This window comes from Trichosurus vulpecula, chromosome 9, assembly GCF_011100635.1.
Source record: "Trichosurus vulpecula isolate mTriVul1 chromosome 9, mTriVul1.pri, whole genome shotgun sequence".
Taxonomy (NCBI): Eukaryota; Metazoa; Chordata; class Mammalia; order Diprotodontia; family Phalangeridae; genus Trichosurus; species Trichosurus vulpecula.
Genome location: NC_050581.1, coordinates 104862 through 387500, shown reverse-complemented (window position 1 = coordinate 387500; position 282639 = coordinate 104862). Strand labels below are relative to the sequence as shown.

General features: G+C 39.9%; 3 protein-coding genes across 6 annotated transcripts; 1 reads left to right on the top strand and 2 right to left on the bottom strand.

Moving 5' to 3' along the window:
• Window positions 1-20568: 20568 nt before the first annotated feature.
• Window positions 20569-36839, top strand: LOC118831090 (serine protease 27-like). Its single transcript, XM_036738248.1, has 8 exons — window positions 20569-20603; window positions 22568-22625; window positions 22998-23082; window positions 27757-27783; window positions 28601-28763; window positions 34456-34727; window positions 35220-35389; window positions 36555-36839. The coding sequence occupies exons 1-8, from the start codon at window positions 20569-20571 to the stop codon at window positions 36837-36839; spliced, it is 1095 nt and encodes a 364-aa protein (XP_036594143.1).
• Window positions 36840-39124: 2285 nt separating this feature from the next.
• KCTD5 (potassium channel tetramerization domain containing 5) lies at window positions 39125-146497 on the bottom strand. 2 transcript variants are annotated; one of them, XM_036738102.1, is made up of 7 exons: window positions 146106-146479; window positions 86934-87042; window positions 80769-80860; window positions 74356-74451; window positions 72272-72388; window positions 66395-66520; window positions 43143-44510 (listed from the first exon to the last, which is right to left on the bottom strand). In XM_036738102.1, exons 1-7 carry the CDS (start codon window positions 146361-146363, stop codon window positions 44481-44483), a joined length of 828 nt encoding a protein of 275 aa, XP_036593997.1. In that variant the 5' UTR covers window positions 146364-146479; the 3' UTR covers window positions 43143-44480. The 2 variants fall into 2 exon arrangements, with proteins under 2 accessions (XP_036593999.1, XP_036593997.1); XM_036738104.1 differs by lacking the exon at window positions 72272-72388 and having other exon boundaries at window positions 39125-44510; window positions 146106-146497.
• A 591-nt stretch (window positions 146498-147088) lies between these two features.
• On the bottom strand, window positions 147089-265138 carry PDPK1 (3-phosphoinositide dependent protein kinase 1). Of its 3 annotated transcripts, XM_036738099.1 has the most exons (15): window positions 264779-265090; window positions 258109-258149; window positions 208578-208847; window positions 206137-206179; window positions 205787-205924; window positions 199097-199241; window positions 196577-196674; window positions 192150-192225; window positions 183852-183920; window positions 182969-183065; window positions 180404-180577; window positions 173094-173311; window positions 156010-156067; window positions 154474-154626; window positions 147089-153295 (listed from the first exon to the last, which is right to left on the bottom strand). In XM_036738099.1, exons 2-15 carry the CDS (start codon window positions 258136-258138, stop codon window positions 153182-153184), a joined length of 1683 nt encoding a protein of 560 aa, XP_036593994.1. In that variant the 5' UTR covers window positions 258139-258149; window positions 264779-265090; the 3' UTR covers window positions 147089-153181. The 3 variants fall into 3 exon arrangements, with proteins under 3 accessions (XP_036593994.1, XP_036593995.1, XP_036593996.1); XM_036738100.1 differs by lacking the exon at window positions 258109-258149 and having other exon boundaries at window positions 264779-265138; XM_036738101.1 differs by lacking the exons at window positions 258109-258149; window positions 264779-265090 and adding an exon at window positions 229507-229622.
• Window positions 265139-282639: the final 17501 nt, after the last annotated feature.

The following is a 282639-nucleotide window of genomic DNA, read 5'->3' as shown; positions in this document are numbered from 1 at the left end:
TCGCTCAGCATTATATCGTGTAGGTTTTTCCAGGTTATTACGAAGTCCATATCTTCCCCATTTCTTATAGCACAATAGTATTCCATTACATTCATATACCACAACTTGTTCAGCCATTCCCCAATTGATGGGCATCCCCTTGATTTCCAATTCTTTGCTTCTACAAGAAGAGCCACTATAAATATTTTTGTACATATGGGTCCTTTTCCCACTTGTGTAATCTCTTTGGGACACTACCCTAGAAGTGGTATTGCTGGGTGAAAGGGTATGCACATTTTTATAGCCCTTTGGGCATAGTTCTAAATTGGATAGTCTATATTTTTACATTCTAAGGCAGCAATTCTTAAGTTTTTGGTTTTAGAACTCCTTACACTCTTAAAAATTCCTGAAGACTTCTCCCCTACCGAAGAGTTTTTGTTTATGTGGGTTATATCCAGCAATATTTACCACACTAAAAATTAAAATATTTTAATATCATGAAAATAGTTTTGAACTCAAGGACCCCTTAAAAAGAGTCTCCAAGATCCATAGGGGTCCCCAAGCCACGCTCTGAAAACCACTGTTCTCAGGTGCCTTCGAGCTCTAGAAGTCTCCTTATTTTAAGGCCCCTTCCAGAAGGCACATTCAATCCTCTAAAGTAACGTCAATGCTCTGAAATTCAAAAGTTCAACATTCCCATTCGAAAGGAGACGCTCTGGTCATTTTTTTCTTGTTCTCTGCTACCCTCTGGTGGCCAAATAAGGATATGACAGCAGAAAATTTGAACAGGAAAGTAGTGGATACAGGGTGTTTCTACATTTTGTGGAAGGTTAGACTATGGTGTTGTCAGAGGTCAAGTTAATAAGTCAAGTCAACAAGCATTTATTAAGTGCCTACTATGTTCCATGCACTGTGCTAAGCACTGGGAAAAAAATGCTCCCTTCTCTCGAGGATCTCATAGAATAAGTGGGAAGATAACATGCAAACCACTATGTACACACAAGACATTTACACACGATAAATGAGATAATCATGGAAAGAAGGCACTAGCATTAAGTCCCCCCTCACTTCTGGTATTCTAAAATTCAATGAATTGGAGGGTTTGGGCCTCCTTCCCTACCCCCCTCCCTTTCGGGCTTCAGGTTATACCTGGGTGAGGCAGAGTATTTTATACATTGTTGAGAATCATACCTTCCTTCCCTTGTGTCCACAAAGAACTTCACAGATTACAAAGGTTTCTTTTTCATCTCTTTTTAAAAAACCTTTACAATAGCCCCTTGAGACAGGGAGACAGGTAGTTATATCTTTATTTTACAGAAATAGAAACTGAGTCTTCTGAGCAGACTGGCCCAAAGTCACACCGCTGTTCACACCAAAGTCCTCCAACTCCAAATCCAGGGCTCTCTCCACCCTCCTAGAGTTTGTTCTTGTATAAAAGGTCTTTATCACATTCCATTTGTCCTAACTTTCAGTAAAAACAAAGTTCTGTAAGGAAATAAAGATGAGTTATGTCAACCATTCAACACTTTTTCTCTTGAGCGCTTGTCTGGTACCCATTTCTGGAAACATTATCCCATTTAGGGAGCAGGTGAGAGAGTGATTCATGGTAAAAGAACACTGTGCAAAGACATCCAGGTGGCCCAGTGGGTAGAGCACTGAGCTTGGAGGCAGGAAGACCTGAGTTCAAATCCAGCCTCAGACGCTTACTGGTCCCACAGTTATTTAAGCTCTTCCATGGTGAAATGGAGACAGCAATAGTACCTACCTCCCAGCGCTGTTACAAGGATCAAATGAGATACTATTTATAAAGTGCTTAGCGCATAGTAGGCACTTCTTTTTAAATAGAAATCATCTTTATTATTTGAAGAACAGAATGGAGAAGTGAGCAGAAGTTGGTTTTCTCAAGGAATTTATAAAAACACAATGACATTTAATCTTTGTATGTATTCTGGAAATGTCTAAAATATTCAAGTCACGCTTGCCATAAAGGCACTTGGATCTCATACGCGGATGACAAAAACTCTGGGATTTTTACCTCATATCTAAAATTAAATTAAGATGGGAGAATATTAAATATATACGCGGATGTATACACACCACACATATACACACTAAAGACTTCATTTTTAAAAGTCGTTTTTAATGCCTCTTCCCTCGTCGCCTGAAGACGTTATAAATGCAAATTGATTTTTTGCTGTTCCCATCGTCAGTCTTAATACAAGTTAACACAACTTGCAGATTACATTATGGTCAAAGCCAATCATCAGAATGACCAAACACACAAGCTAACACACCATTGTAGAAATCCCATGTTCCTCATTCATTTGTCTGGTTTTCTTCAATTTGATCTTCAACCTTTCTAAGATCCTATAACCAGGTGTTTGGTGGTATGTACAGATGTACACACTGGATTCTTAATAAATGCTTATTTCCTTCCCTTCTCCCTTAGTTCATTTATTCAACAAACACTGATTAAGCATCATATCTAATGTGCAGAGAGCCCTGTGCCAGGTACTGAGTAAGATACGAAGTTAAGAGAAGAGATAATCCCTGACCTCATGCAGGGAGGTACCACAGGGAAGAGATAGCTGGAGAAGACCCGAGTTCAAATCCAGCCTCAGCTGCATGACCTTGGGCAAGCCACTTAACCTTTGTTTGCCTCAACTGTAAAATGGGGGTAATAATAGGAAATTAAGTGAGATAATATTTGTAAAGTTCTTAGCACAGTGCCCAGAACATAGTAGGTTCTTAATAAATCTTTATTATATTAGTAAATACTTGTTTCCCTCCTTCATGGAGCTTACAAATAGTAGGAAGATAAGATAACTAGAATGTGTTAGTATTAACTGCTAAGTATATAAGAGTTGTAAAACAAAGTGCCATGCAAGGTTCAAGGGGCAAGGTCTGTGTAAGTTCTAGGGGCAAAGGTCATCATTAATGCTAGGTTCAGAGAATGTTTCCTGAAGAAGGTAATATTTGAGGTGTACTTGAAAAGAGAAGACAGGAGGACATTTCAACTTTCAGGAACAGCATAAACTAAAGCATGGAGGAGAGAACGAATAAGGCACTTGCAATGGACAGAGTGTGTAGTTTGGCTAGAGCATCAAACACATGTAGGAGAGGAATGGAAGATGTGCCTAGAAGGTGGGGTGGCACCAGACTATGAAAGGCCTTGAATAGTAATAAGAAAGTTTTGTCCTTTATTCTGTAACGCCACTGAAGATGTGTTAGTAGAGGAGTGACGGATTAGATCTGTGATTAAGAAGGATAAGTCTCTGTTTGGTATGAAGAAGAAACAGGCAGAGGCAGAAAGGAGGAGGATCAGAAGAAAGGGAAGGAGGAAGGAGAAAGAGGTAGAGGAGGGGGAGGAGAAAGGGGGAAGGGGGAAGGGGGAAGAGGAGGGGGAAAAGGGGGAAGGGGGGAAGAGGAGAAGAAGGAGGAGGAGGAGGAGCAGGGAGAGAGTGGGAGGGATAGAGAGAAAGGGAGGAGGAGGGAGGGCAGGAGGGAGAGAGAGAGAGAGAGAGAGAGAGAGAGAGAGAGAGAGAGAGAGGCCACAGATGTGAGTTGACTATGATGGGATGATATCTAAAACAAATAAAAGAAAAGAAAGGGGTGGAAAATAGGGGTGCACTGGGAGAAAGGGGAAGGGAGAGGTAGAATGCAGTAAATTATCTCACATAGAAGCATAAAAGAACTTTTCAGTATAGGGCAATATGGAAGGGGTGGCAGGTAATGCTTGAATCTTTTTCTTATCAGAATTGGCTCAAAGAGGGAATAACATACACCTTCAGTTGGGTATGGAAATGTATCTTACCCTACAGGGAAGTAGAAAGGGAGGAGGATAACAAAAGGGGGAGCTGATAGAAGGGAGGGTGGATTGTGGGAGGCAGTGATCAGAAACAGAGCATTTCTGAGGAAGGATGGGGTCAAAGAGGAGAGAGAGAGAGAGAGAGAGAGAGAGAGAGAGAGAGAGAGAGAGAGAGAGAGAGAGAGAATGAATATGCTTGACAGGATACAGGCAAGGATAAGAGAGTTGATCTATTGAAAACCTACTGCATATTACATACAGTGCTTATCTCACTTTCTATAAGTGCTGAAAGCAGGGCAGGTTGCCCTATATGGTGTTTGTATTCCAGCAATGACCAAAGGACTGCTACCTGCACTCTGAGTGCAGGCTAGGCTCCTGCCTACAAAGGAAGATAAAGAGACTGAAAACCGAATGAATACCTCTTCAGGTTCCAGATTATCAGGAACAATGAAGTGTTTCTTTTTCAAAATGAGAGAATTTTGAACAATAAAATTCTGAAGATACAAAGAAAAAGAATTCTAGTGTGGAAGAAAAATGTGAGTTAGCTGAAGAGACTGATATGAATGCACAGCAAACTCACCCACCAACAGTAGGAGCCAAAAAAGTGAACAGAATCTAAGGCTGCAATGAGAAATATCGAATCAAAGAAAAGTGATAATGCTGATGTACTCGCCATGGCCAGACCACATCTAGAGTATTCATTCTGGATGCCACAATTTAGGAAAGGCTTTGATAAGCTGGAGAGGTTCCAGAAAGGACAGCCAGAGAATGCTGAAGGACTTCAAGTTCTATGCCATAGAAGGACCTACCAACCCCCAGGACATCCTTCTTCTTTTCTTAACGAATCCAGGGCCTGGCTCACAGTCTTCCTCTCCACCCCTACTTCTGCCTTCATGCTAGGGGGCTTCAACATACATGTAGATTTTCCTTCAAATACTCTAACCTCCCATTTCCTCAGTCTAATTAACTCCCATGACCTACTCCTTCATTCTACCTCAGCTGTACACACAGAAGGGCTCATCCTTGATCTTTCCATCACCCACAAACGTACCACTTTTAAGATTAAAAAAAAACTCTAAACCTCCTTTATCTGATCATAATTTGTCATTCCATCTTTCCTCATCCCTTACTCCTCCTAAATATGTTCTTTGTTCTCACCACAGCCTTCAGTCTCTCTTCCCCTCGATTCTTTCCCAGTGCATCATTCTTACGGTCTATATATTCTTCTTTTTCCAATCTTGATCCCTTAGTGAAACAATTCGAATCTATGCCATTCTCTACTTTTTAATCCCTTTGTCCTATCAACACTCACAGTTAGCCAAAGCCCAATCCTGAATCATTCCTATCATCCTCCTCCTCTGTTCTTACTCCCTTAATCCTGAAGAAGCTGGAGGAAATCACCCAACTGTGATGTGATCCATGCAACAGAGCAATCTTTTCACTCCTCCCTAATTGGGTTTTTGTTCTACTTACCAAAGTAGATGTTCAAGACCCTCTCTTCTCCCCTTAAACCTCCCACAGCACATCTTCTCATGAGGACTTCATCTCATACTTTGCAGAGAAAATAAAGGCCATTTTATAGGAGTTAACTCTTTTTCCCTCCTCATCTCATAACCCTCCTATTTCAGCTCAACTCTCTTCCTTTACTACAGTCTCTGATGATGAGACTTCTTGCCAAGGCCAACAGCTCTACTTGTATCTTGACCCCATACTGTCTTGTCTTCTCCAGTATATTGCCCCCATTGATATCCCTTCCATCTCTAATCTACAGTCATTCTCTAGCCTTCCCTGGAGACTACAAACATGCCCAAGTCTCCTCTATCCTTGAAAAAAAGAAAAGAAAAGCCTTTATTAGATCCTGCCATCCCTACGAGTCATAATCCTATAGCTCTTCTTCCTTTTCCAGTCAAATTCCTTGAAAAAGTCATCTACTTCATATACTTCACTTCCTCTCCTCTCAAACCTCTCTAATCTGGTTTCTGACCCCAAATGTGGTTGCTTGTTCTAGACACCAGTGATCTCTTTATTGCTAGATCTAAAGCTCTTTTCCCAATCCCCACCATTCTTGACCTCTACAGTATTGACCACTATCTCCTAGACATTCCATCCTTGCTGTATTTTCCCAAAACTACTCTCTCTTCATTCTCCTCCTATGTATCTGACTGCTTTTTCTCAGTCTCTTTTATTGGATCTTAATTTGTGTCAGACTCCCTAACTGTGGTTATACTTAAAGACTCTATCCTGGCTTCTCTTTTCACCAGCTGTGTACCACAAATTGCCTAATCAAACTGTATCCCTTGTAGGCATCTCAATCTCACCATGTCCAAAATAGAGCTCACTGTCTTTTCCTCCAATTCCACCCATCTTACAAACATCCCTATGACTATTAAAGCACCACCATTCTTTCAGTCACCCAATTTCACGATGGTAGTTTCTCCTTGCCTCTTCACTCTCAATTTCTTCTCTCAGTTCTGCTTCTGAGTCTCTGGACTTTGACACCATACCTCAGTTGCCTTCTCACCCTTGGATACACTGCCTATGGCCTCCTTCTCCCATTGGTGAGTTCTTCCCATGACCTCCATTTTGCAGAAGGGCCCATCTCCAGACTTTACCACCACGTTCCTCTGTAGGCACTTCTCTTCCTCCTCCCAGCTTTTCAGCTCCCTTTTAAGTGTTGTCTCCTTCCATAAGAATGTAAGCTCCTTCAGGACAGGGACTGCCTTCCTTTTTGCTATTTGTATCCCCAGCACTTAGCCTAATATTTGGTACACAGTAAGTGCTTAATAAATACTCATTGACTTGACTTGACTCACCCTACATATCCAAACAGTTGCAAAATCTTTTTTTATTTCTATCCATACAACATATCTCAAATATACCCCTTTTCTCTCCACTCAGACACTGTCTTAGTTTGGGACCTCATTACCTCTCATCTAGACTATGGCCAGAGTCTCCTCATTGGTCTCTCTGCCTCAAGTGTCTCTCCACTCCACTCCACCTTCCACAAAGCCACCAAAGTGATTTTCCTAAAATGCAGGTTTGACTATGCCACTCCACTACTCAAAAAAAATGCAATGGTTCCCTGTTGTGTCTAGGATAAAATATAAACTCCACTCCATGACATTTAAAGCTCATTACAACCTGACCCTTCCTACTTTTATAGACCACTTACAAATTACTCTCCTCAATGTCTCCTATGGTCCCATCATACTGGCTTACTTGTGGTCCCTCTCACAGGACTATCTCTGTGCCTTTGCACTGATGGTCTCCAATGCCTAGAATGCTTTCTCTCCTCACCTCTGCCTCCTGGAATCCCTGGCTTTCTTCTAGACTTTACTCAAACATCACCTTCTATGTGAGGCCTTTCTTAATTCTATCTATCTGCTACCACCCTCCCCTCCCAAGTTACCTTTGATTTGAGTTAGATATGGCTGTTATATACTTACATACACACACACACACATACACACACACACACACACACACACACACACACATATATATACATATATATACATATATTTATATATATATATATAAAATGTCTCAGGGTTCAGAGTGTAATGAGGGAAGGGACTATTTTGGTTTTGACTTTATATCTCTAGCACTTGGCACAGTGCCTCGTATGTGACACCTATTTAATAAAAGCTTATTGACTAACTGATCATGTCAATGCATACTAAAGTCCCCCATTCCCTATTTTAGAATTATTTTTTAAAATGATATTTTTTAAGTGTTTTTGTCTCCTTGGTCTCATTTGAGTGAAAGGTCTAAATCAGTTTTCCCTTGAATGAAGGAAAATGCTAAAAAGGTGTCCTGATATAAGTCCTGATATAAAGTGCTTTTTGCTTAATCCTTATCAGAGGTCCAACCAGCTTCTAAAGGGAAAGACCTGATCAACCCAGGAAAGAATTCTCCCTAAAATTGATTAGGGTATTGATCGTACTAAAAGGCAATCAAAAGGATTTGTCCAGGTTAAAAGGCGATTATTTGTGGGGGGTGGGGGGTGCTAAAAAGACATTGTATGGTTTTAGGGAAATGATTCTTTAGGATACACCAAAAATTAAGTTACTATTGGTCTATTTGATGAATCAAATACTGACATCTGAACTTTCTCCTACTATTTAATATTTTTATTTGTTTATTATTTTAAAATTTATTTTTAACTTAAATTTTTTTAAATTTTGACTACCAAATTCTTTCCCTCCCTCTCACCCCTCTACCACTTATTGAAAAGGCAAATAATATTTTGTCAATTATATGTGTGAAGTCAGGCAAAATATATTTCTATATTAGCCATGTTGCAAAACAACAATAAAAAGCAAGAAACATAAAGAAAGTGAAAATCTGTACTTGGAGTTCATCACTTCTCTCTCTGGAGGTGGTTAACATTTTTCATCATGGATCCTTTGAAATTGTCTTGGATCATTGTATTTAATCAGTGTAGTTAAATCTCCCATAGTTGATCATTGTTACAATATTGCTGTTACGTATGATGTTCTAGTTTGGCTCACTTCACTTTGCATCAGTTCATGTAAGTCTTCTTAGGTTTTTCTGAAACCATCCGACTTGTCATTTCTTATAGCACAATAGTGTTCCATCACAATCATATGCCACAACTTGTTAAGCCATTCCCCAGTTGATGGGCATATCCTCAATTTCCAACTTCAATTTCTTCAAAAGAACTGCTATAAATATTTTTGTACATATAGGTCCTTTCCCCTTTTATTTGATCTCTTCAGGATAGAGTCCTTAGAGTAGTATTGCTGGATCAAAAGATATGCATAGTTTTATATAGCTCTTTGGGCTTAATTCCAAATGGCTCTCCAGAATAGTTGGACCAGGTCACAACACCACCAACAGTACATTATTGTTCCGATTTTTCCACATCCCCTTCAGCATATATCATTTTCCTTTTCTGTCATGTTAGCCAATTTCATAGGTATGAGGTAGTACCTCAGAGATGTTTTAATTTGCATTTCTCTAATGAATAGTGATTTAGAACTTCTTTTCATATGACTATAGATAACATTGATTTCTTTGTCTGAAAACTGCCTGTTCATATCCTTTGAATGTTTAGCAATTGGGGAATAGCTCTTGTTTTTTATAAATTTGGCTCAGTTTCCTATATATTTGAGAAATAAAGCATTTATTAGAGAAATTTGCTATTAAAAATTTTTTACTCCATATCCTGCTTTCCTTCTCATTTAATTTAATATAACCAAAAGTATCCATTTTACTTCCCATTATCTTCTCTATATCTTGTTTGGTCATAAACTCTTCCCTTACTCATAGATCTGACAGTTTTTCCATGCTCCCCTAATTTACTTATGATATCACCCTTATTGTACGCAGCATGTACCCATTTGGACCTCATTTTGATATACAGTGTGAGACATTGATCTATGCCTGGTTTCTGTCAACTGCTTTTCAATTTTCCTAGCAATTTTTGTTAAATGGTGAGTTCTTGCCCCAAAAGCTTGGATCCTTGGATTTATCAAATATTAGATGGTCATTTACTACTGTGTACTGTGTACCTAAATCTATTCTGCTGATCCACCACTCTATTTCTTAGCCAATACTAGATTTTGATGATTATTGCTTTGTAATATAGTTTGAAATCTGGTACTGCTAAGCCACCTTCCTTTACTTTTTTTCATTGATTCTCTTGATATTTTTGACCTTACATTTTTCCAGATGAATTGTTATTATTTTTTCTAGCTCTATAAATAATTCTTTGGCAAATTTATTGGTATGGCGCTGAATAAGTAAGTTAATTTTAGATAGAATTGTTATCATTGTTATGACATCATTTTGTTATTGTTATCATTGTTATGAACCACCAACCTACCCATGAGCAATTAATATTTTCAAATTGTTTAAATCTGTCTTTATTTGTGTGAAAAGTGTTTTGTAATTATGTTCATATAGTCTCTGGGTCTGTCTTGACAGGTAGACTCCCAAGTGTTTTATAACACCTGCAGTTATTTTAAGTGGAATTTCTCTTTCTGTCTCTAAGCTCCTTCCTTGATCATGGCTGTCAGGCAGTCCAATAATTCTTAAATTATCTCTCCTTAATTTATTTTCCAAGTCAGTTGTTTTCTTGATGAGATATTTCACATTTTTCTATTTTTTCTTTCTTTTGAGTTTGTTTTATTGTTTCTTGGTGTCTCATGGAGTCATTAGCTTCCACTTAAACAATTCTAATTTTTAAGGAATTATTTTCTTCAGTGAGCTTTTGTGGCTCTTTTTCCATTTGGCTACTTCTGCTTTTTAAGGAGTAATTTTTATCAGTGTACCTCTTTTTCCATTTGACTAATTTTGGTTTTTAAAGTGTTATTTTATTCAGTATTTTTTGTGTGATTCTTTTACCAAGCTGTTATCTTTTCATAATTTTCTTGCATTGCTCTCATTCTTTTCTCAAGTTTTCCTCTACCACTCTTATTTGATTTTTAAATCATTTTTTAGCTCTTCCAGGAATTCCTGTTGGGCTTGTGTCCAAATCACTTTTTTTTTTCTTTGAGGCTTTGCTTGTAGCTGTTTTGAAATTGTTGTCTTCTTCTGAGTTTGTCACTATAATAGCTTTTTATGGTGAAATTCTTTTGTTGTTTTTGTTTGCTTATTTTTCCAGCCTATTTCTTGACTTTGAACTTTATGTTAAAATTAGATTCTGTTCCCAGGGTGAGAGTAGGGAGAGGGGTGGACTGTCCCGAGCTTCAGGCTTTTGTGAACTGCTGTTTTCAGGACTAGTTTGGGGGGCTTGGAAGCTTTTGGTGCTTCTAAAGTGGTGTGATGCTGTGAAAGGTGTGGTCATGTTCTCCTGGACTTTAGGAGTACTCTGGTCTTTACCCAGGAAGGATCCCTGATCCCTTGTAGCCACAAGGGATACTGCTCCTCAGGGGCCCTACTCCGTTGGGATAAAAAGTGATACTTCTCCTCAGAGCCCCTAATTGCTTGTGACTGCAGGCATTCCTCTTTGCCCTGGAACTGCAACCTAGAAGGGGATATTGGCGACTGAGTTGCCAAACAATACCCTATCCTACACCCAGTGCTAGCACAGAGGTCCCCTTTAATCTCTTTCTGATCAGTTGCCAGATCCCCTTACCATCTCTAGCTTGAGAACTCCCAAAGTTGCTGCTGCTACTGCCACTGCCTCCACCACCACCAAAGCCCCCAGATGCTGTTGCCACTACATGGGCTGTGGGCAAACCCCCACCCTGGTGTCACAGACCTTTCCTTCTGGCCTCCCACATTGTCTGGGGTTCTTTGACTTTTTATTGTTTCTGCCACTCCAGAATTCAATTTAAGGCATTATTTTAAAGTTGCTTGGAGAAGAAAGTTGGCAGAAGTTGGCTGCTTCCTTTGTTCTGACATCTGGTCTCCACCTCGAGTGCTGTTTAATCTTGATTACAAATCTTGTCTTTTGGAGGGGAAATACTACAGATTGTGAGTGGAAATAGCTTGTGTCAGGGAGACTTTCAAAGGCAGGATAGAGGTCTGTCCCTTGGGATTTCTCTGTCTAAGCAAATACATTTGGACTTAGAATTCTTCTTCTTATTATTATTATTAATTTATTCTAATTAACAAAATAGGTTCTTGCAGATTTGTGCCAAGTCCCAGTCTAGATGATATTATAATTAATAGGATTTAAAGCTGATCGAATGACTGAACTCAAAAAGTGGCCGTTAATGACTCAATGTCAACTTAGCAGGGGATCTCCAGTGGCCCGTCCCAAGGATCTATGACTCACTGGGTTCTACTTAACATTCTTATCAATGACTTAACTACAGGCATTGACAGTATGTTTGTCAAATTTGTAGATGTAAGCAATCTGGATGAGAATTAGGATCCAAAAAAAGATCACGAAAGGCTTCTATATTAAATAAGAGTGAATGAATGAAAATGAAAATAAATGAAATGAGTGGGGGAAAAAGTATTTATTAAGCATGTACTGTGTGCCAAACACTGTGCTAAGTGCAAGGAATGCAAATACAAAAGCAAAGACAGTTCTTGCCTTCAAGTAGTTTACATTCTAAAAAGAGAGACAACACACATAAAGAAGCAGTGGCCTTTAGCCTAGAAAATTATAGGGAGGGTTGGCGAGAGAGACCTTAGGAGGATAGATTGACACACCCAATCCTGGAACAGTAGTAGAGTTGATTTGATCAGGGTTCACCTGATCAAACACCTCTGGTCACCAGGAGTTCACTAACTCCCCATGGCTACCCATTCATTGTCTAGATACCTCTAATGGTTAGAAAGTTTTCCCTTATATTGAAACAAAATCTGTCTCTCTGTAACTTCCAATAATGGTGCTAATTCTGTCCTGGGGACTAAACAGGACAAGACAAATCCCTCTTGCACATAAAAATCATTCAGGAATTTGAAGACAACAATTACATCCCCCCTATATAAACTACAGCACAATAAAAAGCCTCCACAAATCAGTAATAATTCATGTTTATATAATGCTTTGAGGATTATAAAGTCTTAGGGAAATCCATATTAATGGATAGAGACTAGCCCTGTGATTTTATTGGCATAGGAAACAGCCAGAGGAGGAAATTCTCTCTACCAATGCAGGTTGGCATCTTTTCTGCCACTTACAGTCTAAGAGAGCTGCCTTGAGCACTTAGAGGAAAAATGACTTCCCAGCATCCCACAATCAGTAAATGCCAGAGATGGAACTTGGATCCAGGTCTTCTTGGCTTCAATGCCAGCTCTGTGACCATGGTCAAGTCCCTTGGACTCTCTTAATTTCCTCACTTATCAAAGAGGAGCAATGATTCGGGTTTTGAGGCAGTGGAGAATAACATCACAGCTAGGAATTCAGTTGAAGGTCTCCTGTTTCTAATTCCAGTGCTTTCACCCCACTTCGCTTTGCTTTGCTGGAGTGTGCAATCCAAATAATTAGTCAATCTGATGAAGGAGAAAAGATGCAAAATCTGCCTTAAATATTTTCTTCGGGAAGGGTGTAATCCATTTTTTCCACCCAGGGAAAGGTTGATCAACAAACCTGAGTGTATCAGGGCAGGGGAAACTCTCATATAAAAATCTTCCTGTCGTTATGAGCAGAGACAAGAAGAGAAACTGGCTGTGTGACTTTGGACAAGTCACTTCGTTATTCTGTACCTCATTTATTACATCTGAAAAACATGGATAACAACAGTGTTGTAAGGAAAGCATTCCACAAACCCTCAACTGCCATAGAAATCAAGCTACTTGTTAATCTAAAGAATGTATCTACGTACCAAAGACTGACTCTAAGGGATTCAGAAGAACAGACTGTCTACCTTTCATCTAACAGAAAATGTAAAATGGATGTCTAAGATTCTTATTAATAACTGGTGAGCTCATAAGAAAGAGGGGGTAAACCTGACTATGATATGAATTTGAAAAGTAAAACCGTTTAGAAACTGCTAAAAAGAGGAACTATTTTATACAAATGAGGTGCAAGAGGAAGAAAGGATACAGAGGAATTAGATGGGGGAGGAGGGCTGGTAGTTCTGGTAACCTACCTTCATCGGGAATGGGTTCAATAGGGAACAATACATGTATATTTCGAAGAGGATAAAAGTCTCCTAAATTTAGAAGAAATAACATGGTAGGGGTCTAGTGAGGGGGAGAGGACAAGGGAGGGATTTTAGAGGGGAGAATGAGGGAATAGGTAAAAGGAGGATATAGAAGGGTGTTTAGATTTATGGGAACGGGAGGATGGGAGGGGAAACCTTGGAGGGGGGTACGCAAGTAATAGGAAGGCAAGGTAGTTGGTAGAAATAAAGTTGAGGTGTCAGGAGGGATTAGAGACAAGAGATATGAACAAATATAAAAACAAAGATCAGGAGCAGAGTATGTTTGGGAAAGTATATGTCTATATATATGTGTGTGTGTATGTATGTATATATGTATGTATGTATGTATATGTGTGTATATATCTATAGAGAAACATACCTAAACTTTATTGTAGCCTTAAATTTTTTATCTTAAAAAAGTAATTTAAAATATACAATTAAAAAGAAAAAAGAATATATCATAAGCTTTGGTAAAAATGATAGTTCTGTTCCTGTATTTGGTTTGATTTTATTCTTTCTTTTAATTCCTTAATGAATCTTTTCAAATCCAACCTCAGCTGACTGCCTCAGTTGAGCTACTAAGAGAAGGAAGGTATCTGCCAATCCCATCCCGGTGAATCCCCAGGGAGGTCAGATTAAGGCTAATGACAGCAAGAGAAATGAAAAGGAAGCAGCCCTTTGGAGAAGCAGCCATCAAAGTTGCTCCCAAGGGTATTTTCTCACTGAGACCAAGCCCCTGTGCCTGGCTTCCCCACAGCATTATTTGCACCAGGGTTTCATCTTCATCCTGTGTGCACTTCTTTATACCTCAAGGAAAATGTAACACAGAGGAGATCTGGGCCCTGGTCCTCACTCTGTCATCAATTTGCTGTTTAACTAGAGGATGCTTCACCTCTAGGTCTCAATTTTCTCCTACATAAAATTTCTCCTACATAGCTCATCCCATACGATTCTTGTCCATGTCTTTCCATAAATCTGCCATTGAGAAAACAATCTACAAGCTGGAGGCCTTTCTCTGGTCCTTTTGATTAAACTCAGTCCAATAAGCATTTACTTATTAAATACCTGCTATATGCCAGGCACTCCAAACCATAAAAATGTAAAATGATATGATCTTGATGATGACCAATGAACATAAATCAATTATAGTCCCCTATAGGCACACATCTCCCCTCATAAGGCTGGTCCAGGCAGTGCCATTTTTCAAAAGAAAATCATTGTTGCGTTATAACTAAACTGCACTATATCAATAAATTAGTAAGCCTTTATTGAGCACCTACTATATTCCAGGCAGATACAGACAAAAACAAAACAGTCTCTGCTCTCAGGTAATTTACATTCTATGGGTGGAAACAACTTGTACGTCTACAGGGCATCCCAGACATCTTGGAGTAATTTTGAAAAGCTTTAAAAACTTTAAAGCTTCAAGTTTCCCTAGACTTTTGGGACATGCTGTATATTTTTGGCCACTAGGTGGCATCATAATGCACAGAGCCCTGGGCCTGGAGTCAGAAACACCTGAGTTTTAATCTGACCTCAGACACGAGCTGTGTGACCCTGGGCAAGTCACTTAATCTTTCTTTGCCTCAGTTTCCTCACCTGTAAAATGATAATAGCACCTCCCTTGCGGTAATGAAATGAGACACTCTTTAAGTGCCTGGTACAAAGTCAGCACTATGTGAATGTCAGCCGTTACTGTTGTACGAAAATGCAAAATATAAACCAGGCAAGCACAAGGTCATTTCAGGAGGGCAAGGCCCTGCCAGCGGGGGCGACGAGGGGTGGGGAGTGGCCTCGTACACGAGACAGCGCTTTTGCTGCTGGAACGTCACTCAGCCGTATAATAATATTTACAGCATCGTTTCTGGGGAACAAATTGCCCCACACAACGTTGTTTCATCTCGCACCGTTTCTGCAGAATCAGGTGGACCGTGGCCAAGAATGTGAGCGTCTACATCTCAGAAATCCACAAACAGTACAAATCAGGGCTTAATAAAGTGGCTCGTTGACTATCTAGACTTAAGAAAGTGTTAACGATGCAAATTAAATTTAAAACTGTGCTGCGACCATCTCCTCGACCCCTGCCCCAGCCTGGTTGCTAAATAGCTACTGGCAAACTTCTGTATTACTCTAGAAACATTGCTTAAGCTTGGCAGGGGTGCAGCAGAAGGGCCGGGCAAGGAATGAATGCATTAGCTGACTGGAAACCTGGTGACTGGAGGCCAATGGTGATAACAACCACCATAAGAATAATTGGCACTTACAAAGGTCTTACCTCCATTATCTCCTCTGAGCCCCACAATCCCCCAAGTGAGGACTGTCTGTTTACAAGCCAGCTGCTTTCCTTTCCAGACCTTGCTCACTTTGAAGGATGCACTCTCCCCATCTCTCCTTTGCTCACAACCGGATGAGCTGTCCAAAACAAAGCAAGCTGCCCCCCTCCCTGGAGGTCTCTCAGCAAGGGCTGGAAGACTTTCGCTTGTCAGGAAAATTACAGAGTCTGTCTGTTACAGACATAAATATATGTATATGCATGTATGTAGAAGTACATGTGTATATATGTATATGTATACATACTGTACATCACATCTTACATATGTGCCGTATATCGTGTTACATATTGCATTCTACATGTGTCTGTGTATATACGCACGTACGTGTGTGTATATGTAGATAGGCATGTATGTGTTTCTTTAAGCTATGGTTTGGACTCAGTGGTCAATGAAGACCTTTCCAACTCTAAAATGATGAAGTTCTTTAAGTCCCAGGCTTTAGGGAGAGGCTTGGGAACATTCAATGCCTTTCCACACTTTCTTCTGTGTGAACCTTCTCCCTCAGCCTCTTCTCCCCCTTCTAATGCTATACAGGTTCTGAGATGTGACATATGTACAAACCCACTCGTGGCTGCTGCCGCTGCTGCGACGGCTTCCAAACAGGAAACACTACCTGTGGTTGCCAAGACCTGTCCAAAGCTGAAGCTCATTCGAGAAAACAAGGAACTTATTCTGGGAAACAAACACACACACACATTCATACACACACAGATATACATAAACATACATATAGAATGCTTAATTCCACCTAACATATACACACGTGCAGATGCGTATAAAGTGTGCAAACACACGCATGTGCATATATGATAGTGATGTACAGTGTAGATATATACACACGTACTTATTACATAAGTGTATTCACACATATACAATATTTTTAAATTCATAAAATAGTACGTAGGATTATAAATAAAACCAATTACATTGAAATGGTTATCTATATAAGGTACGCTTATATGCATCATATGTGTTATACTGCATGAATATACTGTTTACATGCACACATTCATATATATGCATAATTTAATATATACATATATTGATGTATGTGAAAACAAGATATATCCAGAATGAATTGCAGATAATCAGCAGTGGGAAGGCCAAAACCCCCTACATTTCAGGTTTCAAAGGACACAAACAGGCTGCAAGTTCACCTGCTTGGGCATAACCGACTGCATATAGACATTCAAACGACCAAAAGCTCAGACTGGTTTCTTTGAACATCATTCTGCCCTCAGATTACTGCTCCTCGATGATCTACCCTTCTGGTCCCCAAATATCCCTTTTCCCTTGAGCCCCTGTTTCCACCGTGCTCCATTTTTACCACTTTGGTGACTGATTTCCTTGCCCTGCCTCATACACCATACATATTACTTTGATGGTCCAAATTCTAGGATGAAGAATGGCTTACTAAGAGGCCCCATAAGGATTATGAATAACTGAACAAATTGTGGTATATTATTGCAGTAAAATATTTTTGCATTGTAAAAAGTAATGAATAAGTAGGATTCAGAGAAACTTAGAAGACTTGCATGAACTGATACAGAGTCAGGTGAGAAGAACTGTAACAACAATGCTACACTACGGCTGTGTAAGGCGAATAACACCAGCACACAGCAAGGCTGCTGGCATAGGTTTTTTGATCTGCTTTTCTAAGGAAAGCAACTTTAAGGGGTTTACTTGATTAAACTTTAAATTAACTTTAATTAAACATACATATATCATTCACTTAGTTCGGGGGGGAAAGTCAGCACCCTGAACTTCAGAGCAAATACAAACAGAAATTACAAACAGAGAAAATATAAACAGATCAACAGACAGGCTTTTGTCTCACCATAGCAATACATGCATAGTTACCAGAGAGACAAGCACCAACATCTGGGTTTTCAAAGCTAGGGGGCTCCAATGGCTACCCAGAGACTTGTCTGTCCAAATCACCAATACTCTTCCAATGAGTGTGCCCCCAAAAGCAAAATGCCAACCTCAGAGCATATATACCCTGTTGAGGGCCCTGGGGATTAGCACTTACTTAGCAAAAGGGTGAGGGAAAAGGCTTAGCATACACTTAGCAAAAGGGTGTAGGAAAGATCTTTAATCACTAGCACCACATCATATATATTGTTTCCAATCAATGACTCTTGGTTCAAGGGCAAGACTCATTAAAGGCACTTGATTGAGCACTCCAAAACAAAAGACAACAAAAAGTCCCACCCTGATTACCATTACAAGAACCAAGACAACAATTTACATGATAGTCACAGTAATATGAAGGAAAGTAACTTTGAAAAACTTGAGAACTGTGATCAATACAGTAACCAATTGCTACCTTGGAAGACTGATAATTATGAAGCATGCTTTTTGGCTCTTGACAGAAAGGTAAGGGACTAGAAACGAAGAATGCATTTTGAGACATGGCCAGTATGTTGATTTATTTTGCTTGACTATAACTACTTGTGATGGGGGCGTCATCTGGGAAATTAAGTTGATGAGTAATGATAGAGATCACCCCCAAAAAAGAAAGGAAAGGAAATGAAGAAAACATTAAAAATGTACAGAAGAAAACAAAAAGAAAAAGACACAAACAAGGAAATTTCTAAGTACTTTGTCAAATATATGCCCCTCCAAAAAACTGTTACAGAATTTCATATACAATTCTCATTTTTGTTCTTTTCTGTTGAAATATTTATTGATAATTAAGTTCATAAGAAAAGAGAAAATTTAATTTAAAAAAGAACTTTAAGCTTTTAAACCACCTCAAAACCACTTCTGCCAGCCCTACCTCCTTCCAGTCTAATATTCTGGCTTTCAACTAGGAGGCTTCATTTTATTAAGATGAAAAGGTTACATAGGGTCCAGGATCATATATAAGCTACTAGGATTTTTCCTCCTTTGCTGAATCCAGTCATGGCAACATCCACATCTCACTTTCAATCAGGACCCCCAAATGGCTAGAAATCCCACCTTAAACTGCTGATAGCTTGGAGGTCTTCCATCTTCTATTATCAGGAACTGAGCAATTCAGTATGAGGTCCCCCATTTTTTCTATCCTAAAAACCAGCTGCACTAGATCTGTCACCAAAGAACACTGGTAATTAATACCAGAAGGAAGACTCCCCAGAATACCTGTAAAGTTGCAAATGTACCCTTCCTTCCATACTAATGGAATGCTCATTTGGGCCCACACATCCTTCCCCTGTTAAACCATTTTGTACAAAGGTAACAGGCCAGTCTTACACTCATAGCCTTCTTAAATACCTCAGTTCTAGAAAGTCACCTCTAGAATGACTCCACTGAAAATACTCTGGGAGCCCAAAGTGAAGGGAGGAGATTACAACTATTTGCATCAGTAAGGCAAGATTCATGACCTCAGAGACTACCATGAACATGCCTGTATGGTTTGGAATCACAAAGTATAAGAGATTCTCTAGGTAGAAGGAAGAGGAAGTACAATATTTATTTAAACACCAGAGGATCAAATCCCCAAACCAGTAATTCCAATTCATAATTCCAATTCCATTCCCAAACTAGTAAGTCCACCTCAATGTAACAACAAGGAAATTATAACACAGTATTACAGCAAGGAGCCAAGTCATCCTGTAACCTGTGTTACATAACTACTCTCAGGATGGTGGGGGATCATAGACCATAGGATGTGTAAGCCAGAAGAGATCTCAGAAAGCATCTACTCTAACTCCTTCAATTTACAGATAAGGAAACAGGACCCAAGGGCAATAAATTACTTTCTGAAGGACCTATTTATACAAAAATATTTATAGCAGCTCTTCATTGTGGCAAAGAATTGGAAATTGAGGGGATGACCGTCACCTGGGGAATTGCTGAACAAGTGATGGTATAAGATTGTAATGGAATACTAATATGCTATTAGAAATAACAAAGGGGAATAGATTCAGAAAAACCTGGGAAGATTAATATGAATTGATACAAAGTGAAGTGAGCAGAACCAGGAGAACATTGTACACAGTAACAGCAATGTTGTAAGGATAATCAACTGTGAAAGCTACTTTGACCAAGACAGTGATCTAAGACAATTCTGAAGGACTCATGATGAAAAATGTTATCCACATCCATAGAAAGAACTGATAAACATTCAGTGCAGATTGAAGCATACTTTTTTAATTTCTTTATTTTTCTTGTTTGTGTGTATATATGTGTTTTCTTTTGCAACATGGCTAATATGGTTTTGCATGACTTCACGTATATAGCTAATATCATAATACTTGCCTGTGGGATGGGTGGGGGAGGGGCAGGAAGGAGAGAATTTAGAACTCAAAAATTTTTTAAATGAATGTTAAAAAAAATCACACATCATTGGGAAATATTTAATGAAATAAACTTAAAAATTTGATTACTTTTCCAAGACCACAAGGCAATAAGTAGCAGAACCAGCATTCAAACACAGTTCCTCTGACCCCAAATCTAGTGCTGTTTTTGTTTAAGCTGATCATCTAGTGCAACATCTTCATTTTTACATATGGGGAAACTGAGTCTCAGAGAGGGGAAAGGCCTTTACCAAAGTCACATAAGAAGTGAATAAATGGCAACACTGGGACTAGAATCTAGGGGTGAGAAAAGAGGAGGCTGATGGGGAAGCATGTGTTGGATCGACAGTGGGAAAAAAGTAACAAATGAGCTAGGAAGATAGAGGCTGAGCCATTAGCCTAAGCCAAGAATTTTATCATGGAGGGAAAGGAGGTTCCAGTAAATGGAGCTCTTAAGCTCTGTGAAGAAGACGTCAGCAGAACCTCAGAGCTCACTTCAAAAAGATGGTCTTAGGAAGTGGTTCACTGTCTCTACCACGAAAGACTCCCAGTATAAACACTGGAGCAGGCTGGATTGTCAGTTAGACTTCAGGATGCACAGCTTCCCCGGGCATAAGAGACGGGAATGGTGAGTGTTTCGGGCTGTAATAAATAGGAATAAGAAATAGAAATGGTTGGATAATTATGAGGAACACAGGGCAGAAAATGAAGAACTTTAAAAATGGAGTACACAATAATGAGAACCTCGTATGAGGAAGAGTTAATGATAATGAAGCAGCAAGGAATCCTAATGACAAACTGGAGGGAGGAATGGGGAAAAGTGTTGTGAAATTCACCCCCTTAAATTAATTATTTTAAACGTAGCTATTAAGCAAGTATAGTTATTTGTATTAATGTTTAATGTTAATTTTTTGCTTGGATTGGTTCTGTGATTTTATGGGAAATGGGAGTGCTTAATGAGGAAAATCCCTCTGCCAGTGAAAGTCAACACCAAAATCTATTAGATTGTCAGCTCCTTGAAGAAAGAGACTGTCTTTTGCTTCTTTTTTGTATCCTTAGCTTAATACACAGTCCGTGGCACATATTAGATGCTTAATAAACGTTTACTTAACTAACTGCAACTTAAAGTCTTGAGAGTTGCCTAATAAAGCATCTGAATTTAAAAAAAAAAAAATAAGTGGGAAGCTCTAGTCACAAGAAGGAAAGGAGAGAGAGAGTGAGTGGACCAGAAGGGAGGGTGACAAATACGGAGAAAGGGACTCTTCAGAAGAGGGGCTGTCCCACAGCTTCCAGGCTTCCTCTGCAGCCCCTGCCCGGGTTCTCCCCTCTCCGTAATCAGCATCTGTACCCCATTACCACTAGAGGGCACCCCATTTCCTTTCATTGGCGGGCTTCAGGTTCAAGGAAAGGGGCTGAGGAAACCAGGCTCACATGTGTCCTGACCTCCTTCCTTCTGAGACTCTCCAGCAGAGTTCATACTGCTCCTTCCCCCCAGTTTGATAGCCTTTGTGGCTTCCTTCATAGACCACCATCCTCTTCCTCCTTACCAAGCTTTCCATCCCTATGCCCAGATTTCCTCCAGGGCACAAATATTTACAGGAGTAGAATCAGAATTTTAGACTCACACAATGTTCAGAACTGGAAGCAACCCTAATTAGAATGTTGGAGCTAGAAAGGCCTATAGATCAGAAAACAGAAAATGGAGGGGCTAGAAGGGACCTTCGAAATTAGAACAAAGAATATCAAAATTCTATAAAGCTGGAGAGGCCTTTAAAATACTGAACATAGAAAGAGCTGGAAAGGATCTAAGAAAAGAAAGCATAGAATGTCAGAGCTAACAGGGTTCTAAGAACATAGACCATAAAATCTTAAATCTGAAAGGTATGCTGGGGCATCAGTGTTTGTCATTTAATACTTAAGTGATATTGGACAAGTCCTTTAACATCTATTGACTTCAATATGACGGTGGCATAGATGGCCTTCGAGGTTCTTTCTAACTCTTAATCTATGGTCTTGTGATTCTACCAAAAGCTCTCATAACATAGAATGTTGGGTCCTATATGCACCTTAGAATGCAGACATTTGAATTCAGGGATGGAGAGAGGAAAGATAAAGGGGGTGTGGGCAGGGGTAGGATGCGAGCCAGAGCACGGTTGTTAAATTGAATGAACTTCATTTCTGTGAGGAGTGGGATCTAGAGCAGAGAATGAGACAGAATTTAGGAAGGTTCAAGGGATGAGGGAATGAGCATGGTTAAGGACAGCCAACACCAGGAAACTCTAGGCTTGACCCTATGTTCCAGGACCCAAGTATATGGGGAAAGAAAGGGGAGTTGGCTGTTCTGATGGGGTGGCTCCTATCCTGAACTCCTTTACGTCAAACCCGTTCCCTAAATAACTTCCTTCCAGGAGTCTGTCTACTTCCACTCTCAATCCTCAATCTTCAGAGCCTGGGGGAGAGGGTCCCTCCCACCCAGAGACCAATAACCACAAAGGAATTGGGGCACTGCTGATCCAGGCCTTCCCAGAACCCAGACTTCCTGTACACCCCTCTTAAACCCTGCCCATTCTGAGAAGGTTTCCTGTTCTCCAGGCCTCTGTCTTCCTTCTGGCTCCTCTGCTCAGAGACCCAAGTGTCCACCTTCTTCAGAGTAACCAAGATGTGCTCTGGAATCCCAGTTATGCCTGTTGTTCAGACTAGGGGGAAAAAAGATATGGAGGTTCTAGGCTCAATCCATTGCAATACAGGGTCAGGGCTGGCCAGGGCATTCTGGTTCTGACTCTAGAAGTTCAGGGGGTTCAGGAGGGCAGGGTCATTGAAATGTCACCTCTTCAGGAGACTCCAGTTCCTGAAGGAGAGGCAAATGAGAGGGAACTGGGTGAACTGGTCGGGTGGCATTTTCAAGCCGGCAATCACCTCCTGGGATATAACCCCCTGCTTCATGGAGCCTGGAAGCTCAGTGCTCCCCAAACCATTGTTGCTTCGCTGACCCAACCAGCTCAGAGTCCCTCCCTGAACCCAGGAGTCCTATTCCCCCGGCTCCCTGAGACCAGAAGGCATGAGGCAGCTCCACACGCTGGCCCTCTTCTTTCTCCTCCTTCAGTTTGGTGAGTCTTCAGAAGCTGGAGCCCAGAATATCTGGGTTTGGAGTGGGGGGGCCAGGGTTGGGGTTGATAGGGAGAGTGTGACCTAAAGAAGGCAAACTGGGGACTGAAGGCCAATGCACCTGGGTTCTATGTTCTTTACTTTTTCACATCTTTTTCTTTCACCTTTTGGTCCCCGCCTCCTTTTCCTTTTCTCCAATCACATACTTCCTTGCTTTGTCTCTTTCTCTCAGCGCATCTCTGCATTTCTATGGGGCTCTGCCCCATCTTTTATTCTGTGTTGATCTCTGTGTCTCCTTACTTCCTCCTGACTAGCTTTCTACCTTCCTTTCCTGTTCTCCCTCCTAGAATATGCCCAACTTTGTCTCTTACTACCGTCTCCCCATTCTTCTCCCCCCAACTCAGACTCCATGGCAGGGAGTAGCCCCAGGGAAGGTAGGGGAACCCAAAGATTCCCACAGCACAAGAGAGTCTTCTCCATGGCCTCAGATAGTCCTGGAACATTTGGGTTTGTTTTTTGAGGATTTGGGGGTATCTCTGGGAATAGAGAACACAATTTCTAGGTCTTGGAGAGAGAAAAGATGAAAGAAAGCTCCCTACCCATGGAGACCCCTGCAGTCATACCCTGTGAAATCTGAAGTCCTAAGATAACTCACAAAGTTATATAACGCTTTAAGGTTTACAACCTTGTGAAGTACAGAGTTCAAGTGCTATTATCCCCATTTTAAAGGTAAAGCAACTGTGGCTCAAAAAAATTAAACAATCTGTCTATGGTCAAATAACTAGTAAGTGTTAAAGTCAGTATTTCAAGCTAGGTCTTGCCTTATGTCTAAGCTTGTTGCTTTTCTACCACAGCATGCTGGATGACTCTCCTACCCCTTATCCAAGTCTTACATGGCTAGGATAAGGATTTAGTCATACTAAGATAGACAGAGGTCTGAAAGATGTGCAGATTTGCCTCCATCAACTGCCACAGGCCTGGAGGGAGCTGGGGGAAGGAAAGATCACCATGATCTGGAGAAAACACCCTTTCCCATCTGTCATCATTCCTAAGGGAGGGTGTGAAGGTGGCAACAGTAGGACCCAAGGGGCCCACAAAGAAGGGAGAGGCTCTGGGCTTCATCAGCCAGTGTGCCAATTAGGACCGAGCAGCACCAGACAGGAAACGGTTAGGGGCCAGACCTACTAACCTCTGAATGGGGGGGGGCATATATTTAAATGCCTTTCCTTCATTTGGAAAGAGAAAGGAAGATAGGAGCCAAGAGTTAATTGGAGATTAGGAGAGGGGAGTGAGTAGGAGGCTGGAGGATGGGGTTCATTAGGATGCTGGGAGATGAGTAGAAAGCTGAGGGGCTGAGGAGGAAGCTGAGTCAAAAGTTTGATTTGGGGGCTGAGAAGAGTGGTAGAGGATGTAGTTTAGTAGGAAAATAAGACTTATGAGCAGGAGGCTAGAGAATGAAGTCACATAGGAGGAGAGGAGAAGAGCACCTAGAGGCCATATGGCAACGTGAAAAAAAAGGAGATCTGGAATGAGATGACTTTGGGTTCTTCAAATTCCACCTCTGTCACTCATCATCGGGGTGACCTTGGACAAGTCTCCTTGACTCCCTACCTCAGTTTCCTCATCTGCAAAATGAGAGGTTAGATTAAATGGCCTTTATGGTCCCCTGCAGAACTAAATGCTTCCAGATCCTTCCAGCTTAAGCTCTGAGGATATTGTGGCCACAAAGAGCAGTGTAGGAGGAGGGTGGGGTGCCAGCCTTCTCCCCTGTTTCCAAATCTCAAGCTAATTGGGGTCAAGATAGGGTTACTCTGATCAGAGCAGCTCGGGGGGTGAGGGAAAAGATCATTGGGGAGCTGAAGGACAGGACCAGGAGTCAGGACTCCTGGGCTGGTGGGAGGTCATCCAAACATCTAAAGAGACACTCCTTGCTTTCCGGATTTTGCCTTCCCTTCCCGTGGGTGCTCTTTGCCCTGAAAATCATACCGCATTCCACTGGCTAACACACCCTACTCTGGAAGCAGCTGCATTTCCCTGTCCCTGTGTCACCTCCCTGGGATGGGCCTTGGCCATTTCAGGCTGCAGATCAGGACTGGGGTTCAGTTTCATCATCTCATGACTGCTGAAAGATATGGGGATACCTGCTCTCTTGAGTGGTTCCAGGAAAATATGCTTCAGAAAGTGTGCTGTTCTCTTTGTCCTGCCCTGCTACTGGAACCCCAGAATCCTGTCCCCCAGTCTCTCCTCCTCCTCTAGCACCCAGGACTGCCCCCTAGCCCCTGGCTCTTTTTATTTGGGCCTATTATTGCAGGATAATTGCTTTCCTTTGAGATAAGTGGCCATGCACCTTTTACAATCATAATGATGATGGATAATTAGTTGTGATTACTCCTGATATTACTGGGTAATTGCTGTTCTTACCAATAAGGGCAAGGAACAGTGAAATTTACCTCTTAAAACCAAAGGCCATTGAGACTAGGGGAATGGCCTTAGGCTGAGAGACAAGAATCCTGGGGTGACTTGGTTTCTAAAGTACAGTTCCCTGTTATCCTCCCCCCTCAAAAACTCACATATGTACAAACTGACCCAGAGCAAGAGAGCAAGAGTCCCTATTCCCTCTGCCCCTAGCATGCTCTCTCCTCCTCCTCTTTCTCCTCCTCCTCCTCCTCTTCCTTCTCCTCCTCCTCCTTCTGTTCCTCCTCCTCTTTCTCCTCCTCTTCTTCCTCCTCCTCCTCCTCCTCTTCCTCCTCCTCTTCCTCTTCCCCTTCCTCCTCCTTCCCTTCCTTCATCTTCTTCTCTCTGACTCTCTTTCTCTCTGCCTCTGTCTTCCTGTTCCTCCACTTCCCCTGCCCCCACTACTGTCTCTTTTTCTGAATGTCAGGATTTCCCCATTTCCTGTCTATAGGTTCCAATTCTTCTTCTCTGAGTTTTCTCCACCTCTAGTGATATTGTAGACCTCCATCTACCTCATTCCTTTCCCTGAACTTTGTCTTCCAACATAAGACAGGCAACTACTTCAAACCCAGAGCCATGTGACAGGCTGCTGTCACCAGAGCCTTCTGCAAAAGAGCTGAGTGGGCAAATTTCCTATCTGCTGTCTTTTCCACCTTCCTTTGTCTTTCCTGGACCTCCATGCTGCTCCCCAATGCTCTTGAAGCACCTCAAATAGCACCTCGCTCAGCCCTGCCTCTCTTCCAAAGTCCCAGGCTTTAAAATTACCTCTCCCCCCTACTCCTTTCCCCAGTTCAAGTTCCCAGCTTGCTGACCTGGCTGTCTTAGCTAGACTATCATTCTAACAATTTCACACTAAACTAATGGACATTAATCTGTGAGTATAACTAGATTTTAGTAGAGGAGTTTGCTAAGCCAGATGCATTAGTGCAATGTATATGAAAAGCCATTTTTCAGCATGAAGTGCAGCAACTCCCTGGAACCACTACCCACTCAGGGCTTCCCCCAGCCCCATATCTACTGTCTTATATGTCAGAAGAACCAGAGGTCAGCATTCCTGAAAAGGTGCTAAATTCTTTCCTCCACTTGAATACTCCATTTTTACCCTTGCCTATCTTCCTATTTACTCCTTTTTGTCACCTTCTTGGCCCATCCTATCTCCTCATCACTGTCCCCTTTCCCCTTTGCCTTTCCTTTTTCCTGCTTGCTGTCCCCTCCTCTATTCCTATCTTTCCTTCATTCCCTGGTGCCTCTGTTTCCCCATTCTGATGATGGAATGTATGTCTGGAGGTCTCCCAAAAAAGGTCCAGTGGCACATAATAAATCATAACTGTCCCAGCCCAATACATTGAATTAATGATCTAATTATACAAATAAGCTCCAGTCATGGGCCTGTCCATTTCCTGCTAAGGCTGTTCCTCAGCTCCATCTGGTTGGTTTTATTTCAATGTCCAAGTCTGAAGACCTAGGGTCACTAGTAACAAATCCACCTATTGGGTTCTGGGAACAGGGCAAGGTCTAAGGGAAATGAGGGCTGGGAAATACTGCTGACCTTATAGCTGGAAGGGTCTTCCAAAGACCATTTTAAACTTTTTTGTCCCTTAGGGAGTTCAGACCTAGGAAAGAGGGGAGGTTGGCAGTAAACAACAGCTCATTCATCTTTAGTGCTTTAGAGTGCTTCACAACTTTGTGAAGTAGGTAGTACAGGAAATTATAAACCTATTTTACATAAGAGGAAATGGCCCAGAGAGAGGAAATCACATGCCATGTCCACATAACTGGTAGATAGTAGAGTTGTAATTTGAAAACAGGACTTTGGACTCAAATCTTAAGTTCTTTCAGGGCCACCACATTGTATTTCCCTTATTCATTCAATCAAATATCCAACCAACATTTCTTGAGACCTTTTGTGTATAATGCTTTAACTGTGTTGTTTTTCATTGTCAGGTCTATAACTTTTTACTAGCAAGTTAGCAGAGCCTTGAGAGACTCTTGAGGGTGGAGATGATAATCCTGTTTGTTTAAGGTTGGTAGTGCTAGGAGGAACCTCTTTAAAGCATATAGGCTCTAAGCTTGGTGTTTGGAGAATAGGAGTAAGGTACAGGGAAACCAAGGATGATAGGGGAAGAGAATGTCTGGAAGACTGGAGAGAATTTTTCAGTCTGGGGTTGTAGGAGAACTTCCAGTGGCAATTGACCCTCCATCCTTGAATCTTTATCTTTCAGGAACAAAGAAGGCAGAGTCAACTAGAGGTAAGTAAGTGACTGAGGCCCTACGAATGGAGTTGGGAAATAGATAGTGTTCTAGAGTCTCAGAGTATAAACTAAGCAGGTAGCTTTTACGGACAGGAGGTTTCTGTCTCATGGGAAACAGAAAACTAGAAACTTTCAGGGACCGTAATTGCTATCTTTGCATATTTTATGCATGAATAGTGTGGTGAATTTGACATGAATTTGACTTGATATACTTTACCTCCAAAGTTCAGAAAAAGAGTAAGTGGGTATAAGTTAGAAGGCAGATTTCTAATCAATATGAGGAGGAACTCAATAAAAATTGGATCTGTACAACATTGGAACGGGTTATTTTGGGAGGTGATTAATTCCCCAATAATGGAGCTGCTTAAATGAAGGCTCCAAGGTCATTTATCAAGGAAGTTGTCAAGGGGATGCCTGCTTCATATTGATAATGGACTAGATGATATTGCTACTCAAGGCTTCTGTTTCCATACCTTTTATAATGCAAGGCAGATATGGCTTCCCAAAGAGAATTAGGCATACCAGGGAAATCCTGATAGATGAAACTAGCTAGTCAAGAAGAGACCAGTGACGACAGAGAAGCAGTTACTGAGCTCCCAAGAATGGACAAGAAAAAAATGAATCACAAAGGGGAGGGAAACTATAGGCCAAAGAAAGGAAGATAGAAAGGAGAAAAACTTATGAAGTCAATTCCAGCTCTAACCTACTATGATCCTAAAAATAATAGTTCATGTTTACAGTGGGAGAGACAGGTCCTCTACAGGGCAGCAACGGCAACATCTACCTCTCTTTTTCATTCTCCTCTACCCCCCAGCTTGTGGCCAGCCCCGAATGCTGAACCGAATGGTAGGAGGTGAGAATGCCCAAGAGAGGGAATGGCCCTGGCAGGTCAGCATCCAGAGGAATGGAACCCACTTCTGCGGAGGAAGCCTTATAACGGATCAGTGGGTATTGACAGCAGCTCATTGCTTCTCTAAGTAAGTGCCACATGCCTGCAGGCCAACCTGCTCCTATACCTTTGGATTTTCCCTCTCCCTAGGCAGCTGTTTGTTTCAGCACCATGGACAGCCTTCTGCCTGCTACAATTCCTACCAGACCCACTTTCCCCTCATCCTCTAGCACCACAGACAGCAACGTAATGCCTAGTCTGTCCAGCCAGACTTATCCTCTCTATTCATCAACAAAGATAAATCTTCCAGGTTCTGAGACACAGGTATTTACTGTACTCTCTGACATAGAATAGACAGACGAAGGCTGCTAGAGACTTGATAAAACAAGGATGCAAATTAGTATCTACTGATTCCAAGTCCAGGGTTCTTTGCCACTGTCCTATGCCGGGTATGATGCCAGCTCACAATTCTTTAGCTCTTTACTATCACAAAGCGATTTCCTTCCAAAAACATGAGGTAGGAAATACTTCAATTCTTCTTCTTCCCATTTTAGAGTAGCAGAAATGAAGGCCCAGAGAAGTAAAGTGACTTTGACCCAAGCCTCGTGATGGTCAGTTCAGTGTTTTTTCCACTAGGCCAAATTTCCTCACTTAGCTTGATACAGGCCAGACAGGCACTATAACATTGAGGTGATGCGACCAAGGCTATCATTTTGGTATGGGGGAGAAACCTCAGCATGTTTTGAGAACCTACCACAGTGCATCATTGCTTTCCCAGATGAACTTTCTTTACATTGAAATTCAATTTATCAAATTTTCCTGGGCAGCATTTACATAGTTAGCTATGTACAATGCATTATTTTGGGGGGTTGGGACTAATGACTAAGAAACAATCCTGTCTTAAGGCTCCTTACAGCCTAGAAGAGGGAATGACATAAAAATGTTACACAGAAGGATGTGAGAAAGACCAAAAGAGAGCTAGCAACAAATGCTTTGGGGGTTCATCAAAAGAAATGATCACATCTGCTTGGGAGAGGCACCATGGTTTAATGGTAAGAACATTAAACCGAGAATTAAAGGACTTGGGTTTGAGCCTCAGTTCTGCCACCAACTAATTTTGTAACCTTGGGCCAAAGACTTAATTTCTCTCTACTTCAGATCTCTCCTCTATAGAAATGAAGTCTAACAACTACTAGATGATTTCTAGGATCCTCTATGTTCTTGCTCTCTCTCCCTCTCTCCGTATGTATGTATGTAGAAGTGAACCTAAGACCTCAAGTTCAACTCCCTCATTTTTACAGATGAGGAAACCAAGGTTGTGACTTGCCAAGGGTGACATTTCTAGTGAGGAAGATTTCTTGCAGATAATGACTTTTGAGCTAGGCCTTAAAGGGCCTCAACCCCACCCCCTCCAGGTACAACTGCAGTCCCTCTTTTCCATAGGTCTATTCTCAGGGAGGATGTTGAAGTGAGCCATTGGTCTCTGTGCCTTTTTCCTTAGGCTGTCCCAGTCCCTCAGGCAGTTCCCTAAACCAGCTCCTACTGTGGTTCCTTCTCATTCTATTCTTTGGCTCTTCCTAAATTCTGTCCTTTTTTGTTTCCCCCTCTTCTGATATTCTTTGCCACATCCTGGAGCCTTCAGGTGAATATATCTCCTGTCTCCTATTTCTCCTGTCCCCTTCAAAGTTTATCAGTATCATGGACATCTCCCTGTGGCCAGCCCCACCCTTTACCGTGTTCTTCCTCCCTCACTTCATTTTCAAAACCATAGACACCTCTTTCTAACTCTCATAAAAGGTTCTTAATGGGATTTATAGCTGGAAGAGTTCCAGTTCACCTAATCCAGTCTCTTCATTTTATGAATGAGAGCAAAAATGGGAAACAGTGTTAACTCATATTTCTATAGTGATTTAAAAATTACAAAGCATTTTTTCCATTTAAAGGAAAAAATTAGGGTCTGGGAAGGTCAAGTGGTTTGCCTATCATGTGTCAGTAAATATTAGGGTCTAAATTGGAGCCTAGCCCTTGTGTCTTTAAATGCACTGCACCACACAGAACACAACCTAGGGTCCCCTCCACATTCTACACCCTCAGGTGCTCAGGATATTCATGCTACCTCCTGGATGCCTACTAAGCCTACACATACATGTTGTCCTCAATCTGCCCCAGGAGACCACAATCATGGAAACTGGAGACATTTCCAATTTCTATGAATCACATAGAAGTAGAGAGTTTCAGAGCTTAAAGGGATCTGTTTCCTCCTCTGAATAATAAGGGAGTTGGACTAGATGACCTTTCAGGATTAGAAAAGCAAGGGTCACATAGTGAATTGGTGGCAAAGCTGAAACTCTCATTTGGATGAACAATCCAGAGCTCTTTCCAGTGCACTATCCCTGGATGCTTTGTGCTCCTAAATTCTCTCTCTCCCTCATTCCCCTTAAGAAACCAATGTCTCAATAAGCTGAGAGTAATTGATAAACTCTCTTACAGTTGTCTTCATTATAAATGAATCATCAGAGAGGAATTTTCTTAAACCAAAGGACTGACTCCAAAGGTGAAATTTCAGGCATAATTATGAGACAAAGGGAAGATGTTTTTGGAATCATATCTCATGGGTAACAACCCACCCCATTATCAGTGTGATGCCATGGAATTGAGCAAGAGACTGAAAAGGAGCCATCGTGGGTTCTAGTCTCAATCTCACTCGCGACCTTGTTTATGAAAGTCTCTTTTTCTCTCTGGGATTCAGTATCTATCCTTGAACAAGGAGGACATCAGGTCACCACAACTCTGATGAACTGTGAACTTAAGAATAAAAGTAGGGTAAACAGTGATGTAGTACAAAAGAGTGCTAGATTTGTGATCAGAGAACCAACAAGAAAGAAATGGTTGCTAAAGTAGAAATGATGGGAACCTTGGAGGGAAGTGATCCTTCTATCTCAGAATTCATGAGAGGTGGTGAGGAAGGCCAGGTATAATCTTACATGTACCAAAAATCAAAGAGCAGATTAAATAGGACTCCATGGCCTAAAATTCTAGAAGCTCTCACAAATGGAATTATGAGAATTATTTCTAATAATTTCAGAAACAATTCCATTGAGGAAGAGACAGTTTTTTGAAAAAGATTTATGGGGATTAATTCACAAGGAATTAATTAGCTAATTTAGATGTTAAAGAGAAATGTACTGAAGGCAGAAGTAAAGGATAAAATAGGGTGAATACAAAACTGGCAAAATCCTATAAGAATAGTGACAGGAAGGCTAAAATTTAGAATGATCAATTAAAATTAAGATAACAAAAATAGGCTGGCCTTGAAAGTTACTTTGAAAACAAACAGGAGGATCAAAGAAGAGGTAGGGCCTCTGTTTGAGTAAGATTGATGATACTGTATAATAGAAAGAAGATAGGACTACTCAATTCTTATTTTGTCTGGTTTCCCTGACAAAAAGAACATTCCTTGAACTGGACAGAATAGAATGAAACTGGCTAATAGGGTCAGAACCTAAAGGTAACAAAGAAGTTAGTAAGAGAGTAGGTAGCTATTTTGAGTTCGTCCCCAAGTCCATATGGATTATATTCCAGGGCATTAAAGGATTAGTAAATGTGACTGCTAAACTCCTCAGTGATCTCTGAAAAGTGATAGAGAATGGGTGAAGTGCCATGGGAGTGCAGAAGGAAAATATTATCTTAATTTTCAAAAATGAGAGTGCATCTTGCAATCTATGCACCATACAGCTTGACTTTGAATTTTGGGACTCCTTATTAAAGGGATTTTTAGTGAACAACCGGAAGAGAAAGTAACGATCACAAAGGGCAGCATGGCTTCACCAAAAATGCCAGAAGATCCTAATTTCCTTTTTTGGTTTGTTTCTGACAATGTTGCTAGACTGGTATGTCAGGGGAATGCTATAGGTTTTCTAAACTTCAGCAAAAAAAAAAAATTGGCAAAGATTCTGATGCCATCATGGTGGACAAAGTAGAGAGATATAAGCCAGATGATAGCTGAATTGGTGAATGTGAAACTAGTTTAATGTCTAAGAGAAACCATTAATGGTTCAGTGTCAATTTGAAAGGAGATCTCCTTTGGTATATAGTAGGTGCTTAATCAATGCTTGCTGATGGGTTGAGTATCCTGTGCCATTTGATACTTTTATCAGCAACTTGGACGAAGGCATACATAGCTTGGTTATCCTATTTGTAGATGACAGAAAACTGGGAGGGATAGCTAGAATGTAGAATGACAGACACTGGAAGCAAAAATAATCTTGGCAAGCTAGAAAAATAGGAAAAATCTCACCGGACAAAATTTAATAGGGCTCACTATAAAGCCTTACACTTGAGTTAAAAAAATCAATTTCACAAGTATAGCATAAAGGGAGCACGGAAAACACAAATATAGACACGGGGGGCTTAGTGGATTGCAAGTTCAATATGAATGAAAAGTACACTGAGGCAGCCTAAAAAGTTAATGCAATGTTAAGCTGCATTAAGAGAGGGCGAATGTCTAGAACAACGAAGGTCACAGTCACACTATCCCCAGCTTTGGTAAGACCATCCCTGGGGACTGTTATTTTCAGGCACCCCCTTTTAGGATGGACATTGACAATCTAGAAAACACCTAGAGGACAACCTAGATGGTGAGGGGCCTCAAGAATCGTTTGAAGTAACGGGGAATACTAATTCTGGAGTCAAGAAGATTTGGAAGAGATGTGGCAGCTGTCTTCAAGTATTTGAAGGATTGTCATGGGGAAAAGGGATGAATGTTGTTCTGCTTGATTCCAGAGGGCAGAGAGGTAGATTAAGGCTTGCTAAACCAATTTTTGGAGCATCAGACTTGCTCAAAAGTGCAACAGGATGCCTCAGAAGATAATGGGCTGCTCCTCAGTTGAAGTATTCGGTTGCAGGTGGATGTTTCTTCAGAATGTTTGCATAAGTGTTATTAAGTCAGGTACACTTTGCGCTGTCCCCTTCCAAGTCTGAATCCTGTGACTCTGAACTCTGGTTTAATTCCAGCCCTGCTCTAAGGGTGGCAGTGTGACATAGTAGAAAAAAGGCTGAACATAGAATCGTAGAGCCCAAGTTCAAATCTCAGCCCTAACCATTCATCTCTTGTGCAACCTAGACCAAGTTACCTAACACCTCCTCAACTTGTTTTCCCATCTGCAAAATGAAGGGGATGGACTATCAGGGCTTCTTAAACTGTGGGTCGTGACCCCATATGGGTCACAAAAAATTTGGCAACAGTAAAAAGGTTTCTGAACATGCAATGACCAAAAATAAATTCAAAATCAAATATAATGAATGTGAGGTGCTTCTGGCAGTGCTTGCCTGTGTTATTGATTCTGAACACAAGCATGTACATTTTGCACCACGCATGCCATTGTGCAATGCCAACGAACGCTGCCAGAACGTGAAAAGGGGGTGCGAGTGGAAAAAGTTTAAGAAACCCTGAGCTAGAGAACCTCCAAAGACGCTTCCAGTACTACCCTGATGAGTCTATGAAAAAGCACTGAATTTGGAATTTGGCCTTGGGTGCAAATCCTGGCTCTGTCATTTACTATCTGTTTGACCTCAAACAATTCACTTAATTTTTCTGGGCTTATTTCTTTATAACATGAAGGGATAGCTCTGATGAGCCCTAAGATCCCTTCTGGCTCAAATCTGTGATTGTCCTAAGTAGTCCCTCCTCCTTCCCCTCTCCCATGTGACTGTTCACCATCGGGATGAGCCTTCTTGTTACTTACTGTCAATCTTGTTTTGTCTTTTTCCTCCATCCTCAGTACTTCAGAAACTTTCCTGTACAAGGTTCTACTAGGGGCCCGGCAGCTGGTGAATCCTGGGCCTCATGCCATGTATGCTCAAGTAAAGAGGGTGGAAAGCAATCCCCAGTATCAGGGCATGGCCTCCAGTGCTGACGTGGCCCTGGTCCAACTGGAGGCTCCAGTGACCTTCACTGACTACATCTTGCCTGTGTGCATTCCCAGCCCTGAGGTCAAGTTTGAGGCGGGGATGAACTGTTGGGTCACAGGCTGGGGCAGTCCCAGTGAGCAAGGTAAACTGAGGGAAAAGGCAGATTGGGATTTTTCAAGGAAATCTAGGGTCCTAGGGAGAGGATTAGGGCCAGAAAGAGAATGGGGGACCTGAAGTCAAATACTTTGAAGCACAGAGGGGAATAACAAAAAGCATCAAGAAATTAAAAGACACGTTCCAAGTTCTGACTTCCGTGCCTACCCTGGCATTCCACTTGGGAAGAGGGGTCTAACTGTTAGTGCCCCATAAGCTGTGTGGCAGTGAGATTGCCACAGTCTCATTAATACAGTATTGTAGGGTCCACAAATGACAAAGATACACAATCTTTGAGACAATCTCCCATGTTAACTTCCCTTCTCTCCCACCCCATGTTTTAAGTGAGATGAAACAGTTGGGGAAAACAGAAGACAGAAAGGTAGCTGATAATCAGAAGTGAAGTAGTGTTCTTGTTCTAGGGGCCAGGTGTGGGAAGTTATGGGGAAAACTCATAGTACTGGGGTCTCCCTCCCTCTAGATAACCTGCCCAGCCCCCAAATTCTACAGAAGTTGGCTGTTCCCATCATTGACAGACGGAAGTGCAACATCCTCTATAACAAGGACTCAGAGCATGGAGTGTTACCCAAAACCATCCAAGACGACATGTTGTGTGCTGGTTATGCAGAGGGGAAGAAAGATGCCTGCAAGGTATGTCTCTATACCAGAGCTTGGCCATGGGCCAGAGGCTGATGAGAGATCCCGGTGGGGTGGAAGGGTAGGCCCTCAGTTCCAAATGTTGAATAAGCCCCATGTGCAGATCCTTGAGTTACTTAAGCAAGGGAAAGAGGCTTGACTCAGGAATCAGGAAATCTTGGTGCGAGGCTTGGTTGGGTCAATGAATTACTGTGTAACCTTGTCCAAGTTACTTCGATTTTATCTGTTCATATCTAAAATGGGGAGGCTGAAATAAAGAATGACACTGAGCTTGTAAACCTGGGTGACTACAAAGATTGTCGTGTCCTTAAAGAAATGGGGCAGTTCTGGAAAAGAATGAGTTCGGGTTTTGGATGTATCGAGCTCAGAAGGTCCAATATACAGTTGATAATGACTCAGCCGTGTTGGTTGTACAACTACCAAGCATCTGAGATAGAAGTCTAAACTGGGTCTTCTTGACCTCGAATCTGTGTAAATCTGGTCCCTAAATTGAGTGCTAGTCTGGTGGGAGACACAGGACACACACATACATTACACGCAGGCCACACGGACAAACACCAGTGCAGATTGCACAGAAATGGGAAACAATTTGAATTGGGTTGGATGATAAAAGCTTGGTGGGTTTGGGAAGGTTTCCTGAAGTACATGCTTTGAACCCTTATGGGTTTAAGCCTTTTTGGAAGGTTGGTAGGAAGGACAGAGGGGAATAGAAGAGGGGTGGAGGGAGGATGGAAGAGAGGAAGGAAAGAAAGGAAAAGAGAAGGCAGCCTAAGAAGGAAGGAGAACAAAGGGACGGAGAGGGAAAGGGTGGAGAAAACCGGAGAAAAAGACATAGACGAGCTCGGAGGCAGAAAAGAGGAAGCAGATGGCTCAGTGGGACGAGGGTGCTGGGCCTGAAGTTAGGAAGACCCGAGTTCAAATGTAGCCTCAAACACTTAGTAGCTGTGACACTGGACAATTCACTTAACCCTGGTTGCCTCAGTTTCCTGAACTACAAAGTAGGGATAATAGCACCTACTTTGAAGGGTTGTTGTGAGGGATAAATGAGGAATTTGCAAAAGGCGCTCAGCCAGCTGCCTGGCACAGAGTCGTTGTATATAAATGCTTATTCCCTTCCCCTTTGGGGGTGCCTAACCATCGGTTTTGCTTCTTGCTACAGGGCGACTCCGGGGGACCCCTGGTTTGCCACATTGGTCATTCTTGGCTCCAGGCTGGAGTGATCAGCTGGGGAGAAGGCTGTGCCCGCCGCAACCGCCCAGGAGTCTACATCCGAGTTGCTTCCCACCATGCCTGGATCCACAGGATCATCCCAGAACTGCAGTTCAAATCTGGCCCCGACAGGAAGAGGGGGCCCCGGGGCCAAGAGACCTTCAAGATAAGCTATGCTCCTGGCCTTGTGGCCCACACCCTGCTACTCGGCCTCACTGTTCTGCTTACCTTTTGAGCTGAACCAGACCCACTGGGGCCAGGGCAGGGGTCTGAGGGTAGAGGCTCAGTCCACTTGATTACCTGCCTATGCTTGGCCCACCCCTTTAGCCTGTGGGAATGTGAGCTGAAAGGGAATCTGTCTGGAAACTTCGGAGCCTGGACACTGGAGCTAGGGAAAAGGATCCCACTCCTCTATTAGGAGCATGCTCCCTAAGGGCAGGCTGGCACTGCAGGGAGTACCCAGGGTACCATCTTCCCTTCCCAAGCCAACACTGTATATTTGTAAATATCCCTTCTGTTCCTCATAAGCCTATTTTTATTATGTTTGCCCATTAATAAAGCCTATTCTCTCCACTCCTAGATGCCTCAGCTTGCAGGGGACAGGACACCTTGGATCTGGGGAGGGAATTGAGAGGGCAAGAATGCACTTGGTGCTCTCAGAAGAGGTCCTATGTGATGCAGGGTGATCTGGGGTGGAACCAGAAGTAATTGCACTAGGCAAGAGTGAGGGAGGTACTGCAGGGGCAGTACTGTACTTACGGAGTCTAAAGATTTGGGAGAGTTCAATCTCTGTTACTGACTTAGGTATGTGACTGGGCAGAATATTTCACCCTTGTATGCCTCAGCTAAATTACGTGTGATGGGGGAATGACACACTCACAGGTCAGTTGTGAGGAAAAGTGCTTCATAAACTTTAAAGCTCCAAAGAAATGTGAATTGCTATTGTTTTTATTATATTATTAGTTGGAGGGCACCCAGGGTCTCAACATTAGAGGAAGGAATCAGAGAACAGTCTCAGGAGCCCTGGGTTCTGGAAGGAGCTAGAAAACATGACCCTTGGTTTCTGAGGGGGGCTGTAGATGTCCTGTAGAATATCCTCCCTGTAAAAATCACAGGCCCCAGATCCAAGGGTGATTCAGGGGCGAGTCAGGTCACTTGGGAATTCCCTTCCAGGGAGGGAGGAACCAGAAGAGTCAGTCCTAGGTGGTGGCAGAAACAACAGAAGGCTGGGGCCCTCCTGCAAACAAAAGGCTCTAGGGTGGGACCTGGGAGGACTGAACTACAGGCCTCAGTTCTCCCAAGAGTAAAGTAGAATTGGAATCTCTAAGGGCCTTCCAACATCCACGTAATCTGGCTGTGAACTTTTGGTCACAGGGCATTCAGAGAACGAGAAGTGGCACCAATGGGGCAAGTCAAACTTAAGCAACATCACAACTCCACTCTAATTAATGACCCTTTGGTCCAATGCCATGCTTTCCTGGGATTTCCCCAGAAGATAAAGCACAATGGCTCGGGTCTTTTGGCACTTTTTCAGGAAGGAAAGGAAAAAGCAAACTCTGCTTCTTTACCATCCCTCTTGCAAAGGGAGGAATCCTCCTCCTTGGAAACTCTGCCTAGTCAACGTCACCAGCTATGAAGGGCTGCCATGAGGATTAAGGAATCAGACTGGTGCTGCTTGGCCCTGTAGGGCAAGTCTAGGATCAACAGAATGGGTCACCTCGGGTGCTCAGTTTTACTGACTCCCTACCTACCCCCAAATTGAACTGATTGAAAAAAAAAGGCCCTTAGAGATTTGGTGATTTGCTTCTCTCTTAGCTCCCAAGCCCTGCCAATTCTACCTTCACACATCCCTCATACCTGTCCCCTCCCCTCTTTCGAGACTGCCAATACAATGGTTTAGGGCTTCACCTCTTTCTTGTCTGGATCACTGTGACAGCCTCCTTTCCCAGCTCAATGTTCTCTCCAAATCTCAATACCTCTCCTAGACACATCCTTTGTATTGCTGACTACATTTAATCTGGACTATGAGCTCCTTAAAGGCCAGGGACCAGCTTTTGTCATCTCTGTACCCTCAGTGCTAGCACAATGTTCTACACATACCAGACACTTGATAAATTTGTTGAACAGACAAAACCCTCCCATGCCTCGGCTTGTCCCTTTTGGACATGGAGGTTGATAAAATGACAAACATACCCCGGACAGTTCAGACTCTAACTTGTACAACAGTTGGTGATCTTCATTGGTGGAAGGCATTTCCCCTCCACAGAGTGAACTACTCTTAAATGATAGGTCTGGACAATTCACTAAGTTTTTCATGAAGTTTATTGCTCACTGTTTTCTCATGTCCATCTTCCAAACTACGCTAAAAGCAACATGAGGGCTCAGTCTCACTTCTTCAATATTCCCCATGGTGCCTACAACAGTGCTACACAAGTGGCAGGTCTTCAAGAAGGGTTCGATGAATTAAAAGAGGTAGTCACTCAAGAGACGGACAGAAAATACTTTCAGGTCAAACCAAAGTTTTAAAAGGGAAAACAGGTTTATTTCATGCAATTTACAATTCACACTAAGCTTAGTGTTATGAAAAGGAGGTTAAAAAACACCCACACAAATGTCATATTTGTTCTGGAAACAATGGGCAACCCCTTCCCTCTTTGGACTAAGAAGGAAGCCCCAGAAGTTTCCCTCCCAGACTCCTCTGGGTGGGCTGCTTAGATACAACTTTCCATGTGCACTTTGCTGCTGCTAAGTTTAACCTTGATGCAACTTTAAAGCCCAGGAGCCAGAGCGCACTCTTGGCTCCAAGCTCTGCTGCACTAAGAACACTTTAAAGAGAGTGAAATGAAGACTTATTGCTAATTTGCTAGCTGGGAAATAAAGCATCAGACAACCTCAGGAAGGTGGTGGGCACTGAAAACACAGCCAAATGGATAATTTTCTCCCTGGCAAACCAATGAGAAAATGGGAGCACTTGATGAGGACTGGGAGGCTCATGGGAAGAGCCTTCAAATCCAGGCCCCTGGCACTCAAGTCCAGCCCAAATGAAGACAAGCCTTAACTGAGCAGTCTTGTCTAGGAGCAGCAGCAGCTCAGTAGCCCTTGGGAAAGGAAAGAAAAGAGTAGTCAGAAACATACACCCCTTTCCAGTGTCCCCACGGTCTGAACCAAGGAAACGGTCCACATCCTTGGGGGACCACTGCGCTACTACCCAGGGCCGAACTTGTGCATAAGCATCTTGGTCAGATCTCCTAAACAGAGAAAAAGTACCAAGTAAAGAAAAAAAAAAAGTGCCCGGCCCCTATCACAATTACAAGTCAGGCCTTCAAGGGGAGGTGCCTTGAAATTGGTTATCGTTTCAGACCAATCACCTCACAGTGGCAACTCTAGTAGCAACAATGCCAAAGTGCTCAGTCCAGAAGAGAAGCAGCTCAGAGCTCAAAGCCAAGCTGGAGGTTCCAGGATTGGTTCAGTCAGAAGGGATGGGGGATGTGGGGAGTGTTTAGGGGAAAGGCATCATCCCAATCTTCTCGCCTATCACCTGAAATTCGAACAGGTTGCAGTGACAGATAGACTTTCAGAAATGGAAGGTAAAGAAGAGGAAAAAAGAGGGACAGAGAGGGAAGAAGGCAAAGAAATTCCCCCCAATGACCCAAGGACAGTGGCATCAATAAATCAGACCCTATGGAGACCTAGTCTCCACGTGCATCTGATCCAAAGTTATTGGGTTTTGTCTTTTTGTTTTTAAAGGCAGCAGCTACTCTTTCAAAATAAGTTTGAGCACCATTTCTAATTGTAGACAGACAGACACACAGTCCCCAAAGACAGACCTGGAAGGTGTTAGCCCTTAACATTATCCACTGCAGCAAAAGTGCTAGTTCCTTAGGACAGATAATGACAAAAATGAAACAACTATAAACCTTACAATGGTGCAGAATTAGCCCTTTTTAGTCCCAGTCAGGCAGAAAGGCCAAAGTTGTTGCCAGGGCAGTTGGACCCAATAGGCCACTGCCAGTGAGGAAGGTAATCACTGGAGACTGCTACCAGCCATAAAGTAAACCCTACATGGGGACAACACAGTGATGACAACTGCTTTTCTGAGTGCTCTTTGGACCCACAAGGGAGCCCCTATTTCAAAGCATGTTCAAAGGATTAACCCTTTTGCTTTTCCAAGGGGTTTCTAGAAAATGGGGACCAGCCTAAAATAATGGGCAAAGTATCATTCCTGAGTTAAGTCCCAGAATTGATAGAGACTGACACCTCCCTCTCTGGAAATGCTTGGTTTTCTGTTCTTCTGCCTTCTACCTGCCTGGACTTCAGCTTCTGTGTAATTAGGGCCAGAAAACAAAGAATTCCCTATAGAGCAATAGGGTGGTACCAGGAGCACATCTGAAACTTCCATTTTTCTCCAGTTGCAGCAGCAGCAGCAGCAGCTCTATAGTTCAAGCTCTGAAAGAAGTTTGACCCTTGGGACTGGACAACTAATAAGAATCAACTGAGATTTTCTATGGGCATTAGAAAATTAAAAGAGCAACAAGATTTGACCAGCAACTCTATGAGAAATACCCTAGACTCTAAGAGGTCACATCTGTACCCAGATACTGGGAGGAAAGGCATAGGCTAATTGGTTTTTCATGGAATTTTAGTAAAAAATCTCTCAACTGATGGTACAGAATTTCCTGAAGTAGCTTTTCTGCTAGTTTATACAGAAGACATAGAAAGAGAATGTATATTCTCAGGGGAGAGTTTGGGTGGAAGGAACCTATAGTAAACTTCTTTTACCCACAGCTAGACAGAGAGGATTAACCAATGCAAACCAGACACCAGCATTTCTATAGCATAATACTCTTCTGACTCTGAGAAAGTGGCAGGTATGAAAATCCTAACAGTCTTTAGAATGATGAGCCAGTTGCACATGGTAGGCCTCTTCTGGAGGCAGCCATCTGTACCTGCTGTCAGATATAAGATTTCAAAAACACAAAGAATAAAAGAGCTATTACAGGAGGTCCTTGGGAGTTCTAGGGGAGAAATAACCCTAGCCTAAGGTCTGACTTCATGAGCCATGAGAATGCTTTGCTACTTAGTAAGGGAAATTGGAAGGTTTTTTTCCCCTCCAAAAAAATCCTTTCAAATGAGTTGTCTAGAAATTTCCCATGAAATCTGGGAAATCATCATTTATAGTCATTATTTTTATTTTTAGCCAAAAAGACAGACATAACAATAATAACTTTATGAGGTATCAGTAAAATTTCATTTTTAAATGGTGCTCCTTCCCCCCCATCCCCAAACAGGGGAATAATGGAGGCAAAAAGGCAGGCAATGCCATTGGGAGAAGCAAATGAACAATGGCAAAGTATTCCAGTATAAAGTTACTCCATAAAGGAAATTCTTCAATATTGGACTACTTGGCCAATTCTACTTCCAAAAAATCTACAAGCTTGCTTTCTTGTGCTCTCTCTCTTTCTCTTTCAGGTCTGCTGGCTAGAACCAGTCCTGAAAAGTCACTACAGTTGCTTGGTCAAAAGAAAGGAATTATAATACCTTTCTTGTGCAGTGATTGGAATGTGGATGACAAGAGGCAGGCACTAAGCGATCCTTACTCCTGGGAACCATGACGGTTGCTCCCTAAGGCAAATGAAACCAAGCCAAGAAATAGAATGCTGAGCTTACTCTGCACGGCTCACAAGAGCAAAACCAATGCCTTGATGGGGGCAAAGGACTCCCTAGACCACAGCTAGAGCTCAACGTAATCAATCTCTAGCCCCAGATGCTTACCCAGGGACTTTGGCAGCAGAGACTTTTAGATGCAGTTTAAGACACCAACAGCTGTTATGCTTATCTGTAAATATACATTATTATTTGCTATTTTCAGGGGGAAACTTAGGCATTGAACTTTAAGCTGATAAAATATGGATACCTAAAAAAGTATAAAAGTATAAATACCCCTTTAGAATAAACTTTAGTTAAGTCTCAATATCTTAAAAAAAAAAACAAAACGAAACACCACAAACCTTTCTTCTCGATATCGCTAATCAAATGAACGCTAAGCAGCTAGCAGCTTCCTGCAGAGAGCATGTCCTAGTGGAAAAACATACTACAAATCCTTCTGTGCCTCAGCTGGGTGGAAAAAAAAAAAACCATTTAGCCTGTTACTAAATCTGCTTTGTAAGAAATATTTTTGTTTTTGTTTTTTTACAAATAGTTTAAGCCAAACCTTTTTAACAATAACATACAACAAACTTTATAAAAAGGGAGGTAAGTCCTTGATGCTCAAGAACTTTGTTGAACATGTCACTGGCAAGAGGAAGGGGTGGAGGCATCATTTCAGGAAATATTTTGAAATGCAACAATTTTAAAAGCCTTAAAATTCTAGACATCCTCCTAAGTGTAAATGTCAACAATCCTGAGGGTCAGTTTTCTTTTACCTTCCCTTTGAAACAGTTGTCTATGAGGAGCAAACAGTCTGCTCACTCTAGATCCTCACATTTCTACCTTACCAAACAGAGCTTTAGAAAACTAGTTTCGCACTACTTGAGTTAAATCTGTTTAAAAGGCATGCTAACAGATTTATTTTATTTTTTTTAAAAGAACAATAACAGCTCCAATCTCACGTAAGGCTAGCATATCCTGTCCTGGCTTTGTGTGAGATCTCGAACATCCCTACGATTCTAGAGAGAACTGCATAGTTTTACAAAGAAAATGAAAGAGGAAGAGAGAGATACACGATGCACTGTAAACATCCTGAATTTTTCAATTCAATCCAGATTTTAAACTCAAGAAATCAGGTGAAAATCTGTGCAAAACACCTCCCCAATCCCAATGGAGATCACTAGGGCAATAGATGCATTGACAGAGGTCAGCAATTACCACCAACCAGTTTATATGATTTTAGATAAAACTTGTACCTCTCATTAGATCATTTAACCTAATCCAAAAAATTCTCAACACTTTTAGGCATTTCTAGAAAGTAAAAACAGGAACATTTGGTAAATGAGCTATATATATATATATTTTTTTTTTTTAAAAAGGGAGGAGGGGCAGAGAATATAAAGTTTTCTTAACTGGAAAGTACTTATTAAGAAATTCTGTTTTTTTTCTAATCCAACATTTAGCTGGGATGGAAGCTTAATTTTTGTTAGAAGAATTAGTTAATAAGATAAGAGGTCTTTAGGAAGTAGCGACAAAAAGAATCTTCTTTTCTTAGGAGCTTCGCTTTGAAGGGAAAGGTAAGTTCCCAACTAAATGCATGCAATCAGACTGGATGGCTGAAGCCAGTCAGCCTCTCACTGCCTGGTGTTGAACATAACACATTCTGATATCATTTGATCTCCTAAAGCTTGGATGGGGTGACCAAACAGTGTAAGACAGTAAACTGGGGCTGCCAAGCATTTCCTAACGGTGAAGGCCCCAAGTATCTGCATTTAAGGGTTGTAATATGTAGCACCAAGTACATTGTCCTTTAAACTATCCTCAATGATTAATACCAAAGAAAAAAAAGAAAGGTTAAAAAAAATCACTTCACACCAATCATTATAGGATCTTTCTGCCTCAGTCCTGCACAGACAAGACCTGGGGAAGAATTCAGGTGTGCTTGTTCCAGCCAGGGCCAGTGCTGCCATGTACCAGCATCAGGCTGAACACACACATTCTCTGTGCATTCTGCCAAGGAGCGATTTCTTCACACTCTCTCAGCCAGTCAATTCCATCTCACACTACCTCAACGGGCCCCCCAAAAAAAGACTCTAATTCAAACCCAGATCTCAAGAGAAAATTGTCTAAAGCAGGTTTCTTCTTGCAGCCAAGCCTCTTCAACATGGCAATTCATTGTATTTTGGGAGGAAAAAAAGTGAAAATTCTTCAGTTCTCAATACTGTGGTCTTCACATCCTGGAACCCCTCTCTTGCAAAATCTGAAAGACAACAAAGCAGAATGCAAATCAGAAAAAACTTCACCAAAAGCATGAGGGCTTGTTTTCAGAGGGCAGCCACTCAGCGGTTCCGTCCCCTGAAAGGCAACCAAGCTCACCGAGTTTCTTGGAGAGCCAAAAAAAATACTTAAAGGAAGCAAAGGAATGGTGGAGAGTGTGTCTCCACATCTTCAAGTACCTATCTATTAGGACCTCCTAAGCAGCAGCTAAGAGAACTACTAAATAACCAGCAAGAAATGGTATTATAATATTTCTCACAGCTGCAACCACTGGCACATTCTGGAAGTCCACAAACTGGACAGCATAATGTCTCAATCTTCTTGGCGTTATTTCAACACACACACACACACACACACACACACACACACACACACACACACACCCCTTCTCTCTACCATCTCTTGGATTTTTAAACATGAGAAGCTACCCCTAGGAAAACAGAAAACACAATGGATTTAGACAAGTAGCACTACCCACAAATCCCAACCTAATCTCTGCTATCAAAAGCACTTCTGGCCTTTCAATACCATATCTGGCCTATGCAATTTCACAGGATTTCACATAGAAATGTGTGATTGTGATTTGATATCGTGAGGTCTTTGTTGCTGTTTTTTTAAATCAAGTTTGGACTAATTTCATTTCACCCAAAGGAGGAATAAACCACAACTAGTGAGTAGATGGATATGGGTAAATATAATTGCTTACATTTATGGGTATGGTTACATCAAAACACTGATGCATCCAATTATCTATAATCTGTTGTCTAATACAGAATATATTACTAATTTCTGTTGTTCTTCTAAGCCACAAAGAATGACAGAATAATAGGATCTGAAGGCTGGTCAATAGGAAGACTCACAACATCAGGACCAATGATTGTACCGGTTAATCTCATAACCTCCTTTATTCATTTTTAATTCATATATTACTTGTGCGCAGAATAAACAGCTGATAAACCCAAAAGACACCATTATCTAATCCAAAAAGATACTATTTTCTTTGGTTAAAAATTGAAATATCACCAATTTAGAGTGAAAGCAATATTACAAGCTATAAATCATACATGTTGAAATAACTATTGTAAAGCTGAAAAGTCCTAGGCAAAAGTGCTTTCTGAGACGACAGTGCATCTTCAGTCCGTACTAAAGACTAACAGGTAATTCAGTCAACCTCTGAAGGTTGAGACAATGTTACAGTGTAGTTGTAGTGTATTGTACAGAAGTACAATAAATACAAATTTCACCGTTCTCACTCTTTGTGATTACATGAGTCTTGCTCAGTTATTCCTACTGCAATGTTTCTTAAAATGCAGTTTCAAATGGACATTTTGCATGTTAGACAAATGAAGTAAAAAAAATAAGAGGAATAAATTTTCTAGCACTTTGCTGGCAAAAGTACACATCTGAGTTACAAAAAGCAATACTGTACCACGAATAATTTGTTTCTTCTTGGTATCTTTTATTCTACATAAAACACTACCACAGGCCAATGTTTTAAAAATCAAATAAATCGAACAGCTGCAGGACAAAACCTGTTCACCCACTATAAAAGCTGCTGTTTCCAAAAATCACAATAAAAATAGAGCAAAGAGTAAAAAGCACTGATTCCCACAGTTTGAAAGTAAAACAAACATAAACTACTGTATTCCATCTCGAAATGCATTGTATCAGTTTAGTTTTATGACAGGACAAGATTCCAAGCCAAAATGAAATAAAGCAGGTATTTTAAAGAATTAAGTCATTACAAAAAATAAATGACATTTTTTCAAGATATAGAAATGCTGCTGCTGATGGGAGCCCAATAATCCTTTGATAAGCTGCACTGACATATCCTTCTGCTGCTCTTAATAAAGCTTGTAAGAAACCCACTGAGCTGAGCCGTTCCAGTTGCTGCTGAATCTGACTTAGAGATTTTGTAATTTCTGAGGCTTTACCCCAGCATGGGCCCACAATTTTGTTGAGTCAACTGTGGGTGTCCAGGTTCTGTAGTTCCTGGTGAAGGACTTGTGTTTCCACCAGGTGCAGAACTATACACAGCAGTTCCTGTCAGCCTCCAGTGTTTCCCAATCTTCCCAGGCCAGGAGGAAAGATTGGTATGAGCCCTGGGGCTTCTGTTGTCTGATGAATTTGAAACAAGGCCTAACTTGGGGTTGGACACTGATGATAGCGCACCAGGGTTCTGCATTCCGTGGACAACATTTGGGAGCTCCTGTCTCATTTGTTCTCGAAGCAGAGGATTTACAGCAAAAGGAGACTGTTAGGTGTCATCTGTGTAGATCAACATCCTAGCTTAGCTACTGCATCCCACTCCTTGTGCAGAAGGCAAATGAAAGGTTGTGCCTAAAGTACGGATTTTCAGGTATCTGCCCCTACTCCAAATTCCAAATCTAACATAGCAGTTAATGCTGCGTCCAGCAGGGCTGGACAAAGGTGATCTCGGGAACATCAGATTTCTCTTTCCCATTGTAGGTCTCTGCGGTAATGTTGATGATCTTGGAATCTCTGGCTGGGGGTCACCACTGCTCTTGTCGCTCTTGGTCACAGGGAGCGGCAGAGGAGACTACAGGCCACCCAGTTTTCCACTCACTACCTTATCCCTATCAAACTGGAAAAAGGCACACGGAACAAGGGAAGGTCTAAGCTGTGTGACTTGATGCAAATTATTCTGCCTCAGTTTTCTAATCCGTAGAGGGATACTAACAGCAGCACCCACCTCCTAGAGTTGTTATGAAGATCACATAATTGTGAAGTGCTTAACACAGTGTCTCACATATAAGACACACTATATAAATGTTAACTATCCTTATTTCTTTAATTGAATATAATTACTCCATACTGGGTCTTAGATCTGATTGGTATAAAATGCCAAAGGTGAAAGATTTTCTATGTAAGATAAACTGGAAATGCATTTGAGTGAACTGATATCATCTGACTTTTGTTTCATGTTTCCATTTCATAGTATTGTATATGTTATTACTACATTTCTGAATTTTCTTACATTGTGAAATTTGGTAAAGCACTGTATCAGAAATGTTGTTAGAAAAGCAATTCCTCTTTTAATCTGAATGTTGTTAAAATGTGAATTGAGCTGTTAAAATAATGTGGTAAAAATGTTTGAAAATTGTTAAATATTTAATGGGCTATATTTGCTTTAAAGTGGATAATGTACTGTTTGGACACCCCTTAAGTTATCCTTATCTGTGAGGTTCCTTGGAGACTTTCTACTCAGCCTGGGTCAAAAGACCTTATCAGCCCTGCTGACCACCTGCTGAAATTTGAGACACCAGGACCACTCCTAGTCAGACTGGGAGAACTTAACACAGTTTGCTTACAGTAAAGAGTGAGTGGCCTCTAAGATCACTGTAACTGTTCGTGATTAGAATATAGTGAAGTTACATCTTTGAGTCAACTTAGTAACAACACATTTTAGATCTGGAGATTTCATTTTGCCTTAGGGGCAAATCGACAATATAGCTATGTTCCTCTGGACACTTCTAAGAGCCAGAAAATTTTCTGGGGGTTGTGAGCCAATTATTCACGGGACAGGTGAAACTCCAGAATGTGATGATGCTTAATTTATAAAAGAAAGACATATGAAATGTTCTTATACTTGTGCTCATTTTAAACTATTACTGGGACATGAAAGGAAAAACCATAACCTGGCCCTGGAGGTAAAACCTCATGAGACCACAGGCTGATATTGTTCTAAGTTTTTATCTCACGTGTGATTGTCTTGAGGCCAATACTCTACCGTTCAAGGGAGATGCCATCTGCTGCCCAAAGGGAGGCCAGCCTGAGGACTGCTACAGGTAAATGCTGTCCCTGGGAAAAGCTGAGGGGATGGCCTTAGCACAGGCAAAAGGAGGAGCCCCTTGACTCAGTTTTCCTCTATTTCCCATATTTCCTTTCTGAGCAGGAAATTTTCCCACCTGGTTAATTCTGAAGCTGGCTTCTGAATAGATGTAGGACTCCGCTGCATGACTAACCGTTAACTATGACTCTTGCCTGGAATCAAGCAGAACTAAGGGAGTTTTTCCCATTGTGGCTTGTGTCAAATCAACCTGTGCCCTTGATGGAACAATCTTGATATTAGTGTAACCAGGTCCCTCTCTTCCTTTCATAATAAATTTCTGTAATCAGGGCAGGAGAACAGTTGAAGTTTGTCATTGAATATATTAATAATAAATTACCTGAGTTACCATAACAGGATGCAGTACAAAACATCTCACTGCTGCCAATATTTATTTATTTATTTACTTGTGTAACTAGGTAAATGAGTTCTTGGGTTTGTCCCTCCTTTGCTAATAGTTATATATTTATGTATAAGAGTACGTCCTTAAAAGTACCTCATTCCTTCAAGATAATATGTACACCCTAAAAAGGGGGATAGGGTAAAGATATAAAAGTTGGTCTTTTTTTTTTTTTTAAATTTAATGGGTAGTAAACTTTGGGAAAGCAATGAGATTGAACTGTTCATCTAAGATCCAGGATATACACATATCAGAATGTTTCTAATGGAATAGCCAGGCACTGGGGTATGTTCTGGTACTCAATCTCAAAATTAGATTATTATTTTTACATATAAAATTGCACTGGTAATTGTAAAGAATTTTAAATCATCTTTTTCCCCCTACTTTAAAGGATCTGTGTGATAACAGTAGGGGAAAGGAGGGCTCATTTACAAGAAAGGTCCTCTTCCTTCCGCCTGAGGATAACACTGTTTCAGGTGAATTCGTTGTTGTTCAGTCATTTCAATTGTGTCCGATTCTTCGTGACCCCATTTGGGGTTTTCTTAGAAGAGATACTGGAGTTCATTTTACAGATGAGGAAACTGAGGCAAACAAGGTCAACTACCTAGCGTCACACAGCTAGTAAGTGTCTGGCACTCCATCAAATATGCTACCTGTCTGTTGCTGTTCTTATAGTTCTGTTGTTAATAGGATTAGATATCTATAGTTGAATTAGTTCTTGCCACATGAAAAATTACTGGAAAAGCAAATTTGGAAGGTTGTACTAAATTGTATTAAGTCTTGTTACTGGCAGATTTTAGCAGAATTACCTAGCAAGTGACTTGGAACCAAAGAAACGGATCTTCTAGAAGTCCTTCTGGAGCTGCCCTCAGGACCACATGACTACACGGGCCATCTGGGACTCAAGATGAAATGCACCAATTAAATGAACATTGGGAGTGGTTTACCAGGCTACAAGGAGACTTGATGATCACTACTGTATTACTTTGGCCTTTTGTTTCATGGTGTTTATGTCTGCTAGGTTTGCTCAGTAATCTTGGTGATATGTAACCTCCCCTCTCTAATCAGTACATTGTGAGCCCTTTAAGTGGTTTAATCTGTAATCTGACTTAGTTTACCTAGAGAGCCTATTTAACATAGTTTGTCTCATAAGGGATATATGAGATTGTGACTTAGCTTATCTAAGTTTGTTCAACTTTTAGGGCATTTAAAGAAACAGGATTTTAATTTGCGACACTCATGGCCACAGTACACTCATTTCCTGTTATAATTTTCAGGCTCCTAGTTTATAGACACTAGTTATGTGCTGAAACCTATCTAATGTGGCCTGATATACTTCCTCTGGCTTTGTTTTATCTGTGCATCAGACTGAGGAAGTAATTATACATGTTTCCTTTTGAAATTCTTCTTCCCCCCCCTCCAGTACACACATCTCTATCAGGAGGAGATACCTCTCTTGCTTCTTATATATAGAAACTACAAAGCAGGCTGCAAGAACTTCATGACGTGAGAGTGGCAGGACAGACTAGATCTACATTCAGACTTTGGCCCAAGACATAAGGTCTACATCAAGAATTTCCAGCACCAATAGAACTCGGCCCTCTTGGGAAGGTCCATTTGAGGTGCTACTCACCCCTCCAAAAGTAATCAAGATCAAGGGAAAGAATTCCTGGATACATAATTCTCATGTGAAATCTACCCCCACCCCACATCATTTCATAATGTTTTTGCTATGTTTGATCTGTGCTATTCTCTTTGTGGCCCTTTCCTTCCCTATCTACTCCTCTTAGGAAGATTGGAAAAGATTTAATGCTGTCAGTAATCTTTACTGGAGGGGAAGGAGGAGTTGGGTCACACTTAGTAACACCTCAAAGCTACTGGGCCTCACAAGTGTTGGGTTTGCAATCATATACATCAAGGGAACCTTGACCCATGGACGGTTTTTCCCATAATGGATACTGAGACCATTCTGCAACTCACCAGGATTGATGGGGGTGGTTTGCTGATCTCAGGAGGGGGTGGTGAAATCCTCTGACTCATGGGCCTCTTTTCTTCCTTTTATACTGGCTAAATACACCCAGAGAAAAACACCCAACTGGACAGCACCTCAAGCTACTATCTTTGCTGAATCAGAAATTCTTTGTACTGCTTAGAGATTCTACCACAGCTTATAAGAAGAGTTTGAATATTGCACTACCTGTATCGACCCCTTGCCTACATTCCCCAAAAGGTGTTAAGCAGAAAGAAGGGATGAATGCCACTTTGGCTCTGAGCGATGTAGTGTCCAGTTTCTGTGTCACTAAAAGCAGGCCCTTTCCTGTGTGCCACTGCACCAGCTTAAGCACCACCTCTGATAATGAGAGCATGCTAAACTATGCTTTTCTTGGCAACCTGACCTTTAGTGGCTTCATTTAGTGGTACCTTCAGTGAAGGCACTTGGGAGTGTTGGCTGTTACCCCTCTGAGACCCTGCCAGGCCCACTTAGAGATCATCTGTGAAATGGCTCTCCACTCCATCTGAAGCACCCTGAGGACCACTATCTCCTAAACAACTTGTGGTGACAAAGCTTATTCCTCCCTTCCCCTTAACTGGTTTGGCCCCACCAGCATGAGTTTTTAGTAACACTGTAGGACTAGTGGGAAAGAAATCTGCTTAAAACCTGAGGGCTTGGTGGCTTAAATGTAAAAAAAAAAAAAAAAAAAAAAAGAGAGAGAGAGAGAGAAAAGACCCTGGCTAAGGGGGATGTGGCTACCATCCAAAACCTTGTAAAGCTACATGGAAAGGAGATAGAGCTCCTTTGGTTCCTAATTCCATATACTAGGGTCTTTGCATTGAATCAGGCTGCTAGGAACCTCTCACTTGAAACTGAGAAACTCACTCTAGCCACAAGGGAGTTGTCCAACTCCTGCCTCCAAAAGGAGGTAGATTCATTAGCACAAATGGTCTTACAAAGTAGACCTTATTATAGCTTCACATGGAGGGACCTGTGCTATGATCAATCAGTCTTGTTTATCACACATCAATCAATCAGGAGAAATCGAGATTAGCCTTGAACAAATTCGACAAGCTACAGCAGAAACACAACCAGATCAGTAGATCTGGTAGAATCCCTCTTCTTGATTCTCTTGGCTGCAAGAAATGGCCTGGTAGCCACCCTTGGTAATTCTTTTTAGACTTAGCGTTACTTGCTGCATTAAAGTGTGCTCCAGTTTAGTCCCAGAGAGGCTCATGTTAGTGCACTAAGCTGACTATGATAATGTTAAAGATCTTATAGAACTGGCCTACACAAATAGAAAAAACCAAACTGACTCAAAAACATAAAGTAACAAAGGCAGCAGATCAGAAAAAGAATAGAGAGGCCTGGATCGTCTTGAGAAGCACCTAGTCAAGTGGAAAGGGCATTAGACATGCTAGTCTGACTCAGCATGCACCAGCCAAGTCACTCCATTTCCCTGATCCTTAGGTTCTTTAGCTGTAACAGAGAGAGAATGGTATCTTCACTACCTACCTTAGAGGGCTGTTGTAAAGGAAGTACTTCATAAACTGGGAAATGCTACAAAAACAACCTGTTATCTTTACACCTCAACACAATGAAAGAGAATAAAATTTTAGATTCTTGATATTTCTAAAGCCTCATCTGCCATTCCACTGACCCAGAAATATCCAGCCAAGCGGTACCATGGAAAACATACAGGAGTTAGAATTCAAATCTTACTAACTGTGTGACCTTGGGCAAGTCTTTCTCTGCCTCAATTTCCCTATCAGCTAAAGGAAGGGACTGGATTCAGTGGTTTCCAATGTCTCTTCCAGCTCTAAATCTATGATCCTATGATCCCTGCCGTGTATCTCAGGCTCTCCTTTCAGACCATCTCACGCTGCTTGCAAAGTATCAAACTAATGGGCAAGATCTTGCTCCATTCCTCTTGTGCAAGGTACTACATAATGGTGCATCCCTCTTTATTATTTAGGAGCAGACATTTAACAGCCTCCCTTACAGGGAAGGAACAATGTAATTATATGAACTACATACCCCACCTGAATACTGAGTTCTGTGCCCTGCTCCCCCCACCCCGATACAGAATGCCTCTGCTAATTGCCATTGTATTTTCATTTGTTTGCCATCACTATAGGAGTGTTTTCATGTTTGACATTTCTGTTTTAGGTAGTAGGGAACCAATGAAGGGCTTAAGCAGAGGAGTACATGAAGAAAGCCTATAACTTGAATGTTCCAGGGAAAAGTCTTTCTGACTTAAGAAATCTTGAAATGTAGAATGTTTGCTGATTATATTCCATTATTCAGTCTGCATAATCTGAAACATTTTTCCAAGCCCAAAGGCCAAGTCAAGGCCAAGACCAAAGATTTCTCTACAGTTATCCATGACAGGTAGTCTTCCAACCTGTGCTCAGACACTTCAAGGGATGGGGAACTAACTATCTCCTAAGGCTATGCCCTGCATATGAGGACAGCCCTAGTTACTTGGAAGTCCTTTCTTATATTGCATGGAAAGCTGCCACTCTGTAATCTCCACTTTGTAGGCATGCATCCCTTGTCAAATAGAATAGGTCTACTTCCTTTTCCACATGACAGCCCTGATTTAATATTTGCTCTAATTTCATTCAAGAAACAGGTGAACTGAAGGAATAAGTGTGTGGGAGTGTGCCAGGTGGGCAGGGGAGGGTGGTGGCTGCATTATGACAACCAGCCATCATGTGTTTCAGTTGTGGATTCACTCCCACACCTGAGGCTAACCCAACCCACAGCCTTGAAACAGGGTGATGGAACTTTGTAGCTTTGCTACTAGGCTTACTACTAGCTACACTTTTTTTTAAAGTTCCTGTGAGAAAGACAGAATTATAAAATAAATCCAGTCAGCAGTTTTTATAATTTGCTGGGAAAATTAATTGCTCTAAGTAAATAGCTGCTTACAAAGGTAATTAGTATTGCTTATGGGGTCAGATACAGAATTTCCTCATGAACATGGAAAAATGTTTCAGATTATTTATTATTTATTATATTTAATAAATGTGTGGTGAACTGAATTGAGAAGCCTTCTGAAAAGAGGCAAATCCCACTTGCCTTAAAGACTATTCGTTACAAATATAATTATCCATTTGTCCAAGATAACTGCCCCAATAGGGAGACTGTCCAGCTTACACAGAGAAAGCCAGTGAGACGCTCTAGAAAGTGGCATCTTCCACTCCAGAGTCACACAAAACGTCTGTTTCAGAAGCCCACTGGCTAGCTCAAGGAACAAATCAGAATCCTCCAGCATAAGACAAGGGCCAAATATACATGTATCATATAGAGTTCCATGCCTAGAGGCAGCCAGAGCAGCAGGCTCCCCTGAAAAAGCCCCAGGATGGTCAGAAGATACCAGGGTGATTTGAAACCCACAGAGGTGACGGTAGAATACTGAGAGAGAGAGGGGGAGGCAGACAAAAGCAGGCGAGGCAACATTAGGTAAGATCCAAATAGGCCAGAAGCCCAGTGACTCCTAGGGGCTCTGAGGTCCCTAACTCTCTGCTCTGAGTCTCCTTTGAGAATCCTGAAGAACCAGCATTCTGAATCTCAAATTCCCAGGGTGAGGGTTGTAACTTCAAGAAGTGGAGATCAGTGGACCAAGTAACTGCCCCAGAGTTAGACCAAGCAGGGCTGAGTACACCACCAAAAAGTGTAGCAGGGGGCAGATCCTCAGTCTAGCACAAAGTCCTAATTCAGGAACTGAAGCTGAAGAGATGAGTAAGCTTAAGAAGACACCAACCAACAAAAGAACTTTCTGTATAACCAGAGATACTCAAAAATCCAGCCCAAGAGAAAGCAGCTTAATAATTACAAGCAAACAAGTTTTTTTTTACATGATGACTACATGAATACTTAGAAGAAGCAAAGCAAAAGAGTTTTTAAAATGAAATAAAAGCCCTGGAGGAAAGGAAAAAAAAATGGTATACTTTACCCAAGTAATAGCCTCTCTGAATACTAGAATAGATCAAACAGAAATCTATGACTCCATGAAACAGCAAGAAATATTAGAACAAAATCAAAGGACTGAAAAATGAAATATAAGATATCTGATATCTCAAGCTTCCACATTAAACAAAATACACTATAAACATGTAGACAGAAGTTCAAGAATCAAGGAACCATAAGCTAAAATTACATAAGACTTAAGAGCATCTACTAGGAGTTGAGTTATTGGAATACAACCAAAAATAACTTACCCTGCCCTGCAAAGTTAAGTACAATCCCTACAGGGGAAAAAAGATTTTTTTTTTTTGGAACGAACGGGGAAAGCAGGGCAATTGGGGTTAAGTGACTTGCCCAAGATCACACAGCTAGTAAATGTGTCAAGTGTCTGAGGCCGGATTTGAACTCAGGTCCTCCTGACTCCAGGGCTGGTGCTCTACTTGCTGCGCCACCTAGCTGCCCCGAAAAAAAGATTTTTGATGGAATAAAGGACTGACTTTCAAACATTTTGGGTGAAAAGATCAGAGTTCAATAGGATCTTCAAAAATACAAATCCAGGAGTCCAGAGAAACCTAGAAAGGCAAATTTACTTGAACAATTAGAAGAATCTGTATGATAATGCAGTGCTAACATTCATGTACAGGGAGAAGAAAGATATATCACTTTAAATCATAATACCTTCAAAAGATATTAAGGGCATTTAATTTAAAAAAAAAAACATCTAGGAGTGGACTGGTCCTGTTCTGAGGATTTTAAGAAGAGAAAGAGAAGGGTGGGGGCGGGGGGTGTAAAAGGAATACAGTAGTACAGAAAGGAGAAAGAAGCTAGGACAGCTTGATATTTTTTATAACTGAAGTGTGTGGGAAAAAGAGTACACAAACAAGGGTGTGGGGGAATGAGATGAGCCTCACTCATCTGAGACAGACACAACAATGCTGAACACAAACACAAAGCATTCGGTCTAAAAATACACCAAACTGAACAAGCAGGGATAGAGCGCATCAAAGAGGAGGAAATAGGCACAAACAAAACAAATTTTCTGATCCTGAAGGGGGTATATAAGAAGAGTTGAAAAGAAAAGCAAAGAACAGGAATCTAAGTGAGGTGTCCATCAGCTAAAGAACAGCTTAATAAACTGAAGTATATACATAAAACGGGATGTTGTTGTGAAAGAGATAATGAAAGATGATTTCAGAGAAATCTGGTTAGTATGGCTGATGCCAAGTGAAGTAAGCAGAACAATTTCTATAAAGACAACACTGCAAAAACAAACTCTGAAAGACTGGAGAATTCTGAATGATGCAGTACTAACCAGTCTCTAGAGAACGTACGATGAAGCATATTATGCAACTCCTGAAAGAGAGGGGAGGAACTCACGGTACAGGGAAAAAATGGTTTTTTGGACACGGCCTCTGAGTGGATTCATCTTGCTTAACTATGCTCATTGGCTGCAAGGATTTTTTTCCTCTCAGCTTTAAATTGGGAGGTAGGGGTGGAGTTAAAGCAGGGGGAGGGTGGTGACCACAAGGATGCAAAAAATAAGGGCATCACGGAAACATTTTTTTAAACATACAGGATAACAGAAGGAAGTTCAGAAAGGAAGCGCAGACAAGCAAGCAGGCCAGTTTTGAAAGTAATGTATTTTTTTTAAATAAAACAATGTATGAAATGGAGATTTACAGTTTCATATAAAATCCTCTGTGTTCTGTTATGAGTATGAAATACTTTGGAGGGAGGGATTTACAGAATCTTAAGACAGATAGACAGATAGATAGATAGCAGCCATATCTTCATTTTGTACCTCACTGCACTCCTCTGGAGTGCTCTCCCAAACCTCATTATCCTACAAGATCATATCATCCCTGAAACTTCTATCTCCTCAGCAGCTCCTTCCCTTCTTCCGACTGGACAGGGTGGATAGTGGAGAGCTCCTTCCAAATTCTCCATCTAAGGAGGGTGCCCAGGTTAGCCATAACTTCATTTCCCACCCTGCTGCGCTCAATATATCATCATCTCCCCTTCCAAGCCAGCATAAAACAAGGGCCAGATATACATGTATCATATAGGGCTCCAGAGCAGAGGCTCCCCTGAAGATACCCCACCTCCCTTTGAAGTTTCTTTTCCTGTGCTACCTTCCTCTATCAGATTGTGAGCTCCTTGAAGGCCAAGACCATTGTTTACCTTTAGTATCCCTAGAGCCTAGCACACTCCCTGGCACATAGTAGGCACTTAAATGTTTACTGGCTGACTGGGATCAAATGAAATAATATTTGTAAAGCACTTAGCACAATGTCCAGCACATAGTAGGAGCTACATACATGTTTATTCCATCCCTTTTCTAACTAATTAGTTGCTTATGTCCTACTCACTATAACTTGAGCTGTTTTCTTTTTATATCTTCTCTAGTAATATCTGACAGAGTTGCTCACATACAGCAGCCACAGACCACCAAAGCTGGAGGGCCATATGTGAGAACACGTCAAATTAGGACCTAACGCTTAAATTCACACACAGTTATTTGCAAACAAAACCTGTCCATCAAAGGTAAGCTTGACCCTGAAAGGAAGGAAACTCCTTGGCTAGCTAAATTTTGCCCCCTACTAAGAGAACCCTCATCTGGTATTTAGTAACATCTTAAAAGTTGAAGCACTCTATAGAGGAGATGACCCTTTTTCATTATCACCGCCTCCAGCTCTAATTCTTACAGCATTTCTAAACCTAGATGCCCCAGAACTCTGGTTACTAGAAAAAGCACCCACCTGATTTTCTTTATTATGATTACCATTCCATTTTCCAATACACTGGTTGGTGTTTCTGGGCCACCAGAAACCCCATAGGAGGATTATGACATTACTCTCAGCTTTTAGCTTCAAGCCAGAACTTCCAAAAAATGCTCTAACTTCTTTTTTTTTATTATTAAATTTATTTATTTAACATAGTTTTCAGCATTGATTTTCACAAGAGTTTGAATTACAAATTTTTTTCGCATTTCTACCCTCCCCCCCACTCCAAGATGGCGTATATTCTGGTTGCCCTGTTCCCCAGTCACCCCACTTCCCTCCCATCCCCTTTTCCCTTCCTTTCTTGTAGGGCAAGATAAATTTCTACGCCCCATTGCCTGTGTATTTTATTTTCTAGTTGCATGCAAAAACTTTTTTTTTCTTTGTTTTTGAACATCTGTTTTTAAAACTTTGAGTTCCAAATTCTCTCCCCTCTTCCCTTCCCACCCACCCTCCCTAAGAAGTCAAGCAATTCAACATAGGCCACATGTGTATCATTATGTAAAACCCTTCCACTATACTCATGTTGTGAAAGACTAACTATATTTTGCTCCTTCCCAACCCATCCCCCTTTACTGAATTTTCTCCCTTGACCCTGTCTCCTTTCCAAAGTGTTTGTTTTTGATTACCTCCACCCCCATCTGCCCTCCCCTCTATCGTCCCCCCCCTTTTTTTTATCTTCTTCCCTCTTCTTTCCTGTGGGGTAAGATACCCAATTGAGTATGTATGGTATTCCCTCCTCAGGCCAAATCTGATGAGAGCAAGATTCACTCATTCCCCCCTCACCTGCCCTCTCCCCTCCTCCCACAGAACTGCTTCCTCTTGCTACCTTTATGGGAGATAATCCACCCCATTCTATCTCTCCCTATCTCCCTCTATCAATATATTCCTCTCTCATCCCTTAATTTGATTTTATTTCTTTTAGATACCTTCCCTTCATCTTCAATTCACCTTGTGTCCTCTCTCTCTCTCTTTCTCTCTCTCTCTCTATATATATATATACACACACACATTCATATATACATACATACACATTCACTTATATATATATATACATAAACATATATATGTATATGTATATATATGTATATGTGTGTGTGTGTGTGTGTGTGTATATATACATATATATTTGCATATTCCCTTCAGCTACCCTAATACTGAGGTCTCATGAATCATACATGTCATCTTTCCATGTAGGAATGTAAACAAAACAGTTCAACTTTAGTAAGTCCCTTGCAATTTCTTTTTCTTGTTCTCTTTCTTGATTACCTTTTCGTGCTTCTCTTGATTCTTGCGTTTGAAAGTCAAATTTTCTATTCAGCTCTGGTCTTTTCACCGAGAAAGCTTGAAAGTCCTCTATTTTATTGAAAATCCGTATTTTGCCTTGGAACATCATACTCAGTTTTGCTGGGTAGGTGATTCTAGGTTTTAATCCTAGCTCCATTGACCTCCAGAATATCATATTCCAAGCCCTTCGATCTCTTAATGTAGAAGCTGCCAGATCTTGAGTTATTCTGATTATGTTTCCACAATACTCAAATTGTTTCTTTCTGGCTGCTTGCAGTATTTTCTCCTTGATCTGGGAGCTCTGGAATTTGGTGACAATATTCCTAGGAGATTTCTTTTTGGGATCTATTTGAGGAGGCGATCTGTGGATTCTTTTGATTTCTATATTGCCCTGTGGCTCTAGAATATCAGGCAGTTCTCCTTGATAATTTCTTGAAAGATGATATCTAGGCTCTTTTTTTGATCATGGCTTTCATGTATTCCAATAATTTTTAAATTATCTCTCCTGGATCTACTTTCCATGTCAGTGGCTTTTCTAATGAGATATTTCACATTGTCTTCCATTTTTTCATTCCTTTGGTTCTGTTTTATAATATCTCAATTTCTCATAAAGTCACTGGCTTCCACTTGCTCCAATCTAATTTTTAAGGTAGTATTTTCTTCAGTGGTCTTTTGGACCTCCTTTTCCATGTGGCTAATTCTGCCTTTCAAGGCATTCTTCTCCTCATTGGCTTTTTGGAGCTCTTTTGCCATTTGAGTTAGTCTATTTTTAAGGTGTTGTTTTCTTCAGTGTATTTCTCAGTATTTTTTTGGGTCTCCTTTAGCAAGTCATTGACTTGTTTTTCATGGTTTTCTCACATCCTTCTTCCCAATTTTTCCTCTACTTCTCTAAACTTGCTTTTCCAAACCCTTTTTGAGCTCTTCCATGGCCTGGGACCAGCCCATGTTTTTCTTGGAGGCTTTTGGTGTAGGCTCTTGCACTTTGTTGACTTCTTTAGGCTGCATGTTTTGGTCTTCTTTGTCACCAAAGAAAGAATCCAAAGTCTGAGACTGAATCTGGGTGTGTTTTCGCTGCCTGGCCATATTCCCAACCAACTAACTTGACCCTTGAGTTTTTCAGCGGGGTATGACTGCTTGTAGACTAAAGAGTTCTATGTTCCACGTTTGGGGGGGAGGTGCCAGCTCTGTCACACCAGCACTGCTCCTTCCCCAAGAACCCCCAACCTGGACTGGGCTTAGATCTTCAGCAGGCTGTGCACTCCTGCTCTGATCCGCCACTTAATTCCTCCCACCAGGTGGGCCTGGGGCCGGAAGCAACAACAGCTGTAGCTGCCACACCTCAGAGAATGGAGATAAAACTTGGCATTGAAGCAACACAAAGTTTCATGAAGGTATAATATACCTTAGATCTTGAAGAATGGGTAAGATTTTACTAGAAGGTTAGGAAGGGGAGGAGATTCCAAGGCACACAAAAATGGCATGAGCTAAAAGCTCAGGATATTTGAATTGATATTTTATTTGAACTCTGAACCTTTCTATTTAGTATAAGAAATGCAAGAAAACATACAGGTCATTGTTATTCCTTAATCCCTAAAGGAAGAGTTTTTGAAAGCTAAAATTGTACATAGGTAAATTATACTTTGGTGTTTGTGGGTTGAGAAGTCTGGTAACTGCTGCAGCTCACTGATTCAGGGCGCTAGGGCCCGCTCCGCCCAGCTCCTGGTCTGGTTGGTTCGCGCCGCTCACACTGGGCTCTGCTCCGCTGCACTCCCAGCTCCCACCTCCGTGTGGGACAGACCTCACCCAGAGACCATCCAGGCTGTCCTGGGCTGGAGCCCTGCTTCCCTCTGCTGTTTTGTGGGTTCTGCAGTTCTAGAATTGGTTCAGAGCCATTTTTTATAGGTTTTTGGAGGGACTCGGCAGGGAGCTCACGCTAGTCCCTGCTTTCCAGCCGCCATCTTCAAAATGCTCTAACTTCTAAAGCAATCCATATGAATATTTTGGGAGCATCAGATTTTTGACATGTGAAATGAGAGACAGGACACATGTTGCCACAGTCATCCAAAGAGTGAATGTTTGTCTATGTAAGGTTAAATTGTTGTCTCTGGACATTAAGGTGCTGAAAAGCTGTATTTCCTGAACCTGAAACTATTTTCACAACAAATCCTACAGAAACAGACATTAACCAGAAACAATTGTGGAGTGATAGGGAACTCTGCTTATCTGCTCATTCCCTTCCTTTCTGGACATCTCTAACACTTAGGAAGTTCTTCCTAAGTATATTGATCTAAATTCTGCCTCTTATCTTCTAGTCATTAGTTATAGTTCTTCTGTTGGAGTTCAGAAGAATAAATCTAATCCATTTTCTGTGTTACACAAAGTATTCCAAAAGTCTTAGTGCGGTTTTAAGCTTAATAGCTCAAATAGTTTTAAGCTTTTAAGGTACACTAAAGACTTTTGAAACACCCTGTATCTGAAAACATTAATGTTGTTAAATAAAGTCATAAAAAACAAACATTGATGTTGTTCCAATATACCTGGCCTCTCCCAAATCCTAGCCAAATCTTCTCTGCTCAAAGTTAAATATTCTCAGGAATTTCAATAATCTTTTCATATTCCCCTCACACCTGACACATTGCCAGTGTGTCAGTGTCTTTCCTAAAATGTCGTAACTGAACACAACACTCCAGATACAGTCTGTCCATGACAAGTGAAATGAGACAACCATGCACTGTACTCTGGCCCGTGTTTCTCTTACACAGCTGACTTAGCCTGAGCCTGCAGTCCACTAACATTCCCAATTCTTTACATGAACACCTAGACGCATCTCCCCAAACTGTATTGAACAGCTGACTTTTGAGCCTGGGTAGAACTTTACAGTGATCCTTATTAAATGGCATCTTGGATTCAGCCCCTTGTTCCAACCTGCTGAGATCTCTTTGGGCCTTGCCATTCAATATATTAGCTAATCTTCCCATCTTTGGGTCACCCACCCACACATTATTTCACCCTGTCATCTAAACCCTTACCCATGTGATTATTAAAAATGCTGAACAAAGCAGAGCCAAGGAGAGAACCCTGTAACATGACATTAGAAATCTCACTTCCAGCTACCGTAACAACCAGTGCTATTTAGTGCTAAAATAGACTATGTACTTCCAACAAGTTTTTATAGTAGGAAAGACACACATAGGTTAGCTACATAGGATCTATGATCAGTCAGTTCTACCACTCTAAGGAACATCCAGCTACACAGGTGAACTACAACTGAACAAACATAGCAATGGCACTAGCTAAAGGGAAAGTCTGGGTTAAGGGGGAGGTAGTTCTGGGTCATCAAGAGGTGAGGCATTTGGGGGAATTTCTAGGGCAGCTGGAGCTCACCATTACATTTAAACTTAATCTGAGTCATTCATATCGTAATCCGTCTCCTCATCTTCACTCTGGTTCAGCATGCACCATGCAGCAAGTACAGAGAAGGGATTAGTGGAAGGAGAGAAGGGAGAAAAGATAGCAAAGTTTAGTCAACAGCCATGGCACAGAAACACAATTAGTCAACATGTAAGAATGTTCCCTGTTATTCAAAAGCAGGTGTGGAGAAGTAGTGCCCAAGAGATCTTTCACAATTTGTAACAGTGGGGTGGCTGAAAAATGAAGGAAAGTGAAAATAACTTTTTAATGGGAGAAGCACTTCTGTTTTCCATCATGATCAGAACGACCTCTGGAAGCCTTAGTGATCGCCATTTTCTGGAATCAGCAGACTTGTACGAGTCACCTGTTCACAAAGCCCCACAACTTCGTCATACAGCAAAAATAAAGACTATACACGCACAGACTGGAGAAGGGTTTTGTGGTTACAGGGTTTACTCCTGTAACCCGCCTTGTTATTAAATCAAATCAAGTCAAATCACATTTCAAACACATTGGTACATCTTAGTCAATGAAGCTGCTTCTCTTTCAAGCAAGGTTACAGCTACTGTCCCTGCCCTTATTTCTTTTAATTTCTCAGCATTTGTCTTTTCCCTTCACTTTCACCCAAAATTCAAGAAGACAAAGAAAATATTTTGTCATATTAAAACTGAAAGGTTCATCAAATGCAACTGTTAAGTACTAATTTGAGGAAAGCAGAATTAAAACAGGAATGAACAACAACTTTTTATATTAACAAAGAAGCAAGAAAACATAAATTTATTTCCAAACACTATGTACATTTTTAAGGTGTAGTATTTTCTCAGCTCCCCATTTTTCCAAAAGAATGTCAAAAAATCCAATTTCCTTTCTGAGCTACCTCTGATCATGAACCAGCAACTTTTCATAAGTCCTAGAATGTGCCTGGTGTGGCTGATGCCCTAATTTAGCAGAGGCTTTAGGATACTGTTCACAAAGCTCAGATATTTTTGGATTGAGAGTTATTTTTTTTAACAGCATAAAAGTGAACTTGTGTCACACTTTGGGGCCTCCTAACAACTGCTCCCATTCAATCACAGCTAGAAGCCATCTAAGGGGTGTGTGTGTGTGTGTGTGTGTGTGTGTGTGTGTGTGTGTGTGTAGGGGGAGGGGGGGGAAGAACATGTTTTAAAGAATTCAAGTAAAACATATCTTTGTTTACTACCACAACATACATATTAATATTCTTACAGTAGTTCAACATGAGAAAATGCATCCTTCTAACTCTGACCTTTGAAAATTTTTGGAAGCATGCCATTCTAAATCCAATCTGAGAAGGAAACAAAAACCATAATACAGAGTAGAGTGCTTAACCTGGTCATCAGTTTGTTCTTCCTTAACAGCCTCCCAAAGGAAGATGGCCTCAACACCAGAGCAAATTAACATCAGCTCTTAAAAGCACCTGAAGGACTCCAAATAGGTCATTTGTCTCTCCCCCACTACCCAAGAACTCCAAGAAAACAGTACTGACTAATTCAGTAATGGGACAGCCTCATTATACACCACTTACTGAAACTGGCCTTGCCTAAAGCTCTGAACTTGTCAATACAGTTGTTGTGAAGACCAAGCAAACAACTGAAGCTCATATGGACCAATTAGGTCTCATGCAAACTTGAAGTTGGTTCACAAAGATACTTTCTAAATAGACTTCTAACAACATACAAAAAGCCACAAAATTTAAGACTTTGAGATGACATGCCAACTTCTTAATAGTATAACACAGTACAAATACAGGCTGCAATTTTCCCCTTAATTAGCATGTATAAAAAACTGTGACCTGTAAGTATAATTTACCTATGTACAATTTTAGCTTTCAAAAACTCTTCCTTTTGGGATTAAGGAATAACGATGACCTGTATGTTTTCTTGCATTTCTTATACTAAATAGAAAGGTTCAGAGTTCAAATAAAATATCAATTCAAATATCTTGAGCTTTTAGCTCATGCCATTTTTGTGTGCCTTGGAATCTCCTCCCCTTCCTAACCTTCTAGTAAAATCTTACCCATTCTTCAAGATCTAAGGTATATTATACCTTCATGAAACTTTCTGTTGCTTCAATGCCAAGTTTTATCTCCATTCTCCAAATTACTTTTGCACTTATTAACTATAACAAATATTTTGGCATGTCAATCATATAATATCTTGAAATATTGCCTGTTTGAGATGTGTATGTCATCTCTTCAGCAAGACTAAGTTTCTTGTAGGGAATGCATCCACTACAGTTAATCCTAAGCACACAACTGTAAAATGAACACTTACTTGTTGATTCACCTCAGACTCAAATGTGTTCTCTGTGTACTGGGCCAAATGGAAAAACGAAACATCTCAATTCCATAATTCTTTGCAAGAAGTATAATACAGGCTCATTCTAGACTCCACTAACACCAGGCTGTACGACAGCCCTCCAAATCTAGGTTACCAATTCCAACTCTCGGCCCACTGGATGAGTAACACATTTAAGAAACACGTGGTCATCCAGTCTCTAACTTGAATACCTCTGGTTATAGGACACTCACTGGAGCAACCCACGGGGCACAGCATACCATCTTTGGACAACAGTAATTATATAAATTGGAATTTACAGAGGATTACAGGGAAGGACAGAAACTTAAAATAACTACTTATTTACAGCAACTGGTACTCACCTACAATGCTATAAGCATATGCTAATGATGTATGTAAGGCTCTACAGGCAACAAACAAAATACCAAGCTTTTGTACAAGTAAGTCTAGCTTGAACAGTTTGCCAACCATCTTGGTGGTCTTCAGGCACAAAAGAGGCACCCTTCACACCGCAGGGTAAAACACTTATATGCTTTGGATGTTATTTAGAGAAATGCATTCTGTATTCCCATCATACATCCTCACTGATTTGAGATCTGCCCACAGAAACGAAGGACACCCTTACCAAGTGAGAAAGTCTTGCAGAGCTTTTGTAGAACTCACGCCTACTAGGTAAACAAATTTGGAAGAGGACATTTCTAGAGGTAACTGAAATGGAAGCTACAAGTTGGCTGTGTGGTGCGGTAGAATGAGCACTTGGCCTGTAGTCAGGAATCCTGGGTTCCAGCCCCAGCTTTACTAGGAACCAGAGGCACAGCCTAGGCCAGGGCTGTCCAGCCTTAGGTTTTTACTGAAACAATAGACAGTATATTTTGATTTGCCATTTTAGTGAGAGCTCTGCGGTAGCTCAGCTTCGTTTACTAAGGCATTTACGTAAATTTCTATGCTTGTAGGTGGATCGCATTTTGGACAGCCCTGGCCTAGGCTAAGGCATGTCCTTTCTCTAAGCCTCAGCCTCCTCATCACCACTACTTGCACTACTTCACAGATCTGTTGTGAGGACCAAAGAGGTAATGAACATAAGACAATATGTCAATACAAGTTGTTACTACTAGCATGACTAGATAAGAACACTTCTCCAAAGCTTCTGATAATCAATAGAACAGTCTTAGGAAAACTGCTACCTTGTAAAGAACGTGATGACTATAGGGCAATGGAAAAAAGGAACATTAACATAAGTGGGCTGGTCGCAAATTGGAAAGGCTGGCAATTAAATGCTAACGGTAAGATGAAATAAAGTTAATAAAATGTGAAAAAAATTACATTTTAAAAATAAGTATGAAAAACATCTTTGTGTAATGGACAGAGAACCAATGCTTAAAGTCAGGAAGACTTGGGGTCATGTCCCATAAATGGGACACCCTGGCTGTGTGAGCCTAGGCAAATCATTACAGCACCTCTCACTGTTCTAGGCAACGCCCCTAAAGGAAAAGCTTCAGAGAAGGGGCTGACTTGCACTGGGAGTCCCCACACTAAGTATTCTTACAGGCCATCATGACAGTTACAACTTAGACACTTTTTTTTGGTAGACTATAAAAAGAATGTTATTGAGAGATGCAGCAGGGACTAGTGGTGGGGAAGAATACAAGTCCAACACTTCTGTTTACTCCAAGACCTTCTGAGATCTGTGACTAAACAGGTACACCTTCTCTCCATAAGATACAGACCATAAGTCCTCTCCAAGAGGCATTCATGAATTGCTCTGAACCCCCAAATTCATTCTTAGTGGACCACCTTCTGGTAATGACTTCCTGGCACTCAATGTCCCTTTCCCTCCCTCTTTCCCAGTAACCTACCTTTGCTTTTTCGCTGGGTTCACTGGTTGTGCCATAAGAGGTATTATGCAACTCCTTGGAGACAACACAAAGAAATTCAGCTTGGTCTTCATTTCCATAGTTATAAGATGAACCAATACTGACCAGCTAGAAGAAGATAAACAGTAGGTGATAAATCAGTAGAAAAAGAAATTCTTCCTTTTCCCTTCACCTTATCATGGACCAATTTAATGACCTCTGCCCCCAGGAAAAACCCAAAGCTGACCCCTAACCCTTGGAAACTTCTGCTTTTGGGTCAAAATGACTTCCAGGATAAGGTCTAATTCTCAGGTGTAGTGGGTAGCCCTGTCAGGTAGTCAACACCCCACAAGAGATCAGATTACAATTTATTTAAAATCTACCTCAAGTAAATAGAGAAATCCAAGAGAAAGAATACTTTTGAGAAGAGATTTTTAATCAATTCATGGAAAACAACTTCTTGAAGTATGCACACACAAACTCCCCCTTTGCAGGGTCACATTGTTTATTTTTAACGTGTCAGGACATGCTCTTTCCCTCATCAGAACATTCAGCTTTATAATTATCTCAATTTTTCTAACTGGACCAGGAGGAGACCATTCAACACCACAAGGAAGATTGGGGAGGAAGGACAAAGATGATAGGGTATAAAAGCAATAAAAGGATGTTTTAAGTAATCCAGCCATTCAGCAATCAGGTTTAGCGTAGCAACTGAACCATACCTCTAAGCAAGGCAATGCCAGTCAAGCAGTAAACCCAGGAGACTGCTCCAAAACGCCAAAGTTACACAAACAGGTTAGTAACAGAACTGTTCTCTTTGTTCTTCTTGGCAAGGCAATCAAAGAATGGCTTACCCAAGATTTGAAGAGTAAGCTGCATGAGTGGTGTCATAACACCAGTGTGTGCCTTCACTTAAGAGTCAATGGGATACAGTGGGAAAAGGAAGGGACAGGCGGTCAGGAACCTCAGGTTCAAGTCTTGGCTCTCTTGTGGTAACTTAATATGTGGCCATGGGCACACTGGGCTCTCAACTCTGGGCCTCATGTTCTTCCACCACAAAACAAGGAAGCTGGACTGCACAATTTCCTTTTAGCTCTAACATCTTATGATTCTGTGAAGCTGCAATGAATCTCTGGCTCAGAGGTAGTATAAGGAACATTAGCACAGGAAAACTTTCCACACTGAAAATCCTTCCATATTTTCTTCTAAGGTGTGGGCATCAGGAAATAATTGTAAGCCACACAAAAACAGTGAGCTGTTTGCACTGGGATCTACATCAATCCATCAGACAACTTAGGAAGTTCTTGAGGGCAGGCGCTGTGCTGCTCCATTTTTATAACCCCAGCTCCCAGCCCTCACAGTAGAGGTATATGATGAATATTGTTCAATTAAGCTTAACTTATGTTCTGGAGCAGAAAAAACCTCAGATGGGAAGAAACACCCAATGGAGGATAAGTCAGAGCTGAAGCATGAGTTTGTGGACTTCCCCAATAAGACTTGAGAGCACTGGCCTTAAGTCAGTCAGTACAGCACAGAAGCCACCTCTGTCATGAGGACTCAAAGAGAAAAGAAGGTATTTCCTAAGCCACATTTACTTCTACAGGTCAAAGGATAAACACAGATTTTGCCCTAAAACTAAGGGAATGTTCTTAAACTAACTTCAGAAAAAATCTGGCCTAAGTCCATTTCATAGACAAAAATAAGCCCCATCAAAGGATAAGAAGAACTGCATATTAAATATTAAACCTGCAGCAAGAATCAGCGGCACATTTGCTAAGCTCCGGAGTGGGCTAAAAGGGTCAGCTCCTCCAAGGTAATAAATTATACTTGCATTAGGCACATGCTAAGTGGCCTAGAAGAAGGGCAGCCAGTACAAACTCTAGCCAATTCCAAAAGTGGTCATGATACAGGAATACTTCAGTCCATCAGAGACTAAAACCAATACTTCAACGGCAGTAAATCCATAGCCTCATAAAGGGGCAGGAACATAAAAGCAGATGATATACAAGCTGGGTAGAAAAATGTGAAATTGTTGAACTCTCCACTACACTGGGAATGTGTGAAAAGTGAGACAAGAAGTGGGAAGAACAGGCAGGGAATGAAGCATTTTAGTGAGCTCTCCTTTCATTTGAGGGAATCGAAGTTAAAATCTTGGCAAAGTTAATAATAACTATTTTGGTGTCAGTCTTCCTTTGTGCTCCTCAGACAACCACCCAACAATCTGCTGCCTCTTCCTCAAAAAAGAGAGAACAGCAGAGGTAGCTGCTGCCCGACTGGTAACACAGAAGGATAAACAGAGTGAGGTCTAGGTGCAGAAGGGCCTCAAGATATGGAGAAACTAGTTCACATCTCAGCTTTAAAACAGTGGCAACATTAACACCACACTCTCGGAACTAGAAGGGACCTCAGTGAAGCACAAATCTATCCCCAACAGGTAGGCATCCAGCTTTTGTTTGAATTCCTCCAGGAGTGAAGAACTCATTACCTCCCATCCTCTCCACACCCCCAGCTGAGGCAGCCCATTCACCGCTCAACAGCAAGGACCATTAGGAAGCTCCTCCTTACGCCAAGCTAAAATCTCTCTCCCCTCAACTGCCATCCACAAGTGAGGATTATGGCTTCTGGAAAAAAATCAGATTAAATCTACTCCCAAATAAAGCCCCACACTGGAGAACAGTGATGTTCTGAAATAAAGGAGGGGAGGAAAAATTTACCTAGTAGCCAATTTTATTATGTTCAGGATGTCTGGAATCAAGAGACTTGGAACTAGCCTTGTTCTGTGCATGAGAACAAATCACATCCATTCCATAGGCCTCAATTTCCTCCTCTACAGAAAGAAAAGGTTTGAACTAATTAGTCTGCAACAGCCAGCTCTACTATTCCTTATTCTAGTCTATGGAGGTGTCAGCTTAAAAGAGATGGGGCAATTGTCATGCCCCCTACCCCCCTGCCACCTACGGTGGCAGGTCCCTCAACATCAAAACAGCGGCTTTCCTCCACAGTGTCTGTTAGTGCTTGGCCAAGGCCCAGATATTGATCCAACGGTCCCAGAAAGATGGCCTCGCTCTGCCTTAAATAACAGCTCCTTAGATGGCACTTCAATCTGATAGTCTTAGCTCTTCATTTCCAGGAATTACAACATTTCCAACTGAACTAATTTTAACTTTTCTAAATGAACTAATATATCATTGTTGTCCCCAGGCTATGCTCGAAGGAACTGAAGAATGAGCTAGAAAAAAAAGACTCTGACTTGGAATTTAGAGAGAAAAACAATCTATTTCCCCCAAAGAAGTCCTATGGACAGACACTCGCTGCCCTTGCCAAGATGCAGTGAGGAAAGCTGCTTCCAGTAATGAGGATAATTCTTCCTCCAGCTCATGCCAAAAATCACAACAGCCAAACTGATGAGGTAGCGCTGGGAGAAGTGTAACATCAATGCTCAGTCTCAGGTTTGTCTGACTTAAGTCAGAGAAGCTGATCTGGCATTCACATAATTCTGTCTTTAGAGAGAACTTCTTTGGGTAAGAAATGTGTTAATGTTTTGATATCAGATGACTAACACCTTGGCTGCTGACTACCAAGACAGCTATTTTTTATTGAATTCTGTGGCTTTCTCTGAATAGCCCAGAATCTTGAAGAACATGATAAATGAAAAATCATGGAAACTGCAGATACAATACTCCAGCACGGTTCAACACCAACCTCCCTAAGCCAGTTTAAGTTCAAGGAGAGAATTAACTTCATTATAGTAAGTGGGCAGTAGACAAAGATGCAATTTACATGCTGAAGGTACTAAGAAATAATACCAGTTTGGGGTGGGGCTCAGTATGAAAGGAGAACAAAACCCTTCAACTGACAACAAGCTCATTACATTCTAACTTCAATGGAGGTAAATAGGTTAGGTACCCAGAAACATATGGCAGCGCAGAAGCAGGAGCGATGTCCTTGGAGTCATTCAACCTGAGTTTCAGTCCCAGCTAAACAAACAATTTAATGACTGTGTAAGCTTCTTCACAAATAAGAAAGATCCAGGAAAGAATCTGGAGCTTTGTCAAACCAGACAAAAGAAATTACAGTTTCCTTCAGGCCTTCAAACTTTTAATCCAGTTAGTAAGTCTTTTTTATATTTACAATACATCACCTTTGATGCTATATTTTCATTAACTTCTCTTTTCAGTTAACTTAATGCTCATTAAATATTGTAGCTTAAAGAATGTACTACACTTTAGGCAATTTTGAAAAAAAAAAATTTAGATTTTGCACTAAGTTAGCATAGCCTTCCCCCATTGAATTAGAAATGTTTCTACTATAAATGGGGCTAGACCATAACACACTCATCTGAAACATTCAGGATATGTGCCTAAGGCAGAGGTAGATGTGGAGGGAGCTGAACTAAAAGGGACCATCATCAACAAGAAATCATAAGTTATCTGAGAGAGAGAAAGGAAAAGGAGTGACTACCTCGTGCCTTCTCTAAATTCACTTCTACTTCACTAGAGCATGGAAGGGTTATCAAAGATTTAATAAAAAATGGTTTTGGTATACTGAAAGAAAGGCTCTAAATCTGATCTCTTGCTTATCTAGTTTGTCTGTTCTCCAAGCTTCTTAGTTCTTTTCTTTCCTGCTGGCCATCTTATAAAGATTTCACTATCAAAGTGTTTTTAAAGCTGTAAAAAAGTTGTAAGGTCTACTGTATGTCAACAAATATCTTAAAAAAAAAAAAAACCTATTTCTCTATCAGTATCCTTGTGCAAAACAGGAAGAAGAAATGAAACCCAAACCAGCAATTCAAGTCACTTTGGGGTCAAAGAAAATTGACTAAATAGATGTTTTTAGATTATTGATGAATTTTAATTATGCATCCTATTCCTGAATTACTACACTTGGTCACTATATAAAAATGAGCCCTGAACTACAGATAGCTCAAACCAAATAAAAATCTGCTGGAGAATGGAGAACCAAAAAGACACTGTGACAAATGCCTAGACTGGATTTAGAGAACCGGAGTTAACAATAAGGTACCTTTGAGAGGCACAAAATAGAGTTTTTATGGGAATAAACTTGAAGAAGAATCAACTGCTCTCTCACTGAACTAAACCCTTTTGAAATCATCACCTTCTTTTGAGCATCGCTGTTTACATGAGTAAACACGAGTACCTGAGCAGGAAGGCCCTCTACAGCGTCTAGGACAAGAGGTCAACACTCCAAAAGAATCCCTTTTCAGGAAGCAGGAACTCACTACCTCTGTCACTGAGGTTCTTTTGAATGGGGAGGCTGAAAGAGTGATGGATGTGTGTCAAGAGAGAACCAGGTTCAAGTCTCTGCCCATGATACTTCCTAGATATACATCCATGGACAGACAAGTCATGTGACCACTTGTAAGCTGAAAATAACATCTGTAATACCTCACAGCCTTGTTGTAAGGATCAAATGGGATTTTTAAAAAAGTACTTAGAAACCTTAAAGCACTACATAAATTCAGTTTTTATTGTTATCTCCAGTTCAGGCAGGGCTTAGAAATCCCTTCTGGCTCTGAGATTCTCTGATCATGTGCTAACCATGGAGCAAAAGCTACAGTCACTACCTGAGAGAAGAAATACAATAAGGTTAAGTAAATGCAGACCTTAGATTCTTAAGATTTCATTCTCTATAAGGCCTTTTCTTTTCCTTTATAAGACGAACATTTGTAGGGTACAATTAAATGTCACAGACTAAAAGAAAGTGGTAAGAAGCCAATCACAACAGAACCAGCTATGCACCTAAGGAAGCTGTGTAACCTGGAAGCAGCAAAAAACAAAAAACAAAAATTAAATGCAAGGCATTCATTCATGCAGGTTGTGGCAAGATGAGCTTGGGAAGGGGTGGAATGGTGGGACACACCTCACTGCAGCATTTCTGGAAACGTGTCTCCTCCCCTGTCACTTCCCGAGACACTATCAGCAGAAACTCTGACTGGTGGTGCCGGCCATAGCCAAAGGCAGGACCTATACTGACAAGCTGCAACAACCAATCAGAGCAAAACACAAACAGAAATCTTGGTGATGCTATCGCATTCAATGTCCCCTGTGTCACAGAAGGTATTGTCAACCTCTGTGACCCACATCCTTCTCCATGGTCAAAAACATGCAAAATTTCCCAGCACCAGGATTCCACTGGTATTTTTCAGTGTGTGCAAACCCTTTGGATACTACTACGTGGGAAGACAGTCAGAAAGTTGAGTTCTATTTGCCTTTGTCCCCCTTCTCCAAGTTTGATTTTTTTTGTCTTTTTTTTGGGAGAGAGGAACACAGGGCAATTGGGGTTAAGTGACTTGCCCAAGGTCACACAGCTAGCAAGTATGTTAAGTGTCTGAGGCCGGATTTGAATTCAGGTCCTCCTGACTCCAGGGCCAGTGCTCTACTCACTGCGCCACCTAGCTGCCCCTACCAAGTTTGATTTTAATAGCAAATCAGAGCACTCTACAAACACGATCAATTATTTCAAATAACCTGGGAGTAAATTATCCCTTAACTAGGAAAGATGCTGTGGGAAACCAACAACTTTCTTCTTTCTTCCTGGGCAATATAAGCAGGAAAACATAGACTGCAGGAGTTGTAATAACACAGGACTAAATTACTATAAGATGAAAAAGAGTACCTAGAATAAGTTATCAATAGGATGGTCTTCCTAGACACCCAAAATACCCCCCCCCATACCAGACTGTAATCTCTCTGAGGTAGGCAGTCCCATCCTCACAAGCTCAGTGTCTTATCTATAGCAGGCATTCAATAAATAGCTATGGCATTTAACTGAGAGATGGGCCACTGAGGGTTGCAAGTCAAGACCATGATTTTTTCCCTATGCAACCAATAGTTCTTGGGGGTGGGTGAAAATCACCTAAAATTGAGTATCTTGGTTTCTCTATTTAAAAAATGGAAACAGAAAATTAGAGAGTCATGAAAAAAATCTGCAATCTCAAAAGCAACAAGCAAGTGCATGGGTAAAGACTCCACAAATGATAATGGAAATGATGACAAATCATCACAATCTGACGCATGGAAACAAACTAGGATAAGAAGGAAAGGCAAGGAGAGAATATGGAGCTGGGATATAAAGACTGAAAATATACAGAAACAATTTTTAGCAGAACAAATAAAAGGGAAGAGAGTAGCACACGGTGACTTATTTGGCAAACTACTTTTACTAACAAAGAAGACAGCAAAATATTCAGTGACAAAAGACAAGAAAGTAAAAGAAGGAAGGGTATTTGACTTATACCAATGACACAAAAGAATGGAAGAGGACCAAAGCAAAAAACATTCCCCCCAACTCCCATAGCTGAAGTCATCAAAATTCAGCCCACGGTTCCCTTTGAGGGAAAAGTGGAAGGAAGGGGAAGAGAAAAGAAGGGGGTGGTGGTGGTGGAGAGGAGAGACCAACCAGAGAAGAAGCCATCATAGTTTATTTCATTTCCATTAAGGAGGCATTACTAGGAATGGAGCAGATTACGGAGAAGCAGAAAGTGTGAACACAAATGCCTGAAATCAGCACATTAAGAAAGAAGCTTACAAAGATACTGCAGCAACAAAAGATGATGAGATTTTCCTAAACTGAAAGGCAGCAGTTTTTCCCCATTTCTGATTTCTGTAGCTGATTCAACTGGGAGAGGCAGTAAAGGTGGGTTGTTTTGTTTTTTTTTTTTTTTGCTTTGTTTTAATACTCTATTTGCTGGCTTAGAGCACCTGAACCTTAAGATACACCTTACTTTCAGGAATCATTAAAGTAGTAATGAGGATACTGGAGGTGGAATATTCCATTACCAATCCCTTGAGCCACCAGCCATTAAAACATAATACCTCTGTAATTAGAGTTTAGAAAAAGTTTATAGTACAAAACAGTATTATAGATAATTCAAACCATTCCAATTCTGTTACATTAAAAAAAAAAGAAAAATAACCTCCAATCTCCCCAACATTCCTCTTTACCTGCTCAAACTTCCAGCCATCAGACATGGTTGAAACCATTTGGGTGAGCTCTTCCTCCTGACACTGTAGCACTCTGTAGACATGCTTGACTGGCACCTATCAAAGAAAAATGCCGTGTATTCAAAAAACTTGTATATCCCACAGTCATCAGTAGGCATCATTTCTTCCACCTGGAATCTGCAAACAACAAAGGCCATGCAACAAACTTTTAAATTCGGATTACCTTGGTATCTTGGCGCCCTGGCGAAATACAAAACCGAGGTTAGAATAAAAAGAATGTATTCTTAAGACCAGAAGTAATATTAGTGCTGGTGGCTTTTCTTTCTACTCTCTCATTTCTCTCTTCAAAATATTTCTACACAGTCATTTCAAAAAGACGATGCTCTCAAAATTCATAGGGCTCCTGCAGCTAGAAATGATCATATATGCACTTAAGTTTATTTCAGTTCCAGAGAGAAAATTATCAGGTAAAGAATCCTTTGAATGGCCAGTAAAGAATTCAATTATTAAGACCCTAGGACTCTTCCAAACTCATTGTCTCCTCCATTAGAATGTGAGTTTCTTGAGAACAGCGAATGTCTTGCTTTTTGATTTGTATCCCCAATGATTGGCAAAGTAATTTGCATATAGCAGGTGCTTAATAAATGCTTCATTCATTCATGTAATGTTAGCAATCAATATACTTTATTGCTACCATTTAAAAAATGTCAAGTCTCAGGGAATTATGGATATACTGATCTTTTCCTATGTTCTAACATAGCTTTTTATTTTTTGAAGACACAAGGTTAGTATGGAAAATTTTTTTTTTGTGAATTAGTTCTCTAGTGAACCTATGAACTCCAGATATAAGCATAATTCAAAGTATAATGACTACTAGTTACTATAGAAATGCATTCCTCTTTGTGTGACCAGGTCAGGCCAGGAATATTTGGCTCTTACTAGTGGGAAATGCCATGACCAGGAAATCCTATCTGTCCCCATGCTGTAAGGATTTCTAATGAAAATCAGTGCAGAAGAATGGAATGACCAGTGGAGGAGCAAAACTAGCCCAGCCTGTATGTTCCATGAGAAGGGCTCACCGAGGTTCTGGTTGTTACCTGCTTGAAGGTACCCCAACTTCTTAAATAAGGAGCTCAACCTGAGAGTTGCCTAACAGAAAAGGCCTCACGATGGTTAGGTTCTTTGTTGCTATATATAGTACCTGCACTCTGTCTTCTCATTTTTGTTGATTCTTATATTGAGGTTCTGTTTAATTACAATACAAATGCGTTCTTTCAATGTGTAAGGAAATGAATGGGGGAAAAAAGGGGAAAAATTTAGATGAGCTTAGCCCAATTAACCAGAAATAAAGATGGCCCTGTTTTCAAAATAAATCTATCTCCTAAAGAATGGTGGGATAGGAAAAAGAAACAAAAACTTGTGAAAGCAGAATATGTACAAAATTACTTACTCATTATCTCATACATATTTATGTGAATGTGCATTTTAAAAAATAAGAAACATACATTTACAATAACAGCATTCTGGAGGAAACAAAAAGTGAAAAAGATCCTGTGACTGAAAAGTAACTATGGTATTGCTTTTATGATGATATCAGTGAGTTAGATTTCGAGAGCATCTTTTTTCCAAAGAGTTCATGGTACTCTGAGGTAGTCCCCAACTTACCAATGGATTATCTGCCAAATGTCTAATAGTTACATATCCAGAAACTCAGGGAACATTTTCTCACAGAAACAATGCCATGAAGAGTAGTTTCCCAGATCGCTTCACAAAATTCTTATCTTACCCATAATGCAACTGAGCCATAGGATGAACAGAATATCCTGGGGAAATAAGTTTTTTTAACTGACAATGCCAACCATCCAGCAACCCCATCTCCACACCCCACAAAAGCCCCTTCCAAACCAGCAATAAGGATTCTTCCTCTATACCAGCCATGGTGCTCTCCAGAGTCCTGTGAAGGAAAGGAGAGGATTCTAGTGGGGTCAGGATGGAAGATCCAATGGCTTCTAGGATGGAGAAAGGAAAATAAAAAAAACAGCATAAGGAAGGACAATGGAGGAAAGGGTTCCTGATACCACTGGGTATGATAGGGGCAGAACAAGGACAGAAGCCAGAGGTGGCTGAGGTACCCATGAGGTAGGTGGGTAAAGTTTTCCAAAAGCTAAGCTTACTGACAGGTGAGGGCTCTCAAAGGAGAAAGGACGGGGGCTTTCAAGACAAGCAAGGTAACAATGCTGCTACAACAGAGGTATATGAAAAAAGGGATTAGGGTTAAGGTGGCAGCAGCCATTCATGAACAGGGATGTTGTTATATATTGAGTTTTCTCAGGTAGAGTAAAACTTTAGACTTGGAAAAATTACTGTGCTGGGATTCCAAAGATCTAGGTTCTAGTCCTGACTTTACTGCAGACTCACTGTACACCTTGGGCAAGCTGTTTCTCCTGCTGGAGACTTCAGTTTCCTCGTCTGTCAAGTGAAGAAGTGGAATGACCCAAAAGGTTCTGTCCAGCCCTGACTATCGGATCTTTCCACAAATACTTAAATATTATGAAAGTGAAAGGCAACAGTACACAGAGTGGGAAGTAAACTAAAAGTTGGATAGGAGATAGAGAAAATGGACACATTTGGAGGCCAGGGAGACCGAAATCAGTCCATATCCAGAGAAATACCACAAAGTATCAGGTAAAATGAAAGGAAACTCCAGGAGATGTAAGTGAAAAGCTGGCTTCTCTCTTTTAGGTGGCATGGGGAGAAGCGGGAGGGTCTGACTTGGGAATCACAGGGAAACACTTCTAATGATATCTCATTCTTGTTCCTTCAGAATCACAACAACGTATTTTTCCTGAGAAACACAGTTCATGGGATGTTACACTCTCAAGAAAGGTTAAAAAAAAAACGATAATCATATATGGACATACCCGCAGCATTACGAATGGAAAATCAGAGTATAGCTAGGAAGCAATGAAAGAGTTTTTGGTAGTTTTGTTGTGGTTTTTTTTTAAAAAAGATGATTCCAACTCTACTATAAGAGTGTTAACTTTAAAGAAATGAGCTGGCAGCCACTGCACTGTGAAGACCCTTGCTAATAGCAGAGCTTGAATTGGCTAGATGGGAAGGGATCAGCTGTGCTTTCAACTGTAAAACTACCTGGCTCAGGAACAAAGTCTAATGGTTTCGGTGCATTAGAAGATGCAGGGATAGCGCTTACCACAAAGATACATACTTAATGGACAGCCAGGAAGTCTCTATTAGTTTGGGTCAATGTTCACATCATGTGTCTGCTATGGTCGATCAGAATCCTCTCCTCCTTTAAGAGCGCTCTAACAAAATGTATTGGTATACAAACCATGGTAGCTATCTTCTAGCAGCCACTGGGTCATTCTAGATGGAAATGGCTCACTGTCTTCCTCTCCTCCCCAAATCCTACCCTTGTAATAGGGCACCCCAATATTTACGCTCATGCTCCCTCAAAGGCCCCAGTTTTCCACTTTCCTCAACTCCTAGGACCTATTTCCTCCACTCAACCTTAGTCATACAGAGGGATGGTCATACCCTACAGTTCACCATCAACCACAAGAGTTCCACTTCCATGATCAACAATGCTGTTATTCCTCTACCTGACCCTAACCTATCAATCTTTCTCTAAACACCCCTCCTGTGACCTCCAAACCGTCCCAATTCCCCAGTACCTCCTCAGGAATTATCCCTGCTCTGACTTCACTGTTATCCTTCCCTAATCTCAATCCCATAGTTTACTCAGTATGACCACACATTGTGCTCCTCAAATTCTGAATGCCTTGTCCTTGGCCTACTGCCACTCACACTTTACCCCTCTCCTACTGACAACTTAACAACCATGATCAATACGATGATCCATGACAATTCAAGGACTCATGATGAAGAATGCTATCCACCTACAGAGAAAGAACTGATGGAGTCTAAATGCAGACTGAAGCATATTTTTTCTTTTCTTTTTTTTTTTTGGCAACATGGCTAACGCGGAAATGTTTTGCGTAACTTTCATATGTATAATGAGTATCATATTTCTTGCCTTCTCAATGGGTGGGAGAGGGTATAGAAGGAAGAAGAGAATTTGGAACTCAAAAATTTTTAAAAAAGAAGCAGCAGCTTGCAAAAGTCATTGAGCTACTTGGGTCTACTATAAATGTGCGCTCCCAACCCACCGCCAGTCCAAAATTCTGTATTTGTGTTAAAGGCATCACCATGCTTGCAGTCTCCCAGGTTAACAATCTTGACATGATTCTCAATTCCTCATTCTCCCTCACTCCATAAACCCAATGAACTAGTTACCAAATCCTGCTACTTCTTTTGCAAAATATGTCTTAAGGGCTATTTTTTATTTTTGTGTCACTTACATTTCCCACTGTATCCTTCCCTCTACCACCCCCTCCCAGAGAGTCATCTCTTATAATAAAGAATAAGAGAAAGAAAAAAAGTTGAGCAAAACTGACCAATTTTGTCCTGGGGGAGGGGGAGGGGAAACACTGAAAAGATGACTTCTCATAGCTCTCCTTTGATACCAAACTTGGATATTATCATTTTACACCATTCAATTTTGATTGGTTTTTGGCTGTTCTTTCCATCTACACTGCTGTAGTCACTGTGTGCATTATTTCTTGGTTTTACTTACTATATTTTAATTTAGTTCATCAAAGTCTTTCCATGGTTCTTTGTATTCATGTTTGCCATTTCTTACACGACAATAATATTCCGTTACATTCACATAGCACAATTTCTTTAGTCCTTCCCCAATCAATGGGGTTCCATTTTGTTTCTAGTTCTTTGCTATCAAAAGTCCTATTGTAAATAATTTGGTGTATATGGGGGCCTTCCATTTTGTCACTGGCCTCCTTGGGGTACACGACTGTATCTCAGACTCAAAAAGCATAGACACTTTAGTCATTTCTCTGCTAATTCCTAACTACTTTCCAGAATGTTTGGACCAATTCACAGCTCCAACAAAAAAAGCATTAAATATTGCTATCTTTCCATAACCCCTTCCATCTTTTGTTACCTTTGCCAGTTTGCAGAGTACAAGGGGAGAGCTCAGGGCTGTCTGGCAAATCTTTACATTCCCATTCCAACAAAATCTCTTGTATCCATCTACAGGCCATCCTCAGCTCTCACCTGGACCGTTAAAATAGACCCCTAGTTGGTTTCTTTGCCTCAAGTATCTCCTCACTTCACTCCATCCCCCACACAGCTGCCAAAGTGATTTTCCTTAAGCACAGGTCTGACTCCTTTACTCACACTCCAATGACTCCCTTCTGCCTCTAAGATTAGCTATAAACTCCTCAGTTTGACATCCTGGCCCAACCTTCCTTACTATCCTCATTACACGACTCCCCTTTCCTTCTTCAGGCCACTCCGTGCCTTCCCTGGGCCTCTGCACTGCTTGTCCTGATGCCAGAAAGGCTTTGTCCTCATCTGTCTCACAGAATCTCTAACTTCCTTCAAGGCTCAGCCCTAGTCTAGTACTTCCTTCTACACAAAGCCTTTCCTGATCAACTACTAAGTACTGTCCCTCCTAAATGACCTTGTCTTTATTTTGTATTACACATGTATTTATTTATGTGTATACAGTCTTCCCTAATAGAGTGTAACTTCTTGAAAGCTGAGACTATTTCATATTTGTCTTTGTATCTCCAGTATAGAGGGGCTACAAGAAGAAACTAGAGGCAGCTGAGAGATGTGATGGTTAAAGACCTGGACTCAGGAAGTCAAATGAGCTCACATTCAACCTCACACTCCTAATAGCTATGTGACCATGGGTAAGTCACTGAACTTCTGTTTGCCTCAACTGTAAAATAGAGACTATCATAGCACCTACCTTTCAGCATTGTCATGAGGATCAAACGAGATATTCATAAAACCCTGAGCACACAAAAAGCACTTACTAAATGACTGTTCCCTTCCCCTCCCCACCCTCTCCCCTCCTTCCAGTGCCCAGCACACATACAGACACTAAATAAATCCCAAAGCACAAGGAAAAGAGCTGTAGCACATGGCATTTTTTCCATCGGTTTTGCCACTTCTTTTTCTGATCTTTCGAAGAGTTCTATGAAGAACAACAGCAAAGTAAAGATTTCCCTGCCAAACACCCAACATGTGACATGTCCACATGTGAGCCTGAAGGCTCTCCCCAAAGAAAAAGAGTGGTGGTGAGGATGATGGTGATGATGTCACAAAGGGCTTGGTGGACTGGTCCATCAGGGACTGGAATGACTGAAGAGGGAAAAGAAACATTTTCAAACTCGTCCAGCCACAATCCACAGGCCTCACACTGTAGAGGGCAGGATCAAAAGCACTGGAGACCAGGAAAAGAGTGAATCATATTGACTTCTTACCTCAGGAGTACAAAGACAGATTAGATTAGTCAGCAGTCTCACCTGTGATGTTTTGCTGTCTCGTTCTCTAATTCTGTCCTTTACAAGTTTTATTAGTGAAGTGATGTTATAAAATTCAGCTTCCTCCAGCACCCCTGGTGTGAGATTAAAAAAACAAAGTCACATTTTAGGCACTATGCATAAAGTTTATAAATTGTTTCTAGAAAAGAAAATGAAATCACTCCTTGGAGGACATTTTCAGTTGATGTTTCTTTTAATAAGAATCAATTTTCCTTTGAGGAAACAGATCTTCCCATCCCTTCAATTTTCCTCCATTTGGAGTCTCTCTACCTTAAAGGAATCTTCCAACCAAGTCTGGAAGGACTATACAATATAGACCAAGGAGTTTCTTATAGATCATCAAAAAATAGCAAAACAATGAATACACATTCTTTAGAATGCAGACAGGCAATCTGTTTGGTTTTTTTGTTTTTATTTTGAGGGGGGAATGCAGGGCAGTTGGGGGTAAGTGACTTGCCCAAGGTCACACAGCTAGTAACTGTGTCAAGAATCTGAGGCCATATTTGAACTCAGGTCCTCCTGACTCCAGGGCTGGTGCTCTACTCACTGCTCCACCTAATTGCCCCCCAGACAGGCAATCTGAACACCTGATTCAAGGCCAGGTGGAGAAAACGCTGTGTGATTGAGGCTCAGTGGTTAAATGATTTTCCTAGAGTTTCCTCATGAATATGAGAATAATATAGCCTGTACTTCCTGTTTTCCCTGGGAAGCTGTACACAAGTGATTTTTAAATTGCAAAGCACTAAAGAAATATGAATTCCCATCACTCAGAGTGCTTATCACTGTCTACATAAACAACACTGAAAGGAACAATCCTCAATTCAACATCAGTTAAAAGATTTGTTAAGCACTTACTACACAGAGACAACAGATAACACACATCTGTAACTTCTGTCTGCCTCCATAATGAGACTCCAATCACTTACCAGGTAATCAGCACTGAAGCACTTGTACTAGAGGGAGCTCCCTCAACCAACAGAAATAGAGCAGCAGCTGTTCTGCAAATCTAGAAGGTTAAATAAGTGGCCCAGCGTCACATAGTCAGTGCGTTTCAGATTTGGGCCCACCCCATCGTTGGGGATCTGCTTTGTACATCACTTACAGTTTTCAAATGTTTTTCATTATACCTTTCACATGGCTATGAACGAACTGGTATTTTCCTGTTGACTGCCACGCCCCCTTCATCCTTCTGTTCAAAAAGGGCAAGCTATGTTTAATTTAAATAACAACACACCCCCAATTGGTTCACATAAGACACTCAGAAAGAGCCATTGTAATTTTCAAATGAACACTATAAACTAAAGGGAGTCTTTTGCTCAGAAACATCCATTTTGATGTCTTTAAAAACTCTTTAGAAGAGATACTGTAATATCAAGAGTTTTCCAAATTGAAGAAATATTACTAGAAATATCACAAAAGCTTCAGAACTGAAAAGGTTCATCCTCCCAAAGAGATCTAAGTATCACTGCTGGGATCAATGAAGTTGGAATAAAAGAGGATTATTACACATTGTCCTTTTAGGCCATCTCAATAGGAAAGGCCTTAAAATCTGAGGTGATCACGCCTAAGGCTGAGTTACAAAGCTGCTCAGCGAGGGCTAAGTATAGAGGATCTGGTTTCCAAGACAACTATAACTGCCATTAACTAGTGTAAGGTAACACATCACACAGGAAAGACCCTTGGAATTAAGATCAAAAGACCTGCCACTCCTGATGCTACCACTTACTGGCTTTGTGCCTCTTGGCCTCAGTTTCCACATCTGTAAATGTCTGTACTTCCTATTTCACAGGGTTGTTGTGAGGATCAATGAGACCACTCAAGTGTACAAAGTAACTGATATTTATATAACACTTTACATTTTACAAGGTGATGTCCTCACAACATGCAAGTATTTTCTCCACCTTACAGATGAAGAAACTGAGGAACAGAGATGAATTGACTTGTTCAGGGTCACATACCTATTGACAAAGCTCATACTGGGGCTCAGGTCTTCTGCCACCTGCACTACTATTTCTACTAAACCAGGGATGGGGAACCTGTGGCCTTGAAGCTGCATGCAGCCCTCTAGATATTCAAGCGCAGCCCTTTGACTGAATCCAAACTCCACAGAACAAATTCCCTTAATAAAAAAAGGCCTCAATGCCACAGGGTCCTCATCCCTGTACTAGACCATACTGCTTTGTAATTATAAGGCATTGCACTGCAAAGTTCCCCTATGGACGGATTACGGGAAAACACTAACAAGTATGACAGAGTTAAGTAGGTATAGTGGCTGTGATCTTCATTAGTAGAGGAAATACAACAAGAAAATCACAGAACCAAAGTAATAAAGCATTTATAATAATAGTAATGATGTTGACTATCCTTTATTAGTCAATTCAAGTCTGGAAGCATAGAGACCCACAGATAGGATACGAAGACCCCATAAATTTGTAGTCTATACAAAACTAGAATTTGTTCCTAAAGAGATAATCACTCAAAGAGAGAAACAAATACAACGTATACATGGACAAGGAAACATTATAGGACTGCTGTGCACAACAAGCTTCTGAGAGGCAAAACGTGAAGTACAGCACTTGATAAACGTTAACTACGAGGAAGCAGTTCTAAGTATGCATCATATGGTAAAAATAAAAAAAAAAACAAGGCTGGTAGGCTTAGGAACGGGAAGAGGATAAGATGGAATCTAAAATGTAAGTAGATTAGTAGATATTTTAACTGTATGATAAAGAAAGATGAAGTGAAGAAACTGGCAAAGCTAGGGGTTCATCTTCAACCATTAGTTGCCTGACACATGGAGAGGCAGAGACAGAAGCAGTTGTTTCCAGAGCTCTCAGCCCTAGACGGTGGAGGGCCGGGGGATATTGAGTGGGGATTGCAGGGATTTCTTTGCTGGGACTGAGGCAGGATTCTCTTGCTTTGTCCTGCTTGGATCTGGGTCACAATCCTAGGATGAGGAGTGCTGGTGTGGCAGAGCTTGTGGTAGTGGTGGAGAAGGAATCCTCCCCACAGTTTCAAGGCAGAAAAGAGTGCTTGTGGTCACTCACAGACCAGAGCACAGGCCAGGAAGGGAGTAAACACCTCTCCTTTGATCATAACACCTTGGAAGAACTGAAAATTTACAGGTGCCTAGAAGTATCTCTGAAAACAGCTGCACAAAACCCCTGAAGCTTGGGACAGTACACCCTCCACACTGGAAGCAGATCCCTACCTTAACAAAGACTTCAAAAGTCAAGCAACTGTCTGGGAAAATGAGCAGACAGGGTAAAAAAGCTCAGACTATACAATCTTACTTTGGTGACAAAGAAGATCAAAACGTAGCACCAGAAAAAGGCAACAAAGTCAAAGCTCCTACATCAAAAGCCTCCAGGAAAAATATTAGTTGGTCTCAGGACATGGAAGAGCTCAAAAAGGATTCTGAAAATCAAGTAACAGAAGTAGAAGAAAAATCTGGAAGAGAAATGAGAGCAATACACGAAAATTATGAAAAAAGGGTCAATGGCTTGCTAAAGGAGACCCAAAAACCACCGAAGAAAACAGCACCTTAAAAAATAGACTAACCCAAATGGCAAAAGAGCCCCAAAAAGCCAATGAGAAGAATACCTTAAAAAGTAGAATTGGCCAAATGGAAAAGGAGGTCCAAAAGCTCACTGAAGAAAATAATTCCTCAAGAATTAGAATGGAGCAAATGGAAGCTAATGACTGCATGAGAAATCAAGAAATTATAAAACAGAACTAAAAGAATGGAAAAAATAGAAGACAATGTGAAATATCTCATTGGAAAAAACAACTGACCTGGAAAATAGATCCAGGAGAGATAATTTAAAAATTATGGGACTACCTGAAAGCCACGATCAAAAAAAGGGCCTAGACATCATCTTTCAAGAAATTATCAAGGAAAACTTCCCTGATATTCTAGAACTAGAGAGGAAAATAGAAATGGAAAGAATCCACCGATCACCTCCTGAAAGAAATCCCAAAAGGAAAACTGCTAGGAATATTATAGCCAAATTCCAGAATTCTCAGGTCAAGGAGAAAATACTGTAAGCAGCCAGAAAGAAACAGTTCAAGTATTGTGAAAATACAATCAGGATAACACAAGATTTAGCAGCTTTTACATAAGGGATCAAAGGGCTTGGAATATAATATTCTAGATGTTAAAGGAGCGAGGATTAAATGAAATAGAGGACTTTCACGAATTCTTGATGAAAAGATCAATGCTGAATAGAAAATCTGACTTCAAATACAAGACTCAAGAGAAGCATGAAAAGGTAAACAAGAAAGAGAAATCATAAGGGACTTATTAAAGTTGAACAGTTTATATTCCTACATGGAAAGATAATATTTGTAATTCATGAGACCTTTCTCAGTATTGGGGTAGTTGGAGGGAATATATACGTATAGACACAGGGCACAGGGTGAGTTGAATATGAAGGGATGATATCTAAAAAATAAAATTAAGGGATAAGAGAGTAATGTACTGGGAGAAGTAGAAAGGGAGAGGTAGAATGAAACAAATTATCTCACATAAAAGAGGCAAGAAAAAGCTTTTGCATTGGAGGGGAAGAGGAGGGAGGTGAGAGGGAATGAGAGAACCTTATTCTCATCGGATTTGGCTTAAGGAGGGAACAACATACACACTCAACTGGGTATGGAAATCTATTTTGCCCTACAGGAAAGTGGAGAGGAAGGGAATAGGAGAGGGGAGGAAATTATAGAAGGAAGGGCAGATTGGGGAAGGGGGTAGTCAGAAGCAAACACTTTTGAGGAAGCACTGGGTCAAAGGAGAGAATAGAATAAAAGGGGAACGGGATAAGAGGAGGAGAAATATAGTTAGTCTTTCACAGCATGACTGTTGTGGAGGTGTTTTGCATGATTTCACATGTGTAGCCTATATCAAATTGCTGCCTTCTCGATGGGGGTGGGTGGGGAGAAGAAGGGAGAGAATTTGGAACTCAAGGTTTTAGAAGCAAATGATAAGGGTTGTTTTTACATGCAACTGGGAAATAAGATATACAGGCAATGCAGTACAGAAATCTATCTTGCCCTACAGTAAAATGATGTATGCCATCTTGGGGTAGGGGGAGGGGAGAGATGGGGAGAAAGTTTGGAACTCAAAATCTTGTGGAAATGAATGTTGAAAACTAAAAATAAATTAATAACCAAAAAAGCAACAATAGGAATAAAAAAATTTAAATAACAATGCAAAAAAATTGCCTGATACATGGAAAGCACTATACGAAGCAAAGAGATGTTCAAAGAGATAGAACTTGAAAACTTGAACCACCCTGAGATGTACCTGGCACTATTTTTCCCAAGTTAAATATTTGTCCATTTAAATACTCCAGACTTGCAAACAAAGAGTTTGATTAATAGTTTCTTCTTGGTGGTATCAAATATTTGTGCTATCACAAACATGCAAAGTGTCTTTTGCTACTTGCTAATATTTTTTTCAAACCAGTCAGGAAATGAGGGTCAAATACAGTATCTAAGTATGATGTCTTTGTTATCTATTTTTATCCAAAGAATCTATGAAATGGCATAGGAGCTACCCCTTTTCAAACAAACTTCTAGGACCTCGACTTTTTAATATGGACTCTGAAATTAACTGAGGTCAAACCAGGATCATAAGGATTCCTGGTTGAAGAAATCTGAGCAGAATATAAAAGCATACTCCTATTTCAAATGATCCTAAACATTTAACTTAGAAAGCTACTTTGGAAACCTACATGAATATGAGCTGTGGTTATTATCTGAAGTCATTCACTTATTCAAAGAACTAAGATTCCAGATTCCAAATTAACTGTTATTTATATTTAAGAACATGAGTATGTCCACCACCATGGTTATGAATTTCAAATCAAAAAGTAAACTGAAACAGCCTACTCACTATCCACTCATGCTAAGAAACTACCACTGCCACATTTTAAACCCCTGCAAGAAGCTCCATCTGACATAAAATCATTCTGGGAGTCAGAGTAGGATGCAAAGTCTGAGATGTGGGTGCCCGGCCTAGTCTGAATGACCCTTCCCTTTTGGAAAGCAGAGTATTAATCAGCATTTTTGTCTTAAAAACATCATGAGGGCCCCAGTCACCCTGACCTTATTTCATTAAGAGAAACACAAAGCAGAAAGTGTTGAACTTACCCTCCTCTGCAAGGTCCTTATTAATGACCAGTTTTCCATGTCTCAAATAGTTCAGGACTGGCCCAAAATAGGTGGGATCTCTGTCTATTAAATAGGCACCTGTTTCATCCTACAATAAACAAAACATTGGTGAAATAAATTCCAATCAATTCAATAAGCATGAAGGATCTAACATGTGCATAACAGTAAGCTAAGTAAAAGGTACAACACCAAAGTGGCCTGAATGTGTCCATGCTCACAAAATCATAAAGTTGGAGGGAACCTCAAGTTACCTATTATCTAGGTCTACCCATTCCTTAGCAAAACTCACTCTTCTGAGTGAAGTCGAACCCTTCCAATGAGGAGGAGCTCACTATTTATCCTGAGGCAGCCCATTTCACTTTAGATAGTGCCAATTAATTGTTATAAAGATTTCCTGTCTTTGAAACTAAATTTTCCTCCCCCAAACTTCAACCCACTGTGGCTACCTCAGATGTTCAGGGCAAAGCTGAACAAAATGAATCCTCATCTACAAGACAACACTAAAAATACTTGAACCTGCCTTCCCCTAAGTGGTCTTTTCTTCCTGTTAAAGTCTCAGACCTTCAAACAGCACAGTGTCGTGGCCCCTCTTAGGTGCTAAGCACCTGATGAGTATCATTCCTAGGGTGTGGCCCCTGGAACAAAACACAAACCTAGAGATGTGGTCTGGGCAGGCAAGAGTACAAGACTACAGCCTTCCTTATTCTAGATACTCTGATTTCTTTTAATGTAGCCTGTAATCAATTAGCTCTGCTACTGCTTTGAACACTGCTGACTGAAACTGAACTTAGAAACACCCCCAGAACTCCTCCATACAAACTTGTTAGCCGTGTCTTTCCCATCTTGTATTGTGTAGTTGCTTTTTTGGATCGACTCTGCAATGTTCTTCAGCGTTAGACAGGTGGCATGGCACAGAGACTATGTGGTCAGAAAGACTAAGGTTCAAATCCTTCCTCTGACAGTATCAGTTGGGTGACTATGAACAATTTGCTGCTTAACCTTTCAGTGTGCCAAGCAACCCTCTAAGACTCTTAACTGACAGAGAAGTTGCTTATCTTCATCAGTGGAGGTAGTTTTCCTTTCAGGAACTCCCTACACCAATGAATCTATAAGTGAAAACTGGAAAGGACTTTAGTATTCATCTAATCCATAGGTTCCCAAACATATTTGGCCTAGTGCTCCCTTTAAAAAAAAATTACTCAGCGCCCCTCTGGAAATCTTACAAAGTAGGAAAGAAGTCTCAGATTAAGTGTACAATTGCACCTGAGGCTACTACCACCTCCCTGGATCATTCTAGCACTACCCCCGGGTGCAGTATCGCTCACTTTGGGAACCTCTGAATTCTAGTCCTGACCCTTGATTTTAGAGATGAAGAGAGAAGCCCAAAAAACTAAATTACCTGACCAAGCTCACAGAGGCAAGTGCTCTTTCTATTAAATCACACTGCCCTAGGGATGAGCAGAAGAACATAAGGCAAGGCTGGGCACTTATACAGGAGACATAGATGGACTGTAGGGGTCCCTGAATACCAAAACTAGGGCCTTGAATTCGAGCAGGTTCCAGCAATAACATTTTTGTGTCATAAATTAGGAATATTACTTAGGCTGTGAGGTGGAGGGTGGGTTGGAAAGGGAACAGAATGGAAGCAGGAAGTCTGGTTAGGAATTAGAACATTAAGTTTGACAATGAATTCACTAGAATGGACGTTTAAAATATATAACAAATTTTAGCTACTGTATATAACTCTCTGTTACTCTGAAAGATTATGTGATTTCCCTCTGAGTATTCCCTTCTATGCCTTAACCAACAGGCTACATGAAGTCTTGTGACCAAGAAAGATAGAGGTAAACTTTCTGGTGATAAGCTTCTTTGAACACAGGCTGGTCCCTGACCATCAGATACATGATTGATTATGGAACCTACATTCAAGGCTCCTCTAACTACTTCAAAGAACCTGCCAGAGCTTTCATTCCACTAGAACAGCTTATAGATCTAATGTGACCTAATAAATGAGTGTGCCACTTCTAAGAGGCCAAAACCAGTTTATGAAGTCATATGAATAATCTTTAATTGTAGTGAATTTTTTCCTCAAAGGGAATATGCAGTATACTAGCTAGCTCAACCCTCAAACTTCTGAATCTTATTACGCGACACAAGGTAAAACAGACACAATCCATTTCTGAGTCAACAAGAGTTACTTAATAGGAACCTATAGTCCTGTAGGAGGCTAGTGAAGGAGGTAGGACATGGCATTTTGCCCACAGGAACCTACCTATCCATGAAATTATTCACAAGAAGTAGAAGCAGAACTTTGCAAGGGGCCCATGATTCACTTTTTTCTCCTTGTTTCTACCCTGGTGGAGACTGTAGGGTTTTTTTTTTTTTTTGTTTTACCATCTTATAAGTCCCCAGATTAATAAAACTTAAATTCTTCATAAAAGTATAAATGATATTATAAATTCTTAAGAGTGCATGAACCATTTGGTTTTACTTCTGAATGACACTAAAAAGGTGCTAAGAGGGCACTATTATGTATGTTCTGATTTTTTTCCTGTATTTTATAAAGGTACTGAATGAGGATTCACTGATATTCAGTTAAAGGACCTAAGAAACTAAGGATACTTAGCGCAGATAAACAAGACTTCTTATTGAACCGTTTCAGTCACATCTGACTCTTTGTGACCCCATTTGGGGCCTTCTTGGCAAAGATACTGGAAAGGTTTGCCATCTCCTTCTCCAGCTCATTAGACAGATGAGGAAACTGAGGCAACAGGGTTAAATGACTTGCCCAGGGTCACACAACTAGTAAGTATCTGAAGGTGTGTAACAGTAATTAAGGTGGGACTTTTTGCTGTTGACCTTTAATGATTCTGACCTTTGTTTGAATGGGGCAGATAAAGTGGGATGTTTTTGTATTTCTCCGCACTGAGACAATTGGGAGTCATTGATTTGTATCTGATGTGATACTGGGGGTGGGGAACTTCTGGGTGAGGTAGGGGCCCTAAACAGGATATATAAGCTCAGAGCTCTCGGAGCTCTGAGCCACAGCAGGAGTGGCATGTGACTCTGGGCCAGTCGTTATAATGAGCTCCCTGGCTGTCCACCCAGATGTCTGTAATTTAGCGTGCTGGCTTTTTTCCCTGAACTAGGTGGATGTTCCTTGTATGCTGGATTAAAGTAAGACTGTTAACCCCTTAACGTTGCTTTCCTTAAGTAAAGCAGATCAAAAGGACCTGTGTTGGCAGCTTTCTGGGTGCTGGTGGTTGGTGGATCTTACACCCCCCACAGAAGCTGCTAGCTGGATTGTTGAAATAAGATGGATTTGAATTCAGAAGATGAATCTTCTTGATTCCAAGCCCAGCGCTCTATCCACTGCACCCCAAGCTCATCATAGAGAAGACTAAGTGAGTACATAATCACCATCCTGAAATATGTGAAAGATGGCATATGGATGGAGGAATATATTTATTCCACTTAGCATGAGAAGAAAGAACTAAAACCAATAGATGGAAATGACAGGAATAAGATCAGTGCTCTTTAAATATGGAATAATTTCCCTAAGATAATAGTGGATTTACTATGATTAGAGGTCTTTAAACAGAGTAGACTAAAAGACCATTCATAAAGCCGGAGTAGATTGGGTTATTCCTCCCAGAATCACAGAATTTAAGTTGGAAGAGAATTCATTGGCCATCTAGTCCAATCTCATAGCCAAAAGAAATCTCCCTGCCCCTCCTCCCCCCCAATAATATACATGGCAATTGGCCATCCAGCATCTGCTTGAAGACCTCCAAGGAGGGAGAACTCACTACTCTGGAGGCATCTCATTCCACTTCTGGACAGTTATTGTTAGGAATGTTTTTCTGACATCAAGCCAAAATTAACCTCTCTGTAACTTCTACCCACTGCTCCTGGTTCTGTCATCTGGAGCCAGAGAAACAAACCTAGTATCTCCTTCACATGGTAGTCCTTCAAATGCTTGAAGACAGCTATCACATCCCCTCGAGTTTTCTCTGATCCAAGATAATTCCATCCCTATTTCCTTTGGCGAATCCTATGTATGTCACAGACTTACAGGCCTTCATCATCCTGGTTGCCCTCCACTGGACACTCTCCAGCTTATCAAAGTCCTCCTTAAACTGCAGCACCCAGAACTGAACACAACACTCCAGATGACAGCTGACTGACTGATGAAGTCAGAATACATTAAGAGTATATCCTTCTTCCTGGAAGCTACACCTCTCTTAATTCAGCTCAGGAACACATTAGCTCCTTTGGCTGTCACATAACACTGCTGACCCATCCACTAAAGTTTCCAGATCCTTTTCAAAACAAATGTTCTCTAACCATGCCACCCCTTATCTTGTACTTGTGAAGTTTATTTATTTTTTTTTGGTATTTATCCCTAATGAATTTTTTCTTATTAGATTCAGCCTAATGTTCTGGTTTGTCAAGAACCTTCTGAATCTAGACTCTGTCACCCAGAGTCAGACTTAATAGACATTTATTAAGTGCTTACTATGTGCTATGTACTATGTGCTGAGCACTGGAGATAAAAAGTAAGGGATAAGACAGTCCCTTATCCTTGAGGAGTTCACAACCTGACAAGGGGAAGACAACACATAAAAAGAACCTGGAAAAGGCAGAAGGGCAGGGAGGGAGGAGAGTGGTTGGGGTGGGAAAGGATCTGAGAAGGTATGAGTTTGCTAGTCTCCCCGGCTTTGTGTCATCTGCAAATCTGATAAGTATGTGTTTCAACAATCTGGCTAGCAGCTGTTGTGGGGGTGTAAGACCAACACAACCCCAACAACAAGCATGCCGCAAAAGCACAGGTTCTTTTGATCTGCTTAAACTAAGGAAAGCTATGTGAAGGGGTTGACAAGCTTACTTTAATTCAGCATACAAATATCATTCACTTAGTTCAGGGGAAGAGACCAGCACTCTGAACTTCGGTGCAAATTACAAACATCAACAGACAGACCAAATACAGATTCATAGTTACCAACATCTAGTTTCAGCCCAGGAGCTCAGAACAAGGGCTGGCCCAGAGTCATGCGTGCCACCACTGCTGTGGGAAAGAGCTCCAAAGAAGAGAAGGCCAACCCCTGGTTTTATATCTTTTTCAGCGTCAGGGGTGAGTCAAAGACTCACCCACGTGACCTAAAATCATTACAAAGAGGCTACTCAAACCCATGTGGTCTAAGAGCCTCTGATGTCCCAAACCTATCACTCAAACTCATTTGTAAACTATGCCCTCCCCTGAGTTAGCCCCACCTTGGGCCCCACCTTAGTTACCAATCCACACCCACGTAGGTTTTACACCTAATAGGGGTTTGGGCCTGGGGCTTAGCACCTAGTAAGGCTCAATGAAATTACTCAAAGGAAACAAACCAAACTTTTCAAGGGCATTTGGTTGAACTAAGTGCTAAGGAGCCCATTTTGCTTACCAACACAGTATGCTATTTATGCTTTTGTTGAAGTCACTGGTAAAAATGTTAAACCACGCAGGACCAAGCACAGATACCTGAAGCATTCCACTGGAGATCTCCTACCATACTGACATAAAACCATTAACAACTAACTACTCTTTGAATCCGGCCATTTCCATCAATTCTGAATCCTTCTAATTGTATTCACATCTAGATAATCTTACTTTATCTCCTCCACAGAACAGTCTGAGACACTTTATTGAAAGCTCTTTGCTTTAATCTAGTATTTTAGTAATCTTGTCAAAAAGGAAAGGAGGTTAGTCTGGCATGACCTATTCTTGATTATAGATAGAGAGATCTGTTCACACTTTGTACTTGAAGAGGACCAATGACATCCCAAAGTTAGGGTCAAAGTACAGTGTGTTCAACTTTGGCTGATAAATTCAGTAAGAGCTTAGAAGGCTCTACCACAGGTCAGGCACAAATAGCCTACGGGAACATTTGAGATGGAGATGTCTCTAGATTTGCATGTTTCCTTTGTGCTACTGCAATTCTGCTTTGCTCACCACCTTCTTTGATGTGGGTATACCATGATGGGCAGTCCTGTGCCAGGATCGCCCATTCTCCCGTGTCTCACAATCAATACTAAAGTTCTTCAGAGAGACCTTGAGAGTGTCCTTGTCCCACTTCTTCTGACCTCTGTGTAAGGGCTTGTCTTGTGTGAGTTCTCTGTAAAATAGTCTTTTAGGAAACATGCATTTGGGTATGATAAAGCATTTAAGTGCTTACTATATACAAGGTACTGTATTAAGCTAAGGATACAAAGAAGATTAAACAAGACAATTTCTGCTCTCAAGGAGCTCACCTTCTAAGAGGGAGTTCTTTCTGTTGGGGGGAAGGTATATTCACAGCAGCAGAGTAAGCCTCCAGGAAAGATAAAAGTGAAAGCTAGCTTGTCACGGCCTAAGACTGTTCCAGATTCTGGTGACCAGGAAGGAGAGATTAGGGCCCTGTTGGAGAAGGTATGTGGAGATGGCCAAGAGCCATAATGGATCTTTGTAAACACTGCTTCCCTTCAAAGATGATGATCCACTATTTATCTAATGAGCCATTCTAGAATTCTCCCAAGAATCAAAGTCAGGCTCACTAATAAAGTTTTCATGCTTTCTCTTCCATTTTTAGACAACTTGGGACCACAACTGTCCTTCAATCTTAAGGTAACCTTCCAATTTTCCACAGTCTTTCAAATATCACTGAGAGTGCTCAGCAAGGACAACAGGTGATCAGAACAAAGGGCACTAAGATGTCCTCATACTATCTCTACGGCATCAACTACCTTTTAGTCACTTTTATGGCAAAAGTTAATTTCTTTAGCAGAGAAAGCAGAAGTAAAATAGAAATTGATTGAACACCTTGGTCTTCTCTCTGTTGTCAGCTACCATTGTCCAATCCCCCTCAAAGTAAAGGTCTTCTCCATCTTCTCCCAAGGCAGCTTCTAAAATGATCATTTTTCTGCTTGTCCTTAGCTTCCCTCAACAGTTCTTCATTTTGAACATTTGAACTCCCTCTGCAGTGGTGTCTTTACATGAGCCTGCGCTCGCTCCCATTTTCCGGACATTTCTAAAATCTAAGTCAGTTGGTGAATCACCTGTAAATATTAACAACAGCAGTAGTAACGGTAGTAATAGCTAGCGATCTGCCTAGCATTTACACATGTTAACTCATTCCATGTTCATAACAATCCCGTGAGGCAGGTACTACGATTACCCTCATTCTACCGATAAGGAAACTGAAGCCCAGGGTCACATAGCTAGCGTCTGAGGTAAGATTTGCATTCAGGTTTTCCTCACTCCATACAATAAAGACACACACACAATTAGCCTTTTTAACCTGGCTGCATTGATTTTGTTTGTGCAGTCTTTTCAGTGGTATGTAGTAAAATCATCTTTTATGTTTTGCAGTCTCCTCTGTGTATTGTTTGGTTAAGCGCTTTCTCTCTTACCATAATTGTGCTACCTCCTGGATGATGACTTTTCTAGGATGTTGTTTGTACAGGTGATTCCTCTTCATGAATTAACTGGATTTACGTGGCCTCTGAGGCCCTTCCAACTCTTAGAATTTTGTTAAATTCAGCAAAGATTCATTATATTTTAGGCATTGAGAAAGTAAATTCTTAGGAGAGTTTGTGACACATAGAGTTTTTTTTAAATAAGTTTTTATTGCTGTCTTTTTTTTTACATCAAGATTTCCCCAGTATCCCTCCTCCTTTACATCTGCCTCCCATATAGCAAACACTATTTTTAAAAACAAAAAAAATCTGCAAAACTGACTAATACATTGAAAAGTTCTGAAAATATATGCAGCATACCAGACTAGTGGACCTCCCATCTCAGCAAGGGAGTAGAGGTTTCTTTTCATATCATTTCTTTGGAGACATAGTTGATCTTTATAGTGTTGAAACTTTTATTCTTTTGTGGTTCTTTCCTTTTAAATTTTTGTAGTCTTCTCCATTTATGTTGTCATCCTGCATATTGTTTTCTTGGCTCTACTTATTTCATTCTTCATCAGGTGTGATGATGATGATGATAGCATTTATATAGTGCTTTAAAGGTTTTCAAAGTGTTTTACTAATATCACCTCGTTTTATTCTCATAACAGCTCTAAGAGGTAGTTTCTTTTATCCACATTATATAGATGAGCAAATTGAGACAGGTGACGTGACTTGCCCAGGGTCACACAGCTAGTAAGTGTCTGAAGCTAGATTTGAACTCAGGTTTTCCTGCCTTCAGGTCCAACACATCGTGCCACCTAACTCCTGGAGACCTATGACTAGACCATAGCTCTAAATGGTTTTGCTTTATTGAAAAGAAACACATTGGCTAAAAAAAGGTCACGTAAATCCAATCAAACAAAGTCAATGCAGCCAGGTTAAAAAGGTTAATTGTTGGAGAAAATATCTTTCAATCAAGTGTCTGCAATAAAAGTCTGATAATCAACACAAATATAAAAGACCAAGAGCCATTCTCCAATAGAAAAGATGTCAAAATATATAAAAAACATTATTAAAAAGAACTGCAAACTCTTAAAAACCATAAGACTATTCCAAATCACTAATAATACGGGAAATGAACATTAAACAATTTGAAATTTCAACCTGACACCCAGCAAATTGGCAAAGGTGACAAAACAAAGAAATACTCAATGTTGAAACTGCAAGAAGACAGGCACAATGATGTACTTTGATGGACTTGTAAACAGTCCAACTATTCTGGAAAACAATTTGGAATTACGTAGAGAAAGTGGCTAAAATGCCCACAGATAGAAAGGTTTCATATGTACCAAATATTTAAAAGTTTTTTTATGGAAGCAAGAAACAAAGGATTCTTCAACTGAGAAATAGCTAAAGTGTAATACATTAATGTAATCATTTTAAGACATTAGAGACATAAAATGTAGAGAAACTTGGGAAGACTTCAATCCATCAATGAATTAATAAGCATTTTTATTGGTGGAGTTGTGAGATGATCCAGCCATTCTGGAGAGTAATTTGGAACTACGCCCAAAGAGCCATAGGAATGTTCATACCCTTTGACCCAGCAATACCACTTCTAGGGTTGTATCCCAAAGAAATCACACAAGAGGGAAAGGGACCCATATGTACAAAGATATTTACAGCAGCTCTCTTTGTGGTAGCCGAGAATTGGAAATCAAAGGGATGCCCATCAATTGGGGAATGGCTGAACAAGCTGTGGTATATGAAGGTAATGGAATACTATTGTGCCATAAGAAATGGCGATGATACAGACTTCGTAACACCTGGAAAAACCTACATGACATAATGCTGAGTGAGCGGAGCAGAGCCAGGAGAACATTGTACACAACCACAGATGTATGGATTCCGTGAGGACCCACCCGGACAGACTTCGCTCCTCGCAGTAACACAACGTGCAGGCACAACTCCAAAGGACTCACGATGGAGAATGCTATCTACATCCAGAGAAAGAACTATGAAGTTTGAATGCAGATTGAGGCACACTTCATGCTCGCCTTTTTTCTTCTCTTTTGTTTTTGGGGTTGTTTTTTTTTTTTTGGTTCTGTCTCTTCTTTCTCACGATTCATTCCATTGGTCATAATTCTTCTCCACAACTTGACTAGTGTGTAAATTAATTCAATGCGAAGTTATACATGGTAGTTATATGAGATTCCATGCCGTCTTGGGGAGGGAAGGAGGAGGGAGGGGAGAAAATCTGGAACTCAAAATTATGTAGAACCGTGTGTGGTAAACTAAAAATAAAAAAATATATTAAAAAAAAATAAAAAATTATGCTTAAAAAAAAATAAGCATTTTTATTAAGTGTCTACTATGCACTGGGAGCGGGACTGTACACCCAGCACTTAGTACTGTGCATGGCACACACTAGACACTTAAAATAAAGCTCACTGATATGTTGGTTGATTTTGTTGAACTATTTGGGTTTCCTCTTTTTTTTTTTTTTCTTTTTTGGCAAGACCAGGGTCACACAGCTAGTAAACGTCAAGTGTCTGAGCACAGATTTGAATTCAGGTCTTCCTGACTCCTGGGCCAATTCCTCCCAACAACTTGGGGAGGTAGATGCTGTTATTTCATTTTACAGTTGAGGAAACTGAGGCAAACAGAGGTTAAGTGAATTGCCCAGGGTCACACAATTTGTAAATGTGAACTCAGGTGTCTGGACTCTAGGCCCAGCACTCTAATCACTACATGACCCGTCTCAGGGACAAGGGAAAGGTGATTGAGAAGAAGTCAATTAGCCTCCACCTAGAAACTAACAAAGGGGGGACCCAACTATCTGCTGAGGCAGCTCCTTCCACTTTTGGATGGACAGTTTTTCCTCATACTGAGCTATAATCCCGTTTGTAGCTTCTGCCCAAATCCCTCTATTACATGACAGCCCTTCAAATGTGTGGTGAACAGCTATCATGCCCTCCCTAGATCTTCTCTTCTTAAGCCTAAACATCCCCAGGTCCTTGAGGAACATCCAAGAGCAGAAGACAATGCCTTGGATTTGGATAAGGAGGGCCTAGGTTCAAATTTGGACTCTGCTACTTACTACTAGTCTCTTAACCACTCTAGGCCTCCGTTTCCTTGTCTATAAAAAGAGGGAATTGAACCAGATGATCATCAAATTCTCTTCTAGTTGAAAATCCATGACCCTTCAAATGATCTCCCAATTTAATGAAGGTCAGCAGGACATAAGAGAGAGACCACTGGCTTCTAAGCTGTAAGACCTGGAGTCAATCACCAGCTCTTGTCACTCACTTTGCACAACTCACTTCATCTCTCTCTTTGGGAAATAGTTTCCCAAACTAAAGCACATAGTGAAAAAATAGAACCTAGAAACAGTGCTGGCTGCAGGGTCAGGAGACCACGGTTCAGATTCCACTTCTGACATTGATGACCTATGTGACCACAAGCAAGTCCCTTACACTTCCTCATCTGAAAAATGAGGCCTTTGTCTCATTTTGGCTCACTAGTCTTCAAGGTCTCTTTCAGCTGCAGATTAACACTCAAGAACTCGGAGCCTACCTAATCCATTCCACTTCATTTGACAGAGAAAAAAAGAGGGCCAGAGAGGAAATGAGTTTCTCAAGGCTTCCCAGTGGCCAAGCTAGGACTAGACTCCAGACTCCTAGGCCTGGGTTCTTTCCATTTCATTATACCACTAACAAATAAACAAACACAAGCATCACAGCACCACAGAAACTGTACCTGGCAAAACCAGAGCACCTGAGATAACAAGCTCCAACGCTGCTCTTAGTGACTGAAAACAACAAAGATAACTAGCTCTTTGGCAAATTACAAAGGAGCCATGCTCCGGAAAGGGTAAATTATCAAAACGTTCACATTTTACTCCCAAATTCCTTTTTGGCTTCACCAGACATGGACCCTTCTCAAAGCTAAACTGGATGAATAGTATTTCAAATTTCCTCTGGTGCCTGACGGTTTAAAAAAGACCTGCTTCACAATAGCCCCGTGATGTAGATTACACAAATAGTAATTTTCCCATCTTACAGATGAGAAAATGATCCAAAAAGATTGTGATTTGCCCAAGGTCATAATAACTCACATTTTTAGAGCACTTTAAGGTTTCTAACATGCTTTCATCTATCCAGCATCTATCTTGCATCTACGTAGTTGCTTACAGTTGTCTCCCCTGAGGGCGGGGATTGTGTTTTTTGTCTTCCTTTGTTTCCCCAGCACTCAGGACAATGCCAGGTGCATAAAGGTACTATCTAAATGCCTGTTCAACACTGAGATAGACAGTACAAACATTATTACACAAATTTTACACATGGGAAAACTAGGACTCAAGGAATTAAAACGGCTTATCCAGAACCACAAAGCTAGTGAGGGATTCAAACTCAGGCCTAGGTCACACTGCTTTGAAGTGCCAGAACCTGAAACTTGAACCCAGGAACCCAAGTAAACTAAGTGCTCCTTCACCTATTCAAATGAAATTACTTAAAAGCTGTTTGCCAACCTTAGGATGCCAGCCATCATCGTTATTATGCCATACTGAAATGAGCTGCAAGAGAGGTAAACTGAATATTAAATCTTCTTGCTAATACTGAGGTACTAAAAAAAATATCACAAGGTATGAAATGGTCTCTTGGTATCTGGTCCCTGGAGTCTACAAGAAAAAGGTAACTTCATAAATCAATCTCAAAGCCAAGAGGGAAGAGCAATTAAGACAAATAGCTCTTAGAGCTGGACCACTTGTATAATGGCTTGGCAGCTCTCCCTCTGCATTAATATCTTAAGAGTGCTCTAATTAAAAAAAGAACAAAGTGCTGACAGGCTGGAAACAGCTGAACTCACTGCACCCCAAGAGAACATTGGATTCTGCAGAACACCACAGGATGATACAAGCCAGACCAGCCCTTTTGGGTACAGTCCCCATATTCCTGACATTCCTGTGCAGCACAAGTTTATAAGGAAGGTAAATGAAGTGTGTAAATTGGTATTTGGGGTAGTTTCTTATTGATGGTGAGGGGTGCTCAAACATCTGGACCAAATTTCTGAACTGAAGATGAGGGTAGCAGATGGCACAGAGGTAATGGGAAGAGGCAGGGAGAGCCTTTAGTCTACTGCCAGATCAAAGGAACTAATGCTTCTGGCTTGCCTAGGGAAGTATCATTTGACAGTATCAATCAATCAACCAGCATGTATTAAGTGATTATCACAATCCAGGCCATGTGTAAAGCACTGGGAATACAAAGATAAAAGTAGAACAGTATTGGCCTCAAGGAGCTGACATTCTAAGGTTTGAAATGGAGACAACATATACATACATATATAAATCCCTTAGAGGGCTAGACTACCTGCCCAGGCCAAACCCACCAGGTGCCCTCCAACTGAGCGGATGGAGCAGAGAGGGAGCCCTTTCTCCACCAAGAGATTACCCCAGTTCTCCCCCCCCATTAGCCATGAACCATCAATCATCCATCCCAACCCCAGAGGAGGGATTCCATAGTACCCTCTACACTCCCTTCACGTACATTCCCAACTTTCCAATGACGGCAGGGTCCAAACCCCTGCAGACCCACACCCGCAACCAGTCACAGCACTCACATTTTAATGAGCAAAGAATCACCAACTACAATCCTTCCAGTAAGACGACAAACATACTATAACGGCATCCCACGGACCCCCAAGTCTTTCCATCTGCCATGCCACTGTGGCTTGGGCCTTTCTATTAGTCTTGAAACTGAACCCTCCTACACATTTTTTCTTCTCCAATTAGAATGTAAACTCCTTGAAAGTAGGAATTATTTCATTTTTCTATTTGTATCCCTAGTTCTCAGCATCTAGAAAGCACTGAATAAATGTGTTTTCATACATTTATTCAATCATATGAATATACAAAATAAATACAAGGTACTTTGGGGAGAGAGGGCACTAGCAGACAGCAGAGTTAAAGTAAGCTTTTTTGTAGAGAGTGGTGTATATGAGCTACATCTTTAAAAAAAAAGTCAGGGATCATAACAAACACAAATGAGGAGGGGATAACACTTCTGACATGAGGAATAGAAAATGCAAAGGCATGGAGACAAGAGATGGATTATCACAGGTGAGTATATCTACATTGTAGAGTTTAAGGAAGAAAATAATGAGTAAGAAGACTGGAAAGGTAGGAAGGGAACACAATGTGAAGAGATTTAAATGCTAATCAGGAGTTTATATCTGATTCCAGAAATAACAGGCAGCTGGGTGGTGCAGTGGATAGAGCACTAGGCCTGGAGACAGGAAGATGAGAGTCAGACAGTTACCAGCTGTGTGACCCTGGGCAAGTCATTTAATCTGTTTGCCTCTGGAGAAAGAAATGGTAAAGCACTCCAGCACCCTTGCCAAGGAAACTCCACGGACAGTATTGGCATGCCATGTTCCGTGGGGTCACAATGAGTCAGACATGACTAAGTGACTGAACAACAGAAGAGGTGATAGGGAGCTACTGAAACTTACAGAACAAGGGAAGAGGGGGCAGAGGAGACAGGTCTGGGCCATCTTCTTCTCTTCTCCCTCTACACTACATCACTTGGTGATCTCATCAGCTCCTGTGGTTTGAGTAATCATCTCTATGCTGATGATTCTCAAATCTACCTCTCCTGCACTAATCTTCCTGCTGACCTCCAGTCGCCCATCTCCAACTGCCCCTGGACATCTGTTCAACATCTCAAACTCAATGTCTACTCCATCTTAAATTCAACATGTCCCAAACAGAACTCATCATCTTTCCCCCAAACCCTCCCCTCTTTCAAACATCCTTATTACTGCTGAGGGCACCGCCATCCCACTAGTCACTCAGGCTCCCGATGGAAGTGTCACCTCTCTCATCTCCAATTTGTCCCCTACCTCTCCACCTCTGCACCATCTCTCTCTCCTCTGATACTATCACCACTCTAGTTCAGGCCCTCAACATCTCATGCCAGGACTATTCTAACAGCCCAATGGTGGGTCTGCCTGCCACAAATCTTTTTCCACTCCAATCCAGCCTCCGAAGTGATTTTCCTAAAGCGCAGGTCCAACCACGTCACCCTTCTACCAGTAGCTCTCTCTCACCTCCAGAATCCAATACAAAGTCCTCTGTTGGACATTCAAAGTCCTTCATAACCTAGCTCCTCCCTCCAAACTTCCCACCAGGTCCTCTTTGACCCAGTGACACCAACCTCCTCGCTGTTTCCAAGAACAAGATGCTCCGTCTCTTGGCTCCAAGCATTTTTTCTGCCTGGCTTCCTTTAAGTCTCAACTACAATCCCATCTTCTCCACGAAGCCTTTCCCAGGCCCTTTTTAATTCAAGTGCCCTTCTCCTATTAATTATTTACTATGTATCATATTTATATATAGCCTCCTTGCGACTATTTGTTTGCTTGTTGTTGATGCCGCTAAATTGTGCACTCCTTGGAGGCAGGGACTATCTTTTGCCTCTTTTGTATCCTTAACATTTAACTTGCTACCCAGCACATAGCAGGTGCTTAATAAATACTTACTGACTGATTGGCAGGCCTGCACTTTAAGAAAACCACTTTAACAAAAATATGGAGGACAGGTTGGAGGGTAGGGGTAAGAGACTTGAGGCAAGGAGCCCCATGAGGAGGCTTCGATGAGAACCTAACTTAAGAGTAGCAGGTACTAGCTGTGTAAGTAAAGAGAAAGGGGCCTATGCAGGAAACGCTGTGGAAATAGAAATGACTTGGCAAATGATTAATTAGGTATGTATGTGGAGTGAGAAAGTGAAGAGTAGAGGACGACACTGGAGTTGTCTATCTGGGTGACTGGGGAGGAAGCTGGTGCCTCCTGACAGGAACTTGGGAGAGGGCTGAGTTTAGTGGCAAAGATCATGACTTTTGTTTTTGGACATATTGTATTTGACAGATCTTGTAAACACCTTGCAGACATGTAAAAAGTCCTGTCTGTGATGAACTGGTACTCAGAAGAGACCAAGGCTAGATCTACAGGTCTGGCCACGTAGTCACATACATAGAAATAAGGGAATCCACAGCATACGGACAATGGAGTCAGATGATGTAGCTTCAAACCCGGGTCCTGCCACTTGTTTGCTTTGTGACTTTGAGCAAGTCATTTCCTCTTTCCAGGCCTCAGTTTCCTCTTCTGTCACATGAGAGGGTTAAGTTATACTAGATGGTCTCTAAGGTTACCTCTAAGACTGACAAGCTATGAGTCTATGAGTAATGCTCTTTTACTCATTAACACCATGCTGGGAAGTACTGAAACACCACCCACTTCTCCCCCCAAAACTTGCCTCATGAAGAGATTCTCACAAATCGGCTGTTAATCAATATGGATATAATGAATTCCACTAAATGAACCCTTACTATGTATAAGACACTGTGACAGAGACTCTGGGAGAAGATAAAAGGGACCAGAGGTCCCAACTTCTAGGTGCTGACATTACAGTCAACCAGTCAACAAGCACTTATTAAGTGTCTACTATGTACCAGGCACTGGGCATATAAAGCAAAAGACAGTCTTTGCCCTCAAGGAGCGCAGTCTAATAGAGGAGACAACATGAAAACAACCACATTCAAACAAGAAAAACACAGGATAGATAGGGGATAATCAATAAAGGGAAAGCACCAGTATTCAGAGTGATCAGGAAAAGGTCCTTATAGAAGGCAGGGTTTTAGCTGGGACCAAAAGGAACTCAAGATAGGCAGGAGGCAGAAATGAAGAGGGAGAGAATTCCAGGCATGGCAGACAAAATGAGACAATGCACACAATCAAGAGATGAAGTGTCTCCGTGTAGAGGCCAGCAAGGAGGTGAGTCATACACACAAGAAATGTGACTAAAAATACAAGGTGTGGAATGACGTAAAAAACCCAAACCCTATACAGGAAGGGTGACATTGTTGCTGGTGCAAGTCTGGCTCTATCTGAAATTTGTCTTAGTGGCGCTGTGATAGGCCTGAGGTACAGCTAATGGAGTTGGTCCTGTCCCCGTCTTGTCTAGATGGTACAGGAAAAAAATACTGAAATGGGAGTTAGGAGACCTAAATAATAAGTTCCAGCTCTGTCCCATCCTGCTATATGATCCCAACTAAGTCTCTTTTCCAATCAAGAATTCAGGTTTTCTATCTAAAAATTAGGGGGATGGGCACAACGATAACCTGTAAGGTCTCCTCCACCTTTACCCTTCCACAGATGATTTCTTCACAGGGGGATCAGTGGCAGCTCTGAAGGCCAAGGAGAAATCAACCAGAGAAAAAGTCCAGGTAGGAGAGAAACGTAGTTCAATGGCACAAACAATGATGGAAGCACCAACTACAATGAAAGACACAGTGCTAGATGCTAAGAAGACTTGATTTTGCATCAGTTCATATAAGTCTTCCCCATGCTTCTCTGTACTCATCATAATCAAAACTTCTTACAGCCCAGTAATATTCCATTATTTTATGTACTACAACTTGTTTAGTCATTCCCCAATGACTGGTATCTACTGTTTTCAGCTCTTCACTACTACAAAAAGTGCTGCTATAAATATTTTGGTAGGTGTAGGGGATTTTTTTTTTGTCACTAACCTCTTTGAAAACCTCAGATTAAAGAGGAAACAGAGCTTATAGAGATGAAGCAATTTCCTGAATGAGGTCATCACAGTGGCAAAGCTGTGAAACTAAAGCCCATGACTCCTTAGTCACAGGTCAGTGTTCTTTCCCTGTCAACACCACTCCTTAGGCTAAATAAGGGTAAACTTTAAAAGACACTAGAAGCTTCCTCATGGAGACTTCCTGAAAAAGAAGATCTGGAGGAGTGATCGGACAGAAACAAATACAAAAAGCAACATTATCTGCTAACTTCAGAAGTAAAAGAATGAAGGATGGAAAATTGTAAGGCAGCAAAGAGGAATTCTAAATAATCTTCAAAAATCAGAAACTTAGCCCATAAAAGCTGTTCACTATCTACTAAGTACATGCTACAGGTTTTCAGCAAGTCCTTTGAATATCAGTGTTCTAACAAACTTATAAGTCATGAGATGGGACAATCTGCCTCTAGTCTCATACTCTCATGAAACTAACATCTGATACAGATTTTCCAAATCTTTGCTTATCTAATTCTTACAAAACATTAGTGAATCTTGAGCTGAGCGAAATCTCTAACTTTTCCCCTGAAAATAGTAAAACTGTCCTCCTGGAAGTCTCTAGAAAAAACAAATTCTAGTCTCTGATACTTTCCAAAGGCCCCCTTCTCTATTTTCTTGTCTTGTAGGGACAGGTGAAGCACAGAACATGTCAGGCAGTCGCAATGTGATGGCACCTGTGCAAAAGCCAAGTGAGGCCTTCAGTCTTTAAGACTGAATATCAGCACCAAAGGAGGCCTTAGAAGGTATTTATTCCAAACCCCTCAATGTATAGAAGAGGATGCTAAAGCTTCTAAATTATTTCCCCAATATCACTATAACAGAGATCTCCTCACTTCCACTTGGTGCTCTTTCCAGTCACTACCTACCATGCTCACCTGTCTGACACATAGCAGTAAAGAATAATGACAGTTATGGTGGAATTAAGATACAGAACCTTCTGGTCTAGGTATGCCTGACCTCCCCCCAAGCAGAATGAGAGCTTCTTTAGGAATCTCATTTTACAATCCAAATCCTAGAATTGGAAAGAACTTTAGTTATCTAATCCAACTCTTTTTTTTTTTTAGTTTATTTAATTTATTTAATATATTTAGTTTTCAGCACTGATTTTCACAAGAGTTTGAATTACAAATTTTCTCCCCATTTCTACCCTCCCCCCCACTCCAAGATGGCGTATATTCTGGTTGCCCTGTTCCCCAGTCAGCCCTCCCTTCTGTCATCCCACTCCCCTCCTATCCCCTTTTCCCTTCCTTTCTTGTAGGGCAAGATAAATTTCTACGCCCCACTGCCTGTGTATCTTATTTTCTAGTTGCATACAAAAACCTTTTTTTTGTTTTTGAACATCTGTTTTTAAAACTTTGAATTCCAAATTCTCTCCCCTCTTCCCTTCCCACCCACCCTCCCTAAGAAGTCAAGCAATTCAATATAGGCAATTATGTAAAACCCTTCCACAATACTCATGTTGTGAAAGACTAACTATATTTTGCTCCTTCCTAACCTATCCCCTTTATCCAATTTTCTCCCTTGACCCTGTCCCTTTTCGAAAGTGTCTGTTTTTGATTACCTCCACCCCCATCTTCCCTCCCTTCTATCATCCCCTCTTTTTTATCTTCTTCCTCCTTCTTTCCTGTGGGGTAAGATACCCACTTGAGTGTGTATGGTATTGCCTCCTCAGATCAAATTTGATGAGAGCAAGATTCACTCATTCCCCCTTACCTGCCTTCTCTTCTCTTCCTACAGAACTGCTTCTTCTTGCCACTTTTATGCAAGATAATTTACCCCATTCTCTCTCTCCCTTTCTCCCTCTCTCAATATATTCCTCTCTCATCCCTTAATTTGATTTTATTTCTTTTAGATATCTTCCCTTCATCTTCGACTCACCCTGTGCCAGCTCTCTCTCTCTCTCTCTCTGTATATATATATATATATATATATATATATATACACATATATATATATGCATATTCCCTTCAGCTACCCTAATACTGAGGCCTCATGAATCATACACATCATCTTTCCATGTAGGAATGTAAACAAAACAGTTCAACTTTAGTAAGTCCCTTGCAATTTCTTTTTCTTGTTCTTTTTTCTTGATTACCTTTTCATGCTTCTCTTGATTCTTGTGTTTGAAAGTCAAATTTTCTATTCAGCTCTGGTCTTTTCACTGAGAAAGCTTGAAAGTCTTCTATTTTATTGAAAGTCCATATTTTGCCTTGGAGCATGATACTCAAGCATTGCTGGGTAGGTGATTCTTGGTTTTAATCCTAGCTCCACTGACCTCCAGAATATCGTATTCCAAGCCCTTCGATCTCTTAATGTAGAAGCTGCTAGATCTGGTATTATTCTGATTATGTTTCCACAATACTCAAATTGTTTCTTTCTGGCTGCTTGCAGTATTTTCGCCTTGATCTGGGAGCTCTGGAATTTGGTGACAATATTCCTAGGAGATTTCTTTTTGGGATCTATTTGAGGAGGCGATCTGTGGATTCTTTCAATTTCTATTTTGCCCTGTGGCTCTAGAATGATAATTTCTTGAAAGATGATATCTAGGCTCTTTTTTTGATCATGGCTTTCAGGTAGTCCAATAATTTTTAAATTATCTCTCTTGGATCTATTTTCCAAGTCAGTGGTTTTTCCAATGAGATATTTCACATTGTCTTCCACTTTTTCATTCCTTTGGTTCTGTTTTATAATATCTTGATTTCTCATCAAGTCACTAGCTTCCACTCGCTCCAATCTAATTTTTAAGGTAGTATTTTCTTCAGTGGTCTTTTGGACCTCCTTTTCCATTTGGCTAATTCTGCCTTTCAAGGCATTCTTCTCCTCATTGGCTTTTTGGAGCTCTTTTGCCATTTGAGTTAGTCTATTTTTTAAGGTGTTGTTTTCTTCAGTGTATTTTTCAGTATTTTTTTTTTTGGGTCTCCTTTAGCAAGTCATTGACTTGTTTTTCATGGTTTTCTTGCATCCTTCTCATTTCTCTTCCCAATTTTTCCTCTACTTCTTTAACTTGCTTTTCCAAATCCTTTTTGAGCTCTTCCATGGCCTGAGACCAGTTCATGTTTTTTTTGGAGGCTTTTGTTGTAGGCTCTTTGACTTTGTTGACTTCTTCTGGCTTTATGTTTTGGTCTTCTTTGTCACCAAAGAAAGATTCCAAAGTCTGAGACTGAATCTGGGTGCGTTTTTGCTGCCTGGCCATATTCCCAGCCAACTAACTTGACCCTTGAGTTTTTCGTCAGGGTATGACTGCTTGTAGAGTTAAGAGTACTTTGTTCCAAGCTTGGGGGGATGCGCCAGCTCTGCCACACCAGCACTACTTCTTCCCCAAGAACCCCCAACCTGGACTGGACTTAGATCTTCAGCAGGCTCTTCACTCCTGCTCTGATTCGCCACTTAATTCTCCCACCAGGTGAGCCTGGGGCGGGAAGCAACAGCAGCTGTAGCTGCCCTACCTCCGCTGCCCCCGGGGCGGTAGCCGAACCTCGAACTCCTTCCACTCCGGCAGCTTCTCCCACTAACCTTCTCTGTTGTCTTTGGTGTTTGTGGGTTGAGAAGTCTGGTAACTGCCGCAGCTCACTGATTCTGGGTTCTAGGGCCCGCTCTGCCTGGCTCCTGGTCTGGTTGGTCCACGCTGCCCACACTGGGCTCTGCTCCGCTCCGCTCCCAGCTCCCAGCTCTGTGTGGGACAGACCTCACCCAGAGACCATTCAGGCTGTCCTGGGCTGGAGCCCTGCTTCCCTCTCCTATTTTGTGGGTTCTGCAGTTCTAGAATTGGTTCAGAGCCATTTTTTTAATAGGTTTTTGGAGGGACCTGGCAGGGAGCTCATGCTAGTCCCTGCTTTCTAGCCGCCATCTTGGCTCTGCCCCTTGACTATGTTCTAAAAATAAAGATGAACAGACAATGGAATAGGGAAAGAAGGAAGGAGTAACTGATAAATCATTATAGATATTATATGCTGAACTTCTTTTTTAAAAGTTAAATAAGTTGTTAATATAAATTTAATTTTTATTGCTTAAAACTGCTTACAATAAATTTATAAAAACACATACCAAAGGAATGTCAAAATAAAGAAATGTACTCATTACGAAGGTCAGTCAGTCAGTCAGCTTTCAAGTAAGCACTTACTACATGGCAGGCACTGTGCTAACTTAATTCCTGCCCTTAAGGAGCTAACATTTTAACAAGGAAGACAACACATAAAAGGAAGCTGAGAATGGGGGAAGAGATGGGGGTGGAAGGAATGGAGGAAAGGGATGAGTAGAAGGAGAAGGTCCACAGCTGAGAAGTCCAAAGTGAGACAGATATGAGATTTTGTTTTGATGATTCTAAAAGACAACTAAAGGAGTTCCTGTTTTCCCCCTGGCTTCCCTCCCCTAAACCCCAATTACCTAGTTCAAGCTATACTAATGGTCCTAATGGTTTTAAATGCCTTTAAATGATATGACCCATCTGACAAGTGGGCAGATTCAAAGAGCTGAAGTACCTCCTTAATCACTGCTCATAAGAACATACCTTGGGTTTTATCTCTAGAGTAGGCTGCAATGTTGTTCTCTCACAAATGAGAGGAAACACTTGCAAGACTGTTGGATGGAGTTCACAGTGGTCTTGAAACAAAACTTTCTCTGTTCACTGAACTGGCTCACTCAGAGACCAAATTTTTTTTTATTTAATATTCTTAGTTTTCAACATTGATTTCCACAAGACTTTGAGTTACAAGTTTTCTCCCCATTTCTACCCCACCCCCACCCCAAGATGGCATAAATTCTGATTGCCCCTTTCCCCAGTCTGCCCTCCCTTCTATCACCCCACTCCCTACCCCCAATCCTCTTTTCCTCTTACTTTCTTGTAGGGCAAGATAGATTTTATATCCCACTGCCTGTATATCTTATTTCTCAGCTGCATGTAAAAACAACTTTTTTTTGAACATTTGTTTTTAGAACTCTGAGTTCCAAATTCTCTCCCTTCTTCCCTCCCCACCCACCCTCCCTGAGAAGGCAAGCAATTCAATATAGGCCATACATGTATTGTTATGCAAACACTTCCATGATCATCATGTTGTGAAAGACTCTACTTCCCTCCATCCTATCCTGTCCCCCTTTATTCACATTTCTCCCTTGACCCTGAGAGACCAAACTTCTAAGCAGTGTAATATAGTGTCAAGAATACTGGCTAAAGCCAGAGGTCCTGGATTCAAATCCCAACTGTGTTATTTTCTAGCTATGTGACCTTGGGTAAGTTACTACAACTACAGCCTTCAGTTTCCTCATTTGTAAAAAGAAGTGGCTGGACTAGACTATCTGTGATCTCCCTCACTGAGATCCTATAAACACTGGCTTCGTGAGGTCAATTGAAGCAAAGTTCCCTCTCTGGGATTCAGTTTCCCTACTTATAACATAAAATTAGACTAGATGATCTCTAAGACCCTTCTCCATTCTGACAAATTCTGAAAACCCATAAAAACTAAGCTGCCAAGTCATACTAAAGAATTTGGTGAGTTTTAAAATGACTCATGAGAAAATAATTAACTCACTCAAGTTTTCAACCAGAGATAACCTGACCTTCCAATTTTCTTTAGTACTTCTGAGATCAGTACCGTAAATGTTTTAAGTATTCCCTCCACCAATGCAGTTCTTAGCAGACCATTTAATGAGCTGCTCTAGCCAAGAAACACAACTACAAACCTGCCTTCCAACATCTTTCAATAAATAAAGACTAATTTTTTTATTCTATCACTCAACCTGTCTTTTTCATGAGTTCAAGAAAGTTAATAGGATTGAAAAGACTATAAATGGGAAAAAAAAATAGAAAATAAAGAAAAATAACCAAATAGGAAGCTCATGATCTTTTCATCCCAAACCATCACTTCAACATAACTTCCCCATTTTTTTGAGGGTACCACCATCCTTCCAGTCATGAAGGTTTGCAATCTTAGAACCTTTCTTGACTCTTCCCTCTCTCTTAGCCCTCACATCCAGCTGGCTATCTTGTCAATTCTGGCTTTACAACATCTCTTATATTAATCCTCTCTTCTCTGTTTACACTGCCATCCTAGTTTCAGGCCCTAGTCACTTCTCAACTACATTATTACAGTAGCCTTCTAACCAGTATCTCTGCCTCCAATCAATACTCCTAAAGTACTAACCTGACCATATCACTCTCCTGTGCAACCAAAAGGTATTTATTAAATGCCTAGTATGTATGTACCATGTGTCAGGTGCTAGAAAGACAAGTCCAAAGAATCAAAGAGTTTATATTCTATGTTCCAACAAGGGAGACAAGTACATATGAAAATATACAGCATTAATATAAAACTCATAAATAAATACAAATACATGGTAGTTTGGGAAATAAGGAACTAGCAGTTGGGAATCAGGAAAGATTCCATGAAGAAAATGGTACTTGAGCTGCAACTTAAGGAAGAGAGGGACTCTATGATGTAGAGCAGGGCTGTCTATGCAGCCTGCCTACAAGCACAGAAATTGACATAAATGCTTTAGCGAACGAAGCCAAGATACTGCAGAGTTCTCACGAAAATGGCAAAGCAAAATATATCGTCTACTGTTTTAATAAAAAACTAAGGTTGCACAGCCCTGATGTAGAGGTAAGAAGGGAGAGCATTCCAGGCATAGGCATAGGGACAGCCAACACAAAAGCAGAGACAGGAGACAAAATGCTGTATATGAGAAACAGAGAGAGAAGGCCAGTTCGAGTGGATCATAGAGTATGAAAGAGGGAGTAAAAGATATGGAGAGAGAGAATGGAGCTAAATTGTGTACAGCTATAAAGGCCAAACAGGGGAGTTTATATTTTATCCTAGAAGCAAGAGAGAACCAATGGAGCTGACTGACTAGAGGAGTTATCTGGTCAAATTTATACTTAAGGAAAATGTCTTTAACAGGGATGTGTAGGATGGATTGGCATAGGCAAAGAATTGAGGCAGGAAGACCAATCACAAGGCTACGGAAATAATCTAAAGGAGATTTGATCAAAAATCTTCAGTAAAACTGGAGTGAAATATAAATTCCTGTTTGGCTTTTAAAGCCTTTCACAATATCAAGTTTACTACACATTATTCTCCTTCATTAACCAATCAAGCAAGCATTCATTACACACATACTATCTTCCAGACACTGGACATCCCAGGAAAACTGACCTCCTTACTGTTCCATGTCCTGTCTTGGCACAGACAGTGTCCCCTCTCCCGTAGCCCTGCATGTGGACTGCACTCTGTCCTTAACTCCATCTCCAGGAACCAACCCCTCCTAGGTTCCTTCAGAGATTGAGCTCAAGAGCCACTCCACATACAAGCAGTCTACGATGATCCCCCCACCACCAAAATTATCTTGAATCTTCATTTTCTATAGACACGTTCTTTTTCCCACTTCACCCACCCTCCAATAAAATGAAAGCTCCTTGAAGGCAAGAACTGTTTCCTTTTGATTTCTGTGTCCCCAGCACAAAGCACAGTGCCTGACACATAGTAGGAGCTTAATAAATCTTTGTCCCAATGAGAAGTGAACTTTTTCTGTACAAAATATAACACCATCCCCAAAAAAGACTTATGACCTAAAAGAATTATTACACTCAATGTTCATGAATATGAACTACCACAAAATCAAGCTGACATAAATCTCATTATAATTTTAATTCAAGGTTACTACGTAAAGGTAATGTGTAAAATTTCTGTACTTCTTTGACCAAAAAACAAACAAAACTTTACAACTCTATTCAAACCAAAATTAAATAATTTTAACATTGATCATGTGTTTTAAATTCTAAAAAGTCTAGAACCAGCTTTTCACTGGTACAGTATGAAAATGCTGATGTTGAAAGTTTTAACTAATTTGATAGATAAATAGTATACAGAGTATCTCAAAAGGCTTATCGCACTTTTAAGCTTTAATAACGCTCAGGGTCTGCTGAGCACAGCCTAAAAGTAAACTCAGCTTTCTAGGAAACCCTGTATAACACTGGTATTAATCAGCTATCATGGGAAGAGACACCAGGAGCATCCGCTAGCCAGTATCACAGAAAAGCATATAAAAGGACAGTATTCCACTGGGGACTGTAATCAGGATATGACAGTCATGGGAGGACGGACACACACACACACACACACACACGTTTTTAAAATAAGAAAAAAATAGTACATAAAAATAGTGAAATACTCTATCAAAAAGAAAAGTATGAATATGAAACAGAGAAGCATGGGAAGGCTTATGGAACTGATTCAGGGTAAAATACGCAGAATGAAGAAATCAACATACTCAGTGACTACAACAATGTCAACGGAAAAAGCAACAAAAACTGAAGCTGAATGCAGTGTAATTATAATGACGGAGATAGCAGAATGCACTTCCTTCCTGTCTCTGCAGAGGCTGGGGTCTATGCAAACAGAATGCATCACATGTACTTGTGCTTGATTCATGTGTTGTTGGTTTTTGCTGAACTGGGTTTTTCCCCCCTTATTTATTCTTTATTATAAGGGAAGTCTCTCTGGGTACGAGAGGAGGGAGAGAGATGTGGGGAAATGAAAGCGACATAAAATTAAATATACCAATAAATTCTAAAAAAGAAAAAAAGAGAAACACATGGATACCATTTCTATGAATTCAAAATAACTTCTCTCCTTCAACAGAATTACCGTATGGCAACGCAGATAACTAGGAGGTCAAACATATGATGGGATATGCCAATGATCTGGCTACGTGGACAGAAACCAAAGCGGCACAAGAACTTTGATTCTGATAGTGGGCCAGAAGCTATAACAAATTCAAATACAAATATAGCAAATTCTTCCTTATAGTTAACTGTATCAATAAATTTCCTGTGAATTCAAAATAGCCTCTTTCCTTCAACAGAATCACTGTGGTTAAACACTGAGCTTTTGAATTAGTAAGGCATTTTTTTTTTGCTTTACATTCTTTAAATCATTTTGGTTAATTTCCTCCAGTGTTTCATCTTCCCAGAATATTAGCTTCTATGACTATGGAAGTTATACTGGATACAAGAAAAACTGTCAAGACAGGAGGCAAGAATTTACAAGAAGAATTCCAATTACGTAGAGTAAGATCCAGTGGAAGGAACACAAAGTTTGGAAGACTTGAAGTCCTGGGCTTGCTACTTCCCCTCTAATATCCCAGAAGTCACTTCTCGCTGATCCTGATTCTTCTGCAAAATGGGGATAATAATAAGACCTACCTGATTAGAAAGCTGGTTGTTGTGAGGACCAAATGAAAGACTATGTAAAAGCACTTTTAGAACTGTGAATTATTATACAAAATTCAGTATTAATATTATTCATATTAAGGTATCCATTTAAAAGGTGAATGGATACCATAAATAATTTCACTTTATCCATCTTTGAAAGTTGCTCTGCAGTAAACAAAAAAAATTTTTAAAGCACAAAAATCCATATCACATCCATAAAAATCATCATTACTGTTCAAAAACATTTTAATTATTTTTAATATTTTAGAAGACAAGATGATTGATATAGTGGGAAAGATCACACTGGGATCACTAGACCTCAATTCTAATTCCAGCTCTGTTACTTGTTAGTTGCATGAACCTAGTCAAGTCAAAAAAACTACCTATCTTCAGTTTCTCATATGTAAAAATGAAGGTATTGAATTAGATGATTCCTAAAATTTCTTCTAGCTCAAAATGGTCTATGTCCACACCAGTGTCCATCAACCTTGAACAAATCATTTAAGCTCTTCTTATTTTGGTTTCCTCATACAAAAAATGAGGGGGATATATACCAAATGACCTTTAAGATCTCTGCCAGCTATGATCTTATGAATGAAAGAATGAATGAAAAAGTATTTAAGTACTTACCATGTGCCAAGCATGGTTCTAAGGGCTGGGAATACAAACAAAGCAAGACAGTCTCTACTCTCAAGGAGCTCACATTCTAATTGGAGGAGTCACATAAAAGAAAATTCAGCTACAGACTGTGTATGGAAATAATCAGAAATCCTAAGGGGACAGCAAGGGGACAGATGGCAAGGGTCCACTAGTCATTAGGCTAAATCAGTAGGTCAGATGACACAGCAAGGGCTATACGAGGCATAAAGGTAGGGCAGAAAATAGCGCTTGGAAGATCTTAGGATACAGAGCACATGGTGAGGACTGCTAGTCTCCTATCTCACTGGAAGAGAAAATCGGTGACTCCCATCTCATCTAAGTCATGTGACTAGTCAAGACGGATTCTGGGTGGCTGAGTTAGTAAAGGATAGAAGTAATAAATGAGGGCAGGGTGCCTCATGGTGGCAGACAGAGCCATCTCCTATTAGTTTTGGCACTGTCTGAGGCCAGGGAGGAGGCTAGGAAACCCCCTCAATCTATACTAGCTCTCAATCTATACTTTTGATCTAAAACTCTCCTTCTATATACTTTTTTCTCTGACTAAAGGAGGTTTTTTAAGATGTTCCTATAAAGGAAGCTACTTTGGAGAGTCTTCTGAGCCAAGCAGATTCAATTTCTCTTCCACTAGTTAAATCTCATTATCCTCTGCCCTGATTATACCACATCTAGGGAAGAATCATCCAGTTCTGAGTGCCACATTAGAAGAGAAAATGATAAACTGAAACAAGGCTAGAGGACAAAGATCAAAATGGTGAGGAGATTCAAAAGCTTAGAGAAGAAAATGTAGGCAAAATTACGGATATTTTCAAAATATTTAAGGGGATGTCATACAGAAGAAGAATTGGACTTGGTTTTCTTTTTTTGTTTGTTTTGGGTTGGTGGGAAGGGGCCTTTTGGCATTGAATAGGGTGATTTTACTGATGTTACACAACACAGGACTCTATGCTTCTCCTTGCTACTACAAGGGGCTTTGGGACAAGGGATTCCCAGTATAGGGAAATTAGTGAGGGATATGGGCTCTCTATGGGTGGAACTCCTCTTTTGGCTGGGGATGAAGATCCACGGCTTTCCATTTTACTTCTTGGAGGACATGTAAAACATGAGGTCCAACTACATGGTTTAGACTTGGTTTCGCCCTGGATGGCAAAACAAAGAGCAATGGGTGAAAATTACTGGAAGGCAAGTTTTTGTCCAACATGCGGAAAAACTTCCTAAAAATTAATGCCGTTAAAAAATATAATGCCTCCTTGGAAGGTAGCGAGTTCAGGTCAGCAGAGATTGGATGATTATTTCCAGGGGATATTATAGAGACCAAACTACTCTCGATAATAACCTAGAAAACCAGATTTTGGTCAGGAAGAATCGTAAGATCACACATTTAAAGCAGAAAGAGGCTGCCCCTCCCCACTCTTGATTTATAATTCTATAATCTAGGCCAATCCACTCATTTTACAGATGAGGAAACTCAGGTCTAGAAATTTAATGACTTGCAAGGTCATGGAAGCAGTTATATGGCAGAGCCAAAATCTGAACTTGGGAGCTACAGGAGATTGAGCACTGGACCTGGAGTCAGGAACACCCAAGATCAAATCCTGCCTCAGACAATCACGTAACTTCTTCCTGACTGTAAAACGAGGTGGTTAGGACTCAATGGCCTCAGCACTAAAGCTCTGACCCTCCTGCCTTTCATCACACCACCAGTGCTCTTCCCATCGTATGACGCTGCCTCTCGGATTGGGAATAGAGATTATTTAAGCCAACACCTCTATTTTCGTGGTTCCAGAAACTGAGGCCAAAGATCCATCAATCAATAAACATTTATTAAATACCTACTATGTGCCAAGCACTGGGGAAACAAAAAGAGGCAAAAGATGGCCTCACTAGTGGGGAAGACAAGCAAACAACTATATATACAAAGCAAGCTATATACAGGATAAATAGGAAGTGATTAACAGAAAGAGGGCACTGGAATTAAAAGGGACTGGGGAAGGCTTCTTGTAAAAGGTGAGACTTTACTTGGGACCCAAAGGAAGGTTGGCAGGCAAAGTTAAAGAGAGAGAACACCCCAGGCATGAGAGAGAGCTGCAGAAAATTCCCGGAAATAAGATATGGAGCGTCTTGTTCATAAATTCTTCAAAAACAGCCAGGAGGTCAGTGTTACTGAAAGAAACAGTACATACTGGGAAGCAAAGTGTAAGAAACTGGAAAGGTAGGAGGGGCTAGGTTATGAAGGGCTTTGAATGTCAAAAAGTGCACTTTGTATTTGCTCCTGGAGGCAATAGGAAGCCACTGGCATTTACTGAGTAAGCAAGCGACAAGACCAGACTTGCATTTTAGGAAAATCACTTTAAGACTGAATGGAAGACAGACTGGCATCAGGAGGAGCCAACAGCAGGCGGACCCACCAGCGGGCTATCGCAGTAATCAAGGTGTGAGGAGATGAGCACCTGCACTACAGTGGGGCAAAGTCAGAGCAGAGAAGGGGGTGTATCCAAGAAATGCTGCAAAGGTAAATCAACAAGCCTTGACAACAGCATGGATGGGGGCGGGGAATCCAAGATAACCCCCTGGTTGTGAGCCTGAGGGACTGGGAAGATGGTGTTGCCCTTTATGATAATAGTAGGAAGAGGAGGAGGGGGAGAGGTTTTAGAGGGAAAGATAATGAGTTCTGTTTTGAACATACTGAAGTTAAGATGTCTATTGACATCCAGTTCAAGATGTGTGAAAGGCATTTAGGGATGACAGAGTGGAGGTCAGGACTGAATTCACTGCAGGTCAGATAGCAGGGAGAATCATCAGCATAGAGGTGGTAATTCAATTCACAGGAGCTGATGAGATCACCAAGTGAGGTAGTAAAAAGGGAGAAGAAAAGAGGACACAGAACAGAACCCTGAGAGACACATGATTAGAGCAGGGGTGGGGAAGCTGCAGCCTTGAGGCCATATGTGGGCTTCTAGGTCCTTGGGCACAGCCTTTTGACTGAGTCCAAGTTTTACAGACCAAATCCTTTTAAGGGGATTTGTTCTGTGAAGTTTGGATTCAGTCAGAGGGCTGCACTTAGAGGGCCATATGTGGCCTTAAGGCTACAGGTTCCCCACCCCTGGGTTAGAGGATGTGATCTGGAGGAGGATCCAGCAAAGGAGACAGAGAAGGAGTGATCAGATATGTAGGAGGAAAACTAGGAGACAGTGGTGTCCTGAAAACCTGGAGAGTAGAGAGCATCAAGGAGGAGAGAGTGATCACTAGTGTCAAAGGCTGCAAAGAGGAGAAGGAGAATAAGGATTAAGAAAAGGCCATTGGATTTGGCAACTAAGAGATTATTGGTAATGAAGTTAATTTCCCTATTTCCATTAATGGCATTCACCATCCTTCCTCAATGAGATCCTGGAGTCATATTTGACCCCTCCATTTCTCTCATCCCCCACATCCAATCGGCTGCTAAGACCTGTCAATTTTACCTCCACAACTCTACATCTAACCCTCTTCTCCAAATGCTAGTGTACCCTCCAAACCTAATCACCCTATATTTACTCACTCCACTTAATTTATACAAAATAAACACATTAAATTGTATAATACACGATTTATTCCATATTTATTCTTAGAAGAAGCGTGACAAAGAGGACGGAGAGCTAACTTTAAGGTCAGGAAGACTTGGTTCAAATCTTACCTCTGATACACTGGGCTATATGATCTCAGTGATCTAGGCAACTTTCTATGCATATAATTTGCTTGCTGATTTATTGATTTAAACTGCCAACATCCTAGATCAGGACTTCATCACCACCAATTTAATTGGTTTCCCTGGCTCTGGCTTCTCACTTCTCCAATCCAACCTTCGAAAACTAACAAAATAATCACCCTAGTACATTTGTCTGACCATACCATCTCCCTGTGCAAACCTTTTCTGTATCCTGCTGATGCCTACAGGATAAAATACAAACTCCTTAGCCTAGAATTTAAAGCCCTTCACAACCTGCCTGTCACTTATCTGGCTTCATTTCATACTACTCGTGGACTTTCAGTGAAAATGGAATGAGACAAGCAAGCTATTGTCCCTGAACTCACCAGGTTCCTACTTCCATTCATTTGTTCAAGTTGTCCTTCATGCCTGAAATGTACCCTCCACCTCCAACACTGCCTTTTAGAATCCTGACAAAGCTATGCTTATCTGGAGCATCTTCCGGTTTTCAAAGAGAGGGCAGAATTATCATTTCAGAGTTATACTTATCAAGAACTGAAAGCCCCAGGCTGTCTTCAAATTTTGTCATAAAGAAAAGGACCCCATTTGAATTAAGGACCATGGATACAGAATCTATGTCTTTTAATCAAGCCAAAGACTGAGTCAGTCTCCACATTAAAAAGGATATTATTTATGGATGTAAACCAAGGAAGAAAAAGTGGCAATAATATTGTGGTGAACAGGTAAACTAGTAAGCCACATGGCAGCATCACTGCACTAGCCATTAAGTCCCATTCCCCTCTTTTAGCCTGTTTTGTCCCATATTCAACGAGGTTAGGTTTCTAGAGTTCCATCCAGCTCTAACCTTCTATGATTCGAAGCTCATGGTTTCTACTGCAATTCTATTCTAAAACCATCTAAAGATCTTTACAATCTAACTCCAGTCTACCTTTTCCTGTATATTATTCATCCCTCCTCCATGGTCAAGTCTTGTTGCTATATTTACAGTAAGCTTCCCTCACACTCTGCCCTTCCCCAATCCACCAACTGTCCTTCCATATCTGGAACATACAACTCCCCCTCCTCACTCCATCACTTAGAATCTTAGACTCCTTCAAAGCTCAGCTCCAATGTCATGTTCTCCTTGAAGCCTTTACCTACCCCTCTGGCTGCTAGTGCCTTCCAGCAAAAAATATTCTATATTTATTTTGGATATGCTCATAAGCATGCATGTTGTCTCCAGTGCCCAAATGTAAACAAGTTCCTTGAAGGGAGAGGCTGTCATCACTTTCTTTGTACTCTCAGCAACTAGCATAGTGCCCGACACATTAGTATGCACTTCATACTTGTTGACTGACTGATCAAAAAGATGTAAAAAGTGTCCTCAAATTTCAAAAGTACATTTCCTCTTGGAAGGAAATGCTGAGAGATCTAAAATATCTAATTTTTGGATGACTAACATTTCAAGAGAGGGAGACAATAAGTATTAGGGGGAAAGAAGGAAAAAAGGAGAAGCATGCAGATGAGGACAGCCTCAGCAGAGAGGCTCTGAAGCCACTGATGGAGATAAAACTTAGAAGCTACTAGGCAACTATCACGATCAATTCACAAATCAATAATATATATATTCCATAGTTCTGAGTGTGATGACCCATCTAGTTCCAAAGTCTACTTCCTTTTTGCCTCCTTGTAGATAAGGTAAATAAAAATGACAAGTGTTGTATATTGGAAAGGGCACTAGATGAGTCAGAAGACATAGGTTCAAGTCCAAGTTCCATCACTCACTCTCAGCACGACACAGAACAAATCCCTTCTCCAACTCTTTAAACAAATTCGGTGTTGTGTTTTTATCTGTACTTTTATTATATCCCTTCAGTAGGGTGTCAGCTTCTTTGGAGTGTGGATTTTCTTCTTCTTGCCTGTGCACATCACCATCCAACACAACATCTCACACACAAGAGATGCTGAATATCTACTGACATGGATCTGTACGTGAGTGAGCTGGGCTAGAAAGTCCCCTCCAGTTCTGACATTCTACAGTCTAAAAGACTGCTAATTAAATACTACTGATATGCAATGACCAATCATAATCTCAAAGGATGAATGATGAAGCATGCTACTCACCTCCAGAGATGATACAGAGTTAAGACATTTTTGGACATGGACAATATGGGAATTGGTTTTGACTATGCATATGTGTTACAAGAGTTTTGTTTTTCTTTCTTTTTTATTTTTCAGGAGGGAGTAGGGATAGGATAGCCATCACTGAAGCATGTTTTCATGCAGGGCTGTCCAAAATGCGGCTGGCAGTGAGGTTTATGCGGCCCACCTACAAGCATAGAAATTTACATAAATGCTTCAGTAAACGAAGCCAAGCTACCCCAGAGCTCTCACTAAGATGGCAAATCAAAATATATTGTCTATTGTTTCAATAAAAACCTAAGATTGGACAGTCCTGTTTTAATGCATAGAAGAAAATAGAAGGAAGACCAGAATAATAGACAAATAAAACAGCTTGGAAAGTTAAATATTGAATTTGTAATATACTTTAAAAAGGAAGCTAACTATACTTAGGGATTAGCAATTTCAAGTGCCATCTTCTTCATCTATTCTATCACTTGTATATGGAAATATTTATTTAGTGCTGATTAAGTTTAGAAAAAAATGAAAGAAAAACAAACACTTGATTAAATCTAAAAGGGACATCAAGTCCCAAACATAAATCAGGAAAGAACCTTTTTAAACCATAAAAAATACTTCAATTTTTCCCACAAATGGATCTGGCTCATGTAATAATATCTTCTCCAATACAAACTGGCAAGCTGGACTTTGAACCTTTGGGCTACAATTTCTATGTCTGAGGCATCAAGTTGTCATAATCAAACTTCGTTGCTTCACAAGAGGACTGTTCTCTATCACAGCAAATATTCCAATGTCCTTAATCAGGTATATACTATATGTGGTTTCATCCTCCCATAGACCTCCCAAGAAGACTGATTAACTTTTAGTTTTATTTGAATACAGATCAAAGACCTGATGATAGCAGAAAATCGGAGGAGCTTTCACCACGATGGGGAGCACTCCAGGGCTTCACAAATTCTATTTCCAAGAAGACTCTGAGAAGTTCTCTTGCACATCCCTGTGGTCTGGAATCCAGTTGGGAACATCATCTACTGTAAAGTTAAAAACCTGGAGGTCTATTGCAATATTTCAAGTCAACAAATACTAAAAATGCCTACTACACAAAGTACTTTAACCCCAAAAGTTAACGCAAATGAAAAAAAAAATTAACTACTTCTGCACAAAGGAACATTGCCACCAAAGAGGCAGAATAAGATTGCTATACAAATAAGCATAATACAAGTTAGACAACGTTGAAATGCACAGGAGCATACAAAAGGGAGGGGAGAGGAGAGGAAGAGTATCAGAAGACTTCACCAAAAGAACTGGCACCTGAGCTATTTTGGATACAGAAGAGATATGTACAAATTCACGGAGAAAAGGGAGTACAGAAAAAGGGAAATGGCGAGTAGTTTTCTACATTTTAAATAGCAAAAGCATCACCAAAAACGAAACGGGAAAACACTCTGCATTTGTGGTACACTGCATCACTACAGGAGAGCAAACTTCATCAAAGAAAAACCACATTCTATACGAATTTAAAAGGGCAATAAGGGTGCCATGGCAGAATCAAGAGCTCAGAAAATAAGAGTCCCTGCAAGCAAGTCTTAATAGCTACCTGACTTTCCAGCAAGTCTCTTAACTTCTCTGAACTTTCCCTTCCTTACTATTAAAACAGAGATAAAACTTGAGCTACTGACCTGACTCAGTTGTTGGGAGGACAGAGCTACAGAATCAGATTTAGTACGTTTAATCAACCATTTTATTAAACACAATATTATATGCAGGGTCCTAAGAGAAGACGGGAAAGATAAGTACAAAGTACCTACTCTCATGAAGATTACAACCTAACAGGGGTGAGGAAGAGACTTGGGATTTCACCAATGTAAAAATTCCTTCCCAACACTTATATTAAGAGGTACCTGGGACACTGAAATGTTAAGTGACTTGGCCCATGGTCACATAGCTAGTATCTTCTAAGTAGAACAATTCTTGAAGAAATAGCAATTCTGACATAGGAAGGACTGCTACAAATCTCTAAAAGGTACAATTGGTATAACCCTGGGGTTTTACCTCACACCCAGAACACAAAACATGGAAATAGTAGTTGTTGCCAGAGCAGCAAGAAGGAAGCACACAAATGCCCTATTGATGGGGCTTCAAAATGTGATAATGATTCTAGAAAGCAATTAAGAATTATGCAAAGCGGGGATGGAGCCAAGATGGCTGCTGGAAAGCAGGGACTAGCTTGAGCTCCCCGCCAGGTCCCTCCAAAAACCTATAAAAATGGCTCTGAACCAATTCTAGAACTGCAGAACCCTCAAAATAGCAGAGGGAAGCAGGGCTCTAGCCCAGGACAGCCTGGATGGTCACTGGATGAGGTCTATCCTGCACGGAGTTAGGAGTGTAGGGGAGCTGGGCAGAGCCCAGGGTGGGCTGCGCAGACCAACCAGACCGGGAGCCGGGCAGAGCAGACCCTAGCTCCCAGAATCAGTGAGCTGCAGTAGTTGTTACCAGACTTCTCAACCCACAAACACCAAAGACAACAGAGAAGGTTAGTGGGAACAGCTTCTGGGGACAGGGTGATAAGAGTTCACGGTTCAGCCACTGCCCCAAGGACAGCGAAGGTAGGGCAGCTACAGATCTGCAGCTGCAGTTGCTTCTGGCCCCAGGCCCACCTGGTGGGAGCATTTAAGTGGCAGATCAGAGCAGGAGTGAAGAGCCTGCTGAAGATCTGAGTCAGGTCCAGGTTGGCAGTTCTTGGGGAAGGAGGAGTGCTGGTGTGGCAAAGCTGGCTATAAACAGCTCTGAAATCAACAGCACATCCCCTCAAGCTTGGAACAAAGTACTCTTTACTCTACAAGCAGTCATACCCCTCTGAAAAACTCAAGGGTCAAGTAAGTTGGCTGGCAACATGGCCAGGCAGCGAAAACACACCCAGATTCAGTCTCAGACTTTGGAATCTTTCTTTGGTGACAAAGAAGACCAAAACATACAGCCAGAAGAAGTCAACAAAGTCAAGAGCCTACAACAAAAGCCTCCAAGAAAAATATGAACTGGTCTCAGGCCATGGAAGAGCTCAAAAAGGATTTAGAAAAGCAAGTTAGAGAAGTAGAGGAAAAATTGGGAAGAGAAATGAGAAGGATGAGAGAAAACCATGAAAAACAAGTCAATGACTTGCTAAAGGAGACCCAAAGAAATGCTGAAAAATATACTGAAGAAAACAACACCTTAAAAAATAGACTAACTCAAATGGCAAAAGAGCTCCAAAAAGCCAATGAGGAGAAGAATGCCTTGAAAGGCAGAATTAGCCAAATGGAAAAGGAGGTCCAAAAGACCACTGAAGAAAATACTACCTTAAAAATTAGATTGGAGCGAGTGGAAGCTAGTGACTTGATGAGAAATCAAGACATTATAAAACAGAACCAAAGGAATGAAAAAATGGAAGACAATGTGAAATATCTCCTTGGAAAAACCACTGACCTGGAAAATAGATCCAGGAGAGATAATTTAAAAATTATTGGACTACCTGAAAGCCATGATCAAAAACAGAGCCTAGATATCATCTTTCAAGAAATTATCATTCTAGAGCCACAGGGCAAAATAGAAATTGAAAGAATCCACAGATCGCCTCCTCAAATAGATCCCAAAAAGAAATCTCCTAGGAATATTGTCGCCAAATTCCAGAGCTCCCAGATCAAGGAGAAAATACTGCAAGCAGCCAGAAAGAAATAATTTGACTATTGTGGAAACACATCAGAGTAACACCAGATCTAGCAGCTTCTACATTAAGAGATCAAAGGGCTTGGAATACGATATTCCGGAGGTCAGTGGAGCTAGGATTAAAACCAAGAATCACCTACCCAGCAAAACTTGAGTATCATGCTCCAAGGCAAAATATGGACTTTCAATAAAATAGAAGACTTTCAAGCTTTCTCAGTGAAAAGACCAGAGCTGAATAGAAAATTTGACTTTCAGACACAAGAATCAAGAGAAGCATGAAAAGGTAATCAAGAAACAGAAATTGCAAGGGACTTACTAAAGTTGAACTGTTTTGTTTACATTCCTACATGGAAAGATGATGCGTATGATTCATGAGACCTCAGTATTAGGGTTAGCTGAACGGAATATGCATATATATGTGTGTGTGTGTGTGTGTGTGTGTATATGTATATATATATACGTGTGTGTGTGTGTGTGTGTGTGTGTGTGTGTGTGTATATATATACAGAGAGAGAGAGAGAGAGAGAGAGAGAGAGAGAGAGAGAGAGGGCACAGGGTGAGTTGAAGATGAAAGGATGATATCTAAAAGAAGTAAAATCAAATTAAGGGATGAGAGAGGAATATATTGAGAGAGGGAGAAAGGGAGAGAGAGAATGGGGTAAATTATCTTGCATAAAAGTGGCAAGAAGAAGCAGTTCTGTAGGAAGAGAAGAGAAGGCAGGTGAGGGGGAATGAGTGAATCTTGCTCTCATCAGATTTGACCTGAGGAGGGAATACCATACACACTCAAGTGGGTATCTTACCCCACAGGAAAGAAGGAGGAAGAAGATAAAAAACGGGGGATGATAGAAGGGAGGGCAGATGGGGGTGGAGGTAATCAAAAACAGACACTTTCGAAAAGGGATACGATCAAGGGAGAACACTGGATAAAGGGGGATAGGTTAGGAAGGAGCACATGAGTATTGTGGAAGGGTTATACATAATGACACACATGTGGTCTATGTTAAATTGCTTGACTTCTTAGGGAGGGTGGGTGGGAAGGGAGGAGGGGGGAGAATTTGGAACTCAAAGTTTTAAAAACAGATGTTCAAAAACAAAAAAAAAAGTTTTTGCATGCAACTAGAAAATAAGATACACAGGCAGTGGGGCGTAGAAATTTATCTTGCCCTACAAGAAAGGAAGGGAAAAGGGGATGGGAGGGAAGTAGGGTGACAGAAGGGAGGGCTGACTGGGGAACAGGGCAACCAGAATATACGCTATCTTGAAGTGGGGGGGGAGGGTAGAAATGGGGAGAAAATTTGTAATTCAAACTCTTGTGAAAATCAATGCTGAAAACTAAATATATTAAATAAATTTAATTTTAAAAAATCCAAAAAAAAAAAAAGAATTATGCAAAGAGGGGTGTGGAGGATGGGGAAGGCAAAATGTTCATACCCTCTGAGACAGAGATCTTATGGCTAGGCACGTAGCCCAAAGAGGACAGGTACAGAAATATATATTTAAAATATTCATAGTAGCATTTTTTTTTGTGGTAGCAGACAAGTGGCAATCAAATTGTGGTGCATGAAGGTAATGATTTATTAGTGAAACTACGTAAGAAACAAGGGCTACGAAGAGTTCAGAGATAGGAAAAGACTTGTATGAACTGATGCAGAGTGAAATAGGCAAAACAAAGGAAACAGCAACCATAATAATGTAAATGGGAAGAAAAAAATGAATGCTGGAGAATCATAACAGGCAGTCGTGGCCCTGGGGAAAGGATGAGATGTCCCTCCCTCCCTCCCTGGTTCCCTGCTTTACTGATTTGAGGGCTCTAGGTATGGAATACTGCATGTATCAGCAAGAGCTTGTTGATATGTTGGCTGATTCTGCTGAACAGCTTTTTAAATTTTTTGTTACACGGCATATCTCATGGGATGGGAAGAACAAGGGATATGTTTGGAAATGCAGGTGAATGTAAAAACAAAATATATCAATAATAATTTTTAAAATGTACAACCATTGAAGTAGAATAGGAGGAGCCCAATAAATATGGCCGACTGAAAGGAAACAGTACAGCCAAGCTCTCCTCCACGAACTTCTCCAAAAAGATTCAGAAAATGCACAAGACCAATTCTAATGGGGAAATTCAGAAAAAGTCACAATGAGTCATCTGTCTAGCCCAATTCAGCACAGACAGGCAGGAAGATATGTGGACCCCATGGCCCAGAGCGCGCCAGTGCCCAGAAAGAAGCTATGCACCACGGGCAAGAGAAGGCCTCAGACCCAAATTGGGGCACCTCCAGACATTCACAAAGGCACAGCAATGGGAAAAGATGTGAATTGGCAACTTAGCCAATAGTGGCAAGTTAGCCACCATCTAGTTCTAGGTGACAGATCCAAGGCGGAGTGAGGGACTTGAGAAGGGTTAGCATTCCCTAGTTGGAAGCCCTAGGAGTGTATGGTGGAAGGAGGAAGTTCAGAAGCCAGCAGCAGCAAAAATGATACTGCTCAGATCTCACGCACAAAGCAGATTCTTATTTCCAGCATCTAAAGGAATAATCTACAGAGGAATAACCAAGGAAAGAAACCTAGACCAGAGAAGAGCCTGCAGATAATCTGAGCCAACGGAGCTTTCCAGCAGGCAGAGGCCAGCAGACATGTACTCTTGCTCAGACCCAAACCCAGGTTAGGACCTTGCAGAGCTCAGACAAGAGACGCGCAATTAGCTTTGCTCCAGACCAGAGCACATTGGAAGCACTGAAAGCTTTTAGATTCCCAGCTTGTTTCTGAGATCCTGGAATAACTCAACACTTAATACTGCAAGAAAATAGTAACAGGACCAGCCCAGACCTTCCCTCCACAAATACGGCAGTGCCCAAACCTGAACACTGAGGTCAAAGTCAGAGGAAATAGGCTGAAGAATAGACAAACAAAAAAAGAACATCTTAATGAGCTATAATGGTGTCAGGCTTCTCAAGACACAAAGAAGAGAGTGACTCCAAAACATTTACAAGTAAAGCCTCAGAGAACAACACAGCTTGGGCACAAACTCAACTAGAATCTCTGGAAAAGACGAAGCAAGAGTTTAAAAAAAAAGAGAGTTCAAAAATGTTTTATAAAGTCAGAGCACTTGAGGAAAAAATTGGAAAAGAAATAAGAGCTGTGAAAGAAAGAATTGAAAAGGGAGTTAATAGCTTGGCACAAGAAGTACAAAATCTTATCCAAGCAACAAATTCTGAAAACTACAATCAACCAAATAGAAGCCAAGGACTCCATGAGGCAATGAGAAATATTAAAACAAAGGCAAAAGGCTGAAAATTATATATATATATATACATATATATATATATATATATATATGTAAATAAATAAAATAAAGTATAAAGTACCCCATAGGAAAAACAACTGAACCAGAAAACAGATCAAGGAGAAAAAAGTATAAAAAGCATTGAATGCTACAACCGAAAAAAGTCTAAATATCCAATTTCAAGAAATCTTCATGAGAACATTGCCCCCCCCCCCCCAGATTTCTTAAAACTAGAGAGTAAAGGGGAAATAGAATCCACTGGTCACCTCCTGAAAGAAATCCCAAAATAAAAACTCTTAGGAATATCAGGGCCAAACTCTAGAGCTTCCAGGTCAAAGAAAAAAATATTACAAGTAGCCAGAAAGAAAGAATTCAAGTATTTAAAAGTCACAGTCAGGACCATACGTGATTTAGCAACCACCACTATAAAGTAGAAGAGAACTTGGTATACAATATTCTAGAAGGAAAATGATATGGGCTTACGATTCAGAATAACTTAGCCAGAAAAACTGAGTATAACCATAAAAGGGGGGAAAGTGGACCTTATTTAATAAAAGAGGAGTTTCAAAAATTTCTGATGCAAAAAACCAGAACTACAGAGAAACTTTGAAGTTCAACCACAAGAGTGAAGAGAAACATAAAAAGATAAACTTTAATGAACAATGACAAAGGACTAAACAAAAATAAACTGCTTACATTGAAATATAGGGAGATTCAAACTGAAGGATAACTGCTACTTCCTTTCCCTGGGAGGAAGAAGAGCTTCTCATTGTAGTACTGCAAGGGAGGAATATGAGCAAGGTACCTCCAGGCAGAGTCAAGATAGAGTAAAAGATAACAACTGTCAACCTCCCCCCAAAACCTCTTCTACAAGATCCAAAGAATATGCCAAGAAGAATCCTGAGGAAGAAAGCCAACAAAAAAATCACAGTGAGTCATTTCTCCAGCCCAGAGCAGTTCAGGAAAAGACAAAAAGAGAGGAGTCTCCTTTTGGGGTAGGAGCTGGCCAGGAGCACAGCAGATAGGGAACAGACCAGAACCCAGGGACAGTAAAGGGACTGACCACCTAGGCAGAGAGAGATCCCAGAGGATCCCTGTACTAGCACTGGGTGCAAGATCATGTGCCATTTGGCAGCTCTGTAGCCTGTTAACCAAACCAATTCTGGATCACAGTCTGTCTCAAGGGAGCAGGGGCCCTACCTGGATACGGACCAGCATGCAGATCAGGTGAGCAATGAACAGACCTCTCCCCAGATCACACCACCTTGGAAGCACCAAAAACTTACTGGCTCCCAGCCCAAACAATGAAAGCAGCAGAAGAACATAAAAGATAGAAGGTCAAGACGGTCATTCCTCTTATACCCTACACCCCTCACCACCCACCAGGTAAGTAAAGTCCAACTCTAAAGTCCAAAGTCAAGAACCTAGACTGGAAAAGTGGGCAAACAAAAAAGAACCTGACCATAAAAAGCTACTTTGGTGACAGGGAAGCTCCAGGCACAAACTCAGAAGAAAATAACTTTGAAAACATCTACAAGAAAATCCTCAAAGAAAAATGCAGAGTGGACACAAGTCCAACAAGAATTCCTAGATGAGCTATAGAAAAAGATTTTTGAAAAGAACAAAAAAAGATTTTAATAATCAAATAAGAGTGGTAGGGGAAAAATGGGAGGAAGGGGGAGAAAAGAGAAGAATGAGAGCTGTACAAGAGAACTATAAACTATAACAGCTTGGTAAATGAGGCAAAAAAAAAAAAAGATAAGAAAATACCTTAAACAGAATTCATCAAATGGCAAAAGAACAACAAAACCTCACTAAAGAAAAGAATTCCTTGAAAAGGAGAGAGGGGCAGAGCCAAGATGGCACTTAAAAAGAGGGACTGGCTTAAGCTCTCCCCCAAATCCCTCCAAACAACTGTAAAAAATTACTCTAAACAAATTCTAGAGCTACAGAACCCACGAAATAACAGAGGGAAACAAGTGTCTAGCCCAAGACGGCCTGGGGGGTCACTGAGAAGGGTCTATCGCATCACGCTGAGAGCAGAACACAGCCCAACATGGGCCACGCCAAGATAGACCAGGCCAGGAGTAGACCTGGTGCAGCAGGTCTCAGGGCCCTAAATCACTGAGCTGTGGCAGTTGCCAGACTTCTCAACCTACAAACGCCAAACATAATGGAGCAGGTCAATGGGAAAACTGGTGGATTTGAGTGACAGAGGTGCCAGTGCCGGGTGGGCCCCGAAGGCAGCGGGCAGCAGCAGCAGGAGGCTCTGGCAGCTGTTTCCTGAGCTCCAGTGGCAGCTGCTTCCTGAGTCTCTGTCCCACACAGTGGGAGGAATCAAGTGGCAGATCAGAGCAGGAGTGCAGGAAGTCCTTTGCTGGCACAGAGGCAGGGTTCTCTTGCTTTGCCCTGTGTGGATCTGGGCTGCAGCCCTGGTTGGCAGTTCTCGGGGGAGGAAGAGCGCTGGTGTGGCAGAGCTTGCTTGCAGTAACTGTGGAGAAGTAGTTCTCCTGGTAGTTACACAGCAGAAAGGAGTGCTTGCACTCACAGACCAGTGCACAGGCCAGGAGAGGAGCATCACACCACCTTAGAATAGAAGTAGCTCTGAAAACAGCAGTGCAAAACCCTTGAAGCTTGGGACAAAGCACTCTCCACTCTGAAAGCAGTCATACCATGACAAAAAAGCTCAAAAGTCAAGTAACTGGCTGGGAAAATGAGCAAGCAGCGTAAAAGGACTCAGACTATAGAATCTGTTTTGGTGACAAGGATCAAAACATAAAGCCAGAAGAAGTCAACAAAGTCAAAGAGCCTACATCAAAAGCCTCCAAGAAAAACATGAACTAGTCTCAGGGCATAGAAGAGCTCAAAAACAATCTGGAAAAGCAAGTTAAAGAAGCAGAGGAAAAACTGGGAAGAGAAATGAGACTGATGCAAGAAAACCATGACAAAGAAGCCAACAGCTTGCTAAAGGAGACCTCAAAAAATACTGAAGAAAATAACACCTTAAAAAATAGACTAACCCAAACGGCAAAAGAGCTCCAAAAAGCCAATGAGGAAAAGAACATCTGAAAGACCACTGAAGAAAATACTGCCTTAAAAATTAGATTGGAGCAATTGGAAGCTAGTGACTTTATGAGAAATCAAGAAATTATAAAACAGAACCAAGGGAATGAAAAAAAAAATGGAAGATAATGTGAAAATTTCATTGGAAAAACCACTGGCCTGGAGAATAGATCCAGGAAAGATAAAAAATTACTGTACTACCTGAAAGCTATGATCAAAAAAAAAGAGCCTAGACATCATCTTTCAAGAAATTATGAAGGAAAACTGCCCTGATATTCTAGAACCAGAGGGTAAAACAGAAATTGAAAGAATCCACTGATCACCTCTTGAAAAAGATCCCCAAAAGAAAACTCTTAGGAATATTGTAGTGAAATTCCAGAGTTCCCAGGTCAAGGAGAAAATATTGCAAGCAGCCAGAAAGAAACAATTTGAGTATTGTGGAAACACAATCAGGATAACATAACATCTAGCAGCTTCTACATTAAGGGATTGAAGGGCTTGGAATATGATATTCCAGAGGTCAAAGGAACTAAGATTAAAACCAAGACTCATGTGCCCAGCAAAATGAGTATAATAGTCCAAGGCAAATACGGACTTTCAACAAAATAGAGGACTTTCAAGCATTCTTGATGAAAAGACCAGAGCTGAATAGAAAATCTGACTTTCAGATACAAGAATCAAGAGAAGCATGAAAAGGTAAACAGGAAAGAGAGATCATAAGGGACTTGCTAAAGCTGAACTGTTTTGTTTACATTCCTACACGGAAAGATTATCTCTGTAACTCATGAGATCTTTCTCAGTATAGGGTAGTTGAAGGGAATATACATATAGATAGAGGGCACAGGGTGAGTTGAATATGAAGGGATGATATCTAAAAAAAGGAAATAAATTTAAGAGGTGAGAGAGGAATATATTGAGAGAGGGAGAAAGGGAGAGATAGAATGCGGTAAATTATCTCACATAAAAGTGGCAAAAAAAAAAAAAGCAGTTCTAATAGAAGGGAAGAGGGGGCAGGTGAGGGGGAATAAGTGAATCTTGCTCTCATCAGATTTGACTTAAGAAGGGAATAACATACATACTCAACTGAAGTGGGGGGAAGGGATAATGGGGGGAATGATAGAAGGGAGGGCAGACTGGGGGAGGAGGTAGTCAAAAGCACACATTTTTGAAAAGGGACAGGGTCAAGGGAGAAAACTGAATAAAGGAGTACAGGATAGGATGGAGGAAAATATAGTTAAGTCTTTCACAACATGACTATCATGGAAGTGTTTCGCATAATGATACATGTGTGGCCTATGTTGAATTGCTTGCCTTCTCAAGGAGGGTGGGTGGGGAGGGAAGAAGGGAGAGAATTTGGAACTCAAAGTTCTAAAAACAAATGTTCAAAAAAAAAAAAGTTGTTTTTACATGCAACTGGGAAATAAGATATACCGGCAATGGGGTATAGAAATCTATCTTGCCCTTCAAGAAAGTAAGGGGAAAGGGGATAAGGGCAGGGGGAGTGGGGTAAGCGAAGGGAGGGCAGACTGGGGAAAGGGGCAATCAGAATATATGCCATCTTGGGGTAGGGGTAGAAATGGGGAGAAAATTTATAACTCAAAATCTTGTGAAAATCAATGTTGAAAACTAAGATATTAAATAATAAAAATAAATTAAAAGAAAAAGAGAATTGGCCAAATGGTAAAAGAGATACAAATCCTCACTGAAGAAAATTTAACTCCTTGAAAATTAGACAAGTGGAAGCTAATGACTCTATGAAACATCAAGAAACAATAAAACAGAGGCAGCTAGGTGGCGCAGTGAGTAGCACCAGCCCTGGAGTCAGGAAGATCTGAGTTTAAATCTGCGCTCAGATACTTACGTGACCTTGGGCAAGTCACTTAATGCCAATTGCCTTCACTTCTCCCCACCAAAAAACAAAAAACCCAAACAAAAAAGAAACAATAAAACAAAGTAAAAAAAATATAGGGAGATGATATATGTGTTCCTTCTGATTGCTACTTCATCAGGTTTCTCTCAAAGGGAGTCCAGAAGAGGCCCGATAGTGGTTCTATTATGTCTTGATGGAGGGAGAGGGAGGAGAGGGGTAGGAATAGGGAGAAAAAGAGGGAAAAGGAGAGGAACGGGGGTGGGGGGGGGGAGGAAAAAAAAGTGATCTTGAGAACTCTAATCAACAAAACAACCAACCAACATTCCTGGGGACTTGTGAAGAAATGTGCTGCTGCCCATGTCCTGACCAAGAGACCCAGGGCACAGAAGGTGGCAAACTTTGGACACAGCCAATGACAAGTTTTATTTTGCTTGACTATGCGTGTTTGTAACGGGTTTTGTTTTTATTGCTTTTATTCATAGAAGTGGAATAAAAGAAGTGGAAGAGAAAGTTGGTCTCTGTCTGAAAATAAATTTTTTTAAAAGAAAAGTAGAATGGGTTGCTTCAAAAAATAAATGGGCTGCCTTCTTCACTTATAGGCTAAAAAGACACTCAGATGGCCAGCCTTCAGTACGTTGTAGAATGTATTCTTGTTCAGGTACAGACCAGGCTAAATGGCCTTCCAATTTTGAGACACTGTGATACTATGACAGCAGGGAGTTAGGATGGGAAAGGAAAGGTTCCAAGACACAGATCCTTCTGTGTGTGTGTGTGTGTGTGTGTGTGGTGGGGTGGGGGTTGTCACTGATGATATCACATTTGCTTACTTAGCCTTACTCAAGATTATTAGGAACTCTGTGAAGGGGGAGGTTTTTTGAGGGTTTTTTTTTTATCCATAGCTTAAAATCTCATGTTCCCAGTATGCTGCTAAAACTGCACCTGTTGCTGCAAATACAATTCAGGCTTGCTTTATTTTTCTGCTTTGAATTCCCTCGGGTATAATCCCCATAACAGACAATAAGGGAAAGAGCAAAATATGTGTTTAATAATCTACACACACGCAACATCACAGATACCCACAAACATATACATTTACAAATATTTGCACATATACTTTTTTTTAAACTAGAAAACTTTCTGAACAAGCTGGATAGAGGCTTTCTTCTCTCCATCAGGCCAGAGCAGTGTGCTGACCTTGGCCATGTCAATTACCACCTGCTTGATCTGATGCTAGCTGGCCCTGACGTCCACTATGAAGACTAGGGTGTTGTTGTCATAGCAGACTCAGTGGTCAAGGGGGACTTAATGATGGCATACGGACCAAGCTTGTTTCTCCACGGGTGCACTTTTCTGAGAGCATCTGGGCCGCCTTTGAAGTCTTAGTGTCTTAGGTCGCCAAAACACAAGGGACGTTCGGATATTCTTTTTGTGGCTACGGACACCCTTCAACACTGCCTTCTTGGCCTACGAGGCCTTGGACTTGCAGGGGACGGGGGACGGGACACAATGTCTTCCTTCCTCGCCTTTGACACCATCTTGGGGGAATGGTTATTGACCATATAGTTTTTGACCATTCCAGAAAACCTCCTATCTAATTTGGTTGGGGAACCAGGGGTTTTGACAGAAGTATCAAGATATAGATAGCACCCTCTCCTCCTCATTGCGATCTGGAGACAACCACCTCTAGCACCTTACACTTCTGCTATCCTATACCCCACACACAGGGGTTGGGGGAAGTACCCTCAAGAAAGGAAGGAAGGAATAGAGTAGCTCTCAACGGAGAACAGAGTGGGTAAGGGCTTTGTTGTACTTCAAGGTTCAGGGTAACTAACATGTTGTCAAAAAACTAAGTACCTAGTATTTAACAAGCACTGTGCAAAGTGCTGGGGATTCAAAGAAAGGCAAAAACAGTCCTTGCTCTCAAAGAGCTCAAAATTTAAGGAGGGGAGAAAACATAAAAACAACCATGTACAAACAAGATAAACACAGGGAAATTTTGAGATAAGCAAAGAGAGAAGGCATTCACATGGGATGGGGTGGGTCTGAGACTTGAAAAAAGCCAAGAAGTGGAGGTAAGAAGTACACTGTGGGGAGTAAGTTATAAGAGGGTAAAGGCGGGAAGTGGCAAGGCTACAAAGGACTTACAGGCAAACAGAGGGTTTTATATTTGTTCCTGACTGCAGTTTATTAAATAGAGGAGTATATGGTTGGACCTGCCCTTTAAGAAGATAACTTTGATAGCTGAGAGGAAGGCAGACTACAGTGGGGAGAACCTTAGGTAGACAGGCCTACTAGAAGGCTGCTGCAACAAACCAGTTGTAAGCTGATGAGGACCTGTACCTGGTGCTGATAGTACCAAAAGAAAGAAAGGAGCTTATATAAGAGAAGTTTCAAAGGCAGACAAAAGATTGGGGGGGGGGGGGCAGGAGGAAGGGGCAGGGCTCACAAGGGGAGTGACAACACACATAACCCTCTAACTTCCACAAAAGAGTTCAAGACCTCTTAACCAGGTTTTGCCCAGAGAGGGCCCATGGTGTTCTGAGGAGGGCAGATGAGAAACCAGTGGTGGCCTGGGGAGCAGTCCAACAACTACAACTTGCCCACACAGAAAGGAGTCCTTATTTAGCCATGTCACAATGTTCCCTGCCCTCCCCCACCTCCCCCCACCAGGGAGCCAGGGGGATCATGGCAAGCTGGGGGACTTCAGACAGGACAAGGATGGAAAAGGGAGATAAGAAGGGGAGAAAACATAAAAACAACCATGTACAAACAAGATAAATACAAGGAAAATTTGAGATAAGCAAAAAGAGAAGGCACTCACATGGGGTGGGGTGGGTCTGAGACTTGAAAAAAGCCAAGAAGTGGAGGTAAGAAGTACACTGTGGGGAGTAAGTTATAAGAGGGTAAAGGCGGGAAGTGGCAAGGCTACAAAGGGCTTTAAAATCAAACTCTAGGGTCATACCTTACTGTGGACCTAGGTAGCAGTATGTCCTAGGTTGTATGCCAGAAAACAGGGCAGCGGATGCTGAGAATCAAATGGTTATCTGAGCATCTATAAATATTAACTTAACTACTGGTACTCTAAATGTAAGCTCCTTGTTCAGTAACCAACAAGTAGAAACTACTAGAGATTCTGAACCATATAGTTGTTGACTTTCTTACCACAAAGGAGACTAGAAATGAAAAGTTACAGCTAAATAGTATGGTTTGTGGATTTGGCCTTGGATCTATGTCAGATACTTTATATATCTTTGGCTGCAGCCTGGGCAGAGTCCTGCATCTTGGGATAGATTCTGACGTCTAAGGACTCAGCCCTTCCTCAAGAAAAAAAAAAAAGTCTTAAAGAACAGAGAGCAGTACCTATCCTCCTGACAGCTAGTGTTTACCAAAGAGATTCTTGAAGGTTATTGAAAGGCCTACGCTACTTGCCATAAGCAACCTATACTTCTATATCTCTATATCCCTATTTAATCTAATCTATATCTCTAGCCATCTTCATGTTTAAACTCCAACTCTTACCCCAAGACCAGTATACTGGATGGATGAAAATCGACCTTATCTAGCCCAACGCAGACCAACGACAGAGGTCTCCCTCCATCTACATGACAAGCTACAATGTCCATGCCTGGGATTCATTAAAAATGCTACCTCCTCTAAGAAGCCTTCTTAATACTGCCTTGGTTAGTAATCACCCTTCCCTTGGAGATCCCATAGCACATGTCACTCTCTGACGCACTTACAAAACATGTCGTTGGTTTGTTGACTGTTGTCTTTCTTGCTCAAAGACGTCAAAATGATAGCATTACGTCAGGGTCAAGGCACAGTGTGTCTGACTGTGGCTGATCAGACCAATACAAGCTCAGAAGGTTCTACCACAGGTTGGGCACAAATAATCCATATGAACATTCAATATGCTAGTTTATAATTGTGTCTGTATATTATGCCATCTCAGGCTGGTAAGCTCCACGAAGTCAAAGACTGTCTTCCCTAAACTTTGCCATTTTCTCCACAGCTAACATAGTGATCAGCAGGCAAAAGCAAATTACTATCTGATGAAAGAACAGTCACTGAGTGAAGCGCTTCAGCACACGTGGGGGTAATAACCAACATAAACCAAATGGGTATTCACTGAGTACTTGATGTGTGCCCAGTCCTTGTATTGGACACTAGGGAAATACAGAAGAAGCGTAAGACTAAGTACCGACCCCCATGCTCTCCCCAGATAGACACTCCTGTATTTCCAGTTACCTAGTGGACAGCTTTATTGGATCTCACAATCGGATGTCCTTGCCCCAAATCAGCAATTAAACATTATCAAAAACTGAACCAAACATTTCTTCAAAGCCTGACCTTCCCCCAAAGTTCCCTCCAAATGATGATAACCACCACTCTCTCAGATGGCTGGAAACTCACTTATCTTTGACTTTTCCCTCTCTCTCACCATCTGGATAAATGCTCATTCATCCTCCCTTTAACTTCCACTGCAACTGTCTTTCTCTCATTTGCTATGATATCCAAATGGTCTTCCTGCTTCCAACTCTTCCAGCACTTTAGCACACATGGTTCTGTGCCTTTGCAACAAACTGTTCCTTCTTCTTCCTTAAGAGCGCTTTTCGAATGTGGCCTTAAGTTGTTTACATGTTTCTACCGTGAAGGGGTTCGGGGTTACAATCCATATCTGGCTAGAGGCATCAGCACATTCCCCATCCTTCAGCACTCCATGTGATGCCTCCACATCTGCAGCACCAAAGCAGTCACAATGGCCTTGTTCAAATGCCAAGTTCTTTGGGCTACTTTCCTGGGATGTGGAGGTTTGTTTCTCCCCAGACTGAGTTTTGTCTGAAAATTTCCTACTTTGAAAGTAATCTTGTTTTCTGTCTTTTTTTTAACTCCTAGCTCCCTCCAATGTCTTTCCTTTCCACATTCTGTTCATTCTGCTGTCAAAGTTATATTCCTAAGGGATGGCTCTGACCACGACAATGTGCCCCTCAGAAATGTTCAGTGGCTTCCCCAAAAATTTAATTCTCAAACCTGGAATACCTATCTCTGCAGCTTTTTCTCCCACTATTCCTATTCATCATGGAAGGAGGAGGTACTATATAAGAGAAGAGCACTGAACTAGGGCTCAGAGAGGCCCAAGTTCAAATCCTGCCTCTGACAATTACTAAATTTATGTGAACACAGACCAATCACAATCTTTCAGAAGCTCCGTTTCCTCGACTGTCAGATGAAGCTACTACTGCTTGCATTGCCTAATGGTAGTAGTGAGAAGAGGGGCTTGTAACCATTAAAGAATGTTAGAAATACAAATTGCTACAACTTAATGTTCTAGCCAGAATGAACTACTAGCATCTCATTTTAATCCTGCACGCACAGGCCTTTGCTCGTTTCATTTCCCAACAGTAGACCATCCCTCTACAGCTAAAATCCCTTTCTCTTCTTTCAAGGCCCAACCCCAGGGGCACTTCCAGGAAGCTTTTCTTGATTCTATCATCTGACTGACTGCTTCTGACTGCTCTAGCTTGACCTTTTTTCTTTCCTCTTTTTTGTACTCATATTCTGCTCTGTATCAGTTATTTGGATATAAATTAATCTCCCCTCCCCCCAAATCTAAGTGGAAGGCACTTTGATTTAGAGAAGTTTCTTAACCTAGGGTTTATGAACTTTTTAAAAAACATTTTGATAACAGATTTCAGAAATCATTTTCCTTTCTAATCTGAGGTATATTGTTTCACGCATTTTAAAATGTTACTCTGAGAAGGGACAGGCACCAGACTGCCAAAAGGGAACATGACACAGAAAAAAGTCAAGGACCCTTTGTCCAGAAGAATATCAAAAACAAAGTCATCCTTAGTTGGCATCCCCTGCATACAACTTGCTAGTGCCTGCCTCCAAACCCTCATTTATGCCATTCTTCCTCACCTGAGATTTACCAACAACCTCTCTGCCAGTAACCAGAAGTCAAGAAACCTACTTTAAGCTCTGCCACTCCTTGTGCCTCTCTAAGGGAATCAGATTCGATGATCTGTAAGGTCTCCTCTAGCTGTAATGTTCCATAAGCCTTAACACTTGAAAAAACTCCAGTCCTCAAAATGGTCACGGGGTGGGGACCTACAGTTTAAGAAGCGCTGAAAGGGTCATGAGTGGAAAAAATTGAAGAAGCCCTGCTCTAGAAGAAAGAAAAGAAGTGGTCCTTAAGGACCTGCTAGTTGCCAAGCACTTGACTAATTCTATCTCATTTAATCCTTAAAAAATTTTTGGGAAGTAGGTGCCATTATCCTCACTTTACAGATGAGGAAACTAAGGCAGACAGAGGTTAAATGACTTGGCCTGGGTCACACAGCTAGTAAGCTTCTAAGGGTGGATTTGAACTCAGTTCTTCCTGACATAGCTCTCTATCCTCTGAAGCCACCTAACTGTATCTAGCTCTAATTGTTTTCATACTCCTGTACACACATATGTTTGGTACATACTATATTATTTTTAGGTACTTAATATGTGGCTCTGGAATTCACAGGATCGTAGAATTTGAATTATCATCAAGAACCATCCCTAGAGCAATATTGCCTGTATGGCACACTCTTAATAAACATTCTGCTTCACGAGCAACAAAAAACGGCCTACCTTTCCTATCTTCAAGATTCAAACCAAAGATGTATAAAAGGTTGTCTCTACTGATCTCAACTGTGAAAACTATACAAAAAAATCGTAAATATCTGTTGATTCATTCTCGTATCATTGAGAGATACTCCCCTCCCCCACACATATGCACACAAAGGCATTGCACTCATCCGAATCAGTAAGAAATCCACGACACAAATAGCACAATGATTAGAGCCCTAGATCGGGAGTCAGGAAGATCTGAATTCAAATCCACACTAGCTGTGTAACCCTGGGCCAAGACATTCAACTTCTGCCTCCTACAGTTTCCCCAACTGTCAAATGGGGGTGATAATAATAGCACCTAACTTCGAGAGTTGTAAGGATAAAATGAGATCTTTGTAAAGTGCTTTGCAAACCTTCAAGCCATATGTTTGAACCAATGAGATCCCAGGGAACTCTTTTCACTCTGCTAAAAAAGAAAAAACTGAGAGAAATGAGAAAACGCATTAAGGACTTTTGATAAAACGTTCTATTATTTGACACAGATACGGAACTCCAGAGTTGTAAAGACTTTTGTGACCATCTCCTATTCAACCCACTTCCAACAAGGAATAACCTCAATATACCCAACAAGGGGTCATTCAGCCTTGATTTGAAGATCTCACCTGTATCAATACATGAATTAACCTAGGCCAATTATATTAGCTGTGAGTAAAGCTAACACTAATTTAATATTAACCACTTTATTAGGAATCAAGAGCTATTATCCTTTGCTACTCATTCATTTTTAGTTATATTATCCAGAATCCAAATATGCTTAAGTGAACAATAAAGAGAAATCATTCTGAAATATTCTGAAAACCCCCTGCAAGTAGGGATTATAACATTCACTGTATCTCCAATCCTAGCATAGTGCTTGACACAAAGGAGATGATGATTTATTCAAAGTTTAGAATTATACATCAGAGCTAGATGAGCTCTTAGAAATCATCTAGACCGGGGAGGGAGAGAAGAAAATCTAGAACTCAAAACCATGTAGAACTGAGGGTTGTGGTGGGGGCGGAGCCAAGATAGCAGCTGGAAAGCATGGACCAGCATGAGCTCCCTGCCGAGTCCCTCCAAAAACCTATAAAAAATGGCTCTGAACCAATTCTAGAACTGCAGAACCCACAAAATGGGAGAGGGAAGCAGGGCTCCAGCGCAGGACAGCCTGGATGGTCTCTGGGTGAGGCCTGTCCCACACGGAGCTGGGAATGGAGTGCAGCAGAGCCCAGCCTGAGCGGTGTGGACCAAAGAGACCAGAAGCCGGGCAGAGGGGGGCCCTAGCGCCCTGAATCTGTGAGCTGCAGCAGTTACCAGACTTCTCAACCCACAAACACCAAAGACAACAGAGAAGGTTAGTGGGAGAAGCTGCGGGAGTGGAAGGAGTTGGCCACTGCCACCGCCCTCGGGTCAGCAGACTTGGGGCAGCTACAGAAGTTGTTGCTTCCAGCCCCAGGCCCACCAGGTGGGAGGAATTAAGTGGCGGATCAGAGCAGGAGTGCACAGCCTGCTGAAGATCTAAGCCCAGTCCGGGTTGGGGGTTCTTGGGGAAGGAACAGTGCTGGTGTGGCAGAGCTGGCACATTCCCCCCAAACGTGGAACATAGAACTCTTTAGCCTACAAGCAGTCATACCCCACTGAAAAACTCAAGGGTCAAGTTAGTTGGTTGGGAATATAGCCAGGCAGCGAAAACACACCCAGATTCAGTCTCAGACTTTGGAATCATTCTTTGGTGACAAAGAAGACCAAAACATACAGACAGAAAAAGTTAATAAAGTCAAAGAGTCTACAACAGAAACCTCCAAGAAAAACATGGGCTGGTCCCAGGCCATGGAAGAACTCAAAAAGCGTTTGGAAAAGCAAGTTAGAGAAGTAGAGGAAAAATTGGGAAGAGAAATGAGAAGGATGCGAGAAAACCATGAAAAACAAGTCAACGACTTGCTAAAGGAGATCCAAAAAAATACTGAAAAATACACTGAAGAAAACAACACCTTAAAAAATAGACTAACTCAAATGGCAAAAGAGCTCCAAAAAGCCAATGAGGAGAAGAATGCCTTGAAAGGCAGAATTAGCCAAATGGAAAAGGAGGTCCAAAAGACCACTGAAGAAAATACTACTTTAAAAACTAGATTGGAGCAAGTGGAAGCTAGTGACTTGATGAGAAATCAAGATATTATAAAACAGAGCCAAAGGAATGAAAAAATGGAAGACAATGTGAAATATCTCATTGGAAAAACCACTGACCTGGAAAATAGATCCAGGAGAGATAATTTAAAAATTATTCGACTACCTGAAAGCCATGATCAAAAAAAGAGCCTAGATATCATCTTTCAAGAAATTATCAAGGAGAATTGCCCTGATATTCTAGAGCCACAGGGCAAAATAGAAATTGAAAGAATCCATCGATCGCCTCCTCAAATAGACCCCAAAAAGAAGTCTCCTAGGAATATTGTCGCCAAATACCAGAGCTCCCAGATCAAGGAGAAAATTCTGCAAGCAGCCAGAAAGAAACAATTTGAGTATTGTGGAAACACAATCAGAATAACCCAAGATCTGGCAGCCTCTACATTAAGAGATCGAAGGGCTTGGAATACAATATTCCGGAGGTCAGTGGAGCTAGGATTAAAACCAAGAATCACCTACCCAGCAAAACTGAGTATCATGCTCCAAGGCAAAATATGTATTTTCAATAAAATAGAGGACTTTCAAGCTTTCTCGGTGAAAAGACCAGAGCTGAATAGAAAATTTGACTTTCAAACACAAGAATCAAGAGAAGCATGAAAAGGTAATCAAGAAACAGAAATTGCAAGGGACTTACTAAAGTTGAACTGTTTTGTTTACATTCCTACATGGAAAGATGACATGTATGATTCATGAGACCTCAGTATTAGGGTAGCTGAACGGAATATGCATATATATGTGTGTGTGTGTGTGTGTGTGTGTGTTTATGTATATATATAAGTGAATTTGTATGTATGTATATATCTATGTGTATATATATAAAAGAGAGAGAGCAGACACAGGGTGAGTTGAAGATGAAGGGAAGATAGCTAAAAGAAATAAAATCAAATTAAGGGATGAGAGAGGAACATACTGAGAGAGGGAGATAGGGAGACACAGAATGGGGTGGATTATCTCGCATAAAGGTGGCAAGAGGAACCAGTTCTGTGGGAGGAGGGGAGAGGGCAGGTGAGGGGGGGAATGAGTGAACCTTGCCCTCATCAGATTTGGCCTGAGGAGGGAATACCATACATACCCAATTGGGTATGTTACCCCACAGGAAAGAAGAGGGAGGAAAATAAAAAAAAAAAGGGGGGGGGAATGATGGAGGGGAGGGCAGATGGAGGTGGAGGTAATCCAAAAGAAACACTTTGGAAAGGGGACAGGGTCAAGGGAGAAAATTCAATAAAGGGGCTGGGTTGGGAAGGAGCAAAATATAGTTAGTCTTTTACAACATGAGTATTGTGGAAGGGTTATATATAATGATACACATGTGGCCTATGTTGAATTGCTTGACTTCTTAGGGAGAGTGGTTGGGAAGGGAAGAGGGAACTCAAAGTTTTAAAAACAGATGTTCAGAAACAAAAAAAAAAAGTTTTTGCATGCGACTAGAAAATAAGATACACAGGCAATTGGGCATAGAAATTTGTCTTGCCCTACAAGAAAGGAAGGGAAAAGGGGATGGGAGGGGAGTGGGATAATAGAGGGGAGGGCTGACTGGGGAACACGGCAACCAGAATATATGCCATCTTGGAGTGGGGGGGGAAGGTAGAAATGGGGAGAAAATTTGTAATTCAAACTTTTGTGAAAATCAATGCTGAAATATGCTAAATAAATAAATAAATAAATAAATAGATTGAATTAAATTTTAAAAAAGGAAAAAAAAACTGAGGGTTGCAAACTAAAAACCAAAAAAAAAAAAAAGAAATCATCCAGACCTATCATTTTACAAATGGAGAAACTGAGGCCCAAAGAGAGGAAGGGGGCCTGCCCAAGGTGGGAGGAGTCAATGGGAAAGATGAGGCTAGAATTCAATTCTTTTGAGTCCCAGTCACCTACGGTTATTTCAACTGCCTGTACTATTAGTGAAAAGGCCTCCCACTCCAGTAAAGCTTATGTTTTTAAAAAGGAGTACCAGCATAAGACATAGTAAAGTAAGATGAACTGGCTCTCTGTATGAGCCAAGCTTAAGCAGTTCTACATAGATTAGTACACTGCTGAATATGGCCACAGCTGCATGGCCTCCCAATGCAGAAATGGGATTTAAGCTTTTGGCCAACTACATAACAACAGAGCAGCAGTAGAAATCAAAGCCTATGGCCACTAAGGATCACCTTGAGGAAGCTAAAACACATAAGTAGGTGTAAACAGGAAATTTACAGATAAAATAAGCCAAATTCTATCATGTGGTTCAATGACCTCTTACATGATGCCATTTCCAAAAGGAAGGCTAAACCAGCAATGATTCCTGCTGAAAACAAGTTTAAGTTTACAAAAGTTGAGTTCTACTGGTAGAGAAAGGGCTTGTATGGTAGAACCAAAGGTTTCGTTTTTTGACAGGAGGATCATCCCATGTTAAGATTTTTCAGGCCAGGTTTCTCAAACAGTCTGCAGAGCACCAAAAATCTTCTGGTCATGCATTCCAAATAGCGAATCAAGGTATTTAAACACGTGTTTATGAATACTATAATAACTTCCTTATTGGTCTCCCTGCCACTAGACTCTCTCCCCTCTAATCCCACACTGACAAAGTAATCTTTCTAAAGCACGGATATTTGACCTCAAGCCCTCACCAAACAAAAAACAAATTGGCATTCAAGGCTGGCAATCTAGACCCAACTTGTTTTTCCTACTTTATTTCATGATGGGCTCTCCCTTTAATCTCCAACCAAGTTGGAATACTCACCCTGCCCACACTCTCTCACACCTTTTGACAGACTTTTCTACACTTTTCCCATCCTCTAATCCTGTCAGCTAGAAGGGATCCTTCCCTTTGCAGTCTCTCAGATCACTCCACCAGACCTTTCTTACACACTTAAACATTTTCTAATTTATTATAGTACTTCTGTATGTCTGTTCCCCTTACTATAGAAACTTCCTGATTACAGCAATCAGTATTTTTCATCTTTATTTCATTTCCAGAGACTCAGCTAAAACTAAATCATCCTTAGAATAAGGCTGAAGCTGGAGGGAGGACAACAAAGAAAAAAATTGTAAAGGTCTATATAGATTACTAATTCAAATTCTTTTTTTCACTCAATAACACCACAGTCGGCCTCTAACACCACAATCTCTCATGCACTACATGAAGAAATAGAGAAAACAGAGATCACAAAAGTAGTTGGATTCTACTAGGAAGAAGTGTATGTTTCAAGTGAGGGAACTGAGAGACTAAGTCTCAACATTCATAAAAGATAGGGGAATATCATTTAAAAAAATAAAGTAAAATCTTGGGCCTAAATTACCTCCCCCAAAAAGCAAATGAGAAAATATTAACAGGCCTACTTTCCTAACTCTAAAAATCTTGATGAAGGTTTGAGAAGAGAACAGGCAAGCTTTCACAAATGTTATTCTAAGCAGATGACATCTTTACAGTCATGCAAATGACTGAAAGGTGCTCCACTGGCATATAGGCAACGTCACAAGACATGGAAGAAGGCCCTCAACATGTTCAATGGATCCCCTTTGGTAGATTTACAGAAGGAAATGGACAAAAATCTGCAGGTTAAGAAGGTATGGATGGATGGGCTATAATCTGCACCATTGGGAATACCCACATCGATGAGACCACAGATCCAAAGCACTGAAGTATCTCTCTCCCAGCACAGTACACACACAGAACGAGAACATCATAAACTAATTGTGTTAAATACATGGGGAAAACAGAAACATCAGTAACTCCTATAAAGTCTACCAACTCAGAATTGGTCAGTAAAAATTACTGATCTGACCAAGCTTTCTCTAAGCCTCAACCCACAGTGCCTCTAAGGATAAATTGGTTACTTCTTCCAGATATACACTTCTTGTGAAGAGTTCCATGTGGACAACTGCTACCATAAGAAAATGATTGCTGTAAAGCTCTACTCGGTGTTACAAACTCCTAATAATTACAGCTGTCCAGAAACTGAATGGGTTATTTTGTGAGGTATGTACACATGTACCTACCTACACACACACACACACACACACCCATTAGTAGAGGTGTTCAAAGAGAAACTTGATTATCCCTTACGATGTTTTAGGCAGGGAATTGGACTAGATGAACTCTAAAGTCCTTTCCAGCACTAGGGATTTTAGTTTTTGCAAAGGTAAAAGTTAAATTGTTTTTGTTTTCTAGCCCAGACTACACTGCAGGTGAGTAGCTCCATAACTCATCACTGGGCACCAAAAATCAGGGTGAAAGAGAGAACCAGAAGCAAGTCCTAAGAAACAGAGAAAGTCTGTAGGTTTTTCAGAATCAAGCATTTTGGGCAGTACAAGTTTTGTACAATGGTAAAAATCTGAAGCCGACTTGTGGTCAAGAAACATTTTATTGCCAAATACATAGTGTAAGCATTAAATTAGCGAAGGGCACGTGACCTAAACCAACAATCCGTAATCTTTTCCAGGGAGGTGAAAAAAAAAGTACTGTTAAGAAACAATGTATTTTTAAGTTAAAGGGCAGACAGAAGATGACTTCGACTTAGCTCCTGATCCTTCATAACGCCATTAAGAGGCGTCTTACTATATAGAAAACCGGTTCCTATAGAATTCATTGTCCCGTTTTGCTCAGTGCCATGCTTCTGTGAAATCAATTCACTACATCGGTCAGTTTCCAGAGACAATAAATAATGATACTTGTAATGAAAAATTGAGAATATAAACTCACTGGCACTTCCCAAAGCGTGGAAGAGCATCAGTTACAGAAGGCAAAGGAGGGGCTCCTCCACTAAGGGAAGGCACTGCCTCTACAGCCGGACTGGAGGGGCTGCACAAAGGTTTGGGTCAAAGGAGGAATGCAGTCAGATGCCAAATGGCTAGGGAGGTTCCTTCAGCCTGGTAACAGCGAAAGGCAGACTGGACACGGGGGTCTCAGCAAAAAGAAAAGCGAGGAGAAACTCCAAGGTCCCTTACAAGTTAAGGCATACGAAGGTCTATCCAACTTCGGAGGGATAGCAAGACCTCCGGCCCGGCGAGGGGAACGGTGCGCCCTTAAAACGTGGGAGTGGGCTTCGTGGGGCACCAAAATTGTCCTCAATCCAGCGGGAAAGAGAAGGCACTTTAAAGGGAAATGGGGGGAGGGGTCCACTGGAAATGGATAGAGACCCCCGGGGGTCGCCAGCTTGAGAAAAGGGAATACTGGGCAGTGCCAGGTCTGGAGCCTGGAGTAAGACTAAGTATGGAAGGGCCCCCGGACTGCAGTGGGATTGAGCTACAATGGCCTGAGAAAGATTGGGGGGCGGGGGGCGGACCTTGACCGCGAGGTCGGGGACTACAGACAGAAGCAGAATGTTGTGTACTTGAAGGAACCTACTTAGGACATGGAAAGAGAAGAAAGAGAAGAAAACAGGGTCTCACCCTAAGCCTGACGACAAGAGAAGGGCTCGGAGGAAAGACTGAGGGAGAAGGGAGGGGAAGCCCTGGAGTGGCGGCAGGACGAGGACGAGGGGGTGGGTCGCCTAGGAGGCGAGGTCGATGGGACGTCTCGGACCAGGTAAAAGACAATGGGGGTGGGGGGAGGCTGTTCAGCATGCCGGGGAAGGCCGGGGTCTGCTCCGCTTGAGTTGGGGGAGGGGAGACGCTCCGCCCCGGGACCGGGCAGCGGGGGCCCGGGAGGCGGCCTCTCACCTTGTCCGAGTCCAAGTCCGGATCTGCCTGGCACAGGCGGTACAGGAAGGATTTCGGGTCCCGGCACAGCGTCTGCCGGGTGGTGAGGAAGTAGGTGCCGCCCACGTTGAGCCGGACCCACTTGGAGCCGCCGCCGGCAGCCCGCTCCCCGAGGGGCGCGAGCCCAGAGCCACAGCGCCGACACAGGCCGCCCCCCGGCCCCACCCCGAGCGCGGCGGCGCCAGGAGCCGGGAGCAGCTCGCAGTGATTCTCGGCCATTATCTGAGCCCCTGCGGCCGGGCCCTACACTCTGCTCGGGGCGACTAGGCTTGCTCGGGCCGGAAGCGTCCGGCGCTTAATATCATCCGCCGGGCACTCTCCCGCCGGGCGAGTCCACCCTTTAAAAGGGTCCCGCCGACGGAAGTACCGCCCTGATGATCCTCCGGAACGGAAGCAGCGCTTCACACCGGCTCCCCACCCCCACCTTCGCCCGCGGGTGCCGGAAGTGTTCCTCCGGAAAGGTGGCCGCCTGCTGGACATACCGAGGAGGAAGCCGAGGAAGGGCGCCAGTTTCCAAGTTCCGAAGAGCGTGCAGGCCCGCAGCCGAGGTCGCCCGCCCCTCTCACTGGGCCAGTCTCGGTGCAGCAGGCAGCCCCGCGGAGCGCAGCCAGCGAGGGCCGGGACTCCTGCCCAGACCCTTGGGGACCCTCGTGGGTCGTAGACTGAAAACAAAGCGTCTCCCTCCCGAAACTGGCCCTTTGGCCCCGCCTGTGACTGAGCGTTATAGCTCCCGCTTTGTTTCCTCGCGAAAGCTCCGCGAAATCGGCGGTGCAAGAATTATTGCCATCTTAGAAGCAAGGTCTCACACATCTGGTGTCAAACCTGCACTCCAGGCTTTTGTCACTACAAATAAGCGCTCAACACCGCACTATGGTGTAAAAAAAAATATTCTGCCTCAATTCAATTTTCTGGGATGGAAATCAAAGAAAAGAGCCAAGACATTGTACACCTAGAGCCCTACATGCTTTTTTTATTACAAGACTATCGAGCATATGTGAAAAATTCATCATTCAGTAACTACATCTAAAGCACAAATATCTGGAAAGAGAATAAACAGATTCATTAAATTATGAGATATGATTAAATCATTGACCAAATAGAAAATTTATATAATAAAACCAGAAAAAAAGTTGTAAAATATAGTTTACAATAATTATTCACATTCAAGGCTGTACATCAATACATACAACAAGGTGGCCCCGAACATGAAATTCAATCCAAATAATTCATATATTAGAATTTAAATAACAGACTGAACTAGAGGCCAACAGTAGCCAGCAAATAACCTTATATAAGAATAAAAATACAAAAGTGTATATTCTAATATCATTGCATTATTTGCTTCTGTTTTCATAAGTTCTTCATTTTTTTGCTTTGCCTGTACATCAGTTACAGCTACAAACCAGGTAGAGAATATTACACGTTCTAACTGCCACCAACCTGAAAGACAGCTAACATACTATCAAAATGCATTCAATTTCCTAATTTTATGTTGTTAAAAGACAGCTCCAGCAGTTCTAAATACTGCCACAATTTAGTACATTTGGCCAAAATCCAATCAAACTTAGGATGTAATCATGGAGGCTTTTTCAACAGTAAGAACCCACATTCATAGTCATTCAGACATATAGATTGGATTACAGGGTGGTTTTCTTTTTATAAATAGTCCACTGTGCATACAGTTTGGAGTTTCTTCACAGACTGAAGAAATAAGTTATGGGGGAAGATAAAGAAGTACACCTAGGTGTTTTGTTTTCAGCTCCCCATGGCTTCTATCTGAACTGAAAATTGCTCTTTGCCATAAGGATAGTTACTTACCTAGAAGAGTTCTCCAAAGGCAGCACTACACATGTGTATGTATGTGTGTAGATACAGACACATGTATACATACATGTATACATATGTATGCACACATACAAACACACACATATGCAAACCTGGGCCACAAAGCCATTATTATCAGGAAATTTTAGAGAAGTGACCCAGAACTTGACTAGAAAATATTTTGCTAAAGACAAAATGATTATTTAACACATTCACCACATATGCCGAAAAAGAGATAAAAACCACACCCAACTAAGCAACCATCAATTCATTTCTGAGTTTGGGTATGAAAGGAAATAAAATGGAGACATGTGTAGAGCATTCATAAAGCATAGTACCTTCAGCAAACTCTCTACACCTAATAAATCTCCCACTCCATTTGAAGTTGTATCTATGGGTTCCCTCATCATTCTGGGGACCAGCCAGGGATGAGGGAAGCTCCAGGGTAGTGCAATCATCTACAGAGAAAGGGCTTAAGACCCATAACCTCTGTTAAATTAAAAAGTGGTGTTGAGCATGGCTCCTAAGGAAATCTGGCTTGCATGCTTTTCATCTGGAATGATAGAACCTCCTCCTTAACGCCCTTACTAGAGTGATGTGGAGAAATCAAGAAATAAACCAAAGAGAGATGATTTGGTCTTTTGCAGAGCTGTGAAGCCTTCCTAGAATTGTTGCAGAAGGGATAAAAAATACATCTATACTCCATTATTCCCCTGAATTATTCATTTGGACAACCCTTTCTGAGGGCCAAATACAATCAATATACTATTCCATCATGTCTGTTGGACCTCAAAGTTAAGGTGGAACTGAAACCTAAGGGACTAGATAAATACACTAGCCTTTAAAGATCCAACCATCAACCTACCTACAGTTTTGAATTTATTCTTTTAACTATCTATCATGGCCCTTCTACTGGTTCCTAATAACCCAGGGGATATTTTGGAGTTTCCATAATTTGTAATAAATTATCTATGAACGATCTATGATCTACCAAAAATGTGGCAATATGAGAGCTCTACAATAATGCTCCTACAGCTAACAGGCACTAAATATTGCACCTAAACATTGTGGCTTACAACAAACAAGGTCTCTGAAACAGGACATGGAGCACTTAGCAGCCAAGTGTCTGTGGTGGAGCCAAAATGCATACATAATCTGCAAGCATAACTAGATTGAGTGATTTTTTAAAAAACAATTTTGGGGAGAATTTGATGCTTGACTGCATTCTTGACAAGGTATCAGCCTAAAGCTTTTATAGGGAGGGTGAGAAGTCTTATTCAAATTCATTCTTTGGGACAGATAGCTTTTCATTGCATTTATTTCAGAGACTATAAGCTTTTCATAGGCCACAGGACCGAACAAAAATGTTCAGCGTATGGAACTATGAGCTACAAGTGCCAAATGAAGTAGGTAACAGGTAAGGGACAATGAAGAGCACAGTCCTGAAGCAGGACCTTATTATTATGTTGTCACAAGACTGCCTTCTATGAGAAAATGCCTTAAATCAAGTTCCTTTTGTATTTCAGGAACTAAACACCTATACTAAGGGAGGTTCCAAAAGAACCTAAACCTCTACAAAATAATACTTTAGAGTGAATAAGGTTACAAGTTTCCAGTGAAAAACAGACCATCTATCTGAATGGCAATTTATTATTTGTCTGTACAAAAAGGGTCTTTGCTTCATATGGGGAGCCTCTTCTCTCTACCAAGGTCTTGAAAGAAGAATTTTAGGGAAGTAGCAACAGGGCATATGAATTAAGAATATGAGAAAAGTTCTCCTTACACACTAAAATTGGTAAGACTACATTGAAATATTTGGAATTCCCTTGCCCATACTGGGTTTTGTAGCTTCATGGTCCAAATGGGAACACTCACTGCCTACGGACCTATAAGAAGCAATAAAACAACCTCTGCATCCAGGTGAGAAAGTCAAGGCACAGTAGGCTTTCTGAAGAGATAATTATTATAGTTCTCAGGTCCACTCTTTTCCTTATCCATGGTAAGAAAGACCAAAACAGAGAGTGAAAAGTTGTTGTGAGCTCTCTGTACCTGTCAGAACCTCTTGGTTAGTGCTACCATTCTATTTGTCATTAAGTTAAAGGTGTCTTGGTTGGATTAAATAACAGGGTAATAGTTCCCTCCCCCTGTCTTCTCCAGATGACATATACATACATACATACATATATATGATCTTAAATATAATGAAAGGCACCTAAACGCCAGGGTTACCGGGATAGACTAGAATAAATCTGATATGAGTAAGAAAGGGGTAAGAAAATGAAAAGCATGTTTTCTAAAGGATGGACTTTTGTGTAGGCAACAAAAAAACTTACCTAACAAGGAGAGTTAGCTCACAGTGGTATCAGTAGCTCTAGCTAATGGCAAAATAACTTCAGTATTTGCAAAAGCTAATATAACATCGCCATCTGGTTTTAGAATTTAAAAGTGAATATTGTTATTAAGGCCTAGGAGGTAGTAGCATGACCACCCAGAAGGGGAATAGTCCAAAAAAGATTATGTCTCTTCCCCAAGACAACTACAAAGAAATGCCCTTGTTAGTGGCCATACATCAGATGTGTCCACTGCTCCTGAAACAAATGGCCCATGAAAGATGTGTTGGCAAATGCAGTTTGGTATCCTTAGGTTTGATGCAGTTTAAATAACTGCATAAACAAAAAAAAGTGGGGAGTTCTATAAACGCTTCGGAGAACTTTCCAATATATGAAATTTAAATCAAATGAGAGGGAAACAATCCGAAAGTGAAAATGTTCTAAAATGGTAATGGTAATGGAAATAAAATAACATAAGAAACATAAGAAAACTCTTTTGCAGGGTTAGGAAACAAGAAAAGTACAATTTGAACCTATGTTACAAGCTTCTTAAAATCCCTTTACATATACGATTAAAGGCACTACAACTGATACCAGTGTACAGAAAGACTTTACAAAGCCCCCACGAGCCATAAACCTCTCTACACTATTTGGTCCTCCTTGCTGCTCCAACACTGAATTGGGCTCTATGTCTAACAAGAAATCACTAGTACCATCAAGTGTTCTATTACCTATTATACTATCTGAACCACTTTGCACCAATCTAATTTAAGAATAATCAAATGAACATAGCTAACAAGACCCTAGTTCATGAAAGAGAACATAACTTTGAAACAATGTGTTACCACATTAGAGGAGGTAAGAAAAATCATTTCATACCACTTAATTGGGGCAAGAAAAAGAAATAGAAGCTTTTCTAAATCTGGATCCAATTTGGCACACTATGTCTGAGACTGATGGATGACTTTTTGAGAGACAGGGAGAGCCTTCCAACTGAATATATTAATGATACTTGTTGAAGATTACATTAAAGAAAAAGCAGAAAAGTTTCTCATTACCCTTGGGTCAATAAAGGAGGTAAATGTGAAAAAATCTCCCTGTAGCAGTATCAAAGCCCTCTCAGAGACCAACCATGCACCACTCACAAATGTATCCCAGGAACATATCTGGGAAAATTAAGAAAACATCTTAATCCTGATAAATTATCAGTACTTCTGCCTACTTATTCAGGAATAAAATAAAACAGCTGGATTAACAATGATCTGGAAATTAAAAACACTTATCCAATAGCAGGACTCTTCCCCTTTAAAGAAAAAAAAAGGTGTCAAAAAGCAAGTAGAAGATGAGTTAAGAAAAAAACACTAATTTATCAGTAAGATTAAGTATGGTGTTTTTACCCCTTTTTAATGCAATTATGAGTAATACTTATCTCCAGACAAAGCCCTGCTCTTTATAGGAGAGCCAGATGGCCCAGCAAAATGGCCAGAGAACAAATTTAGAGAAAGGTTAAATGTAAAGTTAATCGCTCTCTGCTATGTTACAAGAAATGTTCAACCACAATTTAACATAAAAAGGATTCATGTGACATATGACCCTTCAATAATAATGTACTGATGAGACAAAAAGTACCGTACTTTCTTCTTCAGTATCAAAAGTTTCATCTCTGCTCCTCCATTTATCAATTAGTAAAGTGCCCAAGCACATTTAAATGTTTCAATAATTATTCTCAGAACGGGTACATTAGATTTCCATCAACTAATGAACAGGAAGAATTTTACATTTCACTACACCAAGACCCATTAAAACAATTCTAATAGGATTCTTCTCTTTCATCTTTATATATCCACTAAAAGCAGGTAGCAACAGTCATGAGGGCAGTACATGTGCACACCTTGGAGAAAGGAAAAACCTGAATTCATCTAAAAATATCAGGAGTATGTTTCCCACATCAATGACTAAAATTGGTTACTAACTAGTTCATTTTCAGTTAGTATTCATTAAAAGCATGCTGCTGCCTGTATGACCCCTTGATTAAGGACTTCAATGCATTTACTTAAAATGACAAGCTTAAAATTTTATATAACCCTCAGGAACCAGTAATTTTAATTTGATAAAATTTCAGTGCCATGTTCAGCATTTTCTTACTTAAAACCTACACCATACTCTTCACAACATGAAGCCTGCCAAGCATATATCTGGTGCACTCACATAATTATAATAAGTACCACGGAAATCCTGCAACCAGAGCTGTATTAAAGATTATGGAAAAGGGTAAAACCGACCTGACCGCAATTGCCACATACCAAAAAAAAGCATAAACAGGAAAATAAAATAAAATAAACCCACAGAGACGATGGCAAGACCTCAGCAGAGGCATTTAAAAGCTCCCTGATGAAACAGAGTTCAATGATAATCTAGATGGGGTCTTGGTAAGGGGATGAGGGGGAAACAAAATCACAGAAATAATCCCTGTCCCATTTACACACACACGGGACTGGTACATGATTTTGGGTGTGTGCATGTAGGCCAGTTTCAATTTCTCTTAAGTGAAGTTGGTAATGCAAGGTCTATCCACTAGTTTGCAGCAGAAATTGAGCTGAAGGGCACCAAAGCAAGATCTTCACTGCAACGATATGCATGTGGAAGCCTCAACGGAAGCACAAAGAACAAGCAAAGCGACCCTGAATTCCATTTATGTTTGTTGTTGGTTTTTTTGTCATTTTTTTGTCTTTTTAAATAAAAAACTGCAATATATCAGACATATGATTTCCCCTTGAGATGGCTAACAGGTGGCGTGGGAAGGTCCTTCCAATGTGCTGCCGAGCCCATATGCTGAATCATGGAGCAGCAGGCAGGAGCCAGGCCAGTTTGGGATAAGCTTTCCTAGACAGCAGCATTCGGATGGTTCTGGTATCTGTGCCGCCAAACTTCATGTATCTTTTTGCACCACTTATGAGCATTCCCACTTGGGTCCATCAGGTAATATGTCCTGTTAGGCTACAAGGAGATCAGAGTTTAATGATTTCCACAAAATTGCACACTGTAACAATAATGTCAAAATAAGATAACTCAGTTCCCACCGTAACGTTAACATTAAATAGTGGCTTCTTTAAAAAAGAAAAATCACCACTTGAAAAATACCAGGTAAAATCATGGTCCCAGAAAAGAAAGGGAGAATTATCCTCTTTATTTTCTTTAAGGAAGTAAGGGACTAGTTGCACAGAATGTTGCATATGTTGTCAGAAGTGGTCACTGTGATAGTTGGTCTTAACTTTTTTTGTGACAAAGGAAGGCTCATTGAGCATATGGGAAATGTGGAAGAGGAGATGCAAGGCAACTGGAAATCACTAGAACAAAAACAAGAAATGCCAATAAAAATTAAAAACAAAACATTGTTTGAAAAACGGAAGGAAAAAAAAAAGAAAAATACAGATTTGAAAACAGATCAGGTTAATTCCTGAGTAGAATGATAAGAAACCATAGAACTGAGTCCTCAAAATGTTATTTTAAATGAGCCTGACCTGCAGTGGAAGATGAGAGGGCAACATAAGAAAAATGTTTATTTAACAAGGTTCTCTTTTTGATCATTCCAGCTTAGTGCACACATGATACAGAAGAAAAGAAAACTTGGAGTCAGAAAAATGTTATTTAAGTTCTAGCTCTACCACTTATTAGCTCTGAGACTACAGTCAAGTCATGAAGCCACTCTAAGCCTCGGTTTCCTGATGTATAAAATAGGTATCCGCCCCCAAAAGTTCTATTCTAATGGCTCATTGTGGGACACGGTGACCCTGAGCTCTCAAAGGCGACGTTAATGGAACTGGAAAGGCTTCAAATATGGAAATGATTCTGTTATCTGAGGACCAGCCTGAATGAAAAGATGCTCATCATGAGAAGGTTGGCCACAGCTACTCAGGAGAATCATTTACTCAGGCCTCAAGGACATACTATCTGTATTAATATAAAAAGTTCTAACACGGATGAAATCACAAATTTTTTTCAAGTGTTGAAGGAAAATAGTGACACCTGCAAAAAGAAAGTGTCGTATAAACTCTAACACTTTTAAAAAAAACATGCTATCATTATTGTTGTTGTTGTCATTAGAAAGTACAAAGGAAAAGAGTAAAATCCTTTGAGTTAGAAAGAAAATGAAAGAGCTCTGGAAGAATACTTACTGTGTGAACAAAAAAGGTTTTAAAATTCTTGGCTTCTGGCCGAAGTTCTTGTGACCAGGGAATTTCTCCTTTCAGGACTTTGTTCACAGGGTCCACATAATACAAATGTGGTCCTTCTGTAAGGAGCAACTGCCGACGGCGTGCAAATAAACCCTGATACAAATAAACAGAAAAATCCATGTTTTCCAAAATGAAGAAGCAAAAGTTATTTATGAAGCATCATTTCTATGACTGCCCATTAAGGTTCCTAGAAGCTAACTTATACCTGTAATTTGGCAAATAGGTCCCATCCACTTGTGTGACCAAGCCAAGTCCCTTCAATTTCCCCAACCTCAACTTCATATAGGGAAGAGGAAAAAGCCAAGCACTTCCAAGATGGGTTCTGCTTCCAACGCACTTGACTCTGGGATATGCTACTTCCATTACACAGATTGGTATAGACAGATGAAGAAGCAGGCAAAGTCAAAATTTTCTATATCTATATAAGTTAGCACAAATTCCAATGACTGAAAGAAGTTAGAGAGTTCCTCCAATCAGGTCATCACCACACAGTCTATTTTTTTTCCTTTCCTTCCCAGAGTAAAGGGTATTCTTTACAAATGAATGTCTTTTTATCCATAGGCTATGTTTCTTTTTTTTTTTTACATTTTTTTGGGGGGGAAGGCAGGGCAATTGGGGTTAAGTGACTTGCCCAAAGTCACACAGCTATTAAGTATGTTAAGTGTCTGAGGCCGAATTTGAACTCAGGTCCTCCTGACCCCAGGGCCGGTGCTCTACTCACTATGCCACCTAGCTGCCCCTATGTTTCTATTAGTTGAGAATTTGCTGTTTCAGGCTACGGACAGAAATAATAAACCAGGGAGGGTACGGTAATAACACTGATAGATACAGCAGACTAGAGGCACGTAGACTGATGACAATTTGTGAGCTTTTCACTTTTCAGACATGGACTTCAAGCTGTTTAAACAAAACTGACATCTATGCAAAAGAGAATAAATTCAATTTTAAAAATTTTACTTTACTTGCTTAACTCTTAAGCTGAAGGGAAATCTTAGCTGGGGAAATCAGGCAAATACACATAATAAAGAATATTGGTGGGAGAGTCAGCGCTGTGAGGCCTGGTATGCCTTCATCAGAGAAGTACACATAGCACTCTTTTGGTTTTCTACTTCCATTGCTAAACTGGGCTAATTATTAATTCCAGATAAAATGGGAAATATATGGAATGTGAGAAGCATGAAAAGAACTTCCACTTAGAAGTCAGATGTCTGGAAACTGAGGTGGCTCTTCACAAGCTGTGTGACCTTTAATAAGTCAGTTCACCCTTCTGAGCTTCACTGAACTCATCTGTAAAATGGGAACATGAATAATGACGCTACCTACCTCACAGGGTCTGGAAACCATAGAATATTTGGACAGGGCAGTTTTTTATACATTTTTAAAATCCATCACGCAAAAGAAAACACTTATCTTCTTAAAACACCATTTGAAAATACATAGATCTATACCTAGGTTATCAGAATGGATTTCACCTACCTTTCGTTTATCTACTGGACCCATTTTTAGTATTAAGTTATTTTCTACAAATTGGTGCCTATTAAGAAAAGAAAATGAGAATGAGGTATCAGAGATAATCAGGGAAATCAGATGGAAATCTATAGAAATTCTTCGCATTTCTAAATAGACATCTTTCACTCTATTATATTGCTAATGAGATTTATACTGTTCAAGCTCTCATCTCCTATGAATAGTATAAGAAAACTCAAAATACAATTCCAAAAATACAATCAATTCCTTGACACAGTTCTTCATCAAAATTTTAAGGAGAGCTAACAGCCCCACAAAGGCAATAAAAGCATCACCTTAACTTGAGAAAAAATTTTTCCCTCATTAAAATATTCGGAAAAATATCTCTACATGTTTGTCCTTCATAACCCTATTATAAAACTATAAATGAATCACCTACATCATGGTCAGAGATTTCACCTTTCTGAGCCTCAGCTTCCTCATCTGTAAAACAAAGGGATTAGACAAGAGGGTCTCTAAGGCCATTTCCACCGTTAAAACTGTGACTCAATGATCTTAAAAATTCCACTCAAGGGTAAGAAGACATCCTGGACAGACTTCACAATAGAAAATGTCATCTTTGACTTATCTTTCAAACCCTGAATTCAGGACTCAGTCTGAAGTCCAAGTCACAGTTTGAGATCACAAACATGAAAAGTAATGGGTAGGTGTCAAAAAGGTAAAGAGCAGTTGGTAATCAAAAAGCTTAAAGTTTAATCTACCTACCATTTCAATTTAGGTAGAAAAACAGAATCTCAGATTCATATTAGGGCAGGCATATGAAAAAAGAACAATAAATATTATTCGATTTATTTAAATCTGACTATTTGTATAAAAAGTGTTTTATGTTTATGTTCATGTAAGTCCTATGTCTGTTTTGGCAGGTATACTCTCAGGTATTTTATACTGCTTAGTTATTTTAAACAGCGTAAAGCAATATTAAACAATATTGCTGAAACATAATATAGTTTCCCTAATTTTCTCTTTAATTAAACCTATTTTAGCTTTAACTTTGTCTGAGATCATGATTACTATCTATGCTTTTTATTTTACATAATAAATTCTACTCTAGCCCTTTATCTCCATGTATCTCTCATTTTTATTTGCTTCCTGGAAGCAACATATTATTGAATTCAGATTTTTAATCCATTCTGCTATCCCTTTCCATTTTATGGGTAAATTCATTCCCTTCACATTCTAAGCTATAATTAGATACATATTGTATTGTACATATTGTAAATACACATATTGTATATTTCCCTCCTTCCTGTTTTTCCTCATTATCCTTCTCAGTCTATTTACCCTATCCCTCTTCCTCACTCTTCTAATTTACTTCTACCTACTACCTTACCCTCCTATTCCTTAATCTACCCACCTCTCTAAAAGTCCCTCCCTTATCCTCTCCCCCTACCTTCCACCTCAATCTACCTATCTTTCTGAGTTTCTCCCTTTTCCCCCTTGCTCCTAATTCTTAATCTAAACACCCTTCTAAAAGTCCTTCTCTTACACTATCCCCTTACCCTCTTAATTCTTTCTAAATTTAGAAGACTTTTATACCCTTCTAGATATTTATGTTGTTCTCTCTTTAACCCATTTCCAATGAGAGTAAGGTTCCAGCACTCCAGACCCTCTCTCCCACTTGCTTAGTCTGTATCAATTCTTCATTTCATGCCTCATTTGTAGGAGATAATTATTCCTTTTTATCTCTCACTATAGTTTCATTATTTTTAGAATCAGCCCATCATATACAGCTCAGTCCAAGTCTTTCTTTCAAACTATCTAAATAATGATGACAGTCATAAGAGTACTAATAACATTTGCACATATAAGAAATAAAAAGTTTGATCTTACTGAGTCCCTTAAAAATGGTCTTTAATGTTTACCTAATATTTCTCTTGGATCTCTTAAGTCGAATTTTCCATTAAGTTCTGCTGTTTTTGTCAGAATATATGAAATTCTTTCAGTTCATTAAATGTCCATTTTTTTCATTCAGAATTATACTTAACTTTTCTGGGTAAGTTACCCTTGGTCAGAATGCCAGCTCTTTTGATCTACAAAATCTAGTATTCCTTCAATGAAGTAACTGCTAGGTCTTGCATAATCCTTATTGTAGCTCCATGATATTTAAATTGTTTTTTTCCTTGTTACTTGCAATATTTTCTCCTTAACCTGGGAGCTTTGAAACTTGGCTATGATATTCTTGTAAGTTTTCCTCCTGAGATTGCTTTCAGGTGGTGATCAGTGTATTTTTTCTATTTCTGCTTTGCCTTCTTGTCCTAGAACTTCTCAGTAGTTTTCCTTGATAATTTCTTGTAATATTGTATCAAGATTCTTTTTATGATCATAACTTTCAGGTAGTCTGACTATTCTTATATTGTCTCTCCTCAATCTGTTTTTCTGATAAGATGTTTTACATTCTCTTCTATTTTTTCATTCTTTTGATTTTGTTTTATTTTTTCTTGGTATCTTGTAACATTATTAGCTTACCCTTGCCCAATTCTAGTTTTCAAAGAATTATTTTCTTCCTGAAGTTTCTGACTATATATTTTTCTAGTTGGTTAACTTTTTTTTCATAGTTTTCTTAATTTTCCTGGCTTGCATATACTTGGATATCTATAATCATACTCATATATAGACATACATTCATATGCATCTATGTAAGACCAGACTATATTTATTTGGCCTCTCTTTCTCTGACAGTGGATAACCTCTTTCTTTTCTAAGTCAGTCTTTCCATATTTTTCTAGGTCCATCAACTCATCATTTCCTGCACCACAGCAATATTCCAACCTTATACTGTCTAGTTATTTTAAATAGTCTAAAACAATATTGATTAATATGGCTGACATACAGTGCAGTTTCCCTATTTTTCTATTATAATTAAATCTATTTTAGCTTTAACTTTGTATAATGTTAATGAAATAGGAAGATCTTTCCCGTCCATTAATAGGCCTATGTGACCTGCTTTGAGCTCTGGCCCAGCTGACAGCTGTGACACAGCCTAAGTCAGATGGAGCTGGAGTCACGTGGAGCCCATGGTGGAAGGAGTTGGCCCAACAGGGAAGAGCAGGAGTCAGGAGAGAGGCAGAGTAGGGAGAGAGAAGCTAACCTAACTGAGAGAGAGAGGGATTTTCCTGGGGGGAACTTGTTTGTGGAGAGGCCTGACTTAAAGAATGCTTGAGATGTCAGTGCTCCCTGGATTGGTGATGTGTATAAATTTTGTCTTGGAAAGAATGCTTGGGGTGTCAGCGCTCCCTGGTTTGGTGATGTGTACAAACTTCTTTGATACCATGGTAAATTGTGCTTTCTAGTGTCTGAATAAATATCTTGGTTTTGCCTTTGAGGAAAAGAGTTTATTATATTTTGCCAATCTACCCTGAAAATACACCTGCATATTCATAGCAGCTGCTATGGATATCATATCTGAGATCATGGTAACTACTGCTGCTTTTTTTCCCCCAACAAATTCTACAGCTGATCTTTATTTTATGTTTGTGTGTATCTCTTATTTCCTATCCCCCCCCCCCACTCTTCTATTTTACTTCTACGTGCTAACTTGCCCTCCTATTGCTTAACGTACACCCCCTCCAAGAATCCCTCCCTTATCCTCCCATTCCTGTAAATCTAAACACCCTATTACCTCCCTTATCCTATTCCCTCACTCTCCCCTCTAAAAATCTTTCCCTTATCCTCTCTCCCCTCCCTATCCCCTTAGCCTTTTATTTCTTTTTGAATTTAGAAGACTTTTATACCCTTCTAGATATATATGTATTGTTCCCTCGTAAACCCATTCCCAATGAAAGTAAGGTTCCAGATAGACATCTCAAATGCCATACAACCACAACACAGTTCATAACTCTCCCCGCAAAATCCATCTCTCTTCCAAAGTTCTCTATTATTGCCAGGTCATGTGATGAAGGACTACATATTTTCTCCAATGGGGGGAGGAGGATTATTATATACCAGAGATAAAGCAATGTATAGCTCAATCCATACGACCAGAAAGTAAGCAGCTCAGAATTTACAACATATAATGCTAACCCCTTTCTTCTCACTCAGCACCCATCTCCTACCAGCCTCCAGACTCCCAACAGGACACAAAAACAGACACTAGACTTGTGTTTTGTGGCTTATTCAGGGATTTCCATTTTACTACAGAGACTCTGCCAGTGCATCCCACCTCCTGGGTTTCCTTCTGACCAAGGGAGCCCCTAAATTAGGAAACTGTGAAGCTGCAGAGACTACCTGGAACATATATCTAGGTCTCCCCCAATTCTGCAAAAAGCATCCGATTTAACCCAGTCAGAGTTAAAGAACTGAAAGAACTGGAGCAGGAAACCAGCCTGCATGACTGCATCAGGCCTGAAAGAAAAGAAAATGAAATTTAAGGCCAGCCATGTCCCCCAAGAAGCTACTGGGACAGATTGAGGCTAGTGAAAAGTTAATTCCCTAAATGGAAAGAGGCTGAGACAGCACGGCAGTCCAGTCTGGGACTGAATGGCCGTCAAAGAAATATAAGGGGGAAATGCTAAAACTACAAGAAATATTAAGAGGAACATAATTTAGTCAAAAACTTAAAAGCATGAGAAGATAAGTCAACAGAGTATACAAAAATGAGAAGCAAGAATGAGTCTTAAACCAACTAGGAGATTATAATAAATATTAGAAGACAAAGAAAACTGAACCTATGCCTAATGAAACAGAATCCTGTGAGAGCACGAAACAAAAAAGATTTCTAGACTGGTTCAAGAGAGATATGAAAAACTTAAGAGAAGTTAGAAAGGACAAAAACAAGAATTTATGGCCTGCAGAGCAGAAATGACTAGCAGAACAGACAAATGCAGCCATAGCCCCCAGACCATTATTCCTGCTTCCAGTCTAGCACTCACAGCCATCATCCAGGGAAGTAATTCCTATATGGAAGAAGCCAGCCAGACCAAACAATTGCTACCCACAGAGAAAGTGAGGCAGCCTAGATGAAACAGCAAGGTTCCCTAAGGAAGACAGTGGGCAGTGTGTACCTGGCAAGTCGAACAACCACCACCATCTCCCCTCTGTCCCTGATGAAGACAACCAACTCTGAACCCAAGAGCCTTGGCAGTGGAAATCCTCCTCAAAAAAAAAAAAAAAAAAAAAAAAAAAAAAAAAAAAAAGAAAGAAAAAACCACCAGACCTCCTTCCAGCCTAGCACCAACAACCATCATTGTGAGGAGAAATCATGTGAAGAAGGAGTTTGCCTTCCTAACACTACCAGCATCAACAAACTACTAACTATTGCAACCAACAGTCAGATAAGCACAAGAACACTGAGAGTGGAGCACCCCATGGATCACTGGTCTTGCTTCCAGCCCTCACCACCAACATCCATGGAAGCAACTCCTGTAGAGAAGAAGCCAGCCAACTGCCACCCACAGAGCAGCCAAGTCAGCCTAGCTGAAGCAGTACGGCACACTGAGAGAAACAGGAGATAGCATGGGTCAGGAAGGTCAAACTACCACCACCACCACCCCCTTAACCACCATCTTCCCTCAGACCCTGACAGAGGTAGCCCAGGCCCCAGAACCTTGGGAACATCCTTGCTTCTGGCCCAGAGGCTTCCCCTCAGCCACGGTCCTGAGTAGAATTTAACAAACAAAAGGATAAACTGAGGCAATTCTCCAAGCAAGATGTTTATTAACAGGGTGCTAAACCTATTAATAAAGGAGTCTCTGGCTTGCCTCCACTTGTGCCAAAAACCCTTGGAGGGAGAGCCAACAGGGTTTTTTAAACCTAGGTGTGCCTTCCTTCTGACTGGCCTAACAATATAAAATTTGGATCTCTCCTGGCAAAGGCAGGGCAATCCCAATTGGTGGACATTTTAATGAAGAGGTGGGTTGATAGTTCTCAGCTTCTCTCTATTCCCTACTTCATCTTTGGGGAAGAGTGAGGAATGATCCTCAAGTAAAAGGATTAGTCTACAGCTAGGTAGCCCAGTAGATAAAGCACTGAGCTTAGAATAATGAAGACATCTTCCTGAGCTCAAATCTGGCCTCAGATACTAACTGTATGATCTTGGGCAAGTCACTTACCCCTGTTTCCCTCCGTTTCCTCATCTGTAAAATCAGCTGGAGAAGGAAAGGGCAAACCAGCCCAGTAACTCTGCCAAGAAAACCCCAAATGGGGTCACAGAGAAGCAGACACAACTGAAAACAACTGAAGAACAGGGAAAGTGGGCTGGCCTTCAGATGTGCCTGATAATGCCCCTCTCTGACACTTAAGGCATGCTAGCTGCTTTATAAAACCCACCTGTCAGTAGTAGTCTTGGCTGAAAGAACAAAACTACCCCCATCAGGATCTTCCCAGCTTGCTCTCCAAGCTCTAGATCAAGTCACCCCCAACTTTGATGAAGGAAAAGCAAGAACAAGAGACATGTCCCCGGAGGATGGCCTAGCTCAAGCTGGCTTCTGTTTACAGAGTAAACAGAAGGCAGGCAAGTAAGGGGTATTCTACTTGGGAGGGTCCCAGCTCAAGCTGACTAAGGAATAGAAACCTTGGGGGCTGGAGAGTGATCACAATGCCCCATCATACTCATCAGAAAATGCCTGCTCACGGCCTTGGGCAAGTCACTTAACCCCAATTGCCCTGCCTTCCCCCCTGCAAAAACCAAAAAAAGGAAAAAAAAAAAAAAAGAAACTGCATGCCCTTCAGAAGTGGGGTCCGACAAAAATGAGAAAAAAAGAGATCACAGAATAGTATTAGTTACTAAACAATTCAGCATAATATTAATTTTCCTCAACATGCAGCCTAGAAAATGCTCCTACAGGGACTGCAGTCACAGCTCTTGAAGACCCAGAAAGAAAATTCCTGTCACCAAAGTCCTTGGCTCTGTATCAGAGGAAATGACATTAAGGAGGAAGCATTACCTTCTGCTTTACAACAGCACCCTAAGCATCATGGGACCCTGTCATCTGACTTGCATCTGAAATATTCCACATGTAAGTTGTCTCTCTCATAGACTATGAGCACCTTGAGAGCAGAGACTGTCTTACTTTTCTATTTGTGTCCCCAAGGCTCAGCACAGCCCTCTGCACATATTGAATGTATAATAAATACTCCATTCATTCATATAAGCAAAAGCTGCTAGTCTCAAAGACAGAATGCACTGGGACAACTTCAGGATAATACGTCATCCAGAAGAACATGATAAATCAAAAAACCTGAACATGATAATATAGAAAATAATACAAGAAAACTGCCCAGAATTTCTGGATTTAGAAAATAAATCACCAATCAAAAATCTGAAGATCACTGCCAGGGGGAAAAAAAAAGTTTCCAGTTATTATCAAGGGCACCATCATCTTCACAATCAGCTGTAAAGGCAATCAATAAGTGAAAGATCTTTCTCATCCATTGAATACAGGGAGGCCTGATTAAAGACAGACCCACACTCTTTCACTAACTAGATTTGAGGCCCCAGGCTAGTTAGCAAACTAATTTGCTAGTTTGTGAGAAGTGTGAAACCCTCAGGGGCCTAAGGGGAGTTGCTAAGACCAGAACCAATGGTATATGCCCTGAGTTCTAATCAATCAGAAGACTGCTAGGACTGTATAAAAAGGGAGCCTAGAACTGGAAGCAGCAGAGCTGAGAGCCAGCATCAAGACAAGGTGCAGAGCAGAGAGTGTTGATCAAGAGACAGTTGCTGAGATCAAGGAACTCAGAGTCAGCAGAGCTGCAGGAGAGAGTGCTGAGCCGAGAGTTAGGATTAGTGAATCACCTTTCATAGGAAGGCTCTAGCATCGAGGGAAAGTTACAAGTATGGCTTCATTCCTTGCTATAACAGTTTCTTATAATTTCCTTGTAACTACAGTGAGATGGGCCTACCAGTTTGGGAATATTATTGCTACTATGTCAAATTGGGGGCATTGGTCCTTGGATTTGATCCTCTGGAGTCTAAATGAATGTTATACTTCCTCTGCCTTCTACCTAGAGAATTCCTTATACTTCAAGATTCCGAAGCACTCAGGTATGTCCATGGCCCACTTCAAGGTCATGAATTTTGCTTTACTGCTATATCAGCCAGGTTGGAAAACTGGCTTTCTTCCTTAACTTACTCTCCCTACTTCAGACAATACCTATTGTTTCTACCTCCACGAGATCTCTTACATGTTGTTGTTCTTTCGTTTCAGTCACATCTAACTCTTTGTGACCCCATTTGGGGTTTTCTTGGCAAAAATACTGGAGTGGTCTGCCATTTCCTTCTCCAGCTCATTTTACAGATGAGGAAACTGAGGCAAACAGAGTTAAGTGACTTGCCCAGGGTCACACAGCTACTACTTGTCTGAGGCCACATTTGAGCTCAGGAAGATGAATCTTCCTGACTCCAGGCCCAAACCTCCATCCAATGCATGACTCACAGAGCTACCACCCTAGTTCAAACTCTCATCTCTCATTCTGTCCTTCTATTATAAATTTCTTTTATTTTTAATTGGATCTTTTTGGGTCATTCTAATCTTGAAAAACATTGACATTTCCATCAATTAACAGAAAAAGGCTGAACATTAAATAACAAATCTCTATTACCTTAGGGTTGCATTTTCTTAAAGAATAAGAAATTTAACAACTTAGTTCACACCTGTCCTGTTTGCCAATGTGTCTTTTTGAACCTCCTTCTGTTCTCTTCTGTGCATTTTTTAATGTGAGAGCTACCTTATTTTCCTTCTTTTTCTTAATTGTATCACTGATCCTAGTGCCTTCTCCTTCCCAAATCCCACTCCAGTAAAAACAGTTGTAAAAAAAAAGCGCATCAAAACTATCCCACATATTTTGTTAAAATGTTCATCTGCTTTTGTGTGATGATCAATGAATCTGTTACACTGATGCTAATTTTTAACACCAGATAGTTTTATTGATTACTGAATTTTGTAGTCAACTTTGAAATCTGATAATGCTAATTCCCCTTCATTCTCACTTTTTATCTTTATTTTCCCTTGAGATCCAATTCTGTCCCTTAAGATAAATATCATTATTATTTTTTCCAGCTCTTAAGAGAATAACCCTTTGGTATTATGATTAGAATGTCCCTGAGTGAGCACATTAGATAGCTTTGTCACTTTTGCTACTCTGGCATGGCCCAATCATGAATAATTAAGATCTTGCCAATTATTTAAGTCAACAGTTCTACAAATAGTTTTTTGCTGCTGTAGTGATATCGTTTCCTATGTGTACATGGACTCCCAATTTGACTGTAACTCCTCTATTAAATCCTGCTGGGTTTCGGGAAAGCTGATCATTTATGTTGATTTACTTTATACCCTTCAACTTTGCTAGTATTATTTCAATCAATTTTTAGTTGAAAGTCAAATTTAAGTACACCATTATATCATCTGCAAAAAAGTGATAACTGTTTACTTATTGCCCATGTTTATTCCTTCCATTAGCATTTCTAGTACTGTATCAAAAAAGTACTGCTGATAAGAAACACCCTTGCTTTACTCCTAAAGATGTCTGACACGTCTTCCATGACATATACTGGCTCTTGGTTTTCCATAGATATTTACCATGTTAAGAAAAGGCCCCATTATTCTTATGCATTTTAGTGTTTTTAATGCTAAATGCTTTAACATTAAGTGCTATATTTTGTCAGGAGCTTTTTCTGTATTTTCTGATACAATCATGTGAATTTTATTATTTGATTTATCAATATGATCTCTTCTGTTAATACTTTTCCTAATAGCAAACCAACTCTATAATCCAACATGGTCCTAGTGCATAACACTAACATGCTGTTTAATATGTCTAATATTTTGTTTAATATTTTTGCATTAGTATTAATTAGAGATAGCCTTCTTTCTCTGCTTTGTCCCTCCCTGATTTAGGCATAAAGAACTTATTTAGAATACAACTGGGCTCCCATCCACAACTTCTCCAAACAGATCTATAAAACACACCATACCAAATTCTGGTGTAGGAATCCAGAAAAAGTCACAGTGAGTCTTTTGCTGGGCCTAGGTGAACATAGGGAGACAAACAGAGAGAACTGGGGACAAGGTTGGAACAAGAGCACAAGTCACATCGAACTTCTAGCACCTGGGAGAGGCTATAAGCCAACAAACAAAGGAGGTTCCATCCCCATACTGGGCACCCCAAGACCCAAACTGGGACACTATGAGGGGGCAAGTGCCAAGTAGCAGCTTTGTCACATACTACCCAGTCCCAGGTTGCAAATTCAGCATGGAGTGAGAAGCTTAGGGAAAACTTGGGCAGTGTGCCAAGAAAAGAGGAGTTCGGAAGCCAGTATCAGTAGTATGGCTCAGATCTCAGGAACAAAGCAGGATCTCACTTTCAGCATCTAGCCTAGGCTGCAAAGGAATAACCAAAACAAGAAACCTAGATCACAGAGCAGCTTATGATTTTGTTACTTTGAGCCAACAGAGCTTTCCAGCTAGCTGACGGAGTAGAATCTAACAGCCATCTTGCACGGACCCAAGAGAGGGAATTTTCAGAACTCAGACCAAGGGGACAGCAGACTACTTTGCAAGTAGCGAAAGCTGGCAAATGCCCACAATGTTCCCAAGATCTTGAATAATACGACACTCACTATCCCCAAGAAATCATCAACAGGCCAGCTTTAACCTTCCCTCCAGAAATGCCACAGAGCCCAGTCAGAACACCAAGTCCCAGGAAGAACGTTCCGTCACGTCCAACTATATTCATGACCCCAACTACGGTTTTCCTGTCAAAGACACTGGAGTGGTTTGCCATTTCCTCCTTCAGCTCATTTTATAGATGAGGACATTGAGGCAAACAGGTTTAAGTGACTTGCCAGGATCACACACCTAGTTAAGTGTTTGAGGCCAGATTTGAACTCACAGAGATAAGTTTTTTCTATTTCCAAGCCCAGTGATCTACTCACTGTGCCACCTAGCTGTCCTGCCTACCCCCAAAGAATAGGCAAAAAAAAAACAAAAAACAAAACCCAAAACAGTGTAATTAGTTATTATGGTGGTAGAGACTCTCAAGACACAAAACAAAGGAGAGAATGACTCCAAAACATCTTCAAGCCAAGTCTCAAAGGAAAACACCAGTTAGGCACAAATTCAACTAGACTCCCTGGAATAAAAATTGAGGAAAAAATTGTAAAAGAAATAAGAGCTGTTGAAGGAAGAATTAGAAGGGGAATTAATACCTTGGCACAAGAAATACAAAATCTTGCCCAAGCAACAAACTTCCCAACAACAAACACATATGCCAAAGACTTCATGAGGCAACAAAAAAGGCTGGGGAAGAAGTGGAAGAAAATGTAAAGCATTTATCTCATAGCAAAAACAACTGAATTGGAAAAGAGAAAGAGAGGAAATTTAAGAATCATTGAACTATCTGAATGCCATAACCAAAAAAAAAGCCTAAACATGCTATTTCAAGAAATCTTAAAAGAAATACCCAGAATTCTTAGAACCAGGGGACAAAGTGGAAATGGAAAGAATCCATTAGGCACCTCCTAAAAGAAACTCCAAAATTAAAACTCTAAGGAACATCATAGCCAAAATCCAAAGCTTTCAGGTGAAAGTAAAAATACTGCAAGTAGCAGAAAGAAAGAATTCAAGTACCAAGGAGTCATGGTCAGGATCACACATGATTCAGCAGCTGCCACTATACAGCAGCACAGAACTTGGTATACAATAATCTAAAAGGCAAAGTATATGGGCTTACAGTCAGGAATAATTTTTCTAGCAAACTAAGTATGATCATACAGAAGGAAAAAACACCTTTAATAAAACTGAGGACATTCAGGAATTCCTGGTGAAAAGATCAGAGTTACAGAGAAACTCTAATGTTCAAACACAGACGTAAAGAGAAGCATAAAAAGGTAAACACGAATGAACGATAATAAAGAGCTAAACAAGGATAAACTGTTTACATTCAGATACGTGTCCCATTTTAACCTTATCATCATCATCATGTTAATAGAGAAACCAATTAGATATGACCTGAGAGTGATTCTATTATGTCTTGATGATCTTAAGAAAAAGTATGGAAAAAGAGGAGAAAAATATACTGAGGAGAAGATGGAAAGAAATGTTTCTTGGAAGGCAAATTTTGGCTGATTAAAACAAATAAAATTTTTAAGAACGTATTTATATCATTAAAAGATTTTGTTAGGATGCCTTCTATTTTAGCCAATAGTTTATGCAATATTGGAATTAGTAGTTCTTTGAATATTTACTTGATAGAATTCACTTGTAAATTCATTTGGCCCTGGAGTTTTTTGGCTTGGGAATTAATTTATGGCTTGCTTAGTTTCTTTTTCTAAGATTGGTTAAGTTTTCTATTTCTTTCCCTCTTAGTCTAAGTATCTTATATTTCTGTAAATATTCATCCATGTAAGTTATCAGTTGCATTGGCAACTAGTTTCGAATACTTTCTCTTATTTTCTCTTCAGTTGTGGTGAATTGTTTCATTTTTTGATACTGACAACTTGGGTTTTCCTCATTCTTCCCATCACACTATTTCTCCCTCCAACAACAACAAAAAAAATTCCTACTCTGATTTATTGAATCAATCCTTTTTTTCTTTTATTTTTAAAATCTCTTTAATTTTAAGAAGGAAAACATTTTAGTTTAGTTGTGGAGTTTTGGTTTTGCTTCCTTTTTCTGCTTTGTTTTTGTAATGGGGGCGGGGAGGCAGCTAAATCCATAAGTTATTGATTTGTTAATGAAAACATTTAAACGTGTTTTTCCCTAAGGACTTCTTCGACTGCACCCCCAAAATTTTGGTATTATTACTCATCATCCTTTTTTTAAATAAAATTATCTATTGTTTCTATAATTTGTTCTTTAAGTCATAGGATTAAATTAGTGAGTCTCCATTTAAGCTTAATCCTTTCTTCAAAGATCCTTAATTGATTATAATTTTATCGTGTGATGGTTAGTAAAAACTATGCTTAATATTTTTGCTTTTGTGAATTTATGAGATTTTTCTAACATATGATTAATTTTTGTAAAGGCACCATACATGGCTGAGAAATATTTCTATTCCTTTCGATTCCCATTCAGTAATCAGAGATCTATCTTATCTAACTTCTCTAAAATTCTATTTAAATCCTCAAATTTTTTTCTTCTTTATCTGTCCATTAGATTTGTCTTGGTCTGAAAGCATTGCACTGATGGCCCTAACTTTTATAGTTTTGCTATTTCCTCTAAAATTTAATTAACTTTTCCTTTAAGTACTGATATGCTTTAAGAACATATATTAAGTACTGATATTGTTTCACTAAGCATCACATTGCTTTTCTATTTAACTCTTTTTAACCACAGCTTATTTTTATCATTGCCTTGTCCAAAATCATGTTTTCTACTCCTACTTTTGGGGATTAACTTGAGCCTCTTAACTCTGTGTGAATCTTTGTTTCAAGTGTGTTTCTTGTAAATAACATATTGTTCAGTTATGCTTTATAATCTATTTTGCTCTCCTCTTCCATTCATGTGCACATGGTTATGATTTTTAGCAGTTTATTTCCTTCTATCCCATCCCCTCTTACTTTCTCCTCTTTTTTCCCAGATCCCATCTTTACAAAGATGATGATGGTGGTAAGAGGAGTATGAGCAACATTAATGATCTATAATTCGAGCTCTCTTGCTTCCAATTCAGCTCCCCTTTTCTCAGCTTCCCCCTCCATCAGGTCAACCACGTTCATACATTGATTCCTCCCTGGTCTCCACTCTTGACCCTCTGGACTTCTTTCTCCTCTGCATCATGCCCAGGAATAAGTAGCTCCTTCCCTCTCCCCCACCTATTCAGCTTCATTTTATGTATTGTCTTTTCCCATTAGAATGTTAGCTCCTTGAGGGCAGGAAAAACTGTCTTTCTTTTTGCTTGAATTTGTATTTTCAACGCTTAGCACAGTGCCCGGCAAATAATGCTTGTAGGCTTGTAGACGACAGATCAATACATAGAGAGATAGAGAGATTGACAGATAGACAGATAGATAGATAGATAGATAGATAGATAGATAGATAGATAGATAGATATCTTGCTCCAATCTATGTATATGTTGTCTCCTCTAAGTAAACTCCTTGAGTAAATGGACTGGTTTATTTTGGCTTTTTCTTTGTATGCTAAGGGCATGTCAGTAACACAATCAATAAGTATTTATTAGAGTCTCTGCCAGGCCCTTTGCTAGCAGTGGGGATACAAAGAAATAACAAAGAAAGCCCCTACCCTCAAGGAGCTCATAGTCTAATAAGGGAGGTAACATGCAAACAAGCATATACATAACAAGATATATAAAGAATAAAATAGGAAATAAAAGAGGGGAGGAACTATAATTAAGAAGGATTGGGAAAGAAAGGCAGCAGCGTAACTGAGACTTGAAAAAAGCCAGGGAAGCCAGAGGCAGAGATGAGAAAGCAGAGCATTCCTGGCCTATAACCAGAGAAAATGGCTAGAGTTGAGAAATGAGTGTCTTGTTCCAGGAACAGCATGAAGGCCAATGTAAGTGGTGGAAAAGTATCTAGGGTACAGAGGAGTAAAGGCTAGAAAAGGGGCAGGGGAGGGATTACGAAGTACTTTGAACACCTAACAGAAGATCTTATGTTTATGTTTGATCCTAGAAGCGATAGGTAGCCACTAGAATTTACTGAGGAGGGGTTAAATGGCCGGGTTTGCACTTTAGGAAAATCACTCTGGCAGCTCAATGGAGACAGACTGAAGTGGAGAGAGATTAGTGGCAGGCAGACCCACCAGTAGGCTACTGCCATAGTTCAAGTATGAGACAATAAGGGCCTGCACCAGAGTGGTGGCAGTATCAATGGAGAAGAGGGTATATTTAAGAGATGTTGCAAAGGTGAAATCAACAGGTCTCTGAAACAGACTGGATTGGGGAAGGGTGGGGCATGGGGAGAGTGAAAAGTCAAGGGTGATACCTAGGTTGCAAGCCTGGGGAAAAGAGAGCATCAAAAGGAAGAGGGTGATCAACACTGTCAAAGACGGCAGAGAGGTCAAGGAGAATGAAGATTGAGAAAAGGGACACTGGATTTGGCAACTAAGATGCCATTGGTAACTTTGTAGAAAGCAATTTCAGTAAAATGAGATCAGAAGCCAGATTGTAGAAAATTAAGAAAGTGGGAAGTAAGGGAATTGAGGGGATTAGGACGGCAAGTGATTAATTGTGGGAACTGAGTGAACCACACCGACTCCAATGTGACTCAGTTTTCTTTATGTTCAATTATGGGTCTAGACCAACTTCTGTCCTGTGAGAAAACTTTATTCAAATGTGGGAACTGGGAGAAAAAACCTTACTATATTGTTTGAACCTAGCCCTGTGTAGCTGGGAAACTGGACCACCTTTACCCTCTGCTTAGAGACCCTTAGCTAAGGGCTATGCTGACCAGAAATCCAGTCAGACCCAAAGACTGATGCAAGTTTTCTCACAACTGTACATCTCAAGCAACACATATGTCTTACCTGAAAAGTGGCACCATAGTAATCAATCAGTTATAGTTTCCATGTTCCTTTGATTGTTTATAGACATTTGGGGGACTGAGACTCCTCCTTTTCTGATTCACAGAACTGCACCTGTTCACTCTCCCCCTCCCAACTTGGAAAGTCCCTAATCTTTCATCCAATTAGAAATCAGATTACCTAATGTTGTATTGTTTCCTTTCAAATAATTGACTTTATTTGATTAACTGCTTTTATGTATAAGACTTTGTCTCCCCCTGCATTCAGGGTCCAGGCCTAAGCTGAGCAGGTCTGGTCCCGGTTTGTTAGGCAATGGGCACACACTGCTTAACAAATCAATGCGCTCTGAAGATCAAACTTTTTATTTCCTCAGTCATTTCATCTTCCACCTGCCACAGAAGAAAGGAAATGGAAACACCTATCATAGAGGGCCTCCTCAAGAAGTGGAGCCAAAAAGGACAGAGGAGATATGAGACAAAAGAAGAAGGGATCAATAAAGGTTTTTTTGAGGATGGAGAAGACATGAGTATGTTTCTAAGCAGTGGAAAAGTAATCAGTAGAAAAGAAGAGATTGAAGACGAGTGAAAAAGTGGCAATGACAAAGGGGCCAATCTGCTGGAGGAGTTGGGATTGGAAGGGATCACCTGGGCAGCATTGGGAAGTGGTCTTGGCAAGGAGAAAGGGCCACTTCTTTATGTGAGACAGAGGTGAAAAAGGCATCTGAGTGACATGAAATGAGAAGGAAAGGAGGAGCTCAGTGAATGAGCTCAACTCTTTCAGTAAAATATAAGGCAAGGCCCTCAGCTGAAAGTGTGGAGGGACAGGGAGCCATGGAAGGTTTGAAAATGGTTGAGAAGGTTTGGAAGAGCCACTGTGGTAAATGGGATAGTGAGTCAATATGGGTGGTGTAGAAAGACTGCCTGACAGCAGTGAGGACCCAGTTGAGGATATGTAAGATAATCTGTAGTGGATCCAGTCAGACTGTTGAAATTTTTTCCACCTTTGTTCAGCAGCACATGTGTAGAAGGAAAAGCAGCGGACAGTGGAAATCATGCAAGGCTAAGACTTGGCTGGGCACAATCAACTGTATAATGAGGGGACAGGGACTCAAGAGGACAATGAAGTGGTTCATTAAGGCATTAGGCTGAGAGAATAGCCAGTACAGAAGTGATGATCTGGGAGAGAACTGAGGGCTCAAAAGATTGGAGGTCATACTGTAGACAAAGAGTAGGACTTGGTATGGGAAGGCATAACCTAATCCTACCAGAAAATTAAGAAACTTAACTGCATTAAAATCATTTAGATGGTTTGTGAGGCTCCAAGTTCTTTGTGCCCTTGTACTACTACATCCCTGAACTATATGCCTGCATATCATTGCTATACTCCTTACAGCAAGTACATAAGGATTGTTTTTATGAACTAGCTTCCCTGAAAATGTCACATTTTCATGGAGCCATTTAATAATACTAGGAAGACATTAGGTGATGTTTATCCATGAAAAGCATCATTTAGCCAGTCAGTTAGAAGTCACCTTTTAAAAAGAAAATAAATCATTTCTATATCCTTCCCATAGCACCAAAACAACTTACATCTTAAGATGTTTAAAGAGTTCTTACCATGGGTTTCCACTGGCCTGCTTCTCCAATAATAATCTCTTTTCATCTTCAGAAAACTGTAAGTCCAGCTCAAAAGAATTACTGTCCAGATCATGAATGTATTGGTCTATATTGCTACCTGACCTTTGAGGCAGGCTAGTCTCCGAAGCAGACAATGAATGTGAAGAAGTTGAAGATGAAACTTGCATGCAGCCAAATTGGCTTAGAAGATTGTCGTACTGTGAGGGGGGAGAAAAGGAAAGCCATTATGAATTTCCATTGATTTACACTAAACTTCTCACATGTCCTACATTTAACACGACTGCACAAACATTAACCCCGCTCACCAATTATGCTGTGCTCACTTTAAAAAAGGCACAATTTTCTATCAAATATAAACCAGGATATAGTCTTGGAAATGAACAAATTCATGAGGTCACACTGAGATAGAACAAACAACAAAAGCAGATTTTGCTTCCAGTTTTTCTGATTTTGTTGTTGTTCAATTATTTGTGTCCAACTCTTCATGACCCTTCAACATCAACACTTCGTGGAGTGCTTTGCCATTTCCTTTTCCACCTCATTTTACAGACTAGGAATTGAGGCAAAGAGGGTTATGTGACTCGCCCAGGGTCACGCAGCTATTGAGTGCCTATGGACACAGATCTCAAGATGAGTCCTCCTTACTCCAAGCCTGGCACTCTATCCACTGTGCTACCTACCTGTCCCAGTTTTTATAACACTAGAGTTAAGAATCAAATCACGGCTCAGTTACCATGAAAGTTTTGTTTACTTCAACCTGACACAGGTTAGTATATGGGAAGGCAGCCACTTGGCTGGTCTGTATTCTCTTCTTCTGCTGGGAAGGATGAAACAGTATTCATATCATCAGACAAAAGTAGTATGGTACGAGAAAAACAGCAGTGACTCTGAAGTCAGAGGGCCCAGGTTTGAATTCTTGCTTACTGCCTCTTACCTGTCAAGTCACAGCCTTTCTGGGGCTTTTCCTCATCTCAATGATTTCTAAGATGTTTTCAAATTCTAAAATCCTACAATCCCAGAATTCAGATATATGTGGTAAGACCATGATCCCAAAAACAAAGAGCTGAAAGCATTATCTCTAGTGCTCTCTAGATAACTGAATGGGTACTTAATACACACTGCCTTTTTCAGACAAGCTATACAAGAACTGCACTGTTCAACATAAAAGAAAAATGGCTAACAAAACTAGTACGGGATGACTTGGGGAGGAAAATTTTTATCGCTCTGAGCAAACATGAAGCAGGGAGAGAATCTTAGGGAATGCCAGCTAGTCAAGGTTTGATTTTAAATCTGACCAACTAGTGAGTAACAGGTAATAAAAGCTCAGAATGCTAAAGCGTATAAGATTGGCAAAGTGTTTTCCTCTTTAACAACCCTATGAAGTAGGCGGTTATAAGCATTACCAGCCCATTCTACAGCTGAGCAAAGTGAGGGTCATAAAAGCTATCACATTGACTGGTAGAAATAAATTTCCTTTTTCTAGGGCCCACACAAGCCCAAGCCACTCAGCCCACCTCACTCCCAGGCTTCAACCACCTGAGGGAGGTAATACAACTCATGTGAACAGAACTGGAATTACATTTGCTAAAAGGTAGTTTAGGATGTATTGGGGCATCAATAAAATTGGAATTTGGAACACACTTCTACTACTTTCTAAGATATTTTCTTTAGCTTTCTAAATAGGACAAGAGTAGAACAAGGAGCAAACTAGGAAAGATTTGCCCCACTTTTGGTTAAACTATTGGTTAACTAGTGTGAAGGGTTAATTAAATACTAAAGATCTTCCCTGTACATTTATAGGCCTACATGAATACATATGTTGCTCTTTCTCCTTGGAACAGTGGCCAAGTTCCCAGGACTAAAAAGTCACCTTGCCCTGGTTCCCAGGACTAAAAGAGTTCAACCTGCCCTTGGGCCAATTCCTCTTCCTAGAAGTGTTTTTTGGCTGCCTCTCTAGGAGCAAAAGAAGTCCATCCTGTGTCCTTTTGAATACAGATGTTTTGCCATATCAATCACGAATGTTTTGCCCCTTTGGACTCTGGCCTGGTCCAGAACTACAACATACCTCCAGTGCGGTTAGTTACTCTAAGACATGTAAGGCTCTGGCAACAAGTCGATAAATTGGCCCAATGCCTTTTTTGTCTAAAACTGGATATAACCTGGGGAGATCCTCCTACACTTTGGAGTTCACCTGTGGGAGGCTCTGAACAGGACCTTTTCCCAATCAGAACTCTGGAGGCTGAACCTGGACTCCCCAGCCACATGACCCAGATGTAGGTGTTTCCCTGATTTGGTGATATATATAAATATATCTATTATTCTGTTGGGCTTTATCTTTATATGTGTATTTCTTTAATCCTGCTTTATATTGTCCTTGCATGCAAAATAAACGTTATACTGATTCTAATCTGGTATGAGCACATTCATTATACTGTGCAATCAGATCCTGAGAATAGTTAAAGCGGCTACATGTATCTCCTTAACAATACAGTGTTAACTAAAAATATTGCCTTTGTAAGGAAAATTTTAAAAATTAAATTAAAAAATTAAACTTGTCATGCTTTCCTCTGTTTGGAAGCAACATGGTGAACCTGAGCTCTAAATTTACAGTTAGAAGACTTGGACTCATCCTTGTCTACAAATTTCAGATCTTCTACTTACTACCAGTATAACTTTGGATATCCTGGTCACTTGTCCTTTTTTAGCTTCCATTCTGTTAACTGTAAGATGAGGGAGAAATCCTACATTCCTTCCCGGAAATATTTTTTAATATTATATCATTAGGAGCCTACTAATCAAATCTGCTATACATACCATGCCACAATACAATGTACAAGACATTAAAGAATAACAGGTTAGCCTAAGAGTCACGGACACAAGATTTAATAGACACCAAAAACCAGGAACAACATGCTGGATATTTTAGTCTCATCAGACTGGACAAGCACTTGCTGGAGGATTCCCATTCGCTGATAGTGTTGATTGTTAGGAGCTAGCATTTACATTATACCGACCACGTGCTAGGAACTGTGCTAAGCATGTTACAATTATTATCTTATTTATCCCCATTTTGCTGATGAGGAAACTGAGGCAAACCAAGGGTAAGTGACTTGGCCAAGGTCACACAGTCAGTAAGTGTGTGAAGCTGGATTTGAACTTAGGTCTTTCTGACTCCAGGCCCAGCACTCTAATCATGGTGCCACCTGGCTGTTGTTCCCTTACCCTCCCCGCACCAAACTTAATAGCTCAAAGTGCTTTCCTCACAACCCCGTGAGGTAAGTTGTACAAGTATCTCCACCCTATGGAGAAGGAAGAGGAAAAACGATTTGTCCATGACTATCAAGTGCCAAAGTCAGGACCAGAAATTAGCACTCATTCCACTATAGCTCAGATATACTTTCTCCCAGGTAACATCACACTCAAGGAATGAGAATCAACAACTTATCTAATGGCATTCTTTTTTCAAAAGTACTTTTTTCCAATCTCTCAGTAAACAAAAGTTGCCTCTTGAAGGCAATATTGAAAACTGAACTCAATATTCATCAAATTACCTACTATTAAGTTGTAAGAGCTATTAATTAACACTATATATAATATAATTATTAATAAGATGTAAATGAGAAGGAGGAATATGATAGGTGCTATATTGACAGATATACTCTCAGGAAGGCTATTAAAAGTTTTAACTGATATAGCAAAGTTTTTAAAACTCTGGCCAAGACTAGCGCTAATGATTTTCAATAATATCCACAAGTTTCTCATTCTCCTTTAGTTCTGTTACCTCCACCAACTCTGCTGATTATTTCTGGCATAGGGGTTCTAGGAAAATGACCAATGAAGTGGGACAAGGAAAAGAAAAATGATACAAGGCAGAAGAAGGTGGTCACTCCAACTTTGGTTTCTCAGATAATCAATAAGTAAGATCTTACTATTCAAGAATGTGTCTCCCCTATAACTTATTCTTCCAATGCCCTGCTTCCCTCATTCAAGATAGCCACATAGAAAGCTCCTATCACCTGAACTCCTATGACCAATTAATACTATCACCATAACTGGGAGCAGCCATTCTCATTCCTCCAAGGTCCAGGCCCAATCCATTATCTATAGATTTAGAGCTGGAAGTGATCTGGTCATCATGTCCAAGCCCCCATTTTACAGATAAGGAAATTTTACAGATAAGCAAAAAGAGGTGAAATGACTTGCCCAGGGTCACACAATGAATAAGCATATGAGGAAGAATTTCAATTCAGATCTTCTGATTCCAACACCAACACTATGCCACCTAGCTCTCTTTCTGCTGTCAGTATTGAAATCTCTATTACACTAGGAATAAATTTTTTTTCAACTTTCTTCTTTCATCCTATCTCCTCAATAGAATCCTACCCCAGATGAAACCAGTCCCTTTTCTCAGAAGCCTGAACTCAGCCAATACTCTCCAGCTCAATGAAGGGACGCAGTACCCCTTCCTTAAAGTAGCAGAATCACCCACCCTCACATAGCTTAACCTCATCTGACATGCATGTCACATGTTTATGAAATCCATTTCAAAGTTTTAACTTTGAATATATAACGAATATAATGAATAATGCCCTTATCTCCTCTGTGCCCTCTACCTATGCTCCAACTTTTACCCTCCTCATTCTCCGTCATTTTGTGCTTTATCATCAGCAACTTATAAGAAGTCACTTGTAAGCATACTAAAGTTGGGACACTCTTCCTAACACACAGCACAAATTCATCTGTAAGACCTTAATTTTTGTGCTCCTCTCCCCCCACCCCATCATCATCATCATCAATAACCTCAACAATAAACAGGTATTAAGTATTTACTATGTGCTACACATGGTGCTAATCAATGGGAATACAAAGTAAGGCAAAAATGTGCTCCTTACCCTCAAGGGGCTAACGTTCTAATGAAGGAAACATCATGCGAACAAGTCTACACGTCTACACAGCATACATGGTATCTCATCCAAAAGGTAAGGCTCTAGCAGCGGGGAACAGGACAGGTCTCTTGCAGAGGATAGGATATGAGTTGAGTCTCAAAAGAAGTCAGGAGTCAAAGAGGAGAAATGAAAGCACTTCAGGCAAGGGAGACAGACAGAAAAACAGAACAGAGTCAGGAGATGGAATGACATGTATGAAGAACAGCAAAGAAGCCAGAATCACTGAATTGTTGATGGAGGGGAGGAAGGTGGAAGACTAGAAGGGGCTTAGTTGTGAAAGTCTTTGTATTTCATATTGGAGGCGACAGGGAGCCGCTGGAGTTACTGAGTTGTGTGAAATGTTCAAACCTGGTCTAATTTAGGAAGATCACTTTAGTAGCAGAGTGGAAGAGAGATTGCAGTGGGAGAGATTTGAGGCAGAGAGAACAATCGATAAGACTACTGCAATTGTCCAGGTATGAAGCGATGAAGATCTGCACCAGGTTGTCAGATGTGTAAGTGGAGAGAAGGGGACAAATATGACCATCTCCAAAAAAACTGATTTTTCCTACTCCCCTGTATTTACCAAATTTGTTCTTCACCTACTTATTCATTCATTTCTTTTCTTTTCAAGCAAGTAATCCCAACCTGCTGTCAGCTCACTGCTACTCCATTTCTACAACTCTTCCAATAAAGTAAGGATCGTCCCAACAGGTGCATCAACTCAAACACCGTCTCTCATGTTGAAGGAAGTGGGAATGGACAACACACCCTCCATAAGAGGGTACGGAAACAGTAAAATACCTTGGAATCTGAACCATTACTGTAATCCCTACCTTAAGACTCTGCTCCTACCCGAGGCTTTTCTTTTCTGACTCAGCCTTATAAGATTCTGGTATCCTAAACTTGGTTCCAACCTAGACTGACTCACTCGGATTCCTAGTCAAACACTGCCCTTCTTTCAAAAAAAGGGAATTAACTTAAGCCTGGTAATTGCATCCACAATTTGGTTTTCTGACACCCTAATAAAACTGTACTCATGGTCATTCTCTTAGCCAAATGAAGGTCACCAATTACTTCCTAATTGCCATATTCAACCCCACAGTTCTCCTTTCTCTGAACTCTGCATTACAATCGGCCCCATGCAGCTTAGTACTCAACCGTTCTAATTTATATGTGAGTTTTTTCTCTCCAATGAGATCATAAAGTTCTTGAAGACAGAAATTTTATCTTATGCTCATCTTGTATTTCTCTTCTTAGCAGTACTGGGAAAAAAGCAGGTGTTAAGAACTATTTATGGACTGACTGAAGAGAAAAGTAGGATTTTTCATATGTTTTGCAATTTTTGAATGTCTAATTCTTCTTTCCGAATGTCTGGCATGGAAGGAGGACCATAAAGGAGAGAGAAAGATAGACAATGAGCATTTGCTATCTATAATCCTTGCATAAAGGATCAATGTAATTTTCCTCAATTCTTTGCCCCTTAGGGCAGCTATGTAGCATAGTGGACAAAGTGCTAGGCTTAGAGTCAAGGAGACCTGAGTTCAAATCCACCCTTAGATATTTACTAGCTATGTGATCTTAGGCAAGTCATGTAACCCTGTTTGCCTCAGTTCTGTCATCTGTAAAACGGGCTAGAAAAAGGAAATGGCAAACCACTCCAGTATCTTTGACATGAAAAGCCTAAAAGAGGTCATGAAGAGTTGGACATAACTGAACAACAATAGGATGAATGGCTTGGGGGAAAACTGCCTTTCCTGTAATTCTTTTGCATGTCAAAGATTATAAATTCTATTTAAAGTTACTCTATGAAGGAAACCACATCTAAAAGTAACTGGTATTATGCCCCTCGTCTCCCCTTATCCAATGTACGCTGAATAAGGACAAAAGTGGAATAGTACATAGGTCTGGGAACTCAAAAGAAGAAAACAATATTAAAGAGTAGATAAAACTTTCCACATCCTCTCTGTGACATGGAAATAACCATAGCTTCTTGAAGAATATATGAATGGAATATAATCCCTGGCATATCCTAGTAATATAGAAAAGCTTCAAGTGATAACGAAATTTAGGACAATCATCAAATTATCTGAGGAGAGAAGAGGGGAGTCTTCAGCAACTCATGAAACTATCTACTAAGGTATAGGGGGGCTTCAACCTGAGCCAGACTTAAGGAGTACATTCACCTATTAAACTGCAGCTTTTTTTTTTTTCAGGAAGTATTAGAATACTATCATGACAGCATTAACTCACTGAAAATAGTAATTAGATATTTTCAACCAAACAATTACAAGAAGAATTAGTATTTTTTTCTGTGAAAATTCTCAAATGGTAAATTAGTACAATACAGATAAACTGACATACATTTCCATAGCAGTCTTCATCATCTTCAGACATAGCAGGTAAGTACGCCGTGAGCTTTGGAGGTGTCTGATGCTGAAGATCCTCCCACGTTATGGATTCAAAAAATGAGTGATCTTTAAGGGGCCCATACCCGTCCATTTCTTCACAGCCTAATCGCTTTGTGGAATCTAAAACCTTAAAAAGAAATCATAAGTAAATTTCCAGTGAGAAATCAATCAACAAACAATGATTAAGTACCCACTATAAGCTGAGATGCTAAGCGCTGAAAAGGTAATTCTTGTCAATTCATCTACAGATGCCTGGATAACATAATTAATAGCTCTGCCATAACCAACCAGTTTAGGACTACATATTTGTTTCTGTAGAATTTCTTTTGCCTACATTTTTCATCTCCATCTACCTATATTTTCTTCTTATAGTTAGGAATGACTTACACAGCACAAACAAGAGCATTAGCAAATACACATATTACAATAATTTCTTAAATAAAACTGCCCTGTAAAGAAAGGCTTTCATAGCAAAATAAAAGATTTAGCATAATCTATTTACAGACTTACTGAAATTTCCCTCATTCATTTCCTAAAAAGCAATTTTAGCTCACAGTCTCACACAAGTATAATTTTGTCCAAAGGATTTAGTGAAATTACTCAAGACAGGGTAAGGTAGGAAAAGGGAAAAAGCTATAGGAAATACAAGAAAATTAAGAGCCTGATGTGTTCAACAGTCTTCTAATTCTATCACATATTTCTTATAATCAGCCACCAGCCATTCTAAAACAAGTCTGATATAAAGGCTACATAAATTTCCTGATTTGGCAAGGCTTTCTATAGTTAAAAATACTGGAGTCATCAGGGAGGTCAGTTGTTAAAGTTCTAATAAACATTTTCTTAGGCTTTAAGACATTTTTACAGGTTTCATGTTAACCTTTAAAAGCCCTTCCATAAAGGCTCCAGTCAACATGCTTATTGTGAGAAGAGTATTAGTATAACAGAAAGAACCCAAGAACAGGAGTCAGAATACTTGGGTTCAAGGCCAAGCTCCAACATTTATCAGCTCTTTTGGCCCTGGGGAAGGGACTTCACTCCTCTAAGCCTCAGTTTCCACATCTGTAAAATGGGGATAATACTTAGCCTAGATACTTCTCAGAGTTACGAGAGAAGCACTATATCAATAATCAGGCACTACTGCATAAATTTATGTCATTTAAATAATTGTCCATGACTGTCAGTTGAGTGTAATTTACAGTGACCTATCCTGACAGCTCTAATTGCTCCAGAATCAAAAAACTTCAAATGCTATTTAGTAATAATAACAATACAGGAAACCTGGCTAACACAGGCCAAGGAGGACTATGGGCATCGTTTCCAAATACAGTCTACTTCCTGACTCAGCATGCACAGATAGGCACCAATTCCACCAGTTACTAGAACTGTTTTCTTCTCCTTGCATTCTATCTAGTCCAAGAAAGACTTGGCCCTCAAGGTACTGACACAAAGCCTATGCCACCACAGGTACCCTACATGGGCATAAAGAGCTGTAAAAGAACTGGTTCTCATTTCAAAGACCCCACTGAGCAATTCTGTAATGCCTGTCCCTTACTGGACCACTGTAAAATGCTCTGTTTAGGACTAGATTATCTGTAATGCTAACGGCTGAATAATTCAGAACTGTAACTGCTGTTGATTCAGGCCACTAAAAACTGTACCAAAATCTACACGTTCAGTCACTTTCTTCTGTCATCTCACCTTGGACAGCAAAGTCCAAATCTATGTTAAAGACAGCAAAGAAAGCCCAACGAAGGCCAAAACCACCCATACGTAACAAACACTGTTAAGAGCTGTCACATTAACCAAAAGCTCTAACACTGTCTACCAGAACTCTAAAAGACACTTCACAGAAGATCATTAACTCCCAAACAGTGTGGTGTGCCACCCATCCAAGCATGAGAATTCCAACAGTTGAGTGTTCTTGCCAATACACAAACCTCTAAATCAATGAAATAATGGGTATAGACTTCTCCTTGGTTTAAATCTAAATCCTGTGTTAAAGTTCTATCGAACTGACATAGCTGACACAGTTGGCCCTTTGGTGACTTAGACCGACACAGTAAAGAGTATTAAAGATTAGACAATTTTCTTTCACTAGTTTCAATACTGAAAAAATTCTGAAATTATTACTTGTAATTTTATAGACTACAATTCTAGCTAACAATAGCAGCTTATATCCATATAGCACTTTGTACTTTATAAAGTACTTCCTTCAAAACATCCTGTGAAATTAGTGTAATATCATCCTTATTTTAAAGATAAGTAAACTGAGGCTTAAAGAGGTAAAGAAACTTATTTGCGGTCATATGGCTATTAAGTGGCAAAGTCAAAATTTGAACACAAGTCTAGGGTTGGTCCACCATACCCATCATGAAAATCTTTGCTAATTCTAAGAACATACAGTTTAATTGTACTCCAAAGTCAAGAAATTATATGAAGTCAGTAAAGCCTCATCAACATAGGTGAAAAGGGAATTTTTACCCATACTGTACCATAATAAAATGAGAAAAATACTTACCAAAAGTTTTTCCACAAGATCTTTTGCCTTAGGGAAGAATTTTTCTGGAAAGTCATATTCCAATTTAATTATCTTCTGAAATATAAGATATTCATTTCTGGCAAAACAAAAGCAAAATGATTCATCCCAGAAGCATGCAAACAAGCACTAATCCTAACTTTGTTGTTTTTTTTTTTAACTGGTATAGTCACATATACCAGTTATCTTCAAACCAAAAAGGCTGTAAGTAGCATTTGTAACCGGCTTTGAGAGGAAAGATTTCAATTCACAACTTGGATAGTCCATGTATTACCCACTCCTCTCCCCTAAAAAGGGGAGATTCCCAAAAGGTCAGAGGGAACATTCTTATAGCTGTCATGTGTGTGGTTAAGAGAGTTGATCTCACTAACAAACAATGAATTCTAGTGTTGGAAAAAATTTGAAGGTTATCTAAACCAATCTCAAGCCTCCCCTATAACATACCTAACCAACTGTCATCCAGCTTGAAGACCGCTCCATTAACCGGGAACATACTACCCAACAAAGAAACCCATTCTATTTTGGGACAAGTCTTTAAACAAATTTTTCTTTATTAAAAGCGTAAGTCTGCCTTCCTGCAATTCCAACTCATTGGTCCAATTTGTGCCCCATGAAGCCTTGCTCCAGTCACACCTTACTCAACTGGATATACCATTGGCCCTTTGACAAAAGAATGCTCAAATAACTTGGTAACTTCAAAATCTCAAATACTTTTACCCCAGAATTTAAAAGAAGGTACTGAATGTTTAGTAATTTGTACTTAACTACTAAAATTCATTTTCTTATGAGAATATTGTTGGAAAAAATTAATAGAAAACAGTGAGATCTTTAAAAAAAATATTTAAGAAGACTAAATTTCTCTTACCCCGCTCTAAATGGTGGCAATCCTGCTACAAGCTGGTATATTATACATCCGAGAGCCCAGAGGTCTGAACTTTAAAATAGGGAAAAAGAAAAGGAGATCATATTTGAAAAGCACAAGTGATACAATATATTTCATATTTCAAATGATAAATTCTGTTAATTTGCTTTGATAAGATGATGAAATCCTCGCTTTTATCATGAATCACATCTTTTCTTTAAAAAAAAAACTGAGAGCATAATCTTTGCCAATTTGATTTTTCATACATTTCTGGTGCTTTTTCACTACTAAGTTCATTTTGAAAAATTAAAGATAAATCGATGATTAGTATTGTTCAGCTATGTTGTGACTGTTTTGCTGTAAAAAGCTCATTTTGAGTTTAGGAACAAACATAACAGAAACAAATGAATACAGTAGCATAGTATTTGGTAAACCTAAAGACCCAGTTACTGGGATAAAGACAGACAAAAACTGCCAGAAAAAAACTGGAAATCAGTTTGACAGAAATTAGGTATAAACAAACACTGACACCATATATGAAAATAAATGCCCAGTAGATACATGACTTAGACATAAAACAGAAAAGGCATCAGAAGCATATTAGAGGAACAAGGAAGAAATTACCTTTTAGAGAGAGGGGAAGAGTCCATGACCAAACAAATGACAGAGAAGAGGATCACAGAAGATATAATGGACAATTTTGAGTGTATATAATTTAGAAGTTTTTACACAAAAAAGTAATGCAGTTAAAATTTTAAAAGAGCAAAAGCTAACTAGGAAAATTTTAGCAGCAGTAAGACTAATAGCTACTCCCCAATCTAAAATCAAAGGATATGAACAGGCAGCTTTCAAAGGAAGAAATACAAACTATCAACAGCAATACGAGAAAATGCTCTGAGAATCATTATAATTAGAGAAATGAAAGTAAAGAAACTCTGAGGTTCCAAAGATGACAAAAAAGGAAAATGACAAAAGTTGGAGGACCTGAGAGAAAAAAGGCTCATCAATTCACTGTTAGTGGAGCAGCAGACTCATACAGCCCTGATGAATGGAAATTCTTTAAACCAACTATTATACAACTATAAGCCCTATACAGCAAAGAGATCAAAGAAAGAAGAAAAGGACACATATGCATAAAAATATTTGTAGCAACTCTTCATAATAAGCAAAAGCTGAAAACTGAAGTGTTCACTTATTACAACACATTAATATAATAAATAATTATTGTCCTAAGAAATGACAAAAACAACAGATTTAGAGGAAACCAATTAGACTTTTATGATCAAATGAGGAAATGAGCAGCCTTCACCAGCCCATCATCAGGGGGTCTAACTCCTATATAGGAAGAGCCAACCAAGCCTACCAGCTGCCACCCACAGAATCACCAAGCCAGCCTAACTAAAGCAGCAAGACACCATGAGAAACAGGAAGACAACAAAAAAAGAATTTGACCATAAAAAGCCACTACATTGGTAGGGAAGACCAAGACAAGAAAAACTAATGTGAAAAAAGCTACTAAAAACCCTCAAAGAAAAATGCTAATTGGACTCAAGCCCAACAAGAATTCCTGGAACAGTTAAAGAAAGAAGTAAGAGTGGTAGAGGAAAAATTGGGTAAAGAAATGAGAGTGATAAAAGAAAATCATGAAAAAAAGAATTAATGGGGCAGCTAGGTAGTGGATAGAGCACCAGCCCTTGAGTCAGGAGGACCTGAGTTCAAATCCGACCTCAGACATTTGACACTTACTAGCTGTGTGACCCTGAGGCAAGTTACTTAACCCTGACTGAGTGTGTGAGTGTGTGTGTGTGTGTGTGTGTGTGAGAGAGAGAGAGAGAGAGAGAACTAGCAACTTGGTAAAGAGGCACAAAAAAATACTGAAGAAAATAACACCTTAAAAAGCAAAATTGGCCTAATGGCAAAACAGGGACAAAAGAAATCCTTAAAAAGGAGAATTGGCCAAATGGAAAGAGAGGTCCAAAATATCAATGAAGAAAAGAACTCCTTAATAATTTAGAATTGGGAAAGTGAAAGCTAATTATTATATGAAACATCAAGAAACAAATAAACAATAGAGGACTTTCAAGCATTCCTGATGAAAAGATCAGAGCTGAATAGAAAATCTGATTTTCAAACAAAAGACTCAAGAGAAGCACATAAAAGTAAACATTAAAGAGTAACCATAAAGGACTCAATAAAATTAAACTGTTCACATTTGTTTATGAGAAAATAATACATGAAAACTCCCAAGAACTTTGTAATTATGAGGGCAGTTAAAAGGAGTTTACATAGAGAGAATGGATGTGAGTCAATGAGAGGGGGGAATGATGATGATGATGATGGCGGTGGCTAGCATTTAAAAGGCTCCTACTATCTATATGCCAGGCACTGTGCTAAGCAGATCCTCACAACAACCCTGGGAGGGACCTGCTGTCATCATCCCCATTTTACAGTTGAAGAAACTGAAGCAAACAAAGACCAGGGTCACACAGTCAGTTAAGTTTCCAAGGTCAAACATGAATTCAGGTTTTTCCGACTCCGGGTCCAGGACTCTATCCATTACATCATTTAGCTGCTTCATGTAATGTTAGTTTTTATTAGGATGAAGTTTCTACAACTTTTCTTCAGTAGCTTGCCCAACTACTCTAACCCAACCTAACTTTATGCATATGCTAAAGCTAAAACCTAACTCTACCTCATACTATCAGCCAACCACCAGGTTATGTATGAGCAGTATTCTCTCCTAGATTTAAACTGAAGACCTACAGCACAAAATTATGACTTGTAAACCCTGGCTTAAAACAATCATCCAGGTGACAGACTGAAATGAAACGAAATGAAAACAAATGTTGTTGAATCAGAAATCCTTCTAACACATACTAAAGTGATTTACAAACCTCTGACTCAACTTAACACCTTCCCTAACCCCTGTCAATTAGAAAGGAATTGCCCCCCATCTGATCTCAGTGAACTTTATGTTCCTCTTATACACTCATTATATTTTAATTTATATTAAATTTATGTGTATCTATGGCTTATGCCCTCAACAAAACTGTAAATTCCATGAAGATACATACTGTTTCTCATTTCATCCTTTATCCCCTAAAATGCACATAGAGGGAACCTAATAAATGCCAAATGAATGAATGTTGTTTGTTGAATGAACATACAACTAAGGTTAAAAAACATTTTGTAAACTGATTATAAGGTTGACAAGGAAATTAGTATACATTCACCTAACACAGGACTAGTTAATTAGAGGAGAATAGAATGTTCTATCTTACAACCTTGGATGACGAAAAATGCATAATCAGAGATACAGGGTATGATTATATAAAATTTAAAAGCTTTTGCATAAATAAAATCAATAAAGCTAGACTGGGGGAAAATACTTGCATTAAATACTTCCAGGATCAGTGATTTCAGCAGTGTGGGTATTCTCTCCACAAAGATAACAACCCCTCTAGTAGTCATGAAAATCACTAGAACTGAAAAATTCACCACTGTCCAACCAATTTGGTGAATAACTTCTCTCAAACTTGGTTAGGGTGGTTCTTGAACCATGGGGCCATATACAGGCAACTATCTGAAGTCTTTCTAGCTTGGTAGGACATGCTAGAGCTTAACCTCCATGGCAAAGCCTTTGAAAACCCAGGTCACCAACATACCACAATAATGCATCAAAGGACTTTAATGAAGGGTGCATTAAATATCTGATAAAAGTTTTAAAGCTGAAAAAAAAAATACACACACACACACACACACACACAGACAGATCTATATATATCTTTACACATGTATAAGACAATAAGCCATTTCCCTGGCCTTCTTATTCTATCACCAGTCTTATTTTGCCAATCCTTAGCTTTAGATTACTGAAACCATCTTCTGCCTTCATCCCTTACTCAACATAAGAGTAAAACTCTTATGACAAAATACTGCTATTTATGTTACATAATTTATGTTACATAATCTTAATTGAGCCCTCACTACAGCAAGGCAATTCTTTTACATCTCTCCAATTCATTCACTATCCTACTTACCACCACAACTCTTCCAAACCTTTTCATGGTTCCTCAAGCCTCCCATAGTTCCTCATCCTCCACCCTCTGAGCTAAGACCTTTGCCTCATCTGTCAATGAAAAATTAGAGGCTGTTTGCAGAGCTAAAACAGAGAGGTTATTTAGTCCAACTCCCTCAAACTGAGGTCCAAAGAATATAAAGATTCCACAGAAACAGAGCCTATTTGTATGAAGTATTAAAGAATAAAGAAATCAAAGGCAATATAAATCAAATCAACACTAGAGGTTAAAAAACCCCACAGATCAATACTATATGGTCAGTGTCACTACTATACTGCCAAAGGGCACACCTCTCCTTTCTGAAAGGATCAATAAAACTAGCCTTGTCAAGTGGCTCGCTTGTTTCAGAAATTTTTGGGAAACGGCTGCTCCAGGAAAACAAATGATGGCAGTGTTTTTTTTTTTTCTGCTTTTCTATAGCTGACAGCTGTTTTGAAAGGAGATGTTCCTCCATTTGTGAAAATTAAAGCAAAAAAACCCTAAGAACTAGTAAGATGTCAACTTTTCCTTCTGAAAAGTTTAACATGTGGGGGGAGGGGGTGCCGCCAGAGGGAGAATAGGGAAGGCAATCAGGGTTCAGTGACTCGCCCAGGGTCACACAGCTAGTAAAGTGGCTGAGGCTCGATTTGAACTAAGAGGAATCTTCCCGACTTCAGGCCTGGCACTCTGCCCCCTGCAGCACCTAGCTGTCCCAACATGTCATTGTTGTGACGTACAGAATCCCCCTCTTTAATAGCACAGACCACAGGGCATGGAAAACTTTCATGACTGCCAGCCCTTGATTGGTACAATTCTTAAACTCCAAAATGGCAACTTACATATGCAACATTTATGACCATCTATTTGTTTCTTTTTCATTGTTGTTGTCAAATGTTAAATTTATTGCAAGTCTCCTTTGTAGCTTTTAACTTGCTGGACATTCAACAGCACCACTATTGATGTCATCAATGACACCCTGAAGAAGTTTGCCATCAATGTTGCAGACTGGGCTATTCCAAGTATCTCTTTAATGGTTCCAGAGAGATCTCTTGCCAAGGACTGATGCTTCATCTGTCCAGCAATGTTTACAATCACATCGAGACTGATGTTTCAATTGTGTTTAATATTTTTCTGCTTCTTTCTGTCCCAAGGGGGTTCCTTTAGGGCTTTGATGATCAAGGCTGAGGCAAAAAAACACAACCTCAATCTGGGCCTGTCTGTTCTGAATGGTAAGTTTCACTGTGATCCTTAGCCCTTTCCAGTCACCAGTTGCCTTGGCAATGTCATCACCAACATTTTTGGGAGACAAACCCAAGGGATCAATTTTGGGGGCCAGAACTGATGTGGCACCAACTTTACCACCAGTGCGCCTTAAAAATATGACCTGAATTTCATTAGGGTCAAACTTGGGCAGCATGGCAGCAACGAAGGTGGAGGCCTGGCCTGGACACTCTTGAGTGGATGCCGGTGTCAGGTGAACCTGGATTCAGGACGACCAAAAGAAGTTAGTTACACCTTCACCACCAGAGCTGGGAGCCAAAAGCTATGACCATTTTTTCCAGCTACCCATTATAACTTCCTTACGGATATCCCAAAAATGCAAAACATCAATGCTTATACTAAAGTGGTCATACATCAACGCAAAAGAATGGGCATGGGAGCCACCAACGAGTCGGGGCAGAAAAACCAAACAAGACATAGCAGTTGAAATGAACAATTTAACTGACTAAACACTAGCCATACAAATGCCTATAAGAACTTTCCTCCACGAAAAAATTGCCTAGTAAACAGTTATTACCAGAGCCCTGAAGGCCAAAGTTTAAGAGAAATCTGAGAAAGTATTCATAGAATCACAGAAGACTGAAGCTGGAGGATGCTATAATAATAATCTAATTCAACTTCCCTCTCCACTTTGCACTTAAGTAAATAAACTAAGATCTAAAAACATGAAATGAGTAGTCAAAAGATTTCTCAGGTGCCCGGAGAAATCTATATTCAGATTAGGAGACAATTTGGTAAACCTTTGGCCTAGCTCCCTCCTCTTGAAGCACAGTTCTGAAAAAAATCAGCTGAAAAATTAAATGGATTTAGAGTTTTAAGAAAGCTAATTGTCAAACAGATACAAACTTAAAAGAAATCTAGAAAACATTTAAAGAAGAGCTGGACATTTGTCAGGAGTTGGTATATAAAAGGCACATTTTCATTATCCTAGCCACACATTTTATCATCTATAAATCTGATGGGGAAATTATCTTCACCATCATTCTTATTACCACTCATATTTATGAAGTGCTTCAAAGTTACAAAGTCACAAGATTGTTGTCAGGAACGTACTATAAGTAGTAGTATTTCCATTCCAACGAATTGAGAAAACTGCGATGTTAAGTAACTTTCCCGCAGTCAAACAGCATATGGAAGAATTGAGACATAATGACAGATGGCTGAGTTCCTTTACTTCTCTTTGTTCTAATATACTAAGAAACTGGAATGAATTATGATCCTAATAATGATAGGTGATACAACAATAAGGATTATAGAAAATAGGAAAGACTGAGGCACTCTTTTCTCTCAATCCTCCTGACAACAATGAAAATTTTCACCATTTTTTTCTGAAGGTAAAAGATCACACACAGCTCTAACAACATAACCAAAGAGCTAAAACAACAAATCAGCATAAATCTATACTAAAGGAAAAATCTGGTTCAAAACTAAAACCCAAGTTTCTTTCAGAAAGTTCTTAACCATATTAAAAAGCTATAAAAGTTATCTAGAATTCAACAAAGATTCATATAGCTCAGCAATAACAATTAGCATAGATAATGCCTTAAAGCCTAGACAGTACTCCATATATATATATAAATATCCATCCCTAACCCAACCCTAAATGCACGCATCCCAAACTGTGTGTGTGTGTGTGTGTGTGTGTGTGTGTGTGTTTGTGCGCGCGCGTGTGGCCCCAGATCAATCCTGGTAGTTAGGAACTATATTATTAAAGCCATTTTACAGATGAGGAAACAAAGGCTCAAAGAGGTCACATGACTGACAATGACCACATAGCAAGTAAGTATTAGAGGTGGATTTGAATCAAAGTCTAGTTCAATACTGTACAAGGATATAAGGCAGGTACATAAATATAATACCGATTAGTTACAAGTATATAAGTGGTAAATAAAGCATTCTGAGATCAGATGAAGGGAAAAAGAATCTCTTTTAGTTGAGACATGGGAGAAAAATTTACAGAGAAAAGAGCATCTGAGATGAGCTTTGGAAGATGGTAATCTGTCAATGAGAAATTCTCATTTCTCTTCTAAAAATACACAAACTAAAGGTGGTCTTCCTGATCGAGATCTTGCCACTGGACCAAGATGGCTCTGGAGAAGCAAGTGAGGCTGCTGACCTTGCACAGCCCTCCCTCACTTAAATGCAATGGAATCATCTTCCTGACGTCACAATCCTCTTCTAGAATGAAGGACAAACAACCATCCAGTTCCAGTTGGGCCATGCAGCTCCTTCCCCGGCCTCCCTTCTTTCCTTTTCTTCCCTCTTCCCTTCCCTTCCTGTCCGCTCCCTCAGTCTACATAAGGTATCACATCTTTGCTCTGCCCAAAATAATGTAAATTTTAGTGGCTAAAACCTAGCAAGATATCTTAGGATTTACAGGGTAGATTTCTCTCTTAAAGACCATGCCTTTGGGAGCAGCTAGGTGGCGCAGTGAGTAAAGCACCAGCCCTGGAGTCAGGAGGACCTGAGTTCAAATGCAGCCTCAGACACGTGACACACTTGACACACGTACTAGCTGTGTGACCTTGGGCAAGTCACTTAACCCTAACTGCCCTGATCAAAAACAAAACAAACAAACAAACAAAAAAAAGAACATTCCTTAAACTTGCCCTCCCAGATTGTTGGGGGTTTTTTTGTTTTTGGATTAGATAAAAGAGGACATTTCTTACCTAGCCTTAATCACAGAATGGACATTGGCCTCAGACAAACTGAGATATGGGGAAGACCTTAGCTTAAAAAGGTCAAGTTCTCCCACCACATCCAAGACCATCTCTAGTTATCCTGATCTATATCTTGCCACTGGACCCAGATGGCTCTGGAGAAGAAAGTGAGGCTGGTGCCTTTACACAACCCTCCCTCACTCAAAGCCAATCCACTTATAAGTCATGGCATCACCTTCTTGATATTATGGTCCTCTTCAAGAAGAAAGGACAAACAACAACAACAACAAATTAAAGGTTACCTTTTACATGCAGATTTTTCTGTAAGCAGCTCCGGAGAAACATATTGTGCTGTTCCTACAAATGAGTTAGCCCTGGCTGATAAAGAGGAAAAAAAAGGGGAGGAAGAAAAAAAAATTACCTTGAGACACCAAAACATAATCTATTCCAAAGTAGTTCATATTTCAGATGGTATAAATAATACCCTTGATCTTACCATCACCCGAAAGCATTTCATGATCAAAATTTCTGAAACTTATTTATCCAACCTTTAAACCTATCATTACATCACTCCTTATGCCTCATTCCTCAACCTATTCTCCAACCTCAATATGACCTTCAGTTCCCAGCACTCTTCAGGACTTTCCCAGGCCATCATTTCTTTTCTGGCTTCACTTTCTTCCCTTGCCAACCTTTGCCCTAGTTAGTCAGTTTAACCTGACACAGTCTTCTACTCTCAAATCCTTTGTCCCCGTTTACCATTGTTGGTCACAATTTACCAAACCCCAATTCCAAATTATTCCACTCCTAGTGTGCTAAAGGAAGCCACACAATTTGCTGACTCACTGACCGATAACCAAACTGAAGGGGTGATTAATCCCAATTAATCTCAACAGGAGTATCCCTATGGAAAGACAAGCCTATTACTCCTCCTTAATTCATTCTCTATCTCAATCCCCACAGCAATTGTTTCAAAATTTGTCTCCTGAAATCTCAGTCACCTGGGCCTTCTGCTGTCCTCTCAACACAAGTCCCTGCCCTACACTTTACTGGGATGGATGGATGGATGGACGGACGGACGGACGGACAGACGGACGGACAGACAGACAGACAGACAGACACACACACACACACACACACACACACACAGAATTCACTGTCCATGGATTACACTCCGTTTTAAAATCTCTGAAACATCATACCCTATTCTCTCCTTTACTCTAGTCACTAAAAAGGTAGCTCTTCTTACCAATGCCAATCCCTCTAATTTGACCTTTTATTCCATTCCCCCTCACCTCCTTCAGCAGACTGCCACCACAATCACCCTTTCTCTCTTTTAATCTTCAGTCTCTCCCTATCCACTGGCTCATTCCATCACCTACAAACATGTCCAGGTCTCCTCCATCCTTATAAAACATTCATTTGGCCCTACCAAGCCATCATCCTCTATCTCCCCCTCCTATTAACAGCCAAGCTCCTAGCAAAAGTTGAATATACTCTTCCTCTCTTCTCACTCCCTTCTCAAACCTTTAAATCTGACTTCCTGCCAACCTCATCAATTGAAATGAATTTAACCTTTCTCCAAAGTTACCAATGATCTTTTAATTGCAAGATACAATAAACTTTTCTAAATCCTCATCCTTCTCAGTTTCTCTTCAGCACCTGACATCACTGACTAGACTCTCATCCTGGATACCCTCTCCTCCCTGGGTTTCTGTAATAATACTCTTGTTTCTTGTTCTATCCAGTTCTCTGACTACTCCTTCATGTGCTGCAATACCATCCAAACTGGGAAACTTGTGTGTTTACCCAAAATCTCTCATCTGAACCCTCTTCTTTTCCCTCTCCATGTTCTCTCAGTGAATTCATCAATTCCCTTCCATTTAATTTTCATCTCTACACAAATGACTCTCAGACTTGGATATGCATATAGTTTTGGCTCCAGTCCTGCATCACTAAATACTTACTGGACATTTCCAAATGGATTGTTTTATAGGCATTTCAAAATTCAGTGTCTAAAACATAACTCCTTTTCTCCCTAAACCTACCCTTTGTCCTAAATTTCCTATGTCTATAAGGACACAAGGTCATTATTATCACATGCGTTTGCAACCTCAAAATCACCACTAAATCCTCCCTCTCCCTTACCCTACATATCCTATCAACTGTCAAGCCTTAATTGATTCTCCCTCTCTTATCCATTCCTTCTTCTTCACTCAACAGGGCCACCACCTTAGTTCAGGCACTTCCCAACTTTTTCCTAATTAGTCCCCCCTTGCCTCAAGTCTCCTCCCTCTCCAATCTATCCTACACACAGCTGCCAAAGTGATGTTCCTAAAGGACCGGTCTGCCTATGTTTCCCTGTTCAATAAACTCCAGTAACTCCCTGTTGCTTCTAGAAACAACTGTAACTCCTCAATTTAGCCTATAAAGTCTCTCATAAACTGGTTCCAATCTACCTTTACAAACTTACAGTTTTCTCCCTCTATTCCCTCCACTCCCACAAACTCTTCAGTCCAATCAACATGGCCTTTTTGCTATTCTTCACACATGATATTTTATCTCCTTTTTGCAGGATGCCCACCATGCCTACAGTACTACCCTCTTTCACTTCCTCCTCTAGTTTCCTTCAAAACTCATCTCAAACACCTCCTCCTACCTACACAAGGTCTTTCTGGAATCCCTCAGATGTTCCTGTTCCTTCTAAAAAAATTACCTTGCATTTTTTTTGGCACATATGTTGCATATGCTTGATGGGTACATAAAATAGGATCACAGGTTTAGAGCTAGACACAGCAATGACTAGAGGTCACTGAGTCTAACCCCCTCATCTTACAAGTAAGGAAACCAAGACACAGCAAGGTTAAATGACTTGCCCAGGGTCATAAAGGTAACAATTATATTTCTTTTGGGGGGGGGGGAAGGGCAGGGCAATTGGGTTTAAATGACTTGCCAAAGGTCACACAGCTAGTACATGTGTCAAGTGTCTGAGGCCAGATTTAAACTCAGGACCTCCTGACTCCAAAGCCGATGCTCTACTCACTGTGCCACCTCGCTGCCCCAAGGTAACAATTACGTGAGGTAAAACTTGAACCTGGGTCCTTCCTGCCTCCAAGTTCCCTGATTTATCCACTAAGCCATCCTGACTCTCCAAGGTAAATATAAAAAACAGGACATATTGTCTCCCTATAGAGAAAGCGAACTCCTTGAGGACAGAGACTTTCATTTGTGTCTTTATAACACCAGCTCTAACAAAGTACCTGGCACACAACAGATGGATTTACTGACTGACCCAAAAAGTACATTTTTCTATACGAGGGACATATTGTATCATTTTATAAAAAAACAACAAATTTATACTCTATTGTCCTTCACTATGCATCCTTACAATATGAATCTTGGACATTTCTTACACTTATCTGGGATGAGAAAGTTAGGTTCTGAAGTTTAATAGTATCCTCTAGAAGAATTTCCAAATAAACAGTTCAAATGACCAATAATCTGACTCAATTCCTAGAAACTCATTAGCATTGTTAAATAGACAAAATGTATAATGTCCATAGATGTCTGCCACATCAAGGTAGTCAACCTCACTGGCTATCACAATAATATTCATTCTAAATTGATTTCTATCCTTTCAATTCAATTCAAAAACATTTAATAAACACCTATTTTATACATAGCAATGAACTAGTTTTTGAGGATACAAAAATAAAATAATCTAAGTGCCAACTATGTTGCAAAGCTGTGCTAAGCACTTGGGGAGCAAAAGATGAAAACAAAACACAGTCCTTGACCTCAAGAAGCACAGTATCCTTATGATATGTCTCACACCCAAGAACTTCCTGGATTTTTCTCAGTATACTTAGTTGGCACTCGTTCTCACTAAGTGTCACATTTCAAATTAAATAAACACATACATATACACACACACACGTATATGTATGTATAGCATAAAGCATAATTGTAACTTCACATCCCCAATACTCTGGCCTCTTCTCTGATAGAGCTCAGGATTCGGAATTAGGAAGCCTTGAGGTCAAATCCAGCTTTAGACATTCTACTACCTGTGTAATCCTAGGCAAATTACTTAAATCTCGGCCTCAGTTTCCTCATCTGTAAAATGAAGATAATAACAGCACCTATCTCCCAGGGTTATTGTAAGGTCCAAATGAGGTAGTATTTGTAAAACACCTTGCAAACCTAAAATACTACAAAAATATTAATTGACATTGTTATTGATAGGGATACACTGAGAACATAGTACAGTAAAAAGATTACTGGACTAGTGTCTGCCAAGTCTGTAAGTGAACAACTGTATAAGCAAATTACTTCCTTCAATTTTTCTATGTGTAAAAAAAAAATGGATTAAACTAAAATATCCTAAGATCCTTGTAGCTCTAGTGATCTTTTTGCAACAAAAGAAATGGCTGCCTAGTGCCTCTTGTCTACTTCCTCAAAGGGCACAGTGATTGGGATGATACCTCACTACTGAAGCCCATTTCATCTTTTGCACATATTTATATCCTTGATACTTTTAAATTACAAGCTCTATTATTAGTTCTGGAATTACCAAGTATTTGATGTACAAATTACACAAATACAAAATAATTCAATACAAAACAAATGTATACTTCTGATTTATAATATTCAACAACTTTCAAATATAGTTTCTAGTCCATAAAACTGAATTCAGTCATAAGGGTGTCAGAAAAGAACACTTGCATACCTTGTTTACTATCTGGAGATAATACTTTTGCTGTTCCAAAATCTGTAATCTGAATGTGCATATCTTCATTTAATAAAATGTTCTCTGGTTTAAGGTCCCTGAAAAAAGCAGATTTTCACATTTCAGTTGAAATATTTAAAGAAATTACATTTTAACATGTGCTAAATGTAAGTTAAGAAAAAAAGGAAAAGAAAACATAATCACCCCTATCTATTCCACCTAGAAAACTGCACTGTTACAAAGGGATTGTCACAATGGGATAGTAATATGAAAAGTGTAATTCATGAGCCTGAACTACTTTATTCTCATAAGAGACACCAATTTTGGCTTCCATGATTTTCGAACTAAGAAGTCTTCCTGGCTCTGAAATCAGCATCTGGATACATTTCTAAGACAAAATTATCAGAAAATATATGAAGTAGTATCAGAAGCCCACTCCATCACAAAGGAAAAGAATAGGCATAAATAGGGGCAGCTAGGTGGCGCAGTGAGTAGAGCACCAGCCTTGGAGTCAGGAGGACCTGAGTTCAAATCCGACCTCAGACACTTGACACATGTACTAGCAGTGTGACCTTGGGCAAGTGTCACTTAACCCCAATTGCCCTGCCCACCCCCCACCAAAAAAAGAATAGGCATAAATAAAACCATGAACAACACAATCAGTCATAAAACAGAGGCTGCAAAACCATCAGGATGCCCAGGATAAACTTAATACTCTTCATATTTGTATACTGCTATGGCTGCAGGTGTTTTAATGTCAATGTTCCTTCTAGCTATTTCAGGATAGCAGGGTGAAAAGTGATCCTAAGAACGGTCAACATAACAAATTCTCAAAATCCAACCTCTCACTCTTACCCCTCAATAAGATGCTCCTTTTGCTAAACCAACTGCTTAAAGGAAAACAAACTACACAATCTTAGCAAAATAGTCATCTGTTCTTGGCTTACAAAGTTCAAAGAGGAAAGCTTAGGCTTTCCTGAAATGCTATGTACTGAAGCAAATCTTTTCAACCTACAATATAAAAAAAATTACAACTAAGCTAACATATCCTTCATCTCCATTAGAGTTCTACACTAACACTTTGTCATGGCGTGCAGATAAGCCTGAATTGGAAAGACTTCAAGTACAGGCCCAGAGACAAACTATACTCTGTCAGTCAAGGACCCAGCCTAGCTAAGTTCCACAAGGCTCATTATTAGAGAGTTGTAGCCACAACGTGATAAATGTTTTGGCCACAGCAGCTCAAAGACCATCAACCACAGCACAGAGTGATTATGATAGAGGGAGCACTCATACGAAGATCATGGACTCCTAAAGTTAAAATCAGTAATATATCCATCTACTTTTAAACAAATCACTAAAATGGTCACCAAATATCTAGAAATCTACCTTCCAGCTTTCATTTACAAGCATAAATGCTGAAGAGTCAACTGTTACAACAACACTGTGTACTTAGCAGCCACATGGTAGTCCTCCCACCACTCAAGTCAGTGATGGTATTCCTTATCAAATGTTGGTTTTGACATCATATGGTAAAATGTGAAAAAATTTCCCTCACTTCATTTTACAATCTTTATACAGTTTTGATTTTTTTCCCCTTCTCTTAACAAGAATCACCAAAATCTAAAATAAACATTATTCTTTTAAATTTTTTTTTTGCCTTGCCTCATTTGGCATTAAGATCTAGGACTAAAACTGAATCTAAATTTTAATTTTTTAAAATAAACTTCCACTTAGTTTGGGAAATGAAATATTATCATTAAAACGATTTCTTCTTCTGCATTCAGACATATCTGCCCCCCCCCAAAAGCAAATAGGTAACATATGTGCAGAGGTATACAAATGTTTATTATATTGTGACACAAATATATTAAAGTTCATCAAAATAAACTTCATTTGTGACTATTCACTGATCTAATGTTCACTGTTGCACTAATTTTCAAGAAGATTGGAAAGAGCATATTTAGCCTATTTAAGAGAATAATTTTGGTTTAAGACTTTTAGTTCACTGAATGCAAATGGATCCTGCTTAACAAAAAAGTCATTCTTTAGAGCTCTGTCAAGCAAATTTACATCTGAAAAAAATACCAACAGGTTCTAAAAGTGACTAATTTACTACCATATGGCAACATATAGAGGGGGAAAAAAATCTGATTTCACAGCTACCAATGTATAATTTTGCTGAGGTAAGTGTTTTATGAAGGCCAAAGAGACTTTCATAATACTTTTACAACCCAAACTTTTGAAATGTACCTTTCAATTTTGTAAAAATAACTATCCTTGGGGCAGCTGGGTGGTGCAGTGAGTAGAGCACCAGCCCTGGAGTCAGGAGGACCTGAGTTCAAATCCGGCTTCAGACACTTGACACACTCACTGGCTGTGTGATCTTGGGCAAGTCACTTAACCCCAACTGTCCTGCCTTCCCCCCTCCAATAAAAAAGAGTAAAAAAAAAACAAACTATCCTTTACCAATAAATAGATCAACAAATACTTGAAGACAAATCTACTTTAGTAAATTACCTGTGAATAATTCCCTTTCCATGCAAGTATTCTAAAGCAGATACAATTTCAGCAGTATAAAATCTGGTGCAGGTCTCATCAAAAGAACCAATTTTTCGAATGTATTTAAGTAGCTCTCCATTTTTGGCATAACTAAGGCCGAAATCTGAAGATACAGTTAAGGATACAGTAAAAGCTTAAAAACCAATTAAAAACCTTAATAAGCATGCAGGAAACACTTTATAATTCAATGAAAACTGAAGATAACAATGGCCAAGAATAACAGGGCACAGGATTTTATCATGTAACATCAAAATTTAGAGGAAGCCTGAAAAGAATGTGAGATCTGAATCTCTTTCAGACTGATGGTGACCCAATGATTAAGAAATATTAAGGAACCTTCAGGTTGGAATAAACCCCAAAGGTTATTCAGTCCAATATTACTTAGGCAGGAATCCTACCCTACACTAACCCTGACAAGTGGTCACTCAGCCTCTCTCTTCTTAAGATCTAAGGTTACAAGGAATCTGTTACCTTCTGTAGTAATTCTAAACCACTTCACACTTCCTAAGAATGGAAATTGGAGCCAGGCTTTCATAATACAAACGCTGCCTCTCTAGTTTGGCAATAACCTGAGTAGGGTGAGCAACGTACTGTGGGGCCCAAAATCTAGTCCTTGTTCTGCTACAAATTATGATGTGTGACTTCAAAGTTCCCATCACTGAGCCTCAATTCCTTCCTCTATCAAACAAGTTAACTGTATTAGGTCATTTCTAAGATTTTTTTCAGTTCTAAAATTCTCTAGCTTCAGTAAATAAGATTTATGGGTCTTTGTAAGTCATTTTTCAGGCTGAATTCACTAGAAAACATTTCATGATTTCTTATACAAAAAAGTAAGGAAAAGGTCATTTAGCAAAAGTAGAACAGCAAATCCATAAGCCCAGTACTTCTAGCTCCAATTATAGTACATTTAACTTCGAAAAGAAATGCAAAACAATATTCTTTTCAGAAATATGTGCAGTATGTTTGTATAGCACTGAAAGGAAGCTGTTCAAAGTTACGCTTAGAGTTACTCAACTTATTAATACCCAAGTGACTCAGCAATAAACTTTTAATTGTGCAGGAGAGGCAGCTTTTATAGGCTAATTGGGGCTTTACTCTCCACAATAGCATAATTTTATACAATTATTTTATTCTTCATAATAACACAATAAAAAAAAATCACTCCCACCCCCCCATACAATAGGCCCTTAACAGCTTGCAGACAAAAATTCAAACAATTCTCAATTTATAAAGTACTTTGCAAAGGAGTAGTTGATTTATCATTTCCTGGTTCAATAAAACTCCACAAGTACTAAAGCATTTCCAATGAGCCCAGCACTATTCTAAGTACTGTAGGGGATCTAAGAACAGCAGAGGAAATACATCATCACTGGAGAGCAACGTGTCCCATACAATGGACATTCCAGATAACTAATACTTCATGCCACCAAGGACCAGAACTTTATAACCAATTTTGATGGAGGATTTTTTAAAACAAATAATCATATACTACGCCATCTTCTTTAACAAAAGTTGCAAAAACCACGTAAGTCCAAGTCTTAATGGATTAGACCTATCAGCATAAATAAATACTTTTGTACTTTGGAGACTCTGAAGGTGTGTACAGAGCTTTTTGTCCCTAAGCCAAATGACCTTGGAATGCTGAGGAGTCCTGCAGCTTATATTTTATAGTTTTTCTTTGACTTTTCACTGATATAAGGGTCTTTGCTCTAACAGCTCTATTCATCCCCTCCCCATTCTTATTCACCAATGAATTTGGTGGTCTGAATCACTAGAAGTCTGACCTCCAGGTAATTAATGTCTTCGTATGTATGAGACAGTCAACAAAGTTTTATGAGATGATTTAAATACATGAAACAATTAGAAAATAATATAAGATAGAATGTAATCAAATGACAAAATGTCAAACAATAATGAAAACAATAAGACAGATCAAGAATGGAAGTCATCAGGGTACATAGATGGTATTTGGGGCAGGGCATGGACTAGATTTTGAAAAAAAATACTGGGACCTGGAAAAGGAAAAAGGCAAAGGGGACACTATTCCAGATAGGAGGTACCACATAAAGTCACTTCATGTAAGTAGAAATGAATATCTTCTGTCAATGAGAAAGCTGTCAATAAGGAATTTGGGCCTGATCCAATAGGCAACAGTAAAGTAACACAACAAAAATCAGCATTTTGAAAAGAATAGTCTGATAGCAACGTTGAGATTGCAGAAAGGAGAGATACTAAAAGCAATGAGACTATAAACAAATAAAGAAAGAGAGAATAGCCTACCTGCGGCAATGGAAATGGACAAAAGGAGGTATGGCTCAGAGATATTACAGAGGAAGGGTAGAGCTTGCTGACAAGAAGCATTTATGGAATGGCAGCAAAAAGGGAGTAAAAGACATCTCCAAGGCTGGGTAATTTGTACAATGATGGTACCACTAACAGAAATGGGGAAATTGGAGGGAGATGAGAAGATTGGAGACCTGAAACATTCAATTCTGTATTAAGTTTGAGGTGAAAGGACATCCAAAAAATAGTATGCAAACAGATGTAAAAGACAAAAAACACAAAATACAGGGATATGGAAACCATCTACATGGAGGGGAACAGTTAAGTTTTAACAGTAGACTTCCAAGAATAGATAAGCAACCTGAGGAAGGCTATGGAAAAAACTCTGGTGAACTGAGGACTATAAACTTGGATGGAGAAAAAGGAGGAGACAAATGTTAGCAGGGTCTGTGATGTTTGGAAATTATTTCCAGGGCTCCTGAAATTCTATTAAGAAATATATACTATGGGAATAGAGAAGACTGGGGGAAGCAAAGAAACCCTCTTCTACTCTGAAGAGTAATGTCAAATGGTCACCTGCCCAAAAAGAACTTAAAAAAGACTTTAAAAATCAAATGAAAGAGATGGACGAAAAATTAAAACGAAAAATAAGAATACAAGAAAAACAAGATGATTATGATAAGAAAGTCAACCAATTAGAAAAAGGAGATCCAGAATCTTAAGGAAGAAAATGACTCCTTGAAAATTAGAACTGAGTAAGGGGAAGCCAGCAAAGTTATAAGAGATGAATAAAAAAAATAAAATATAAAGAATGAAAAAATAGAAGAGAATGTGAAACACCTCATAAAAACAAGATTTAGAGAACAAATCAAGAAGAGAAAACATAAGAATAATTGGACTACCTGAAAGTTCTGATCAAAAAAAGAATCTTGATACAATAATACAAGAAATAATTAAAGTAAACTGTCCCGAAGCATTAAGAGGCAGCTAGGTGGTGCAGTGAATAGAGCAACGGCCCTGAAGTCAGGAGGACCTGAATTCAAATCCGGCCTCAGACACTTGATGCTTATTAGCTGTGTGACCTTGGGCAAGTCATTTAACCCCAACTGCCTTGCCTTCCCGCCTCCAAAATTTAAAAAAGTGTGTGTGTGTGTGTGTGCGCGCGCGTAGTAAATTCAGGAAACCCAGTAGCTCCTAGAAAACATACAGGTATAACAGGGAAAAATACTCCACCTGCTGGTTTAGTTATACTAAGAACAATTTTAAATAGATTCATCAGGAGGGAAAATGAAAAAGCAAAACAGGATGCTACTCACACTTACCACATTTTCTTCATCCCTTCCTGGGAGCTATGACTGACTGTGTTAAAAAGAAATCTTTCATATTATTTTTACTTCATCTCTTTGACTCTTATCAATCTAGCTTACATGCATTTCTTAGAAACTTTTTTTGATTAGACTTATGGTCAGAAGACTAAACTTTGAACCCTGAGTCCATCATTTGCCCTCTCTGAGTACATTTCCTCATCTGTAAGATGGGATCAATGGAATACTACTTGCCTCACAGATCATGACGGTACAATGACAATTTATGCAAAATGCTTTTGGAATTTTAACTTGTATTTATGTAGTACATTGCAATGCTATTGTCAAGAATAGTTACAATACTAGTGAGGTTGTACAAAGAGTGAATGGATCAAGAGTAGGAATTAGCTGATGACAAGGCCAACAGGATACAAATGACGACCTCAGGGTCATCTTTGACATGCCTATCGCCACCATTTCCTAAAGCCAGCCCCATCACCAAACGCAATCCTGCTTCCTTTGTAATATCATATGGCTTTAGCTTTTCTCCATTACTATTTTCATCACCCTAGCATAGGTCTTTATCAGTCCATGACTCCTTGTTCGACCTAAAAGGAGCTGAGATAAAATGAAATAATGCATATGAAAAAACCTTGTATCACTTTTTTCATATTCACATATCTCCCTTTTGTGAGATATTAACAGAAAGAAAAAAAAACGGATTTGGAAACAGAGCACCTTGGTTTTTGCAGATAATTTCTGAGAGGAAAGGGGTCAACTTTTCTGGTTCAAAAATGAAATAAACGGAAAGAGGATTTAATAATGCGTTCAGGGACAAAATAGCTCACTGAAAAATTGAGATCTACAGAGGAAAAAACCTTCCACATATAGAAAATAATAGCAACTTAAACTGATAAGACCCTTTAAAGACAAGAAAGTCATAAACACACATCTAGTAAAGTACAGGCAGGTATCGATCAAAGAGCTTAGGCAAATGACCTCCTTATGGAGGAGTGGAGCACAGGAAACTGATTCAATCAGCTGAGAATATTAACTCAATATTAATAACTCAATATTAACTCAAAGAAATATGGAGGCATCAAGACATAACAGAGAGCTTGAAAAAAGAGGAGAAAGGTTCGGAACAGACACAATTAGAACTGAAGAGGAAAATGATGTCAAAAAGAAATAAACGGTAGGACTGAAGAGCAGTGGCTAAGAACAAACTGAAGTTGAATGACAAAACTTTCCAATTGGTTAACTTGAGGACTGCAGTCAAATCTTAAGATAGTTTTGTTTTTTTAAAGACTATCTTCATCTGGAATTACACGTAAAACTGTCTAGAAAAAAGGGTAAGGAACTAGATATGTCTCTAGATACCTTTTATCCTTATAAGGTTTCTTATTTGTAAAGCACTTAGCGGAAGGGCTATTGCATAGTAGGTGCTTAATAAATGCTTGTTCCCTTCTTTTCCCTTCCACGTAAGAATGTTTTCTACGTGCTGCCTTTGCTAAAAGGCATGAAAGCAATAGACACTAATTTAGTCAGTTTAAAATTATCTATACTAATAATGGGGAACACAGGTATAGAGTAATTTTAAAATAGTAAAACATTTCAAGATATTTATATTTGACTCTGAAAAGCATGATATGCTAGTATGATAGCAGATTTACCTTCTTAATTATGTTTCTCCCAAAAAGATAGTAAAAAGGATCTGTAAGTATACATTAGTGCCGTGGCACAATGCGGAAAGCTAGAAGATCTGCATTCAAGTCCTGCCTCTGGCTGTGTGACCCAGGACAAGTTACGTGACTTCTCAGTGCAATTCTCTAAGGCAATAAAATGCAAAGACTCTAAACCGCAACATCAATCTGCATTGGCAGAAGTAGTTTCTTCACCCAGGACCTCTCCATACCAATGAAACCACAGGACCAGTCCTTATCTGTTCCTAATTATACACTGGGGTTTCGAAATAGAGGGACATCCATCAAGGATGAACAAATTAATTACTCAGCAAGCATTTATTAAGTGCCAGGCACTATGCTGAGTGCTGAGGATGCAAAGACAAAATGAAATGGGGAATGCACTCAAGTGGCTTAAATTTTATTAGCAAAAAAAAATTGCACAAACATATTCAAAATAAACATACAAGGTGAGTTGGGGGTGGGAGAAAAGCATTAGTAATCAGAAGGATCAGGAGAGATTTTTCATAAAAGTGGCACCTGAGCAAAATTTTGAAGGAAACAAGGGGTGATGACAAGAGGCACAGATGAAGGAGGTATGAGATCAGCCACTGCAAAGTGCAAAGACAGGAGACGGAGGAGCACATCACACATGAGAAACCACAAGAAAGCCAGGCTAGGTTTTTGTACTCAATACCTCACTGTATCCCAAACCTATCCTTCTGTATTTGAAAGCCACTGTTATACTCTTTTCTGCATTGCCAGTTTTACATGCGTTTTTTTTTCTCATCCAGAGATGAGAGAATGAAACTCAAGATTTTATGGAACTCTAAATTTTCTAAATTATTTTTCATTTCAATTATAGATTTCATTGAAATCTACAAGTGAAATGTGTATTTTCAATATTTTGGAAATAATCTACATGAACTTTTTAAATGTTTTAATGTAGAGGAATTAAGTTCTTTTTTATTTAAACTCTGTGTGTGTGTGTGTGTGCGTGCGCGTGTGCGTGTGTGTATTATTTACAAGGTTACAATCCTCCTGATGAAACTGAAATAAATTTGCTCATTTATAACTGCAACCAAAAAACATTCACCATTCCTTTTACTATTTTCACACAGAATAATGTTCTCATTCATTGAGTTTGGGTTATACTCTTTCAGCCAGTCTACCTCAAAATGTGTCAAGAATTCTCCAAATTAATTTATTGTATTTTTATGTTTTAAATGTATGCCATATTATAGGGGAGACAGGGAGAGAGGTTAAGACATCAAACAATGGGTGTCGAAACTCGAAAAAGTATTAGGAATCATTGCTCTGTTATGATTAAATATTTCGTAATCTACTTTGACTATATCAAACGGCATTTCAAAGGATACACAGCTTTTCATCATCCTGAAACGTGAAGTAAAGTTTTACAAAGAAAGGGTGATCCAGGCGGGACATTACATCTCTTTCTCTGGTTACATATGGTACCTTGTTCTCTTTTATGATATGCCGTTTCTCTAGGATTTTAACTTAAACAAAAACCAAAAGAAATGAGTTACATAAAGATTTAAATATCCAATTTATTAATGCATCCCACATATGTTATTAAAATTTACACATTTTAATAGCCTATAAAAAAACAAGTATAATCAGTATAGAATATTTAAAGTTCACTGTTTTAATGCAACAATGTTTTTATATTTATAGGTTGTATATTAAACTTGTATGCTTTATTACTTACTAGCATATTCTCTTGAAGTTGCCAATTCTCGGGCCAAGACAACCTGTTTTTAGAAAAGGGAAAAGGAAGGTGGGAAGGGAGAAGGAGAGAAAGGACACAACAAAAGGTAACCAGATTAGGTCCAACGTATCTGTGTACATAGGTACTAGACATTGAGTTTAAAACTGGACAAGATAATGTGTTATAAATATGAATATGCATATTCTTATAGATAAGGATCATAATCAATCTGTTGTCAATAATATGTATGCAATTTGTAACGGGTCAAATGAACAAATACAGTAAAACCTGAATTAGTCAGAATCCTCATTTAAACAAACGTTTTTGGTTCTATTACATTTTTAGAAGAAAAAGGAGACTCATTAAAAAACTAAGAGCATGTTTGCATTAATGTCAGTAAGACTCAGTAAACCTCAATAACATACCCTCCCACATTTTTAAGAGTTTTCTCATAAAGTAAATCAGACATATTCTAAAAATGTCAAAATGTAAACCTGAAAGGTTAGACAGGACTAGGTTGACCTTTTTTGTAATAAATTCTGATGTGCTGGGTCTTTCACAAAAATAATATACAAATATGGCCCAGTCCCAGAAGACCCACACATACTCCACCTCCCCCCACCCAAAAAATCAAATGACTCAGCTGTTATTATATTTTCTGTTTTATAACCGTAGTATGCTTAAGACAAAAGGGACCTCATAAATCACTAATCCACTCTGCTCACTTTGCAGAGGAGCAAAATGAAGCCCAGAAAGGGCAGGTGACTTGCCCAAGGCTCCACAGCAAGTTAATCACACAGAATGTCCACTAGAACTGAGCCACAGACCTAGACTCTTAACTTACAGGACTAAACCTGACTTGTTGTGGTTCCCAGACCAGTGCTTTTCCTACTATGCCACACTCACCAGAGACCTAGCTCACAGCCTAAGGCCTTGTTTTGCCCTTCATAGCCCCTGGCTCTGCCACATACCAATCAGCAGTGGAAGGGAGTGCTCTGTCATTGGAAACAAGTAGAACATGGCAATAAGAACTGGATCAAACTTCGGGTCCCACACATAGCTGTGGACTTTGGACAAGCTGTTTAACCTATGTGGACTTCAATTTTTATACCAATTAAAAAAGAGTTGGACAACATGATTTCTAAAGTCTCTTCTAGCACTAACATCTATGAAATTACCAATTTACTGATAAAAAGGTGGCTTAATCATGGCACTACAAAATATGGTAGCAGCCTTTTCTACCCAATGGCCGTATTTTGGCCGCTAATTTCTGAAACTGTCTGCGAATACCAAAGGCCTGCCCAGAAACTGGAGATATGAGCATTTAAGGCAGCACTACCACTTCCATTTTTCAGCAAAGTCAATCCATAATGTACACACATAATAAAAGCCTGAGATATCTAGAAATGGTGGAAGAATAGAAATCCTGACCTGGGCATCCATGAGACTCCATTTTCTCATTTGAGAATTGTCAAGTGGACCACAAAAGAAACCACTTCTTTGTGATTCTGCTAATAAAGGCTAAACTTGTGAGGGAAGTACAATAGACTAGGAGCCTGAAGACCTGAGCTCATGGCCCTGATCCCTAAACTTACCAACACTGTGACTTCGTTGTTATTAGAGAGAAATGTGAGAAAGCTCCATGCATTTCTCCAACAACTCCTGCTTTTTACTTCAAGTTATACTGCTCTCAGAAGTAAAGGTCCCTTTCATGTGATTGGACTACTCTATTTGTACCATAAATCCATTTTCTTTTGTAAAACATAAATTCTTCTCCATAGAGATAAGCAAGGGAAGACCCTGTATTCAAGTACCAAAATCTAATAAGCAGAAACATCCAGGGAAATACCTCATTATCTATTTTACCAAAATGAGAGTGCCCAAGGTCAAGAAATGTTACCATTTATTATACTGACTCCAAGATTTAACCTAAGGATCAGAAGAACCTCCTTGTGTCACCGTAAATAAAACCAAGATGACATCATTTGTTTGACAAAAGCTCATAAGGCTAATTAACTGCTTGGAGAAATTCAAGTCATGGATCATTTGGTGCTTACTTTTATAAAATAACTAAAAATATGTAATTTTTATAATTTGAAAATGAAAAACAAGCAGTAAAAACATTGAGAAGGCTAATCTCAGCCACCTTCATAACAGAGGAAATATATCTCATGGGATGGTTATTTACCTAAAATAATTGCTTATTCTTCTCTCTCATCATTATTAAATACAACAACATGAAACTAGTATCTTCATCTATAAAAATGAGGGGGTTATGAGAGATCATCTCAAAGGATCCTTCCAAATCTAACATCCTATGACTCCATCTATGAACCTATAAATCACCATTAGAGCCTCTATAATCCTCTAACCCTAAGATAACAAAGCATCGCCCCACAAAATAAAATATTAATTAAAATAATTACTATACATGTACTTACTGTTGAGAAAGATCCTTCACCAAGGATTTTTCCAAACTTGAAGTCTTCTGGCCGTTTCTTTCGAGGCTGTGGTAGCTGCTGTCCTGAATGTTGTGGTAAGGAATTGGAATTAGACCTTGGCTCGGCTGCAGTGCCATCCATGGTAGACCCCTGTCTACTACTACAGGGAACGATGACGGGGGGAGCGCTGGAATCTGTATGGTTTCTCACCATTGATGGGGTTGGACAGGAACATAATACCACACTAGTTTGTATGGGAATAGCATCATACTAGAAGAAAAGAATAACAGTAATTAGTTTATACTTAGCTAATTTAATACCTATGTTTTCTCATTTTATCTCTAGAAATAAAAATATCAACGTAAACAAAACCATTTTAAGTAAACAAAAGATCATGTGGTACAGTGGATATTTAGAGTCAGAGAACCTTGGTCAGATTCTCAGCTATAGCAAATTTTTCTTCCTTCTGACTTTAACCTAAATACCTACTCTTCTATGGATAAAAGGAATACAAAGAGACTAAGCAGGGATGCTGGTTTGATTTCCAGAAGGGTCCAACTCTAACTTTATAAAGACAACACTGCTCGTTAGAAACTGATTTCCCTTCTAACCCAGGCCAGTCATTGCACAAATTAGTATCATAAAATAAAACAGATGGCAGGCAGGCTAAGGAGTTAGTGCCCCTGGGACTTAAAAGCCAACTTGGACCTTTTCTAGTCCTTAGATTTGCATCTCAGTATATCAACAGAACAACACGACAGTGGGCTTTCATGACTTTAGTGAAGAAAAACACTGGCCGAGGCAGCATCATGAAGGGCATACGCCTAAGCTCTTTATGACACAACGTAAACTTCAAAAATGTTTATCCAATAATGGGAGCAGATTTTCTTGATGCTCCTAGGGTTGATCCCAATCTAAAAGCTTGGGAGCATGACCCTTAATAGACAATGAATAGATTAGCCTGGCTATGTACCTATGATCCTATGACAAGAAAAAACTTTCAGGGAAGATATAATATACGAACACGCTTTGCAGCACATAACTAAAATCAAACACAAGGAGAGATATCTGTGTTCCCACAGCAATAGCATCCTAACATCGCCTTTGCTAGAGCCATTCAAGCCCCTTGCTCACCACTGTGTTTCAAGGTGGTAGCATTCCATCTGCGAATATGCAGCCGCACCTGTGCAAGCAACTTCGGGTCGTTTTAGAATAGAAGCATTTTCAAGTTGAAAGTGCTATATGAAAACATGAAACGATTCCAAGGGTGGTGGACTCAGAGTCAAAACACCTAAATACTACATTAAGCTCTGCTATTAACTAGTATGTGAACAAGTCGCTTCACCTAGAGCCAAGATCAGGGCAAGAAAGGCTGACACCTACACCACAACAAGCACATGGGAGAAAGTGATGAAAGGAAAGGTGGAACACTTTTTAATAACTTTTGTAAAGATACTTATTATCAAAGTCAGGAAAATTTGTTTTATGCAGCTGCCTATGGTACAATAAAGTATCTAATGGTAGAGAACACTGGGACACAGCTTTCAAATACTTTCCTGGGTCTGCTCACTCATTAGTAAGATAAAAATGTTATATCGTGCCTTAAGTTCAAAAAGCATTTTGTAAACACAAAAGACAATGTAGACCAGTTATTCTTATTATCAGCAGGACATGGAAATGTTGACTGAAATGAGAAGTGTATTTGTGAAGCATCTTTTCTATAGAGTAATATTTAAAGAGCCTTGTAACATTCTATGGTTTTATGAGTCATACGGGGGACTATGTCAAGAGTATATTTCGAATGGCTCAGTGTAAAGCAAATTCCTACTATCAGAAAAAACAACTCCTAAGTATAAACATATATCCTGATGATACCAGGACAGTAACGACACATGAAGGACATTTTACTGTTACTAAATGAAAAATATAAGCTACTCAACCATCATTATTGTTACAGAAAAGTACAAGAGGGAAGGAGAGATAAGGAGAGCTGGGTTCAGTTCTGCCACTTAATAGTTATATGACCCTAGACAAGTCACTAATCTCTCTGAAGTTCAGTTTCCTTTCCTGGAAAATAGAGATGATTCCTTCCTCACCTATGATCTCAGTACCCAGTGTAATTGCAACAAATAACACTTTAGCATCCTCACTAATATATGTAGAAGTATTTTTTTTTATAAAAAGCTATACAAATATAAAGCATTTACCTCAGTGCCATTCATAGGAGAGTAGTGTTAAACAGAGACTGATACTTCTTTGCTTTTGAATAAATATTATGTGCTACTAGCAACAGAGCTATGGAAGAAGCATTTTTCAAAATCAAAATCTAATCTGGCCCAAGAAACAACTGCCATGCTATCCCATTTAATATTACTTAACACAGATGTTGATGAGAAAACAAGGAAACAAATTTGCTAATGAGCAGTACAAAAATTGATGAGGCTGTCTAACCAGAAGCTAGGCTCTAAAACCTAAGAACACATAATTGCCTATGGAAATACAAGCATAGCTCAAAGAAATCAACCTATATATTTACATTACAGTGGATATTTTAATTACTTGTGCATATACCATAATCTCCCCAACAGATAGCCTATAAATTCTTTGGGGGCAAGTTGTAATATTTATTTTTGTGCGTCCCAATAACTAGCATAGGACCTTACACATAGTAATTGCTTAATACATGAGAACTGATAATTAGAAAAATTAAGGTAAATGACAGTCATGGGTCACTCTGGAAAAATGAGAAAACTATACAATATTTTCATACAATTCTGCCACTCTCATCTAAGTGTGCACACACACAAACACACATGAACTCCACACAAAAATCATTTCTTTAAATTCATTTTACTTGGATTTTCTTGGTAGAGAGTGAAACACTATATAATTTTCATCTTGAGGACTGAGCATGATGTTAATCTTAAAAATAATGCCATATAACAAAGTGCTGTATCCCTGCACCCACTGGTGATATAAAAACACGGAATTTTAGTTAAGATTTGGAGGAAGAAGTACCATTTGTTATCCCATTGTTCTAGAGAGTAGAGGACAAAACCAAAGTTAATATGAAGAAATGCCATATTTCACTGATCTCAAAATTCTTAAAGAGTTTCAGGATTCTAGAAAAAGTTAAAATGATGTAATACTATCAACAGTGAACAGAAAAGGCAAAAAATGTTCTAAGCCCCTAATGAGTGGGTCGGGAAGAGGGAAGAGGAGAGGAGAAAAAGTTGTCATCTGCACTAACAAAATAGGAAAAAAATCTTTGTAGCACAATTCTCTGACAAAGGTCTCATTTTCAAGACATATTTTTAAATTATGTCAAATTTATCATAATAATAGCTGTTCCCCAACTGATGAATGGTCAAAAAATTTTAGCAAACAATTTTGAAAAAAAGAAATACAACTATGCCCAAAAGGCTATAAAACTGTGTATACCCTTTGACCCAGCAATATCGCTCCTAGGGCTGTATCCCAAAGAGATCATACAAATGGGAAAAGGACCCACATGTATGAAAACATTTATAGCAGCTCTCTTTCTGTGGTGGCCAAGAACTGGAAATAGAGGGGATGCCCATCAATTAGGGAATGGTTGAACAAGTTGTGGTATATGAATGTAATGGAATACTACTGTGCTATAAGAAATGATGAGCAGGCAGACTTCAGAAAAACCTAGAAGGACATATATAAACTGATGCTGAGGGAAGTGAGCAGAACCAGGAGAACATTGTACACAGTAAGATCCACAGTGTGCGATGACCGACTTTGATAGACTTAGCTCTTCTTAGCAAAGCAAGTACCTAAAACAATTCCAAAAGATTCATGATAGAAAATGTCATCCACATCCAGGGAAACAAGTGTGGTGTCTGAATGCAGATCGAAGCACACTGTTTGCTCTCTTTTTTGTTGTTTTTTCTTTCTCATGCTTCCTCCCATTGGTTCTAATTCTTCTATACAACATGACTAATGAGAAAATATGTTTAATAAGAATGTAAGAGCCTACATTGGATTGCACATTGTCCTGGGGAGGGGAGGAAGATGGAGAAAATCTTAAGCTTATGGAAGTGAATGTTGAAAACTAAAAATAAATTAATTTCTTAAAAAATAAAACAAAATAGGACAATGCTTTCCCAGTATGAAAAAAATCCAAACTATCAACAGCATTACAAAAAACTGCTCCAAATAACTACTAGAGAAACGAACATTAAAGCAATTCTAAGGTTCTGTATCATACCCATCAGATTGGCAAAGCAGACAAATAAGGAAAATGACAAATGCTGGAGAGACTGTGGGAAAACAGCCACAATGGTGCATTGCTGGTGGAGCTGTAAATTTGATATAATTATTCTGGAAAATAATTTGGAACTATGATAAAAAAGTTGATTAAACTATTTATAGACTGCGACCCATCAACAGCATTACTAGGTCTATATCAAGAGATGAAAAAGGAAAAGACTCATATGTACAAAAACATTTATAACAGCTCTTTATATGGTGGCAAAGAACTGGAAACAAAGGGGATGCCCATTAATTAGGGAATGACCTTATGGTACATGAATGAAATTGAATACTATCACATCATAACAATTGACAAAAGGGCCTGTTACAGACAGGGATGACTCTTGTGATGTAAGCAGAACAAGGAAAACAATTTATACAAAAGCAACATTGCAAAGATAGGCAACTTTGAAAAATATATGAACTCTGATCAAAGTAATGACCAAACATGATGCCAAAGTACAAGAAAAATGCTACCCAGCTCCAGACAGAGAGGTGCTGGCCTCTAGGCAGAATGAGATACACATTTTGGACAAGAATAATGTGGAAATTTGTTTTGGTTGACTACGCATACGCGTAACCATGCATATGTGTTTTTCTTCCTTCTCCGAGGAGGGGAGAGGAGGGAAGGTGGAAGGAAAAGAAAAATGCTTGTTAATTGAATTTTTAAAAGTAATTAAGGAGAAAAAAAGTACTACCTGTCAAATCTCTATTGTTCATATGAATGAATTTCACAGAATATTAGGGAAAAAAAATACCAATTTTTTTCAGGGGAAGCAGCTGGGCTTTTAAACATCTAACTTAAAAATATATGGCCAGCGAAAGGACTATTAAACCTTCACCTCTGACCCAGCAACACCACTACAAGATCTGTAGCTCAAAGAGATCGAAGAAAAAAGGAAAAGATCTATTTGTACAAAAATATTTATAGCAGCTCTTTTTTGGTGGCAACAAACTGGAAATTGAAGGAATGGCCATCAACTGAGGAATGGCTAAACAAGTGGTGGCATGACTGTGATGGAATACCACCGTGCCAAAAGAAATGATGAGCAAGACAGTTTCAGAAAAACCTGGGAAGGTTTTGAACCGATATGAACTGTCAGAGTGAAGTGAACAGAACCAGAACATTGTATACGAGCAACAGCAATATTGTAACAATGATCAGTTGTGAAAGATTTGGCTACTCTGATCAATACAATAATCCAAGAATATTCCAAAGGACTCATAATGAAAAATACTATCCACTTTCAGAGAGAGAACCGATGATCTCAGAGTGGAAATTAAAGTATAATTTTTTTTCCCTTTTTTTTCCCTTTTCTTGCAGCATGGCTAACATGGAAATGTTTTGCATGATTTCACATGTAAAACTGATATCACATTGCTTGCCTTCTCAGTGAGTGAGGGAGGTACTGAACAGAGAGAATTTGGAACTTAAAAAGAAAACTTCCATGGTTCAAACTAAATAATAATGAATTTCCAGGGGCACGTGTGTATATGGCCAAAGTTTCAGTAAAACGATAAGGACAAAATATTAAAATGAACTCTTTCTTAACACCTTTAGGGATTACCATGCTACTCACAACAAAACAAAAGCTTGAATAAAAAGCTATTTTAAAAGATGACAATACTGTTTCCAAATGGCAGTCAGTCATTGGAACTTCACTAACTGTAAGATCATACCCAATAATTTGGACATTATTTAGGAAAAAATTTACTCACTAAGCATCTTTTAAGTTCTGTAAGGCTTAAACACATACAAAAAAACATAGTTCTGGTGCCTCTAAACAGTATCATAAAGTCTTTTTCATTTTGATGTAAAATATTATAAAGAATACATGAAGTCAATTTTCCTTTATATGCACACAAATGTATGTATATACAGGAAAACTATCTTGGTAGATCCACAATTTTGAAACGATCAAAAGAAATGCAATCCTACTCTAAGAGGAACCGGTCTCAAACAAAGGCAGTTTAATTATTATATTCAATATGGCAAAAGACCCACAATTTTATCCCCCTCTATCAATATGGATCAGAATGTCACTAGACTGTTCCATGAATGCTATCCCTAAAAAATATTAATCATCTAGCAGTCAGTCTTCTGATGATCATGGCTTCTACACAGTCAGCTATCAGGAAACTCTGATGACAGGAGATGCAAGGTGTCTATGAGCAGTCTTGCACCCAAAGTCTTCCCAACTTCTTTGCATCAGTGCAGATACATATAAAGCGTTAGGCAGTATTTTACAACATATCTCAGTTGATGCTAACAACCCTATATATCAAGTACTTCAAGCATCCCATGCGAAAGATGATGACACAAAGGTTCAGAGATGTTAAGTGACCTACCCGCTAAGAGTTATCTTTCATAGAAGCAACCAAGAACTTTCCTATTTTCTTGGGAGGGAGAGGGAAAGTTTCAAGAAGAAAAGGGTGATCAGAGACTCAAAAGCTAACAGAGAGAAAGATTTCTAAAAAGCTAATGGTAATGAAGGGTGGACTGATAACCTTTGAGGGTTTGGTTTTCTAGAATTGCTGGGAAAGAAAACCAAACTGCAGAAGAAACTTCGGCCATATACACATTTTGCAAACCCTAGGACACTATGCAAATATTAGCCATCACTAGAATAAGACACCATTCTGGAAGGAAAGAAGCAGCATAACTTTTAAGAACTCTAAATCCCAAAGTCTCCCTATAATCTTCCTCTTAGCAAAACCTAAAGAGTTCTTTCATCCTGATCTTTCGACTACTTTCAAAGGCAGTAGACAGCCAACAGCTACAAAAAAATCAAATCAAATCTGGGTTTTGAAAAATTGGCCTTTTTGAATGATCCATTTTAATGATAAAATTTATCAGAAGGTCTTTTAGTAAAGAAACAAAACAGATAACATTTTATTTTATATTATTATTTTAATAACAATAAAGGAGACAACAGAATTATGTAACTTTTCAATTCAATAAACATTTATTAAGCACCTAATACGTGCTGGGCATGGGGCTAAGTGCCAAAGATACAAAAACAGAGGCAAAAGACAATCCTAGCCCTCAAGAATCTTACAATCTATTGGGGGAAACAACATGCAAAGAAATATATACAAAGCAAGCTATGTGAATAAAGAGGAAATAATTAAATTATATTATTATAATTATTTGTTTACTATAGTATTAACATTTATATTTATATATTAATTATAAATGATATTATTATAAATAATTAAGTAGACAAATAAAGGGGAAATAATTAAAAGAAGGAAGGAATTAGAAATAATGGTTGAAGAAGGTTTCCTGTAGGAGATGGGATTTTTAGTTGGGACTTGAAAGAAACCAGGGGGAGCAGTAACTGGAGCTGAGGAGGGAGAGCATCCCAGGAATGGGGGATAGCCTAAGAGAATGCCCAGATGAAGTGTCTTCTTCATGAACAGCCAGGAGGCCCATGTCTCTGGATCAAAGAGTACGTGGTGGACAGTAAGATGTAAAAAGATTGGAAAGGTAGGAGGGGGCTAAGTTACGAAGGGCTTTGAAAGCCGTAAGAAGCCCCTGGAGTTTACTGAGTAAGAGTGACACAGTCAGACCTGCACTTTGGTGGTCAAATGGAGACTGAAATAGAATGGGAAGAGACCTGAGGCAGGCAGACCTACCAGCAGGTTATTGCAGTGGTCCAGGTGTGAAGTGACAAGGAACTGAACTAGAGTGGTAACAGGATCAGAAGACAGAAGGAGGCATAATCCAAAGACATTTCAAAGGTAAAATAGGCAAGCCTTTGCAACAGCCATTTGACAAAAGAGATAGGAAGGAATTCAGTATGACTTCTAGGTTGTGAGCTTGAGGAAGGATGGTGCTGCCCTCTCCAGTGGAGGGGGCAAGGGTGGGGGGGGGGGGAGAGGTTGGTAATGCTAGGTGGAAAAATAATGAGTTCTGTTTTGGACGAGACATCCAATTCCAGATGTCTGAAAGGCAGTTGGAGAAGCAAAATTGAAGGACAGTAGAGAGTTTGGGGCAGGAAAGGTAGATTTAAGAATCATCAGCATAAAAATGGTAATTAAATCCATGGGAGCTGAGGAGATTACAAAGTGAATTAGTGTAGAGGGAGCAAGGACAGAACCCTGAGGGACATCCATGGTTAGAGGGTATGATCTAGCAAAGGAGACAGAGAAGGTAACAGTTGGTGGGAGTGACTGTAAACTAATAAACCCACGTAATGCAATCCCTTCAATTTTACAGAGGTCTAGATGCTGGCTAAAGTTCTATCTAGTTGTAGCATTCTATTTGGAGTATAATTAATGGTGCTAAAAGGAGTCTAAAATTCTCAAAGATTCCTTAGAAGAAAAGCAAGCATGAATCATAGAAGTATGAATCTAGGAAGAATCAAAACCTCTCTCAGATTCAGCTTATCTATACAATAGGGATATTATTTACTCTACCCACTTCAAAAGACTGTAAGAAAAATGCTTTGAAAATGACATAGGATTACTTACACGCACACACACACACACACACACAAGTTATTACTAAATAACCCCATTTTTAATAAGGAAAGTGAGGCTCAAATAAGTTAAGCAAAAACTCAAGTCCAAGGTATGTTTTTTCCACTATATTAAGTCATCAGTGGAGTATTACTAAGTACAAAGAAACACTTGTCTCTGTGCAATATTTCTCTGTGTAAGAGCAGCTATTGTACATCTGTGCATAGTCTCCATATTCCACATACAGAAAATACATTTTTAAAAATTCATGTATAAGATTTCTTACGCTCCCTCAAAAAGTCTATTAACTGACTTTTAAAATTTTTTTTCTTTGAATAGATAAGTATAATTAGTAATAGGTGTAATAGCTGTTGTCCTTTGAAAAGATAAGTATAATTAGTAATGCCAGTAGTAAGTGGGGTTGTCCTCTTTGTCATCGTCATCATCATCGTAGTCGTAGCTGTAGCATTTTGAGGTTTGCAAAGCACTAATTAAATATCCCATTTCATTCTCACTATAACCCTGGGATGTAGGTTTTTTTTTTTTTAAACAGCTGAAGAAACAGAGGTTAAATGATTTGCCCAGGGTCACACAGCTAATGTCTGAAGCCACATTTGAATTCAGGTCATCCTGACTTCAGGCACAGCACTCTATCATGGCGCCACCCAGCCGCCCTTAATATCTCTAAGCCTGATGCTTTTTTTTTTTTAAGTCTAACTTTTCCTTTATCATGAGTTTAAATGGCTGAATATTTTTAGTTTCCTACTTAAAGAAAATAAGAATCTATCATTCTAAATGTATTTTTAAATATTACTCTAAAAAATAATAACCATAAGAAAGAACCCTCTTCAAAGTGTGAAAAGGCTCAAATCTTCATTTTAGAAGATTATTATTTCCAACAGCAAAGTTTTAAGATTTTGACAATAATATTTTCAAGAGGAAATTTTTTTAGAATGTGTCATTAACTGAATCATATCAATAACCTTCTAAGGCATGATGCCACGATCTAGAAAACAAATGGTGATTACCAGGTTTTCAAAAACAGGATTAACTATCCTCAAAGCTGTTTCCACCAAGCACAAAGAGGTGGCTCAAGTTTAATAACAACCAATCTTCTTTATGCTGATAGAGAACTGGGAGGAAAGTCCAGACTTAGAAACTAGATGAATCATCCCTTCCCAGTCTATTCTAATCAGTTTGCCACCCACTTGTGACCCAAAACTATCACAAGTATTGTCAAGGTACTTAATTGCTTCTAAAACTTAAATTTCTGTAGAAATTTAAACAAGCTTGTAAGGTAGGTAGTATATAACATAGTATAGTCAATCAGGTTTAGGCAATAAACCTTTGTTAAGTGCCTATCAGGTGCCAAACCCTGCACTAAGAACAGGAAATACAAAGAAAGGTAAAAGATAATTCCTGCTCTGAAGAAGCTCACAATCTGGTAGAAGAGACAACATGCAAATAACTATATACAAACAAGACAGATATAGATATATAGATACAGACATATGATAAACTGGGAATAGTCAGCTAAGAGAAGGCAAATGAGCTCAGAATAAAAAGAGCCAAGTTTGGGCACAAACTCCACTACTTACTAGGAGGATCACCTTGAGCAAATCCTAACTTCTCTCAGACTTCATCTATAAAAAGGGGGTAATTCTTGTACTACCCACCTCAGAAGATTACAAGAAAAATGATTTGTAAACTGCATAGGATTATGCATATATGTATATGCAGATATACATATATGTACGTAAAAATGCTAAATAAATAAATAAAAATGTTAAATAACCCCATTTTTTCAATAGGGAAATTGAGGTTCAGAGAAGTTAGGCAATCTACCTAAAACTCAAGACCAAAGAGTATTTTTTCCATGACAGTAAGTCACTAATAGTCAATGGAGTATCACTACATATAAACATCCTAGCTATTAATTTTTAATAAGGGACTTGAAAATCATTAATAATATATCCCAAAAATTTATTTTTCCCAAGAAAAGTCCATCACATCATAAAACAATGTTTTTCAGAGCCATAAATTTTATTTAAGTTAAACATATACTTAAGAGGCTAAATTCCACACTTGCATAGGGATAACACTATGCCCACTGGACTGTACAATATACAGTAGTAGATGATGGTTGAGAATGGAAACCTTAGTCAGGATATATAATAGCAGCTTGGCATTTCAGAACACAAGGGGGAAAACCAAACTCAAAATCAGTAATTTTTTAAAATGCTAGAAGTGCCATTCTTAGACACTACCAAAGGCCTGACACATCCAAAGGATCTGAAATTTATTTTTAAAAAAACAGAAAAACCAACACCAAATTCAAAAGAAACAGCTCAAGCTAATCTAGCATTAGAAATGGTAAAAAGGGTTAGCTAGGAGGCACAGTGGATACAGCACCAGCACTGGAGGCAGGAGGATTTCAAATTCAGCCTCAGACACTTGACACTAACTAGCTGTGTGACCCTGGGCAAGTCACTTAGCCCCAATCGCCTTGCAAAAAAAAAAAGAAAGAAAAGAAAGAAATGGTTTAAAAAAAAACCTTTCTGTTCTATTACGTAACCATGAAAATTAACAAAAACCTTCCTACCTCTATCCCTTCAAATTAGCAAATTTATTCCCTCTTTTAGAATCAGATTGTTAAAGCTATTGGAGACCCTCCTCTTGTTTCATAGTTTGAAATAATGACTTGCCCATATCACACATTAAGTTAATAATAATAGAGGCAGGAATAGAAGCATGATATAGTAGCAGGGTCAGGGAGGTCTGGATTCAAATCTTATCTCTATCAGTTACTATGTGACCTATTAAACTCTCTGGTCCACAATTCCATCACCATACAATGAAGGTGTTTGGATTAAATGTCATCTAAGGTGCTTCCAGCTCTAAATCTATGATCCTATGAACTCTGGTCTCTTTGCTTCCATATCCAGTGCTTAAAGTAGTCTGGCCAATGATATGCTATTCTGACTACTAGGGTTTCTCATAGTGCCCACTTCAGTCTTTGTGGAAAGAGCATGAGATAAAGGAATTTGCTTTGCCTGATTTGTTATAAGGGTTTTATTTTTATTTTTTGTTCATATGAGCAGAGAAGGAAAGAGGGAAAGAAAATAAATGTTAGTTTAAAAAAGATTTTTTTTTTCAAAGAGCATGGGACAGGGAACCAAGAATATTCCCTACCCTCAAGGAACACACATTTTAATGGAGTAGACAACACGTCAATCACTACATATGTTAAGACACATGAAGAAGAGCTGGAAAATAATCTCAGAGGGGAAAGCACCAGTAGCTGGGGGTACTAGGAAAGTCTTCCTGCACAAAGTGGAAACTGAGCTGACTCTTGAAGCCACAAAAACCTAAAAAGCAGATGTAACTCAGAAAACTACTCTAGGTATGGGGGTCAGAGAGTGGGAGATGGAACACCCTGCACAATGGGCGTAATGGCATACATATACTTATAATCTCTACTATTGGGGAGGCTGAGACTGGTGAATCACTTGAGTGTAAGAGTTCTAATCAACAGTAGAGCTAAAGCTGATCTGATTTCCACACTAAGTTCCGCACCAATACGGTGCGCCCCCAGGGAGGCTAGGAGCAAAGGAGGTGCTGTCCAAGGAGAACAGACTGGGCCTGGTCATAAAGGAAAAAGGTCAAAGCTTTCATGCCCATCAGTGGTAGGACTGGACCTGTGAGTGGCCATTGCACTCCCAGCCTGGGAGAGATATGGAGACCTAGTCTCTAAAGGGGGGGACGGGGGGGAGCAGTATCACTGAATTACGGAGTGCATGGAAGGGAGTAAAGTACAAGAAAAAAATCTTTAAAAGGTAGGAAGGGGTCACCTTTACCCCAATCTCTACTGAAATCTAACCAAACCTTTCAAAGACCAGTTCCAATGACAAACTCTTTCATAAAGCCACCTTCTAATACTGAAATCAAAAATTATTTTTCTCTCTTTGGATCTTTTAGGGTTATTATGCTCTTAGGTTCTACTCTGTATTACTTTGTTATGCAATTATATTTTTTTGTATATGCTCCCCTAGCACACAAATCTACACATAACCAGGGATTAATAACTGATTCTTGAAAAAAAGGAATGTCTGAGAATAACATTAGCACCCCTCTCTACCCACTCTGAGCAGCACAAGCCACTGAAGTGATTTGGTATAGACTACGCCATGGCAACAGTGGCACCATAAAAAGAGAGCAGGATGGGCAGAGACAGCAATGTCAGGGAGTAACTTACCTGGAAGCTTCCAAGACAGTCACTATAGCACTATGCCACTTCCCTGCAGTAAGACAGCTGGGCTTTCCAACACAACCTAGGTAGGTCAGAACAAGGGGGAGGGGTAGGATACTGGAATTTATAGTATTCACAGAAAAAGTGAGTATTCCAGATCCTCCCAGCTGCTAGTGCTGTACCCCAAATAATTTTGTATTATACACACACACACACCCTACATTGTATTTATATAGAAAGATTGTAATCTCCATCTAAGCCGCTTGAAACCAAGAACAATTAGTTTGGTTTTGTTTTTTTTTATATCCCCAGGGCTTAGTGCATAGTAGACACTTAATAAATGCTTGCTAAAAGATTACTATCCATTTAGCAAATCACCCAAGAATAGTAAGTCAGGTGAAAGTCCTTTAGAACTTTCTTAGAAGTTCATCAGTACATTCATCTTAAAATGTCAACTATTAAGGGGCCTACCAAAGTATTCATTACAGCATGAGGTTATTTTTTAAAAATTGGCTACTTTCTAAAGTTTCTTTAAAAAATCTTAAATTTTATTTGCTAAAGGAAATATCTGTGACAAACAGGAGAGGAATCACCTATTATCTAGTCTTGAAATTGCCTATTTCTAATGGTCTATCTACTAACTGTAGTTACTGCTGGAGAGCTGTCTGGAGAGAAACTCGAAATAGCCATAATCACAGGAAATGAGGAAGCATGGTTCACGGATTTAATTCAATTGGCATACTCAACATTTCAATTCAACATAAAAAATTTTCTAAAACTTGAAAACTAATCTTTTAAAACATTTAAAAATCAAAGACTGGCTCAGAAAGGTGATCTATAAGACCCCTTCCAGCTCTAACTCCTAAAAAGCCTCAGAAATATAACCACTGGTGCTTCTTAAAACATCTTTTTTTCCCCCAAAGTTGAACCAAAATTAAACTTGGCATACTGAAGTAAGCAATATTTTGTGTTGTTCTAATTTAAAATCACAGAACCAACTAGAAAGACTTCTATTCAACTTTTTCACAGTCCACTTGAATGCATATGTCCCATTAGTGTTCACATCTATATTTACTTTTTTCCAAAATTAGTTTACTGATCTAAATTCAAAATAATAGGTAAAATCTGGTGACAGAGCTGTGAACTGGTCCGGCTGTTCTGGAATACAATTTGACACTATGAGAAAAAAGTAGCTAAACTGTGCATGCCCTTTGATCTAGCAATATCACTACTAGGCCTCTACCCTAAACAGATCAAAGAAAAGGAAAAGGACCCATAAATATAAAAATATTTATAGCAGTTCTTTTTTTGTAACGCAAAAAACTGGAAATGAAATAAGAGTCCATCAACTGCAGAATGGCTGAACCAATCATTATCTAGGAATGAAATGAAATTCCACTGTTCCATAATTAATGATGAAAGGGACTGTTTCAGAGAAAAATGGGAAGACCTATATAAACTGATGTAGCATATGGCAATTAAAACAAGAAGAACAATGTATAATTAACAGCAGCAATATTTTAAATAAAAACTCTGATCAATACAATGACCAACCATCATTCCAGAGGAGCGATAATGAAGTATGCAACCCGTACCTCCTGACATAGGATAGATTCAAAATGCAGAAAAAGACATACATTTTTGGGTACGGTCAAAATAGGAATTTTGCTTGACTATAAACATTTGTTACAATAGTTTGTTTTTGATTTTGTTTTCTGGGGTGGGGCTGCAGGGAAGAAGAAAAATGCTTAATTGAAAAAAAAAGTCAGTAACAAATTAACTAAAATGTTTTTTACAAAAGATACAGTACTGACTCTACAAAGACATCAATTTTAGACTGTGAGAAAACCTAGTTCAACCCTCATTTTACAGAAGAGGGAACTGAAATATCAACTACGCTGTTTTCAAAGTATGCGGTAACATGGACTAATGGTATAAGCATTAAACTAAAAATACCAGAAAAGCTATGTTCTTATCTCAAATGTGCCTCTAACTTAAAAGTAACTTCTTATCTCTGGTCCTGTTTCTTTGCCTATGAAATTAAAAGGTTTAACTAGATAAACCAGATAAATTCTACAAAGTACTTCTAACACAAAATTAGCAAATCTCAGAGTTCGAAGGGACTTCAGAACACCTTATATAACCCAAATAACTTCTACAACATCCCAACAGGTGGTCATTCAATCTCTGAAAACCTGTGAGGAAGAAGTATTACTTTCCAAATCAGGCCATCCTATTTTTGTATTAGTTATTATTACACTTTTCCTTGCAAAACCTAAATCTACCTATCTGCAGCTTCTACCCAGTGCTCCTAGTTCTGCCCTCTGACCGCAAACAGAATGTCTTAATCTCTTTTCTATTAAAAAAAAAAATCTCTTAAAATTCTTGAAGACTACTATCATCTTTCTTACTTGCCATCTCTCTCCCTCTCTCTCTCTCTCTCTCTCTCTCTCTCTCTCTCTCTCTCTCACACACACACACACACACACACACACACACACACACACTTTTCCAAGTCAAACATCCCAATTTCTTTCAATTAATTCTCCTACTGCACATTCTCAGCCCCTCTGCCCTTACCATCTTGGTCTCCTAACACCAGATATTCTACAGCTTGTAAGTGTCCTTTCTAAAGTGTGGCATCCCTAAGTAAACACAGCATTTTGGATGCGGTCTGCCCAGGGCCGTGGACAGCAAGGCCTTCATCTCCCTTGTCCAAGAGACTCTGCTTCTCACAAACAGTATGAGCTAAGCGAGCCATGTCATATTGAGGAGCAATAAAAATAACCAGATCTGTTTCACTCCAACTTCTGTCTGCCTTTATCTCTCTCACATTGTGTTGATGTTTTTAGACTCAAAATATAGAACTCTTTGATTTTATCTTCTTAGATTCGAATGTTTGTTCTAGCCTGAGATCTTTCTGGATCCATAACTGTCATCTAACAAGTCATCTTCCCAGCTTTCAATCAATAAGGATTTATGAAACACCTACTATGTGCCACACGAGAGGTAATGTGGCTCAGAAGAGAAAGAGGTTTCAATATCAAAAAAGATCTGGGTTCAAGTCCTGCCTCTGATGTACACAGACTGTGAGCCTGAGTAAGTCACTTAACTTGTCAGTGCATCCTTGTAATTCTCTAGGATTATAAATGACAGAGGCGGTACCTAACTAAACTGCAAATGACTCTGGGGCCAGTGACTGAAAGAGGTCCACATCTCCCCAACTCCACCTTGTACACAAAGACAGCATGAGAAACCATCATCGACAACAACATTGACGTAGCACTCACTGTGTGCCAGGCACTGCGCTAAGCGGTTCTACAGATCTACCAGTGTCTTCCCCTCCAAATTACTTGGTTTATCTTTAGTACTTACATTTCCGTATAAATGCTATTTATTTGCCCAACAGGGGGGGAAGGCAGGGCAATTGGGGTGAAGTGACTTGCCCAAGGTCACAGTGTGTCAAGTGTCTGAGGCCGAGTTTGAACTCAGGTGCTCCTGACTCCAGAGCCAGTGCTCTACTCACTGCGCCACCTAGCTGCCCCAGAACCTAAACTTTTTGAGGGCAGGAGATACTTCATTTTTGTCTTTATAGTCCAACAGACGCCCCAGTACCTGGCACATGGTAGATAATAAAAATATTAATAGCAACAAATAATAACTACATATAGTAAATATTAATAACAAATGTTTGACGAATGAATATGATTTGGGAGAAGGGACTTATGATGTAAATTTTGTTCTCAATTGATGAAATCTCTATGTCCACCTAAAATAAAATGTCCATACACTCTGAATCAGAGACTCCACTACTGGGCTTATACCCTGAGGAAGCCATCAATAAGAAAGTCTCTATATACTACAAAATATTTATAAAAACACTTTTGGTGATATCTAAGAATTAGAAACAAAACAGACACCCACTGGGGAATGGCTGAACAAACTGTGGCACACGAATATGAAGGAATATGATTATCCTGTCAGAAATAATGTGAGTGATAAATACCGAAGAGCGTGGAAAGATCTTTCAGAACTTTATGCCGAGTGAAGTAACCAGAGCCAAGAAAACCCTACGCACAGTAACTACCACAATGTAAATGAAAAGAACAATGACACACCAAACAAGGCAAATAGGACAAAATTATAAGTACTAAGTAGGACCTGAACGGAGAGACACCCATACAACAGGACAGCGCTCTGAGAGAGGTGGGGAGATACATGCAATTCTATGGTGATGTCAGAAACAGAAAACACCAAGAAATATTGTTGCTGTAGTTTAGTCATTTTAAGTCATGACCTCTTTAGGGGTTTTCTTGGCAGGGATACTAGAGTAGTTTGCTCTTTCCTTCTCCATCTCATTTTACAGATGAGGAAACTGAGACAAACAGGGTTAAGTGACTTGCCAAGGTCACATAGCTAGTAAGTGTCTAAGGCCAGATTTCAACTCAAGTCTTCCTAACTCCAGGCCCAGTACTCTATCCACTGTGCCACAGTGATCAATAAATACCCACTTAAAAAAGAAAGAAATAGGAGAATGGAGGGGGGGGCGGAGCCAAGATGGCAGCTGGAAAGCAGGGACCAGCGTGAGCTCCCTGCCGAGTCCCTCCAAAAACCTATAAAAAATGGCTCTGAACCAATTCTAGAACTGCAGAACCCACAAAACAGCAGAGGGAAGCAGGGCTCCAGCCCAGGACAGCCTGGATGGTCTCTGGGTGAGGTCTATCCCACACAGAGCTGGGAGCTGGGAACAGAGTGGAGCAGAGCCCAGCCTGAGCGACGTGGACCAACCAGACCAGGAGCCAGGCAGAGCAGGCCCTAGCACCCTGAATCAGTGAGCTGCGGCAGTTACCAGACTTCTCAACCCACAAACACCAAAGACAACAGAGAAGGTTAGTGGGAAAAGCTGCAGGAGTGGAAGGAGTTCGAGGTTCAAGGCAGTGGAGGTGGGGCAGCTACAGCTGCTGCTACCTCTGGCCCCAGGCCCACCTGGTGGGAGGAATTAAGTGGCAGATCAGAGCAGGAGTGCATAGCCTGCTGAAGATCTAAGCCCAGTCCGGGTTGGGGTTTCTTGGGGAAGGAGCAGTGCTGGTGTGACAAAACCGGCACCTTCCCCCCAAACGTGGAATATAGAACTCTTTAGTCTACAAGCAGTCATACCCCACTGAAAAACTCAAGGGTCAAGTTGGTTGGGAATATGGCCAGGCAGCAAAAACGCGCCCAGATTCAGTCTCAGACTTTGGATTCTTTCTTTGGTGACAAAGAAGACCAAAACATACAGACAGAAGAAGTCAACAAAGTCAAAGAGCCTACAACAGAAACCTCCAAGAAAAACATGAACTGGTCCCAGGCCATGGAAGAGCTCAAAAAGGATTTGGAAAAGCAAGTTAGAGAAGTAGAGGAAAAATTGGGAAGAGAAATGAGAAGAATGCGAGAAACCCATGAAAAACAAGTCAATGACTTGCTAGAGGAGACCCAAAAAAAAAAATACTGAAAAATACACTGAAAAAGAAAGAAATATTTGTCTCATTTCATTCATACTTGCTCCTAGTCTCAAATCTCTACCATACCTACCTACAGGATACTGATAAACAGCTATTGAGACTTAAAATGTAATCAAAAATATTAGCACTGCTAAGGAATGCTACCAACCTAGCAAAACTATTGCAAGGAAAGCACTTTAAATATACCTTAAAAGAAAATAGCTGAGTTCTTAGCAAGTATATTTTTCCTGGCTAACATTCTAAGAGCTGTATCAACTGCCTCCCCTACGGCAATATATTTTTCTAGTTGGAATAAAGTCCCTGTGGCCTAAATAAGCTAATTTGCCCACTTATCCCCCACTCAATTTGCTTATTTCTGCCTTTGCAAACTTCACTAATCTTTCCTCTGAAGTTATTCACAACCACTATCCCACTGAAAATCTAACTCCAAGACACCTTCCATGATTAATCCTACCTGAAGTGGGCTGCTCCTGTATTCTGTGCCCCCTTTGTACTTTATGGTCTCAGTTTTTACTATATTCCTACAAATAGTTGTTAACAGAAAATCTAGAGACCAGTCTTCTAGAGCCACAGGTTCATAGAACCATCAACTGGCGAAGGCGATATCAGAGGTCTTCTAGTCCAGACCCCTCATTTTACAGACCAGCTGAAAACTAGAGAGGTTAAGTGACTAAGATCATAGAGATAATAAGTGACAGAACCGAGATTTGAACCCAGATCCTCTCATGCAAAATTCAGCAAGATTTCCACTACACAGTGTTATACTATTTAACTCAATGCCCTTGGACAAGTCACTTTCTCTGGGTCTCAGTTTCCTCATGTGTAAAATGAGGTTGGACTAAATATAGAGAACATCCAACTCTAATATGCTATATCCTCACATTTAATGTTCTAAACTTCTAGCTCTTGAATTATTCACTTTCATTAAGTGCTTACTCTACAAGAGACTGGGAATATAAAAATAAAAACTGGAAATCCCCAATTACAATCTAATAAGGATAAGACATAAAATAAGCGTGACACAAGACTGAAAAAAATAAGAGCAATGGAAAAGTCTAGGCAAAGTGTTGGAATATTTGACAATTTGAAAATTTCATGGAGAAAGTGGCACCTACATTGATCCTCAAAGGAACAGAAAAATTTCAGGACCAAACACATAAAAGAGGGAATTACAGGCATGGAAGACAGCCTGCACAAATGCAAAGAAGAGGAAGAAGGCAAGTTTGGTTTATCTTGAAGTGATGTAAAACAAATCTAGAAGAAAAAGCTGAAGCTGGATTGTGGAAAGGCTTTAAATATCAGAATAAAGAGTTTGTATCTTTATCAAAGAGATAAGAAGAAGCCAATCATTGATGGTTTTTCAGCAAGGGGGTGATGTGGTTAAACTTGTACAAAGATTATTTTAACTGCATATGAAAGGCTGGATTGTTAAGAGGAGAAATGGAGGTAGGGAAAATAATTACCAAAGCTATTCTAATACCCCAGGCAAACAGGTAAAGAGAATCTGAACTAAGCTGGCAGCAGTGTGAATAGGCAATTTGAGCCTATATAGAGTGTGAGAGGGAAAGCCAAAGATGATTCCAAAGTTTCAAGTCCAGATTTTCAGAAAGAGCTTACTTATTCTAGAGTTTAAATTCATACCTGTCAAACTGGCAAAAAAAAAAAATTTAAAATAGAAACAGTCACTATTCGAGGGCTGTGAAAAGGGAAGTACATTAAGTGCTGACTCTACAAAGCACTACTACTGTTGGTAGATTTATGAGTTAGTCCAATAGTTCTAGAAAACCATTTAGAACTATATAACTATGCTAAAAAGAAAAATCAATAAATTGTTCATACGTTTTGACCCACCAATCATACTACTAGGCATATGTCCCAAGACGGTCAATGACACAAATTAAAGTCTTATATATAATGAAACATTCAGAAAATATAAACGAAGTAGATATCAACTCACTAGGGAATAACTAAATGTATGACATATAAACATAATAGATTATTGTGCACTTAGAACTATGCCCAAAAAGTTACTAAACAGTGCATACTCTTTGACCCAGTGACACCACTACTAGACTATACATCAAAAAGATCAAGAAGGAGGTCAAATGTGTACAAAAATATTTATAGCAGCTCTTTACCTGGTGGAAAAGAACTAAGATGGTACCCCTCAATTGGGGAATAGCTGAACAAATTATAGTAATGTATGAATGTTATGGCATACTACTATTCTATGAAAAGCAATAAAGGGGTCAAATTTCAATGAAACCTAGGAGGTCTTGCATGAACAGATGAAGACTAAAGTATACAGAACCAGAGGAATAATTTATACAATCAAAACAGCATTATAAATACAATTTTGAAAGATCAGAAAACTTTGACTAATGGAATGACTAACCACAATTCCAGAGGACCCAAGATAAAACATGCTACCTACCTACTGTCAGAAGTGACGGACTTGAGGTGCAGATTGAAACATATGTTTTTGGACATTATCAATGCAGGAATTAGTTTTGCTTGACTACGCATATCTGTTACAATGGTTTTGTTTTTCTTTTTTATTTTTTCCAATGGGGGTAGAAGAGAAAAAATAGATTTTTATTAATTTTTTAATTAATTTTTTTAAAAATTACATGCTGAACATACCATATATTTAAGAAGAAAAGCAAACTATAAGTAACAGATTCACAGTTCCATATACAATTTTCTACTTCTGTTCCACAATGTAGATGGAAATGTTCATTTTAGTTGGTGTTTTATTAAATTTGGAATATTTTTTAAAAAAGAAAAGAATATTATTGCACCATAAGAAATAATAGGTATAAAGAATTTAAACAAACTTGAAGATTTGTATGAACTGAAAGAGTAAAGCAAAAAAGCACCAAGAGAACAACATCTACAATAAAGAAAAACAATGCTAAATGACATCAGAATTCAGATTAATGTAATGGCTAGTCTTGACTCCAAAGTCTGAAGATAAAACATACCTTCCTCCTCTCAGTAAAGAGATGATGGAATCCAGGTGTGGAATGAGGCATATGTTGTCAAATATGGTCAACATGTTAATTTCTTTTCCTTAACTGTACTCCTTTGGTTATTACAGAGCATTCTATTGTGAGGGGAGAGGGAAACTGAGAAAAGGCCAGGTTGGAAAAAATGCATCAATAAAACATTTTTTAAATAAATATTTAAGAGGTTAGTTAGGAGAGGCAGGTTTGGGGAAGTCAGTCAATCAATACACATTTATTAATCACCTACAAGTGCCAGGCATTGTGCTAAGCACTGAGGGTAGAAAGATCAGCAAAAGACAGTCCCTACCTTCAAGGAGCTCTGATCTATCAGCGGAGAAAATGAGCCAACAAATGTGTACAAACAAACTATATACAGGAAAAATAGGAAATAATTTTAAAAGGTGTGGCACAAGAATAGGGTAGTTTGGCTTCCCATATTACATAAGATTTAGCTGAAGGAAGCCAGGAAAGCCATTAGGCAGAGATAAGAAGGAAGAGCATTCCAGGCATGAGGGACAGCTAGAGAAAATGCCCAGGGTCGAGATGGAGTTTCTTGTTTGCTGAACACCCTGGGGACCAGTGTCACAGGATCAAAAAGTATATAGCAGTGAATAGGTTCTAAGATTGAAGATTGGGAGGAGCAGGATGGGGGGAGGGGGGGAGGTGTGAAGGCTTCGAATGCCAAGCAAAGGATTTTGTATTTGATTTGTAAATTGATTTGATGGAGGCAATAGGGAGCCCCTGGAGTTTACTGGAATGGGAAGAGATAGGGAAGTGACATGGTTGGGCCTGCAATTTTAGGCAAGGAGACCCACTGGGCTATCGAAATAGTCTATGCATGAGGTAATGAGGGCCTACACCAGGGTAATGGCAGTATCAAAAGAGCACAGGGGTATTTGAGAGATATGAGAGATGAGGCAAAGGTGAAATCGACAACCCTTGGCAACAAATCGGATTGGTTGGGAGTGGTAAAGAGATGGTGGGGAGCCGAGGATGATATTTTCAAGCCTGAGGGACTGGGAGGACAGTGTTGCCCTCTAAAGTAATAATAATGATAATAATATTTATAGCTAACATTTATATAGTGCTTACTATGTGCCAGGCATTGTGTTAAGTAATTTATAATTATTATCTCATTTGATTCTCACAACAACCTGGCAAGATAGGCACTATTATTATCCCTGCTTTAGAGTTGAGGAAACTGAGATGAACAGGTTAAGTGACTTCTCCAGGGTCACACAGCTAGTGTCTGAGGCTAGATTTGAACTCAGGTCTCCCTGATTCCAGTCCAAGTCTCTATCTACTGCACCACCTAACTGCCCCACATAACATGCAAGCATTATCTATTTCCAAAAAATCAGAAAATATCTAACACAAAAATTATACTAAACTTAATTTAATCTATCTTGTAATAAATCTAGTGCCAAGGAAGACTTTATATTTATAAATAAGGAGTGTTCTACCTTGCAATATCCAATCTCTAAAAGGATAACTGTTTTAGAATGTCAAATCTTTGAAAGGATAATCAACAGAAAACAACAGTTCTCCTAGTTTTCCCATATTTCTTATTGTTTAAACTAAAAAAAAAAAATCTAGATAATAAAAGGAGGTATTTTTAAAGTGTTTTTCAAATCCTAAATTGGCAAGAACTGACATTTTCGAAATTCTGTCCTTTCCTCTTCCCCTAACATTCTACATTAATACTTTATATCATATTATAAAGGAGATCCCGAGTTCTTAAAGGCTATAGTATTTGGGAATAAATTCTGACAGGCCCTACCAAACTGGATATATATGCCACAAACGAACTGTGTTCAAAAAACAGACTTGTTAACTTCAGAGAGGCTCATCACCGAAAGGCTGGCCACAAAGTGACTAAATTTTTACGCAAGGGCAACGCCAACTCATGAAAACTATGGCATGGATTCGTTTCAATCCATATTGGTGGAGAGAGCACCCAAATAAAATCACTGCCCCTTCTAAGTACTGAAGCAAATATCTTTGCATTACCTTCAACTGGGAAGGAAACTTAACTTCCTACTTTGCAAACAGAATGGTGTGAGACCTCATTTTGAAGCTCAAGAGACCTACTCTTTGTCTCAAAATTCCTTAATATTATCTCTCACTTGCTCTTCCTTCACTCTAATCTCTGATGAAGAAACTGCACCCCACCACACACATACCAACAGCAAGGCTAGACCCTCCAACTACACTGCTGATTCCCTTCCCTCCAGTAAAAAGCCCCCAACAATTACCTCCCCTCTCCCTAATCTTTAATCTCTAAATACTGGAATCCTACAAAATCCCCTGAATTCCCAGCTTCCTACAAAAATCCAGATCTTCCATATCCTTAAAATACTTCACCTAGACTTACGATCCTTTCAAGTTATTCTTCAATACATGTTTTCCCTTTTCCAGGCAAACTCCTAAAAAAAGCTGTTTGCTCCTGATGCCTCCACTTCCTGTCCTCTCACATCTCAGCTTTTTGTATTCTGGACTCTCAACTCATCAGTCAACTCAAATTGCTCTTTCCCAAGTTATAACTACTATCTTAATTGCTAAATCCAATGGCCTTTTCTCAATTAGCATCCATTTTGACTCCTCTGCAGAATCTGACATTGCTGAACACCCTCTCACCCTAAATATTCTCCTTTCTGGGTTTTTCTGATACAGTTCTTGCTTGGATCTCCTTTTACCTGTATGCTCCTTCTCAGTCTCCTTTGCTGATCAATATAACACTACACTGTGATTTAACCCAAGGCTCCGTACTGGGCCCTTTTATCTTGTCTCTGTTTACTCTCACTGACTTCATCAGATTCCATGGGTTATCATCTGTATGCACCATAGTACAACGGAAAGAGTACTGGTTCTGAAGTCGTAAGACCTGTGGTTCAAATCACACCTCTCTGGGCCCCAATTTCCTCGTATGTAAAACGAAGGAGTTATTGAACTAGTTGGCCTTCTACCTCTAAATCTAGCATCCTATGACTCTCAAATCTAGACTATCTGTCCTGGTCTCTCTCCTGAGCTCCAGTACCAAAATACCAACGGCTAAGTGACATTTCCCACAAGCATCTCAAATGCAAAATGTCCAAAAGAGAATTCATTATCTCTTCTCCTAAATCCACTCCCCTTCCTAACTTCCTTATTTCTGTTTAGGACATCACCACCTTCACAGTCACATAAATTTGTAACTTCAGTCATTTTCTGGTTCTCAATCTCTTATCCCACATGTCCAATCAGTCCTACTTCCATACTTCTCATATCAGTTCCATTCTCTTCAGTCATACAGCCACCAATATTGTTCAAGCCCACATTGCCTCTCACATGGTCTACTGTAATAGTTTAATTGATCTCCATGGCTTAAGTCTTTCTTCCACATAGATGCCAGTCATATATCTAAAGCACAGGCCAAACCAAATCATTCCCTTTTCTCAAACTCTAGTGGCTTCAATGAAGTTGTAGGATCAAATACAAATTCCTTTGTTTGACATTTTAAAAGCTCTTTACAACCTGATTTCAAGCCTACCTTTCCAGCTTTATTGTACATTACTCGCCCTCTACATGTTCTGCAGTCAACCAAACCAGCCTGTCTCCATGTATGTGTATGTGTGTATGTATATATGTGTGTATACAAATACACACACACACACACACACGCGCGTGCGCGCACGCGCGCGCACACACACACACACAGTCTACAAAATGTCTCTCCACCATGCCTAGAATGCCCTCTGTCCCTGACCTTATTTCAGCCTTTTAGAAGTCCTGGTTTCCTTTAAAGCTAAGCTCCAATACCACACACTATTAGAAACTTTCATTGATCTCCAACCCCAAGACTGTTGGTGCCTCCCTTCCAAAATTATCTTGTGTATACATTTTATATATGCTTAGTTTGTATATATCTGTATGCCTACGTTGTGTTTTTGCTTTACAGAATGTGAGCACCTTGGAAACAGGGATTATTTCATCCACGTCTTTGTATCCCTCGTACTTAGCACCATACCTGACACAAATCAAGCCCTTAAGCTTAGCTTACTGACTGACTGATTTACTGTCACAGGGAAGCACAGCCTGTCTCATACACTGGCATTTTCAAAAGCACAAATGGGATTACATCCCAGTTGGTCAAATTTGTTATAACTGAACTTATGGTATAGCTCTTTTCCTTTGGAGAGGAACTGGGAAGTGATAGCCATGTTTCTCTATTTGTTTAAGTAACTCCTAAAACTCAATATCCTTTTTCATCAAACCAGAACTGATAATAGCTCAAATTAATAAAGTACTTTTCTTACAAAGAAACCCTATAAACTAATCTGTGTAACTATTATTGGTCAATCAATCAACAACTATTTAATAATCACGGACTACTAGCACCCACTCCAGTGACAGGTACTATGCTAAAAACTAGAGATAGAAGAATAATGAAAAAAAAAATTCCTAGTGATAAGAACTCTACATTCTACTAGGAAAGACAGTAACTACATATATCAATATATACTGCATAAATATAAATGCAAACACATCCACAGTATTCTACTACAAAGGTAATTTTGGAGGAAAGTCAGTAGCAGTTGGAGGGAATCAGGAAAGGCTTTATGTATAAGTCAGTGCTTAAGCTGCCAATTGGACATTTCCCACAAGCATCTCAAACGCAAAATGTCCAAAAGAAATTCAATGGATTCTCTGAAGCAGGGGCGAGGAAGGGGTTGATTCCAGGCACATGGGACACATGGAGTAAAGGCACAAAGACAGATGATGAAGGATATGTGAGGAACAGAAAGAAGGCCAGTTTGGCTAGATTAAAGAGTTCAGGGAGGAGAAGTAAAATCCAATGAGGCTAGAAAGGCGGGTTGTGGCCAGGTTGTCATGGGATTTAACAGCTAAAAAGAATTTATATTTTAGCCTAGAGAGAAAAGGTAGTCACTAAAATTGATTGGGCAGGAGAATGACTATCAGACCTGTGATTAAGGAAAATCACTTAAGTCAATAAGCATTTATTAAGCACCTACCACTACTACTACTACTACTACTACTACCACCACCACTACTACTACGAGTAATGCATTGTGCTAAGTGCTGGGGATACAAAGAAAGGCAAAAGATAGTCATAATCTCAAGGAATTCACAATCTAATGGCAGAGATAACAAGTAAACAAATGTGTACTATTAAGCTCCATACAGGACAAAGAATAAATAAGAGAGGGAAGGCACTAGCACTAAGAAGGAATAAGACAGGGTTCCCAAGAACCCACATATACAAAAATATTTATAGCAGCTCTTTTTGTGGTGGCCAAGAATTGGAAATTGAGGGCATGCCCATCTATTGGGGAATGGCTGAACAAATTGTGGTATATGAATGTAAAGGAATACTATTATTCCATAAGAAATGATGAGCAGGCAGATTATAGAAAAACCTATACTTACATGAATTGATGCAAAGTGATATGAGCAGAAACAGAACATCGTACAAAGTAACAGCAACACTGTGCAAAGTTGAACTATGATGGACTTAGCTCTTCTCACCAATATAATGATCCCAGACAATTCCACAAAGCTCATGAGGGTTAATGCTATCCACATCAAGAAGTATGGAATCTGAATACAGATTGCATACTATTTTCGCCTTTTTTTGTTTGTTTTTTCTTTCTCACTGGTTTTTCTCTTCTGATTCTTCTTTCACAACATGACTAGTGTAGAAATATGATTAATGTGATTGTACATGTCAAAAAAAGAAAAAGAAGAAAGGCTTCCCATAGAAGGCAAGATTTTAATTGGGACTTGAGGAAGCCAAAGAAGTGAGGAGGCAGAGATAAGGAAGGGGAGCATTCTAGGCATGGGGGCCAGCCAGAGAAAATGGCCAGAGCTGAAAGGCTAGTATCAAAGTAGGCCAGTGTCACTGGATCAAAGAGTAAATTGAAAGGGGTGGGGGTAGGGGGGAGAAAGGGGAGTATAAGGTATAAAATGACTGGAAAAGTGGGGGTAACTAGATTTTGAAGGGCTTTGGCAATAGTGTGGAAGGATAGACTAGAGTAATAAGAGATGTGAGGCAGGGAGAGGAATTGGGAGGTTTTTGCAGTAATTTAGAGAAGAGGTAATGAGGGTCTGAGCTAGGATGATAGCCATGTGAGTGGAAAAAAGGGGTCAGAGGCAAGAGAAGTTGAAAAAGTAAAATTTGGCAAGCAACTGGAAATAATTGGGTGTTATTGTAACTTCAGTTATAAGATAGTGATAGACAGTGATAAGAGAGAAAAAAAGTTAAGATTAACACCAAGGCCCATAAGCCTGGGAGACTGTAAAAAAAAAAAATCTAAAGTATGGAAGAAAAGTGGGCTTGGGGGGAAAAGTAAGATGTTTCCAGTACATCCTGTTCAAAGTGCTCAATAAGTAATTGGTGATACAGGACTAAAACTTAAGTTAAAGACTGGGGCTGGATATACTCTGTGTCTGTGTGTGTGTTTGTGTGTGTGTGTACATAGAGATGTACACAGGGATAATAACTAAACCTAGGAGTACCACTGAGGTCACCCTGAAAAAATGTAAAGAGAGAAGTGGAGGAGGGCCTAGGACTCAGAAAACACCCAGAGTTCAAAGACCTGTCAAATGAGGAAATTGTGGCCCTGAGGTGAACTGACTTACCCATAGTCACATGACCCTCCTGCTAGAGCTGAGTTTCAAATCTAGCTCCTCTAACTATAGGTCATATACTATTCAACAGCTAAAAATGCCATCCATTCACAGCAAATACTATTTGAAGCTAAATTGTTTTCAATGAGACCTAATTATTTATTAACGCTCCTGAAAAGCAGTACCAAAAAATTTAAATCACCTCCACATCTTGGAAAAGGACAGATAGACTCTTGTTGCTGCTGTGTAAATTAAAAACGAGGTGCAATCAAGTACTAGCTGATATCTTTCAAACTATCCAGAGCCCAGACACCCTAAGTCCAGGAAAACAACCACTGCTTTACCTCAAAAATAGATTACAATCATTATCAATTTTACGATTCAATTTTTCATTTTCATTTTCAACAAAACTAAACTCTTTCCTATCATTAGTAGTCACACTACAACATCTAATCATCTGTTTTCCATACAAGTATCTTACACAAAGAAAAAAATGTGCAAAGTAAAGGTTACAGTAACGGCGGTGGGTATAATGGAAAAAAACCCCCAAAAACCTGGAGATGATATCAGAAGAAGACAAAGGGTTAATTTGAAGTTCTGCCACTCTGTCTCTCTACAACCCAGGAAGCAGTATCATTTGCAATTTTCTCGCTTCAGGTCCCTTTCCTTCCAAGTCTAATAGTCTATAATTCTACAAACTTCATTTATTTGTTGGACAATATTTTCAAGTAAGGTGTAATAGGGCAATAAATATTCATAACAAATGCATCATTGAAGTTTTCTACTGAATTTAATAAACTCTTTGGAAGGAATGTTTTGTTTTGTTTTTTAAATGGCAGGGGGATAAATGGGCAAAAAAAGAACTTCCAAGCAATTTGGAATTACATGAAAAGAGTGACTAAAATACCCATACCCTTTTACCCAGAGAATACAATGCTAGGTATAAGCCCCCAGGGTAGTCAATGACTCAAAAAAGGTCCTCATATACACCAAAATATTTATAGCATCCATCCAGCAGGCAACTCTAGCCATCCCCTTCCTCCTACCAACTTCCTGCCATTGCTGCCCCAATTCTCCCCACCTGGATCAGCATTCTTCACACTAGAGCTAGACCTTTGAATCTCTCTACCACCACTGCCAGAATACATGTGCCCAGTGATCCCATACATGGTCCCAGTTTTCTTGATCAGTGACTGAAAGCAAACTAGTCCAGACTCTAGGCAGTATTTCCCATTAACTTGCTATATAGCTATCCCCTCAAAAGCCAGATCACCATAGGTCAGCCACCCAATACACACACACTCCATCCTACTTTCCACCTGTACCCTGGGCACATTAATCAAGTCAACAGTACCAACGATTCTGAAAATGGTATGGAAATGGTGTGTAAACTTTCCTGTCTCACTACCTCCATGATTCCTTTTCCTGGTCATCCTTCCCCAAAGCCCATTATGTTCCCGTATCAGAATGCAATAACTTCATTAAGGGCAACGGCTGTCTACACTGTACTTGCATCCCTTGCACTAAGCGCAGTCCATGGTACATAATGAACACTTCATTTTTTTCATTCATTCACAATATACCTAATTATACGAAGCCAAACCAAGAATGTGAAAGAGCATTAGCTACAAAATACAGAACAGACAAATCAACAGAATATGTAACACAACTCAAACAATCCAAAGTGAGGAAATGAAACCAAATTAGTTATAAAGGACCTACCAAAGGGGAGTGGGGGAGAGAGGACCCTAGTACAGATTGATTTTTGAGATGAATACTATCAAACTTTTAAATAATAATTAGCACCTATACAACTTATTCTCAATATTTGAAAGCAAATACATTCTATTGAAATCCCTCCCATTAGACAAATATAGTTATAATACCTAACAAGGAAAGGATAAAGAAAAAAGAAAAAAGGGTAGCGGGAGTGCACTATATCATTAATAAATGATTCAAAAGATTTTAGGTAAAATCCTAGGGGAAAAAAAGGCTACAGCAATTTCTCCAAAAAGGTCATTCACTATTATATTAGCAAGTTGAATTTCTACAAAGGTGGTTCAACATCTGACATAGGTCTTATACCTCAGATGTATAAGAAAAACAACATAAAACAAAGAGTCATTTCCCAGTAGATAAGCAGTCAAAGAAACTTGCCATTTGTCCCTCTGGAATATCTCTTGTTACACCTAACCCCTTTGCTCTATTCAGGAAGTTACCACTTAGTTCAGGCCCCCATTAACTCTCAGCTAGACTACTGCCTACTAACTGGTCTCCCTGCCTCAAGATTTTTCCCTACTCCAATTCATGCTCTACATAGATCTCAAAGTGATTTTCCCTGAGCATAAGTATGACCATCTGACTCTTACAACCTGGCCCCATCCTATCTTTTCATCTTCATTATACATTACTCCCTTTCCCATACCCTATGTAGCAGCTAAATTAGCCTCTTCTGAGTTCCTCCTGAATGGCACTCCATTTCCCAAACTCCATACCTATTAACTGGCTGTATTCCATGTCTGAAATGCACCCCTCCTCTCCACCTGTGCCCCACAGACACACCCACTTCAAGATGCAACTCAAGCACCACCTTCTAACACAAAGCCTTTACTGATCCCCCAAATGCTAGTGCTCACCATCCCTAACTTGGATTTAGTAAGTTACTTTGCATTTATATTGTACTTAGTTTATGTATACTTACATATGCATACATGATGTCTGCCCTTCCACCTTCTCCTCCCTGGCCATAGAATGTAAGCTCCTTAAGAGTTGGAATTGTTCTATTTTTTTGTAATTGTATCTCTAGTGTTTGGAACATAGGAATTGCTTAATAAATGCTTGTTGACCGATGAGTCTCAAAAGAAAACTACAAACTACTAACAACTATATGAAAGATCTCTGAATCACTAATAAGAGAAATGCAAATAAAACTTGAAAGCTTCATCTTGCATTCAGCAATTTGTCAAAAATGACAAAAGATAAAATCAACAAGGCAGCGAGGTGGCATGGTGCATGGAGTGCTGGGCTTGAAGTGAGGAAGACCTGAGTTCAAATACTAGCTCAGATCATCACCTGCCACAAGTCCCTTAACAGCTCTGTGGCCCAGTTCCCTCATCTGTAAAATGGGAATATCACCTGTCTCCCATGGTTCTTATGAAGATCAAATGAGATAACTTATGTGAAGTGCTTTGTAAACATTAAACGCTAAACAAGTGCTAGCTATACTGAAGGGGCAGCGGAAAAACAGGTATACTAATACACTACTGATAGAGCTGTGAATTGGTGAAAGCAATCTGGAATTATTCGAAGAAAGTGACTAAAATGTCTTACACTCTTTGACCCAGAGATTATACCCCAAGGAGGTCAAAATGAGAAAGTCCTATACACACTAAAATATACTTAACAGCACTTTTTTGTGGTAGTAAAGTAGGAACAAAGTAAATGATGTTTTATAGGGAAATGATGAAACAAATTGAAACATAATTATAATAGAATTTTGCTACATCATAAGAAATGACCTTAAAAATTCATTGGGGGGCTGGTGAGGGAGAGAGCCAAGATAGCTGAGAAAGGCAGGGTCTTGCCTGAGCTCTCTCAAATTCCCCTCCAAACAACTTTAAATAACATCTCGAAATGAATTCTGGAGCAACAAGAACAGGGTAAACAATTTTCCAGCCCAAGACAATTTAGAAGATCTACAGGAAAGATCTGTCAAATTGGAGTGAGAGTCAAGCACAGTCCTGAGCAAACAACTCATCAACAAGCCAGCAGCAGACCTTGGAGACAAATGAATTGGCAGCTTCCAGAGATTTCAGTCCAGGGACAACATGGGGGTCAGACAAGTGGTCATCAGGAGATTACAGGAGTACCTTTGCTGGCACTGGGTGCAGGACTCTGTTGTACTGCCTATACACAGATCTGGGCAGCAGTCCTAGGTTGCAGTCCCAAAGCAAGGAGGAACACCAGCAGACTAAAGGTTGTGGCCGCAGTAGAGTGGAGACCCAGGTCACAATTGCAGGGCACAAAAGGGTGTTTGTGGTCTCTCACACAACACAGCACAGGGCAGAAGAGTAGTAAACACACCACTTCTCAGTCAGGGGTGGGGAACCTGCAGCCTCAAGGCCACATGTGGCCTTCTAAGTCCTCGGGTGCAGCCTTTTGACTGAGTCCAAGTTTTTCAGAACATATCTTTTCTTTTATTAAGGGGATGTGTTCTGTGAAGCTTGGATTCAGTCAAAGGGCTGAACTTGAGGACAGAGGGCCACATGTGGCCTCAAAGGCCCAGGTTCCCCCACCCCTGCCCTAGATCATACCACCTTGGGAGAAATGAAAACTTACAGAACCCCAGAACTAACTCTGAAAACAGCTACACATACACACATAAAAATCCAAACCTTGGGATAGTGCCCCCTCCACCCTGGAAGCAGAGCCCAACTTTAACATAAAGTTAAAAGTAAAGAAATAAACTGGAAAAAGGAGCAAAACAACAAAAAAGAGCCCGACCATAGAAAGTTATTATGGCGGCAGGGAAGATCAAAACACAAACTCAGAAGAAGATATCAAAGTCAAAACTGCTACATCCAAAGCCTGAAAGAAAAATGTGAATTGGTCTCAGGGCCAAAAATAATTCCTGGAAGAATTCCCAGAGGGGAACACATGAAGCATATTCTATTCAGAACTGGTTCAAAGAGGGGATAACATACACACTCAATTGGGTATAGAAATTTATCTTAACCTACAGGGAAGTAGGAGGGAATGGACAGAATAGGATGGAGGGAAATACACATTAATCATTAACTGTGAAAAAATTTTTACAAGAATCTCTGATAAAGGCCTCATCTCTCAAATATATAGAGCAGGGGTGGGAAATTTACAGCCTTGAACAGGACACATGTAGCCCTCTAGGTTCTCAAGTGCTGCCTTTTGACTGAATCCAAACTTCACAGAACAATTCCCCTTAATAAAAGGATTAGTTCTGTAAAACTTGGGACTCAGTCAAAGGGTCATACTGACGGACCTAAACGGCCTCGTGTAGCCTCAAGGCTGCAGATTCCCCACCCCTGATAGAAAACTGGGTCAAATTTATAAGAATACAAGTCATTCCCCAATTGATAAATGGTCAGAGGGTATGAACAGGCAGTTTTCAGATGAAGAAATTAAAGCTATCCAGTCATATGAAAAAATGTTCTAATCACTATTGATTAGAGAAATGTAAATCAAAACAACTCTGAGGTACCACATCATACCTATCAGATTGGCTAACATGATGAAACAGGAAAATGATAAATGTTGGAGAAGATGTGTAAAAACTGGAACACTAATGCATTGTTGGTGGAGTTGTGAACTGATCCAACCATTCTGGAGAGCAATGTTAACTATGCACAAGGGCTGTAAAACTGTGCATACCATTTGACCCAGTAACACAACTTCTAGGTCTATATCCCAGAGAGATCATAAAAAACAGGAAAAAGACCTACATACACAAAAATATTTACAGCAGCTCTTTTTGTGGTGGCCAGGAATTGAAAATTCAAGGGATGCCCATCGATTGGGGAATGGCTGAATAAGTTATAGTATATGAATGTAATGGAATACTATTGTTCCATAAGAAATGATGAGCAGGCTTATCATTTACCAGGCAGAAAAACCTGGAAAAACTTACATGAACTGATGCTGAGTTAAATAACAAGAACCAGAAAAAACATTTTACACAGTAACAGCAACATTGTGCAATGACTTTGACAGACTCATTGTTTAGCAATGCAAGGATCTAAAACAACTGCAAATGACTCATCATGGAAAATGCTATCTGCATTCAGAAAAGGAACTATGGAGTCTAAATGCAGATCAAAGCATACTACTTACTCTCTTTTTTTAGTTTCTTCTTTCTCATGGTTTCTACCATTGGTTCTAATTGTTCTTTTGTTGCAAAGAAGTTTAATATGAATGTGTATGTAGAGCCTGCATCAGATTGTATGTTCTCTTGGGGTGGAAAGAGGGGAGGGATGGGGAGAAAATTTGGAACTCAAAAATCTTATGGAAATGAATGGTGAAAACCAAAAATAATTCTTAAAAAATTATAAAGATAAAAGCCTTTCCTAATTGCTAAATGCTAAAAGAGTAGGAACAGGCAATTTTAAGACCAAGTAATCAAAACTATAGTTATATGAAAAAATGCTCTAAATCACTATTGATATGAGAAATGCAAATTAAAATAACTGAGGTACCACCCCACCCAAAACTGAAAAAAGAAAATGACAAATGTTGCAAGGATGTGGGAAAATCGAGAAACTAATACAATGTTGGTGGAGTTGTGAATTCATTCAACCATTCAACCAATGTGGGACTATCAAAGGACTATCAAACTGAAAATAACCATTTGACCCAGAAATACCACTACTATCCCAAAGAGATAAAAAACCAAAAGGAAAAGGACCTATATGCACAAAAATATTTATAGCAGCTCTTCTTATCGTGGCAAAGAATTTGAAATGAGGGGATGCCCATCAATTGGGGGGAAATGGCTAAACAAGTTGTGGTGTATGATTGTGATGGAATACTATAAGAAATAAGGAACAGGATGCTCTGAGGAAAAACCTGGACTTTAATGAATGGAAAGTGGAACAAGCAGAACCAGAACACTGTACACAGTAACAGCAATATTGTACTATGATAAACTGTGAGTGACTTAGCTCTTCTCAGTAATATGATGATCCAAGACAACTCTGAGGGACCTAGATTAAAAAATACTATCCATCTCCAAAGAAAGGATTAAATGGAGTCTGAATGAAGATCAAAGCATACTTTTTTTCCACTTTATTTTTCTTAGGGTTTTTTGGGTCTGTGTTTTCTTTCACAATATGACTAATATGGAAATATGTTTTGCATGGCTGCATATATATAACCTCTATCAAATTGCTTGCCTTCTCAATGAGGGAGGAAGAACATTTGATAAAACAAATGTTAAAATACATATTTACATGTAATTGGGAAAAAATAAACATTAAATACAAAAAAATTTTTAAAAGCAAAAAAAAATCATAAGCATTAAAAGACATAGGAACTGATGCAAAATAAGCAAGACTAGGAAAACAACATACCCAATGACTACAACAATGCAATTATAAAGGACAACAACACCTGATCCCTAATTATAATGACCTCCCTCTCATCTTCGCAGAGGCTTGAGATTATAGGTGTGGAACACTGCATATACTGGCAGGCTCAGCTGATGTGTTGCTTAGTTTTGTTGAACTATTCCGTCTCTTTTGTATTCTTTGTAATAATGGATGGCTTAGTGAGTAGGGGAAAAGGAAGAGGAGATCGGAAAAGAATGTTTTAAAAACTGAAATTTAAATATTCTTTAAAAATTAGAGTTTCAGCCTAAAATTAAAGGAAAAATAGCATAAGACAGAAACGAATTCTGACTTGCAAAAGCAGATTGGAAGAAAGAATGTGACCCAGACAAAGAAAAACGTGCCACAGAAGAGAAAGAGAAGTACCACTCATCACTAGTGGTCAATTATACATAAAAGACTTTGAAAAGAGGAAGGAGCTGGAACCTTTGAGAAGAAAGCAACTTGAGTATGTGGATCCTTAGGTTATCACCTAAGACCATCCAATAAAGAACAGTGACGATTAGCACTCCTGCTGAGGGATCCTGAGTCAATTATCTGTCAACCTGGAAAAAAGTCAAGCTGGCTTCCCAGGGTACATATCCAAGACATGACAGAGAACTTGCAAAATTTGTCAAATCGGATGACTGCTAATCAACTGTTAATTTACATGGCATAGAGGATGCTATAAGAGGGAATCTGAAAGCCATGCTAAAGATTACTTAGAAAGTGTTGGACCATTTTGGAAAGCAACTTGCAATCATGCAAATAAATTGACTAAAGCATCCATACACTTTGAACCAGAGACTCCATTACAGGGCTTATACCCCAAGAAAGGTATCAATAAGAAAAAAGTACCCATGTATTCCAAAATACTTATAGCAACACCTTTTGATAGCTAAGAATTGGAAACAAAGTAAATGTCCATCAACTGGGAAAAGGCTAAACAAACTGTGGTACATGGACATAACTGAGTATTACTATGCTGTAAGAAATGATGTACATGACAAATATAGAGAAACATTGAAAGATCTATATGAACTGATGCAAAGTAAGCAGAGCCAAGAAAGTAGTATACACAGTGACTATAACAACTTAAATGAAAAGAATGACACACCAAAAAAATCAAAAGTAAAAGAAACAAAATTATAAAGATCAAGCAGAACCCAAATGAAGAGTGATGAGAAGACACCCTCAGTCTCCCCCTTTAATGGAGGTGGGAGATCCACAGGTTTATATCCTGCCTGTTTCATACTTTTTCAATGTTTCAATCAGTTGTTGCCTTTTTTTTCCTCTCTAAAAAATACTATTTGTCGTATGGGATGGTGGAGGAAGAAGGATTACTATGGTGATATAAGAAACAGAAAATATCAATAAAAACTCTTTAAAAGCAAACTAAATGTAATGTAAAAACAAAGGACAACCACAAAAATAACATTTCAAAAAATATTGACTGAATAAAACAAAAAAAAAGGCTCAGGCAAGAAACTTGAATACCTTATGAACACAGGTGGTGTTTTCTTCACTGCTGCTGATCAAAGAAAAACACTTCAAAGGGAAAGGCAGATTTGGGACATGAACAGATGGCTAAGAGAGTGGTGTTGGAGAATGTTTTTTTAACTTCTGAACATGGCTTAAGATGGAATTATGGGCTCTTAGCTAGGGAGAGAGTATATTGGGAAAATGCATATTTGCCTAGTCTTCAAAATCTAAGCAAAGCTGGGTATGGTGACACACACCTATGGTCCATGTTACTGCGGAGGCTGAGGCTGGTAGACCAGTTGACTTAGGGAATTCTGAAATGCAATTAGGCTAAAGCTAATCCAGTGCCCACTCTAAGTCCTGCACCAATACGGTGTTTCCCAGGAGCAGAAGGAGGCTGCCTGAGAGGCAAACTAGCCCAGAACAGAAAAACAAAGCAAGCTTCTGTGCCAATCAGTATTGAGATTGGGCCCATGCGTGGCTGCTGCACTTCTAGCCATGAGACAGGAAGAACCAGACTCAAAAAAAAAAAACAACCAAAAAGAAAAAGCCCTAATCAGAAAGTACATAAAGTAAAATGGAGAAAATTAACCAGAAGCGTCAAAATTCAAAATCATAAAGATAATCTAAAATAGTGCTTCTTAAACTGTGGGTCACAACCCCATATGGGGTCATGTAACTGAATGCGGGGATGGCGAAAAATTTGCTAATAGGAAAAAGTTTCCAAATGTTTACCAATCAAAAATTAATTCAAAATCAAATGTGTAATGAATCCAAGGTGTTTCTGGCAGCACTTGCCTGTGTTGCATCACACAAATTCACTGTAGCCTTGGTTCTCTATGCATAATATGTGCACCTTGCACTGAGCATGCTGTCCTGCCATGCAACGCCAACAAATGCTGCCTGAAACACTTCAGCTCCAATTCGAGACTAATGTACGTTATGAATTGCAGTGTTTTTTATTGTACGTACAAAATCATTAAATGAATTTTGGCTTGGGATTAGGATACAATTTCCAACAATTTCTGAAATGCCCTAAACATACTTCTGCCATTTTGTACTATGTGTTTATTCAAAGCAATGTTCTCAGCATTGCCAATTATAAAATAAAAACATTGATCAATTCTGAAAAACATTGAAGATGCGCTACATCCTACAGTATCAAATATTCCACCAATATTTAATTCTGCATGTAAAAATAAACAAGCACGTCCATCCCATTAGCATGCAAATTTGCTTTTGTCTTTAATATGTGGTAAAATTGTATGTATACCAAACTGTTTTAAAATAAGTTTCTTTATGATTTATTATCAGTAAATGTTTGATTTGTGATACCTATTTTATATATCTGTATACCCCAGTCATGTAAAATTTCATGTAAAAATTTCTCAGGCGAAAAGCAGTCGCAAGCGGAAAAAGTTTAAGAAGCCCTGATTGAAAACACAGAGCAACAGCGGAGATGCTCACACAGTCTCAGATGTTTATATAAAATACATAAAGTATTGTCAATAAGCTAGATGAACGACAGACCCAAAAGCATGAAAGCAAACTTAAGCTCATGAATATCACTGAAACTTGACTGGAATATAGCTCTGGAAGGATTTTTCTTATGTAAAAGGAAAAAGATGGGTTAAGATGACGGAACTATATTCATGTGGAGAAATCTAGAAGCCAAAGAAAGAATGGTAAAGATTAGTAGAGGCAGAAACAAAAATGGAATGTGGTAGACTGCCTGGCAATACACAAAGGCATATACAAGAGGCAATACATGAAGAGTTCAAGAAACACACCACAAGCACAGAGGCATGCTATATCAGTGACAGGGAACTTCAATAATCCAAATATCAGCTGGACTCTCTCTGAGTCAAAAGCAGAGCAGCTCTAACAATTTCTTGGCTTCTTTTCACGTTAATTACATCCTTAAAACACTGGAGGAACCAAGGGAAACCTCAATTCTACATCTAACTCGCACCAACAACGCTGCTGAAGTGAAAATGATGAAAACCTCGAGGGAAGGGACAACTCCAGTTTAGGATTTAGGAGAGGAAAGGAAAGTCAGGTATAATCTAACTTACACTCTGGATTTGAGAAGAGATTTCAAAGGGTTCAGATAGTTAGGAACCAATGAATTAAAATCAGACAAAAGAAATCATCTCAGGAGGGAGGAAAAGCACTAAGAAAGAAATTGTGTTCTGAAGACACAGAGAAATAATTGTGATGAAGAAATGAGGATGCTATCTAAAGAGACAAATGGAGATGTACACAAAACTAAATGACCATCTTAGATTTGTAAAAGACACATACAGAACATGGAAGGAATATTAAGGAAAAAAGGAATGAATAAAAAAAAGCATGACACAATCTGGACAGGACGTCAGGAGCACAGAAACTCAGAATGAGCTAGCTAAGAATGCTAAAGACAAAAAGACAAGGTTTAAAAGTAATTTGGATAAAGACGAAGATAAAAGATCACTGCACAAGGTAGATGGGACAATGATACCTATATGTTGACAAACAACCTCCTGTACTACTCTTTTGGATACAATAGAGACATAGGATAGACACAGTGTAGTTTAGATAAATTTATAAATCAAGGATCTATACTGATCCCTATGCTTTTAGGCATTTTTATCAACGACTTGCCAAAGGGAATAGTTGGCATGCTCCCGATTATCGAATCTGCAGATGATACAATGAAAGATAACTAACATAAGATGACAGTTAGCCTAAAAAATATCTCAACAGGCTAGGCCAAATTTCATAAGATGAAAGTTAATAGGAATAATGTCACTGTCACTCTGCATCCTAATCATCTACTTACTGTAACTGAGAGTGCAAGTTAGACCAGCATTTTTCAAACTATGTAGTATGCCACTAGGGTGGGGATAGAGGACAAGATGCTTTTGTGGGGCATCATGAAGCAGTAAAAGTTCCTGCATATTTTCAAGTACAACTCCTACATAAATACATCTGTTTTTTCCACTTTCTCCAGTGAAAACATTCAAATAAAGTCAACAAAAGTAAGACCAACATAGTAAATTTACTCCAATTGATAATGAATGCAGGACAGCCATTAGTTAATATAAAAGAAGCAAACAGGGTCAAATTTGGTTGGGTGCATGAATTGTATCAGCACACTCTGCTGCATTTGAACATGAAATATGTAAACACAAAGTTAAAAAAATTTTGTGTGGAAGTCAAAAATACTATAACATCTGTTACATTTCTTAAAATCATTCATTTTGTTAAAGACATAAGCTAGCCTCAAAAAAAAAAATCCTGCAACTTTTAAAAAAAATTGGGAGTATTTGAGAATGCTATAAATAGCAGCTTAAGTTTCTCAATAACTAAATTTAGAAAAGGAATAAATGTAAAATAAGTTCAAAAATTAAATTCACAAAGATAACACGGGAAAAGAGTAGCTAAAGTACAGTTCTAAAGAAAATTGGGGGCGGGGGGCCAGGAGTAAGTGTCAGTGGATGAGGGGTTCAACATAAGTCAACTGTTGAGCCAAAAGCCTAGTAATCCTAGGTGCACTGAGAGGAATAGTGACAGGAACCAGAAAATCTGCTCAACTTTGCCTGGTCAAACCATGTCTAGAAAATCATATTCCATTCTGGGTGTCCTATCTTACATAGGGCATGGATCATCTGGAGAACCTCCAAAGACCACCAGGAGTAGAGAGAGCTGTATCATAAGGAACCGCTAAGAGAACTAGAGATACGTCCTGAAAAAGAAAAAATTTATATTGTCCTCCAATTAACTGAAGTGCTTTCACTTGGAAGGGAGCAGACGGAACAAGAAGAAATGTAAAACTTTAGGACAAGTTTACTCTTTACTTAAAGAAGAACTAACAATTGGCACTATCCAAAAGTAGAATAGGCTACCATAAAAAGTAATGAGTTCCCCTTCACGAAGGCTGGATGACCACTTGATCAGGAATATGATAGAGGAAATTTGACCTGAGGTTCAGGTTGGGCTAGAAGCTCCCATCCAACTCTATGTAAAATAATAGTTTTTATTTTGCCAATGTTTTTATGAATAACTCACATTTAAATCACTCTAAGTTTTACAAAGTATTTTCCTCAAAATGACTATGTAAAATAGGTGACTCTTGTGTTAATATACAGGATACCTCATTTTTCTGCGCTTTGCAGATACTACATTCTTTTACAAATTGAAAGTCTGTGGCAACCCAGCATCAAGTATGTATATTGTTGCCATTCTTCCAACAGCATGTGCTCACATCTTGTCTCTGTGTCTCATTCTGGTAATTCTCCCAGTATTTCAAACATTTTCATTATTATTATTGTTATTATATCTGTCATGGTAATCTGTGATCAATGATCTTTGATGTTACTATTGTAATTGTTTCGGGGTGCCAAGAGCTGTGCCCATATAAACGTGTGTGTGCTCTGAGTGCTCACCAACCAACTATTCTCATCTCTCTCCCTCTCCTTGGGCTGCCCTACTCCCTGAGAAACAACAATATTGAAATTAGGCCTCTAAGTGTTCAAGTGAAGAAAGGGTCAACTGATACAGCAAACTTCACTGTTGTCCTATTTTAAGAAATTGCCACAGCCACCTCAACCTTCAGTAACCACCACCTGATCAGTTAGCAGCCATCAATAACAAGGCAAGACCCTCCACCAGCAAAAACTTACAACTCGCTGAAGGCTCAGATGATAGTTAGCAGTTTTTAGCAATAAAGTATTTTTTAATTAAGGTATGTACACTGCTTTGTTGTTTGTGGGGTTTTTTCCAACATAATACTACTGCATACTTAACAGACTACAGTATAGTGTAAACGAAATTTTATATCCACTGGGAAACAAAAAAATTCTTACGACTGGCTTTATTGAGTATTTGCTTTATTGCAGTGGTCTGGAATAGAACCCACAATGTCCCCATGGAATGCCAATAGTTCATTTTACAGATAAAGAAACCAAGGCTCAGAAAATTTAAGGTGACTGATTAGTCACATAACTACTAAGGGACAGCTCAGAATTGAACTTAGGTCTTCTGATTTCAAGAACAGTGTTATTTCCACTAAACCAGGTGTCAAACTCTAGGCTACCTTGCTACCCAAACAGATTACAGTTTTAACTGAAAAAGGTTTAACAAAGTAACTAAAATACAAAACAAAGTAGATAATGGCAATTTGTGGTTTTCTACATCAATATGCTGCCCACAAAGATCTATTTCCATTTATATTTTACACCACTGCACTAGACCTCTTTGTGACCAAAAGGTCACATACTAACAAGCACTGCCAGGGGAGGTTCAAATGCATGAAACATAGAGGAGGGAATAAAAGTAAGAAAAGTTGTTGAGAAAAAATCAAAATCATCAAGTTAACACTTTGGGAAAAGGCAACAAGCCCACTTTAAAAAGACTAAATGTAGATCCCTGATAAATGGGCTAACCAGGCAGCAAAGAGATAAATCTCTTAGCCTCAGTTTTGTCAGTTATAAAATTTGAGGGAGGGGGAAGGGAAGAGGGGCAAAGGACTATAAATGATCTCTCTAAGAGTGCTGACCACATAATTCTAAATTATCTAGAAATGCAATTGAAAGCTAAGAGTGAATTCCTAGAATTATAGAACTGTAGAGCTAAAGCTAAAGGGGACTGTAGAGGCCATTTAATCTAAGCTCCTCATTTGACAGTTGAGGAAAACTGAAGCCCAAAGAGATTAAGAGACTTGCCCAAGATCACACAGGTAGATGGAAAAGCTGAGATTCAAACTCAGATTTCCTAATTCTAATCAAGCACTCTTTCTACCAAGACACTCTGCTTCTGTGGAACTGATTCTGCTCTGGAATTTAAGTCTAGGTCTGTTACATGTTATTCAAAAGATTTCATTAAAAAGTTTCGTGGGGTTTTACATTTGCTAAGAGCTCAGGAATTTTTCCCTCAACATCAGAAAGTTAAAGCATGGTTCTCCTTTAAATTAGTATGGGGTAATTGTGGCAAATAAGCAATTCTTCTCTAATCCTACGACAAACCATGTTAATTAACTTCTTGAGGTACTTCACAGGCACTATTAAAACTTCCTATTTACCCTGACATTCACAGCATCCTAAGACCCAAGATGTACATCTGGAAGGGATCTTAAAGGTCAGATTTACTTTGTCAGGTACCACCCACCCCCTTTATTTTAAAGAGAAGGAAACAGGACTGAAAAGTTTAAATGACTTATTCAAAGTAACAACATCTGAGCAGGGATTCAAACTCAAGTCATCTCTCCACTAAACCATGTTTTCTGGTAAATGGTTATATTGCTTAATATGTAAAATTTTGGGCTAAAGAGAACCTTAGAAATAAACATAGTACAATTTCCTCAGTTTACAAAATAAATGGCTGCCCAAAGAGAGTGATTTGCCTGTTTCCAAGGATTCTTAACTATTTATAATCACACCCAAAAGCAGCAGGTAAAAGAATTTACTCAGTGCTTAGAAATAGTTGCATCCAAATCATTTAAAATCTTGCAAAATATAGGGAGACATCAATTCTTCAAGTAAATAGTGCTTCAGAGGCTTCCATGAAGAATAAAAAAATTCCTCCCCCCAAATACTGCCTTTAGTTTATATTTCCTCCAGCATTTACAATCGTATATGAATTACCTGGGGAACAAAGTAAGATAATAAAATTTATTAGCTTATAGAATAAATCTCGGGAATTATTTACATCTCTAAAAAACTTTCAAAATGCATCGTGTCTTCCTTTTACCGTAATTACTAGCTTTACAGGATTTGGCACTGAATTCACAAGATTTTGATATATCTCTAATTCTTCATCTTAGAAACCACTTTTATCACACTGGCTGTTAAATAAACCTTTGGTGATTTTTTTTCTCTTTCCAAATCTAATCTTGATTATAACTCTCAGATTTTTAATGGGGTTTAACTCCAGAAAGTTCTTAGATCATTGAAGCACATTTATCTCTATCGTTTGGATAGACTTCTTAATCTTTCATAACATGTGGAATAGTGCAAGGTCATGTTTCAGTATTCCATATCCAACTGGGAATTTCTGTAATTCTGGAACAATTCTGCTTCTCAGTATATATAGCAATCAGAGTTCATCATTACCTCAATGAAGACAAGACTTCAAGGCCTTCTGGAAATCCCCAAAACATACTTCTGGGTTAGTGTCTTAGTCTGTTAAAGATGTTCAGATCTTACAGACCCAGACAAAGGTTTTGATACAGCTTTGAAAAAAGTGAGTTTGGAGCCAAGATGGCAGAGAAGATACAAGGACTCACCTGAGCTCTCCCAAATTCCCCTCCAAACAAAATATGGAGCAGAACTTATAAAAGTCAAGACAAAACAATTTTCCAGCCAAGGACAACTTAGAAAACCAGCAGGAAAGGTTTATTACACTGGGATGAGAATGGACCTCAGTCCAGCACAGGCTACATTCACAGGTTAAACCCCAGCAAACCAGCAGCAGACCTGGGGGCAGTGACTGAATCAGCAACTTCCAGAGAAGGTAGAGGGGACAGACAACTGGTCAGACGGAGATTACAGCTTTACCTTTGCTGGTACTGACTCTGTTGTCCATACTCTGATCCAGGTCACATTCCCAAGGCAAGAAAAAGCACTAGCACACCAGAGCTTGCAGCTGCAGGGGAATGGAGGCAGTTCCAGGGCAAAAAAAGAGTGCTTGTGGTCACTCACACTCCAGCGCACAGGCCAGAAGAGTAGTAAACATATCTCTCCTTAGATCATACCGCCTTGGGAGAACTGAAAACTCACAGACTCCTAGAAGAGCTCTGAAAACAGCTGCACAGAAAAACCCAAAACCTAGGACAGTGCTCCCTCTACCCTGCGAGCAGAATCCAACTTTAACATAAAATTTAAAATCAAGAAAAAGGCTACAAAAATGAGCAAACAAGAACAACAACAACAAAAAACCCTGACCATAGAAAGTTACTATGGTGGCAGAAAAGATCAAAACACAAATTCAGTAGAAGACAACAAAGTCAAAACTGGTATATCCAAAGCCTCAAAGAAAAATGTAAATTGGTCTCAGGACCAAAAAAAAGAATTCCTGGAAGAGCTCAAGAAGGATTTTTAAAACTCAAATAAGAGAGGCAGAGGAAAAAATAGGAAAAGAAATGAGAGTGATGCAAGATAAATCATAAAAAAAAAGTCAAGAGCTTGGTAAAGGAAACATAAAAAAAAAATTACTGAAGAAAATAACACCTCAAAAAAACATAATAGACCAAATGGTAAGACACACTGAAGAGAAGACCACCTTAAAAAGCAGAAATTGTCCAAATGGAAAAAGATATACAAAAATTCACTGGGGAAAAAAACTCCTTAAGAAGTAGAATTGGCCAAATGGAAAAAGGAGGTACAAAAGCTCAATAAACAAAATAATTCCTAAAAAATCAGAACTGGGGAAGTGGAAACTGATGACTCCATGACACATTAAGAAACAATAGAACAAAATCAAAAGAATGAAAAAAATGGAAGGAAATGTGAAATATCTCTTTGGAAAAACAAAAAAAACCTAGAAAATAGATCCAAGAGAGATAATTTAAGAATTACTGGACTAGCTGAAAGCCATGATCAAAGAAAGAGTCTAGACAACACATTCCAAGAAATTATCAAGGAAAACTGCCCTGGTATCCTAGAACCAGAGGGTAAAATAGAAATTGAAAGACTTTACCTATCACCTGAAAGAGATCCCAAAATGAAAACTCCCAGGAATAGTATAGCCAAATTCTAGAGCTCCCAGGTCAGAGAGAAAATATTGTAAGGAACCAGAGAGACAAAATTCAAATACCATGGAGGCACAGGCATGATGACAGAAGATTTAGCAACTTCTACATTAAAGGATCAGAGGGCTTGGAATATGATATTCTGGAGGGCAGAGGAGTTAGGATTACAACCAAGAATCACCTACCCAGCAAAACTGAGTACAATCATTCAGGGGAGAAAAATGCAGATTTAATGAAATAGAGGACTTTGAAAAGCATTTGTAATGAAAAGATCAGAGCTAAATAGAAAATTTTACTTTCAAATACAAGACTCAAAAGAAGCATAAAAAAGGTAAACAGGAAAGAGAAATCCTAAGGGATTCAATAAGGTAAAACTGTTTACATTCCTATAAGGGAAAAGGATACTTGTAACTCCTAAGAACTTTCTCACTATTAGGGAAGTTAGGAGGGGTGTAAGTAGACAAAGAGCACAGGTGTGAGCTGAAACCCATGGACTGATTATCTAAGGGGTGAGAAAAAGGAATGCAGTGGGGGAAGATGAAAGGGAGAGCTAGAATGGAGCAAACTATCTCATGTAAAAGAGGCACAAAAAGAGCTTTTATAGTAGAGGGGAAAATAAGGAAGTGGGGGAGCACATGAACCTTACTCTCACTGAAACAGGCTCAGAGGGAGTAACATAAACTCCACTGGGTATAGAAGTCTATCTTACCCTACAGGAAAGCAAGAGGGGAACAGGGTAAGAGAGGGTGGATGGTAGAAGGAAGGGCAGTTTTGGGGAAGGTGGTTTGTCAGAAGCAAAATACTTTTGAGGATGGACAGGGTAAAAGGAGTCTGTAGAATAAACAGGGGAAAATAGGAGGGAAGAAAATACAGTAGGTAATCATAACTGTAAAAAGATAGTTACAGCAAGTATCTCTGATAAAGGCCTGACTACTCTCTTCTATAATGCTCACCAATACAATGTCCTTCTTAAACTGTGGCATCCAAAACTGAACACGACACTCCAGATATGGTCTGAGCAGGACAGAGTACCTCCTTATTCCTAGAAACTATGCCTCTCAATGTAACCCATGAGCTTTTTAGCTACCACATTACACCGTTGACTCCTATTGAGCTTTTAGTCCAACAAAAACCCCATATATGTCAGATATTTTCCTAACTGCTGTCTGGCCATGCCTCATTCACCTTGTAAAACTGATTTTCTGAACCCAAAAGTAAGACTTGATATTCGTCCCTACTAAATTTTATCTTATTATTCAAACCAATGCTCTAACCTGTCCAGATCTATTTGGATCCTGACTCTGTTATCCCTCTCAGCTCATGTGAATTTAAATATGCTAGCTATGTCTTTAGCCAAATCAGCAATAAAAATGTTAAACAGCACAGAATCAAGCATAGATCCCTGGAGCACTCCCCTGGAGACCTCCTGCTAAGATGACATAGAACCATTAACAACTATTTTTTGAGTCTGGCCATTTGCCCGCTTTAAAATCCATCTAACTGCACTATCATTCAGTCTGTATCACTCCATATTTTCTACAAGAATATGACACTTTATCCAAATGTTTTACTAAAATCTAAGAAAACTGTGCATAGAGCATACCTCTAGTCTACCTTATCTGTGATCAATCTGAGGCTCCTCCTGGACAGGAGACAGCTGTATGCTCCCAGGAGCAAGCAGCCGCTTGTCTTACAAGGAATAATATAATAGAGCCACAGAAGCTACCATGGGAAGGATCATCCGCTAAGGTTCTAAGAAAGAAGCGAATAATAGAGAAGACTAGTGATTCCCTCCTCAAGAGTACCAAGGCTGTTATTTGTCAGCCTCATAATGATGACAAGTCTGTTGGTTTTGAGGCATATATCCAAGACATAAGAGATACCTTAGCAAAACAGATGACTACTACTCAATTCTCGTGATTCATATAGGCACAAGTATTACCAAAGAATAAGAAGTCTGGTGTTGAGAGCTCAGGACTCTGAATCCCAGTGTTGGGAGCAGCAACACTTCCAATCCAGTACCCAGTACCCAATACTCTCATCCATCATCCTGTGAAGAGCCTCAGTGGAGATGCAGTGTGGCAAGTCCTACAAGAACTATAGCCAAAGCTACTAAAGATCCAGAAAAGAAAGTTCTTGCCACCAAAGTCAACTGTCAAATGGTTCAACATCAGAAACTAATATAATTTTATCAGTGGAAATGACATCAGAGGAATTATTATGCTTTTCTACTGGCACCCTAAGGACAGTGAGACCTGACTTGTAGCTGAAACTTTCCATATGTGCTTTTTCCTCCACCAGAAGCTCCTTTAGAGTATGGCTGTTTTCCTTTTCTATTTACAGTGCCAGTGCTTAGCATAATGCATTGTATACAGTAAGTGCTTAAGAAATTTAATTTTTTAATCATTCATTAATTCATTCATTCATGTCTTGGACAAGAAACTGGAAAACATAGGGAAACTGGTTGTGTCTTACTGCTGCCTTCTGAAGTCAAGAGTTTCCAGAAGAGAAGTTATTTGGGAAGAAAACTGATTAAGAAGGTAGAGTCTTAAATTATTATTTTTCCAAGACTAAACTATTACTTCTGTAAATGAAGAATTTATCACATCCAAATTATAGGACCAACATCAGTTAAAGGACCAACATACTGAGTTAATCCATCTGTGTGTGTGTGTGTGTGTGTGTGTGTGTGTGTTTTGCAGAAACTGTAGATAAACAATGAGTTGTAACAAGAATTAAAGAGAAGATCGAGTACTCTTAATGATCCAATGAACAGTATTCTTAATGATCCAATGTTGCTCAATGCTACAAAACTCCATTTGTTTTAACATCGATTCCCATTAGGAAGAAACTTCTTCAGACAGATTATAAGGGTTTTGAGAAGATATGAGAAGGCAAGAAACTTAGAACACAAAGAGTAAAGAAGTAACTAGGGAGGTAGTCCTGAGGTAGTAAGAAACAATACACTTAGGTTGTATGGTTGCTGTGATGAGTAGAGTTTCAACCTAGAAGCCAGAGGGTTACACCTGACAGTCAAATTTAAAAGAACTTTAATTCTTCAACAACCAAGAAAGTTTTGAAAGCAAGAGATAGGGAGAAATAACAGCTAGCATTTAGAACACTCTAAGGTTTGCACTGATGTACATCTTACCTAATTGATCCTCACAATAACTCTGGGAGATAGGCGCTATTACTATCTCCATTTTACAAATGACAACACCAAGGCAAACAGGGGTTAAATGACTTAGTAATGGTAAGTATCTGAGGCAGAATTCAAATTCAGGTGTTCCTGATCCAAGCCCAACATTATCCACTGCTTCATTTAGCTACCTAAACAAAGAACATGCTGGCCCAAGTGCTTACACTAGCAGCAATAACCAAGATGGAAGCAGAGGAAAAAAAAATGTAGGATGCTATAAAAGTACACTCAACATTTTAAAACAGGTCAAATGGTCAACAAAGGAATGTTTTGCTTAACTACGCATAGTTGCTACAAGGGTCTTGTTTTTCTCTTTTTCAATGGGGAGAGAGAAAAAGAAAAGAGCTGCTTGTTAAGAATGATCTAAGTATGAATCCTAGTTCTGCTGCTTACTATCTACATTCCCTTGGGCAAGTCACTTTACTCTCAATCTCAGTTTCCACATCTGTAAAATGAGAAGGCTCAACAAGAGGATTTCTGATTTCCTTTCCAGCTCTAAATCAATAATAATATGACTGCCAATCCCACTAATCCTTAGGTTGGTGGCAACAAAAACTATTGGCAACAGGAAGGAAAAAAGTAAGTGTTTATCATATGCTACTAAGTGCTTTACAAATATTATTTTATTTAATCCTTTCAACAACTCTAGTTGTTGTTAACCCTAGTGTTACTATCTTTAATGGTATCCCTAACTTTACAGTTAGGGAAACTGAGGCAAACAGAAGTTAAGTGACTTACCCAGGAACACACAGCTAGTTAAGTGTCTGAAGACATATTTAAACTCAGGTCCTCCTAACTGCAGGCTCGGTGCTCTATCCCCTATGACACCTAGCTGCCCAGGACACTAAGAATGAGAAGTCTTCTATTTTAAAGGTACCTTAAATCTCACTTCTTCACAGAGCTCCATTAAATTCAGCCCTGAAAATGAAAAAAACAAGTTTAAAAATTAGGTCTAAGTTTCTACTGGGTTTCTACCACATGCTGAAGTATTCAGCGAATATTTCAAACAGGCTAAAAATCTTCCATCTGAACCAATTTGCACTGAGATAGACAATGATTTACTTCACAAACAGTACTTACAATGCTTTTTTTTAATTTAATTTAATTTTTTTTTATTTAAAGCAAGATTATCATTCCTAGATTCAGGACTTGATGCCTATAAAAGTTCTTCTATTTGAAGTTTTCTGTAAAATATGTGTAAAGAATTTAAATATCATTTGCCCCTGGTCTCAGCACAATTCAAGGCCCTAAGCTGAGAATAGGCTGCCTGACCCTCAACTTTTGTTTTAAGGCTGGGGAGGAAAACTACTTAGAATTTTAGACTTCAAGGATTCATAATTTCACTGAGGATGCAGATAGCAGATTCTCTATACTTCACTAGACAGTCTTCAAGAGTTATAACCACAGAATAAATTCATCATATAGACACCAATCTTCTGGTGGTAACGTTCTCCAGTTAGCTAGATTAGTCCTAGGACAACATACTATCTACTGCTACATCTGCACTTGAAGCTTTTCCAGTCTAGTAGAACCTTCCACAGCTCATGATCTGGTGGTAGAGCTTTTGAGAATGCCACACCATTATAATGAAGCATCTGATTTGAGCTAAATTTCAGGAAAGCATGACCACAAAAGCAGTAACAGTGGCAAGCACGAGAAAAGTAGACAACAATAAAAAAAATCTTTCATTGTGTTGGAGGGGCGAGAAATGGGGAGTAAATAAGACAAAATAGAACTTTCTCCATAACTGATACGATTTTATAATAGTCTTTTCCCAAGACTACCTGAAACACTAGTTCCTGTTCTGCTGTGCAATTGGAGGCAAGTAAGTCACAACCTTAAAGCAAAAGTTCATGAAACTTATGGACCCAATCTCAGAATAATGTGGTTTTTTTTAAATAAAATAGGATTACAAAGGAAACCAATTATATGAAAAACAATATTAAAATTTTAAAAAACCAAGCTCATGGACCCCAGGTTTAAAACCCTCTCCCTTAAAGGTAGCATGACATTGTAGAAATAACACTAAACAAAGTTAAAGAGACTCAGGTTCACATCCCAGCTCTGCCATTTACTCAACATATAAACAAACATGGCTCTCTGCAACCTGAGATTGTTTCCTGGTTTGTAAAACTGGACATTAATACTTCTACGACCTACCTTATAGGAGTAATGGGAGGATCAGATAAGAACATATGTAAAGTACCTTATAAAACCCAAATGGAGACCATTATTAACTCTTTGGGCACCATTTTTCCTGTTAAAGAATTTGGCTAGATGATTTCTAAGATCCCTTTCCAGTTCTAAACTTCTATGACATCTACAAGCTAGCAATCAATCAACATTTATTAAGCACCTACTCTGTGCCAGGCAGTGTGCTAAGCATTGGGGACACAAAAAAAGGCAAAAGACAGCCCCTGCCCTCAGGGTGGGGCTTTGAATAGCAAGAGATAGAATTTCATAGATAAAATTAAAATTTTATTATCCTTTGTGGACAGTCTCCTTTATCTGAAGCATTATACTACTGTTTTTCACATAGGACTTAAGAAAAAAGTTTAGCATCATGCCGAACTAGCAAAGGATTCAAGACAACTAGAAATATGTAACTTACTCGATTCTAAGATCTGAATAATAAATGTCCCCAAATCACATATATCACATTGGCTACTTCCTCAAAGTTAACTGCCCTTTGAACTTGCCTTCAAAACAACTATTATAGGCATTGAGGTTGCCACCTGTTATCAGAGCAACAAAGCATATGTGTCTTGAACACTTACACCTGCTAAGAAAACATTTCCTTGGTAAGTGTTACAGTTCAAGGAGTATTTTGTCCTGTCATGGAGCTGGAATATAACACGTGCAGTTTGGAGTTGGTTTGTGCTACAGATATGCCTTCTTCCAGAATATCAGGAAACAGCAAAAGTCATCCAGTTAGGTTAGCACAATTGCTTGAGATAGAAGATACTAGCTTTGGAGTCAAGAGAACCTGAGTTCAGATCCTTGAACAAGTCAGTTTTCCCCTCTTTAACCTTAGTGTCATATCTGTAAATAAAGCTAATACTTAAACTACCTATATAAGGGATGGTGGGGGTAAAACAGAATGATACAGTGGGAAATGATTAAAAATAAAAGATTCCAAATATATATTTTAAATAAAGTCAAACAGAACAGTAATAATAGAATCTAGGTCGAAAAACAAAACTACCTACAACACAGGGATCTTGTAAGAAAGAAATGAGATAAGTATATATAAAATGTTTTATACATCTTAAAGCATTTCACAAAAGCAAATTATTAGCAATAATTAATAAACACACAGCTTAGAAAGTGCAAAAAGAAGAATGACCCTTCTAAATTAGAGTCACCTAATTTCTCAGAACTGCTCTCTACTGTATTCTATCCTACTCCCCCCTCACAATGGGATAACTGATAGGAGTACCCAGGAATTAAGGGGAGGAAAGAAGAGATCTTAAGAAAGAGTATATAGTGACCAATTTCCCAGGATCTTTTTCTTCACTCCAGTGATATTCCTAGGAAACCCTAAAAGCCACTGATATCCCAAGACTGGTGGTTCTCCTACTTATAAAAGAAAGAACACAGGTCAAAGACTTGATGAAGTCACATCTTCCTACATCTTTTTAGGCCTTCTCCATCCACAATTCTAGACACTCCTGGAACTCTCACACTACACACAGTGTGTATACAACAACTCCAAGAGCACACATATAGGTTACTATATAGGACAATATCAAAGGCTGTTGGAGAATCAAATACCAAAAACATAAAGTGTTCCAGTGAGCACAAGATAAAATTACCAAAAAGGAAAAAAATAGAGATCTTAGAAAGGTAGTATCCTCATTTTACAGACAAGGAAAACTCAGGCCCCAAAAAGTTGTAATTCACACAAGTTTATAGAGCTAGTAAGTGGCCAAAAGGAAGGCTAAACTCCACCCAGGTCTCCTACCTCCCTGGTACAGGGCTCTTGAAGATTCATCTTGCTCCTCGACCTCCAAAACTCTCTCCACGTTAGCTACACTGGTTCCATTCTGGGCTTCATCCTCATAAAAGACTATTCTGATGCTTAAGTCTCAGCACTCCTTTTTCCCACCTCACCTACTTGATACCCTGACTGAATGATCCCAGCATGAAAAACTGTAAAAAGTCTGGTACTAGAAGTTAGGAATCCTTGGTTTAGTCTCAAGGCTGTCACCAATTTACTGTGATTCTGAACATGCCACTATCCCTCCTTCCATGGGCCCTAAAAGAAGATAAAAAGGCTAAGCACTGGAAGAAGTAGCTTGATGCAGCACTCACCTCTGCCTATGTCTTCTTATAAAAATCTCCCTCCAAATCACCTGTACCCTTACATATTTCATGAAATGGCAACACACTGTTGCTTCTCATGATAAAAGTAATAATGCCTCCTAGCATCTCTAATTTAAAACTTAGCAAAACACACACACCCTAAACACACACCTTTCAGAATATTCTCTCTTTAAAAAGATGCACACAATATCCTTGGTTCCACCAATCAGCTGTTTTCTGGAAGCAGAAGACTGAAACTGACTCCTAAGGTCACAAAGTTCAACCATCTGCCCAAATAAACAAATAAATGTGCTGGCTTTCCTAAATTAAAATTTCATTCCTTCCCCACCAAGTCCATTCTCTTGAAAGTCAATTCTCTTGAAAGTTACCATCACTGACATTGATAACAATTCTTTAAGTAAACTGCCCTACGGAATATTAAGCAGTCCAGCAGCCACACTACTTCCAACCAAACTCAGTATCTAATTTTACTTCTATTTTTCCTACTTTCAGTCACTCTATTTGCAGCCTTTTTGGCCCATTTATGCTCAAAAGGACATCTAGACTTGTATACATGAAACTACCTTGCACCTACAGAACTTTTAACCCCTTTCAAAACACTTTCACTTGCAATTCCTGATTCCAATTTCCTTAAATTTATTTTCAAGTGACATTGAGCTGTTTAATAGTTGGTAATAAAATATATTACAGTACATTCATACAATGCTTAATTGTTTACAAAGCCTTTCTCTACTGGAATGAAAGCTCCATAAGGGCAAGTATGTTTTAATTAGTCGCTAGAGTTTAGGCAATGTTCTCCACTGTTTAATAAATATTTGATGGTTGCATTGAACCCGGGCGGGTAGCACAAGTATTATTCTTCATAACCGGGAAACAAAACTGACAGAAGGAACCTCAAATCCTTAATGCTCCATCCACTACCGTGTTTCCCTAAACTGTCACTGTTTATTCTGAAAACAATATACTCTTATTACAATATTGCCACTTGTGTTTGGGGAAATTAGTAAAGGGAAACACTGAACTAACTCCCAGCAAGTCCATTTCCTTTTCTTTCTCAATGTACTCTCGCCCTCTATTTTATAATTTGCTTAGATTCCTTGAATCCTGACATATTTCTGAAATATCAGATTACATCTTGTAGAATTACTAACACTGTGAGAAGTAATTAGTTTTCCCTGTACACAAAATATTCCCTCTTCCCAGTTGCAGGAGTATCACACTATGTGAAAGTTCAGTGTGGAAACCGCTATCAGCTGTTCCTTTTCTGATTAACTGCTCACTAAATAGGCAATTTGCACCATTATCATTCCTAATGTACTGCCATAGAAATTTTGAAATATCCAACTTCATCCCTTTTTCCTTCCACCTTTTTTTCTCAACTGGGAAGGTCCCTCTTTTAGGAATCTGGGATCAAGTCAAGATCTCAAAAAAGAAAGTAATCTAAGGAAAAAAAAACCCACCTCAAAAACTCAAGAGTTTTTCATACTCTGACACACTATGGGGAGCTGGGGAAGGGAATTAACTCAAAACAGATTTTGCAACCTGCCTAAAAATTATTACATCACCCATTTCACAATCACATCCAATAAAATGTAAATCCTTAAACCTAAGAATAGATTCTCAAAATTAAAAATAAGCATCAAATATTAGAAATGCAAACATCAAGAACTAAATAAAAGCTTTATTTCTATTGAAAGAGAGCTAGGGAAAAATGCAAATCACTAAACTTTCTTAGGATTTAAAAAAATTGCATTGATATTTCTTCTTACCTACCTCCCTCATTTTCCCTACCGGTGACTTTACTAAAGTTACTCTGGTCCCCCTGCCAAAACTCAACTGAGCCACTACACATGGTTTCCCACAATACCAATCAGCATCCCCAGGGGACCAGTCAACACGATGGAAAGAGTATTTTAATCCCCTGTTGTAATGGGAGACGCCATGGAAAGAACTTCCCAACCTCTATCCTAATCAGGAATTTGAGATCAGCATCAAGTTTGTAAACTCTCCCCTCTCAAAAATAAAAATAAAGAAACCCTCATGCTATTTATCCTCTGCACAGCCTCCAAAGTCACAAGGGAAAACGTGGGGAAAACATTCAAGGTGAAAGCGACCAAAGCGGACCTTCGATAAAAGTGGAGAACTTGAAGTGCTGCAATTTCAGAAAGAAAACTGACAGATGTCTGCATAAAACTTCTACACAAATAACTATTTCCTAAGCACCTGACAATCAAAATAAATTATATTTGAGTTATTCCTTGAGCGGGGACAATATCTAAACTGCTCAACCCTGTCTCCCCTGCCAAAGATTTCCCATCACCACTGGCATCTGTCAAAATGATCAGCCAACGTGTGGTGCTCCTGAAAAGGCCTACTTCCCCTTGGATGTCAACAGACCCTTCACAGAGCAGTTATTTCCAGTCCACAAGAGTAGTAGTACTCATGCCCCCGCCCCCACACACACACTCTCTCCCCAATCCTCCCGCGGTTTTCTGCCGGTGTCTGTCCTTCCTCAGCCTCCGATGGCTACCTCCTCACTTGCCCAAGAGCCCCCCATCTGCCTCTTGCCTATGCCACAGGGTCCCCCGACTCTGACTCCCTTGGTTCAGAAGGGATCAACCTTACACACGCACCCAGAGAGCCGAGTGTGGCTGAGCCTGCTGACAGCTCGCAAGCCAGGATAATGCTGGGATCCAGCCCACGGAACTGGGGGTGTGATACAGCGGTCTCCCCTCAACACTCACTGGGGCTCTCCCCCCACAACCACCAGGGCTCGGCCAAACGCGTGGGAGCCGCCTGCTAGACTTTATTGGGAACCAAAACTCGCTAGGAAGTTGCCCCCCCCGCCCCGCCAGGTCCCCAGGGGAGGCCGGGTGTCGCCCCCCCAATCACTCAAGCACGCACACACGCGCACACACACACACACACACACACGTGAGACCGACGTGAGGTCCCCTCGTTCCCCCTACCTGTCAGGCCTGTGACGCCCGAGAGGCCCCCAGCCCTGGGAGACACTGCTGCGGGGCGGCCGCCGCCCCCCGCCCGGCCCGGGCCTCGGAGCCTTCGCTCCGCCACTGGCCAGGCCCAGCTCAGGAAACAGAAGGGGCTCCCCTCCCCCGCCCAGGTAACGGGCCGGGCCTCCCGCCCGCCCGGCCCCCGAACAGGGCCCTCCCTCCAGCCCCTGCCTCCTCCCCAGCCCCCCACCCACCCCCGGTACTCACGATCTGGCTCGTGGTTCTGGCCATGAGCCCCGGCTCGGGCTCGGGCGCCTCCCCCCCACCCCCCGCGCGCGCGCGCGCGCGCAGCTCGCGGCCTCAGAGTCTTCCTCCCCGCGGTGGAGCCACAGCAATGGCCGCCCTCATCCTGCGGGCGCCCGCACGGCCAACCCCCGCCCCCCCCACAACACACACACACATACACACACGCGCGCGCACGCACACACACATACACACTCTCCCCCCCTTTCTCGCTCTCTCGCCCTCGCTCTCTTTCTCTCTCGGTCACCACCCCCCCTCTCCGCTCCCGCCCACTCCGCCGACGACGACGCCGCCACCCGTCGGGAGGGAGGAACTTCCGGCGTCGGGAAGCCGACGCGCGCCAATTATTGGGCGCACGGCTTGTCGCTCGGACCGAGACCTGGGCTAACCCCCCCTCCCCGCCTCGGGCCGCCGCAAGTTGCCCTACCCCCGCCCTCCAGTTGGAGCTGCATTTCCGGGTTTGCTGGGCTGGTGTCGGGCAGGCGGCAGCGGGTTGTGCTGCCCTCAGCCGGCTGAGTGGCTGGACCTCGGACTCCTCCTCCTCCTCCTCCTCCTCCTCCGGCTCACCTGGGCCCCGGGAATGCGCTGAAATCCGCAGGACCCATCCCCAGGGCCGGCCTCCTGGCCTCTCCGAAATCCAGCTCTTGTCGGCTTTCTGCACTACCAGCCCCTGCCCTCTAGATGGAGGAAATCCGTGGTTCTAGCTCAAGTTCCCCAACTAGCCCGGCGACCTTGGGCCAATCAGGTCCCACTGCGGGTATCAATTTTCCCATCTGGAAAGTGGGGCCCCATTAAATGATTTCCAAGGCCCGGCCCAGTTCTCCGATTCTGTCACCCACTAAACCTCATTTGTCAAACGGCGATAAGGACCGCCCTTAACCCTGCATCTGTGGTCAGAAGACCCAGGCTGAATTCCCCGTCTTTAGCGGAAAGAACGCACGATTTGGAGTCGTAAGAACTGGATTTGAATCCTGCTCTATCTCTTCTGGGACCCAGCGCTCTGGGCGTCTGTTAAACGAGCGGGTTGAACCAGATCTGTAGTGCCGCTCTCAATCCTCTGATCCTACGTGAGTTCTTAGGGGGAATCAGAAGCCCAGCCTCGGCCCCCTCCCGGGGTTATTCATTTGAACGATTCCACAAACCTTTCCGCAGAGCACGGCCAGCCACTGGGGGAAGATACAGAAATAACCAAGACCCGGTCCCTGGCCTCACCGAGCCAGCTCACAGCCAAGTCAGTCGTGAGCCATGTAAACAACTGTCACAAGGCAGGATGTGTTAAGTGCGCTGCAGAGATCAAACAGAGTTTTTCGATGCACACTTCCATTTCCTGTCTGGTTTCTGCGTGACCATTTCTCCCAGCTTCTCTTCCCTACGCTGGCTTGGTGATCTTGTCTGCACCTCCACTAGCCAGTTTGCAAGCTAGTAAGCATCGATGCATTTCACCCCATGATCCACCGCCCCAGCTTTTCACGTCCTGCACGACTTTGCAGGGAGAGAAGCCCGAGTGGGAGAAGAGAGATTTTGGAATTTTTCCTCCTCCACATTTTATGGGGAACAGAATTTTGTGATATTTTTCCTGGTGTTTATATGCTGGGGGGTGGGGGTGGGAATTAGATGTGGAATTATTTTTATTGAATCCTCAATTTTCCCCCAATCTTAATCAGCTTTGTGTTTGGTTTTTTGTGTTTTGGGTGGTTTGAGGTTGGTTTTGTTTGTGTTTTGGTTTGTTTTTTCGTAGTGGGGAAAGGGGATTGGTGGAGGAAAGGAACTGGACAACAGGTGGAGACATTCTGGCATTATGAAAGAGAAAAAGCAAATATTCAAAGACTTTTAAGAATTCTCTTGTTTGCTAGCCATCTTGCTAAACTTCTTGCCACTGCAAATAGTCCTCATATCCCCCCACACAATTTTAAACTGTAAAGTACTGTTTACATGGGAAGGACTTTGATTATTACCGTTGTTTTAAGCGCTGAGGGAGGTCATATACATATACATATACATATATATTATATATATACACATATATATTATATATATACACACATATATATTATATATATATATATATATTATATATGTATATATATAGTACTGGAAGGAACCCTAGAGTTCATCTAGTTCACACTCATTTCACAGATGTGGAAAGTGAGGCTCAGAGAGGCTAAATGACTTGCCCAGGGTGCACAAGAAGTAAGTCAGCATTCAAACTCAGGTCCTGTGACTTCAAGCTCAGTCATCACACTGCCAATACAGTAGGGGGAGGAGGGAGAACCCACTTGCTTATGAATCTGAGCTCAAATGGACACTATCTGTGTGACCTTGGGGCTCCCTAGGCCTCAGTTTCTTAATCTGTAAAATGAGGAAGTTGCAGTAGATGGTTTCTGAGAGTCCTACCAGTTCTGCATCTAAATGATCTTACACAGAAATGAATAAGACATAATCCTGGCCCTTAAAAACTTCCAGGCTAACAGTGGGGACACAATGAGAAGAATTAGTTGAAAATGGGCTAATTCCAATAAGAGAAGTATGAACAAAATGCTATGAAAACAAAATTCCTGTTTGTCAATAGGAGACCGGAGTTCTATACTTTGCTCTACCACTGACTCTGTGGGCTTCCCGGGGCCTCTCAGTTTCCTCATCTACAAAAGTGGAAATGATATTACTAGCAATACTAGTATGAATAACTAATTTCATCAAGGGTATTGAATGTACCCTTGAACAAGACAAATTGCAACCCTTGAAAGTCTTCTCATCCTTATCTATCTCATCTTATCTATTTCGTTGCACAAGTCCTCCATAAGGGGTCCACCCAACATTTGGGGGCCCTCCTCTAGGTATTTTAACATTCTGAATATACCAGTGCAGTCAGTGATATTTCTCCCTTTTACTAAATGAATGGCCTGCTTCCTTTTCTGATCATATATCTCGTTATGTTTTAAGCAATTTTTTTCATATAACTCATCAGTGGTTAAAATGTTCCTTCCTATTTATGACTAATATGCATCCATTGCCTTTGAGTTACAGGCAATTTTGATTCCTCAGTAATTATTGTATTCCTTAATTTGCCGCCACGTAGCACCATCCGAATATTAATGTTAAAAATATGGGGGTTTTTTTAATATCAGGAAGAACCTTAGGGTCATTGAAAACACAGCCAAATTTTTCAAATGTAATCCAGCCTGCTCTCTGTCTCCTATTCAGGTCTGGATCCAGTTCATTGTCTTCCTGCAGTGTCTATCTGAGATAGACATACTGATGGACCAGTTCTATGAGCTGTCATATAACTACGTATCATAGGACAACAGGCATTCTGTATCCCTTTGGTTTTTCCTCTGTAAATTAGGACTCTTTCAAGTGCTTATGAATCTCTTATAGGAGATTCTGTAACATCTTGGGTTTTATGCAATTAATATGTCATCCAAAAATAGAAACATCTGGATGACCTCACCATTTAAAGGGAATCCTCTTTCATTTGGATGCTGGGCTAGACCTCCTCAAAGATATCCAGTCGGTTGCCAAATCGTATTGATTCTGCCTCGATAGCCTCTCTAACTGCATTGGTAGAGGGAGTTTCCTTACCAGGAAATTCCTTATGTCAATGAAATCTCTTATATGCAATAGTATCATGACTTTTTCTTAATCACTCAGTATCTGCTACTCTTAGAAATATCTTAAAATTTGTTGCCCTAAATTGTGTCACCTCCAAGATGGACCTGTCGGCCTTCTCCAATCAATCTCTCAGGTTTTTTAGTGCCATTTCTGATTTCTCAGGTAGTACATTGGGTACTATGATATTTGATGGAGTCCAAACATAGTGGTTCACTTCGGTTCTGTTCCTTTCAACAAGTGTTTACCGCACTCTCTCTGGGTTACCTAGCTAAGAACTCACAGGTATGCAGGTTGGAACCCTAGGGGGATGGCTGTGTTCACAATCCTAAAACCATATAATTCATGAAGCCTCACCAGTGAGCTTACCTTCAGTAGTCATCCAACAGACACAATTAGCTTGAAGCAAAGACATTTACTAAGCATAGCAGAAACAGCAGCAGCAAAATATTCCCACCCCAGGAGATCACTCTCCCACAAATACAAAGTCTGTGTAAAAAATAAGCACAGAGTACATTGGGAGTAAAGAACATGCATAGTCAAGACAACCCCAGCCTGCAGGACTGAAGTGTCCCAATGTCCTTTCTCTTGTAATGGTGTCCTCATTGTTGTTCCCTGCTGGGCACAGTGTCTTTGTTGGGCCAGCTGCCCATCTTGGCTTCCTGGGGCTTTTCTTCCCCACAGCTCAACTTTCTACTTCAGGGCTACCTCTCTTGAATCCATAGGCTACTTTCTTCTCTACTACCAACTCTTGTTGCTTATCCTCTGTGTCAGTCTCTAGAGAGCATGTCCTGTTGTTTTTTTAAAGGCCACCCAGGATATAGCCTATACTTGACCAGCCAATCACAATTTCATCAAAAAGAACTTCATACTCCATGAGGGAATGATAAAATGGGGTATATGAGGTGTTCAAGGAGAGCTAGCACCTCTGGTATGAGGGCTTCCAAGCCCTTTTCTGGGCTACTCATCCACCTTTGGTGGCCACCTGTGGCTCCAATAAACTGTAGCATGTACAGGGGCCGCACCCCAGTAAAACCATCTTGGCAGATGGGCTAAACCAGGTATAGGGTAATCAATAGGCTTCGAACCTGTTAGTGAGTTAGCGGATGTCTACCCCAAGCATGTGAAGACTTCCCCATCAGAATGAACAAATGAGAACAATTTGTTTCAGCATTCTGAAGGTGGCTGAAGCAGGGACTGTGGAATGATTAGAGCTTGGTCAGACATGGAAGAGACCAAGGTCATCCACTGCATCCCAGGCCACTGCCAGTTATCATGACTTTTGTTTTGCCACTGGACTTCAATGACTGGAAGAAGGAGTGAGGTTGATGGCTGTTCAGCTCTGCCTCACTTAAATCCAGTTCACACATGACTCAAGACATCACCCCATGATGTCACTGGTGCTATTCAAAAATACGAAGGCCAAACCGCAACATAGATACACCAAGTTTAATGTATTAATAACTCCCTCACCTTGATTGGTCTCTTTCTTTCTATGGCTACATTCACTGAGCTGGGAGGCAGAGAGGAAGGGTAGGATATATACATACCTACTGTATATACCTACTATGTGCCAGACACTGTTAGGTACTATACAAAGACAAAAATGGAATAGCCTCTGCCCTTAATGAGCTCACTTTCTACACAGAGCAAACAACATGAACACATAAAGACAAAGCAATTTCAGAGGTAATGGAGGACAAACTGTAGGGATCAGCAGTTTCTCAGGGTTATCTCCTATAGGTGACAGAACTTGAGCTGTACTTGAAAAGAGCCAGAGGTTTCCAGAAATGGAAATGAAGGAGAAGATTCTACATTTAAGAGACAGCCTTCACAAAGATATGGAGACAGGAGATGGAATGGAGAGTACATGAGATGGAACAATAAATAATCAGCCTAGACAGGTATGTTGAAACCAGCATGGGAAGGGCTTTAGATGCCAAAGTTTGTATTTTATTCTAGAGATAATAAGTAGACATTGAGGCTCTTAAAGCAGGAGAATGACAAGGTCAGACATCCACTGTCACTGATTAAGCAAATACTTTGTTACAGAGGCGTTGACATCTTTTCTATTTTTCATCATTGTCCTTCCATCTTCCTGTTCTCAAATGTTCTTGGGACAGGGTGGCTTAAACCAAGTTCCCACAAACACATGTCTCTGTCACTTCTTAGTGTTTTATGAAATGATTCTGCTCATCATCTTCTACCATCTTTTTCTATAAAATCATACAAATCTGTATTCTACATGAGAGTAGCTCTTGGCTGCCATTTGCCTCTGTTTGGCAAGGAGATCACATCTGGGCTGACTGAGATGGCTTCTAAGCTCTTTTGATGTATATGTTGTAACAATTTTTTTATTATATAACAATCAGATTTTCACAGGAAATCATTTTGGTTTATATTGATTTCTGTTCCTTTATCTATTTTCCGTTTTTAATGTCAATATTGAAATAGGCCATATTGGAGCCGTTTTGATTGCATAATATATCTTCTCATTTTTATTCTGACTTGCTGTTGATTTTGAACTTCCTTCCTTCAGATTGTAGTCTGAAGGTACAGAAATAGCAGATTCAGAAATGCCTCTCATAAGTAAAGTTGTTTCTTGCCTGTTAAAAGGTAATCAGTTTCATTTTTTGTGATGTTATTTGGTACTCAACTATGTCCTGTATCACCAACTATCTTTTTGAAGAAAATATTCTTAGGTATGAGAATTTTGCGTAATCTGTAAGCTTTTGGCGTCTTTGATTCCTTGATCTGAGCCATATTCTTCCCTATCATCCCATATGCCCAACTTTAGATTGAAGTCACCAAATATTAAAGCATATGTCAATTTAATTTGGAGAGCATTAGTAGAATTTCTCAATGCTTATTTTCTGCAACAGATATCTCATAAGATGTTCATTCTTTGCACTTCAAGGCAAGATGACCAAGCAGCCTCTAAAATTTTCTATCTTGTTGCTTTTAGATACATGGTAAAATCAATTTTGCCAGCTTCTTTATTTTCCTATTCTCATATAACCATCCATCCATTTGCCTTCTGGTTTCATTTATATCAATCAAAGATTTCAGTACTGTTCTGATTAATTTCTCCCAGTTGTAGATTGTGTTGCTTGTTGGATAAAGGTCTAGCAATTCGAGTGCCAATAATTAATGTTTATTGACAATCTAAAAACTGTGGTTCTTAGTACTCTGTCCATCTGCCACTGTCATTGCAGCACAGGAGCGTGATCCATTTTACTTTGTTTTCTGAATTGTCATGGCCAAATAATTCATTTAATAGTGAGTTATTTGTAATGAGCCTTGCCATACTGATCTAGACTGGTCTTCAGATAGCAGACAATCTGTTGGCAGAGCAATACTTGAAGACGTATCGGTATTATCTATAAAATCAGAAGGCTGAATTCAGCTTTTAAGGTCCCTTCCAGCTCCAGTAGTCTGCCTTCTAATTCCTCTTCCCACTCTTAACATTCTATGATTTGAATTATTCCTTTGGAACCAAGCATGGGACTAAAGAATATAGGCTGGCAAAATGCCTCAAATGTTAGAAGAAATGATAGAAATCATAGTGCAGGGCCCCAGATTCTCTTAAGAATCAGGTCATAGTAGAGACCTTTGGTCTAAATTATATGTAACAGGATCTCCCGCCTGACTCTTTGGTTCAGAGTTTCTTTGAAGCCCACACCTTCCCTAGAGCCCAAAGGGAGGCTACCCCACAATAGCTATATGTCTAATCCAAACCAACTCATCATGCATTTATTAAGAACCTGCCTTGTGTAGAATATTACTACACCATAAAAAATGAAGATTGGTAAATATGTAAACTGATACAAAGTAGAGGAAACAGAACCAAGAAAACCACATGTACAATGAGTACAACCATGCAACTATAAAGAATAATACTTTTAAACCCTAAAGGCTATATAATTATAATATGCAAATTTGACCCTGAAGAATAAAGAAGAAAATATATCTCTCTCCCTTCTTTGCAGATATAGGGGGATTACAAGTGTGGACTATCACATATATAGTCAGACTCAGTATTTTGCTTAGTTTTGCTGAACTCCTTTTTATTCTTTGAACTCTTTTTATTCTTTGTTCCAAGGATTGGCCCCTGTCACCTCCCAGATCAAATAGAAAATGCTGTTTGGCATTCAAAGTCCATCATAACCTAGCTCCTTTCCACTCTTCTTACACCTTACTCTCGAGCACATACTCTTTCTTCTAGTGACATTGGCCCCCTGGCTGTCCCACAAGTAAGACACTCCATCTCTTGACTCACAGTATTTTCTCCGGCTGTTCCCCATTCCTGGAATGCTCTCTCTCCTCTGCTCCAACTACTGACTTCCCTGGTTTCTTTTAAGTCCCAACTTAAATACCACCTTCTACAGGAAACCTTCCCCGGCCCTTCTTTCTAGGGCCTTCCCCCTTTTAATTATTTCCTATTTATCCTGTATATAGTTCACTTTTTATATGTTTGCTTGCATGTTGTCTCCCCCATTAGACTGTGAGATACTTGAGAGCAGGGATTGTCTTTTGCCTCTTTTTGTATCCACAGCACTTAGCACAGTGCCTGGCACATAGCAGATATTTAATAAATGTTAATTGATTGATTGATGAAATGGCTCCCTTGAGGCTGTGTGCCTGCCCCTTTTTTTAGACCTAAGTAGCACCATCTCCTTTCCCCCCCAAATTCCCAAAAGGCAGAGTAGCTCTGAACTCAGGAATTCCAGGAAAGGCACAATTAGATTTCTTTAGCCTCTCCTTTTTGCAAATGGACAAAAGAGAATAGTAAGTGGTCAGGCTCAGATGTGAGCTCACATCTCCTGACCCCAAGGCCAGTGTTCTTTTCACCGAACTGCCTCTTACCTATAGTAACCAGTTAACAAGGGTTGTGATTTCAGAAGTGCTGGCAACCTCTTTCTTCCCTCTTTCCCCTCCCCTCCAAAACTGTCAGATGGAATACTGTATACATTGGCAGTCTTTATAGCAAATCTTTTTTGCTAAATTGTTTTTCTTTGCCACAAGCACAGGTTAATGGAGAGACTAAAAGCATCAATAAAACATATTTCGAAATAACTGTTAAGGCCTAGATGTTGGCTCATCCTCTATGAGACTATAAGTTTCACCTTTATACCCCTAGTGCCCAGCAGTTATTTTCACAAAGTACTTAATAAATCTGTGTCTAATTAATTTAAGAATCTACTGACTGATGCTGGAGATTCCATTAAAGGCTTTCATTTCACACTGAGGTATCAGGCTAGATCTTTCAATACTCCTGGGAAAAAGGAATACACTGGCTTGAATTCATACAAAAATCCAAATGACTAATATCAAGTCCTTTCCTAAAGGAGACAGAGAGAAGGTCACAGGAGTTCCTTGGACACATGCAAGGAATGGAATTTTGTTCCAAAAAGAGTGAAGAAGGGAAGAGGTGATACTGTAGACCAGACAACATAATATATAGCAGAAGACTGAGGCTCAAATCCTCCTACCTTGGATGACTAAGAATCAAGGCACCACTCTTGACTTCAATGTTTCTTCCATGTGTCTAAATTTCCATAGATTAATTCTCCAATACCTATTTCCATTTTAAGAAGGGGGAGGAGGGAATCACTTTTGATCAGATCTAATACGGTTCAGTTCCTCCTCCCCCCAGACACCCAGAGTTGTTGACATTTAAGTTGGGGCAACTTCATCCTTCCTATTCCTCCTCCCCTTCATTCCTTTCTGGCTTCTTATAGGTCATGAAAGGGGCAGTCAATAGATTGTGATGTCTGAGCCTAAGATTATGACTTCATGGGAGACTGAGAGACAGAAGCAGGGGGTTTCAATTCAACAAATATTTGTTAAGCATATACTGTAGGAAAGGCCCTAGAGAGTTGCAGACATGAAAAACCACATGATCCCTCCCCTGCTTTAAAGAGGCTCAAATAGGCCCCCATTTGGGGTTTTCTGGGCAAAGATACTGGAGCAGTTTGCCATTTCCTCCTCCAGCTCATTTTGTAGTTGAGGAAACTGAGGCAAACAGGCTTAAGTGACTTTCCCAGGATCACACATCTAGTAAGTGTCTGAGGCTGGATTTGAACTCAGGTCCTCTTGACTCCAGGGCCAATATTCTTTCCACTGCTGCCCCGGGAAAATAAGATGTGCACACAAAAAGTGATGCTACAAGACAGAATTTGTTAAGTGCCTAGGGAGAGTTTCAAAATGCTATGAGAAATTTGAGGAGGGGAGAATCTCTTAAAGCTAGGGAATCATAGATGACTGTATAGAGGAGCCAGAACTTCAGCTGGGCCTTTAAAAAAAAAGGAAGTCTTCCAAAAAGAATTGGGGGAGGGGGGAAAGGACAAAATAGGAGAATTTGGTCCAAAATTCTTAAATCCTGGTTGGTCAATGATTTTGTTTGGTGGGCAGAGATCTCCACCAAAACTCCACCAAAGCTCCATGGTGATATGGAGCTTTATGGGGGCTGAAAAGATGTTCCACAGGCCAGCACCACCCAGGTCATTTGCTGCTATGCTAAGTGGATTCCCCTGAGTGACTTAAGGGAACCCAGACTAGTGACCTAAGTATGAGAGAGGAGTTAAAGGGTATCTCAGACCATAAATGAGAGAAGACCGTAAGTGGAAGCATGGGAAAAGGAGTTCAAAATGCCTGACTGGATAGATAAAATGTCTTCACCCCACTCCTTTGAAGAGGTTGGAGGTCTACAGATCTGGAACGACATACCATATTTGGACTTTTTTGATGTATTGATTGGTTTTGTTTTGTTTTTCTTCTTTTTTCTATTAAAAATATCATTTGTTATATGAGATGGCTCTCTGGGAGGAGGATGAATATTACAAGAAATGTTAGTATCACATCACCAAAGATTTCAATAAAAATTTATCAAGAGATATCAATAAAATTTTATCTTAAAAAAATGCCAGACTGAATATAACCTGCTGGTATTTGCAGCTTTAAAAAAAAGTTTGAAATAGCTCTTTGAGCATATAAACTTAGGTGGCATGGTGGGTAAAATACTGGACATAAAGTCAGGAAGACCTAAATTCGAATCTGACTGAAGACTTGTACTAGCTGTGTTATTGTGGGCAAGTCACTTAACCTCTCTCAGCCTCAGTTTCCTTAACTGTAAAAATGGGGATAATAATAGCACCTACCTCAGGGTTGTTGTGAGAACCAAAATATATTTATAAAAGCACTTTTCACAATGCCTGGCACTTAATTACCATATAAATACTACCTATTATTATTTTGTTATTATTATTATTATTTTTTGCAGGGGGAAAGGCATGGCAATTGGGGTTAAGTAACTTGCCCAAGGTCACACAACTAGTAAGCATGTCAAGTGTCTGAGGCCGAATTTGAACTCAGCTCCTCCTGACTCCAGGGCTGGTACTATCTACTCACTGTGTCACCTAGCTGTCCCATATTATTTTTATTTCTATTAAACCACAGTGGCAGATTACTTTCCCTATAGAGAAGGCTTCCTATCCCAGCTGAATATCAGCAAATTGCAGCAGAAAACACTAGGTGCTTAGTCCTCAGCAGAAAGGAATTCATTGTTGAAACCAACAGAGGGGAATATGAAGATAACAAAACAATCCTGGGCTGCAACATGAAAAAAAGGATGAGTTGCCTCAATTTCACATGTTCCTGGCAATTGTGTTTCCTACATATATGCACCTCCATGTGTATTCCATGGTCACGTGTACCCCTCCAAGCTTGTTCCTTGCTCATGTATATTCCTTCCGTATGTCCCCTCTTCCACTGTTAGCATGGTAGCCAATGGGAGAGTGTGCCACTGTATGCACGAGGGACCTTTCTTATCAATTATTTCAGCATATTATCAGAATAAATGTCTTTTTCTTTAAACTAGTTGCCATTTGTTTAGCTTGGTAGAGCAAGCACATAACACAGTTCATGCTGTGGTTTTGAGAGGATGCTGATTCACAAAATTCCCCAAGTCCAGGGTAGCTTTATGGAATCTATATGTGGAGGTGTTCACAGGTACTACATATACAAAAATTTAATAAATTAATAGTAAAGCTATTCACAAATAAGTCATTATTATTGAATTATGACTGCACAAAGCATGAATAAATGAATAAAATAATGAGTAAACAAAGCAAGAGGTTGGGACCCAAAGTTTTGATGTATGTGTATTTTTCACAAGATCTAGATTTCCCAATGAAACCATGTACATACAGTCTCTTCTGATATACGTATGTGTACGTAAACATAAAAGTTGAACATATATGAATATTCATGTAATTTGCAGTCTTAAAAATAGAAGAAGAAAATCTACTCTAGCCTTGGCCTTTTGTAGAATTCTCAAAGTTGTTAAGCCCAATGTTTTGCCTTCAGAGAGATCCTCTCAGGACGTTCATTTGAGGATAGTTCCCTGGTCCTTATAACAGACTGGTGTTTCTACTTAACATTTTATCTGAGCTTATATTCACCCACAGTTTGACTTCATGATTTTTCCTTACATAAATGTTCTTTTCTCTCCCTTTCAGGAGCCAAACCGAAAGAAGACTGGACCCAACACTTTTACTGCCTGAATTCTGGCTTCGCCACAAACTCACTAGCTCAACCTTGACCTAGTGTGACCTTGGACAAGTTATTCTACCTGTCTTAGCTAGCTCTTAGTTGGGGGGGGGCGATTTCTATGTAAAATGAGGGTGTTGGTGTCTGTGTGCATATAAGGTCCTTTACAATACATCTTTTCTTGGAATGTGGAATTGGAGCAACCATAATGACAGCAGTAGTAGCTCACTTTTCTTCCAGATTTACAAAGCCCTTTGCTCAGAACAGCACAGTGAGATGGGCAATTACAAATAGAAGGAAACTAGGGCTCAGTGAGGTATGAATGTCTTGCTCATGGAGTCTAGAAAAGGAAGCTGTTCCACAAGGAAGGTCCACAGACCTAAAGGAGACATTGCACCAAAATTCCCTCAGGGAAGGCTTCTATGGAGTCTCCAGCAGAACAAAAACCCTAGCAGCCTATGCAAAGACTAGAAGAGTGCAGTGAATCATAGAAAAATGGTCAGTTGGAGAAGCAGACTTAACAAAAGTCAGACTCCTTATAAGCAAGGAATTTCCAGAAAGGCAGCTGTCGCTATTATCTGAGAGTTAGGAGGCCTGGGTTCTATTTCCTACTCCTAGGGAATCACAAACTCAGCGTGTGTTTCCCCTTTCTGGGATTCAGTTTTCCTCTGCAAAATTAGGAAGTTACCGTATTTCACCACATAATCATCGCACCCTGGTTCATTTGGTTAAGGTTTTTTTTAGTCCAAAAATTGGCTTAAAACCTTTTGTCATGTAATCGTCACATGGTATAATTCTGTTCGTCTGCCACACCACTTCAAATGTGAACAGAGCAGCAATGTATTCACCAATGGCATGTGGATAGGCGTTTATCTCTTGCACATTGTGAGCTGGAAGCCTAGAATTCTCAGCTCGAGAGCACTGACAATATTCAATGTTAATGTATATCCATGAGTGTTCCATGCCTCCTAATCTTACACCAAAGACAGTTTAGTAATAAATGATTTGTAAATGATACCGGCATAAAACCTTTTTTAAAAGCTTCACACAATGGTCACACTCCAATTGTGCAGCAAAAAAATAATAGACTGAATGATTTCCAGGGTCCTTTCCCATTCTAAAATTCTGTAAGTCTAGGCTGGAACAGAGAATAATCACTATATCTAAGTGGATCATTTATCCTCTCGGCTACAGATGGGGAAACTGAGGCGCAAAGAAGCTAACCGGTAGCTTTGCAGCAGTGGGTCTAAAGCAGTAACCCTGGTTTCCAGAAGCCCTAATCCAGAATACTATCCATGAGGCCCATTGGATTGTAAACTCCTTGAGGGCAACGACTGTCTTTTTCCTCTTTTTATATCCCCTGTGCTTAGCACAGTGCCTAGCCCATAGTAGGAACCTAATAAATATTAATTGATTGATTCAGCCCCTAATTCTCCAGCTACAGATACACAGCTTGATTGGGAGGGGAGCTTGGAAGGGGAGGGAAGGGAGGTGGGAGAACACAAGAAGTATATAAAAGCACTTGGCATATGTTTTATCAGCAAGTTACCACTAAATGAAACTTTGATTCATATCTAAAAAAAAGGTCTCCCCCTTGGGGCAGCCATGGTGTCAGAATTTCTCACCATTCATCAATTATCACAACCTGTGAGATTCTCCAGTCAGAAAAGAATTCAGAGGTCATCTCATTCAACCCCTACCTGAATAGGAATCCTTTCTTCAGCCTTTCTGAAAAATGGCCATCCAGACATTATTTGAAGAATTTCGACAATGGACAATCCACTAGCTCCTGAGGCTACATATTTAAGCTTTAGAATAAATTAGACGATCAGGAAGCTTTTCCTTCTGTTGTGGGCTGGGATGCCATGAAGCAGACCAGCTTGTCTTCCTCTCTCTCCCAGGTGGATTAACCTGAAATGCTAGGGGTGAACCTTTAAGGGTGAAGGGTATATATAGAAGGACCATCCAATATATTGAGCTTGGAGGTTCCTCTGACATAAAGGAAATTTCCTGCTAGCTGACTTTCCCTGAGGGCCACCAAGCATCCATTGATGGAAGAAGGCAGAGAGAAGCTGTGCTTACCTGCACTTTGGCTTAATAAAAAGACTGTTTACCTGAACTCTGAATGTTCCAAGTATTCCATTGCTCCAGATAAAGGAATCTTCTCCCTGGACAATTTCTCTCTGTAAGTGCGATTCATTGCTCTTGGTTGTGTTGTCTAGAACCAAGAAAAGTTTAATTCCTCTTCCCACATGGTGGGCCCTCACATATGTGAAGTAGAAAATCGTGCCCTTATATCACTAATCTTCCCACCCCACCTGAGTGTCAGCCTTCTCTGCTGTAGGATCCAAATACCCAGTTTTTTCAACTAATTCTGTAGTCTCTAGTCCTCCTGCCATCCTAATTCCCATCCCATCAGTTTAATCATTATCACCCGTAAACCTAGGCAAGCAAAGACCCTTGCGATGGCCCTGTAGCACAGATACTCCCTACCTCAGGGGATCCCATGCTTTGAAGGACTCCTCTCATCACAGGCCCAAAAATTATTAAGATAAAAATTAAATATGCAGAAAAACAAAATAATTATGAATGCCTTACATAATCAAGCAACTATTACTAGATATTGCTACGTTTGTATGAAATACGTATGACATGGGAACTTTGCTGTCTAGGAACGCTGGAAACCCTGAAATGCAAGGGTAAAAGGGCATGGGTCTGCTTTGCAAGAATTTGACCACTCAAGCCTTCTTTCAGTCAGAGACAAGGTTTATTGTGATACCAATACAAGGTTGCCAGATTTTAAGAATCTGCGCCATTTAATGGGGGCAAGATGGACACTTATACAGAAAGACTGTGGGAATATCTGGATGGGATCTAGGAGTGGCAAGTAGCCTGGGGTGGGGCCAGGTGCAGATAATGAGGGGCACAATGAAAGGGCAATTAAAAGAATTATTGACTGGGAAGGGCTGGGTACCTCAGACAAATACCAGAGGTCTGGTTTCAGGGGCTTTGGGGTCTAGGTCTCAAAGACTGGGTCTTTTCCTTTTCCTTTTCCTGTTAAGTGTCCACAAATCCCTATCATTCCCTCCTCAAACAAATGGGATGCAAAATCTTTTGGGGGAAGGGGCGAAGGTCTTGGCTTCTGAAATTAATCCCTTCTGGGAAGGGGCTGTAACAACTGTAGCATCTTTAGTCATGACTAGTACCACATTATATATATTGTTTCCAGTAAATGACTCTTGATTCAAACAAAGGCAAGACTCATCAAAGGCACTTGATTGCCTCAGTGCTGCAAAATCAAAACACAACAAAAAGTCCCACTTTGCTTGCCATTACAGGGGCATAGAGTTGTCCCTGCCTCGAGGGGGATACCAGAGAGGAGGTTGACTGGAACTGAGCATAGGCTGCATCCAGGGGATGCTGGGGGTAACATGGAGTGGCACCCACTGTTTGCTACCACCTGTAGGTGAATGGCCTGTTGAATGGAAGACATGAAACTGACAAGCAAGTCTGGCAAGCTAGTTAGAAGTAAAAATGATGTCAGAATGGGGGAAAACAAAGAAAGACAGGACTATCTGATCTTGTTACTTCCCTAAGCTTCCACTAGGATTCCAATTCCTACAGGAGAATCAGATGCTATTGAGAAGTAATAACACTTTTGCAGATAGAAATTCCTCCCACCTTGGTTTCAATAGTTATACAAATGAATTTGCCAGAGACTGACTTTTACTACAATTATAAGAAAAGACTTGGGAGGACACTTAAGTAATGACTAGGCCAAATAGGTTACCTCCCTCAACCTCAAATAGGTTACCCCTGCACTGAAATTCTCTTTTCCCAAAACAAGCTGAAGATGTTTATGATTTGATTTTAGTAATTTGGGTTATGGAATGACTACACATTCAGGTTAAAACAGCAAGATCTTACACACTTGGAATGTGCTTATATCTTTCACTGACCATTTGTTCTAATTATAGAAATTTGCTATAAAAGGATAAAGCAGGGACAAGATTTATACCAAGTATGACAAGAAAAAAACATCCTTAGAATTCAGATAATTCAGTTTTCCAATGATGCTCATTGGAAATCATAATCAGACTCAGGAATAGCCAGACAGGTAACATTCCTTTTCAAAGGAACACAATGGGGAAACTGAGTCAGGAGGCTCCCATTTTAGACTGAGGTTAAAATTGTCCTCTCAGCCTTTCCAGATTCTGACTTCCCATCTATATCACATTCTCTCTGAGTAGCTTGTGGCACATCTCTCAGATGGTGGATTATTGACTATTGATTACTGATGGATTTTTATGATCCATCAGACAACTCAAAATAAAATCAGTTATTGTCACATGAGCTTTTACCTCTAACAGCAAGTTTCACTGATCACCATCACTTATGGAAAAAATTTCCAGGATTTACATCTCAAATTTAAAATTGTCCTGGTGTAAAAGCCAGTCAATAGAAATCATTTCTAAATACTTGCAAATTCTCATCAAGTCAAGTTCATTCTTTAGGAACTCCATAACCAAACAAGCTTTTCAGGAAGTTTACAAAATAAAGGGGCTTCCTATTCACCCCATCTACCCTTAGAGCTGCTGTGGGCTGTGCCTTCACACACATACACAAACACACATACATTTTAGCTGTAATCGAATTATGAAAGGTTGCTTGACATAAGTGACACAAAAGTTTACCAATTTGAAACTTGCAACACACCAATCAGGTTGAGTTGAGTACATTTCCACCTTTAGAGAGAGAATCAGCAGGTCCTGATTAACATGTTAAAACTGCAACTTTAAAAGAGCAAGCTTACCAAGTTTGGAGGCTGGCTGGCTTTTTACCCTGTACTGCCTTCATGAGATGATTTTCTTTTCTCTCCATAGTTGCTGCGGAATGGGGGTGAGCAGAATTCGAAGAACCTGGGTGATACTTTCAGGCTTTTTGGGTGGGCTACAGGGTGCCCAGGGGCCCAGGGCCATTACCAGTAGGAGCCCACACTGAGCTGCTGCCCCTTCCCCCCCTTCCTTTCACCAGGTGGGGGAGGATGAATTTGAAGGTAAGAGAGAAAGAGTGAAACTCTTCTCCTAGTCTGATCTGAGATGAGAGGGGTTAACAGAAAAACCTAGGGCTGTTTGCCATCCCTACACTGAGATACATTCTTGAATCAAGGAAAGGGAATGACCAGGTTTGTAAGGAGGTATTTCAAAACTCCTTAATGATCAATCACACAACCTCCAGAATCTACTAAGATGTTTTTAGCTGTTCTAACTTTTCACTGTAGTCTTAGCCTGGTCAGAGCCTGGACTACAGGGAGAAGAATTATAAGAATTGTTCTTGGTCCTGTAGATCATATTGAGGATAGGCACAAAGCTTTCTTTTCAAGGTCTTGGAGACTGATTTTTTCCAGTTCTAACCTAGATGCAAATCTCAGGGAAGTCCTGCTGAGTCCAGGTGCAAGAATCTGGTGGCCATGAGGCTGGAAGAGAAGGGTCATCCTGCAGGCACAGGTATGGGATTGGGGAGGCTTTCCATGAAGGAGGATCCAAGGGATATAGATGGAAATAAGCCTCAGGAAACCAAAAAGTACCTGGTTTTCCCAATTCCCTAGCATATGAGAGAATTGAACATATGCTTTGTAAGAAAGGTGAATTTTAGTGTAGGTAAGGTAG

Bases quoted from the DNA above. Each gene is read 5' to 3' on its own strand.
- LOC118831090 (XM_036738248.1), top strand. From the start codon at position 20,569: ATGCACAGCTTCCCCGGGCATAAGAGACGGGAATG. The intron at 23,083-27,756 runs GTGAGTCTTCAG...TTTATCTTTCAG, and splicing joins CTTTCTCCTCCTTCAGTTTG to GAACAAAGAAGGCAGAGTCA. The intron at 34,728-35,219 runs GTAAACTGAGGG...CCCTCCCTCTAG, and splicing joins GGGCAGTCCCAGTGAGCAAG to ATAACCTGCCCAGCCCCCAA.
- KCTD5 (XM_036738102.1), bottom strand. From the start codon at position 146,363: ATGGCCGAGAATCACTGCGAGCTGCTCCCGGCTCCTGGCGCCGCCGCG. The intron at 87,043-146,105 runs GTGAGAGGCCGC...TGTTTATTGTAG, and splicing joins CGGACTTGGACTCGGACAAG to GATGAAACAGGTGCCTATTT. The intron at 72,389-74,355 runs GTAAAGAGGAAT...TGGTTGTTGCAG, and splicing joins ATGGCTGGAAGTTTGAGCAG to CTTGTCAGTATAGGTCCTGC.
- PDPK1 (XM_036738099.1), bottom strand. From the start codon at position 258,138: ATGGAGCTCTGTGAAGAAGTGAGATTTAAG. The intron at 206,180-208,577 runs GTAAGTACATGT...TTCTAAAAACAG, and splicing joins GTGAAGGATCTTTCTCAACA to GTTGTCTTGGCCCGAGAATT. The intron at 205,925-206,136 runs GTAAGTAATAAA...TTTTTGTTTAAG, and splicing joins AACTTCAAGAGAATATGCTA to TTAAAATCCTAGAGAAACGG.